Genomic DNA, 207500 nt, shown 5'->3' on the forward strand with positions numbered 1-207500 from the left:
TTATATTATATTATAGTATAGTATAGTACAGTACAGTACAGTACAGTACAGTACAGTACAGTACAGTACAGTACAGTGCAGTACAGTATGGGATGGGGTGGACTGGTATAGTATAGTATAGTATAGCATAGTATTAGTATAGTGTGGTATAGTATAGTATAGTATAGTATAGTATAGTATAGTATAGGTAGTATAGTATAGTAATGTTTAAGTACTGTGTATATACAGTATTATATAGTACAATACAGGAGAGACCATTACAAATAGTGCAGTATAATGGTATACTATAGTATAGTGGAGTATGGTATTGTGAGTATATCACATGCAAAAGTATGGTGGGTGTGTGTGTGTGTGTGTGTGTGTGTGTGTTGTGTGTCTGCATAAAGGTCATTACATACTCTGATGTGGTTAGGTGCATATGCGTTTTTTTATTTTTTTATCCCATGGGGTAACTATGGTAACCAAACCAAACCAAACTCTCATCAAAACCAAATGGCATCGGACAGCGAGGAACAAGAGCTTTTGCTGTTACTTCTGTCAATGAAACAAAAAAGACAAAGAAAGTGGTATGTGCAACCACATGTTTATCTCTCTGTATTGCTTCATTGATGAATCATACGTATGCCAGCAGGCAGCAGTACAGTAAACCAAGCTCTGTGTAGGTGCAGTCCAGTGTGCACTTGTCCCATCAGACTGGAAATTTGAGCTGGACATACAGTAGCGGGCGGTTGCAGTCGACAGCATTTGCGTCATCTCGTTCTTGCGCCAAGATTGTAGCTCCGCAGATGTGGCAAGTATGGAAAAGCCTTAACATTGGGAGGCAGAGACTCACCTGTGGCCAGTCTCCATTGGGCAGCTGCTTGTCAATCAGCAGCTGTATTCCTCTCTCAATGGCCTGCCTGTCGGGATGCCTGGTACAGACACATGAGAGACAGCAGAAACGTATTTATTGGACTACAGCAGCAGTATGAGGTAGTGTGATGACAACTGAGCTGTCTACTGCTGACTCATCTTTCACCTTGCTGATTCAATTCATTGATTTATTTCAATTCAACTTGATCATTCCCAGGTGAATAAAATAGACACATTATAAACAAAAACACAAGTCCACTGCATACATAAAACAGGGTTCCTCCTACACAGTTTCAGTTTCAAAATTCCATACTTTTTCTAGAGCTTATTTTCTTGATTTGATTTGAAGATTTTGGGTCTTCAATACAATTTACATAGATAGTTGACTTATTCCTACTAACTGCTTTATCACTCCATGGATGATGATTATACTTCACAGTGATAAATACCAGAATATTTGAGATGATGGGGGTCTAAACAACAGAAAATGCATAGTTGCATGTACATTGGGACATGAGAATGATACTTTTCCATAATAATTCTACTTGTTTGTGCGATTTCCAAATTTTTCAAGACCTGGAAAATACCCAAATCTTTTTCTATACATTTTTAGACTTCCCAGACCTGTGTAGGAACACTGATAAAATCAAAGACAACAGCAGCAAAGAAAACATTAATAAAAACAATAGGACAATAGCCAATAGGAGTTGGAGCTTCACTCTGAACTGGACCAACCCAAACCCTAAAAACTTCTGCCTGGACTCAAAGCAAGCCAAGGATGTAACTAGGTTTTTGTGAACCCAAAACTGACCAGAGCCTGAATTTTGGAGTATAACAGTATTTCCTGATGAGATTTCTGAACCCAAACCTGAGCAATTAAGTGAGAAATTCAGCCAACTCCAACCTGAACCCATCTGGTCCCACTGTGAACCATCACAAACATCGAGCCTTTTGAGTTGAGTATTGCTCTACCTGACAGCCATGAGGCCCAGCAGAGCCCAGCAGGTGTTGTGGATCTGAGCGGTGTTGCTCTGGACGTAGCGCCGCTGCTCGCACGACTCAAAGTCCTCCCCCCAGCCCCCGTCTGGCATCTGTCGGTCCAGCAGGAACTCACAGGCTCTCTGCACCTCCACACACACATCTCTGGGAGAGGGAGACACAACAGCGGAGAGCTGAGATTGGGAATGTCCAACCTGCTATGTACTATTAAAAAATAAAATTTAAAAATGTAATATTGAAGTTTTTTTCAAAAAGAAGTGCAGGGCACTGAAGCAAAAGGGGTTTTACTTTGCTCTTGTGAAGGCTGTCGTAGTAGCCAAATATAATTAAACATCTGTTTTATTATACAGTATATAGTGTATATATAATAGGGTTAGGGTTAAATATGTTTTACCCATTTTTGAACAATCTACTGTATGTCTGAATTGTCTCAAGACTTAAAAATGCCTCTTTAAACCTGTCTCCTCTCTTCATCAGCATTTCCCATTCATGAATTAAGTGGATTTAAAAGGTGAAAATAATAAAGGATCATAGCTTTCACCTACTTTTGGCCAGTGTAAAGTATGTAAGGAGAGAAATAAAGGATGGCAGAGAGAATATAGAGAGAGTGCCTACATATACATTATGTATAATATCTTTGTGTATGTTAGTAAGAATTATGTTCATGAGCGTCCAGGTGGCTCAGCAGGCTAAGGTGCAAAAAATGTACTGGTAATGTTTCAAAATTAGCAAATATTATTTGTCACATCATTCCCTTTCTCTCCCATCTTTCTTTCCACTATCAAGTGCAGCAGAAATCTCCTAAAGTTTCAAATAGAGTTGTATTTGTGTTTGGAGCTCTTACTCATCCTGGTAGATGTGACCCATACAAGCGAAAGCCTCAAGGCCAAACCACGCTCCATAAGTGAAGCACACACCCCAGGACCTGGGCACAAGCAGAAGATTATTATTCTTTGATGAGTGTGATCTGTCTAGTGGGTAATAAAATGTAGAGTCGGTAGGAAAATATCAAGCGTAGGCCCACCCTTCCCAAGATCCATCAGGCCTTTGCACCCTCCTGCAGTAATCCAGTCCTTCTCGTAGAGCGCACCTGAGGAAGAAATCAAAAATCACCACCTTGATTGACAAGGTGGTAGCCTTGACAAGCTACCACCAGCTTCAGCTCTTCTAAAACTCTTACATCACACTGAACTTTGAGAGGAACTGAGAAATGATAGCATTAAAGAAGATGAGACTGTTTGTGTCTGTGATTTTTTCCATGTATTACTCTCACAACATGCCTTTGACAATTCAAGTAGAACTAGAGCCATGAAACAAAACAACAGAATGTGTGAGCGTCTTTCATAAAGTAAAATAACTCACAAATGTACACAGAAAGCACTTTTGACACATACAATAAACCATTTCAGCTGCAAATTAGCTGAAATTTGTGTCTTTAAAAACAATTGTTACGCATATTTCATTTATTAAATCAGATTAGCCCAGCATTCCCGCATCATTCAGTGATTTACACATTTACACAATTCCAGAGTTCATGTATGTTGTATGTGAGTGCCGGCTCGTGTGTGTGTGTGTGTGTTTGTACCTGATCTCCTGAGCACGGTGCTCGGGGTGGGCCTTCTGGAAGTGCCTCAGGGCCTGCATCACTGCTGAGGTGCACTCAACATAGGTATAGTCTATCATGATGTCACCTGTGTGTGTGTGTGGGTGTGGGAGGGGTGTGGACAGTTAAATGGAGTGTTAGAGCAGATTATTTGTGGGGGAGAGAGTGTTGTTTGATATGGTAGATTGTGAAAAGCAGAGCGAGCATGAGGAAAATGCTAACATGAAGTGTGAAGGGACTTTTGAGGGTAAAAAGAAGGCAACAGAGAGAGAGAGAGCGAGAGAGAGAGAGAGAAAGAGAGGGAGAGAGAGAGACAGAGAGAGCACAGTGCTGCTGATCAACTCTATGACCCCACATTTCACAATACATATCCTCTTTCTTAAGGAACCAGAACAACGTGTAGGGAATCCCCCACTCTTTGATTGTCAGGGCATTGTCAGGACAGAGGATATAATATTGCAACATAATCCAGAATGCGGTGCACAATGTTTTCCAGCTATCTGCTGTTGCACAGAAACAGAAATGTCATGTTTATAATTGGCTCCCTGTTTCCCTTTTTCCTCTCCTGGTGTCTCAACATATTTCAAGGCTGAGTAACATTGGCTTTCCTGTCAGCATTGGCATTGCTGAGTTATGAAGTAAGCGTGTTCCCACAGGGTTTAGAGCTGAGTGTTAAATGAGGGATGCACCTAACAGCATGATAAGCTCTTATCAGATATAAAATGGAGCGTTTCCATAACACCAAAATCTGATACCAAGAAATCAAAGCAAAGTGACTTAATTTTCTGCCTTTTTGTTAGGTCTCACCAATGGACGAAATTGGCGTCAAACATCTATATCCATCTACGTATATTTCTTTAGTAAACATAATTGATTGCATTGATATTTGGTATCGAATTGCATTGAATGGGTATCAGCAGTGAAGAAATGTCATCAGGGCACCTCTACGTTAAATCCAGACTCACCGAACACCTCAGAGGGGTTCAGCAGCTCCAGAAGTTTCCCTCCTCTCTTTGTTTCATATGTGGCAAAACCACCGTCTGGGTTTCTCATGCTTAGCAGCTATAAAGAGGAGATAAAAAAAAATGTCAGAGGTGTAACGCTGCAAAGCTCGCTAGCACAAGATCAAGTTTGTTATGAATTCTTTGTTATGAAGTTCATTTTTCCAGTGGAGTACAAGAAGGACTCTGAATCCAGTTTGGATTGCAGTCTGATGCTTTGAATGTGACAGTGCTACACAAGCTTGCAGCGGAGGATGACTTACTACAATACTATGCATGTCAGTTATTTCACAATCTTTCAAATATTTTTAACAGCACAATATCAAAGTACATGACACTTTTGTCAAACACAACACCTGACATATCTGTTTAATTCTTAACACTAGGCCCCACACAAATATTTGAGGAGGATACCGCTCATTTTAAGAATCCCTATGTTCCTAATTCCTATTTTCTAGGCCAGTCCAATCAATATTTGTAAACATGAACATCTCTCCCCCAAAAGGCAGCAACCAATTAGTAAAGACTTAAACCTGTGATGTCATCAGGAGCTGCTCATTAAGAATGAACTGGGAAAGATGATAAAAGTGGATATTCTGGGGATAAGGGTGCATTTTCTGGTACAGAACTTCTAACGCCACAAAAGAATATCAGCTTCTCAGAGTCTAAAACTTGTGGAGCAACTGCAGACTCACCACATTGACAGCATCACACAGACGCTCAGAGGGGACCTGCTGACCGATGGAGGGACACAGCTCCTGCAGCAGCATCACTGACTTCAGGCCCTCCGCTGTGCAGTCAGCCACGATCCAGCCACAGTCACGGGTGCTGAAGGGGAAGCCTCCCTGATAAAAACATCCACAAGGATATACAGGAACATGCAAATATACATGCATACCATCAGGGTAAGAAATAAAGTTGTTTTTTTTTCAATCTTTTGCCTCCTTAATCTGTTTTTTTTGGTAATTTTGGTCCTTTAGGGGCAATTTTATTTATCTATGAAATAATCCATCTGCATTGCATACTAGCAAATAAACACTGCATTTGTGCCAGTAAGATTTGTTTTATTTTGACTCATACAGTACCACACATCCCACACTTCACTGCCACTGCTGGAAGCTGGCAGCAGGCCTTAGAGAAGAGGATGGTGCTGTTTTCTCCTCCGTCCCAAACCAGTCCAACTTTTTTTCCCACAATATTGATTGTTTTATTTTTGTTGACGTAGTGGTTTGGGTCAAGTCTGCATTTTCTCCTACTGCTGGCTGTATGGTGCAAACATTTTCAACTGCTTCAGGCTATGTACTTGATTGATTTATGTTTTTCCTGCCCAGAATGCACTGAACGAATCCCCCAGTTATAGCTCGACTAATAAAATGTGAACAGGATAAAAAGAAAAAAGCCTACTTCTGCATTTTTGCTCCCTTATTTTTTATTTTCTGGCCATTTTATGAACTGTCAAGGGCATTTTTGCACTGAGCTCCTGTTAATTTCTGACCCAGCATGCCATGCATTCCTACTCACTCATATACACACACAAGAAAACACGTTCAGTATGTCCACCCAAGAAAACAAATGTACAGTACGCCTGCATACAGAACAAACACAGAGGAGTGGGCTCTCAAAAACATAAAAAAGCTGCATCCCAAAACAAAAGACAAACAAGCAAACAAGAAGAACTGTCTTCTGTCTTAACAGGTCGGAGCATCACTTCACCAAACCTTTTGTCCATGAAATGTTAGCTCTTATACAGAATGTTTTTTTTTACCTTGTTCATCTGTCTGTAGTACTTCTGGTATTCGGGAGGATTCTCAGGTATCTGATGGAGCGGAAAAACTGGTCAGGCATCAGAAATAACTTTCACAATCAAATGATGTTGTCTTCACCTTTTGGCAAACCTGAATGCGCTACTCTGTCTGTGGTAGTGCAAAACTCAAACATGCATACTGCCACATTATATTTTCCTCACTGGGATGGTAAGACACTTATTTTACTCCTACTGTCTTGTGAAAACCTTGCAACTTTTTTCTTCTTTTTTTTCCTGAATTGGAAAGCAAACACGGTCCTGCATGCTCTGAGAAAGCTCCACCACCCTAAGCTAGAGGAAATCCATTCAAAAGCCACTGTATTATTTCATAAATGTATATATGTTGATGCCAAAATACATCAAAAATACATAAAAAAATTTGTGACAGGTTGACCTTTGGAAGATTGTAGGATTTTCATCAGCACCCACCTACAGCATTATTCTAATCCCTTCAAGCTTTTCTTACCTGTGTCAGGGTGAGGAACTGATGGGCGTGTTGAAGGCACTCTGCTAATCTGGGGTTGTCCTGAGCTCCTGCCTGAAAACATTATTTCAGCTGTTACTGGAATTGGTTAAACAATTCAACATTAACAAGACCATCAATATGAGTGAACAGATCTACGTCACCTCTAGGAAAGCCTGTACAGCAAAGCAAGTGTCCCAGAGTTGAGATCCATTGGTCCCCTGTGTAGAACAAAAAGACAGAATTGATGAGCATCTTAAACGAAAGCACTAAGTAGACTAAAAAGCATTGTAAGTGATAAAAAGCTGCATCCTTTAAAACTGTTGAAGTTGAAAATGAAGAAATTGTAGTAAAATGAAAGATAATGGGTGAAACTTTATTTTAGAATTAGAATTAGAAGATGCAACATCCTTATTTTCAGTTACAATAATTTTGAATGGATGCAACTTTTTATCTTTCACTTACAATAATCATTGTATTCCTTGTATTTTCCATCTATTTCCTGTAACCAATGGGAAGAATTAAGAAAAAATCCTGGCGATATTTGACTTTGTACAGAACTGCTACTACATCTGTGTGCACATGTGCGCTGTCAAGCCATATTATATTCATCAAAAAAAGAGAAAAGAGAGAAACCTCACCTGCATTTTCATGCCATCCAATCCCAACCTAGACCAGAGAGAGATTACTGTTAGTTTATCAGTAGTATAGTTTGCTGTTTGGCTAGTGATAGGTGATTTAGGAAAACTGGCAACAGCTACAAGTCATTTCTTATTCTGACTAATAATGGAACCAAAGTTTGATCCATTTGATTAATATTGTTGAGTTATTAGAGACTGTCTGACTGACCAGAGGTAGTCTGGGATCCTGGACACGTGCTCCTGAAAGACAGGAGAGGAAGGGCCATCCACATACCAGCGCACCAGCATGTTGATAGTCTTGGAGATCTGAGAGAGAGAGAGAGAGAGAGAGAGAGAGAGAGAGAGAGAGAGATAGGGAGAGACCAATGCTTCATGTTCACATTATTGTACAAGTAGAGCTCTCTCTCTCTCTCTCTTGTTTTTACAGTGCCGGCTTAATGAGGATTACATGAAATACAAACACAGCGGGCTGATGCAACATCCACTGTGCAAACCAACAGCAAAGCCCTTCTAGGTCAAGATCATAGAGTATACACACACGCACACACACACACACACACACTGAAAACAATACATTGTACACACACAGGTACCACCAGTAACCACAGGTACCACCAGATTAACTGTCTAAAAAAGTAGCAAACAAACACTAGAATACACACTAGCAGGACGGCACTGTATAATCTATCCATGTCCATAGCCTGCAGTGAGTTATAAGGCCGTCTCTCTCTCTCTTACCGGTCCAATGCTGATACATTTGGTGAAGCGGTCGTCGGCTTGTATGTGCTCATACAGCTCTTTGACAGCTCTTCCTCTCAGTGCGGAGCTGTGGTGGGCCTCGTACACGTTCAGCACCACTGCAGGGCGACAGGGACAGAGTCAAAGGGTTAGGACAGTGACTCATAGGGCATCTTTTCGGGCTATGCTGACGGGCAACAACTGTGTTGCCTCACCATTGCTGCTTTAACTGCATAAACACATCTTGTTGCCAGGGTTGGGGTCGAATAAAAATCTTAGATCTTGATATGTCACACTTGAGTGCCTGTTGCTGGGAGTGTTGCCCATCTACAAAAAAAAAAATCTCGTATATCACCATCCTTAAGTTCAAAACTGATGAGTCACCACATCTATATTACATAGGTAACATTATCGGAAAAATGTAGTCATATAATATGCAATATAATCATATAATATGCTTCTAAAATAGAATTATTGGAGGAATACAATATGATTATTACACTGTAACAAGCTTACACTATTTCATTAATTGTATGTATTGATAAACAATTTATAATAGTGTTTCTTTATAATTTATATTTACAATTGCAAATATACATCATGGACAATCATATGAAATGTTTCACTTGTTGGCCATTACAAACTGCCTGTCTTCAGCTGCATGCTCTGACATCACGGTCCCAGGTGAACAGCTAACACAGCTGATGCTTACTGTAGGCAGCGGTGAGCAGCGTGCTGTGAGGTGTGTACATGTCACAGGCCGCAACGTTGTTCCTCTGAGCCGGCCAGTTAATGCTGCTGTAGTCCTGCACATACAGCTCCTGGAGAGTACAGAGCAAGAGATATACGGTTATGGTTATGTATATACTGTATATTAAGCCTTACACCAGCGGTTCTCAACGTGGGGTCCGGGGACCACCAGTGATCCTTGAGGGGGTTCCAGGGGGTCCCCAGTAAATTGACGAATTGTTAAACTTAACCATCATTTAATTTACAAGGAGTTAACACAATTAGAGAATGTAGATGAATGACTGTTTTGATCATAGTTTCACTGTTATCTCTCTACCTACAACACAGATAGTCATGGAATTCTGGACAAAATCATATCTAACAATAAAAATATTTTCAGATTTGGGTCCGGGAGATAAAATCTCAACAAATGGGGGTCCGAGGCCCAAATGTGGACTAAATTAGGGGTCCTTGATATGAAAAAGGTTGAGAATCACTGCCTTACACATCATGGAACCCTTTTTGCTCACTCTGTGGCGATTTAATTTGGCCCTGATTTCTTCAGCTTCACAGCAGGATCCAAATCGAGGTATAGTCCTCTGACTGGCAAGGTTTAAGAAAAATTGCATTTGGCTGTTCCCTCAGCATAGTTTTTAATCCACCCTCGGACACTCCTACACTGTTATGTATCATCAGTCTGTGATGTTCGGTGCATTCCAGGAGTTATCTTGTGAACTCACTTCCCCTCAACCTGCCTCGTTTACTTCTACTTCAGCTAGTGATTTCCGATTTTCCGAGTTTCCCAGAATCCCTTTAGAATGTGCCTGAGCTTGTTGCATTCAGTACGTATAGATGGAGAGAGAATAGTAACTGCAAAAGAACAAGTTTTTACAATAGAATTGTGTCTTGTGAGTTGTGGCTGCATTGCATTCTGGTCTATTGTGGCTGCTGTCAGTGGAGAACTTGGTCTCTCTGCCTCTTCTACGATGGATTTCTCCCTGTATGATTGTTGAATGTCGGTGCAAAATCATGAGTCTAGAAAGAAGCCCTCAGTCTTTGATTCTGAGGAACTGACACCAAAACCTGACGTTTATCGTTGATGTTTTAGATAGCTGAAAGATTTTCTGCTATCAAGCTCCACTGCAGCTGCATTGGAAATATCTTGACATGATGTCACGGTGTTTACGTTTGGCCAGTTATCGGGAATAGGGGAAAAAAACACTACCGAACAAACCAAATGGGCCCAGGAATGCAGCAAAAACTGTTTTTTGTTTAAAGTCTAACCCTTAAGCTTTTATCATATGAAGTTATTTAACAATTCACAAATAATATGTACAACACAACTATGAGAAGAGAAAATCTTCGATCATCGATCTGTGATATATTGTGTAATCTGTGACGAACAAGCTACTTCTTGTCTTTATTGAATAAATGAAACTAAACTAAACTAAGACTATGGTTGTTTGAGAGTCAGAACAAATCTCCCCCCTTCACATAAACAAGTGCAGCTGGACTTGTAGCTGTAATGTATTGAGTATGTCGCCCCCCTGTGGGCTGAGGTGGGTGCAGCACCTGTCTGAGGCTGAGCACCAGCGGGTCTTCCTGGGCCGTCAGTCTGACAGCATAGCAGTAGCTCATGGGGAGGTAGACCTGGCGACAGTGGCACCACAGGGTGGAGGGGTGAGCTGGCATCCAACTTGGGAACAGCCTGAAAAAATACACAAGTACCATTTTAGAATTGTTATCTACACTGTGCCAAAAAGTGTTTCTCTTCTTTGAGGTGCTGTGGCAAAGAACGTTTGTCACATTTTCATATTAAAGGATAATGCTGGTGTTTTTTAATGCATTGCTTACCGTCAACAAATCCTATGAAAACAATAAAATCAGCAATGAAAGGAAAGTAGTTCCGTAGCACCGAAAATAGTCCCCGGCGTAATGAAGAATTTGTTCCCATTTGAATTTGATTTTGTAATAACTACAACAACCTGACTTTTCGTGGTAACAGTTAGCGATTTTTAAAATTGAAACTATGTCTTTGTGAGCTGTATTTCAAGGTTTTTTGCTTACAATTGGAGCCAATGACTTCTGGGTTGACAGCTAAAAATGGTACGTGGGAAGTCAGAAAGTAACGGGAGTAGAGCAAACGCATTGTTGATTTTGTTATTTTCATCGGATTTGTTGACGATAAGCAATGCATTAAAAAACACCAGCCTTTTCCTTTAAGAAATGTCTAATTTGGTACTCCCTATTACTGATTGATATAACACAACAGTGATTCAACCTATATCCAGTTCATGTAAGCTTTTATATTTGCTTTTCTAGCAAATATAAAAGGTGTCAGATAGGTCTTTCCCAGGAAAAATCTTTTGACGCACAAGTAGTGATGCATTTTACATTTGTTTGTAATAAGTAGAAGAAGAACTGAGTAGTTAGCATGAGCAGTGATAGCCACCATGACTGAACAGACAAAGAAAAGAGCGCCACCTACACAAACTCAAACTTCATCAACAGAACATGTGAGGAAAAACACTAAACAGTACTGACCACAGTGAGTTCTCTGGTGTCAGGATGGAAAACTCACCACATCTCTGGTAGCAGTGTGTTCATTCCTTCCCAGCTGTAGACATTCAAGATGGCCAACCAGAATTTACCCCATGATGGAATTCCCACGGCACCGCCTGTGCAAAACACAACACACTGACAGCTTTAGTATAACATCCATGACATGGTTATTACTGTAAGTATCAAAGTACAGAATAACAACACTTAAAACTTACAGTAAGACACAGAAATGTAGTGGAGCATGGATCATATTTAGTTACAGTCTCAGGAAATATTTCTTCATTCAACAGTAAGCGAAGTCATTTTTTTTACTTGGAGTTTGCCATTTTGTTGTGGTGGTCCTGTGTGTCCGTTGGGAGGATGAATTATTGGGGCTCATCAGAACAGGAAAGATTATCAATAACCAATACTAATTGTATACAATAACCAAATAAATACAGAGTGTAACATAGCTTTAACATGTCAAGCTTTGAGGGACCATTTCAATTAATTTCTTCCAACCTTTGCTGTGCAGGTTGTTTCTGGCTCGAACCATATCTGGATCATCAGGTTCCACTCCCAGGATCCTTAGCGAGGTGTAGCTCAGGGCCGTACCAAAGACTGTAGACTTATCTTCAATATGTCTGCACAAAAACAAAACAACCACACTCACAATACCGCATGTGACACTGCATGTTTTTAGATTGTGACTCAAGCCTATCATCTCTGCATTTCCACATGTTTTTGTAGCAGTGGAAATAGACAGAGGTTTTAGTCTGGCCAGTTCCAAAGTGAGTCGCCATCCCATTTCTGGTTTCAAAGCTGGTTATTGGTGATACTCTATTTGTTCTCTTTAGATGCTTGTATCATGATATGGACACATTGATAAGTGTCAGAAGTCTATATCAGAAGTCTTCTATAAGTATGGGAAACTTTCCAGCAGGCAAAAAGTACATCTACTGTTTTTGCATGTTATAGCGACCTAGAATTTCTACTCCCTCATAAGTTTTAAAACCAATAATGCACCTGGAAGTATCAGCATATCAGTTATAAGACATCCCTGAATATGAAGAAGGCAAAATAATCTCTGCTGTTGACTTACAGGCCCCAGCCTCCGTCTGGCAGCTGGACAGAGCGAAGGTACCGCACCATCTCCTTCTTCCAGGCCTCGGCCAGAGGGATCTTAGCCACGTGGCACGTGATCAGGAGACCTGGGAAGCACAACACAAACATGCAAACATACTGTACATACATCCACACAAACACATTGGGGTCCTGGGGGTCATCAGCAGCATTCGCCTTTCTCTTACGACTGTACCTGCTGCAACCCCTCTTTTCACCAGCATTTGTAACCACAGACAATTCAAATTATGGGTGAAATTATAAGAGTTGTGGTGTCAAGTGAAAGCAAAAGCACATAGGGAGGATGAGCTGGCCTACCTGGGAGCAGGAAGAGAGGCCCGCCGTAGTCCCCGGCCCAGTGTCCGTCCTCGGCCTGCAGGTGACTGTAGAAGTGCATCCCCTTCAGCGCCGCATCCACAGCTGTGTGGGCGGCTGGAGAGCCAGGCACGAACCTGTTCTGTAGGGGAGAAGAGCAGGGAATTAACACCAGGGAATTAACACCACACACCGGTCAAATGCTGTATCTACCAGCCACTCTGGTAAACAACTGTTGTTCGGAGGTTCTCTTCTATTCTCTTCTGGTAAAATAAGAAACAATGGACCACTATGTAAGGAAAAAGTTGTTTCCCATGCATACTGTGTTGCTTGAATTGGAAAACTGTGGATCCACTACAGATAAAGTTTATTATATATAAGGACAATAAAGTCTATTCCTTTTTTGAGGACCTGTAGGAGTATAATTATTTGTTTCTTGCCAGATTGAGTGTGATCATAAAAAGTGAATTCCCTCTGTTCATATAGCTAACTTCCACATTCTAAACAATGGACAAGGATGCACAGCCCACCGTATCCAGGCCTAGTGAATGGGCTTCTAGCATGCTCTGCTCTCTGTCTGGGGCGTCCTGGTCTTCCACATAGTGCCAGGTCTGCCTCCCCTCAACGTTAGTCAGCCTCCAGCGGCTCAGGTCCGAGGCCGGCTCCGTCTTGTACGGCCCCCCTCGTCTCCGCAGATGCCTGGCAGAGCGACAGGTGGACGGGACAGAGGAGGGACGTTAATACAGCTGAAACTTGCATATTTTTCTGTGACCCGGGTTCTGGAAGTAAATTTTCCATCCAATTTCAGAAAATGCTCATGCAAAGAGTTTTCAGCTCTGAACCAAACTAACCAGATACCAGCTGAATCATGAGCGTATAACAATATAGATTCAGGAAAAATATATAGTCTATATGAAAAAAGGGGAAGGTACAAGACTGTATAAGACTATATATCTTTAAGATAGAATGAATTAGTCATCCCAGAGTTACAGCATTGGAATGATGCCTCTTGTGATTCCATTTCTCAAGTTATACTAACTAATATACTGTATATAATAATGTAATAGTTATTACTGTTGTAAATAGGTTCAGTTCTTATATTTATCTTTTTTTTACTTAGAACATGAAAAAATAGTGGGGACATGGGGTTCATATTCTAACAAAATTGCTGATGGGAAAATTGAAAATAAAAATACAAAATCAGATTAACAATAAAAGGAAAAATACAAGTGCACAATGTAAAAACTTCCAAGGAAAAACTTGTTTTACTTATACCGAGTGAGGACAAAGGCTACCTCTGACATTGAGGGTTCATAGTTTATGGTACTGAGCTTCAACCGATAAAAAAAAAAATCAAGCATTTGCAAGCACTTCATTGAAGTATTACCAAGGAGGTTCTATTACAGTTACATGCAGTGTTGGGTGGTAACGCATTACAGTAACGTTATTACTTTTTAACGTAACAAATAATCTAACGAGTTACTGCTCACAGGGAATAATAACTAAAGTAATTGCATTACTTTTGAAATAAGTAACAAATGCATTACTTTGTGGAGTTACGAGCCCAACACTGACTGGACGCATGTCAGTAACGTTAGTTCAGCAGTCAATACACGTTACTTACATTCATTCACACCTTTCAATTTATAATTACGCCCCCTCGTTTTGGCAAAACTATTTTGTTGTGTGAGAAATGCTAAAACAAAGTTTTAGAGTCAAGACCATCTGGTAAAAACATAATACTCACGTTCCCTCAGTCATAGTTGGGGCTCACAGACTTGAATCCTGCGCTGAACCATAAGAATTCATTTCTATTTCATCTACTTTAGAGGCTCCGCCCCCTTTGTGCTCGGTATGGGCACTGTAGTGTTTAGACGATAATCAAACACGTTATTCAATACAATTCAGACTACTTTTCCCAGTGCACTTCACGGTGCCTTCCGAGGAGTTTTTCACATGGAGAGATATGAGCAGAGGCGCGGTCCTCCAATCACAAGCCAGATGGGCGGAGGAATGGGCGGGTCTTCTGAGTGACCCGCCAATCAGTGCGCTCCTTTGATAAATAATAAACATGTGCTCACACTTCTCATCGTCATGATTCATAAGTGAGGGAAAACAGCTGGTTGAATTAACTGCTGAATGACAACTAGACTCAAGGGAAGAAAAAACAAAACAGGTGTAAGTGAAAAATACAACTTTATTCAATGTTTCACTCAGACAAAAATATAATTGAACACAACAGAGATAGGTACAAACAACATTGAAGCCATTCTTTGCGTAGTAAGTAACTCATTTGACAAATTATAACCCAAGTTAGGCAACATGAATTAAGGACACATGATAACTACTCGATATTAAAAACACCTGCAAAATGACCGAGCATCTCATTAATTGATGCCTAACCTCATATCCACAATTCTACTCCATTCTTACATTTGTCCAAAAAACAACACAAAGTTAGATATACACACATACACAAGCAACACATTTTTAAATTTATAAACGCAAAATCAACAAAACTGTACAAAACTAAAACAAGAGGGAAAAGCTTGCAATTTGTTCTCAGGTACAAACGCAAGGTCTTAAAAGAAATAAAAACACATGGTTGCAATCAGGGACTGACATCAGCTCAACAAGGAAATCCAAGTAACTTCAGACACCCATAGTCTCTCGTAGTGGGCGGGAGGCATCGTTTATCTCCAAACATTTGCATAGCTGTTCAGACATCTGCCAGAAGACTTTGTATTGACTGTGTCTCAGTCATCTACGATGCTCATCAGGCCGCTCAGCTTCAGTCTGCAGGCCAGTTCCTCCTCTTGGCTGGACAAAATCTGTCGCTCAAGCTCCTTCAGTCGCCGTGTCATGGACACAGGTGCGGTCTTAGGCCAGGCTGCTTTCTCTGATGGCTCATCAGGCTCTGCTTCCTACAAGGTAAGGCATCGAAAAATGCAACATTACTGCATTTACTTGCAATTTAAGAAAATAGTATGGGTTTGAGGAACAACAGTAGTACGATTAACTGCAAGTGCCTTCTCTTTAATGTAGAATATGTGATGCAAACTAGCTTAAGCTGTACAGCTGGGCAGGCTTGGCAAAATCTGTCCCCTTCTCATTAAATAGCACCCAGACTGACTTTTTCAAAACAAACACAACCTAATGCCTTATAATCATGGAGTAAGCTCAGGTGTGATGTCATACCTGCGTAACAGGGGAACCTCGAGTCTTGGCGATGGGCATTGGCATCATGGTTGTGGGCACGGACAGCAGGGTGGAGGAAGGCATGAAGAGCGGCATGGAGAGGTAGTCCAGAGGGTCGGCATCCAGCCAGCGCTGAAGCTGCTCCATACTCCTGTAGACAAGTACAGTGGTGTGTGAGGCATGACACAAACAAACTATGGACCTTTTTTTTGGACTAAAAGAGAATACATTTGTCTTCACTTTGGTTGGAAAATTAAAATTAGCCATGCAAAAAATTGCAATGGAAATGAAATCATGCATGTCCGATGAGCTCCATTCCACTGTGCGGTCTATTCTTGTGCAAATTAACCAATTTCTCTCTTGTTTGGACAGCAGATTACCAATTTCAAGATTAACAAATGTTCTGAAATTTGTATATACCTCTACAAACTATACACCGGTACTGAGCTAAATCTAAGTTATAAAGACTACATATTGAAAAAGTTATGAAAACAATCAAATATATTGCAAGCAGGGAGTGCCACCAAAGACTTCACCAGTTTATTCCTTTTTTCATAACAGATTACATAACAGATAACAGAGACAGATTTAAAAAAAATTCATGTATATCTCCTTCAAGACTTATTTTATAAACATCAATCCTAAATGTAATGAACTCTTATAAAAATGGTGATGTTGCTGTACCTTTGGCTTTGAGCCTTCTCGTCCTCTAAGCTCTGGAGGACTTGGTGGGCCAGCAGCTCCGGTGGTGTGGGAGTGTGTGTGATGTCTAGAGGAGCTACCGGGGCGTCGTGAGGCTCCACCAGGCTCTGGAACAACTTCTGTCTAAGGGACAGACTGGAGGGAAGGGAACAACCGCCACCACTCGCCCTGTGGGTGGAAGACAGAGGCAGGGAGGGAGGTTGGGAAAAGGGAGAGAGGTTTTCAAATGCCAGTTATCTCAGGGTACATGCTGTGTTAAAGCAGAAGTGCTGTGGAGGAGGGGGGAGGAGGGCGGGACTAACAAAACAGTTTACAAAAAGTTGCATATTGAAGCTTTAAGGTTTAAGGTACGAGTCAAGATGATTTATTATGTTGTGTTGTGGCCCTTTGGACCCTCTTACCCCTCTGTCTCCTGCTGCTTCTCCCTGTGTGTTTGCCTGACGGCCTGGGTCCACTCCTCAGGCGGCTGGAAGCCCTTCAGGGACTCTGTGAGGAAGTAAACCAGGATCTCCCCGTCCTCCGTCACAGCATCTGGAAACAACAGGAGACACAAAGGATAAATTCCCATCCGTCATCAGGGAGGTATGAAGGGCAATATGCAGGTAAGATGAGAAATCTTGTACGTTCTGTATGATTCGCAACACTGACTGTGTTTCCAGTGCTTAGAACTAATCCTATTCTCTCCCCATCTCTCATATCTCAAATGGAAACACAGAGATGGCAATGTATTGATGACATTTCTTCCATTGGAAATGTGGTGCTTGTTAATACAAGCCAGACTTCACCAGGAGGTACAGTAAAAAAAAATCCCCAGAATGCCCTCACCTTCACAGACAGGCGGTCCAGGATTCTGCCAGTCTTTCAGCTTGTGGTCTATACAAAGCTCCAGCACGTCGTCCCAGGGGATCTGATGGAAGGCCGGACCACTTTTCTTTACCCCATCGTCCCAGATGCCCAGAGCCGCAGCGGCTCTGCGGGTTCGGCCACGCTGGCCCTGCAGCCTGACCCTTTCCAGCAGGTTCTCCAGCCGCGACATGAGGAGGGGCTGATTGCGACGTGACGCTGGGATCTGAGCAGCGTAGTCAAAGATGGAGGAGCAAAGCTGGGACCACGAGGCTGGAGGGAGTGGGAGGGATGATGGAGGAAGAGGAGAGAGGGAGAGGGAAGTATAGAAGGATTAATGGCCTCTTGTTTCCATCTTTCTTTCTATTTTAAACTTAAGAGGCTTTGTTACAAGAAACTAGAATGATTCATATCCAAACTCTGATGGAGGTCTTTCAAACCAGCGAAATATCCAGATGAAATACACAACAATTTAGGCAAAATATAAAACATGTATAACAAGTATAAAACAAAAAAATGACAGTCCTGTGCAGTCCAATTTGCAGGTGATAGTACCTAATTTAGTGCATCAAGAAAGAAATAACAAAAAATATACTTCTTGTATCCTCACATACTATGGTCAATATATCAATTTGACTGACTGGTCATTGTGAATGTCTGCTTTCAGATAAATTTAGGTTGTAGTGTAGCGTGGTTTTGATCAGGATCGGATATTAGGACACTATAAAAAGTGATCACAAGAATAAAGATGATATTCCCTCTCTGCATACAAAAAAGTGGGACTAAAACTAGTCACTGACCGGTGGTGGATGGCAGCTCCCAGTGTGGCAGCTGCAGGCTGACGATGGCTTTGTGCAGCCAGGCCAGGTGCTGGGCGGAGTTCCAGCCCAGATGAGGCACCGAGGTGCGGATATCGGGCAGGCAGAACTCCCCCGGTGGCCAGGAGAGGCTGGAGAGGCCCTGGGAGGACACCACATCAGCAAGGTGGGCCAGCACAGCGTTGTATAGCTGGATGACGGGCGCAGGGTCCTGGGAAGGAAGACCTGCAGCGGCCCGCTCGTGGCGGTGAGCGCAGAGCCTGGTGCTGAACTCACGGCTCAAGCCGGCCTCAACGAGCTGCACCAGCGTCTGGCAGGAAAGAGGGAAGTGCGGTGGGGCGCGAGCTAGCAGCCAACGCATGGCCTGGTTTAGCTGGAGACACAACAGGACAGGAGGAAAAGAAGTCGGAGAAGGTTAACAGAGCATAACAACTTCACAGAATGTTTAAAAACTGACTGACAATTTATATTATACTGCATAAAACACTCCAGCCCCATGTAGCTCAGTGGGGAGCATGGCACTAAAATTGCCAGTGTTAGGTGTTGGTTTCCCACTGGGGCCATCCATGCTAAAATGTATGCAGTCATGGTACTGGAACAGTTTCAACAAAGTGACTCTAGATTCTTAAGTACTTAAAGCCAACACTGTTTGAACACAGCCAGTCACACAAATGATGTAAAAAGGACCCAAGATGTCAGCTGTGGTGACTGTGTGTGTGTGTGTGTGTGTGTGTGTGTGTGTGTGTGTGTGTGTGCGTGTGTGTTGTGTAGTACCTGTTCGGAACCCTGCAGGTCACTGGTGGTCTCTGGTATGTAGAAGAACATGTATTCTGATATCAGGCCCTCCTCGACCAGCCTCTGCAGCATCAGGGCTGAGGAACAGGAGACCAAGAGAGGAGCAGTTCAGGATCCACACATTTTTTACAAATTCCATTACTTTTCCATGAATACTGCCCGACATGCAATGCAATTTCCACGACATGCCTTCTTAGAATAGCTGTTCTGAATAACCCAAGTAGGTCAAGTTCGTGCTAGCTACTATTACTTTGGACTTACAGTATATAATCAGGAAACGTGTTATCTATCAGCAGACAATCTTGATGTTAAACACTTGACCAATTGTTTTTGTTGTTGAAATAATGTTCATTTCAGTATCATCAAGTATCATTGTGGTAGTATTCAGTTCTCGGTATCTGTGTCCCTCTGTGATATAAAACACAAGTACTGAAGTCTGGTTTGAAGATGACACCAAACACCAGTTTTGGTGCCCCATCAAACACAGACTCTTATTCTGCATCAGGGCCTTTTTCTGTGAAATGAGCATCACGCCTCAAGCATCCTCCCTCTCACCCTACCTTCTTGAAGTCTCGGTGTGTCGCTGGCGCCACCGTCAGGCCCTGGCACCAGAACGACCAGAGGCAGCGGACAGTGCCAGGCGCTGGCTTGCTGGAGCTGTTTAAGCTGGAGCAGGGCAGAGAGCAGAGGTACGTCCTGCTCCTCCTGCCCGGGCTCGGGGGCGGGCAGGGCGGGGAGCAGCATGATGAGGGCTCCTGTCCCCTGGAGCTCACAGCGCTCCTCCAGTTTGGACAGGCCATCTTCAGTCAGCGGGCCACGGGACGCCTTAGAGACACAACCAGGGGAGACTGTTCAGAAAACCCCATGTTATACAGCACCAGGGCGGGGAAACTAATATTTTCACCCACCCAGGAAAAATCATTTAGAAGCTCTCACGTAATGAGAGTTGTTTTACCAGCTAGGTTAATACATTATAGTGGAAGACAACTCCAAAAACAACCTGCCACAGTAGTGTTGATAGCTTCGGAAAATTTACAAACCAGTCTAATGTACCATCATTTTCCCTCCCTGTATAATACACATTAAAGGTGCAATAAGTAAATTTTTAACTATCCAATAGCATAAAATGACCGTGACTCATCTGCAGGGGTTTGATAAAGTTTTGATCAATGTCAATAACTCAACAATAACTTTACCAGGTGCTTACAAATCTCACTTTCTGATCCATACTCTGTTTTGGAACAAAAACTCCCCATGTTTGACATTTCAAGACATCCAAATGTGACTTTATTTAAACTACAGGCTACCGTAAGCTGTGCCAGAGACCTGTCATAGATTACTTAATGCCCCTTTAATATATTTATATCGATACAAAACATCCATAAAAACTCAGCTTCAGGCATTACTTAAAAATTGAACTCATATTTTACGTTTCTACAAATGACAAAGTGACATCTACTTTCAAACCCTAGATGACCCTGGGTATGAGCTGTCGAACACATCTTGTATCTCCAGAACATTCCATTTCCCATCTCTTTTCTATCCTTGAGACCACAATCATCCATATTAACTGGTCCAACCTTGACGCTGATGTGGACTTTGTGAGTGCGTTGTCCGTTCTCCTGGAGCGTGTTGGCGACGCAGAGTGTCTGCAGTGTGCCTTCTGGCTGCTGCTCCCTGACCTCCGACCCCTCGCCACCACCGAGCTTCACCTCCAGCCAGTCTGACAGAACCCTGAAGACAGCAGACAGGAGAGGACACACTCAGCCACTGCACCTGAGGTCCGAGCAAGACTGGACTTGAGGGTCCTACAGGCAGCCAGTGGCTAAAGCACTGGGACAGTTCTATGAAATTTCCTCTTTTTGTTTTATACGCAGTTCTACACTCTTGCATTTCTGATCAAAATATGAATATGAGCACAAGTATGGGCTGCCAGCTATCGACTCCTACAATTATATTTGCTTACATGTTAGGAAAATGGCAGATAGTTTACATAACCTTGTAAATATTAATTGTTTCTAATTAATTTAATTAGAGTAGATTATTGTTTTAAAGTCTCTTACTCACTGTATCTCTTTCTTTCACCAGAGTCTGATCGGGAATTAAGTCAAATTTGTTTAAGGTAATAAAAGACCCACTTGTCACAACTGGTTGGTCCTTGAACTTCCGTCATATTGAAAAGCTGCTTACCTGTCTGCCAGGCTGGCGACACTCTCGTGGTCGCTGGGTAAGAGGAGGGCGGCCTTCCAGAAGATTCTGTCAGGTGGGTTGGGGACATTTTCCATCACCAACGCCGGCAAGTCCAACGGCGCCCACACCGACTCACTGAGAGCAATAACAAAAAAAGATCAAAATGCTGCTCGGCGAGACGGAACATCGACACAACAGAGATACTGGATCGACTGATTACTTACTCCAGCAGTCGCTGATAGTAGTAATGGACTCTCATCTGGTGGATCGCTTCTCGTCTCATTTTCAGCAACCTGAAGAAGATATAAAACATGATATAATACGTAAGAGCTGCGAGAAAAATAAATGTTACAACATGAGGCATTCAAATAAAAGGTATTTAACTGCCATTCTACAAATTATATAATGAACACACAATCTGTTTTTTTTATTTCTCCAGGGTGTAAATTACTACATTTCATTGTCATTTAGACAAAGGTATTATGCTTCAAACATCTAACCAGAAATCGAGTCACCATACAGTACATAATTTAAAGTTAAATATAATGTTACAATAAAAAACACAGCGATGTGTGTTTGCATTCAACCCATCAGATAGTGTCCAAAGACAAAGCAGCATTAGTATCATTATCAGTAATAATCACTTGGAGAGAAGCAGCTTGCTGACAACCAGACTAGAGCCGGACATACCTGGTGCTGGAGAGGGCCAGGGTGCCGGCGTTGCCCAGGCTGACCAGGCCGCGGGCCAGGTCTGCCATGGAGGGCTGTGGGGGGGCGCTGGGGGCCAGAGCCTTCAGTTTGAAACGAGGATCCACACAGCAGGGAGCTGCAGGGAAACCTCTCATCTGTCTCTTCAGCTGCCGACGCACCGCCACCACGTCACGCCACCTGATGGGGAAGGGGAGGGGAGAGGAGAGGAGAGGAAGAAAGGAGGGTTTGCCAATATATCGGGCCAATATTGGTCTTTCATTAAATAACGGATATCGGCCAGTCATTGCCGTCAAATAGAAGAAGTTCCTCCCTGACAGCAACATAAAAACAGTCTGTAAACCCTGCGATTAAATTTTATTTTCTTTGCATATTGTATTGATTCAACTAATTGTTCAATTATGTTTTTTTTGTTTCACCTACCATTGAATGGGTATGGTGGCTCACTCTGAACACTGACTACATGTAATTTTTTGGCATGAAAAAGATCAAATTCAAAGATTTTCAGCGTTGTCAGAAAATATCTATCAGCGACTTTAGTCTAAAAATATCTACCTAAATACCTGAATCAAATTGTAGCTACAAATAATTCTTTAGATTTGTTTTAACCTGCTTGGAGAACCAGATAGGTGGGGTTTGCTGCATCAGGGTAAGTCATGTCAGGTAAACTGTCCATCACAGAAAAGTGATGTAGCACCTAAGTAAGCTAAACAACCCAACAGTATTTCAAAATAATAATTGTCTACCTTTTGATGTACTTGTGGATGCGCTGCAGCTCCACCTCCAGGATTTCATCAACCAATAGGGCGATCTCTCCGTCCAAGGTCTCCTTAACCAGACTGGTGCAGACCTGCTCTGTGCATCGAGCCACACGCTCTGCTTTCTCATTCACTGCCTCCCTGACAAGGTTAGGCGTAAAAAAAACAAAACATTTAAAACATTCAAATTCGGTGGAATTCGTTTTCTCAAAATAGATTTATACAGAACAGCTAGTGTGCCATTGTAAGACATTATAAGCAGCAGTGAAAGTAAATTTAAATGTAAACTTTCACTTTACATTGTAAGGTATTATAACAAAGCTTTATAATGTGCAATGAGTACTGACATTTTATGATAGTTTATAATACCCCTCTGTTATTCTTCTCTTATTCTTACTTTTGATTATCATGATCAGTAATAGTAGTAGAAGTGTTGTTGCTATTATGCATTAACTTTTACATCTTGTTTGTTACATTTGTTTCTTGAAATTTTGAAAAGTGTTACAGTAATATAACTGTCACTATTGTTATTCATTATTGGTCTCAATGCTGCTGTTAGTGCTCGTATTGCCACTGTGTAATGATAACACAGGCTGTGAAAAATCAAAAATAGGCCATCGTCATCAGACTAGACCAGAACGCGGGGATGATTTTGGCTTGGTTGGTTGAGTTTCTGTGTCTTACTGGATCTCAGAGGCGGCGGTCTCCTGGATGCTCTCGCCTAGCACTTCCTGGATGATTTCTGCGCAGAGAGAGAAGCTGAACTGGGTCAGGAAGGCTTCACGCTCCTGCTTCCTCCTGCCGTCCAGACAGACACGGGACAGCAGACAGAGAGAGAGAGAGGGAAAGAGATGTGGATGAGCTGCAAGATTAGGGCTAAAATGATAATCCTGATTATTTTGCAAGGTATTGTGATCACGATAATTGATCACAATTATTAAGAATTTGGGAATTAAATTACTCCACTACACTTTTTGCATCTTAAATCAGCATCATGACTGTTTTAAAGCAAAGCTGGTGTTCTAAGTGAAATGAAATCAGGTGAAATGTTTCGATATAGGCAAATTCTACCATTGTTAATTGTGGAAACTAAAATTGCGATACACAATGTACACAATTAAATATACAGCCTTAGTCTGAGTGTCACAATCCGAATCGGATGCTTAGGTAATACTTTGGTGCTATGTTTAACCAAAAAAAAAAAAACCCCCAAAAAACCCTTGTCTCACCTCTACAAAACATAGAAACTAAATACAAATAAGATACAAAAAAAGATAGCCTAGACATGAGCTTCACAAGATTACTTTGTGTCAAAGTCAGGGTGAAAGTTGGGTGTTTTGGTTTTTCTAATTGTTTTCAGGCTGAAGGCAGTACTAAAATACATTGTGCAATGATCATCAGACTAGGGTTTAGATGGAGATTAAGTGTCAGAGGTCCAACCTGGCTTCTTCAAGCTTGCGTTTCTCCTCAGCGACGCGCTCCTGTTCCAGTTGGATCTCGGTGGAGGAAATCTCCTGCAGCATCTGTCCCAAAAGCTCGCTCACCAGCGACTCCACTTGCACACTGCTCTCCCTGCAAAACCACAAACAAACAGGACCATAAGTGTTACTCATTTTAAAAATAAAGAACCGCCTTGGGGCCACTTTTCCTCTGCCGCAATGCTAAGTGTGGTATAATGGCCTTACTGGGATTCCATTTTCCCCCATCCACATTCCTGATCTGCAGCTTCATGGATGCTGTGACCAGACCCCACAATTAGTATTCCTATCAGGACATAAAGATGCCATTCTTGTAGATGAACTACCTTGCTAAAAGCATTCTTTCCCCAAACAGGATTACCAAAATTTCCCCCAATGGTGTTGGTTTGTTCCAACAGGGGGGGGGGGGTCTAAAGGAATGCAAGATAAAAGACTTTTGGAGTTTACAAATGTCAAAAAGGACAGAATTGCATGCGATACACCCATGAGTTTCTCTCTGGATGTCAAACTTCATGGTGAATCTCAAGTGCATTATTATGGTGTGTAAAGAATCTGCTCTGTGATTGTACTGAAAAGGCATTTTTCCTTAGAAAAAGCTTCATCTGTTTTCCCACCTGAAAACAGATAAAGCTTCAACAGCTATCAACCACGCCCCCCTGTACCACTGAGTATAAGGTTTCCGAATATGCTCTGCTGGGTCAGTTCACAAGTCCTGATCATGTTTTGACTTCGTGAAAAAACTGTCAGATGACTTTGTGCCTTCCACAAGTTCAGTTCCAAAACAAACTTGTGAGCGCCAAACTAACTGCTGTTACAACCTGCAAAGACACTCCCTACTCCGGATACCCCCCCCCTCCATACAGGATCAAAAAAGTATCATATTATTTCAACTTACGCAAGAGCTACTGTAGCGTAGCTGGCTCCATCATTGGCTACCTCGCTCACTGCTGCTTCAACCACCTCTCCCACCACACTCTCCAGCTCAGCCAGAATATCCTGCAGGAGAGAACAGACACAACACACCAGTCACCAGTAACTAGGGATATAAAGACTCACCTCTTTTGTGTTTTTTGGTATTTTGCCCATTATTTTATTTTCATCTCAGGCTCAAAATTAATTAACATAATATTGTAGTTGGCCTTCGAAGGCTGAAATGTCATGTTTTAAATCTTGCTGAAGAAAGCAATACTTTTTTCAATTTCAAGAATTTAGCTCTTATCCAGAGCAACTTGTGACTGCAAGAGTAGAATAAGCTTATATTCCTAGATCACCAAAGCTTTATGTAGCCTAATTTTAGCTTAGACATCTTTTAATCAACGTAAAATTGCTCAGTGGGAAGGAAAGCAAGGATCAGAGCCATAATGCCCTGACAATCTTTCTGTGACCAGAGAATGATCATGTAAGAGAGAAGTGCTAGGAAAAGGATTCAAATAAGTACAGGACAGGGGATTATGATACCGTGGGGAACATTTTTTTTTTCCACTAAGAGCAAGAGTAGGGCTTTCTAATAAGACCCTTACCTCATCGCTGTACACAGGCTGAGGTTTGGGTGGGGGTGACGGGGGTTTGACGGGCTGCGGCTGGACGATGGGCTGGAATAGCTGCTGTGGGTCTGCTGGGAGGGCGGAGGATTCACTGGGCTCTCCCGTCTCGTCTACAGCCGCTGGTTTGACGGGCTCCGGGCCGGGCTGAAGCTCGCCGAACAGCCGGGGCTCCGCCAGCAGCTTGGCCGGCTTGATCTGCGGCCGCGACTCAACCTCTGGTGGAGCCTTGACCTCCAGCTTTGGTGTAAAAGCTGAGACGATGAAGAAAAGTAGAGTTCATACAGGCATAGAGGGAAATATTGGCACACAATTGATTTGATAACAGTCACATAGTCCAAGAGAAGAAAATCATGGTTTAAATGTTTATGTCTTTGATAAACCTGAAAGCATAGTTGGTGACAACAGTTTATTTGCCTTTGCTTTTATTATAAATCATCGCTGTCGGGTGAAAACCTTGTATCTCCCAAATGTCAACTTTCCAGGAACCAAGAAAAAGACCTTTTTTGTATAGACTGACCCCCATGCATTTTTAAGTTCATCCAATGTGTTTTGAAGGAGTTTAGAAATCCCAAAGGTCACAGAATTTTCTCGACCTCTAGAAAGCCATGTAATTCTTCTACTGAAGATAAAAAACACCAAGAGGTTTTCACACAACAGCAAAATTATTATTAGATTTATTATTTGCTTTATGGCTCAGTGACTAGCAACTACTGCAAGTCTAAACAGAGCTATTACCTTGTGCAACAATACATTTTCCAGTTCCTAGGTTCCTACATATTTTTCTTATCAAAATTTCATACTTTTCCAGACCTTTACTTTTAGACTGGATTTGAAGATTGTGGTTGCTACTGAAGCTTATGTATGCATTTCACTATATAGGTGAAGTATGCGAGTTGATAGTGGGTCTAAAATGTAACATAAAATGTGTGGTCAGGTGTATCAGGACTGCAAAACTATATTTTCCATACTTTTCTAGACTTTTATGTGAAATTTCCCTTCAACTTCAAGTCTTGGAAATTATCAAATTCATTTTCCATAATTTTCTAGACTGCTACTGCTACTCTTAACGGAGCTTATGCATGTAAAGCGTTAAATATATTTGCCAGTGAATCAGTAAATCAGAGCCTGTACCTATGCCTTTAAAGAGGCTTGCAGCGGGCTCTGGCCCTTCTCCACGGTACTTGTTCTGGGAGTCAAAGCTGCAGACGGGGGTGTGTTGGGGAGGGCTGGGGAGCGATCCTCCATGCACCACCTCTCCAATCAACACCATTTTCTTCGCCAGAATGGCCTCCGATCTCTTCTGGGACAGAGACAGCTCCGGCTCCTGATAGGATGTCCGGCTCAGCTCCACCATGCTGTGAACAGAGTTTAAATTGGCCATAAGTAAGTTATCTACCGTCCCATTACACAAAATGATATAAAGCATATTTGCAGGGGGTTGAGAGGGTTGTTGATCATTATCAATGACTCAATGATTACTTCACCAGGTGCTGAGACTTCTGAGACACTCCCAATCTCTTGACTGGGATGACTTTATTGTTTAGATTAATTAATGCCCCTTTAAAGGTCACAACAAGGGGTAGAAGTCAGCTAAAAGCACTCCACAATGTGTGTAAGTCATTCAATATTTTTCTTGTAACTCCAGAGATTGACTACAACTTTAACTGGGAAAACAATAACAAAAACAACTACCTATTTTTGATTTTTCATATATTTTTGTGGTATCATCAAATTCACTGTTATTGTCCCTGAAATCCTTGAGTAGGGGTTGTTTTCTTATCCAGATACTGTGTGTTTGTAGCAGTGTGTGTGTGTTGGTAGCAGACCACCAGTAGAAACTTACCCATCGCTGATGTTGAGGCCGTACTGCTGGATGAAGTCCGTTGCCTCGGCAGCACTGCGGAACATGAGCATCCGCACCATGTCCTCCACTGGAAACGCGGTCGACCTCTGGGAGCCAATGGTGTGGGCGATGTTCAGCGTCCTCAAGGCCTTGGCTCTGACCTACACACACACACACACGGAATAGTATTAGAAAATACATTTTTTACACATGTATGCATTAGTGTGTCTGTATGCATGGACCTACTGCAGGTCTATGTAATCATGCAGAGGTAGGCACGTCTTTCCTGTGAATCTGTAGCTTCTCTAACTCACCTGCTTCTCTTTACCTACATCTCCTCCTTTGTGATTGGTATAGATTTAATAAGGGAAATCAATAAGGGATAATGGCTTTTACCTGAATTTACCTCATTAGTATACTTCATGAAAATTATAACATTTTGTACATTCAGTGTATAAAACTTTTAAAAAGTAATGTTTTCCTTCTTTCTGTCCTTCTCTGGCATTCTCTCGTTCATTATATTTTTAACAGTTCAAAAGAAGGAAAAAGTTAATAGTTTTCTCAGTCTTAAAGTCATAAAGGAAGGAATACAGTTTCTGACCTGGTTGAAGTATCTGTGAAGGAGGCAGCTGGCCAGGTAGGAGGCTCCTTTCACCAGCTTGAAGAAGCGCACAAAGTTGTTGCTGCTGACCGCAGCAAACGCCTGCACCGCGAACTTCACCTCCGGGGAGTTACGCACCTCGTCACGGAACTGCTGCACCTCACTGCACGGACATGAGGTGAGAGGAAATATTTATCCAACAAATGAAACGAGCTGCAGAATATCAAACAAGCCAAACAAACCTGATCTCAAAGTGAACTTTAATGTCCCAGCTGAATATGCAAGATTTCCAGTCCTTTTAGAAAATAATTTTCAAAAAGCAAAAATCTAGGACCATCAAAGTTTTCAACATTTTAATCATTATCTCACTTTATTCCATGACTGGAAAGCTAGCCTTTAAATTTCCAGGTTTTCAAGGACATGTGGAAAACTCTGACAAGCCTAGTTAAAAAAACCCAAAACAAGACAAGGCCTTACTGTGAATTTTCACCACACGTTTCAAAAATACAGCGTCCGTCTGCACCAGAGTTTTTATGAATTAGTCAATTTTACATATCTTCTTTGCTTCTTTATATATATTTGAATCATTGCTATTCACTAAGTTTTATTTCACTGCACAGGTAATGACTAGTGCTGAAACGATTAGTTAATAGTAATTAGTTAATAGATAATCAAAATAATTGTAAGTTGCAGCCCTAGTGATGATACCACAATTTCCCCCCGTGGAGAGAGAGAGACTGATGGAATGGCGGCTGAATATCTTGATTAAAGGACTGACTGAGTGAGTGTGCGAGTATTAATAGTATAAATAGTATCTGTGTATCTGTATGTTTACTCAGGAACTGACCGCAGGACGTCGCTGTCGTCGAGCTTCAGCAGCACGTTGTACTGGCGAAACTCCGCTTCCTGGGGGCAGTAGATCTGGCGTGTGGCCAAGTCCTGGTACATCTCTTTGAGACTCTGCAGGCACTTTGTCATGTTCTCATTGTTGATCTTGGCGTCGAACGACATCATTGGCTCCTCGCAGAGGTGGTGGGCGCAGTGCACGTGGAAGCGCGTGCACTTCTCAATCAGGGACACCGTCTGCGGGCAGCACAGGTGCTGCTGGGTGATGTCCTGCAGGGAGGACAGAGGAGAAAACAGACCACAGGGCGTTTGAAAACTTTGAACAGAACTGTGAATAGAAAACCCCTGAATAGAGTGCATACATGAGATTAGTTAGTGTCAAGTCCATGAACCCTGGGTATGGTAATTTCCCCAAACTACAACCAAACAGTTACAGATAGTTGAGTATTTGTATCACATGAAATCTCTTAACTTAATTCTTGTTTGTGGCGAACCAAGTTAAAGAGGCATTAAGCAATCTATGATCTTTATCAACCTCTATCGACAAATTGCAACATCAATAGATGTTATCTCCTCCTAGACAATTAAATCACATTTTCATAATAGAGACGAGTAAGCTAGCTAGAAGAGGTCATATATCGCCATGTAAAATACTGCAATAATAATACTGCTTTATCGTTTGAGACCAGGAGTGTGTTTAAATTTCAATAGAGTTTTTGTTCCAAAACAGAGTATGGGCTAGAAAGTGAGTTTTGAAAGCCAAAAATCCCCCCCACCCCCTAATATGACAATATGATTACCCAGTTCATACAACTAGACAACTAGTGAATTCAACTCAGATAAAAAAAATTGTATGAAGCCCTGATTTGAAGCGAGCCTGACCTTCCGGATGCCACGGGTCCTGTTCCAGACGAAGTCGTACCAGTCCCGGTAGTTGTCGTGGCCCTGGTCCATGATCTGGGTCACCAGGTAGTCCATGGTCATGCTGAGCACAGGTAGGGGGCGCAACTCGTGGGGCAGGGGCTCCTCCTGGTCGGCTGAGGAGCGACTGTACTCCTTGATGGCTGCCTTGTGATCCACCTGGCCGGGGACAGGAGGGAAGACAATTACGTTGGAAAAAAGTTTGGAAGTTCTCAAAAAATAAAATAAATAAAATTTAAAAAGGGACAAGAAATGCATCTGCTTGCAGATACATTAATTGTCATTATCCTTTAAGCTATATATGTTCAATATACCTTGCACATGCATCAAATCTGACTTAAGTTTGGCGAGTGCTAAGCACGAGTGCTAAGCACTCACCAAATTAAATAAATTGGTCTGTAAAAGAAAGCCAAACATACCAAAGACATGATATAAAAAATTTGACAGTACTGTCTCAGTTGAAAAAAAAATATTGTCTAAGCTTTTTTCTTCAATGTGGACACGAACAGAAGCATTTGGCTATGCTTTATTCTTCACTGTGGACGCTAACAGAAGCAGTCGGGACGTTTACCATCTCAGTGTCTGGGACGACCTCGAAGGCGCTGAGCTGGTTGCGTGTTTCCCTCATGTACCTCTCCTTCTCTGGACACATGTCAGGACACGTCCCCACAAACACCTTGGACAGGTCCAGGTCCGTCCGCTTGGGCCGACCTGAGCCAATATATGCGAGTTGGAATCTTTCAGATATTTTAAGGCCACACAGTAAATAGTCCACCTTGAAGTGAGTTCATACTAACTAACTACAGCAGGGATTCCCAAAGTGTGGTGCGCGCGAGCTGCCTCTAGGGGGTGCGCGAGAGGAAAAATGTAATGGTGGTGTAATGGTGTAATAATTACACCAAATTACTGGTGTTCTAATTTCCGTAACCGCTATGTTATGTATGGTTAATTGCAGGGGTTAAAGTGGGCCGGAACGATCCGGAACGGCGTTCCGGCACCTTCGATTAATAAGTAAATAAATCTGATTGGCAGTTTCATACATAATAATGTTAAGCGAGTTCACGGGGCTGCCAACTCTCACGGATTGACCGTGAGACTCACGCAATTGACATTTATCACTCGCTCTCATGCCACAAGTCCATTTTCTCACGCAGTGAAAAACAAATTCATAAACGTTGCGGCGCGAAGACAAAGCAGCACCGTGCAGCAGAGAGTTATTCAGACCACCTGAATAGTGAGAAATATACACATATCTATTATATTGTAATTTATTCCCATGTATGCTGCTCAGAGTAATCTCAGTCAGCGGCTCTTCTGCGTCTCTCCCTCTCCTCTCGCGCCGTGCGCACGCAGGCTGGAGTGAGAGTGAGTTGCTATGGTTACGGGGACGCTCTGTGTCTCTGTCGCTCTGAAACTTTCTCGCGATTCCCAATAATAGATTTTTAGGTTAGTATGCCTATGCAAGATCATGAATGTAAGTACCTCAATGCTGAAATCTAGTAATATAACATAATTTTACATTTTTGGTTAACATTATACAGGGTTGCTGTTTCTTGACTTAATCCAAGAGGTTAGGTGGTGTAGAAATGCAGGAAATTTGTTTTAAATTACTATTTTTTTCTGACCCCCCCACCAATTATGTTAATTGTAATTTAAACTTGATGCAATTTTTCTTTAATGCGGCTGAAAATATGACAGCATTTTCCCCAATCTTCTCTCATGATGGGCCTATCTGCCTCTGAGCCTGTGCGTGTGTCCTCGCCCTCACCCATCCTCTTTGCTCTTTAAAAGTGACGCTTGTACGTAACTTTGTTGCAATTTATTGAAACTTTGTTGCAGTTTCAGTTTCATTTGAATGTGAGAGCGCATTGTTGTGATCTCTTGAATATTTTGTTACGTGTGTTCTGATTATTTGTGCATGATTAAATTTGATGCCTTTAATGCAGCTATAAATAGGATATGTTGCGTTTTTTTTTTTTAAGGTGCGGGGGATTGGGGGTGCAACAACCCGGTCGGGATGTAGAAGGGGGTGCGTCGCCTAAAAAGTTTGGGAACCGCTGAACTACAGTAAGTTGGCCTGAATAGCCGCCTCACCTTGCCGCAGGACCTTGTCTTTCTGCTCCAGGAGGCGGTACTTCTCCTCAGCGTTCTCGGCCACCTGACCGATGAGGTGGAGGAGGGAGGAGGGGACCGGGCGCTCTGAGCTCTGGGTCTCAGCGCCGCTCTCCTGCTGGGGTTCACTGTCAAACTGGATGGACTTCGCCATGGACGGCTTCTTCACCGGAGAGCTGACAGAGACATGACAGGAAACAAACAGAGAGACAGTTTAGGTTGTTTTGTTGACATGAGGTAACACATCAAACATAGATTTTAAAGGTCCAAACTGTAATTCAAGGATGCGGTCAGGAACATAAAACTCTCTTTCACTCTCAGATTGATTAGCTAAGCTGTTGATAAACAGACTGACAGTATGTGACAACTAAACCAAACACTGATGTAATATAGAATTTTAGAATTTAGTCAAATTTAAACCGCAGTAACCATGAAACACAGCATGTTGTAAAAGATAAAAAACAGACTGAAATTACAGTGCTACAGCAACTGATCAATTATTTTTTAAGTTGTCCAGTGATGCAGGACAATTAGATGAGAGCATTAAGTCAAATCTAAAACCCAATCATTAAACATAGTGTGGTGTATGGTGTGTGGGTTATGGTGTGGGGTTACCTGCGAGTGAGAGCAGGAGCTCTGAGCGCAGGTCTTCTGACTGGGGAGGAGGCTGCCTTCATTTCAGTTTCCTGGCTTTCTGCCTCTGCCTCCTCCTCTCCTGCTGCAGGTCTCCTTCCTTTCCCCCCCGGACCTGATGAAGCACAGCAACACAGAATCAACACAGAGGATCAGTCTGAAGAGTGGGATGCTGGGAAGTGAAACCACTATCCAATGGGTGTGCTCAGGACTCCATACATCAATATATAACAGAGACAAAAGCCCTCTTTTCAGATTACTATTGCATGTAGTTCTAACCCTCTAAACAGTGCCATCAAGACATTAGTTGGTCGTACTAGAGAGGCTCTTAAATATAAATAATCATAATAACTAATAATTCCTGGAGGCTGAGAAGTCTAATTGTTTGCTGCAGCACTTTCAGTAACTCCCATGAAAGGAGGAGAGGAAACTGCCCTCCCTCTTTTAGAAAGCATAAAAATGACAACAGACAGGAAAGCTAAAAGTCAAACTTAATTCAGACTAGCCAGCTTCTAAGCTACTTCAGTAACAATAAGTAACACTGGTAACTATTTCAATATTGCTTCAGATTTAATATCAATGTGATGTAGCAGTCATATTTACTCTGCTTCTTCTTCTGCCAAAAGAGGAGGAGTTCATGTCTGTGCAGGACTTTGCCTTTCTTCTTCGCCTTTGTGGCGGATGCCTGAAAGAGACAACGGTTAACAGTGAGAGGTAAAGTATGAAAAGCTTTCCAAAAAAAAAAAACTGTACATAAGAACGACATACACAGAAGCTAAACCACATACTCCCCTCATCATATTTGGGATATTACTGTATGAAATAAAAAGGAGTATCACTGATTCATTGAATGTGATGGTTCTGAAAAAGTAGCGTCAGCTCTACTCACATGATCGTCGAAGTGCACTATGGCCAGGTTCTTGCCGGGCCGGCAGAAAACCCTGCGGACTTTGCCAAAACGACCAAAGTGCTTCTCGATCACCTCCTTCTTGTTGAGGGCCGGGGGAATGTTCTTACACTGGATGACGGTGCAGTCGCTCGGAGACAGACCGCCGAGGCTGTCGGAACTCTCCCTGCGCAGGCTGCGCCTGGAGGGGCTCGGGGTTTCAGGCTCTGGTTCAGGGACTTTGGCTGAATCTGGTGAAGGACGATGAGTAATGGGTAGACTAGAGCATGAGTACATTCTAATGGTCTAATTTTCTCTTCCAAATCAGCAGGGTGATGGGTTTCTGACTTGCCAACAAAAAGTGGAAATATTCAGTAGTAAACAAAACTAATGTAGGCATAGCAGTTTAAAAAGAGCAGATAAATGACAATGATAATTGGATAATTACTGACAAGTTTAGTAGGCAGATTAGATGAAACATTGCATTGCCATGCACAGGCTAGATATTGCATCAAGTTAGTATCAGGGTGTCTTTTGGAAAAACATTCAGAAAAAGGAAAAACAACTAGCATAACAAATCCTTAACCACATTAAATAATTGTATGGTTTGGGAAGTCATTTGCCTTCAAAAATACTCATGATTAAATACGACGATTTCTCATTTGGTGTGCAGGACCTGCAGCAAAGAGTCACCACTTTAACAACGTGGGGTCATTAAATACATTTAATTGAGGAGATTTGGTTATTAATCATTCAAAGTCAAATCACTGATACACTGGAAGAGAACAGTCAAGAGTGAATTTATCAAGAGGTTGGATCTATTCAGGCAAACAATGTCATGGAAAACAGCTCCCCAATCTGCACAATCATTCAGGTTTACATTTGGCTTTACCTGGTCCAAATGGATTTCAGAAAATTACAAACACATTAATGCAAGGCGTAGTCTGCGTGATTCAAGGTTTGACTACTAGTCAATTTTTCAACTAGTTGGTCTCAAAACCAAACCAAAATATAATTTGGAGCTGACTGGGAAGAGCAGGATAGTGTAACATGACTCACCTGACTCCTCAGCCTTTTCCAGCACCTCCCTGGTGGGGGCCTGCGCCCTGGGCGGGGTGGCAGCCTGGTGGTCGCCCTGAGCTTGGCTGTCTTCCCTCTCCGTCTCCCCCCACTCTGACGCCTGCTGCTGACTCTCCTTCGCAGCCTCTCGCCTCACCGGGTTGGCTGTGCTCTTCATCAGTCCACTCATCGCCCTACCAAACAGGGCTCCCACTGGGCCGCGGAGCCGCAGCAGTGGCCTCTTCGGCGGGTTCCTTGGCGCGTCTCCTCCAGCCGGCACGTCTTCCTCCTTGACAGGCTTCTCTGAGCCAGCACCAGGGGCCACAGGGTCGTCCTTACGCTTGGTGCCTTTGCCCAGTCGCGCAAAGATATTTGTGTCCCCTGTGCCCTCCTGGCCGATGCCTTTCTCCTCTGTACTAGTCTCCGCTTTAGCTTTGGGGTCACCGAATGCTGGCGTCTGACCAAAACTGGCTCCTTCAAATAGGGGCACTGTTTGGGGCTGGAGGACTTTGGCTGAGAAGCTGAAAGACGACGGGGTGGTGGGCTCGGTGGTGGCTGCCTTAGTGTTGGAGCTGGAGGGGGCGGCTGGCTGGGAGAAGGTGAACTGCAGTGGAGTGGTGGTGGAGCCGCTGCTGTTGCCGGTGGTTAGTGGGTTGTTTTGGGCAGAGATGGAGGGGGCGGCGGCAGGCTGAGAGAAGCTGAAGCCCAGCTGCTTGGTCTTAGGTCCAGTCAAGACAGAGAAACCGGTGGTGGTGGTGCTGCTGCTGCTCTCCATGGTGCTGGAGCTTGTCTGGGGGACAATGCTGCCAAAAGGCTGACCGGACACTGAGCTAGCTTGAGGGTTAGCTGGCTCGGGGCTGGCACTGAAGATGGGCTTAAACAGGACCTCGTTGGAGGGCTTGAAACTGAATTCGGATGTTCCAAAGCCTCTGCTCTGGGTCACACTCTGAGCTGTGCCGAATGTGCTGGAGGTGACGCTGGTGGACAGCGGCTGTCCGAAGAGTGGCTGTCCAAAGCCCATCGACTGAGGGGGTGCTGGGGTTGTGGTGGAGCCTGAAGCGGTCTGGGAGATTCCAGTGGGGAGGCCGAATCCTGGGGTCTGCTGGCTAAATCCTGAAGGCTGGCCAAACGCAGAGGGCTGCCCAAACATAGGTGTCTGTCCAAAAACTGAACTCTGGTTTGGTCCACTGGTCTGTCCAAACGCTGGCGGGGCGCTGCTACCAAAGCCTGAGCTCGTCTGTCCAACTGTCGGCTGGCCAAAAGCCGGAGCCTGGTTCATTGTAGGCAGGGTGGAGGACTGTGTGGATGACTGCCCAAATACAGAGCTCTGCCCAAAAGCAGGTGCCTGTCCAAACATGGTGTTTCCAAGGGGCGATGGCTGATTTAAGATAGAGGACTGTCCAAATGCTGCTGGCTGAAAAAAGCCCATAGTTTGTGGCTGGCTGCTGGGGTTCTGCTGCCCAAAAGACTGGAACATACCTGCCTTATTGGTGTTGCTCGGAGCTTGGAAAGCTCCTCCATGCGAACTCCCGAACAGACTGTTTGGATTCATGGTGCAAATGTTTGTGGTATCCTTAGTTATGTCTTGAAGCACATGTATTTCATCCGGACATCCAAGAGGCAGAAACATTCATTCTCGAAACCTTAGTTTTGACTGCAACGCAGCCCCAGTCTCTCCGGTCCGTGTAGTTCACTGTAGCATCCTACCATGTTAAAAAAGCCCACAGAACATTATGAAGACAAGACGAGCTGATAAAAACAAACTGTTAGCCGAGGCTAACGCTACGCACATACAGTTAGCGTTAACTAGTACGGGCAACTTCTCAAACACTGTCCCATTGTTTTAAGTTGTTACACCAACATAACTTAAAAAGAGATTTTGTGACTATTGCAAATTTCTTCAACTTTGAAGCAAAGCGTTCTCACCTTTGGCAGTTTTGTTTGCTGTGTCCACTTCTGGCTCGAACACATTTGCTTACTTCCTGTTCCGGTCCGTCCACTTTTTTGGTCCCGGCTGCTAGCTTCGGTTCCTCCATCACCGACGTTACCATCATCTCGTCGCCCTACGAGGCTGCGATACGTCAGCGAGCAATTTCTCTTGACATTAAAGTAGATTTAAATTCGGTGATCTATGGTTATATCCACACAAGTCAGAAAAGCGTACAGCGTCTGTCTTGGGGAACTATGTTGTTACAGCCGGTACGTGTCACCTTGAATCCCGCCTGCCTGGAATGACTGCACAGTTAGCTAACGAGCTAAGTTAGCTAACTAACTTACCTTATCGAACTTGCTGCCGCCTAATTAACTGTCCGATTTCTGGAGTGGGTCGTTATTTATTTTATCCCATGTCTCCTTTGCGTTTTTAATCGCTACTTTCTTCTCATTTTTAACTGAAATTTCATAATGGGCGTAGTTCTGCGGAACCTCCAGAGGGTGGTGCCTCTTCGCCGCGCCAGACTGCGTAAGGATGTGGACACACTGAGGCACATACTGGGCATCCAGAAATTTGATTTGGGCATCATTTGCGTGGATAACCGCAAGATTCAAAACATCAATAACATCTACAGGAAAAAGAATATGCCCACGGATGTCCTCTCATTTCCATTCTACGAGGTAAAGTCGACTCCATGTACTCTCAAACATGCGCACTGGTGATTTATGCGTGATGCGTTTAAAGAATTCACATATAGGACTGGGCGATAATTTTATATTATCGTTAATCGTCTTTCAGTGGAATCATATCGTGGTAATATGGTGGTTTTGGTCTCCTGTCTAAATTGATGATAACAAGCACATTTTATTTAAAAAATCTGACAAAATGGGGTATGGTGAGAATATTATTTTACATTTTCAGTTTTGTTTTTTGTAGCTACATATGGATCTAAAAACATCCTGATTATTATTATTTCAACCATATTGCCCAGCCCTATTCCTATCCCGATCTAGGACAGTCTGATATATTTGTCAACACTAATATTTACTAACAGCTCTTTCAAAGTCTCTGCCCAGATGATTAACAGTCCTGCTGACAGAGCAACAGGGGAATTCTCAAATTTTTTTCTCCACTTTTCAGAAACCACCACTGAAGCAACAGTTTTGTGTGTTTCAGGACCTGAGGCCTGGTAAGCTGCCTTGTCCCCTTCACAGAGATGAGCTCAACCTCGGGGACATTTTCTTGGGAGTCGAGTTCATGATGAAACAGTGTCAGGAGGAATCCCTGGATCTGCATGGGGTTCTCACTGTGAGTCTGCAGGACTGCACATTGTTTTTTTTATTTAATCCAAGATCAATTTGTTGGCCACCTTTCATGTTCAACCTTGTTCATCCCACTTATAACTGTACAGCTTTGTACAGGGACTTTTTCCCCCAAGCAGCACATGTCCACTATTGTATTCAAGTCATTTATTGGCAAACGGGACACTGCTTTGTCATGCTTCTCTTGCAATTATTAACTTGAATGCAATAGCAGTACCTCATCCCCATGAGCACAGAGACCATTTGGTGATACATAGTACTATTTTAACTGTAACTCAACTATCTGTCCACTATCCAAATACATTTACTTGTTCCTCTCTTTTTCTCATGGCTCAGGTTGTCACTGCTCATGGCATCTGTCACCTGCTGGGCTACAGGCACGAGACAGAGGAGGAATGGACTGAGGTGTGTATGGAGATCTCAGTTAAAGAGGAAGCTGGATATGCACACACACACACACACACACACATACACATGTCCCCCTTGAAAAAAGGGAGGGTGCTGACTAGCTGGAGAAAAGTTCCATTGACTAGGTTCATTTTTAATACATCTCTGAAATACAACAACATTGATATATGTTTTGAATTTGCTCCCAGATGCTGCAGAGGGAAAGCTACATCCTGAATGAGTACAACAGACTCACCGGCCGACAGCTGGAGCCTCTGACAAAGAGATGCAGTCAAGACAGGTGATGGTCTGTCATCTGAGATATGAACATTGCACTGGGGATGATACTTATTTTTGCCTGTACACTACCACAGATGGACTACTGATTTAAACAAAGTGGTGCCATGACTCATGGACAAATGGAAGGACACCGACAGCAGTCTTCTGCACAATCAAGTTTTACTACTAGTTTTTTTAAGGACACATCAATAGGCACTGCACATACAGGAGTTTGTTTATCCCTCTGAAACACTGGATTTAAGTGTTAAGCTGTACAAGTGTTTTAAGCATTAAATTAAAACTCTTTGCACACTTTCACTGTAATCTTTTATTAAAATCTGCTTTAGGAAGAGTCAAATACTGTATGAACGGCTAGAAAAAAAGCTGTTCATTCTTACTTCACAAATGCCCTCTGCACACTGCTTTTGGGACGTATTCGGGAAGGCGTAATGTTTCAGAACCGTGAATCCAAGGCGTATGTAAAACAAGCGGACCAATTTGTAGAACAACTTTTGCCTGACGTCACAACTGGGCTCACGTTGATTATGGTGCTACAAAATACTGCCAGAACAATTATCTGGTAGTGGTGCACCCTTCCTGAAAGCCCAGCCACATACGACTGCATGACTATCAAAATATATTTTATCCGTACTGATTTTTTGGTATCAGTGATTTTTAAAATGCTGAATTACTACAATGAAAACTCAACTTTTCTTCAGGTTTGTCTGTATCTGAGGAAATTAAATTAGTTTGGTCTGATTCTGTTAAGCAGATAGCATGTATGAATGTTACATAAAATCAACTGTGACATATTGAAATGTGATTTCATTTAACAATGGTATCAAAGAGCTTGGCTTTAGAAACAGTATTGAGCTTGAGGTATTGGAACCAGTACAGGAATAAAAAAATAAAACAAAAACACACCTTCCAATACCCAGCTCTACTCCCATGTGCTTCTCATCTGTAAGCAAGCAGGGGATTTTATAAGAACTAGCTGAACAGAGTTAGCAGAGGAAGTCTGAAGTGTTAAATACTGTATACTGACCATATAAGACAGTGGAAAAAAGACACATTGCGCTATATTGTTAGCTTCCCTGGTGGTCTAGTTTAGGATTTCACATCACCGTGGCCCAGGTTCGATTCCCAGTCAGGGAATGTTAATTTCATTTCTCCAAGGGGATGAAGGTTCATCTTATCTTGATTGATCAGCCATGACAACTTAAAACCCTATGTTGCAATAAATAGAAAAATCTGTTGGCCTTTTAAAGAGGAACACCTATCTGATTTACACACTGAAAACAGTAATTTGTGAGGTTTGACAAACACATTCTAAACAAAGTGGTTGTGCAACTTTCAAAGTAAAGCTCTGTATACATATTTATAAAAAGTTTTTCCTGGGAGGCACAAGGGGAAACCCCCTAGAAGAGAGTTCAGAAAAGACAGACTGTGTTATTACTATTGAGCTTGTAAATATTTTTTAGAATTATAAAACATGGAGACAGCCACACGCACATATTTCATGAGTTAAGCATAGAAAGCAACTGGGAAAACATCCGCACTCAAACTCTGTGACAGAAAGCTGATCAGAATTGGCCAGTTTGTGCCAGAACATAAATATTGCACCACATGTACCCGCTGAATACAACAACCCTCTAACTCTATAATAGCTTATACTCCAACATAGAATATATCTTTATTTAATAGTTTATATGGGAAATAAAGGTCTGCAAACCATACAATCCAAGGAGCACCAGCATCATCTGGTGTCTGATAGTTGCTTTGAAGTGAAGGTCTGAATGAATGGCATTAAAGTTCAGAGAGAAGTGTGCCAAAAAAAACAACAAACAAAAAGACAAAATAAACCTTTACAAAAGAGTTGTTTGATAAAATCATAGCAAAGAAAAAATCCAGCCCCAAAACGTGGAGGCAAAATTTGATCCATAGAACAGTTATTTTTTTTTTAACTGCATTTCTGGTATCTTAAGAGTCTTGACCATTTCCTGCTTCTGGTGGCATTTACAGGTACTAACTTAGCCTGGTTTTTAGTGACTTGTAGAGGAAGGGAAGTGCCTGAAGACGACCAAAATGGACGGCAATCAGTAGTACTCGAGTTTGTTCACAGGAGAGCTCCGTCTACCAGGGTGTGGGTGGGTGTGTTTGTGTGTCCAATGACGTAGCGCTCAGAGGGGCTGCAGGACGCTCCTTCCTGCCTCTGAAATGCTGCTGGCTCCAGTCCTCTCCATTTCAGACAACTCCTCAAACACGTCCCTGGAGACAAAGACAAGGGCAAGAAATCAGTGTCCAGCTTTGCCCCATGAGAAAAAAACTAAAAAAAACTACTGTCATTACATTACATTATGTCACTTAGCAGACGCTTTTGTCCAAAGCGACTTGCTGTCAGGTAACTTATATAATGCAATAACACAAAGACATACATAGAAGTACATTACTTAACAGAATGCAATTCCAGTATGCAGTGTTTGCTTGGATCTGGAACCTGGGTCTCAAACAAAATTAACCCCACGTCAAAAAAAAAAAAAAAAAAAAAAAGTACAGCAAAAACTGTCAGTATCAGCGTAGCTGGAAGGTGACATCTAGAAATCTGAGAAACGGAGCTGAACAATGTGCTCTAAACTGGAACATGCTCAACTTTTGTGTTAAGTTAAATTGGTTGCCAGATGTGTAGCTGAAATGAGGGTAAGCAGTGTCATTAAGTTGCTAAGCACCCAGAATTTACCTGATGTACAACAACATGGTGAATATAAACACTGACCCATTGTCTGGACCAAGCAGACAGAAACAAGCTACAGCTGGATGGGAGGTGTAGCTTGTTGTTCACAGGTAAGCTGTGTTGTTCTGTTAGCTGACCGCCACCTAGAGGACAGAATAGTTCCAGGTCCTCGACTAGCTGAGTGACGAGATGAATCAAAGAAAAACACAACACCACCCACCTCCTCAAAAGTGAGAGCATCACTGTAGGCATCACCAAAGAAAGTCCCCAGACTCCTTGGGTCAAAGAGTCTAGGTAGGACCAGGCAATGCCGGTATGGGTAGCCAAACCGCCGCAACACTTTTGCTTCAAGACTTTTCTGTTTATATTGCCAACTCACTTGTGCATGTAGAAGAAAATGTATCCGCTGCGGTCACGGTCTCGCTGGACAGCGGCTTCCTGTGTGCGCGACACATCCAGGTCATTGTAGGTCAGCCACGACTGCTTCTTCATGTCGAACACATCGCTGATGTAATGGCCTAGGGTAGGAAAATAAACTTCATGTGAAGACATGCAACCAGGGGTATGCAACCATGTGCCAAGATTAGTCAGGTTTTCAAACACTGCAGCAGATGATTTCACTGATTAGTTCACTGATTTTGTTGCACCAGACAGTCTTCAAGTTTGACACCTCTAATACTTTTAACTTGCTTTCTTGTAGCTGATGGATAACTATAAAACAACTAGCCTACTATGTGGTAAATTGCATAGAGAATCTAACAACACTAGGACACAAACACACAACTGCTCACCAGAGGACGAGCTGCTCCCAATGTGACTGACCACACTGATGAGTCTAAACGAGTTGGCCAGGTCTCCACTCTGTGGATTAGAGGGTTTATTATTACACAGCTATCACAATTAAGACTGGAGGCAGTTCAGTGTACCCAAAGGTTATAGTAAAACTGCCAGTAGATGCGTGGTTTCACATAATAGACTGCCATTTACAACAGTCTGGGTCATCTTCATATATAAGCAAATCAAATTCTGGTCAAAAAGCCTTAAAATCAAAGTTAGAAATCCAACTGCATCAATTTGAAAAGTTTGGATCGATTAAGATCGCATTAAGGTGTTTTGTGAAATAGAAGGTAGAAAGGGTGTAGGTTAGAAAAAGTTGTTGAAAATAATTCTATAGACACACTGAGCTGTTGTTTGAAACTTTAAGTTTTGCCTTTAAAATAAATGTAATGCTCTGAACTAGTACCTTGGTGTAAGGTTTACATATGTTTAATTATTGCTGACTGTATGAGTTAAAGTTATTTTTTACTATGTACGTTATGTTACACACTTTTTGGAAGCATCGAAATTAATCGAATCGTGGCCAGAATGTGAGATTTTATGATGCACTGAATCTTTTCTGAAAGAATCGAAATCGAATTGTTGGATTGAATCGTTAAACCCCTATCCAATAATAGCATGTGACTCATGAGCTAGGTCATTCTTTCTAGCAGTAGGATGTTTAGTACCTCAGCGTTCCTCTTCAGGTCCTCGGCCTCTGCTTCGCTGTACTCCATGTCCAGCACATCCTCGTTGCCGGAGTCTTCGTCTGAGCAGAGCAGCTCTGGCAGAGAGTTGTTGAACTCTGGTGGATGTGATGGGGATACAGGTGAGTCAAAACCAAACTACTGCGTTACATTTCCCTTCTGCATCAACTGTCTACTTGTGCCATCATATTATCTGAGTTTTTAATATATATTAACAAATGATACATCATTACCTTTCAAAGCCCATTACTTTTATGTCTGTTTGTGTTTGCATGTAACAGTATTTTCCGAGTAACTGACTTTTACTTCCCTTTACTTGGTCACAAGGAGAATTTACACCCAGCAGTTTTGAAATTGAAGTTATTACCTCTTAAAAAGATAATTATACATATTTCTGAGCTCTACAAGAAACATCAAATTTCTCCTGCTTTTCCATAACTTTCCCAGTAATCACTTATTAAATTTGACAACAACTCCTGGATTTTCATGTCTGTAAAAACCTTAATTTTTAGACTGAATTGGGTTAATGGATAAAGCATCAGAAATTCTGCTGCTACAGTGAGCCTGAACTACATTGTACAAGTTTCAACAGGCTGCTCAATATTCAAACAATCTACAGGAAGGGCGCTCTGTACCTTGCAAGCTGAGCTCAGTGGCTCTCTTCAGATCATCGTCCTCTCTCATTTCTTGGGCCTCCTGTATGGGGAGGGGGACAAAATATTTACTCATTCAGAACTTTCATAAAATTAATTTAAAAAAGGGCAAAAGATTGTATACCATCTCGTATATAACCAAGTTTCAAACTTGAAATGAAAATAATAGTGTGTTGACAAACATAACATTGGGTCTTACATGCTCCTGGAGGCTCTGGGCGAGTGCCTGCTGCAGCTCCTGCTCCTCCCTCTCCTGATCCAGACTGTACTGCTGAACCCAGTCCAGCTCCCCCTGCGGCTGCACGCCCTCTGGGGTTTGGTTCTCCTTGTTCTCATCCATGGTCAGGTCCAGGGAGTCCAGCACATCTAGACAAACATACACAAGTCATCCAACTTTTATTATGTGCTGAAATGATATGCACTTAAACACCCATACATTTAATACAAGAATTTGATTCTTAATACAAGAATTCTTAATACAAGAATTCCATTCATACCTCAAATTTTTAGAACAGTCTATTTTTTCTGTTTATTAGCAGCATGTACTAGCAGCAAGACATTAATTGATGCAGAATAAGCCAATACATTTCTATTCTACTTTAATACCAATACCTTGTCTATATTAAGACTGACAAGATTAACAGTGCCTTATGTAGAAACCCCTTCTTTTGAATTTACTTTTCCACATGACTGCAGTACCTGCAGGCTGTTTGCTGTCAGTGTCCATCAGATCCGTGTGATAGGCCAGGTCGTGGACATCTGCGTCCCCAAAGCCTGTGTCGGGGCTGCTGGTTGGCTCATCCTCCAGTGGGGGCGGAGCCGAGAGCCCGGCCTCTTGACGACTCATCTCCAGCACGGCCGCCAGCATCTCATCGTCGTTTATACCGCCGAAGTCCGCTGGCTCCATCGTCGCTCCCCGCTGAAGCCATAAACACAAGTGTCAAAACGGCAACTGAGGAAAATCATTTGGTTGAAGCATAAAAACCAAAGTCCATCAGCTGGTGCCCACCTCCTCCGGCCGGTCATCATCATCAGGCAGACAGTCGCTGAGCCGTCGCTTGCGGCTCCCGCTCACCTTCCTGTTCAGCTCCTCCTCACTGTCCGAGTCCACGAGGATAGAGTTGCAGCTGGAAATGGCCATCTTCCCACCTGTCCGCCTATACACAGTTATCAGGACAATCGTTAAAGATAAAACTCACTTGCCTGATATCAGACAGAATTGTCAACTCGTTACACTTCATTTCCCTCTTCAGTCTGACATTGCCTCCACTCTAACCGATTTCCGTGGGGGAGGGGGATTTGATTTTCTCTAACCGATCACTAGAGACCAACGTATCCACCAGAGACGGTTCAGAAAGTATAGAGCATCTTTGACAACACGGAGCGAAGTAAAAACAAAGTGTTTCGGATTTCAAAGTAATTGGTACTTTTAATCGATTTAGACAGCAGCAATAGCAGCGTCTATCTTGTCTATAGCGGTCACCATTGTTGTTATTACTCCTTCTTGGTTCCAGCGCACAGCTTGACAACAGCGTTAGTCCCGCCCGTAGCACTGATTGGCTAATCGTTAGTCCCCCCCGGCGCTCATTGGACCGATCGCTTTTTCAACCAGGACAAACCGCTGTTTCATGTCACCATGCCAGACCAGAATCAGTCAACTCTGTGGATTCAAAGGTCTGGACCCAGGCAAAAAACTCACTATAAAAATCTAAATTTGGGGACTAGTCACACATTCTTTAAGAGCTTGTATTTTGTAAAATAAGCGTTTTGGAGATTGCTTTGTCACATCCTACTAAATACAGGTCTGTTATTATTGGCTTTATTTACATTGTGATTTGTTTGATTAAAAGTATTTTTTCCCCACTCTGAAATTAGACAAATTAGAACACTTAAATGAGAAAGAAGATTAAGATAAGTGAAATTTGTCTTTTTGCATGTTCTTCCTATACCATCATACTGTATTCAAATACTGGTTCAAAGCTTTTTCTCTATTTGATGTCAGCATTTTAAAGTCTTGCAGAATCAGCAGGACTTACCGGAGAGGTGCTGTGGAGGAATTGACAGACTGGGAGTTCTTGAGTGTCCGGGACCTTTGAGAGCACGAGGAAAAAAAAACGGTTAGAAGCCAAATATTTGCTCTTTATCATTCAACCATTCTCTCAGCAGAGCCAAAGGTAATGCATCCGTCAGTTAAAATGTATTCAGTTAAAATCATAGCGCAGGGTTCTTATGCATTTTTCATTTTAATGCTGGTGGGAGCTTGGCAATATGAGTGTCAAGTAGGTTGCATCACTACAAAGCAGAGGATCATTCACAATACATGAAATGACAGTGGGTCTACATCTGCAAAAAGTGTACAGGTATAAATTCCTTCACTTATCAAGACTTTGAAATCGTTAAAATCATCTTCCATACATTTTGTTTGGAGGTGGTTAGGGTGTTTTGGGGTCTTACATGGCGGCTTGGGCACTCCAGCCGAGGCTGAGGGGGGGTCGTGTGGCTTCAGTGCAGTGGGACAACAGGGTCAGGTAGCGGGGAATCACCACCTGTTGGCCCAACTTGCTGTTCAGAGACAGCTGGGCGTTAAAGCTGTACCGCTTCAGATGTAGGATGAGCACTCTGTGTGGAAGGAAAGTGCCACCAGAAGGAGAGCAGGAATTAACCTCTGTGTTTAGCTGGCACCTCTTTTTTCATACGGCAGTGCTTCACAGCTGCTGGTGGGAAGCGCTGACTGTGCTTGGCACCCAATATTTAAAACTGGTAACTTCTTAGCGCTGTCAGTTATGTACAACACCGCCATTCCATTGAAAATAACGAGAAAAACACGTGTGAGGTGATGTTTCCGTACAAAACTGAGATACTATAGATGCAGCTTCATACACTTACATACATATTATTATCAGTGTTTCCCACACATAGACTTTACTTGGGCGGGCTGCCCAGGTATATTAACGGCCGCCAAAGTATATTTGCCGACCCATTTTAGCATTTTTTATCCGTCTGAGAGAACGACGCCAGCCACGATCGATTAACTAGTGGACAATCTTCCCTCGCTCCACCCCTCCAGGGATTCCCACAGAAAACTTTGTGGTGGGCCGCCACAATATCAGCACTGACCGCCACAAATGTTTTTTTTCACTATTTAATCGTAGAACTGCGTGTAGCGCATTGATTCGCTCAGCCCCGAATTGCTCAACGTGATCTCTGTCTCTCTCACTCTCTCTTTCTGTCTCTCACTCTCTCACCGGACCCGTCTGTTCGCCTCCCACTGCACACGCGTGATGGATATTATTTTCCATGCCAAGGAGACGGCTGACTGCATTCCCGAAAAGAACAGTTAAAAAACAGTTAAGCTTACTTGGAATACAGCTGAGTGTCAGAGATTAGCACGCTGTATAGCCTAGCTGCTAGTCAGTATCCACTGAGTCGACTGATAACGTTAATATTAACTTTTTAACTCTGAATGTTTGCTCCCTCAATCCAGATTAATATTGAAAATATTTTCAAAGGAAAAGGACTCGTCCTGAGGAGGAGCACGGACAGTCTGGACCAGAGGAGCTGCTGAGCAGTAAAACAGAGTAGATAATAATGTCAAAGGCTAGTAATTTAACAATGTAAAGATACGGGTGAGACTGACAGCACAGAGAGATGTAGCAGGGCAGAGAAGCAGATTTCTCTGTAAAAGGGGCCTCATTTCTATTCCGTACCTTGTAGACAAAAGCAAGCAACAAACAGAACACTGTAACACCGTTTATATTTTTAAGTTATGTTATCTTTGACACAAAGTACTTTAGATATATACAGGTTAGTTATTTGTTTGACAAATGGAACTGTTTAAAATGGAGTACATTAGATATTTTTTCAGCCATCCAGGTAATGGGATCCTTTATTGATATTAGCCTATATATTGACAATATAAGAGAATACAAGAATAAAACCCACCTACCACCACAAATACATTTGAATTCTGTGGGAAACACTGATTATACATATACTAATGCAGATTGTCAAAAAAACGCTGGCAAACATGAGATGCATGTGTGTTTCTATTAACAGTTTCTGTGTGTCTGTGTACCTGGGCAGTTTGCTGAATTTATGTGTCACTGTTGCTGCTTTCCCATTGCACTTCTCACACGAGTACTCAATTTCTTCCATCTGCAAAAGGAAAAAGAAACTGTCAGTCAGGTTTCAGCTGTTACATAGTCAGACTTAATATCACCAATTAAGGCTTGGTAGTTTCATGCAGGGTTAGGGTTCGTTCTTTCAACACAGACCATAAAAAAAGCAGGAAAAGGTGGTAAAACCTTCCATTAAAAATGGATGGGAGTTGGGTATCCAAAAAACCTGAAATCCTTAAAGCTTGTTAGTAGCAGACGCCTCACCCTGAAAAAGAGATCAAGAGAATCCTGGATGGAGCGAAGTGGGAGGGTTTTCTTTCTGCGTGGCAGGTCGATGGACAAGTCATTGAACTGCTCCCGCTTGGTCACCGCCTCCCCACAGCTGCAACACATCATGCAGATATGACACACCTTTCATTTTCACCGCAGTAACAGTCACACTTGGGTCTGCCTTGAATTCTAGATCTGATTTAGCAGTTTTTGGCAAAGCCATTATGGAAACAAGTAGGTACAACCCATCACTGTCACTGATGACAAACATGACGTTGCCCTATAGGGCATCGGGACTGAAGTTTTTCTCCTGTATAATGCAGTATTTCCCCTGTGATGTTTTGCAGAAATGGTAGCTGGGCATAGTATTGGTTTTGGTCCCATGCTCATCCTCATTCTAGTGCAGGTTGTAGCATTAAAACAGTGCTTAGTTAGGTACTTTATCAATATGTATGTACCAGTTCAAAATTATAGCCCAGGACTTCTTCAGGCGGATAAAGGTTAAACTATATATTTTTATTTCCCATGTTCTCTGTCAATGATCACAGGTTTTGCTGATCTCTCTTCAGTTCGGATGACAATTCCAAGAGGAGACGGGCCTCACCCTTTGCAGGTGATGGTATGCTGCACCTCAAATTCCATATTAACCACCACGGGGCAGGTGTAGATGCGGGACGTCTCAACCTCTTCACCAGGCTCTGCCTTGGCTCCTGGCGATGCTGCCGTCCCCTGCTGGCCGTCCTCACACACCACAGAGGACGACAAGGAGGCTGCCGCTTCATTCCTCCAGCTCTTATTCATCTTCTCCACATCCTCCTTCAGCTGGTCCAAACACTGGCTCAGGAACTCATGGGCATCCTGAGGGACAGGGGAACATGGAGAGACAGAATTAGGCACACATCAGATTGAGTCACTGGACTTTCAACTTGAATAGAGACTTTTACTCCAAGGAGACTTTCAAAGGGTACATTTACATGCACACGTATTATCTGATCTCTTTGTTACCTCTGCCAAGGAGGTAATGTTTTCACCTACACTGTTCGTCTGTGTCAGCAGGATATTGCAAAATGTTAGGCACGGATTTGCACAAAACTTGGTATGAAGGTTGGTTATGGGCCAAGGAAGAACTGATTAACTTTTCACGTCGATTGGCCAAAAGGGGGCGTGGTGGTGGGCGTGACATATCACCAAAAGGTGCATATCGTATTTCCTCTAATATTGGCCCGGGCCTTTATTTACCTCAACTGCAGAGGGTACCAGGCCTTTATTGGAAGCAGGCTTATATTAGAGACAAGCCTTTATTTCTAATTCCCTCTGTTTGATGAGTATATTTGCTCATATTTTAGTACGAAGCCTCCTTGTTTTCTGATGTGATTCTGTTGGGGTACGTTAGGTAGCCGTTTTTTTGTTATTGCAATGCATTACGATAATTACGGTAATCGACGACAGCACGCTCCAGAGACTTCCGCCAGGCACCGGGAGTTTACCGGTATCCACTGTTGTTTTTAGCTGCGACCAGCAGCTCTATAGCTCGCTCTGTCGGTCGGTTCAGAAAAATTTCCCCACCCTTTGGCAGCCTATAGCCGCACAGTGTGTGTACCTGGTCGCAGCTATTGCGAATTCACGCTTGTTTCCTTTGTTTTTTTCCCCGGCCTGTATTTGGGGCTGGCCTTTATTTGTTCGTGTCGACCACACCCCCGGCCAGTATTGGAGACCCGGCTTTTAATTGACTACCGGCCACTATTAGAGGAAATACGGTTAACTTCCTTGCGGGTGTTGTCAGCCATGGTGGAGGTCTGTGCTCTACTGAGCACATTTTCCAATTCGATATTGAGATGACTGTGGTAGGGATGGGCATTTCAAGCAAAAATACTATTCGATATTCACTGGGAACTATTCGACCATTCTTCGAAGTCACATCCCTTTCAGAGCAATACATCGAAATGATCAAATGAATCTATGTAAACCTCCATGTAAATCCCAAAACTTCATGTACTAGCTTTAATCAAACTATTGCCATAATTTGATAATTCACAGTGACCAGAGTATTGTACACACGTAAACCCCAAACCTGGGGTCACCAAGTTAAAATTGCAGAATTTGTTCTGCCATCAATTCTTACATGTTAGCAGTAAAACAGCAACTATCCTCAGGAAGTAGCATATCTAAAGTCATCTAGAGCATAATTGTCTGGTAAAATGTGTGTCATAACTAAATCTGCATGTACATAAATCACCACAAAATAAAGTACCTGTTCTGGAAAAAGTCTAGAATAGGATCATTATTCTAATTACTAAGGTACTTTTTCCAGTACTGGTATGCCAAAACTACATAGCATGACTCATTTTAGAGGTGCCTTACATTCTGCATGTATCCAGAGAAGCGCTCAGCTGTGGAGGAGATGGCACTCTTCACCTTCCTCAGGAGGTCCTTTTTTGTCTCTGGACAGCCCACGTCTTTCTTGACCATGAGGTGGGCAAAACGCCTACAGAAAGTGAAGATGGCAATGCACATGTCCAAATCATTCTGTATACGATATCTACATCTGTAAATTGAATACATTGATATATCTGATTTACAACACACGCCTACACACCCTTTTTCTACCCTCTGTAGACTTATGCATATATATCTGTCTCCCAAGAATCTGCCACTGTTTACACACTGAATAAGCCGAGTGTATTACCTGAGCAATGCGTTGATGGGCACCTTCTTCCATGGGATGCTTTGTCTCAGCATGTCATTGGAGAAGGAGGGGAGGCTGAAGAGAGACTGCAGGATGGCGTTCATGTAGCATGTGTTGCCCAGGTTGGAGAATCTACGACAGATGAGTTGGAAGAATTAGACGATGGACAGCATCTTGTCACAAGAGCAAATGTACATAGAATAGCGTCATTATATCTATATGTTATTATACATCTATATATGTGATTATTTTGTTTATTTACCAATGTGTATTGCCAAATGAAATAAAACTTAACTCTGTAAAACTGACTTTGGGAGATAGTTTCATCCAATAGCTGTGACAAGTAGCATCAATGGTATCTCTCCCCAACAATTCACATTTCCCACAGCAGCGCACTGCTTTAAACATTGGTAGGACATACACTGGGGACAACCTTACTTTCAATGAGTGCATCATTTGGTTTAACAACATCCAAAATAGATGCAATCCAATCCTACTTTTGACATACAGTAATTGGCTGAGGATTTGCACATGTTCCGCTCTGGCATATTCTTACCCTTGCAGTGGAGTCTGGGGCTGGGCCAGGGTGGACGGCCTTTGCTTGTTCCAACCACCGTAGTCCAGAGAGGGGCGTACCTTCTTGAAGGGGGTGGAGTGGTTCGGCAGCATGAGGCTTCTCTTGGCCGAGGGGGTTTGTGTTGTACTGGATGGCCTGAGTGGGTTGTAGTAAAGGTGAGAACTGATGGGGGTTTTTTTCAGTCCAGTCAAAAATCAAATCATTTTGTTGTGTTCCATATTCCTTTACAACACAAAAAATTCCAATAGTCGCTTTTCGTATTGTCATGGTAACAGCTTCTGCATTATGAAACAGGTACATTACAACTTGCTCTTGCCAGCTCTGGCCTTCACACCGCTCCACAACCTGCCCAAAATTAACATAATTGAAGTACAAAGACTATTTCTGTTGAATCCTGCATCTAAACTACACCTAAAGTTACCTCTTCGCAAAAATAATGTTACCACGGGAAGTTGTAATGCACCGGTTTCTCACGATGTGAAAGGGGCCTATAACATAAAATCAGGCAGCAGATAACTTGCACACCAAACCTAAATTGCAACTATATGTAAAGTCCATTCCCCACCTTTGCTTTATTTCTGCTAGCTGGTGCATTTCAGCTCACTGGTAAAGGAACTTAAAAGGCTTCTCACCTGTCCAGGAAAGAGTGGCTCTGGCTATAGTCTTTAGTCACAGATCGGCTGCCATAAAATGAAGTTGGCTGAAGGGGAGTTGAACCCAGTGGAGCTGATGAGAAAGAGACAAAGCATAGTGAAACAAAAGTGACTCGCAATTAAAGGCCTGAATACACAGATCCATCTTCTAAATTATTACATTTATTATCTCATTTTGAAAGGGTAATTACAAAAAGTGAGGCAAATTGCTCTGGAGTTTATCCAGGTTGGTGTAAATCTAATATGCAAGATAAACGTTATTGACTGGGGAGGAAATTGGGTCATCACAGCAGCAAAAAATAGAAGTCTAGGTTGCAGAGCAAGGAGTACAAAGGTATTAAAGCACACGAGTAACAAGGTAATAAAAAGGACATTTATATATAAAAAAAATCAATATTGAGCATCCCTACGAAACTAATACAATATTCTTCCAACATGGCTAAAACATAATTTCCACTATGATGGCTAATGACAGATTTACATGTCTGCAGTTGACAGATTTGCACATGTCAACAAATGTTTACATAAGGCAACTCTAAATGAAAAACTGGAGTATCCTGAATGGTAATAAGATATGAGTATGCATGTAGATGCACCCATTAATCAACAACCAATAGTTTGGATGGCTTTGCTGTTGACTGGAGTTACAGCTGATTGTTTACTGAGCTGTTGATGTAAAAGTCTACCTGAGCTTCGGTTCTCCTCTGCCTGCTTCAGCTTCTCTTTGCAGCTCAGCAGGAACTTCCTGGCTGGGTCCGTGGTGGCCTTGTTGTTACTATGAAAATGTTTTTATTTTGGGATGTTATTTGACTGCTCAAACAGAGAACCTGAAATTTATTTATTAATACAGACACACACTTACACTCTCTCAGTCAGCACATTGATCTATTATCTAAACCGATAGTAATTACACACATACCTGACACACCTTATACTATAAATATCCAGGCATTCTTTGTCCTGGTCTTACCACCAGATACCTTGATAAAGACATTTGCCAAAATCGCACAGTGATACGGTAATTCTTAGCTTGACGCACATCAATTAAGTCTAACAAAAAGAAGAGAGATGCCTGGTCATTTCATATTTACCCAACATCACTGTAGTTCTGTCGGGACACAGTGAGGCACTAGCTTTTACCTTGACGAGTCATTTTCCTTGGGGTAGTCCTCAGTCAGGTCGCTGTCAGAGGTTAGGAGTCTCTTCCTCTTCTCGCTCCTGAAAAGGGGAAAAGCAGCATTTGTGAGGGAGAGATGGAACAGCTAATGTCACAATCCTGAATTTACCATTCCTGTGAAAGTGCTGAAAATCTGCTGTTCAGAACCACAGAATGAGTAAAGAAAATACAGCAAGATTTTAAATTTTAGTTTGCCATTTCTCTTCAGATATCTGTCATACTGTGTGAGAAAAAAAAATCTACATTTAGGGAACTTGTTGGTATGGTTTATGTCAGTCAGATATTCTAACATTGTGTGTTAGACACAATGCGACACAGGTCTGCTGAAGAAATTGGACCAACTAAAACTCAAAATGTCAAATGTGAAACTACTCCTTTAAGAGAGGAACAGTCTCTTGCTAAAGGACACTGTCAGCAGGAGTAGAGGTGGTGGTGAACACTAGGGCCTGTTGTAGTGTTCGTCAGTGGAAAGAGGACAGGATACAAGTTAAGGCTACACAATTACTCAAGAAACAAAAATCACAATACTGACCATTGCAATTTTCATATTTCAAAAAGCTGCAATTTGATGCTTCAGCTTGCTCCTCAAACAAAGCATTCTGGTTCTGTGCAAAATTCCTCACCTCCATATCAGCTTCCTTTTTGATACAATTGCTTATCCTCAAACTGAATTAATCCTAAGAATTAGTATCTCAAATTATGCAGAAAAAGGTGTATCAATATGCCTTTCAATTAACATAGCAATAACAATATGACTTTCCATCAATAATTTGCAGTTCCAAAAAAAGTATAACTACCGGTTCTCAGAGAGTCCGGTGCGAGTGGGAGTGGAGGCTGCTCTGCTGGGGCTACCCAGGGGTTTCCGCGGCGTCGTGTCCTCCCTGCCATCCACACTCTGCCGCCTTGGTGTTGTCTGGAAGATGTTAGGAGTCTGAGTACATGAGCAAAAAGTAAGTACATGCTTGTCTCAATATGTAAAATGCCAAAAAATGCAGTTGCATGTTGTTAAGTCACCTGTCTCTCCCCAGACGGATTGGTCTCGTTTTTCACAGACCGATTTCCAAGCACGCTGAAGCTAGCACTTCCATGGGATGTTTTCAAAACTGCAAAAATAACAAGAACAAACCCTGTGAATGAATTGATGTTTTTTGGACCGTCATGTCTAGATTTATGAATATGTCTCTCACAAAGCTAAATTGAAGACTGCTACTGTAATGAATGGGAGAACAACTTTGTTGACACTACAACAAGACGTGCACTTCTATTTTCAGAAATCTGAAATCAATGAATGATCAATGATTGACTTGCCTATTCCATAAAAAAAAAAAGGTACAACCCAAAGCAGTACCTGTTTCACTTAAGTATTCACATGTTGTTAAGTCCTACATGTAATGTCAACAACTGGGTTCTCACCTCAACAATGGATAAATTAGGAAGTTATGAACCGACTGCTACAAAGTACTGTTAATCATTCAAAAATACCGGGATATTTTAATCACCTCCTGTTATCGTAAACATAAAAATTACTCTGAAAATCTGAACTGGAGGGAACTTGAAAATTAAAAACACTGAATATGAAATTTCATAATCATTCTGTTATATTCCAAATACTTTTTGACTCTGACAAAAAGGTACAGTCCTGCTATAGGAGTGAAGCTGTTGCTACTTCCTCAACTAATATAACTCAAGCAAAGCTGTAAACAAAAGCTACGAGTCTATCTTCTGTTAATCGCCAGTGGAAAAGCTATAGGTTGTGACACTTGACGTCACAAATTAGATCCTTAGTTTCCATCTGTGGAGTTTATTTTAACCAATATTGCTGTAACTGTCAACAACCATAGGCGAAGCTATGCAAGTTAATCAAACTGAGTAGATGTCCAATTCAAAACTTGTAATAGCCCATTTTTGAAACAGGTATAATTACTTTGCTTTCCCTGCTTCAGCTTCTCCAAGTATTCTTTAGTCTTCTGAGCCAAAGTTGTAGGTATCTTATCCAGGGTGATGATACTGGTGTCCTTCAACGTCAGCATGAGTCGGTTCACACTCTGGGAAATATGCTTCACGTTCTGGTTGAGCTGAGGGCAAGAAAGCAATTCAAGAAATTCAAATGTCAGGGTTATGGTTATTTTTGTATGCGTGTTTGTATTATTATAAATATTACATAAATAGTCTTGTGCCAGTACTGTTCTGCTGAGATCAAACTGTTTGGATTAGAACTACCATCTATGAGTGAAAGAAGCTATGATGGCTCTGATAGATTTTATACAGATGAGACAGTTGTATGCCAAATTTGAGCAGTCGCTCTCAAAAATATACAAGGGATCGGGTACATCAAGACGCCTCTTCAGATTGCCGTGCAATGGTCTTATAATTAGTTGCCTACACAACTAAGTCAGTACAACTGTGACTATATACAGTACCTGGAACGTTTTGGGAGCTCCGCCGCAGTTGAATCTCAGACAGAGGCTGATTTTGTTGTCCTTCTCAAGGATCTCAAAAGTTCCCTCTTTCCATCTGGTGGTGCCCAGTTCTAAGCTGTTAAAGCGGATCCTGACAACACCACCACTGGAGAGTTTGGGCACTATGGCTGCCATGGCTTGTCCTGTCCAGTTGGCGCACTTGGAGCCTGGGACTTGAGATCCAAGAATTCCTAAACAAGCGGAAAATAAAATTAACCCTGTTCAATAGCCCATTAAGTACAAGTAAAGGATTGCACAGCTTACATAGCACTGCATGATTAAAAACGTGCATGCTTCAAACAAGTATGCAATGCCATTGAATAGAATGGTAAACGCCTTTGCTCGATAATATTTAACACTCCTGCGCTATTTAATAGTTTCTTACAACAGCGCTATACATTACTCTAGCTATGGCATAGCTAGTTGACAGAGGCGCAGGTTAGTGAGTTCACTGCTATACCTCACTAGTATGCAAGCAACCATTAGCATTAGCTTACATTTACCATTAAAATCTATCAGAAACACTTATTTAATTTACAAATCGAGAGCGGTAAAATTAATGGTAAACTGCTTATAATTGCTAATATACGCTATCTGGGAGTTTACTGAGATATTGCCGAATTTCCAACTGAACAAACCAACGATAGCTTGTCAGACTAATGAAAACTAGTTCAAAGTCACAGCAAACTCAAAGTCAACCAAAAGCGAGCCGGTATATAAGCTAATTACACAGGCACAATGTCAACAATTAATTTCCATCAGAGACCCTACGTTGAAAGCCAAATTTGGACAAACCCGGATGGATGTCTCACAATGTGGATGGGCAACTCATGTTGCCTATGTTAGCTGACTAACTGTTCCATTAGTTGCAGCGGAGTCTGTGTTCGTGTTAGCAACAAGCTGAGTGCTAGCCGTGATGCCGCTCTATGAGTATTTAGCCAATCTTTACCGCGGTAGCAAAGATGAACAATGCAAACACATTGGGCTGTTTCGCGGCCAACGCCAATTACTTTTAACGTAACGTTAAGTCAACCGTTGTCTAACGTTAGCTAGCTAAAGAGACGAGCAGTCTCAAAGATGTGCAAAAACCAACAGAAGGACGTGGAGCTACCCAATGCTAGCTGACGCTAGCCAAGTTAAATGTCGGAGCAGGTAATGTCGTCCGCTCTAGCCAGCCACGAGCTAAGCGTGCTGAATGGATGGAAAAGGCCAACATTAGCAAGTCGGCTAGCAAGCTAGCGCGAGCTAACTGGCTAATTTGCCTGACTGTCATTTGGTGATGAAAACATTGTCAAGACTTAATTGCATCTTCGCAGCTCTTTACCTTTCGATGATATATGCTCGTCTCGAAACTTTGAAATCACAGTATCGTTTTCGTAGGTCCTTGGGGGGTAGAAAGTTGGTTTTGCCGGCATTCACCTGCTCCAGTATTATGTTGTTGACAGTGGTCCCACACACGACGCCTCGCAACACTGCGCGATGATGGCGGGAACGTGAAAATTTACAACGGAAATGATAACCGAGAGCGCCTTCGACCCTTCTCTCGCGATATTTTGATAAGCCATGTTTATGTCGGTTCACCTACGTTAACAACAAAAGTCCCCACTGGATCATTTTTATCTGATAAATATATTTCAGCGATTGAGATATCAAGACTATATATAGACACTTACAATCCAGACTACTATGTAATTTAGGTAAGATATCTAGGGTAACAAACATTTTGCAAGGTTATGCTGATGTGCGCGCGTCTTGGTTTCCATTCGCCAACGGGTGTTCGAGTTAGCAGCTAGCTTGGGCTAGCTGTCGTTAGCTTAGATATTAGCCGAGTGTGCTAGTTAACTTTGTTTCACTGCAGTCGCGTTAGTTTGCTACAATACAACTACAATAGGTTCTCAACAGCCGCCGGGGGACCATATCCAGGCGCTACAGAGAATGCTGGCTACGGGAGCAGTGAGTACTATCCAGATCCGTGTTTAATTGGTCTGTGTACTGTGAGAGCCAGTTCGTTCATGTTAACTAGCTAACTGATATTTGTGTGTGATAGTATATAGTATATATCCAATTTTCAATCCCACTGATTCTTGGATGAGATCATTTGCTAATTATTTCCCCTTCTTTGTACAGGCTGTGACGACAGCCCTGGCCCAGGTGGACAGGGAGAAGATCTACCAGTGGATCAATGAGCTGTCCAGCCCTGAGACCAGGGAGAATGCCCTGCTGGAGCTCAGCAAGAAGCGGGAGTCTGTACCAGACCTGGCACCCATGCTCTGGCACTCCTGTGGGACCATTGCTGCCCTGTTACAGGTATGGCTCATGTCCCATCCCTAGCACACTGTATCACTGTAGCCACGCTATGTTCATTTCAGAGCAATTATTGTATGCTGTTCATCCACAGTCTCCAATGAGAAACTTTAAATTACTGTTAGTTATTGGTGTTACTATTTGTGTGTCCGTTTGTTCAACTGAGTTTCTTGTCTTCTTAGGAAATAGTGAACATCTATCCATCTATAAACCCACCTACGCTGACAGCTCACCAGTCAAACAGAGTGTGCAATGCCCTGGCACTTTTACAGTGTGTCGCCTCACACCCCGAGACACGGTAATGGAAACTAGGTTTTTGTGACAGACTTGTTTCTTTCACTGCTCAGATTGTAGAGGATTTGTACAAATCACTGAACATTATGTAAGTAGAGCAGGGCAGACTGTCTTTAGTATATGGTAGCTATAACTGTATTCATGCTCCAGAAAGATGCAGCTGGCTCATTTTCAATGTAGGGGCAACTTTATCCACTCTATCTGACATAAGGTGCTCTGGATTTAGATGATTGCTGCAGTTTATGTTTTAGTTGAAACGTCAGGAACTGGACTCAAATGCCATTCATAATGAAATCACTTAATCACTGTGCTTTAGTTGTCTGAAATGGAGACCAACTTGTATCTGAAAATCTCTTTGAGTTGTGTTTGAAGGAAGCTGGTATTCCATCTGACATAAGATTCTGAACTGAAAATGAAGCTGTCGTGTTACAAATGCTATTCTCACTGGCTTTTCCTTCTCTGTCATACATGACACAAGAATATCTCTTCCTTTGAATCTGTCTCTTTTTAGTGACACAGGAATATTTTCCAAATCTGTTGTCTGGACACTGGGGCTTTGATCCTTGCTCTCCATGCTGTTGGTTGCTTGTAATGTTGTTGATCTAGGAATTTAAGCTTCTTCTACTGTTGCACTCATCACACATTTCTATGGATAACATCATCAGCTAAATGCTTAAACTATAAAGGTAATTTCTGAGTTTACCTTTGATGTTAGCTGTGGTATGTAAGTCTGGTCACATTTATAAAGGTTCCATTCTTTGTTCCTCTCCAGGTCAGCGTTTCTTGCTGCTCACATCCCTCTTTTCCTTTACCCTTTCCTGCACACCGTGAGCAAAACGCGTCCATTTGAGTACCTGCGTCTGACCAGCCTGGGAGTCATAGGTAAACTCTGCTCCTGTTGAGAGTTTTTTTTCCATGCCAAGTAGGAAAACTGGGCCACTGTTCATACAAGGCAAAAAAAAAACCTTGAAAGACTAGCAGTGAGCTCTGCATACATGGATACACTAGTATTAATAATAAAAAGACATGATAATGAATAGGATCATAAATAGTCCCGATCATTGACCTTCTACTAGTGGTCCTACTGTGGGTGTCTTTGTAAATATAGGGTCACATTAAAACAAGTGAGGAGTGCAACAAACCTCTCATAGCTATACCAAATCAAGTCTCATTTAATACTTGATTGCTGGATGTTTCCACACACCTGTGTCCTCGTCGTTCATTCTATACACTTACACTGTCTTTTATGTATTGACTGCAGGTGCCTTGGTCAAAACAGATGAACAAGAAGTGATTAACTTCCTCCTCACCACTGAAATCATCCCACTGTGTCTGCGCATCATGGAGTCAGGGAGTGAACTCTCCAAAACGGTACTTAACTATTTCAACTGCTTTTCAAACAATCCTGTAGCAGACACATGCCTAAACTTTTCTGTCAGTCATTTCTCCCAAGCCCTAGCTTTTCATTCAAATTTGAAAGCACAAACACTGTAGTAGTGCTACTTAAACTGCCTCCTTTCCTCTCTCTTCCACTCTTCTCTTCATCATGACTGGCAGGTTGCCACTTTCATACTGCAGAAGATCCTGTTGGACGACACCGGGCTGGCCTATATCTGTCAGACATACGAGCGCTTCTCCCACGTGGCAATGATCCTTGTAAGTACTAGTTAGATTTAAATTACCCACCTAGTCTCTGTGCACAATGTGACACTTGATGATAAGAGAATACCTACTGTCAAGATGTTAATTGTCATCTTTGTCTTTGCAGGGGAAAATGGTGCTGCAGCTGTCTAAAGAACCGTCTGCACGTCTGCTCAAGCATGTCGTACGCTGCTACCTTCGCCTCTCAGATAATCTCAGGTAGAACAGTGTTCCACAGATAATTATGGTCATCTATTTTAATCTTTCCCTGTGATGGACTGGGGATATGTCCAGGCTGTCACCCTGCTTTCCATCCAGTGTGTGCTAGGATAGGCTCCAGACCCTCACAACCCTGAAAAGGATTACGCGGAGCGAGAAAATGAATGAATAGTTTGACCATTTTTACCTGGCCACTAGGAGGTGCCATGGCATAAATGTATGTATAGTGCTAGATTAGACAGTCTAGCCCCATGGAACTCACTTACTACTCACATTACCTCATTTCTGGGCATTTAAGTTCACATTTTTCAAGCGGTTACCTCTGGCTGCCATTTCGAGCCACTAAGGTGTGAAGTTGCCTCATGCAGCTTTAATAGCAAGATATTGACTACATTTACATGGAGAGCAATAATACGATATTAACCCAATTGAGACAATAGTCTGAATAAGAAATTGCCATGTAAACAGCATTTTCTGATTACCTAGTCGGAGAAAGCATAATCACATCAAGACATGAGGAGTATTACGATTTTAGTTGCATTACTGAAGGGCATTTTAGACACGTATACACCTTAATCCAACTATGACTCTCCATCAGAGTATTTGCGGCTTTTTGGGGAGCAAAAAGATGACTGATACCAGAAAAAAATACGTCCCAACATTTTGGGGATGAGGCTGAAACTGTCACCATGCCGTGGGCATCGAAACGTTCGTCTATTTTCACCTTTCGGTAAAGGCTTAAACTGTCTGTGTGCTCCAACGGGAATATGAATGGAATAGTTCTATAAGCAACCCATGTAAATGGCTTAATCAGAATAAGGCCAATAGTCGGATTATTGCTGTCCATGTAAACATAGTCGTCACTGAGTAAATGATATGTTGGTGTGTGACGTGTGCCCTCCCTTCCACAGAGCGAGAGAGGCCCTGCGCCAGTGTCTGCCGGACCAGCTGAAGGACAGCACCTTTGCCCAGGTGTTGAAGGACGACACCACCACCAAGCGCTGGCTGGCCCAGCTGGTCAAGAACCTGCAGGAGGGCCAGGTCACTGACGCCAGGGGCATTCCACTGGCCACTCAGTGATGGGGACAGAGTGTGCGCTTACACTGTACACACACGCAAAGACACACACACACACGCTGTCATCACTGTCTAATTTGGTATGAATGCCAAAACACGGTGGTGCTAGGACTGTCTGTCTGCAAAACTAAGGGAGTTGTAAAGTGATAGAAGTAGGTATTTTCTGCTTTTGGATTGTTGGATTGTTTTCCACCAACTTTTCTGCCAGTACTTCACCCCTGGATATGAGGCCAGGATCAGAACTGAAATTCTTTTCTTTTTTCCCTTTCTTTGGAGTAACACTCTGACTTGCTGTAACATTCCACAACAAAGCAATAACTGTTTTTGCCTCTTGGATTTCAAATAAGATTTGTTTTGAATGTGCTATTTGGCTGTTGTGTCCCTTTTTTGCCAAGCCCATGTAGAATGATAACCTCTGCACATATAATGGACTGTGTATCTGTGTAGTGACTGTTATGTATTCACTGGCAGTGAATTTGGTGGCCCAGTAACACGGGAGATGAGTTCTATCTTTGGTGAAACCTCAGGAACTGGACTCAAAGGTCATCCATAATTAAACTCTGTATTCCACACTGCGGAGGTATTAAGTCTAGACCACCTTGCACCCTAAAGTCCCCATGACATGTATTAAAGAGAACCAGTTTCAGTTTTGATCACAAGAAAGACAGAATGGGAATAATTTTGAAACACAAATGATAAAAATTGTCCCTAAAGCAAATTTTTAGCATATTGGACCCAATTCAAATAACATTTTTCTGTCATTTAATTTTTAAAATCATATTTAATACATTCTTCACATACAGTAAAATACCAGCAGTACACATCTGTTATTTAACTTTTTGCTATCACATTTCTACAATTTCCATTCCATGGTATAAGAGTACTTTGGTCTCAAACAAAAAATCCTAAACTGCATGCATTTTGAAGTTCTTGGCATGGCAAATTTGTTAAAAAAAGAAAACGTGGGGGAGGGGGGGGGGTGGGTGAACATTTCAACTGTGTTCCCTATACAGTTACACTTAACGTTTATCAGCATGGTTCAAGTCTTGGTTCACTAGATCAAGCACCTTGGCTTAGCAGTACTTTGATGTCTAATAATTGTCAATGAATGGCATGAATGATGCTATGCAAATCAGAATCTAATTACAGAGTGAACTCCCTCTTGTCCAAATGTAGTGTCATTTTCCATAAGGGGAACTTTCAGTGAAAAAGTTCTGTAAGTATTTCAGTAGTTCAGCATTCTTACTGCAAAGTTAATTTTGAGTTGGATGAGAAAATGGTTGAGACGTGCTCACCTTAGCCTGCTGAGTGCTCAGTAAACAACCCCACTGACTGCACTGATCAGTCTACATTTCCCTTTACCGGTACATTAGCAGATCGCTTCTCCCATTGGGTCCATTATCCCCCCAGCAGATGAGTTGGACATGCGGACGGGCGCACATCATGGAAACCTCTACGCCCGAGCCTTCCATTTGTGAACAAATCTGATCCCTGTGGGAGCAGTGCTAAAATGCGCATCGTGTTTTTCTCTGTTTTCCTGTTGGTAGGAAAGAGCCAGCTAAAGTAATTATAAGCTTGTTCCAGTGAACTTTTCAATGGAATGGAGTACATTAGGATGACTTGGATGAGAACTCACCATTTCGTACACAGTCGGCGGGGAAAGTGATGTGACAGTGGAGTGAACTTTTCCATAAAGTTATGAAATTTGCATTTCTGTTCAAAAGGATATGTGGGATTCAAAACTGCACATTGTTCGAATCGCTACTGATATTCACCCTTGATTTGCTTGCATGTTAAAACTATACCAATTCATAAAGTTCAAAATGAATTACTTGATGAAATACATTCAAATATTACATCGAATAAATTTACAACCATTGCATTCTCACACATAGATACTTTTAAATGCATATTGGACAGCTAAAGAATGAAAATTGTAATTGGCAATGTCATTAAAGTTGTATCCAGGGAACCGTCATCTACTGTCCAAGGCTCTGATCTGCAGTGTGTGGCACATAGCCAATGTCCTGCAGTACAGTCCCTTGATCAGTTTGTTCACTTAGCATAATCAGTCTCATATGGCTGCACTCTGATATCCTGCCAGGAGAAAACAGATTTGGTCTGAATCGCAGTGTTTTTATCAGGAAAGGGACTAGACTAGGAGGATCCTATTGTCCTGTGATATTTATTGTCTTCTTCACTCGATATTTCCCCTATTCATGCAGCCGACCTTTTCCCAGAGAGTGTTTTCTTCCCCTTATCACTGCTGGTAAGAGACACAGGAGACTGTCTGTCCGAGCCGCTGCCCTCAGAACAAGGGAGCATCCGCAATCACCCGATGGATGAGAGAGAGAGAGAGAGAGAGAGAGAGACAGACGTGTAACAATGAAAGGCAGAGAGAGAGACAGAGGGAAGCAGCCTGAGAGCGTGATCTTCACCAGATGCGTCGAAGGCCCTGCCGACAGCGGGGTGAGGGAGTGGCAGAAAAGGAAGGAAGGCAGGAGGAGGGGTGGGAGTGCAGCAGCGTGCAGCAGTGTTGACTAGGAATCAGGTTTCCCAGAGCCAGCAGGAACAGTGGAGAGACTGGTGAGAAAGGAGGCTGAGCCAGAGTTTCCCCTCGGACACTCCCAGTCTTTAAAGGCCCTGCGCGAGGCTAGCAGTCCCTGGGCACTCCCTGAGTCTGGAGCCAGCCTGACGTACACATCTCTCCGGACCAGACCTTCTTTCAGGCCGGCCGTCCAGGGTGCTACCCCCCCCCCCCCAAATATCTGAGGCCCTCCTTGGGAGAGCTCCCTCCTAGAGTGCACCCACCTCTGGAAATCTGCAACGTTTCTTCCCTCAGCCAAGCCAGAGCAAGATCCCTGGGGAAAGCTGTAGTTTGGGTAAGTATCAATCTTTTAAAAATATTCACGATATTCAAAGTCTAGTCAGTCTGAGTCATTCTTTGCTGTCTTTAGCAATACCCCAGTGGCACTCTGCCTTTACTGAAGTGATGGTTGCTGCTTTAATGTCTCATATTTCTGCCTCTGGTTCCAATTTGCTGTGCACAAAACTCCCTCTTCAGCGTTATATGTGGATTTTGCTGGACTGGTAGTGCCTGTTCACTTCTTCATTTCTTTACATCACTGTGTGCGGCAAAGAAATAGTCTGGGGTAAAAACCAGGAGGGCACAAATCCCACCACACAGGGGAAATTTAATATTCCTATGGTGGATGAAATGGATGGATGCTGGAGTTGTGAACTAAAGGCATACAAGCATGAAGCTGTTGCTCTTCATAGCTGAATATTCCAGATTTTTTTTTTCCATCCTGTGAGATTTGCCCATGAGTCATGGGTGTAAGTGTGTGTGTGTGTGTGTGTGTGTGTGTGTGTGTGTGTGTGTGTGTGTGTGTGTGCGGTCAGTAAACACCCTGAAGATGTGGCCTTGTGTGACTCATTGTGCCTGAAGAGAGTGTCTGTCCAAAACACTTCATCACAGTCCCAAAAATAAAACAACATAATGCGATCCACTCGCTGCTCAGTCTGCAACTTCTGACCTAAAGTATGAAGGAGGGTGTGTTTAACTTTGCTGTGAACTGCAGAATCAGGAAAAAAAACCTAATTGTCTATCCAACTGCACGGGAAAGAAAAATGCCTTTGACGTGGCTCTTCAGTGGAGAAACTAAACCTAAAAGCACGCAAGTCTTTCTTAAAATAACATAGTTTTATGGAGGGAGGAGCCGAGGAAAATAAGCACTGGTTTCATGGTCAGTCCTTCTCCTTCACAGCAGTGGTGTTAGAACAAATTGTGAAATAAATATGAAAGCATTCCCTGTATTGCAGCGGGAACTCTTAGTAATCCTCTCATAAACTGACCGAGGAGGCTGGGAGGGGGGTTGTGAAACATGGAGAACTGAACCCCCTCAAAGCTCGTTGGTCAGAAGATTAGATCATGTTGTTTCAAGAGACAATGTAAGGAAAGGCTAGCTGTCAGACAGGAATACTGGGATACAGACTTTGGGAAAGTCTCACATACAGGAAGTGTTTGTTCCACATTTACCAGTGAATAACTGAGATAACGGCAGTTGGCCACTGATTATGACCATGGCTGCACTGCGGTTATCTTGCTCCATTTGAGCTTTGCTACTTAAGATGTATTTTCATTGAGACAATTCAATTTATCCCAAAAGGCCATGGTCCTGCATAGCTCAATGGGCTCCCATGTTGGTCACACATCCTAAAAACGTACATATGGTAGTGTAAAGTGCATTGGATAGAAGCATCCACCGAATGGCATATGCAAAAAAAACCAGCTGATTTTTTTCAGTGACATGTCTTTGCCGAATTTAATGACAGAATAAGAAATTATAATCTCTTTAAACATTCCACTGTGATGGCATGTACGTAAGCATGTAAGCAGTAACATGTGAACTCCTTTGAAATTCCATCAGCTTTCTGTCTGTTCCAAGTGTTTCAGCTTGAAACTCAGAAGAGAAAACTGCTGAGTCTCCAGTCAGCTGCCCACAAACTGCAGTAACTGCCATGCTCTAGTTAATGAATGGCCCAGGAATGATGGAGTGGGCAGATCAATACTTAAATGTTGACTGTATGTCTTGGATATACCGTAGCAGCTAGAGCAGTAACAATGGCAGATAAGTCTGCTGATGTTTTTTGAACTGACGGTGTAGGGTTAGGGTTAGGGTTAACCCTAAACCTCTGTTTATTGATCGCCTGTGGAAATTGTCTAGTCGATTTCCCAGCTTCCACAGGTAGGTCTTGAACCCAAGTGTTCCAGTTAAAGGTCACACACACTCCCAACTCCCTATACCACCCTGCTGCCCAATAATCATGATAATTTTGTGAGGCACAGGAGAATGACACCCTTTAGCAAGGCACTGAACCTCACTCCACCTGCTCAGTGGCCAACAACAGAGAACTGTGGTTGTACTGGAAAGCTCCTGGATGTGAATTTGTGTCACTGTACAAATTTGAACCAGGACATTGCTGATAAAGAACGCGTGTGCTCAGAAAACCGTCTCTGGATGATTGAAGATTAATATTATGCTGTGATTACTATATGGATTAATGTAGATTATGCGCTGGTTGAATAGACAGAATGCCTTTTGCAAGAATTAATTTTTCTGGATTTCAGTGAAAAGCATCCTGGCAACAATTCATTTCGATGTCTGGTTCCTTTTTTTTGCAGCAAATTCCCATTGGCATGTGTCAAGGATAGCGATGGATTCTCATCAAAGTTCACGTGAGTAAATCATATTCACACACAAAAAAAAAAACAGACATAAAAAAGTTACTGACAAAGTACAGTTAATAAGATAGATACTTTTGAATTAAAATGTTTGTTGGATCACTCAGAAACACCTTTGAAGGGGAAAAACACTGACGTTGCTCAATAATTTTCAGGTCAATTCCTCACAGCCAAAGAGTATACAGTATATATGGGATGTACAGAGACGGATAAATGGTTTTAAATGAAATGAGTGGTTTAATTCAGTTTGAGCATTTTACATTCCAGACTTCAATTAGCCGTCAGAAATCAAATTACCCATGATTCCTTGGCAGACTACAGCTATGGAAACTCCCCTACCACATTTTTACATTTAAATACATAATAACAATGAATACAAACATCTGTTTACATATTTTGAAAGCATCTTTGAGTAGAGAGCTACTAGGGGGAGGATGTGGTTTATGTGGTTTATGATAATGGGGGCATGGTCTGAAATGATAATGCTATGGATGACAGGGTCAGTTATTTTGTGTGTAATAGAATTATTAGTGAGGAAGTAGTCTATACGGGAGTAGGATTTATGGTAGGGTGCCTAATATGAATATTCTTTATTGCTGGGGTTTATCAGTCTCCAGATATCTATCATGCCATAATCTGACATGTACTGTTTAAGTAGGGATGGAGAATGGTGGGGCTTATGAGTGGAGGTTAATGTGAGCGGTCTATAAATGGATCCAACACTATGTTGAAATCACCACCAAGGATGATATGTGAATTAGGGGAGTTTGATAGATCTGAGAAAAGTGTGTGGATAAATGAGGGGGAATCTGTGTTGGGGCTATAGATATTGCAAGAGTTAGACTGTCTTTTCCTATGGTCCTGTTAACTATGATATATTGAGTTGTATACAGACTGGTAGGACTGACTAATTCATTTGGCTGTCGGCTTCCAAGATTCGCCTCTGTAAGGTGAGTTTCTTATGTGAAACAAATGTTGGATCCGAGTTTGCTTAGGTGATTTAATATCTTTGTTCTTTTGGCAAGAGAGTTGATTCCTCTTATGTTCCAGGATGTTATTTTCCCTGGCAGTACCACAGAATTGCAATTGTTTAAAGTGGTATTAAGTTACACAATGTGCTATAAGAGTACATGTTGGAGTCAAAATAAAAAAGTATGTTAGACACAGCGACAAGAAAACAGTGGGAGTGAAATACACTGGGGTAAACAGGGATTGGTGGGGACAGAGTGGAGATATGACATTGTAGCAATAAAGCCATTATTAGAACATCTTTGAATTTGTTTTATGGTATTGAGTAATAGACGGAAGTGCTGAGTTAAAACAAGAAAGAGGGGGGTGGGGGCATGGAGCAAGAAAGAGAAAAATAACTGAACAAATTGAACAAATGTAGAAGTAGCCTGCAATAATTCAGCAAAAAAAAATACTGACTTTAAAAATAGGCTACTCAAAAAATACAAGTAACCTACATAAAAAAAAGCTACTCAATTACAGTTAACAGGAGTAAATGTAGTTAGAAAAATACAATTCCTACATTTGTCCAATGGTCAAACATGTAGGCTATATTTGACCATAGACTGTATGACAGGTGCTCTTCGGAACAGGCAATAAACAGTACAAACAAAAATAACAAGATTCATCCAAAGATCTAAGATCCGAAGATAGAGGCTTACTTTACTTTACCTTTTTAATTTTTAATCTTTGTTCATCTATGTAGTCAATAAAGGCTTTTTCTTTTTTTTCACCTAATCAGAGTGCCTCTATGCTTTTTAAAATGCGGATACCTTCTAGCCATAACCCTTCACCCAGAGTACCTGCGTTCCATTTGATCAATAAAGCATGACATTATTATGACCTTTGACCTTTTCCCTTGACCTTTCCCCTCTGCTCAGGTCTTCAAGACGACCCGGACCTCAAGGTGATGATGGCAGGTTCGACTCTGAGGAAAGTCAAGTCACGTTCGTGGAAGAAGCAACGGCATTTCCGCCTCCTGGAAGACGGCCTGACTATCTGGTACAAGTCCAGATGGGCGGGGATGGGCCACTCCACTTGTGAGTACAGCTAAGTGTGTGTGTGTGTGTGTGTGTGTGTTTGTGTGTGTAGGGGTTAAACTAGAATATCAGAGGTGGGGGAGCCTGTACCTGAATTTATTTCAAAGCGTATGGGATTTATCAAATCTTAAATCTTAAATTAGTTTCTCAAATTTGTGGTTCCCTCCTCCCTATTCTAATGCTTGTGTGTGTGTGTGTGTATGTGTGTGTGTGTGTGTGTGTGTGTGCGCGTGCATGTGCTCAGTAAACCTCTGCTGAATGAATAAAGATTAAAATTGTACTGACATATTAACCTTTGTTTCGTGTAATCTCCTCAGTCATAAGATTCATCTCCATAGAAATAGATTACATTGTATGATTCAAACAGATCTGTAACATATTGACAATTACTCCTCAGTCTCAGTGAGTGAGGTAGAGGCGGTGCGTGAGGGCCACCAGTCGGAGGTCCTGCTGAGCATCTCGGAGGAGTTTCCCGCCGATCTCTGCTTCACCCTGGTGTTTCACGGTCGCCAAGGCAACCTGGACCTGGTGGCCGAGTCCCCAGAGGAGGCGCAGGCCTGGATGAGGGGCGTCCGCAAGCTCATTCACAAGGCTGAGACCATGGATGAGAAGGAGAGGCTGGACCAGTATCCTTACACTTATTTAGCAGTAACAGTTAAACAGTATTAGTATTCTCTGATAGCGAATTATAGAGAAAAACAAAAATGGGTGTAAAGTCATACTCTTGTTAGTTTTCTGCATTTCCACGGTATCATAATAGTACTGAATAGAAAGGTTTTTAAGAGAATTGTGGGATAACTTTTCAGATTCAAGCAAGAATAACTTATGATCACAATTAGGCATAATGAAAGTATTAATTATGAAGCATAATAAAGCAAATATAATTGAAGTCTTTCCTTACTAAATGCTTCATATCCATTTACGAGATTAGACTAACATGGTATTGGAAGTTCTTTGCTCAGTAATGTGATTATATTCTCTAAATTGTCTGTAAATTTGGTCTCAAGATAGCTAAAATCTTCATTAATACTCAGTACAATGTTTTATTTTCATACAATCATAATTTTCCAAACCCTTGTGGAATGGAACTCTTCAATTATTAAGGAACATATTGCGGCTGATAGTGAGGATATTAACTTTCTTATTAAACGACACGTCTGAGCCTGAGTTTCCCTCAGCCAGCTCTCAGGTGGGTCTGGGACTGGTTTCAGAAAGCTGACAAAAACAAGGATGGGAGGATGAACTTCAAAGAGGTGCGGAAGCTGCTGAAGATGATGAACGTGGACATGAATGAGGAGCATGCTTTCCATCTCTTCACGGTAAGCTTTTCACATCTTAGACTACAGCTGCAAGGACTGGGAGACATGTGGAATGTCTCCCAGTTTGCTTCCTGCTTTTCTTATGCTGACATTTTAGGCATTTAGCATATGCTTATATCAAGTGACCTTCAAGAGTGAGTGAGTAGGGGTTCACTGGTTTACTTCACGTCTCTTTGACAGGACACATGGCTGTAGATAAACACATTAGCTGTTGCAGGGATTGAACCTATGACTGTCTGGCCACGGGACCGACCCACTAACTATTAGGCAGCCTGATTCCTGGTTTCTTATATAGTTTATTATAGTTTATTTTGGTCATTCAATCCCTTATGTGAAAAAAAAGAATTCACAAACAGATGTAAAAGTTGGGTTTTTGCTAATCTAAAATCCAAATCTAAATCCAAATCATAATTTTTCCACAATTTCCAAACCCAGACAAAGCATGTGTTAAGACAAATGACATTAACAGCAAAGTCATGCAATGAAAATTGGCTTACAGATGTTGTTAAATATAGATACAATAAAATAAATTACCCAAAACATGGCATTTTTCTTTAGAATCTATTTCATTTTTATCAAACAATGCACTAAATGCAAAGCTCCTCGTTTTTGGTCCACAGATGGCAGACAAGTCAGAGAGCGACTCTTTGGAAATCGAGGAGTTTGTCCACTTCTATAAGATGCTGACTCAGAGGGACGAAGTGTGGAAGGTGTTCCAGGACTATTCTGCAGACGGAGAGAAGTTAACCGTGGAGGAGCTGGAGAACTTCCTGCGTCAGGAGCAGCAGGAGGGACAGCATGCCCAGGAGCTGATCGACCGCTATGAACCATCTGAAACAGGTAACGAATCTCCATTTATATCTCCATGACTTACCTCCATCAGCCAAGTCTAGGCTGGACCTAGAGCTGATGCCTGCAGTCCGCAATTACCATAAACTACATTAACACACCGGTCATGTGATGTTAAATAAAAAGGTGTGCAAGCTGTGAATTTTCTGTATTTTCTGATTTTTTTTTCAGAAATTTGAAGTGTTCATTTGTGTTCCATTGCCTTGAAAATACACTATTTCTGTGATTTACACATATCTCACACATCTTGCATCTTATATATAACTATAAATTTAGATCATGAAGATTTATATTTGCTTGAAATAGTTTGTAACTGTATTTCACAGATATTAAGGTGGGTGAGGGTAGGTAGGTTTACCCTCCACTTCATCCCTGATGTTTTTTATTGTAGCTGGAAAGTTGAGTATGATGTATTTGGAAGAATTATATATATTATTATAGTACTACATTATAGGAACATTTTCTTACCATGAAAAAAAGTGCACAGATAAAGTTACAAATAAAGTTATAAGTGTTATGCATTAACCATCAAATAATATACTTCCAATACGATGTTTTGATTCAGTGGATTTAAGAACAAATTTTCACTTTCAAATAGATTGACGGAGCATTTGATACAAGGATAGACGGCCAATGATAGCTACGTTTTTTTTGATGCTGTAAAACATTTGCTTATATTGATAATGTTTGTGAAAACTGAAGTAAAACAGGTCTACTGTATATTTTGAGTTATGGCTGGTTTTGAATCCTCAAAAAGCTTATTTCTCATGCATCAGTCAAACTCTATTTGAACGCCTGTGTGAATATACCCAAATGTCTTGTGCTCACTCCATCTGTATTATATCATCTGTGCAGCCATGAAGCAAGGCGCCATGTCTCTAGATGGCTTCCAGATGTACCTGTGCTCACAGGAGGGAAACATCTTTAAACCTGAGCATCGAGATCTGCACCAGGACATGAGCCAGCCGCTCAGCCACTACTTCATCTCCTCCTCACACAACACATACCTGCTGGAGGACCAGCTCCGCGGGCAGAGCAGCCTGGAGGCATACATCCAGTAAGTCTTAGCAAACTGTTCTTAGCATTTGTTTTAACCTCTTGCACCCTGAGTTTCCCCTTAAATTCCCTCTTAAGTAGCTTCAAAGTTAGAAAAGAAATTTTTTCCAAACTCACAATGTCACAATGTCACAAACATATTCTGTATCTGCTTGTTCCAACACCTCATTGAAGCTACAGCACGGTTATTTTGAGTGAAATATTCAAACCCAAGATGCCATTTTATTATGGCTGCACCATTGCAACAAATGGAAAAAAAATCTCAATGTTTGTGCACCATTTTATACACATGACTCTGTAATTCAGCATGACATATTTGGTATCTTTGGAAACCTTGGAGGACCTGGACTAGAAATTAAAATCTTGGCTGTGAAATGTGTGTTTGTAATGATAGACCGACATTAAGAGCCTTAGGGGAGAAGTGGTTTTAACCTGCCTGGAATACTAGATTCGTTTTTTTTTTTCCCACATAGGACAATACATAGTGCCAGAAAGATAAGACAATCCCAGGAATGTATTTGAAAGTCTAAATTGGCTTATACTTATCAGGGATGAACAGTTTTCGTTCGATTTCTAACCCTAACCCTGATGTACTAACCCCCACCCATCTCTCCAATAAGCAGGTTAAAACAAATGCTGAGAATTATTTACGTACATATACAATTTTACCAGGGGTGAGACAGACAAAAAGAGTTCTTCTGATGTCTCGTTTTATGGGCAGTTTTTCAGGGTGTGTGTGTGTGTGTGTGTCCCATGCTAGGAACTGATCTGTACAGTTGTAACTGATAGAGAACCAACATTTACATTTTTGCTTTGTCAAAACACACACCATCCCTATATGCGTTCCCCTGAGTGATTATTGCTTGCATTTGTGTGTCTGTGTGTGTCTGTGTGTGTGTGTGTGTGTGTGTGTGTGTGTGTGCACGCGCAGGGCCCTGAAGAGAGGTTGTCGTTGTGTAGAGGTGGACTGCTGGGACGGCAGTGACGGCGAGCCCGTTGTGTATCACGGCCACACCTGGACTTCCAAGATCCTCTTTAAAGACGTCGTCGCGACACTCGGGGAATACGCCTTCAAGGTGGGAAGAGGCACACACGACTCTCTGCCTTAAAGCACCAAGTCTTGAGAGCTCTATTTCCAGTTAGACACACACTCAGAGTCTGTGTGTCAACTAGGAGAAAAGAGTAGAGCCCAGATGGTTCAGTTGGTAAATTTCCCTCCCCCTGGAATCTCTCTGTTACTCTTATCCTACTGACAGTCTAAATAAACAAGCACAGATCCTGTACAGACCCACGGTGCGTGTTCAGTTCTATGCACTGAAGCACTGCGACACAGTTAAAGTATCCATGAAATGAACTCCCATTACTTTTACTTCCTGGAAAGCAGAGTATCTTTCATGGTGACCTCATGCTGCACCAGTAGACATAAATATTTCCAAAAATTAAAAAAAATTCTAACCAATAAAAACATCAGATTTTTGATCAGTCCCGTCCCTCCGCACCCCACCCATCAAATAAAACTGCCTTTCTCTCCCTGACTCATATTCCATTGGTTTAGACTTTTGAATGATTCCTCACTGCATTATGTCCCGCCCCAACATCCTGTTTCAACAGGAAATGCATCAGATCAAGGAAGTAAAGATGCCATTTCATGGGGTCTTTAAATGACCTAATTCCACTAATGTTACTTAAATACCACAAGGTACCGTTAAAGGCACCTACCATTTAAGTCTGTATGGCAGCGAAGACGAGTTACTGTCTACAAATCCCCGTAACTGAATGATATTTGAAATACGCTTTGGCTCAGATGGTTTGGTAACACTTTATAATAAGGTTGTATTAACATGAGTTAATGCATTAATTATTAATTAACAAATGCTTAACTAAGGCATGAATATGTTTCTTCACGTTAACGAAGTAATTAACAAATGCATTTGTAAATGCTGTAATTAAAATGTTCAAAGTGTTCATGACCTATTTATGATTGATCTGTCTCAGTTTTAATTTATTCAGTTTAATTTATTCATGCCTAAGTTAAGCATTTGTTCACCATCAATTAATGCATTAACTCATGTTACAACCTTTTTATAAAGTGTTACTGATTTTTTTGAAATTTACACTGGTTACCAAAAGAGAGGAATGAATGGTTGGCTTTTTGTCTTATGTAGCTGTTATTTTGTTTCTTTGTTGTGTTCTTCCAGCTGTGTGTGTATTATCTTGGTTTTATGTGGATCCCAGCAAGATTAGCCACTGCTTTTGCTGAAGCTGACAGGGTAAACAGATAAACTGTGACATTCCTCAGTGTAGCCATTTTTTCTTTATCAGAGCATTCAGTCTCGGCCTCCTTCCTGTTTGTTAGGCATCAGACTTCCCAGTCATCCTCTCCCTGGAGAATCACTGCAGTGTGGAGCAGCAGACGGTCATGGCCCAGCACCTCAGCCAGATCCTGGGTGACACACTGCTGAGCACCCTGCTGGATGGGCAGGTGCCTCAACAGCTCCCTTCTCCACAGGTCAGACCCCTCTTCAGTTACTGTGGGATTTTAGGATTTCCTCTAATTCTCTTGAATGTGCACTTCTTGAAACACATTTTCACAGATAAGCTTGTATATTACATTTGAATGTCACTGTTGTCATGTGAATATCTTGTAACTCCAATATAGTTGGTTTTCATTTTATCAAGATTGCATGTTTCTCTTTGGGTTGAGAAAATTCTACAAACCTCTGGGTTATGAAAGTCTTAAAACCCCACTGGATAAACTGAAAACTGAATGGTAGTCAGGCTAAAAACGAAGCTGTTTTTCTGTTCCTAAAAGCTGACGTTTTGGAGATACAAGGCTTTCACATGACAGATGATATTTTATTATTTTCACCTGTTTTATTCATCTGTGAACTTATTTATTTAAATTCATATCTGGTGTTTTTTTTTTTTTATAGTTTATCTTATTGCCTTTTATCTATTATTGAGTTGTTGGCTGTAAAATAATGTGTAAATGTTTTGATAAGTGCTATCAAAATAAAGTTCATCAATATTATAGTTTATTACTATATTTAGTAATATATCAATCTATTTCAGGTGCTGTGATAACTGACAGGTCCCTTCTATTAATGCTAATAATATCTAATATGAAGTTTCAATAAACAGTCCTGCCTTGAGTGAATGATGAACCTGTACATATGAAATAATTTCAGGTAGTCCCACGCCCATTTAATCTCAGAAACTTTAGCATTAACAATTCAAAGGCTTTTTAAAAAATTAATGGTCTGTCCGTTGATGTCCACCTGTCCACTGATGCTAAAAGCGATAGTATAATTTTTAAGCTCTTTTCCAGTCAGAGCACTTAGGGCAATCAATGCTAACGTGAATTAATGGCAGATAAATGCTGTGAGGAAATCCATGGAGGATTTTGTCAAGTTAAAAGCAGTATATTGCTGCATTTGACTATGAACATGAGACAGCAAAGTGCTTACTTGGCAGGAGGATGATGGACCGTCTTCATGAATAGTTTGTGTACTGAAGAGAACAAGTACTTAAAGTTGGTGAAATCATAGTTTGGAGTCATTTTGTCCTACTGGTCCATCCCATAATGCAACCCTCTTGCAGTGTCTTCAAACTGTCAATGTCTGCTATTGACATTTGGATACTTTGCATCGTGGGACTGGTCATTTTGTCAAACCAGGAGACTTACATCTTCATGCACTTCATGCTCCAATATGGATTTCTTCATGTAATTTGGCAGACTGTATTCACTTACAGTAGAAGGTTTATGTTCTCAAGTTTCATGCTTCATATTCATCACATTATTTATATTTTCAGGAAAATACGGAAATTATCACTTACACATACCGTGAAAAGGTAAGAGCTCTTGCTCTTGCTGCTCTCACCTGTCTGTGCCTGTTCATGGGTGTTCATTATAGGAACTGAAGGGGAAGATTTTGCTGAAAGCCAAGAAGATTGCCGGTCTAGAGGAAAGTCTTGATGAAACCCTGACAGATGAGATTAGCGATGAGGAAGAGATGGCCAACGGTGATGCTGAGAGCCCGTCTGCAGAAAACCTACCTGCTGAGAGCCTGAACCCCACTGAGAAGGTAGAGAAATACTTGGTGACTTTGTGTGTTATGGTAATATATTACTTTCCTGCCTTAATTAAGCCAGGAGTGATTTTATTCATTTGTTTGGTTGTTCACTCCATGCTGCTTCGGTAATTATTGTTTTCCTCATAGTGGATAATGAGGAGAGATGGAAAACAGGCGAGAGAAAAACGATAGTAAAGCAAGACAGGAGTAAACGGAGAGTGATAGTAAAGAGAGACAGGAAGCTGAGTAGAGACATAAAAGATAGTGAGGCGAGACAGGAGTTAAAGACAGGAGAAAGTGAAAAGAAGGAGGAAACAGAGAGACTTGAAAGAAGATAGTGAAGACAAATGTGAGAGAAAGACGAAAGATAGTGAAGAGAGAAAGAAAAACTGTGCTCCTTCTTAGGGTTTATCATCATAAATGTTTCCATGGTGCTCTATGGAAATAGCAATTTATGCTCTTTTTGATGTTATGCAACTTTGTATTCCTTATTTAACCAGGCAAGTTTACTAAGAACATGTTATTTTTACAGCAGTGACTTAGAGTGGAAGTTTCCACCCTGGGAAATATCCAGTACAGCCACAGTCTTTCCCTGTTGGGCACTGAGCAGCTCCACTGGAGCAGTTGTGGGTTAATCGGTGTTGTTGAGGGAAGGGAGAGTGTTGTTCTCCACCCATCCTGCCCACAACTTCTATTCCATTAACTGCTTTTTCTAACCATTAGGCCACTGCTCTCCCTAGACGTGATTTGGATCGGTAGCTGACAGGAATTGGATTCGTTTGTTGGGCAAAAATCATCCTCATTACATCTATTTTCATTGGCATTTTGTTCTCTGCTTCTCAGAAATCCAAGTCAAAACTGTCCCAGGAGCTGTCAGACTTGGTGGTTTACTGCAAGAGCGTCCACTTCCATGGTTTTGAGCATGCTCGCCTGCACTCCAAATGCTATGAGATGTCCTCTTTCTCTGAGTCCAAGGCCAAGAAGCTTGCTAAGGATGCAGGTGAAGTCAAATCAAAGCGACAATGCATTTGAAAGATCTTTAAAATACTGTATGTTCATGCAGTTGGTTCAGCAAACAAATCTAAAAATGAGTCAGTGGATACTCAAGTCCATAAACGCCTGGAGAGAGACTTTAAAGGGATTTGACAGTAGATCTCAGCTACAGCAACTCCATAAGCTAACACATCCTTCCATCATATCACTAGTGTTCATCCACCTTTTTTTTTTTTAAGGTTAGCGAACCATTACATCTTAAACGGGTGAAATATCCCTAAAATAAAATTATGATAATACTTTAATCTGTTTAATGATGATATCTTTAATCAAATTCTGATAATTTGTCAATCTATTCCTGTACTGAGATCTAAAGTAGTCTTCTGTAAGCTATAGAGGGAGAAACAGGTCGGTCTCTCCTTATCCCTCCTATAAGAATACGCTGGATGTGTTCAACTCAAACCTCTGTGTGACTCCTCCTCAGGGACGGACTTTGTGCAATACAACACGAGGCAGCTGAGCAGGATCTACCCCAGTGGGCTCAGGACCGACTCCTCCAACTACAACCCCCAGGAGCTGTGGAGCACAGGCTGCCAGATAGGTGAGGAAGAGGCTCTGCTCTGCTGGTTTACAAATCCTTTTCACTAAGATCATTGGTATCTGCAATCACAGTCTGAGTACCAAGGTGTGCTGATGCATATTTCCACAGCTACTCACACAGCAAACCTTCAGGTTGATTTGTGTTGGACCTAAATGGGGCTGAGAACATACATCATTTGCAGGGAGTAAACTCTGGTTGTGGGCAGTAACAAATCCAGACATACATTGATGCTGCTGAAGAATTATAATGATTAAAGATGTTAGTAATATGGAGCATTTTTGCTTATGCCCTGTGTGAAATGAGGAAAACTTGATCCTAAGGAACCTGTGAAACAATTTGTGCAGCAAAATAAATACTGTCACCGCTATCAATTCAACCATCTCTGGAGTATAGCAATTGCATGGCAAAATCACATCACCGTATCAATAACTACAATAATGGCTACCTGATTTAAACCATGACATTAAAGATGCAAGTTTAACAAGGTTGCAAATGATTGTAAGCATTATTAAAAAAAGATATTTGGCATGGCCAAATATGGAAGAGTAGCAGCATCCTATATGTTGTTGCTGTCGGCTGAAAATCATGTGTCTCCGAAATGTCAACTGAGAAAAAAGGACTTGTTTTCAGATTTCATAAGGGTCATAGTATTTTTTCAACCCATAGACGACCATGTAATCTTTCAATTGAAGTTAAAATATGAAAATCAGCCTGGAGACTAACGTCAAGACTGGAGTTACAAGGTTTTCAGATGACAACAGTGAATGTATGTATATGTATGACCTGGATTGGACCATTTTGACCATTTGACCAATCCAGGTTGAAACGTTGTTTGTATAATAAACTTTTGGTGGAGCAGAATTCTGTGTGCTGATCTACTTTAAAATTATTGGGTTAGGGTTAGGGTTAGCTTGTCAAGTTAGCAGTTAACTTGTCTTGTCCAGCACCAGTAGAAGAATGGATATGCACATCCCAAGACATTCAAGAAATCATATCATACAGCCACAATAAAATATAATGGTTGCAACTAATTGTCTCCCCTCTCCCTTCCTCTCCAAGTGGCTCTGAACTTCCAGACAGCTGGTCTGGAAATGGATCTGAATGACGGGCTGTTCAGGCAGAACGGACGCTGCGGCTTCGTCCTCAAACCAGACTTCATGAGGGACAGCAACACAGAGTTCGATCCAGAGAAACCAGAGGAGCGCCAGGCCTACAGACCGCTGCGCTTATCCATCCAGGTCCAAAACTAAATGAAAGAATTCACATATACACACAGTTAGTTGGACAGTAGTTGTATGGGGTAGCCACCATCCCACCCATGAATGTGTGTAACTGTATGCTTGAAGCAGGGTGTTGCTGAAAATTAGTAAGTAAAACTTTATTTATATAGCACTTTTCAGATGAGAAGTCACAAAGTGCTTCAAATGATAAAAACAAGCAATATAAATAAAAAAAAATAAAAGAGCATACAAAATTCAGGTGATACAATACCGGTTAATTAGAGCAGCACCAGTAAGCGCAACAAATATATATATATATATATATATATATATATATAAAAAATACATAAAAATCAGCAATAAAATGTAAGGAGGCTGACCAAAATACAAATGGTAAAAGGAACACAGGGAGAAATAAGAATAGGATTAAAACAGTGCAAGCAAACATTAACTATTTAGCAAGCCTTTCCTGTATAAAGATAAATCACACACACACACACACACACACAGAGAGGGAGAGAGAGAGAGAGATCAGTGTGTTTGTCATATGTACTGGTATACTTAAGTTTATGTCAGTGGTTTGGATATCCAACATGCATATTTGTATATAAATGTGTGTGTGTGTGTGTGTTTGTGTATCAGGTGATCAGTGGGCAGCAGCTTCCTAAGGTGAACCAGAAAGAGGGCTCTATCGTAGACCCCCTGGTCAGAGTGGAGGTCTATGGAGTGCCACAGGACCAGGCCAAGGGAGAGACCAGTTACATCCACAACAATGGTAAGAGAATTGTTTGAAGTTTAAAAAACACAAGCAGTAATGGGTAAAAGCAGAGAAAGTGTCCAAAAACTATGAAATTCTGAAATAAACTAAAAGAAAATGGTCATAATCAGCTCTCTGCTGCCCTCTGCCTGCAGGTTTTAACCCAGTGTGGAACGACACGCTAAATTTCGTCATCCACACCCCTGATCTGGCCCTGGTTCGTTTTGTGGTGGAGGACTACGACAAGGCATCTAGGAACGACTTCATTGGACAGTTCACCCTTCCATTTACATGCATCCAAGCAGGTACGCAAAGCTGAGACTGATGTAAGCCAAAAGTGTAAAAGCCTTACTGGGGCCTTCCATGCTAAAAATTTACTCATCTCACTCTGAATGGCTTTGTTTAATACATAAAATCATCATATGTTAAGTGCAAACACCCATCCAGGAATCTCACATGCCAGAACCAGGACACTTTGTAGGATTCAGTCACTGCCACTGTGTTTGAAAGCTTATTCTAATGCAAGTTTGTTTCCTTCCCCCTTTTCCTCCTCCCAGGTTATCGTCATATACATCTCCTTTCTAAAGATGGAACGGCTATTCCTCCCTCTTCCCTGTTTGTCAACATCAGCATCTCAGAACTCACATGAAGAAATCAAAGCTGAGGATATGAAGCAGGAGTTGGTCACAAATTCTCAATCAGAAAAAATGAATTCATGCCTATGCATGAAGTTGCTGAGGGTTGAGAAGGGCATGCACCAATACCGGTATCTGATACTGGGACAATATTAGGCTAAAATAGTATCAGAGAATTTCCCCATTGGAAGAAAACATTTTCAGCAATTTTAACACATACAAGGATGTTGATTTTTCTATTGGAGAAAAACAGATTTTATGTCAGTCAGTTTTGTCCAGTGACCCCAAACTGGTATAAATAAGTATTGCTCAGTAAAATAAATGATTGAATCAGTACTTGGAATCAGTATTGGTAGTGATAAAGTAGTGTTGATACATGACTTTGAAGGCTAATTTACGAAATCAACAAGAGCTAAAAAGAGGCAGAGACTGTCAAAACGACAGAGTGGATTACAAAGTCTAAATAGTCTTATTCATTTGAGCTGTTAATTCAAATTTTAGAGTGAAACGTCTGCCTGTACTTGCAATTGCTCTCATGACAAATCTTACAATTTAACATTCAGTCTTTTATGGGTATACTTCTGTACCCATATACTTGTACTACATACTTAAAAGCTTTTTTAAAAAGTTATTTGCTAGCAATGAGGGAACACAAGGGATCACCGCATGTCTAGAACCTCTTCTTGTTTGCCTTCAAATGTTCATCTGACACAGTACAGTAAGATCACTTTTTACCTAATGACAGTGCACTGAACAATTCCTGGTGTACTGAACTACATGTTGTTTATGGTCCACAGTTTTAAGATGCAAAATGATACGCTATGCAGAAATTGCCAAAAATCAGTTTTCTAAACCATTACAGTGCTCAAAGTTCTGCACCATGTTGCTTAATGTAAACTGCAAAGTAACTGCATGAGTAATTTAATTCTATTACAATCTGCATATTTGATGAGGTATGTTCTGTGTATACTGTAAATGTGTGTACATATAGACCTGTAAATAGACACAATAAACAAATTTTATGAATGGTTGAGCAATAGATTTCTCTCATTCATTCATTATTTTGTCACTTTTATTTTTTTCAGAAAACATAAAAAAATCCATACCTTACACTCCACATTCTCTCACACATTATATACATACAGATTTTTTTTTGTATTGTCTCTCATATTACAATGTTCACATTGATGGCAAGACCGTTTTTGGTAGCAAACATAATTCATGTCTCATAGTTTCACTTAAATATGACTTATTGGACTCATAACAGCCCAATCTGAAATTGGATTCCTTTTCCCCACTAGTGGCTATTTTTTTTTTAACTGAAGAAATTATTATTCTTCAAAAAAATTATTTACAGGAATCATGATACAAGCAGTGAGAGCATGTCATAACATGAGTTTTAAATAAATGGTTTTTTTTTATAGTGTTTGCAATATGGACCATTATTCCAAGTTATGATAGGAACAGGACTGAATGTGATTCACATCCCTGTTTGCAGATCCAAGATGCAGTCCTGTTTCTCAAATGCAAAATGTCCTAAGACTATTCTTGAGTAAGATAATCTATACAATTTCAGAATCACAGATTTTTTTCCTGGTAGTTTTATGCACTCACTATTAACAATTAAAATATTGGCAATCCGAATCAAACAGTGAAACATGTTGAAATATAAACTGTCTTTAAAGCAACGTTCCACTTAGTTTTAACATGAGCGTTATTTGGCACTTGACAGCCATAAAAACCATGGTATAAACCAACCATTTCTATTCTTGGTTTACACTAAAATTAGTATTTAAAAATAAAAGTAGATCCTGTCTCCCAAACAGGAACTACCTCTCCTAAAAGGTATCCCTCCGCTATGTTCTCTTCTATCAATATATATGCTATTTGGCGAAATTATGTTCTAAAACGTTGGACACACAGTCAATTGAAAATCACAGTATCGGGATCTGCTGTTGAATATGTTCACCAACGTGTTAAATGTAAATTTTCATGGCCTCATTCAAATGAATGGGAAGTAAAAATCTGAACGCGACAAACTCGTCCCGCTGCAGCCGAACTTGGTGAGTAGTTTATATTCTGGTTTTCATGGCAGTAAAGAGCTGAATAACCCCCATGTTAAAACTAAGTGGAATATTGCTTTAATTTCCTTTCAACAGTGATACTACAATCTGAACTGATCAGATCAGGTCTCTGTTGGGCCCCTTAGTGTTTTCTCTCATTCTCTGCCCTTGTTTGTCATACCTCGTCTTCTACTCCCTGTACCTCCGAGGCTGCTACGTGTCTCTGCACTCCTTCCTGCTCCTCCTTGTCTGCCTCCGCTGCCCTCTCATCCAGTGTCCCTTGCAAGGCCTCCTTCAGGGTGAGGCTGACTGCTTCAGAGTCCTTCACCACCCCCTGCTCTACCGACATTTCCGGGTGGTGTCTCTGCAAATGCTTAACCACCTGGAACTTCTGTTTGGCTCTGTAGGAGCAGTGTCGACAACAGAAAGGTTGCTGCTTGGTGTGAGAGAGGTAGTGATGTCTGAGACCCGCCGGCCACCGGAAGGCCTTGTGGCACAAGCCACACGTGTATGGCCGATCATCACTGTGTTGCCGCTGGTGGGTCTTCAGTATGAACCTAGTCTTGAAGGCCTTGCCGCATTTCTCACAGACGTAAGAGCGCACGTCGCAGTGCTGTGTGTCCCGGTGGGCACGCAGGGCGTCCGCTCTGTTGGTGCGGTAGTCACACTCATCACAGGCGTACGGCTTCTCCCCTGCAGAAGGTGGATAAGGGGAATATTATTTATTCAGGGTTTTTCTTTTTGCTTCAATTGGATTAAAGATTCATTAACAAGCCATTCATGTTTAGCATTATACTAAACTAAAGCAAATTTAGATGATCATTACATAGACCTTTTTCAGAGAATATCAGAAAAGCACCTGGCAGGCAAATAAACTGAAGAATCAACTGAAATCATCGATATGCTTTGTACCATGTGTACAGCTTTTTGCATTTTAACACCAGATCAAAGTGAAGGATATGCCATATTTTTATGGTATATCTAGGATAAATTCTGAATAAATATTGTCTGTTATTTATCTAGGAAGGTTTTGCTGAGCATGAATAATCTTTTACCGAAGTGCCCTGCCTCACATTCACACCTAGGAGATGCCAAGCACTCTTCTACTGTTGGCTATTGAGTGTAGCAGCGGAAAGTTAAATGTCTTGCTCAAGGGCAACAAGATAGTAGTTAGTAGTAATTAAGGGAAGAGAGACTGTCGTTAATTTTCCTTGCAGATTTTTCTAACCAAGCAAAAGTCTTCAGTTTACACGTCTGCTTTTCTAATCTTTAGGTTACCTATTCACAAAGTATTACAATAATCAAGCTGTTGATACCTGTGTGCTTGGTCATGTGGTACTTCAGCTGGGTCGCCCACTTGCATTTGTAGCCGCACTCTGGACACAGGTACTTCTTCTCCTCTAGGTGAACTCTCATGTGAAACTACAGCAAAGTGCAAGGTGAAAATATAGTAAACTAAAGCACAATTGTATAATTTATAATTTTCCCTTGCTTTTTGGAGGGAAAGTCAATATCACATTAGAGCCTTGTGATTATTAATTGCGTTCCAAGTCCTCGGATGTGACATCAATGGGGAAACCTTCTCTTGCATGGCTAATACGGCTTGAGGTTCCCCTTCACCTTCCTACTCATGTAACATTTAATGTGGTGGAACTAAACTGAAATGGCTGTCTGGCTGTGTCTGAACACCAAGATTTCCTACCTGTCAGTCAAATACTCTCAAGGGAGTAGCAAGGGGAAAATGTTCTATGGCTACAACTATAAACTCACCCAAAAAGGTTAAGAGCTCACCTTCAACCTGGAGGGATCAGTGCAGGTGTAACTGCACTGCTCACAGCTGTAAGGCTTCTCCCCAGTGTGTATGCGAATGTGCCATGTGATCTTCTGCTTGTTCCGGGTCGAATACTTGCAGTCTGTGCACTTGTAAAGACGTTTGCCCCCATGCGAACGGAGGTGCTGCTCCAACACAAGCTGATGCCGACAGGAAAACTGACAGCTGCTGCACTTAAGAGGCTTGTCCTCTGGGGATCCCTCCTCATGTGCATTCAAGAGGTGGTGAGCCAATACCTGCCTTGTTTTGGTAGCAAAGGGGCACAGCTGGCACTGATGTGCCAAGTGAGTTCTCTGATGTACCTCAAGGCTTTCCTTTGTCTCAAAAGACTCCTGGCAGGTGGCACACTTTAGCTGAGGGTGCTTGCTCTGCTGGTGGGTCTTAAGTGTGGCCTCACTGCTACAGGTATAGTCACATTGCAGGCAGGAGAAACAGACCTGGAGCTGGTGCACACGTTTACAGTGGTTCCTTAGTGCAACGTCTGAACTGAAGCGAGCCTCACAATGAGTGCAAGCATGCTCTAACTCCCCCGTGTGGCATCTGTGATTGTGCCGCCTTACATCGTCAAGCGTGTAGCCGCTGAAGTCACAGAGTGAGCAGAAGTGGGTTGGCTGTTTGTCATGGATGCGCGTCTTGTGCTGACGCAGTTTGGTCATAGTCCCAAAGGTCTTGTTGCACTTGTTGCAGCTGTGACGACCAATGCCAGTGTGGAGAGACTCATGTTCTTCCAAGCGATAGCGCCTTGTGGTGCTAAAGGGGCAGTAACGGCAACAATGGGGTCTTGCACCTTTGTGTTTGAGTGCAACATGTTGGACCATGCACCGTTCTTGCTTACAGGTGAAAGTACAGTGCTCACAATGCAAACGTTTAGGTTTGGCAATACCAGACTTGTTTTTCTCATGGACAAGCAAAACATGATTGGTCAGTGAAATCTGAGATTTAGCTACAAATGAACACATTTGGCACTGGATTTCATCCGGCTTGAGGCAGCCTCGCTTTTTATGGCTGTCTAATGCCCTTTTCTGACTGCACTTGAACGCACAGCTGGGACAAGAGAAAATTTGACCTTTCATGGAAACTTTCACTGGACTTCCATTGTCCTCCTCCACCAAGTCCTCCCCTCCTCCGAATGACTCATTACTGTCTTCATCATCCAGTTTTAAAAGGATTTGATTCTCTTTTTTCCTAAAGGTTTTACTGCAGGTTGAGTAATGGCGATCAACTGTTGCAAGTTTGACTGATGAAAAATTGCATAGCTTGCATATGAATTTCCCTTCTTTTTTAGTGTAAGGGGTCTCATTCGTCAATGAACCAGTTTTGTGTTTGTCACTAGAAAATGTTTGTTTTTTCACCAGCTTAACTTTCAATTGCTTATTTATCTGAATTCTGCTTTTCTGACTTCTTGATTCACTGGAGCTAGCTGCTTTATCAACAAAGCCATTCACTGTTAAATGAGATATACATGCACTCTCTCTTTGTTGATGTAATTCCTGCTCTTCTGAATCTTTGGTAATCATATTATCTAAAGGTGGAAGCTCCGTTTGATCTGCATTTGTTCCTCTATCAAGGTGTTTGGATCCCTCCTGACCATGAACATAGTTATCTTCTGGAGCCACACATGTAGTTGATATGCCTACAAATGTCCTGGTTTTTCGCTGAAGCGCAGGGCACTTCTTCACAAGGTGGCTATCAAGGCCTCGCCTCTGTTTGAACTGTGCCCCACAGGCTTGGCACTTGTGCCCCTTCAGCCTACCATGGCACAGAGACTGGCAGTGGGATCTCAGAGCAGTCTCCTTACGAGTTACATAAGAGCACTTGTCACAGCGATAAACATCTTCACTCGGCACCACGAGCATTTGCACTCGTCCTTCCAAAACCATAGCTTCTGCTTGGTCCCTGTCGTGCTTCTTCATAGCCTTCAGACGGATCTCAGAGTCTACCAGCTGATTTTGCCCAGATGGATAAGAGGAACTGATGATTCCACCAGCATCCTCCACCTCAGATGCTTGAATCTGATTCTCTGCAGACTCAACTGGTTGACTTGTATTATTCAGAGGATCGTAGTTGTCATCCAAGTCACTTTGTTCACAATCTCCATCTGCCAAAGCTACACCATCTTCCTCTGATGAACTTAAAGATGCAGAGATGTCTGTCTTTTCTTGTGGTGTGACAGACCCTTTACAATTTAAAGTGGCTAACCTGGAAGTTAGGTTTGTAGTATTTTCCTCATTTTGCATAGAACGGGTTTCATACTCAGTAGTTGATAGTGTAGTCAAAACAAGAGTACAGTACTCCTCAGGACTGTTCACAGATGGAGCACTATCTGAAATACTTTTGTCAGCAACCTCTTGAGGAACAACATCACACATGTTTGCTGAATCCAAGGTTTGCAAACCAGCTACAGTTTCCTTGTTGGTGTTTTGGTCTGTTGAGTCAGTAAGATCAGATTGTTCTCTCTGGGTCTCAGCAGCTGGAGATGGTGGAGCCCCTTCGGTGGATTGTTCAGATTGCTCATGAGCTGTTGAGGGCTTCTTGTAGAAATCTTGCATGAATTCAATTGAGTTCCTCTCCTTCTCCTTTGCAGCGTAGTTCTCTAACCATGCTTTGTCCCCAGGCACGTACCCATGAGCTTTCCTCTTGTGCAGAAAGAGGCTGATGCTACTGAAAGAGGAATAGAAGCAGAGGGCACAACGGAACTCTTTTAGCTTGGTATGTTTGCAGTTCTCATGGTTTTGAAGGGCTTGGCGGTAGCAGGTAGTATATGTGCAGTATTTGCACTGATAGACAGTTGGCTGTTTCCCCTGTCCAGAGTGTTTGGCCAACATGTGATTGCGAAGCTCATATTTGCGCTTGCAGGCATAAGCACAGATCTCACACATGAGTGATTTGGCCTGATGTCGTAGTTTGTGGCTGTTTAGCTGGTCCATGCGGTGACAACGATAGGAGCACTGATCACACTGATACCTAGAGGAGGAGACAGGAAGTTGGTCATGAGAACAATAGTGTATAAAGACTACTGCTCCCAAATTTTGGAACAGTGGTACAGGTACAATAAAGTCCAAAGAAATAATTGATTTGATAGATCTGTTTGTCCCCCAAATTCCCCCGGCATAAATACAGAAGTAAAAACATAATGAAGGGTTCCATAAATAACATCTACCTGAGGTCCCCAGCATGTTTCCGCATATGCACATTCAGATAGTGCTTCCATTTAGTGACATATCCACATTCAGCGCACATAAAGTTCTTGTCGTCTGAGTGAGTAAGCATGTGTTTAGAGAGGTAGGACTCATCTCGGCACCTGAAGTCACAGAGGCTACACTTGTGGGGCTTCTCACCTTTTAAGAAAAAAAAAAGAAATGGGGTGATATAATGCCAGAATTAGTAGTTTCCACAGAAACAATCCATAGCACAAATGTACTCATGACTGTAAGGTGCTTCAGATGAAAAGCACCAATTAAACATTAATAAACCAATAAAACATTGAAAAACAATTCTATCCTCACCACTGTGCATCAACATGTGCCGTTTCAAGCCACGCTTATGCGAGGTCACGTAGCTGCACTGTGAACAGCGATGGATCTTCTCATTGGCGTGCAAATGTCCAATGTGCTGCTCAAACTCCACAGGGTTAAACGTGACAAAGGAGCAGAAGTCGCAGCAAAGCTCCTCATTCCCTGGGTGGCCTTGTCGCTGGTGCTGGAGGAAGACGGTCTTGTTGGAGCAAGAGAAATCACACTGCGAGCAGTGGTAGGCGAGGTGTGTCCGATGATGATCCTCCATGTCCTTCTCACTTCGGAAAATGGCGCCGCAGGCGTGATGACGACATTCTACCGCCTTGACCCCATGCACTTTGGTAGTGTGTCTAAGTAGTGCCTTGCGCAGGAAACTCTGGAAGGAGCAACCTTCTTGAAAACAAGCCACTGACTTGCGATCCAGCAGGATGTTGTGCGTCTTCATGTGAGCCTTGAGGGACCTGCTCTGGCGAAAGCTTAGACCGCAGGTGGGGCAAGGATAGATATTAGAGTCTATGTCACCCCCTGCCTCATCAGCATGCATGCTGGCAAGGTGGCGGCTGATTGCATTCCGCTCCACCGCCGAATACTCGCACAAGTGGCAGCGATGGACTTTTTCACCCGCCTCACGGAGCTTATGTATGCGTAGCTTGCTCTTGCTGGTGAAGTAACGCTTGCAGGTGGAACACTGGAGGCTGGGGTCAGGAAAATGCAAGTGGAGGTGCTCCTGCAGGTGGGAGCGCATCTTGAAACAGCGCCGACACTTGGGGCAGGTGTGGGTACGATAGATGTGCTCTGCACCCTCTGCCAGGTAATCTATAGTACAAGAAGAACATATGAAACTAATTTTAACAAAGTTACAAAGTGGCAAAGCTTATGCAAACTGTTATACTACCTTGCTGATTTAAAAATATTTAAGAAAACAAAAACCTATATTTTGTCTTTGTTACAATTTTTTTTTTTTTTTACAAAATGTAATCCCTTTTGACCACTTGGACTTTTTAATATCACCTGAATACCCAGTGTTTTTGTCATTTCTCTGTGCCTGTGCTTTATCATTTTATATAGGCTATGCAAATAAATAAATGTGACACTCTGATCCCATTAACTACCATGAAGATAGATATACATACCTTTGGAGGGCGGTGTGTCAGTGTCATTTGTATCTGCTGAGGATTTGTCTTTTTCCACCACCTTTTTTGCTCTTTTCGTCTTGTGCCCTTGCCTTTCAGGCTCTTCCTCATTCCCTTCTTGTGATAATGACATGTAAGCTGGATTGGGTTTCTGTTTTCTTTTTGGCCTACCAGAGACCAGAGGCGGGTTGCTTTCATCAGTGCATGTTGTTGTGGGCACCATCTCATTCCCTAAGGATAAATTTGTAAAACTTTTAATGGAAAATCTGTTTCTCTTTTATTGGAAAACCGTTCAATAATCACAACTGGTCAGTACAACCTCCCAAATAAAATATTATGATAAATGAAAATGATTTGCCCTTATGAAAGATGACAAAGGTCCTGGTTTTCCCATTGTAATCTCCATTAGTAAGGAAACCAAATACTTTTGCTGGCCCTCTCCACTCTCTCTCCCATAAGCCTTCTATTTTTTCACTAAATGTTGCTCGATGGAAGTCTCAATTCTTCTGAAACATCATACTTGTGTGACTTTTGTTGACAATATACACTGTATAATGGAGGGAAAGAGGGGTTTTCAATTTTAAGTTTGTGTCAAATAGCACAATCTCGTTCCAGGGCTGGGTGAACTTACCTTGAGGGTCAGTAGGAGGAGTGTTGTGCTCCAAAGAGTGGTCACTCAGTTGTTTTGCATTATGGGTAACAAACTGGCAATGAAGGCAGCTAAAGGGCATATGGTTCCGCCAATGGCTCTCCATCTCGCCTTGTGTGCAGAATGACAGTTTGCAGGACCGGAAGGAACAAGGAATAAGGGTGAGACTGTGTGTGGATGTCAAGTGGGCTTGGTATTCCTGTCGATTTGTGCTGCTGAACTGGCAGCCTTGCTCAGTGCAGGGGAAGGGACCTTTGGGTGCATGCTGCCCACCGTGGGTTCGGAAGTGGTGTTTCAGTGCACCCGGCTTGGAAAATACCTCACTGCATAAGGAACACTTGTAATTCACCACCTGTCCTTTACCGGTGGATGCTGTCAACCTCTTGGAACAAGAGTGAGAGTCAAACATGCCACTATCTGAGAGGCTTTCTCCACATTTCTCACAGAGATGGGGCTCAACTGTCTCCATTGTATCTGTGGAAAAAATATTAAAGCATAATTTGGGTTATAATGTGACAAATTTAAAAGGGCACGATGACAGACATTTGTAATTTGTGCCCAGTTTTGTTGCCACAATATGTAATAACGTGTTGTATGCACACATATAAATTACACAGCCTCCATGTTATTCAAACTGTATGAATATCCAACATTACCATTCTAACGTTACGATACAAACAGAATCTCGACCTACTGCCTGGGCTTCCGCAATCCTTTCTATCTGAAAAACAGTACATCAAGACCTTGTCAGTTTACTAGTATGGCTGGCACATCCAGTTCTTAATATCTGACCTTATTGAATTTCACTTCTCAATGTTTCTTTTATTAGTAAGGATTGGTAGTGGTTAGGTTTCACTTACTTTTTGATAATGTTAGCTAAATCGAATCACTTGAACAACGTCGCCATTAGCTTCTTGTGGTTTTGGTCGCAAAACGGTTTAAATCCAAATTCCTGCTAGTTAATTTCGCTATGGGGGTCTGAACAGACTGTACAGTGTACATTCAGGGCCACGCGTAATATTATTTACCAAGCTTGTTAGCTTAGCTAGTTTAGCAACCTTGCGAGCAAAACAATGCTGAGATAACACTGATAGGAACTAGGAACGAAAATATCGCGGTCAGACGAACAGTCGGAATTATATTTACCAAACATAGGAAGTGTAGTAGAGGTCGCTGTCCACTGCATGCATACAACTCTGATATAGCGAGAGAAATTGACTGCCATGGCGTAACGTTTTGGTTTGCATTAAATGGCAAACGTCTCCACGGAAGGAGTTTGGACAGTATAACACGAAGACTGAAAAGACAAGTCGGTGAGATGCCGTTTACATTAACGCATGTGACATTAGTTACTAGTTAGCTGTCAGTAGATTGGAAGATTCCTAGCTAGGCAGCGAGCCTCTATCTAACCTGATAAAACAGACAGACAGGCAGACTGATGACTGACATCCTTCATCAGCAAACTGACTGGAGAATCACACAGATCTGCAAATGAGCATGCGGGTCTTTGCTGTTACAAAGGGATAGAGCAACTATATAGCCTCTGACTGTACTGAAGGCATCCAGAGCTCGGCACCATGGGTTTGTCGGACCTCCTGGACAGCCTGAAAGACAACCCGTACTTCGGGGCTGGGTTTGGACTGGTGGGGGTCGGGACAGCGCTGGCTGTGGCCAGGAAAGGAGCCCAGGTCGGGATGATCTTCTTCCGCAGGCACTACATGATCACCCTGGAGGTCCCCAGCAGGGACAAGAGCTACCATTGGCTGCTCAGCTGGATCACCAAGCACGCCCGGCACACTCAGCACCTGAGCGTGGAGACTTCCTACCTGGCACATGAGAGTGGAAGAGTCCACACCCAGTTTGACTTCCACCCGAGTCCTGGGAACCATATCATCTGGTGAGGAGATTTCTTCTTCTTCTTCTTCTTCTCCTTCTTCTTCTTCTTCCCAACATCTCCTGAAAATATTAAACGAGATGCTTTTAAAGACAAATGAAATGACCCATATACACCCATTTACTACACAGATAACCTTTACTCTACCAACATCACTAATTTTTAAAAATACAAAATGTGTGACACGGCCGTCCCGTGTGGTCTGCAGGTATGGGAGGAAGTGGATCAGGGTGGAGAGAACCAGAGAGAAGCAGATGGTGGATCTGCACACAGGAACACCGTGGGAGTCTGTCACCTTCACTGCTTTGGGCAGAGACAGACAGATCTTCTTCAGTATCTTACAAGAAGGTACTTAAGCATCATTCATTATCCTGCCCATTTTTGAGTGAACAGTGACTATTTAGGTTCTAAGCAGGCCTGTATGATTGACAAATGCAAGTTTTACAGAGCCTCATCATTTGGCAGCTGCAGTGCGCTCTCATTCTGGCTGAGCTCACTTTACCGTTGAGTGGTCACCGAGCTGTCCTTCATGTTTTGCAGCCAGAGAATTGGCCCTGAAGCAGGAGGAGGGGCGGACAGTGATGTACACTGCCATGGGTGCCGAGTGGAGGCCCTTTGGGTTTCCGCGGCGGCGCAGACCGCTCAGCTCCGTGGTCCTGGAGGTGGGCGTGGCCGAAAGGATCGTAGACGACGTGAAGGAGTTCATCGGAAACCCCAAGTGGTACACAGACAGAGGTAGTGTGTCCTGGTGTTACTGAGGAAGGGCTCAGTGACATGTAGCCCCAGCTAGGGATGGGACAGTAACTGATACTACTGTATATCGGGGTAAAAAAGCAATAAGGTTTATTACACTGCCCCTAATTTTTATTACTGTGACCACCACGTTAACCGGTGACTTGTTGGGAGGCTGAATAACAAACGCAAACACATAGCACAGCCTCAGGTCTCTCTCTCTGTCGTCATTGATGTTTTATTTTCCCCAAAAGAAGGAGCCCTCTAATATATTGTTTTATTCATGAAACTGACTGAATTGGTGGATGCAGGCCAGTAGCGCTTCACTCATTTCACTTCATTTATTTCAGATGCTGTTGGATTTTTGTGTTGTTTAAAAGCTAAACCAGCATGTTATAATTTTGTTTTTTAAGTCAAATATTTTACATAACTATTTTACATACAGTATATTCTACAGTCCTGCATTAAAACGTGTTTAAAAAAGAGAAATGTCTTGTGATTGATATGATGAATTAGTTTTTAAGTAATTGAGGCATGTTACAGTACTGTTTTTAAGGTTTTCATCTTTTTCATAATTATCGGGATAATATTGTATATTGAGAACTTTGGCCAAGATAATCCTACTATGAAATTATTAAATGTACATATTGGCACAGGCCAAGCCCCAACCTCCTTCATTCTTTGGAACTTTGCTTTGAAAAGTGCTTTACAATAATTTCTTTAGTTTATAATTACAACTTATTATAAGCAGTAGTTTACTGTGTGATGGTCATCTGGTTGACAGTGGCTCTGCTTCTTTTCCACACAGGAATCCCCTACAGAAGAGGATATCTGCTCTATGGACCTCCAGGCTGCGGAAAGAGCAGCTTCATGTGAGTCTGCTGATATTATTTTGTCATCCTTACCCTTCCTACCTCAGTGAGAGCTGCGTGACAGAAAGATGGACCATAAGTCAAGTCAAATTTATCAACTATCTGTATCACTATCTGTACTAATACACAGTTTGATGTGCGTGACTCTCGGTCTGTGTTTCAGCACGGCGCTGGCAGGCGAGCTGGGCTACAGCATCTGTCTGATGAGTCTGAGTGACCGAAGCCTTTCTGATGACCGTCTGAACCACCTGCTGAGTGTGGCGCCGCAGCAGAGCATCATACTACTGGAAGACGTAGACGCGGCCTTCGTCAGCCGAGAGCTGCTCCCCACTGAGAGTAGGTAGCAGGGAAGGAGACATCAGACTTTTATTTCAAAGGGTTATTAGAAATGTATTTCTTATGTATTCAGTCCTCAACTATGCTTTTTTTTAATTCAAATTTCAGACATTTTCAATCATACATCATGCATTTGTTGCTTTGGAAGATGTGGAAATTGTGTAAACACAGAAAACCAGAGTTGTCTTTTTGTCATCATTAAGTTACTTAGCTTTGTGTCTCTGCACCCCCAGACCCTCTGGCCTACCAGGGAATGGGAAGGCTGACCTTCAGCGGCCTGCTTAATGCTTTGGATGGAGTGGCTTCGTCTGAGGCCAGAATAGTCTTTATGACCACCAACTTCATCGACAGGTACTGCTGCGATAGAATTGGTTAACAATTTGTAACATAAATAAATGCCTTTTTCATGGCTGTTACAATCTATTTGTAATGGCTACATGAATATATTTAAAACATCCCTTCTCTCAACATTCCACAATGGAGTTTTGCTCATGGGACCATTGTCATGTTATATTGATACCGACCTCAGCATGACCCTGCTCTAGAAACCTCTCCCGTCCACTATGATGAGCATCTCTCTCTGGGTCCTGCTGAACACTCTGCCATGTCACAGCCCTCTATCTCTCTGGCTGAGTCTGGTCCTCCTTCCGTCCATCCTATCTCTGTCATATCCAACAATCTCACTCAATCTACTGAGACTAGGTCTACCCCTATCGTTATAAATACAGCTGACTTAAGTTCACCACAAGACTTTCAGTCACGTCATGGTTTAAAACTGTTGCACTTAAATATTAGGAGTCTGAGTTTGTCCTGACAGAATCTTGGTTTACGGGGAAAGTCTCTAACGTAGCAATTGATGGTTACAAGCTATTTAGAATGGATAGGAAACCGAAAGGTGGAGGGGTATTGATTTATGTTAAAGAACACTTAGCTGCATGTGAACTTGCAGCCTCCTCGGTACCTAAGAAATTTGAATATATTGTTTTAAATATCTGCCTGGGGGGTGATGTTCACTTTACAGTTATTGGCATTTACCGTCCTCCTTCTGCAACAAATATGGCCTTGGAGGAAATAGGCAAACTGATGTCATCATATGCCTCTTCTGAGTTAATTGTTTTGGGTGATCCAAACTTGGATTGGTTATCTGGGAACTCCTCTAGGCTAAAAGAACTGTGCCTAGAATTAAATTTATCTCAGCTGATTTCTTTTCCCATGAGACCAAATGCAAAAAATCAGTCTAAATCCACTTTAATTGACCTTATACTAACAAATAGACCACTCAAATACCCATACAGTGGCGTTTTTGCACAAGACATTAGTGATCACTGCCCAGTTGCATGTGTTAGAATGGTCAAAGGACATAAATCTAAAGCGCGTGTTATCAGGAAACGTAATTTTAAGTTTTGTTGAACAGGGTTTTTTACATGACTTATTTCATGCAGACTTAGATAAAATCTGCTCAATTCCTGATTCCGAGCTAGCTTTTGATGAGTTTTCTATTTTTAATTCTCTTACCGAGAAACATGCCCCCCTACAAGAATTTTGAATAAAAAATCGTTCCAATCCTTGGTTTTCTATAGAGCTTACCGAAGCCCTTCATATCAGAGATTTGGCCTGGTTGAAAGCCAGATATACTGACAATCCAACAGACTGGTTGCACTTCAGGCAACTGCGGAATAGGTGCATCAGCATGATCAGAAAAGCTAAATCTGATCATTACTTGTCCTCTCTTGCGAGCTCCCACAGAGATGCAGCCAGTTTTTGGAAAACTATGAATTCACTAAAAACCAGGCCTAGCTCCTCTCTCCCTCCACAGATTGTCAGTGAAAATGATCTAATTTTAAACAAAACAGATATGTGTGAGGCTTTTATCCATCATTTCGTAACCTCTGGCCATCTATTTGATAGACTGTCTGCCAATATGGTTCCAATACACCAATCTCCTAGTCTGGTAACTGAGAACTCATCCAATTCTTGCCTCTCTGATAACAGATTTTCGCTTAGACCTGTAACTCAAATTGAAGTTTTTAATGCACTTATGCACTTAAGCACAAAGAAGTCAAAGGGTGAGGATGATCTTGATCCTTATCTCCTGCGTCTCAGTGCTCATATTATTGCCTCCCCGCTCGCTCATATATTCAATCTAACATTTATCTCTGGTAAAATCCCCAGTGTATGGAAAGCTGCACAGGTTGTTCCGTTGCTTAAAGGTGGTAATACGAGTGAATAACTATCGTCCAATATCAAAACTATGCTGCTTAGTCAAAATCCTTGAATCCTCATTTAATTATCAGTTACGGGCTTTCCTGGAGGCATACAACATTCTTCAACCACAACAATCTGGGTTCAGACCAGGGCATAGTACGTTTACAGCAGCAACACTCGTAGTAAATAATATTGTTAACTGTCTTGATAACCGTCAGCACTGTGTCGCACTTTTCATCGACCTTTCAAAGGCATTTGATATGTGACAATATTTTAATAAACAAGCTATCCTCCATAGGATTGGACGAGCTCACAGTCAACTGGTTTTTTTTTATTCTCTCAGGGAGAACACAGGCTGTTGTTGCTGACGGTTTTAGATCCAGCTCACTTTTAATTGGTAAAGGTGTCCCACAGGGGTCTATTTTGGGTCCACTTTTATTTACTCTATATATTACCAACATGGTACCCTCCTCTCCACATTGTTACGTCCATTATTATGCGGATGACACAATCCTGTATGCTACTGGCCCCACTCTTAGAATGGCCGCTGCAAATCTGCAGTCTGCTTTTGACGCGTTTCAGATGTCTCTTACTGGCCACAAGCTTGTCTTGAACTCTGACAAGCCAAAATGTATGTTGTTTTCGAGGTCTCATGGGACTGATGCCAGTATAGGTATTCATACTCTGCAGGGTGCGCAAATTGAAATTGTTGATTCTTATAAATACTTGGGCATTTGGCTAGACAATAGGCTTTCATTTCAGACCCATGTGGAACACCTAACCAAAAAGCTGAGGGGAAAGATTGGATTCTTGTACAGAAACAAGTCCTGTTTTTCTACTATCAGTAGACAGACCATTGTGCAATCGACAATAATGTCTGTTCTTGACTATGGTGATGTCCTGTATATGCATGCCTCGCCTACTACCTTGAAGCCTCTTGATGCGGTATTTCATAGTGCTCTGCGTGTTATCACTGGTGATGGGTTTCTCACTCATCACTGTCTCTTATATGAAAAACTGGTTTGGCCCTCCCTTACCATTCGAAGAGAGCAACATTGTCTTTTGTTTGTTTACAAAGCTTTGTCTGGCAAGCCTCCACTTGTCCTCGCTCTTGACTTTCAGTGCTACAGGGTATCACACTCGCTCACAGACACACATTAGATTAGACAACAACAACAAACAAACAAACAAACAGAGATACAATTAAAACCGGATGGAAAATGGACATACAGGTACAAGTAGGCTACACTACCGTTCAAGACTCCGGAGCCACCAAGAACCCTCCATGCCCCCGAAAGAGACCGATACCCCAATCCACCAGGGCAGCACCAAACCGATCAGAAATACAGCCGAGACACCGACAATGCCACAAACCAATACCTCCACTCCAAATGACTGCTCCACTCCCCAAACCCCCCGCCCATCAAAGAACCCCCCATGCGCAGCAGCGACAGCCCCGCAGACCCCAGGCACTCCAGCCGCCAGGCCCCCAGGACACCCGGCGAAGCCCCACCCCACGCCCCCCGCAGGACCCGCCACCGGCGCAAACGGCCCACAGGGCATCACCCACGGACCCCACGATCAAGCCGCCCCCACAAAAGCCCGATAGGACCCAGACCGGGCGACCGCACCGGCCAACCCACCAGAGACAGCACCCGTCTCCACAAACCCACCAGCCGATCACTGCCCCGAGAGACGAAAGCCACCCCAAGCGCAACACCGCCAAGAAACCGAAGACTGCCACACAAAGGCGCACACCCCAGCATGAAATCCCCAGCCTCCCGGCAACCCCACACATGGACACAGCCCCCATCCCCCAAAACAACCAACCGCCGAGTCAGGAGAGACGAGCTCATAGTCTTGTTGTTTATCTGAACCTGTTAATTTTTTTTTTGTACTGTAATGTTTGTAATGTGTTTTTTATCTTGTGCTGTAATCAGGGCGTCCTTGAAAAAGAGAGCTTGCTCTCAATGGCCCTCCCTGAATAAATAAAGGTTTACATATTAAAGTCCCCATGACATGAACTCCCATTACTTTTCCTTTCTGGAAAGCACAGTATCTCTATAAATAAATACATTTCTAACCAATAAAACCATCAGATTTTTCAACAATCCCGCCCCTCCGCACATCTCCCATCAAATAAAATTGCCTTTTTCTCCCTGACTTATATTCCATTGGTTTAGACTTTTGAACAATCTCTCACTGCATTGTGTCCCGCTCCAACATCCTGTTTCTACAGCAAATCCATCAAATCCATCAAGTAAAGATGCCATTTCATGGGGTCTTGAAAACAATTTAATTTCAGTGAGATAACCTGCTTATTTTGGTTGTAATCTCTGTACACAGGCTAGACGCAGCGCTGATCCGGCCTGGCCGCGTGGATCTGAAGCAGTACGTCGGCCACTGCACCAGCTGGCAGCTCGCCCAGATGTTTCGGCGGTTCTACCCAGACGAGCCGCCCTCTGAGGCGGAGCGTTTTGCAGAGCGAGCGTTGGCCACCCACCCTGAGCTCAGCGCCGCACAGGTCCAAGGACACTTTATGCTGTACAAACTGGACCCCGCGGGCTCTATAGACAATGTTGCCTTAATGAAAGGATGAGAGGACTTGAAGGAGTTTGGCGAAAGTTCAATGAAGAAACATGAGTACTATTTTTCACATTTCCAATTGCGGTTCTGGTATTCATGAAGCAGGAATGCACTGATACCAAATAAACACAATTGTATGAAAACATGAATTGTGTTTTGCTTCATGTGAAAGGCAGCGGTAACCTAAAGCTTAGAGCAGCAAGCTTGTGAGCAGAGAAGTGTTCTCCCCACCCTCAACAACCATCGTTTAAGTTGGGGCTGCAAATAACAATTGTGAACAATTGTTCCTTATTGATTAATCTGTCGATTATTTTGTGCACATCAGAAGTTACCAAAGCCCAAAGTGATTTTTAAAATTGCTGACTTAGTCTGACCAGCAGCCAAAAAACCTCAAGTATTCATTTTTTAATGATATGAAATAATAATAATAATAATCATAATCATAATAATACATTTTATTTATAGAGCACTTTTCAAAACCGAAGTTACAAAGTGCTTCACAACAAGGAACAAGTACAAGGAAGAAAACATTCAAATTAAACTGAAGGTACTGATAAAATAAGCATAGCAAAGAGTGTTTATCTAAAAGTTAATGCAGAGTAATGAGTGAAAAGTCAAGGTGTCCAGTGGTGGACAAATTTCCACAGAGATGAGCTCTCATAATAATACAAAGTGAGTACAGTACAGATATTAAAGACGTTAAAGACATAGAATAGTATAATAGTGTAATTTCCTCCACAGCAATAATTTCAGAGAAATAATTGGTTCTCGCATCTTTAACTTTATTATTATAAGTGGTAAGTAAATCTTTCAAAAACAAATGGTGGACCTGAAGGCTAGATTTTTTCCACCTCCGTTCAGCTTTTCTGCATTCCCTTTTGCAGCTGCGGATGTTATCATTTATCCAGGGTTCTGTTTTAGTAGATGATTTGGATCTAGTTTTGAGAGGGGCTATGAGGTCTAGGGCAGATGAACAATGTGAATTAAAACAGTTAACCAGATCATTGGTGTGGGAGAATTCAGTCATGGAATCACAGCGGAGAGGACCGGGTCAGAACCACAGATTATGAGCATTTTTATAAACGGTAGCAAGGCCTCAACCACGACCACTGGTCCACGGACGGCCAGGAGGGCACAGTTCAGACAGCTGGCTGTGATCGTTAGGTGTTAGGTTGTAACCAGGTTTCCGTTAAAAACATTAATGGGGAAAAAGCAGTAAATCCCAGCATTTGTGAAGTTGTAACAAGCAAATGTTTGGTAATTGTACTTGATAAATTATTAAAACTTAAAAGAAATTAATTGCCAAAATGCTAATCTATACATTTTCTGTCAATCGACTAATTGATTAATCAGCTAATCGTTTCAGCACCAATTTAAGTTCCCTTAAGCACCTGAACCCTATAGCTGCTACAGTGGCCCTGCGTTCCAAATCGCATACTTTTTCTTTTTACTACACTACGTACTACATCTGCCCTTAGAAAGTATGTACTGTGCACGTAGTAGGCAGACAATTGGGACATACTATTTTGTCATCACATTGCGTCTTGAACTTTGACCCTCTTGCTTATATATCCGTCGCAGTAATACGGTTGCAGTCCCTAGCGCAAAATTTGAAGATTGTTGAAAACGTTGCCATGGAGATCCAAAACGCCATTCGCCGAGCTCGTCAGACGCGCATACCGTCGGAGATCAACCCGGAGAGCTCTGCTGCTGTTACTTTGTAATGTATGTAGTTTTAACGTCATTGTACATTATAGCATGCAGTATTAGATGCACCACAGTAAAAATACATAATGCATTTCTCTGTCACTGTTACTTTCATAGTCATGTCCTTTTGTTGTTATCTTATGTTCGTGATTATTTTGTTCACTTAAACAATTCTTATGCGGCTGAATTGCAGCTGCTGGCACTATGTTCTGTCTGCACGGAAGCAGCCTTACTAAACTATAGGTTTTAACATGTAGACTACATATCATCATTGTCAATATAAACCTGAGCACACTGTATATTGTATATACTGTCGGATAACCTAATCCATGTAGATAAAGTAATTGTTGCATTAATGATCCCATCTCAGCTTTGTTGTCCTTGTTTTTAGCTGTATGTCTATTCTGTGTAAGTACATTGAGAGCAACAAAAAAACAAATATTGTGTTCACATACTTGGCCACTAAAGCTGATTCTGATTCAGAAATGTGAGTGCATAATCACATCATTGCAGTCCTAGTATGTAGTGTCTTTGTATCTCAAAGTGTAAATAAACCATGAATGATATTGTAGCTTTTCTAGCACCACCCTAACAGTGTTGGCAGGATTGACAATAGTTATATAAAACAGTTGTACCAATCTAAAACAGCATACAACAGGCAGAATAGGATTTTTCAGGAATTCAAATGAGGCTTTTGCATAACATTGGATCTCTTTTATTTGTCATATTCATAGCATGTCCATCCCACAACATACTGCCGGTTGAACCCCCACGTGCCCATCCTGCAGCTCTTCTTTGACGGTGCCTCCAACCTCCGCCCTGACCTTCGCCTGTCCAGACACTCCATCGCCGCACTTACAGCTGCTCTTACAAATGAAGCTGGCCATGGATGGGAGAAAGAGCTGCATGTACTTGTTTTTCTATACTGGCTTGCCCATGCTGCATCGTATAGGGTAGTGTCAAGGGCTTTTGACATCCCGAAAACCACTGTCCACAGAATGGTACATCAGGTCAGCGGGGCAGTAGTTGGGCTCCTCAAGAGGATTGTCCGGTTTCCACCAGCAGACCAGATGGAGGAAGTGGGTGCTGGCTTTGCCCGTTTAGCAGGCTCCCCAGCATTTTCTGTGGCAGTCGGTGCCATTGACGGCTGCCACATTCGTATCAAGCCCCCTGCAGAAGATGCTAGTTGTTATTATAATCGCAAGCTCTTCGCATCGATCCAGCTCCAGGCCATCTGTGACCATCGTGGCAAGTTTATCGACATATGCTGTGGTTTCCCTGGGTCTGTTCACGATGCCCGTGTGCTGAAAAACAGCCCTGTCTACAGTCAGCAGCTCTACCCACCAGAGGGGAGATGTATTCTGGGTGACGGTGGTTACCCATGTCTCACTGCCCCCATCTGTCTGATGACGCCATATCGTGCACCTGTCCTGAATGCTGTGCAGGCCAGGTACAACCACAAGCTGTCCAGGGCCAGGTGCATTATTGAGCGAGCATTTGGGTTGATGAAGACCCGTTGGCGATCCATCTTTTTCAAGTCCCTTGAAGTGAGCCACACCTTCGCACCTGTTGTTGTCACCTGTTGCACCATCCTCCACAACCTCTGCCTGGAAAATGGAGACATCATGGAGCCTGATGAGGAAGCTGCTGAAGCAGGAGATAACGGCCCAGAACCTGGAAACAGGGAGGTGGAAACAGGTGAGGGTGTCAGGGATCTTCTGGCTGCAGCAGTGTCTGCCCCTCTTGAGTGTATTCCAGCGCTTCAAGAGCATGATTATTGTCACCATTAGAATGCACAGTAATGCAGGTTTTTGTTGTGTTTTTGTTAGTAAAGCCGAGCTCGATGCCTATGTGAGGATGTTATTTATTTTGTATTCCTACATCCCACTATGTTTTTGTTTGTAAAGCCGAGCTCGATGCCTATGTGAGGATGTTATTTATTTTGTATTCCTACATCCCACTATGTTTTTGTTTGTAAAGCCGAGCTCGATGCCTATGTGAGGATGTTATTTATTTTGTATTCCTACATCCCACTATGTTTTTGTTAGTAAAGCCGAGCTCGATGCCTATGTGAGGATGTTATTTATTTTGTATTCCTACATCCCACTATGTTTTTGTTTGTAAAGCCGAGCTCGATGCCTATGTGAGGATGTTATTTATTTTGTATTCCTACATCCCACTATGTTTTTGTTTGTAAAGCCGAGCTCGATGCCTATGTGAGGATGTTATTTATTTTGTATTCCTACATCCCACTATGTTTTTGTTTGTAAAGCCGAGCTCGATGCCTATGTGAGGATGTTATTTATTTTGTATTCCTACATCCCACTATGTTTTTGTTTGTAAAGCCGAGCTCGATGCCTATGTGAGGATGTTATTGCGTTTTGTATAAAACATCTAATGATCATGACTTGTGTCTTGTGTACTGTGTAATAAATGCGTCACTTTGTTCCAGTTTCACCTGTAACTTTGAAGTCATGTCAATCATCATCAATCATCACAGTCAACACAGTACACAGTATACAGTATTTTGACACAGCACATAACGATAGGTTAGATGATTTGTAAACATTTATTGAGGCGAACATAAATATAATTAGTAATTAACTGTTAAATAAAAATACAAATACAAATAAATACAACTTTGCTTAACTAATCTTTACTTTTTGATCAGTGCCTCCAACAACGCAAAAAATCTTTCATCCCGCCTCTCCTCCCTTACCCTGGCCTCCTCCTCTCTTCTCTCCTCCCTTACCCTGGCCTCCTCCTCTCTCCTCCTGGCCTCCTCCTCTCTTCTCTCCTCCCTTGCCCTGGCCTCCTCCTCTCTCCTCCTGGCCTCCTCGTCTCTTCTCTCCTCCCTTGCCCTGGCTTCCTCATACCTCTGCTCCTCTTTTTGCTGCTGCTCTGCTTCTCGCCTTTGATCTCTCTTGTCTATTTCTTCCAGGTAGGTCATTAGGCCTCCCTGGCTCTCCTCCTTCCTTCTCTTTCTCCCTGGTGCACTTGTATCAATGTTACTGTCCTCCTGAATGACTGGGTTAGCAACAGAGGGAGTGGAGACTACAACAGTCTCCTGGCTTGCTGATGAGATGAGCACTGGTGGGGTGATGGATGGCTTGCTGCCCAATGCTGCATCCATCACCCCATACCATTTCCAGGAGGCTGCTGTTGCCTCCCCTCCCTCTGTGCTGACCCCCGATCTAGGACACTTTAGATCCTGCAAATGAGATAAGAAGAGAAGTAATGTTAGTAAAGCATGGTAAATGACTGATCAAAGGCAGACATAAAACTCCTAACTGACCTTGTATTTTTGTTTGAAATGTTCCCACTTTTTCTTCACCCAGGCTGGTTGGACTTTTCCCTGTAGTTCATTTTTCTCCACATACATTCTAAAGGGACAGGGAAACCATAACATGCAAGACAACACCTAACATGCCCAGCAATAACAAATGCTCCTTTTATCACAGTCCAGCAGACTGTTACTTACTCAAAACCTTTCATGGCAGCATTCCTTTTGCCTGTGAAGAGGTCTTGATTTTCTGTCCTCCACTTTATGAGTCCTTCGGTATATTCATCAGACCCTGACATTAAACAGGAATTATGTTTCAAGTTAAGTCCAGTTACGGTAACATTGACATTGTTACACTGTATTCTGTGACCCATCAGATTCTGTGACCTGAAGAGGAATTTCATCTGTATAACCACTGTAAATGTTTGCACCAATCTTTAACACATACATTATTTTTCATAGGTAGACATATTGGCAAAAACTCTGCCCCCATAGTATCTATAGTCAGGGTCACACATTGTGATGGCTGGATATGTGTGACCTTATCTACCCAGATATTAGATACGAATTTTCTGAAAGCTGTGATGGGACAAACTTTAGTGGTCGTAGGTAGATCTGTCTGTAGAGCACAAACAGTATTTCGTCAACACTTTTCACACTTTTTAATATAGTTGGTCCTCTAGTGTCACAGAACCTGACAGGTCACACATTTCATTACACACAAAGCACAGTGACCCTATTTAAATACTGTGTATTAAATACTATGGTGCCATTGTGTTTGGTGACAGCTATTGCAATAAAGCATGCAATGAAAGTATGATGAAACATTACACAGCTGAAACTCCTAACGTTAATGAAGTTACAGAATCTAATGTAACCCATCAAAGTTCTCCTGAAGTGTATGAGGGGTAACTCCAGTAAACTACATACAACAGACAATATAAACATCGCACAAAAAGTTCGGAACTTTGTGTTTGGTAGATTATTTCTCTGTTGTAACAATGCTTCTTGGCAATACATTTTATACCGTTGGAAAGCCTGTTTATTTCCCTTTTAAATGGTGCCCCATTTGTAAGGAACATGCATTTGTGGGATGAGCAGCACAGCTGAGTATGTGGGTTGCGCTCATGAAAAATTTGCCAAATCTTCTCTGCCAATGCCAAACAGCTTATTCTGCTGTTGCTATTGACTCTTGTTTGGTGTTGTTTGGTGGATTGGATGATTGAAGTCTATCAGTAACAAGGAAGAAACAAGACATATTGGCAATTTTACAATTTATTCATTTAACAAACAGTCAGGAGCCTCAGTAGCGTGTGGAAGAACCATACACAGCCACAACAGCCTGGCACCTCCTCCTCATGCTGGTCACCAGCCTGGTCACACACTGCTGTGGGATGGCATTCCACTCCTCAACCAGGATTTGTCGCAAGTCAGCCAACGTGGTTGTGTTGGTCACTCTAGCACGAACAGCATGCCCAAGCTGATCCCATAAGTGTTCAGTTGGGTTGAGGTCAGGACTGTTGGCAGGCCATTCCATTCTCTCTACTCCCAAATTCTGGAGGTAGTCTCTGATAAACCCCGCTCTGTGGGGGTGAGCGTTGTCATCTTGGAGGATGGAGTTCGGTCCCAGACTGTGGAGATATGGGATCGCCACCGGTTGCAGAATCTCATCTCGATATCTCTCTGCATTGAGATTGCCTCCAATGATGACAAGCCTCGTTTTTCCAGTGATGGAGATGCCACCCCACACCATCACACCGCCTCCACCAAAAGGTGTTACTCTATCGGTGCAGCGATCAGCATAGCGTTCTCCCCGTCTTCTCCACACTTTGACCCTACGATCCAACTTCCGTAGGCAGAATCTGGACTCATCGCTGAACATAACGTTCCTCCACATGTTCAGGTTCCAGTGCAGGTGCCAATCAGGTACCTGATTGTCAGCACCTGGGGGTACCGGAAGCTCAAAACAAGAGTCAATAGCAACAGCAGAATAAGCTGTTTGGCATTGGCAGAGAAGATTTGGCAAATTTTTCATGAGCGCAACCCACATACTCAGCTGTGCTGCTCATCCCACAAATGCATGTTCCTTACAAATGGGGCACCATTTAAAAGGGAAATAAACAGGCTTTCCAACGGTATAAAATGTATTGCCAAGAAGCATTGTTACAACAGAGAAATAATCTACCAAACACAAAGTTCCGAACTTTTTGGTCGATGTTTAGTATAGATATAATATAGCTGGTTACTGAGTTGAAGTTAATAGTAATAAGTAAAAAGTTGAAGTAGGCTAATTTTCCTTCATATATGGGTTGACATTTGCACTCATTTCTCCACTTAGCTTCGTGCAGCAATGATGTATTGATGATACACGCGAGTCGCAACAAATAAAAAAAATACTTTACACTTGAATGCGGTGTCAGTCATTGCAGCGGTCGACGTTCCACTGCTGTCCGTCATTGTTGACATTTGTTAGTGCTGTTTTTTTTGTTTTTGTTTGTTTGTTTTGTTTTTTTCTCTCTCTGGCGGCTCAGCATGCGGCTCAGTCGAAGTGACGTGTCTTCCGCTGCGCAGAGGATTGTGGGTCAGAATAGCCAAAAAAGCATGCTGGCCTGCATACTGCAAAATTCGACCGGATGTAGTAGGGCATCCGGGTATTTTCTGGCATACTGCATTGACATGCATGAATTGGGACATGCTAAATCTTTTTCTGGCATACTAAATAGTATGGAAGTATGGGTATTGGAACGCACATAGGAAAAGACTGTAATGCATGAGTGCAAGCCTCTCCTTATCTGCAACTGCTCCCATTGGCTGTTGGATGCAAATAATGTGTTCTTAGCCAGCTTGCCCAGATAAATAATGTAAAGAATGTGTTTAAAAGGAGAAGAACTTTGATCAGGAACTTTGAACTTGTCATTCAATTAAAGAATATCATGACCCTAATGTTTAGTCAGGGATATTGTTGGGAAAATTCAAAAAATCAAATTAAAAACAGCATTACAATAGATAGGTAAAACAATTAAAGACCATGGTGAAAATGTATGTAAGGGATTAATTGCACTCAGTGTAGGGACAACAAAAGAGTTAGTACAGATGCATGGGTGGAATGGCCCTTTAAGGAGCTGGGTTCTGGCTGGTCCACGACAGCTGGGCTGGAAGGGTTAAACTTTCTGTGAGTGGTGGCCCCTCCCCACCCAGCTATTCTCTGGAATACACTAGGAGCCTTGTGTTTTGGCATTCCTCCTGCTGCCTCCATCATGGCTGCATGGCTGGCCCGGAGTGCGGTGAAGAGGAGTGGCCACTGGCTGCTGCCGTGCCCTCCTGCCTCTGCCCTGGCCTGCTGCAGGGGAGTGGGGGGCTCCTCCTCCCCCTCGGTGGCCCTGTCCGGCTCCCGGGACAAACCTCGGACACCTGAGGACCTCCCGCACGTCACCTTCCTGGAGCTGCTGTACAGAATGGTGTTTCAGGGATACTACAACCGTATGCATGAGCTACAGGTACACCAGGCTGCAGCAGGGTGACACTGGGTTACATATTAAAGAGTCCCAGTCCACAATGACGCTCTTGTTTTAAATGGCATTTAAAGATTTTGCTGATTCTTTATACATTTTTTGGCACTGTGTTGTAGAAATCTCTGGTGTTGCTTGTTCTATCTGCTGTGCATGCTGAGTTGAAACATATTTGATGATTCATTGCAGGGATATCTTTTTATTGACCATAATTGCCCCCTTTGGAGACAGTGACAATGCATTATGGTCGGTTGGGTTACCTTAGTTCCCATAGCAACCTCCAGATAACAACAACTATTGTCAGCTGACGTTCACAGGGGAAAGGATTGTTTACCCTTTCTGCTAGACCTGTTTTGTGTAGGGAACACAGCGGCATTCAGCCATACTCACATATCTTCTGGTAGCTGGTAAAAACAATGACTACAGATACAGTAAAGCCATATTTCTTATTACAGTACAGTGTAGAATGGACCTTAACAGATATGGGCCCAAGTCAGCAGTTCAAGTTATATATTTGTTTTGTGTCAATGTACAGTCAGATGCAGATAATTTCATCCGGTTTTCAACACTGATCAGAGGAACGGTCTGATTTCACCATAATTAATGAGAGCAACGTTATATCATATCATATAATATCATACAGTTTAAATGAACAGACTTGCCTATGTGATGAACTGATTAAGTGAAGTTAAGGAAGCAGAATTTTTTCCATTTCTAAATAACTACATGAGAAAGACAGACATTACGACAATGGAGTACACAATAAAATGTGTTTGATCTGGGGCACGTTCAATCTGAAAACGGTGTGCACCATTTTGCTACGGTTTCCGGGTTGAACGTCGTGTTTCCTCGAAACGGTGTGCAACGGCCTTGGAGGTACGTTGTCTCTTGTTTGGTGGGTGTGTCAGAGGTGTTACCCAATCAGCAGCGACGTGTATATAAACCCTGCCGCATTAAAAAGGCAGTGCGCACAATGGATCCAACAAAAGTCCTTTACAAATGTGTCAGCTTGGTGTCTGCAACAACTGAACTAATTAGAAGACATGTTTGCATCTTTTGCTATTGTATGTACCATTGTGGAGTGACACTTTCATACTTTTCTACTCCACTCTACTCCTCTCAATATAAAATGGTAAATATTACAATATCATATCACAACAGTGATCAGCAATAATGATAGGCCTCATAATAAAATAATTAGCTCATATAGATCGTAACACAGTCTCGAAGGTAAGAAGTGGATTATCCTTCACCTGAAATGTTTGCCTTGTCATCCTGAAATGCAAATGAGGCGAATGTTGGATCACTATAATTAGGAACCACAGTTTCCACAAACCCCTTCACTCCATTGGGGTGTTCTCTGCTATTCTGGATGGCAAGGGCAGTGACTGTCACATCGAGCGTATTTTGTAGTATTAAACACATATTTAAAGAACGCAAAGAATGGCCTTCTTAGCTGCCGTAGTTGCAACGCTTGCAAAACACAACAGGGTGTTCAACGCACCACCGTTTACATTTAAATAAACGTTTTGCTACGTTTTGTCGGGGCTGAACGCAGGGCTGGTTTTAATGTTGCTCCTGGGAATAACACACTGACACGCCTCACTTCTCCATCTGATCACTTTGGCGATTCCAGGTCCCCACTCCCTTTTGAAAATCTTCCCGTTCCTTCCCGTTTGCGGTTGTACAGTCGGCTCTATAATAGCACAAGTAAACACAAGTTAGCTAACGTACATCTTCACACTGTAATTGGCGAGTAACTTTAATAACTTTAACTCTACTGGCTATTTTTGCTGGCTTCAATAGAGTCTAAGGATACCGTACCTTATTTACAGAACTGTTTAATAAAAAGGCTGGAAAACTGGTGTGCTGTTAATAGGCTAGCCTATATTTGTAAGAAGTTGTAAGAAGCAGAGGTTGGTTCATTCATGCATTCTGTAATACAGACACAAGACCCTTTTTGTATCAACACACAATTTATTGATTAAAAGTAACACAAACTAATACAAATTATTTACAAGTGTGTGTGTGTGTGTGTGCATGGGTCCTTAACTATAGGGTATGTATGAGCATGCTGGCTGCATGGCCAGGTACTGGCCCTTTGTTAGGGAGGGGAACAAAGGGTCATAAACCATATGCCTAGATGGAGGGAAAGCTGTGTAGGCTTGGTGGAGTTGGTAAACTAAGTTGAATGAGAATTCCAGGATTTTATCTAACAATAGAGTATGAGTAAGAAGAATAACGATATATTCTTTGATGTTATGAGATCATGAAGTTAGATCATGTTAGTGGAGTTAAAATAGCCTACATGCAAACCCTGAGTTTGTGTGTATTTTAACTATCTAACATGTGGGACGGATTTAGTGTTAACTGACTAACAGTTTGTAAATACAATACATATCAATAATTCAACATTAGTAAACAGTTTACATTCACTTCATTGAATATATATATATGTTATTTTCCTAATGCTGTTGCTATGCTATATGCCCAGTTGTTACAGTCTTACTTGGAGTCCTTTGTTTGTCGCGTTGTGAGCGGTTCAAAGCTTGTGGTTTCAAAACTCTGGTTTTCCAGGGAAAAGTATTACTCTGTTGTCCTGATGTCTGGGTCGGTGATCCAGCTGTGTTTCTCTCTGTTGGCCACATCTGTTGCATGTGGCAGAAACGGGAGAGAGTTGTGTGCGCTCCTCAGCACGTCGTAGGCTTCTGGTGTAGGCCTCTGATTGGGTCCTGGTTCTGGTCACTCTGCTTTCTCAGCAGAGGAAAGTTCCTTTCACATCCGCAGTTTGCTTCTGCAGGGAAGACAGGGTAGGCTGCACATATTCACTCCATTTTGGAGCAGGCAGGAGACAGTACAGGCCTTGGGTCTGCAGGAGAAGGGACACCAGTCCTTCTGTGCAGCCACCAGGAGAGCGCTCAAGAGAGAGCTTGAGAGACAGAGGGGAGCCCCAGAGGGCTTGAGAGACAGCACTTGGTTTTTAAGACAGGTGATTTCACACCTAGGTGTGAAATGGCTGGCAGCCTATCAGGGCACGGTTTTGGATGTTCAGGGGGGTTACCACAGGAAACCGTTGTAGTTCTTTACATAGGGAACTGTAGTTTTCAGGACGGCTGAGGGATTGTACCTACACTTTGCAACTCCAATTTTGGTGATTTTAATGTTTTATCTTCAATGGAAGGATCACATGTTGCTCTATGGGTTGAGAAAATTCTACAACCTTTGGATTTATGAAACCGTGACAAATGATTAGATGAACTCAAAATGCATGATGGTCAAACTGAAAACAAGACTGTTCTCCTTAGATACTGAAAAGTTCTGGAGAAACAAGGTTTTCAACCGACAACAGCGATATTAAAGTATATTCTTCTTCTTATTATCAGCTTATTATTATCTTGGTCTGAACCCTAATTGCTGTTGGCCTTGATGATACAGATGTGTGCGCAGGGATTTAAAGTTGTTTTTCAAGATTCCTTGCAGCCAGGTTTCTCTGTCTACTCTCCTCACATTCTCTTTGCCTCCAATTTTAGGTATATGAGAAGCAGCTGTATGGTCCCATCTACAGAGGAGGACTGAAGTCAGTGTGTGTGAACAGTGCGAAGCTGCTGGAGGAAGTCCTGAGGAAGGATGAGAAGTTCCCCAGCCGAGGAGACATGTCCCTGTGGACGGAGTATCGCGACATGAGGGGACTCGGCTATGGACCTTTCACAGAGTAAGGCTCACACATCAGCATTTCCATTGCTCTGCGCTCGCTGTACATAAAATGCTGTCAGACTTGTGAAATTTGTAATCCTTAACTGCTTTCCAGGGCAAAGTCCTGTCATGTGAGCGGAATGGATTGTCACAAATGAAGGTGGCAGCTGGGTAATTTGGTTGTGAAAGAGATTGTTCTGGGACTGAAAGGTTGACTGTAGAAGCTCATGCACACCTTCAGTTTCTTGTAGACAGGTGCGTAGGAGGAAATGTCCATAGGCAAGAGAAGAGAGAATTCCCGCACACTGTCCTTTTGCTTGCAATAAACCTAAAGTATATTAACTTAAACTTTAATAAACTTAAAGTTTATTGCAAGTAAAAGGTTATTGCAAGTTTTTAAAGTTTTAAAGTTTATTGCAAGTAAAAAGACAGTGTGCACACTGTCCTTGCAATAAACTTGCAATAACTACACTTTCACTTTTTTTTTGTGATCAATTATTTATTGTGTGTATAAGGAAGGGGGAGCACCATCACAGTCACAAAAGTGACACAAGGCAAACAAAGCAAAGTGTACTACAACCGATCCCCCCCCCTTCCCATTTCCCTTGTTTTCCTCCCACCAACCCACTCCCTCTAACCCCTAACATGATGAACCAAGGCAGTGTACATAGATAAAAATACAAAAATAGACACAAAAACAGCAAACAATCATTAACAAAACTACCAGTACAACCCACCCATTCCTCCCAACCCCATCCCCCTGCTACCCAGGAATCCCATCATCATTATAGACATAAACCAGCAGCATTCAGACACAAAGGAATTAGATAATTATGCTAATTTCTTCCATCATCCATGATAATATCCACAGAAATAGCCAAGAGTATACCTAAAATATATGTATATATATGAAGTAACCAAAGAATGTACATATAGTATATACAGTATATATAATATTCTAAACAAGTAAGCAGTAAGCAGATAGTTAACCACAAGTATTTATAATAAAACACTATTTTTTTCTAGTAGCTTTGACCAGCAAATAATATTTAGCGTTTTGGCATAATGTAATCGTGCTATAGAAAGCTCCAGCTGTGCTATATCCCGGTAGGAAGAGAGCCATTCCCTCACCGTGCATGTGGTGGTTTCCAGCGACAAGCTACCATCCTTTTAGCAGCTGTGAGACCAGCTAACAAGTGGCGCCTATCATTTGTAGTTAGCTCCAAAGAGGAGGTGTCATTAAGTAATAGCAGACACTGTGAGTGAGGGATGACTCTCTCCATAATACTAGACATAATACTTGAGACATTTTCCCAAAATCTATTAACCTCTGGGCACTGCCAGACCATATGAAGAAAAGTGCCGATGGTATTGTCTGGACAAAAGTCGCAATATGGATTAGCTCTGAGTTTCATTTGTTGTAATCTTCGAGGTGTATCATTTGATGGTTTGGATTTCTGGATGACAAGGATATATTTGACCATATAGTGTGCCAATCCAGATCTGAGGAAGTATTGATATCTCTCTTCCAGAGTCTGTTAAGTGGCAAAGGTTTATATGAGGACTCAGTTATAAATTTATAAAGGTCAGAGACAATACCATTGTTTTTACCTTTGGCGCCATCAAATGAAGGGAGTTTCCAAATCAGTGCCCAATGGGACACCTTTAGCATGCATTGCTGCATGCAACTGTAGATAAAAAAAAGAAAGAAGTGCCCAGAAGATTATAGGACCTTTGTGAATCTTGGAATTCATGGAGACCTTGTTGTCCTACAATGTCTTAGTATGTCGAGTATGAACACCTTTGTCACCCCACTATGGAAAGAAAATTGGCTTCCCATCTATCAAAAGAGAATAATTATGGAAAATTGGAGATTGATGAAAGAATTTGTTGCAAATTTTAGCAAATTGCTGGACTTTATGCCACACAGTGAAAAGGTATGATATAATTGGCCCAAAATCCTGTTTCACTATCTTATGGGGTATGTTGGAATATATCAAATTTGGTAGATTATGTGGATATGTTAATTGTTCTTCAATGGGGCGCCATGACACACAAGTCTCTGGATTCAACCAGGTAGTAAGTGGACGCAGAGCAAAACACCATGAATACCATTCAAAATTAGGCAGGTTAATGCCTCCTGATAATTGATGCCTTTGCAAGGTAGAAGTTTTGATTCTGGGTTTTTTCTTGTTCCACAAAAAAGTGCTGATAACAGAATGCAACTTCTTCCAGTAGCCATCCGGTGGGGCTACAGGTATCATTGAGCTAATAAAATTAATACGAGGCAATACATTCATCTTAATGACTGAAATTCTAGACTGAAAGGAGGTAGGGAGTGTACCCCATCTCTTTAAATCGCCATCTATGTTGTTTAGGACTTTATTGTAGTTGTTAGTATTTAATGTGTCAAGGGAAGGATAGATAGAGACCCCTAAGTATTTAAAATTGTGAACGACAGGAATAGTAAAAGGTGTCTGCCCACATAATTCACCCATTGGCATTAATGCTGATTTTGCCCAGTTAATTTTATATCCAGAGATATTACTAAAAACCTCAAAGGTTTTAAAGAGATGTAAGAGTGATTCAAATGCCTTCTCGGCATCTAGTGAAAGAATGGCACTGTGGTTTTCTGACCTTGAAACTGAATCTATAACATGAAGCAAGTGACGGACATTATCAGATGCTAGTCTGGATTTAATAAACCCAGTTTGGTCATGGTGGACCTTGCAATAAACTTTCAGTTTATTGCAATAAACTAAAAAAAAATATATAGAAGTTAAAAAAAGATAGAAGGGTGGTGTCTGAGTCAGACAGTTATCAGATAGTCATAACTAGAACAAAATTAACATTTGTTAACAACTAAACTTTGTATCTGAGATCTTGCAACTTAACACCACTGAGAACATTCATATCTGTGAATTTCTAACTTGTTGTTAGGTGCTTATTGGACCTTTTGTCTCTCCTGTCCAAAACCAGCCCCTAACCAAATGTGACCAAATGGGTACTCTCAACCATAGAATTGCATAGTAGCTGGTATTACAATCAACTAATGAGACCCACACAAGTTGTTCAAGTGAATGAACCAAACAGAGACGTGCGTTTCAATATAAAAATATGTAAGTTACTTTATTTTCATTAAGATCAGTCTTATGGTTTGCTAAAAGTCAATTAAGGGGAGAGGGACAGGAGGCCCAGACCCACCAGAGCAAAGGGGCTCTGCTACCACCAGTACAAGGGAGTGGCCAGTGAACAGAACTCAGTGCAGTGCAAAACAATCTACACACGTTAGTGATCATAAGTCAAACAAGTGAATCTATAGTGATTCAATATGTGATAATTACTACTTACCAACGGTGAACAACCAAACCTGAACCAAAGTGTAAATTAAACTAAACACCGATGCCATCTCCCGCTCACACCAGTGGACCAACAGAGAATGATTCCCCTCCGGTAATGGGCCTGAAACCAACCAACAGCATTAAAAGGGATGTAGGACAAGATACTACAAGAAAAAGCTATGTGATTGCATCGACCCAATTACAATATTATATATACACACAAACAGCGGCTGGCAGCCTCAGCCACGACAAGGCTTTCCTGCAACACAACAAATACAAATGACATTCAGTGCATATCAATCACTTCCTGTAGTACAATACCTCAGGGAGACCACTCCCCTACAAATACCACTAACAATGTTTATTTACCTTTAATGCATCGCATCTGAACACTCACAACACAAGGCACCATAGGTAGCACGTCTGGGATGCCCTAAACATGACACAAGGTTGAATAATTTGTCTCCAATCAAACAATATGTAACAGCAATATCAAATAAGGGCATCCTACCTCAATGTGGTTCTCATCCTTCCCAATGCTACTGCTGCAATTGGAACACTTATCACCTAAAAGTTATGAATACATTACAATCATAGAACATGATAGAAATGAAAAGCAAATGTGTAGCTGCAATTGGAACACTGATCACCCAAGTATATGGCAACTCCTTAAGGTGGGTTGCTGCTCCAACCACCAGTTAAGTCAACAATAAGCTGTTTGCTTCACATGCATCACACATAACCAGTATTCACCAAACAATGCAGCTTCCAAGTACAAGCCAGAAACAGGCAGCTTTATACTCTCATTATCTCACAGGTGACAGTGATTATCTAGTGGGCAGGTCCTACCTGTCACACAAACAAATGGCTAAAAAGTTCATTGTCCAGTGCTCCAGGTGCCAACAATGATGCAGCTCCTCATTTTTACAGATGAACATATGCTGTGAAAAAATCGTTGGTCCTTTGTTTGGAGTAAAATCAGGATCAAGTATTAGAGTGAACATTAAGCATTGCTCATTATAGCTGGTGTCGTCAGACGTCAGTAATATGAATATAAAACTTGTGATGCATATAGCCTAGGGATATTATGTGGATTCAGATCAGCTATTCACTGTAGTCACATGATCTTTGGCCTGTTTCTTGAGTTTCTGTAGAAAAGCATGCTCGTAATACACACCGTTAATTACTTATTATTACAATAATATTGTTTTACAGCTGTTGTAGTGCACTATTGTCAAGAACTGCTGTCACACCCTGGGATGGTATTCGTCTAGCTTCTCTGTGGACAAGATCATAATGCCATCCATTCAGTCATATATTCTATTATACCAATGATTTAAGTCATTCTGTGTTTCCAATTAGGGCAATTGCGGTGATTTTTAAGTTCTTTCCAATCATCTAGATTATTCAGATCTCCATTATTGCTGGTGGAGTCTGCACAGTCAGCATAGTTGGAGACATCAGGGCTTGTTTTCCTCCTTTCAGAAGAAGCCATTTGCTGCCTTTCATTCTTGTACAATATGAAAAACAACTTCCACAGACTTGAAAATTGCCTGAGCTAGTTAATCCATCACAGTAAACACAAAGCCTTAATTTGGTTTTGTCAGAGTTTCTGTTTTAGTGTTATTTGATTGTGCCTAAGTTGAGTGTTTTCACATCAGCGCACATTATGTTACGCTCTGCTTGCTGTCAATCACCTGACACCCACAGGAAAAATTCCTCAAAATTCCTCACCTTACAAACTTTATTGACGCATCTTGTCTTTTTATTTAGGGTGTCTTTGTTAGGGTTTCTTTGCTAGGTTTGACACCATAAAGTTTGTATTTTAAAAACAGTGAAAAATTAGTAAACGTAAAAACGTAAAAATTAATATAAATTAATACAGTATACAGTACATTGCAAAATGATTGGGGGAAATATAAACTAGATGGAGACGGTCGTAAATGAGAGCAACTCTAAATGACACCGGTATTCTTCTTTAACCCTGTAGCCTACTGTGCATGGTTCTTGTAAACACTACAGTATTCTCGTTTTGATCGTCATGACTAGGCCTACTCATCAGTTTTGCGTTCAGGTCACAAACAAATCAGATCACCTGTTTAGACACTTGAAACTTGGCAAAATTGTATTGGCTAAGTTTTGCTTCCTCATTCTGAATCTGATTGTGTTTGTTCCCAGAGAAGGAGAGAAGTGGTACAACCTGAGAACCATGCTGAACAAGCGCATGCTCAATCCTAAAGACTCGGCCCAGTACGGGGACGTGATCAACGAGGTGGTGACGGACCTGATCAATAGGATCGACTATCTGCGCCAGAGCAGCCCTACAGGAAACTTGGTGACCAACCTGTCCAATGAGCTGTATCGATTCTCCCTGGAGGGTATGTGGAGTCAAATGTTAGTTGAAGCTGCGCACCCAAGAAGACCCGAATGCTGAAACCATAGAGCTGCATGTTTCATCTATTTATATGTTTTAATCATGCGCATTGATAAAAATAACAAAAAACTGAAAAATCTGGGAATGATGAAAGCTTGAACATTGTTTTTTTGAGTGCACACCATTTTTCTGCTTTGATTGTCATATGTGGAAAATCTGTGTGCACTAGGCTACGAGGCATGATTACGTTTTCCTGGGCCAAAACATTTAAATTTATGAGACTTATTATTATCATGCTTGTTTTTTTGGTTGTTTTTTGATACCTTTTGCACTCTTTGAGTTCTGGTAAACTTCTTTAACCTCTGCCGCTCAGGTATCTCCTCCATCTTGTTTGAGACGAGGATTGGCTGTCTGGAGAAGGAAATCCCCACAGGTACGCAAGACTTCATCGACTCCATAGCCCAGATGTTCTCCAACAGCATGGTTGTCATGGTGATGCCCAAGTGGAGCCGCAGGCTCGTGCCCCACTGGCGGTGGTACATCGCAGGCTGGGAGGGCATCTTCACATTTGGTGAGTTTCACAGGTTGTGATGACAAATACAGTTTAGCTACTGCTGAGAGGCTAAACATGTGATTAACATTATATTACACATAAATACACAATAACAATCGCAATGTTGAGACGAAACAATTACAATAACTGTTTCAAGTAAATCACAAATCAGTTCAACTGCATCTGCATCAACAATATGGCTGCTGTTGTGGCTGCTGATTTTGCTATGGTTCTGCTACTACTACTTGTAATGGTAATTAAATAATTACAATACAAAGACATGAAAGAATAAAATGTGTATTATGCACAAGACTGAAGAACAAAGCGCAAGAATTTGTTTTATTTTTTGTGCTATTTATCACTTTGTAAGACTAGGCGTTACGTTTTTCAAATGATGGAAACTAAAACAAAACTCTTCCATTTCCGGACTTGTTATAGCTGGAAAGTTGATTGACAAGAAGATGGAGGCCATCCAGCAGCGTGTGGACAATGACCAGGAAGTGGAGGGCGAATACCTAACATACCTCCTGTCAAACACTCAGATGAGCAGTAAAGAGGTGTACGGCAGCATTGCAGAGCTTTTATTAGCTGGAGTGGACACGGTAAATGAGATACTTTACCAACAGACTTTACTTTCAGATGATTCCCCATAGGAAAAGTATCTTTTTGCTTGCCCCCATCCAGGGAGCTCAGGGTGCAGGGTCAGCTTTTGCAGGGGCTCCCAAAATTTTTTATGTCAAGGACCCCCAAATAGATACGCATTAGACCACACACCTCCATTTGATGGAGGAGTGGTCCCCGGACCTCACTTTGAGAACCACTGAGCTGTAGAGCTATGGAGCTGGTAGGGATGCAGTGACTTGCCCAAGGACACTGCAGGGTTTACTGACATGAGGCTTGAACCCAGTTGACAGACAGTAAATCTAACCACTAAGCTGTCCATTCTGCAGACTTCTTATGCCACTCCAGGTTTATTAAAAAAGCCATTCTGTAAATCTGTAATTATCACTGTGAAATGTCAAAATGTGAGCTGGTCTGTTTCCTGAATCACATATTGTTATGGCCGTAGCCGTACCCCCAGAAGATTCCCTAGTGTTTCCTTGTGTTTCCCCTTCCCTGTGTTCCCAGTGCTCCCCTGTCCGTCTGTCTCTCTCTCTCTCTGTTTTTGTTTTGTTTGTGTGTGTATTGGCATGGGCGTGGTCTCCCTTCCTCGTTCTCCTGGCTCCTCAGAAAAAATCTGAAAATCTGAAAAAGTACACATAGTAATTAATATTTATAGTAGAAATATTTCACTGTTTTTCCTATCCTATAAATCATCTCGCAATCCCCCCAAATTATCTCGTGACCCCCTGGGGGATCCTGACCCCCATGGGTTCAGAACCACTGTTTTATAGGATGAGGAACTTTTACACCCCCTGGGGCTGATGAAACCCTTTCAAAACCAATTAGATAAAGTAAAAAATGCGTGGTGGTGAAATTCAAAACGAGGCCGTTTTTCTTAGTTCCTGAAAAGTGAACAATTTGACATTTTTCATGCAACAACAGCAATTTGTAAGTACACTGTGTACTGTATGTATGTATGCATCTGTCTGTCTGTTCTACCTCACTAACATTTCTTTGTTGTCAAGACGTCCAACACCCTGATGTGGGCTATGTACCTGCTGTCAAGGTATCCTGAAGCACAGGACACTCTGTATGAAGAAGTGTCCCGGTGCATAGCGGCTGACCAGATCCCCTCTGCTCAAGAAGTCACCCGAATGCCGTATCTCAAGGCCGTCATCAAGGAAACACTGAGGTGAGACTGGCCAGGGTCGGGGGTTCAATTCCCACTGGGGCCACCCATGTTAAAAATGTATGAACTCATGATGCTGGAAAGTGTTTTGGATTGAAGCGTCATCTGTTACTTTCAGATGAGGAGGAGAGGCGGTTCAAAGTTATAAGGAAATTATTTAGTAACTTATTGTTTGTTCTTTTGAACCTACAGTTTTCATTGCTTTTCAGTTTCCAGGTTCATTTTTCTGTATATTTAATGATCTAATTTTATACTTTGTCTTTTGGGTTTCTTACCTCTACCACATGGGACAATGTATCGAAAATTCAATATATCGCAATACAAAAATTATATAAATATATAATACATTTTTATAGTATTATATATTTATAGTATCTATAGTATAGATAGTATGAAAAACAGATGAATCACAATATCATCTGTTTTATTCTGCTGTAGTAATCACAAATGATACGGCTTGTCCATCACAATTTCACAAGCTCTCCATCCAAATTAGAGTATTTGTATTTTGTAATGACATTTTTAAATTGTTGTTTACATTCTAGCCATTGCTGGAAAGATGTATGTCTCATATACTAAATACTAAACTACTAACTAAACTAAAATGTCAGGGGAAACAATGACCCCCCTAAGCCACTAATGATAGAGTATTCATAGTATTCCCATGATGTCACATGCATTTCCTACCAATATGGCACTTTACCATATGCACAGCTCATTGGCTGTGGTTGTCATTTGATTATAATCAACTGTTAATTTATTACAATTACCTGTTGTTTTCCTACCAAGATGTAAGGTGGCGATGTAACAGAATAGTTAATGAATACTTTCCTTGTTTTGCAGGATGTACCCTGTGGTTCCACTGAATGCAAGGATCATTACAGAAACGGATGTTATTATTGATGGATATCGTTTTCCAAAGAAGGTGGGTCTGCCTTTTGAATTGACTGTTTGTACATTAATTAATTAATTAATACATTATAACTGCATATTATTAGATGTTATTATTATGTTAAATCTAATCTAGTATCAGTGTTTACTTCTTTTACTTCTACAATAATAATAACAATATTAATAATAGTAATAATGGCTATAAATGTATAGTACTTTTCTTAAGAAATGTACAAAGTGCTGTAAAAGAACAGGAGCTTAGCAAACATATTAGAATATTATCAGAGTTTCGGTGTTTCAGCTCTCGGTTGCTGTCTCTCCAGACCGCTTTCACGTTTTGTCACTACGCCATCAGTCACGATGAGAAGACGTTCCCAGAGCCGTGGAAGTTTAAGCCGGAGAGGTGGCTGCGGGATGGCCGGGAAAGGCCCAACCCCTTCGGCTCCATCCCGTTTGGGTTCGGGGTTAGAGGTTGCGTCGGTCGCCGGATTGCTGAGCTGGAGATGTACCTGGCTCTGTTTCGGGTGAGTGACAAGGTGGTAAAACTCTTTGAAACATTTACTAAATACACAGGATCTAATATGTAAACTTTTGTTCTATTAAACCATGGTGAGTGCCTGCTTCAAAACCTGGCTTGGAAATGACAGTGTCCAGTAACCCAAATACTGCCAGTCTTATTTTATTCAGTTAGATATTCCATGGGGACACAAAGGGGTTGATGAGCCACAAAGACAACAGCATTTTGTAGTTGTTACTACAAAACTGTATAACTGTAAAGTTTTGCATAATAGTTTTTGTTGCAACCTGCAACGTTCAAGACCTTTTATAAGGCACAAGGTATGATTTTAAACAGCAATTGGGTTACTGTATGCATAAGTGATGCACAAGGCAATTTTTTTTAGGGAAAGTAGATGCCAACCAAGTGAGCCACATGCCCAAAAATCTATTCTGAGGCAACTCCTTGGGCACAGTTGCGCAAAACATTCAGAGCAACAGATCAATAAGTTGTCTGGTGTGTCACTGTCTTACAGCGCACTAAGATACAGTCATTTCAGTAACTCAAAGCTTCTCTTTCTCTTCCCTTGCAGCTAATCAGGCTGTTTGAAATCAAACCAGACCCCACAATGGGAGAGGTGAAGGTCCTCAATCGCACCGTGTTAATCGCGGACCGACCAGTGAACCTACACTTCCTGGACAGAGGACGTAACACTGCAACTTGATCTGTTTGTGTAGATTGGTTTGAATGCGGATGTTACATTTGAATGAAGAAAAGCTATATTTCAAAATTTCTATATTTTTAAGAATGTATGATGGATCAAGAGAGTGAGATAACATCAGCAGGATTTAAACCTTTGCTGTAACACAATATGCTTGTGTGTAGGCTCAGATACAACCAGGCCTACATATGAGGTTCATTTCCACAATGCTATATATCCATTTGAAAAAAGTGAGTTCGCCCCCATAGTTCCATCTCAGCCTTCTCCCAAACTATTGAAGTTAACGGGGCCATCTTCTTTCAGCTCCAAAAAAGCATAAAATGTCCATCAAATAACAGCTTGTGCAGCTTAATCCAAGTGTTTTGTACAATTGCACTATGGATCCAAAAGTCCAATATTTAGGATATATAGGATCCACACACACACACACGGCCTCCTAGGCGTCAGAGAGTTTGATGAGACACATTAGAATGTGTCCAAAATCAGGAGAAATCTTCGATACAGACTCATGAGACTTTGGTTATCACAATGTAACGGACCCTAATGTATATGTCTAATGTTAACTGTGATGTTTTATATAAGGGTTATTTGCATTATTCAATTTCTTCATCTTTACATGGGTTTAGATAGTCATGTTTGATGTTAAAGTATTCAGGAATTTGTGTTGAGTTTAATAATGTGAATGTTATGACGGTAAAACAATTCTGTATCATGTTACCAAACGGATCAGGAATTGTTTCTCCTTTCTCTGTAGTCCTGTAGGAACTCCCATCGTTCTCGAGAGAAAGGGCCATAAAAATTGTAAATCCATAAATTCCTTTCATTCTTGGTTTAGTTCTCTCCTTTTTCCTCTACTTTGTATCTCCTAATGTCCCCAATGAGTTTAGAATAGTGTGAAGTACTATACTAAATTAGTTAATCATATATGCATAGGTATTTTAATTATCATCACAATAGTTAAGGTCTGGTTATATTTACCATTCTTGGCCCCCACGTTGATAATTATGTTCTATTTCATTGTTTCCCTATATCAACCACCAAAGTTACTATGTATTAGTGATTTAAATATTAAGATTATAAGTGTGCATCTAGGCTATTCTGCTAAAACAACTCAGTTCACAGAAAAGTTTGAACAGTGAAAGTTTTATTGTCTAATCATGTTTCATGTAATGGTTTTATGCAATCCATAAGTGTTTGTTTAGCTACAGGTTTCATAATGTTCACCGATTGACAACAGTGATTGGTTGAGCCTATGTAATAGATCTAAATTGACATACCACTATTTACTGTTGCCAATAATTTTCATTCCAATGTTTCTATCCTTCTCATTTTATTTTCACTTCATTCTCCTTTTATTTTATTTCATTCTCATTTCATGAGTCAACCTATAGTTTAGTGTTTTATTCTGGTTTATCATCTGTCCAGTTACCATACATTTTCCCGTTTCATGGCTACATGTTTGTTTGTGTTGTTTGTTGTTTGTTTGTCTAGTAGGTAGTTAATAAATGTATTCATTCATTATAAAGTTGTTCTTTGTTTCCTTGTCTGCAGAGAAAAGCAATCCCTGAACTGAAAAGATCTCATAATCTTTAGATTGATGACTGATTATTATAGCCAAGTAAAGGTCTGTTTTTCCCTCATCTATGAAGGTGGTGCCCCTACGAGTGTAATATGATATCTTGATCAAAGTTTCATATTTCCATACCTTTACTTAATTCTAAATTAGATATTTTCGACTCTACACGCTACAATAGCACCTTCTTTAACAGGTTTACAAAGTGCTTTACATCAACATCGGCACAGAAAGAGAGAAAAAGAGAACTCAAACACAAAGCACATACAAGAAAAAACATTCAAAAGTAGGCCTACATACAGACATAATGCACATAGCAAAAGCGCAGTCGCCTTTGGTTTTTTGTTTGGTAGGCTACGCGGTCTGGCCAACAGGTTTTGGTTGGATGACCTAAGTGACCGCTCGGTAGTGTAAGGGATTAGTAGCTCGGAAATGTAGGCAGGAGCTAAACCGTGTAGTGCCTTATAAGTGATTAAAAGAATCTTAAAATCGATCCTGAACATCACTTCACCAATGCAGTGAGGCTAAAATCGGAGTGATGTGAGATCTACGGCCAGTTAATAGCCTAGCTGCTGCATTATGTACGAGCTGAAGACGTGCCAGGGAAGCTTGACTAAGGCATTGCAGTAGTCGAGACGGGAAACAATGAAGGCATGAATGATACGTTCTAAGTCAGAGGCTGATAATAATGGTCTGATTTTGCAATGTTTCTGAGTTGAAAAAAATAGGATTGAACCAATTTGTTGACATGGTGTTCGAATTTCAATTTAGGGTCAAATATAACGCTAAGATTCCTAGCGTTAGTTTTGACATAGGGGACAAGTGGGCCAATACAATGAAAAATGCCATTTGTAGTATTTTCAGGGCCATAATGAGAAGCTCAGTTTTGTCAGAATTTAACTGAAGAAAGTTGAGTGACATCCAGTCCTTTATCACAGCTAAACAGTTGTGGAGAGTGTCTAGGTTACTAAAATCATCTGCTTTTACTGAAAAATATTGCTGGGTGTCATCCACATAACAATGATAGGATATAGGCCTACAACCAAAGCGACTGATTATCTGGCCCAAGGGAAGCATATACAGAGAGAAAAGAATAGGACCGAGGATTGACCCCTGGGGCACCCCATATAACAGCGGAGCGGATGAGGACACACAGTTACACACAGTTACATGACATCTGTTTTGGGGTTGTACAAGGGAGCTGCCTTGGTCCATTATTACTCTCACTATACATGCTGCCACTTGGTGACATCATTAGAGAGCACAATGTATGTTTCCATAGTTATGCGGATGACACGCAACTGTACATCTCTGCTGAACCAAATGATGCTGCTGCTATAAACTCCATTACTACCTGTCTTTTGGCAATAAATGGATGAGCAAAATGCCCCAAAGCTATGGAACACACTACCTATAGATATCAGGGAAGCCGGCTCGCTAAATATTTTTAAAAGAAAGCTAAAAACCTATCTCTTCACTTTAGCCTTTAACTAGCTATGACTTTCCTGATACAGGCCTTAACTCTTTTTTTTTTTTTTTTTTTTTTTGCACTTGCTTCGCACTTATGCACTGCTGCACTTCTTTTAAAATGTTGTATTTTACTTGATTTTATGCATTCTATGTACTCTATTTCTTAACTTTATTTTTATTATTATTCAGTGGGTTTTATTTTCCATCTTATGTTATGCTCATTGTATGTCTATTTTCATGCATGTAATTTCTTTGTTGTAAAGCACTTTGAGCTGCATTTCTTGTAGGAAATAAAGTTTATTATTATTATTACGTTTATTATTATTACCCATAGAGACCGAAAAACGTCTATTTGACAAATATGACACAAACAACTCTAGAGCTTTCCCTGAGATACCAACGCATGTATTTAGTTGATTAATGAGGATGGAGTGGTCAATGGTATCGAAGGCAGTGCTCACGTCGAGTAAGACCAAGATGGAGTGTTCCCCCCTATCAGCCTGCACAAGAATGTCATTCGTGACTCTTAACAAAGCAGTTTGTGTTTTTGGTGAAAGCCAGATTGAAATTTATCAAAGATATTATTCCCTTCAACAACTTGAAGAAGCTGCTCAGAGACAAGTTTTTCCAGTACTTTAGAAATGAAAGGTAATTTTGAGATGGTTCTAAAATTGTTCAGAACAGAGGGATCGAGACCAGGTTTTTTTAAAAGGGGCTGGACACTAGCTGTCTTAAATTGATCGGGGACATAACCAGAGGTGAGGGACAGGTTTATAATAGTGAGTACAGCAGGGCCAATGACAGGTAGGACCTCTTTAAAGAATTTGGAGGGTAAGATATCAAGATGGCAGGAAGACAGATGAGAAATTGTCTCTATGAGGTTGTGCATGGTAATGGGGCAAAGTGGCTTAGTAAATTTAAAACACTACTAGGTGGTTCAGAAGCGGAGGACGGGGGCACAATGTTGGATCAGATTCTATTGATCTTGTTGACAAAAAATAATAAATACAATTCACAATCGTCAGTTGAGGTGGCAGAGATAGCAGCGGGAGCAGGTTGTACAAGCTGATTGATTGTGCTAAACAGAGCTCGGACAGAAACAGAGCTTGCTGTAAAAGTGTTGTAGGCTAATTCTGTCAGCCAAGGACTTCAATTACCTACAATCATAAAAAACGGATTTGTTGTGCTATCAGTCATTTTGTAAGAGTGTATATCACTTTTTTCTCAAATGGTGGATAAATCTCATTTTGGAACAAAACTCTTTATATGTAAATACCCATATGCAATCATCTGTATATACTACATACAGTATATATCACCAGATCAGATTTCAGTTCACTCAAATGTATTCAAGCTTAAAGGGTAACTTTGGTATTTTTCAACCTGGACCCTATTTTCCCATCTTTTTGTGTCTAAGTGACTAAAGGGGACAACAATTTTTGAAATCTCAATACTGGACCAATTTCAAAAATTGTTGTCCCCTTTAGTCACTTAGACACAAAAAGATGGGAAAAGGGAAAATAGGGTCCAGGTTGAAAAATACCGAAGTTACCCTTTAATGTGATGATTTTTGTGATGTTAAGCTTTAATGGATTTTGTGAGTGGTTTCCCTCCTCCCATTATTTTGCTCAGTCTTTTGGCCAATTTGGGAGCCCTTCATTTACCTTTTACCTATAGTTCACTCAAATGTAAATTCTACTGTATTTCACATGATAATAATAGAACCTTCATTCACAGTACTTTCTCTATGAATTGGATGTAAGAACGTTTTTATCACAAAAGATTTACAGTTTTTGAATTGTGAAGGAAATTCATCTCCTGAATTGATTGAATAGAAAGTGAAAGTTTAAAGTTTCTTTTATAGCCAAAACATAGCACAGTATTTTTTGTATTCATTGCTAATATGTATTTTGATGTACCTGAATATAAACTTTGAATGAATAAAATCAGTAAAGTGGTGCATCAGAAGAGGAATCATTTTTTTTATTGTATGACTGAACTTTTTTTTTTATCCAATTTGATTTCCAGAAAATCATCCTGGCTATAGTCAGTTTTTCATCTTGTCATGATTTGTAAATCAGTGTGACATCACACAGTAGAATATGAGATAATCTCTTCCTCCTCGCCACTGTCTGTCTGAGATCGTAGTGAATGTTTGTTAAAATAGACCAAACTGTCATAGGGCAATGGGGCAATAAAGGTATTTCAAAGCTGAAATTCAGTGATATCCGTATTTGAGGAAATTGCTGTTGCTCTCTCTACTTCACATATTATCCAGCAGGGGGCAGCGTGACTGCATGAAAAGCACAAAGCACTTGAACTTCACCAGTGCCATTCAAATCCCCTTAGGAAGCCCAGTGCAGCTATAAGAACTGATCTGAAGCCAGTTGTTTGCTGAAGCAGCTGGGACTGGAGGTCATTACTGAGCCCAAGGCCAGACCTCTGTCCACTTTATACCGGGCATGTAAACATGTAATGTTATAACACACTTTTAGGGATTTATTCTCTTACAGTGCATGGGATCAAATAATCAAAACTCAGACATTTAATACATAATAATAGATTTTTATTCCAGTTGGGGGTTGAAAACTTGTGCACACATGTAGCCTATTATAAACTCACGCTTCTCCAGTTTTGAGTGGTAACCTAAACCACACCACGCAACTGTAAAGTAATATGACAGTGTGATATTAGCTTATGAGCAGACCATGGGCTGTCTCCAGTCTCTAAATGAAGCTGTCTATTTCTCTCTACGGGGAAAGCTGACGTGTATATGAGCCTGCAAATAGTCAACCCCACTCCCCAACACACACACACACACACACACACACACACACACACACACACACACACACACACACACAAAGCCTTCATTTAACCTTTATTTAATACGCTGAGGGACTTGAGACCCACTTTTACACAGAAAAAAAATAAAATAAAATAAGAGACAGACCCAAGCAACCAACCAATTAAGGCTGCAACCTCCAATTAAAACATTCCCAAACATCGATTTATAAACTCCCAATTAGGAATTAAAACATTCCCAATCATCGATTTATAAACCCCGCAATTATGAATTAAAACATTCCCCAATTGTCAGTTAAAACATTCCCAGTCATCAGTGGAAACATTCCCAGTCATCAGTTATAACATTTTAAATCATCAATACCCAAACCATCAGTTTAAGCATTCACGTTTAAAGTTTATTAGGCGATGATCAGGCTTAAATATGCGTTATATACAAAGTATGTTGATTGTGTGTGTGTGTGTGTGTGCGTGTGTGTGTGTGTGTGTGTGTGTGAGAGAGAGAGAGAGAGAGAGAGAGAGAGAGAGAGAGAGAGAGAGAGAGACTGACTGACTGACTGTGATAAAGCGCTGCAGGCTACCTGTTTGTCCTTCACTAAACTCTCTGTTTGCTGTCTGCAGCGGGAAGTCAGTCGGCTGTTAAAGGCGCGTGGAGGCTGAACTCAAGTCCGGCTGGATTTCAGCAGCGGATTTCCGAAACAAATTTTGGAATGGCGTAAAAAAAAACAACGAATTTATAATATCCGATTGGCGGCATTGATGCGAGACTGATTGTGCAACTCTGTCGTGTGTTCGAGCGGAATAAAAGTCACACTAGTCCACCTGAGTGATCTTACCGCAGCGGCTGGGGGAGAAGGAGCAGGTCTGGTTGTTTTGAATGGGTTTGTTCGCCTGCGGTCTGAGTTCGCCCGGATGGGATGCACAGTGAGCTTCATCTGTTGTGAAGACGATTTTCTGCAAATGCCTGTTTACCAAAATGAGGAGAAGAAGAAAGAGAGCCTGAGAAAGGTAAGCAGGAGGAATGCGCGGTGTGCCTGACTGAATGTATGCAGAGACATGAGTGGGCGTCAAAACACAAAGCTGCGTGTGTGTTCAGGATGGTTTTTTACTGCAGATTGGACATGTTTGTTTTTGGAGTAGATGCACATGCATGTTTCAGAGTTATTTTGGATTGATTTGAATTGCGGCTCGGTGGGCAGTTTGAGGATTTCGGATAAGATTTTCAACTTTTGGTTCCACTTACATTAACTAAACATTTTCGAAAGTGTAATGACACAGGGGCAACTTCTGAGCAATCCAAAAACCTTGCATACAGAATGTGAACTGCAATATCGTGCTGAAACGAGTAGCTGATTGAGAGAAAATTAATCGATTATAATTTTGATAATCGATGAATCGTTTTAGTCATTTAATCAAGTACAAATACCAAACATTTGCTGGTTACAACTTCAAAAATGCTAAGATTTACTGCATTTTACATTTCATATCATTATAAGTTGAATACTTTGGGTTTTTTCTGGCTGCTGGTCAGACAAAATAAGCCATTTTAAGAATCAGTTCGGGCTTTGGTAACTTGTGATGGGCATTTGTCAGTATTTGTGACATTTTATTAAATGAAATGATTAATCGATGAATCCATAAAATAATCGATAGGTTAATCGATGATGAAAATAATCGTTAGTTGCAGCCCAACTGCAATAGTAAAAATGTTTTAGACTCACTTGTTCTGTATAATCATGGTAAGCAGTTATAGCATTCATTTTAACATTTAAACATTATTAAATAATATAATTTAGAAAGAATGGACAACATATACAGAAGCATCATGTCATTTATCCTCTGCAGTCTTAATACCTGCCTTGACATTATAGATTCGAACACTACTTTGAGTGAATGAGTTTACAACCACTTGCCTGCAAGTTCAGTCATGCTTGATGCTCCATGAAAAACATGAAACACATTGATCATCATTAATGATCACACCTACAGTGACATGATGGAATGAAATTGTGATCTGAACTTTGCTGTTTCCTCCACTCACCCATTGTTGGATTTGTCTAGTTTTTTACACGATGTAGTTGTGCTTTGTAGTCTTGACACTAATTTCTCCCCTGTGGATTGTGGTCAGTGACCTGTGAACCAGAGGCCAGCAGAGAGTCAGCGTGGGGAAAGTTCTGCACTGATTTCCCCCTCTCCATCTGAGCCCAAATCTCACTTTCCCAGGCTCGCACAGCAAAATCGTCATTGTTAATTTATCTCGGAGAGGGTAAAAATCAACACTATGCCTGTGTATACACAAGTTCATATCCAACAGAATTATTTTAACACTTTTAGATAGTTTTGAACAGCCGCCCCAGAGCCATATCAGCTCTATGAGAGAATGACCAACTCTCCAATCAACACTTGTTAACTCCAAATAACTGTCACTGAAAAATCATCACTTGAGAATTTGCTGTGTAGTGTGGACTCTTGAAAATCAAAGCCATGATGCCAAATTGTGGCTGTAATGACCCTAAAAGTCATGTACACAGTGAATTTCTCAGTATTCATAGGTGCTGAGGTTTCAGAGACAATTATTTGAAGTTGCCCAGTGTTGATTGGAGAGTTTTTTGTTCAATCATAGAGCTGATAAGGCTCTGGGGCGGCTGTTCAAAACTATCAGAAGTGTTAAATTAACTCTGATGGATGTGAATTTATACAAACATTGGCATAGTGTAGTTTTTTAACACTGATGATTTCAAACTTAAGCCTTTCTTTTCTCTGCATGTTGTTGTGCTCAGTCATAGTGATCAGCCAGCTCTGAATTCTCTTGTCCAGATGATGGTAAAACAATTCAGCATCGCCACATCTTTTATCAGTTGCCCAGAGGAGAAGGTGTATGATCTTTTTTCAGCAATGCTCTGCAACAGACTCACAGTTACGTACATTCACACCTGGGAGCTGCCCAGTACAACCACGGTCTTCTCCTGCTGCATACTGAGAGGCTGGAGGTTAAGTGCATCACTCCAGGGCACTTTGACTGTAGTTTCTGAGGGAGGGGAGACCTTTACTCATTAACTTTTCCAAGACTTTACTCAAGATTTTCCAAGCTGTTCTGGGGATTTGACCCGGCAACCTTCTGCTCTCTAATGCCTTTCTTCTTTAGGCAACTGCTGCCGGCATTCATACATGACAAAAACTCAGTACTATAAATCGTATCGGTCTTATATTCCATTTCTGCATGCCTTAATATATTGAGCTGTAGCCTAGGTGACATGATGTATTATTTCTACAGTGGAAAATCATTTTATTGAAACGCCACCAGTGAGACCACACAGAGCAAAGCCCAAGCAGCTCACATAGAACATAATACCTAACATACAGGGGCGGACTTAGTGATTTGGGGGCCCTATAGGCAAAGGCAAGCATGGGGCCCCCTGAATCCCAACATTCACCCTTTTCAATTCATCCTTTCAAGTTGGGGCTGAACTTGGAAGATGTGGTAATATTGCTTGCAGCAACACTAGTAACAGTTGATTCTTTGGTGAAAAAAAGTTGTCAACAAAACGTCTATTTTCCTCTCTTTTTTGTTTTTCTGCATCATGTGGGTAGCTTTACTTAAAGATAAGCTTTAAGTTAAGAGGCAATATTGTGGTAGAAGTGGAATAGCCCACTACCACTATAGCATGACTGAGTAGAGGATGTGGCCATGATTGTTTGTTTGTTGTATGTTTTTCAATATGTACTGTATGTATTTCTTTAAATTGATTATAAATAAGTTTACATTAGTTCTACTCCTGTCTGTTGTGGGGCCCTCTGGCTGCTGGAGCCTCAGACAGTTCACTCGCCTAACTTTACCTAATGGTGAGAACGCACCAGCTAACATACAGTACAGAAACATATACTAAACTCCAATTAGTTCCTATGCTGCTGGGAAACAATACTAAGCGTATGGATCAGATGTATAGCACAAGTCCGATCTGGCTTTTGACTTGGAGAAGTCGAGGAAAATTACAGGACGCTCACTGGCATCTCGGATCACTTTCCCCGACATGCTGAGCGGTCTGGTTGGTGGCACAGACAAACAGCTGGCAGCGAGGCGTGGAGGGTTGTGGGCACATGGGTAGTCATGGGAAATGAATGCCCCGACTCTGCCAGCAGAGCTGCGGTCAAAGTAATGAAGTGGTGCTAAAGTGTTGAAAATAGTGACTCATGTGAAGTAGCCAAGTGTCAGTCAGTCAGTCAGTATAAACAATCAGTACGCATTTACTTGTAATTTAAAATGGTCCATTTTTCTAACAAGTTTTATTAAAATTGTGGAGCTGTTTGTTGCTTCTCCTGGATCCTGAAGACCATGGACTGGAAATAAGACTGAAGCTGAAACACATTCAAACACCAAGTTTTATAAATCTTCAAGATGAAATTGATGCAAGAGTCATGTTTACAACTTTAAGAGTTACACAGTGCATACTATGCACATGGCACAAGGAAGACAGGATCTCCCATACAGTGCAAAGTGACTATGCAAGACATACATTAAAAAATGAAGTATAGATATCACTACCTATCGCTGTTGTTAGGTGATAACCTTGTATCTCCAAACGACTTATTTTTAGCTTGATGGCCATGCATTTTTCAGTTTATCCAATGGGTTTTGAAGGGGTTTAGTAGGTCCAACCGAAATTGAAGTTGCAAGGTTTTCACCAAACTACTAAACTAAACTTTAAAGCTGTAAAGACTGTGTTGAACATCTTTGCTCTTCTGGAGTTTATTTACCTTGCCAGTCGGTGTGCTCATACCAGCACCTTTTCTGCATACCATTTGTCCTTTTTTTTTCATGCTGATGTTTGTGTCAAGGGTATGTTCAGGTGCGGCGAGATCACTTCCTGTAATAATTGCTCCTTGTGTTTGTGCCATGCTTGTGGTTTGTGTCCCAGATGCAGAAGAGTGTTTGGCCGCTCCCGTCAGCAGCGCTCACGGAGGCCCACGGCTCTGAACTTTGAAGAGCGATAACAATCGGCCAGAAAGTAAAACCCTCATGTAAAACCAAAGCACACAACCTAGACTTTGATCCAGATGAGGGGGTCTTGAACAGGCTTCAGGAAGAATGTGCACTGTGTGTTTTGTGTCTAGGGGTTTTTGTATGTTTGCAATACATGGGCTGAGTGCAGTCTGTATCGAACTGTAGACTTGCCCACATATGTCTGCAAGAATGGCATTAGATGGAGGAGATGCATTACAATATCGTGCAGACAAAGCTTGTGTCCACACCTAGTGTCCTAAAATCTGAATTCATAACCCTTACTATGTTGGATGATGCCAGTAGAGTGGAGGCCATTTTTATGCACCTGAAGCCATATCAGAGAATACTATCCATTACCATTACAGAGCCAAAATCTGAGTTACATTACAGAGCCATTACAGAGCCAAAATTGGATTTTGGATTCCTATCTTAAAGGGACACTGTTACATTTAGAATTTCTAATTGTGGGTTAAAATGTTTCTGTTTCACTGCTTCATTTAACTTAAAAATGTCATTCCTGTCATTCCTGTTGCCGCTAGCTACAATGTAAATGTAATAAATGTGATGCATTGATGCATTTATGACTGCTGAACATAGATGTATACTACTAGTACAACTACCATTACTGCTACTAGTGTTGAGGACAATACCAATATATTAAAGTTGAAAATGATTCCGATGTAGGACAGATATCTATTTGCCAACTCTCATTGGGTTTCAGGTAATGAGAAGACCAAACTCTTGACATCAGTAATACCGCTGAAAAACCCTCCCTAAGAAATTAATCCTCATTTCATTTCGATGCCTGTCAAGTCCGGCTTCTCTATCTCCTCTGCTTTCTGAATTCCCACCAAAGTGTCAGACGGCAGGCGGGGGCTTTCCCGGGATTTGAAGATTTTCGATAAAGGTATGCGGTGAACTGAAAGTTACCTGCCGCCCCATATTGCATTCCAGTGGATGCTTTAGCTGTGGGGAAACAGTGTGTCCTCTGTGCTGTGTCTCCGGGGAGGCCTATCATTTCACTCCTACCTGCCAGCGCTGACCTGCACATGGGCCGGGGAACAAGACCCTCTCTGTGTGTTCCCCCATGGAAAGCTGCCCAGTGTGTGCTTGACCCGGGAGCGGGCTGAGATGCCTCAGCAAAGTTAACCCCAGTCATTTTACCTTTTAATGCCCACGCACACAGGAATTCAACCTCTTGCAGACATTTCCGCATTTTATTTCAAGCAGTATGAAGCGTTTTCCAATAGACATATTGTTCACAGGAGAATCAGGGAAGAGTATTCTGCATTTTGTTTGTCATTTATGGTGCTTTTTGGTACTTCAGGTGACTTCAGGTGACTTCAGGTGAATTAAGTTAATAGAGTTTAATCCATTTATGTGGTGTGTCAACAGATCTGGGTCAAGTAGTATTTGCAAATAATTGTCATCATTTGATTTATCCTGCTTTGGTGCCAGATAGATACATAAGGATGACAGAATGAGTGGCAAAAAGTTTAAACAATCACATGAAAGTATTTCAAAGACAATTTAATAGTCTTTGATTGACCGCTTACCTGCTACTATCAGCTACAGGTTACAGATTGTGTTGTTGTTTCCATGCTACTTTGAAACAGTCCAAGTGCTCTGTGACGTGTATTAAATTCTTAAAATTGGGAAGAAATTTTGCAACTTGAGCCAGCAGCTAGCATAGAATCGTTTAATGTCTGTGAGCCCTTTTATCTATTTTGAAGTCAAGCGCCTTTACTTTAAACGGCTCGCGGGCAAAGGATGTGTGAATCCGATGAGCGGATATTCCTTTTACAAATAGCCTTTCAAGACATTACTGATTCAGTGATGCGTAAAGCTGCCCACAAAGACTCTGGAACAGGAAGATAATGGGATACAAAAGGCGTTCATTGAGCCTCTTTAAGTGTCTTTAATTCACTTGGCAATGCACAGTGGATAGAATGACAGTCAAAATGATAGATTAAGGCGCGGGGCAACTGTATTTTCCCCCAGAGTCACGGTTGTGTGCCTCTTTTCTTGGAATGTAAAACAGAGGCCTAACTTCCACCTCTGCCTCAGACCTTGTGGCATGAGTGCAACATAATACACTCCATTTAGCCCTATACCATCCAGTTCCTATGTCTTTGTGTGCCCATGAATGTGGCCTTTATGCTGCAGTTTTGTTGATATTTCTCTGCTGTGGAGGGATTTTCTTGTCTTCTCTCTAATACTTGGCAAGGCGATGTGGCATTCGCTCTTGGCAACGTCGAAATCCCACAAAGTCTCACTCTGGGGGCCTTTGTAGCCATTCAAAACACATCCGAGTGATGGACAGAGAGCTCGGCTCTCCCAGGTCGCATCCCATTCGCCTCAAAATGTGTCTATTGTTGATATTTGCGGCCGGTCTCTTTTCCCGGGGTCTTTTTCACCAAGGTCGGATGCCACAGGGCTCCAAGGGTAATTACTGTGACAGTGGAGCAGAAGTTAGGCCGGGCTACCCAGGTCGCCCAATCATGTTTTCATCATCGGGAGAATGTTTTTCTTTGGGGAGGTAATAAATCCCCCCTTTGACATGCTGCATTTACTCTGAATACACACAGGAAGAAAGACCTCAGATTTTTTTTCTCTCCATTTTGCGCCAATGCTTGTAACAAGCTGAGGCAGATCATTGTTGCTAGCTCGCCCTCACTGGTTTTTAAAAGGATAGGTTTGCACACTTAGACATTCCACTGTGGAGGAATTTCATAGGTATTTGCACTGGAATGCAGTGTCTCAGTGGACTGTGAGGGAAATGTAATGGGCATTAGGGAATTTAACCACAAAGTGTTTGTCCAATAAAACTATGGACCACTCACTGCCACAGTCAAAGTCAAAATTTTACAGGTCTTGAACCAACTGTCCAAATGATCTCTGAATTACTCTAGAGAGGTGGCTCATGTTATTGCATTATTTAATATTAAAATGCCTCTTGAGGTATTTTATCAACTTTTCTCTTCATGAGAAATCCCCAAAAGACAATACAGGGAGATCCAACAGTTGATGCAATGGAGAGCAATGGAGAAAGCTAGTCATGGCATTATTTTTAGTGCGATGGGAGTAGAAACTCAATATGCCTTCATAAAACACAGCACATGTGCCACGTTCCCAGCCTGATCCCTGTTAATGAGAGTGAGTGTGTCACACCCAGTGCAACAGGCGATGGAATCCCTAATCAAATCACACTCTTGGACCTGAAGCTACACATGTGTTGCACACGCCTGCAATCCTACACATGCATCCCTGTCATGCCACACATTTACAACATACATGCAGGCAGACTGGGACTGTTATTTACAATACCCCCCATGGTATGCTTTGAAAGGGGAGCACAATTCAATTGAGTAGAATTCATGAATGTTATTTCTATGGTCTAGGACAGACAAATCAATATATCTGAACATGAGGATCTTTCTTGCAAAGTCATAACCCCAAGGAGTAAGAATCAAAGTCAAGTCTGGATCAGCTCCATGGACACTGAATGGAAGGCTGATTTTGTGGACCTGTAGAATGTGTGTTTGGGTTTTTACACCCAAATGAGCTTTACTCCACAGTAGTGTTGTCAGTTTTGCACCAGAACGTTTATCCTCATTCCCAGAAAACACCCTGAGGTGTCTTCCCATTCGTTTATGTTTTTCCAACTTCATTGTCTTTGGAGCAGCTCCAGACTTGATGACATCACAGGTCTGAGTCTTGGGCTGCGATCACACTGCAGCTGAAACTGTCCCAATTCTGAATTTTTCCATGATGTTTTCTAATCAGTGTGAACAGCAAAAATGCATGGAGTCATATTTTTTCAATTCCTATCTGGATCACATGGAGACGTGATGCCAAATAAGATCCTGAGTCATGCGATCTACATGCAACCTGTAAGTGAATGCTCAAATTGGAATTTGTCAGCGTTGCCATGACAATAAGCAAATCTTATGGCATTCACTTGAGACGTATGAGTCATAATTTTGGTGCTACAACAGCACAACTGAGCCAGTGTTAGCATGGAGCACAACGAGACACAACAATGAAAAGTAAGCAAAATAGCAGACTGGATTGTTATTTTGGAAGGCGCCTCTGTTCGGTCAAAACTCAACGGCACATACCTTAACCAAAATGAATTTGAAACAAGTGGGAGAAAAGTACGTTCAGAAACAGACTCGTTGCTGCATTCTGGCATTTTTAAAATTGCACTGATTGGCCTAATGGGGGACGCTACATCATTTGTTTACTTGTTGGATTTTGCCGAAACTTGGGGGAATCATTTGTTCTCTCATCCATGTGTCACATGCAACATCAATATCACCACTGATCTGATTTTGAGAAAACTTGGGGAAGTGAGGCATCTTACCGCTGCATTTCAACATTCAAAATGACACTGATTGGTCCAAGAAAGAACTACAATTACAGCTCAAAACAAGTTGAAATATTTGTTACTGATTGGCTCAGACAGGGACTTGGGGGTGACATGTTTACTGTTGCGTTGTTGTAGCTTTGGTAGAGATTTGTCCACATTAACAAAGACTGATTGGACTGTCCTAGACCACAAGAATGACATGGAGATTTTCTTAAATTAAGTGGCGTTCCCCTTTAATCACAGTTAATTTTACATCACAGCAGACACTGTGGTTCTGAGAACTTAATCTGCCACTTGTATGCGTCCTGCGTGTCTATGTGCTTTGGCAAGTCTTCATGGCATGAGTCTGAAAATAGCCTGAATACCTTCACGTGATTGTATTGTGTCCTCGAGGGCTCCTTCACAGCTGTGCACCAACAATAAAATTATCACCTTAATAAGTATGCAAGTAATATACATACATAATATACAATACTCAAAATGGGATAAACAGATTTACTCATATTTACATAATGAGTTAAAATCATATTTCTTCCTGTAACTATCAAGTCCAAATCAAAGAAAGGTGGCAGCTGTGATGTTGCCCCAACTTTTTCCTTATGGCAATACACACATTCATTAAATAGAAAAAAAAGAGATAAATCTTTGTGTGAATGTTTATTTATGAAAGTAACTCAAGTAAATATTGCAATGCATTACTCTCCAAAGAAATAGATTTTAATTTCTGAAACCAACTGGCACCAATGCTGTTTATTTACTGAAGTGAAATACCCATACATCAGGGTTAATGACAAGAATTATAGTCATAGTGTTAGGCAGATTAACCGCTGTGCTTTATCTGTTCTGAAAGGTTGAGCTGCTCTTGTCAGAGATAACAATAATGGATCTACTAACAGTCTGAAGCTAGATAAAGTGCCGTTAAACAGTATTAGTTGAAACTGAACAAGCTGCTTTTAATGGCTGCGTTATCAGTTAACAGCTCCTTCCACTGCCATGCCGTCGCTTATCATTTCGCTTGATAACATTCCTTTGGTCATTTTGTGTGATTGTCTTGTGGTTTAGCACTACTGACAAGTTCTATTGTAGCCAAAACCTTTGAAACCTGGCATCTGTAAATGTCACATTATATCAGTCACTGCCCGTGTTTGTCTGGCTTCTTCCTGGTAGCACATTTTTATACAGTTCTTTGGTTGTATATTAGTGGTATTGGAAAGCAGAGGTGCCAGAGTAATCTGTGATCTGAAGTTTTTGCTACAAATTGTTTAATTACATCAGACTTTAACTTCATTATTCACAGGATGTAGTGTTTGCCATGACAAGGTCTTTCACAGAAAAAAAGGGGAGCGTTGCCAAACTGAGACCCAAGACATTCATTCAACCTACCTAAAACAGGGGGAATGCTAGTTGTTAAAAGCACTATTTATTACTTTTGTAAATAAGAAAATGGTTTTATTTCTTATGGTAACATTTTTATTTTACGCAGTAACTTGCTCACCAGAGATCCACATATTCTACATCTGCTTCAAGGTGCATTAAGTAAAATTTTTACTATTCCATATCACAAAATGACCATAATATATCTGTGGGTTGGTTGATCATACCAATGACTCAACGATTACTTTGACAAGTGCTGACATTCCTGGCTTTCAAAAACTCACTTTACGACCTGTACTCTGTTTTGGACAGAGTATTCTAATCAGCTAGCTTACTTGTTCAATTTGAAAATGTGACTTTTATATTTTTGTCCATTACAGGCTGCTGTGCCAGAGAACTGTCAATGTTGTTGCAACAATAAAAGTAATCGATTACTTAATGCCCCTAGGACCAAAGCTGGGTTAAACAGCATTTGCAAATATTTTCACGTGGTGTTGGAGCCTCCTGGGGTGCCAGATGGGCGACGATACAATGAGTGTTGGAAAGTATTTCATAGTCGTTTTGCTTTTCTGTGATGGACAACTTAGTTAACACTGTCCGAATTGTCCGGATGCAGTAAACCTCACCCATCTGCTACTCCATGTATGTTCAAATAAATACCAGGAATTATTTTGCAAATACGATTTCAGATAAAATACCAGTCATACTCCGGGTCCCACACATCAGCTCTTGTTCAATCCAAGTCTAGACATTTAACTCCATCGAAATCAAACATATCAAGATGATGGAAACTTGTTTGCTCCGCATGCCTCACAGACTGGCCAAACATTTGAATTTCCACAGCTCTTTTATCTGCTTGGGACGAACACATGAGGCTGTTTGCTTGGTGTCTGGGTGGGTCGCAGCCGTTTTGACTAGGGACGAGCACAGATGAAAGAAAAGGGAAGATAGCCAATAAACAGTGAATACTTTACTTCTCTTTCAAACCAGGGCTCTACATGTAGTCAAAACAATGACAGAGCGTTCTCTTTCCTCAGAAGCAATTTTCTAAAATATATCAGGTACTTCAAAGTATAGAGAGGTACCTGAAAGAAAAGCAGTTTGGAAGTGTGGTTTGTTTGTTGTTATGACTGTACCTGATTAAATGATACTGTGGTTCGAAGACCTTGTGCTTTTTAACCAGTAGATGGGGATATTGCCATTGATTTGTTTGACCTTAAACAGCGTGATTTATTCACATAAAGTGGCACGAGTTACCAAACACGAAAGCAAAGTGTTAAATGGCACACTGGTGATATCAAATGCACACAGATTTATAAGGTTAAATATATTAATGTAGAGTGATATGTATAGCTTACTGTCCATAGTCCTTCTTAAAAAGCCTCTTTGCACTGTATGTTTATTGTACTTGGCGATTCAAGTGATCCTGTTTCTGATGTACTGTATGTTGAGCAGAAGTTTATCCACAAATGGAAGCTGCTGGAGACAAGTGTGGAGGCTAATTGGTCTTTAACAACTTGATTTTCTATGGACTGGAATCGGTTCAGTCATTGAACCTGACTGACACAAGTAGAGAAGACAGCCATTGTTAAGATCTGATAATTGGAGTGAATCTACTGGCCCGTTTTTGACTCGTACAGCTGTATTTGCCCAGGGGGCTTCCTCTATGTAATCATGTTACATAAAATCTGACATAAAGTGACATAATTGTTAAATGAATGAAGTGTTCATTCGTGAATATATCACGCGGCATGTTGGGAGGCTGTAACGAATGTGTCATGTAAAACCCGTTAGAGAGAAAGTGTTACCAAGTTATAAAAGTTTGCGAGGGAGAAGCCCGGCCAGTCCTTTTCTTCTAAAGCATGAAGTGATTCCAATGTAAACAGTGTTAAGCGCTCCCATGCCCGAGTGATGGGCGGGTAATGTCCCGTCTCTCTGCTGCAACAAGGTCAGTTTCTCAGAAGTTAATTCAATTAAAGCAGACAAAAGCGCACTGGCACCAATAAAGTTTGTGTGAAATGTGAAGCCGTGCGATGGACACACACACAGTCTTGTGGCCAGTCAAGCGTGATTTACATTTGCATAATGCCCAGCTATTGGGCAGGCCCGCTATCGCCATGGGTTACAGTTGGTGTTGTGAAGAAATGCACTTAGTGGGTGTATCTTGTCTGAAGCTGACAGGCGGGGGTCGCCGCCCCACCACACACACACACACACACACACACACACACACATTTGTATTACTATACTTGTGAGGACCTTTGTTGACTTAATTTATTCCCTAACCCTAACCCTTAACCCTCTCCACTACATGCCTAATCTTAACCCTCACCCTAATTTAAACCTAACCCTAACTCTAATCTTAACCTTAAACCCAAGTCCTAATCATATACTAGTCTCATTAAGAACTGAGGACCAGTGTATTTTGTGTGTGTGTGTGTGTTACGAAAAAACAAATGCCCTCACAAGGATAAAGGATAAAGGGTAAAGACAAAATCCTCCAAAATGAGGAGTTTCCTAATCTTTTTATCCTTGTGAGGGAATTTGGTCCTCATAAATATATAAATACAAGAACACACACATACACACGCACGCACACACACACACACACACACACACACACACACAAACACTATGGCCACATCAACACAAAATAGCATAATGATGCCGAAACGTTTAAGCACAAATATCATCTGAAAAATTTAGTCTTGCCAGCCTTAGGGATCCATGACTTCAAAACCATCTAAATAAAAAGGTATTTACTTTTTACTAAAAAGCTACAACATTTTAGATGGTTTTATTTATTACAGGGCATAATGACACGTTTCTTGATTATATACAATCTGAAAAGCTTTTTGTCCTTACCTGTTCCATTTCTAATTACTCTCTGTCAAATAGGATTATTTTTGGTTGACTGCTCACATTAAATTTTGGCTTTTAGCACTCCATGCCAAAAAATCTGGGCACCCTGATGTTGTCAAAAAGCTTCAAGTGACTAGATTCACCTTGCAGCCATACATTTTACTGTCTTATTGTGGTTCTCCAGACCTGTTTCTGCTGCACTCATTTACCCAGTTGTGTATGACTGATCCATTTATAATTATCCGCAGACCATGACCGCACAAACCTTTAGGGATTCAATTATTACTTTGCCTGCATAACATGTCATCCATAATAACTGGTCCGTTCTTACATGTTACATCATTTCTTTCACATGTGGAATGTGTAGACTTAATGCACGACCAGAGGCTGATCTAATCCGCAAGCACCGCCCCTGTATTTCTTGGAAAGGCTCCAACAGATGATCCAACCCGCCCAATGTGTGTGTCTTAGTGCGTGTGTTTAAGGGATTTTGTGAGGGCAGGGGTGACTTGGAGGCCTGCTGTGTGAAGAGGAGTCCCTCAGGGCTCATCAGAGGCGGCACGGCGGTGTGTTTACAGCCTGGCCAACAGGGTTACACAGAGGAAGCCTCTAAACAAGTGGCTTCTTAACAAGCGTGTGGATAGTGGCGTGTTGGATTTCCACCACTAAGAAGAAGTCAAGTAGTTGGGTCTTTTATTAAGTTGCTGTTTCAGTTTAGAAGATCCTGGAGAAAAGACACCAGCAGGTGGCAGTCATTTATTTGGTTTGTTGATGCAGTAGGCTTGACTTGACTTGCCTCCATAAAGAAATGATTTGCTTTCATGTGGTGTTCATGGGGGCCAATGCAATCAGAAAGGACAAGTGTGAGGTAATGCAACATGCACTTCCAATTTAATCCCATGCTTTTTGCCTTTTCTTCAGCACACATGGCAGCAAGGACAGTTCAGATTTACCTTTTACCTGTTAAAGGATAAGGCTGGTGGTTTTTAATGCATGTCTTACCGTCAACAAATCCTGTGAAAATAACAAAATCAGCAATGATTTTGTTTTGCCAGCAAATCTCGTCCATGTAGCCGGTGCCCAATGCAGCCATGTCCCAGCAGCCACAGAACTCCATTGTATTAAAAAAACGATTAAAAACACGTCAAAGAGCCATGCTGCTGCTCTGGGCAACATAACGTTATTTCATCATCTCGATGCACCGGGCCAGCTGACTTTTTCCTCAAACAACTTAATAAGCCGGCTGTAAACACTTTGCGATCTCAGGAAAGTAGTTCCGTAGCACTGAAAATAGTCCCCAGCGTAATGAAGAATTTGTTCCCATTTGAATTTGATTTGGTAACAACTACAACAGCCTGACTTTTCGTGGTAACAGTTACCGATTTTTAAAATTGAAACTATGTCTTTGTGAGCTGTATTTCAAGGTTTTTAGCTTACAATTGGAGCCAATGACTTCCGGGTTGACGGCTAAAAACGGTACGTGGGAAGTCAGAAAGTAACGGGAGTAGAGCAAACGCATTGTTGATTTTGTTATTTTCATAGGATTTGTTGACGGTAAGCAATGAATTAAAAAACAGCGCCTTATCCTTTACACACCCACAGCTACACACACACACACACACACTCACACACACACACACACACACACGGTTTGGCCACTCCTCTCGGCAGCACTCACGGAGGCCTCACTCATGGCTTAGCGCTTTGAAGAGTGATAACAATCGCCCAGAAAGTAAAACCCCCCATGTTAAAACCTGAGTACACAACACACACTTTGATCCAGCTGAGGGGGTTTTGGATTGGCTTTAGGAAGAATGAACACTGTATGGTTTTGGCCTAGGGGTTTACACTGTTTACAATACATAGACAGTTAGGACCCCCTCCTGTCTACATACACACACATGCACATATACACACATTATAAAAATGATTTTAACCGTTGACATTATGATTTTGGAAATTTTGGATTTGTTTATAGTCTATTACAGTCGTTTTTGCAGCTGTTATATTCCATGTAAAGCACTTTGGAACTTTGTTTTAAAAGTGCTACACAAATAAAGTTTTTTTTAATTATTATTACATAGCTACATGCATACATATATGCATATACTTAAAAATGTACATGCTTATACAAAAACACACACACAAACATAAATAAAGAGATCGTCATCATCAGGGAATTGAAGGAACAAATAAAAACAACTTGTAAATAAAACCTTATTTAGACTTTATCGTGAGGTTGCTGTCTATGAATTAGGGTTTCACTGTAACAACTGAGCATGAAGTGTGGTTGTGGTAATGATTGGTGTTAATGATGAACATATGGAGTATGAAGCAGAGGACAATATGCCTCTTGGATCTGTGCAGCTTGAGAGTGTGTATGTCTCTGTGTGTGTGTGTGTGTGTGTTCTGCTAATATACCCTCCTTAGAGAGGAGGAGGAGGCCGCGCTGTGTTTCATCTCCAAAAGTGTAAATAGCACCGCTTTGTTCAAAACCTTGTAAATCTTGCGTTGGCGCGGAGAGAAGAACGAGCTGCAGGAATGTTAATGTCACAAAGCTTACCTTCTACACGCACCGCTTCCTCTTTCCCCTCATGGATGTCGGACAAGTGACAATGAATCTGTCAGGTTGGAGATGGTTTCCATTAAGAGTCTGTAAAACACAATAGAGACGCTCTTGTAGCTGTGGAGTCACTTGGCCGGGGCACCAGTGTCTCAGAGTTGACCTCTTCACCCCAGCTGCCTTCCAGCTTCACTCTCAAGCTGTTTCCCCTCCTCAGATTTTACTGTCAGTTTTGATTCATTTGTCTTTGTCTCGTCAGTTTTGTAACTCTTGTGGTGAAAAAGAACAAACAAAACAAAAGTAATGACAGAGTTTCATTGCAATTAGTGAATAATGATATATAGTATATAATAATACAAACAATACAAACTTCATTTATATAGCACTTTTCAAAACAGAAATGTTAGAAAGTGCACAATACAATAAAATAAAATATTTTTGTGCAATAATAATAATACTACTACTGTACATGGTACAACAGGAGCTCACATACAATTTAAAGGGACAGGTTGAGAAATACAGGTAGACTAAACAGATCACACTACATATTAAACATTAAATATTTAACATCAGCATAGTATAATATTGGAAGAAACCGACAATACAATTGAAATTTTTGTTCTTTTCCTAGCAGAGGGAATCGTCATTGTGCTCCTGATAAGATGTTAATACAGATGTTAATTATTCCAATTCACTATTTTTTTCTTTCATTTGCAGTAATAGCTGAAATAATATATTGTACAACAGTACTAGTTGTACATATGAATCAAAAGCCATGAATGAACTACTTTCAGATAAAGTTCTTTCAAGCACTTTTTTCATTTTCACGGACATCACCTGGTAGAGCATCATTATGTGGCCTAACTGTTGTAAATATTGAGTGCTTTGCTTATGCGTTACCTATTAGTTAGACCATTTTTTTCTCTCTGAGACATTGTGTCATTACCATGCAACACATCATGAATGTAATACTGTTGTCTATATAACAAAGCAAACTCATTTACAGAACTCAAACAGACATCAAGATAACTGGTAGCCTTTTCCTTGTGCAGTGTCGCAGAGCCAAGGCTTGGATCAGTTCATCTCTGTTTTGCTTGATTCAATATTGAAATTGAAATTGCATTTCACATAGTAATAGCAGAGCCCTCACTCTCAATCATTTTTTCTTTCTTTTTGTTTACAGTTCAGATATAAGAATCTTTTTTACGGTAAATGATTTCCAGTTTGTGAAAATGAATCGATCCCAGCTCTGGCAGCAGCTGGGAAAGCTTCCCTGTTCTGCCAATAGAAAGCCAGAAGTTAAATGTCAGAGAGAGCAAGTCCGAGCTTAAACACTGACCTCGGCAAAAAATACAAGAAAAAAATCTCAGGGAAAGAACAACAGCTCCTGGTGTTCTCACTCTCCATGTTATGATCTCCTGACACAGGCTTTCCATAGTGCGTGTGTGTGTGTGTGTGTGTGTGTGTATGTGCATGTGTGCGTGTTTCCTCTCCACTTGCTAACAATGCTGCTCAGGAAACATGTCAGGATAAGGGCCAGACTGCTAGGCTCTCCTTGCTCAGTGCGTCCAACTTTGAGGGACCAAAACACAGTCTCATTAAGCCCAGAAAAAGCTTGTTTGGTGTTGAAGAAGACTGTGGATCTGTGAAGAGGAAATACTGCTCCAGGTGTCTTCAGAGAAAACTCTGCGATGTCCCTCTGGCTGGTGAGTCATTTTGAAGTGTGTGTGTGGTTAGGGATTGGCTCCCGTCTCGAGGTGATAGCTCTCTGGCAGAAAACAACGAAAACACAATGAGCGGCGTTGTTTTATGTGACATTTAATCCAATGATCCGGAGGACAGGCTTCCATTTTGTCCGTTTCTGCAGAAGCCTTGTGTTTTCAATAAAGTCAATTTATCAGGGATCAAGATAAGCTTGTTGCTTTCCTATTGATGCTCGTGCTTTTGGCATTTCACATGCATTTTAAATGGTTTGGGTAGGTTCCAGGAACATGAGGCATTTTTTACATATGGGAGCCAATGTCAGTGGTCAGGTACAATAAAACGGCAGAAGTGGAGATAAAAGGTTTCCTCAGGACGCTGATGATTTGGGCAAAAGTGACAAGTACTTCACGTCACCTTCGCCCCACTGAATCGCATCCTCTCTACTCACTCTAATTGCTCTATAAAAATTCCCCTCTGTCTCTCTCCTTAGCTCTTATTTTCTTTTCCTAGCACTTCTCTTCTAGATGATCATGATGACGTGAGGGCACTAACACCTTGACAACTTCCCTCTTTACTGTTGGACTCTTTGTCATTTTGGAGATGGAGCAATTGAAGCGTTTTCAGTTGTTGCACTCATTGCAAGTCACGCTGGATTAGAGCGTCAGCTAAATACCTATGTAAACGTGAGATATATCATCAATGGGGAATGAAATAAGGCTTGGTACAACATACCGTTGGTTTACATGTTGGTTTACATGCTGTTTTCTGCTGAAATTTAAAGAAAGTATCAATTGTTATGGAACAGGATTAGCGTGACTTATTGTTTTACAAGAGAAATATATAAAGGAATTGTAGCTGAGAGCATCTTTGTCTTACCATCCCTTTCAACTACACTAAGGGCATTTGAATGGATTTTATGACAAATACAAAAACACAGAATTTAGCCCCCAAAATAGACCAGAGGATACCAAAGTATACCAAAAGGATAAGAAAGGCAAAAGCTTCTCACTGCTGTTTAGGAGACAGTTTGGATTTCACTCTTAAGTTTTGATTCGTCACTTCCGGTGACGGGTGGAGAAGTGACTGTACCCAACACCAATTTGCCCAATTTTATTTGGGCAAATTGGGGAAATCTACAGCACCTGAATTAAGGGAGTGGGACACTCTTCTCTAGTGCAGCCCACCTTTGTGATTTAGTCAGATAAGACGGTAAGATGTATTTTTACATAAACATCTTGCTTAGTGCAGCTTTAAGTGTCTGTGTGTGTTGACTGTGTTCACCTCAGACTCCAACTCTGTCTTTCCATCTGTCTGCCTGTCTCTGTTTCTCTCTCTCTCTCTTTCTCTCTTTTGTCCTGTCCTCTAATGTGAAAGTGACACTCTTGGTGCTGCCTGGACAGCTAATTACTTTATGGCGGCGCAGAATGCAATAACTTTAACAGTGATGACTGCTTTACAAGGGGCTGTCTGTTCATCACTGGAGGTGGTCCTACGTCTGTCATTGAGTATTATGTAATGGTCAGCCTCAGTTGGTTACCTCTGCTGTGAAAACAGAACAGAGAACATCAGGTTAAGGTTTGACTTGTTTTTGTATCATTTAACCTACAATCGACCGACAGTAGCTGTTAGCTAAAAGCAATTACTGTCTTTTACAATGTGCACCAAGTGTACAAAATATTAGGAGCACCTGCTTGTTTCATGAAATTGAAAGACATGGTGAATCCAGTGGAAAGCTATGATCCCTTATTAATGTCACCTACTAAATCCACTTCAGTCATGAGGGGAAATTTAGATGAAGAGGAGACAGGTTGAAGAAGGATTTTAAGCTTTGAAACAACAGATGTAAATACGGGTTTTCATGGTGGGTGCTCGACTCAACATTACAAAGGCGTTCTTATATCTTGATGTCTTACGTTCTCGATGTGCACAGGCAATAGCAATGGCTCTTTTCTAAGTTAGGCAACCCTAAACTAGACCTTCATACCTTTTCATCGCCTCAGTCTGCACCCTGTTCATCTCCCTGCCCTGTCTGCGCTTTATGAGGCAGCTGATGATTGCTCAGAAGCCTTTGGTGTTTAAGGCCAGTTGATAATTGCTGCTCTGAAGGTGAAATGGTCACTGTGGGCACTTTGGTTTTGTGTGTGTGTGTGTGTGTGTGTGTGCCAGTGCCTCTGTAGATGTTAATTAAAGGCCAAACCCCTGCTCTTTGGAATTTGTAATTTACTCCCCTGCTATAAAGGATGAAGTTGTCAGAGAATCTTTGTTTTGCTTCTAATGGACTCCTGCCTTATTAGTCCCATTGAAGCCCTGTCCATCACCGACGCTTTGGGAATTTCCCCAAATAAAACAGAGTCACTTAGAGAATTTTAGACTCCAGATTTCAGGACCTGACTGATTGAGTGTGAATAATGTCCAAATAATGCAGAGATATGTGTACAACAAAATCTGCATATGTGTTGTAATTGCCTTGACACATGCAACCAAAATTATTTAAATTGCAAATTAGACTGTTAGGATGTTGTGGAATGTTTTCATGCAAGGAAGAGCGTTTGACCTGGCATTTCATCAATAAAAAACAGTCCTCTGAACAGCCTCTTCAAGTTATCTGCATGAACAAGGCTCTAAGGAGTGTGTTTTCTCTTGTTGTCTCCTCTCCCTCTTCCTTTGCTTCACATTCTTCTCTGCCCCCACTTGTCAACCGGAAACTTTACAGAAGAAAACCAAGAAAAGCTTTATTCTTTCAAAACGGTGCAGAGCACTTAATCTGAAACTTTGGCTTCTCTTTTGGATCTCATTCAATCTCCACTTGAACCTTTTCTGGTTCTGGAAGAACAAAACAAAACTTTGCCAATGGATGGCATCCATTTTTCACTGTTCTTTATCATTTCTCTCCAGAGAACATTATCATAGGTTAAGGCTGCAGTATCACTCGCATGCAGTCACAGAGTTTTGAACCTGTGCCCAGAGAGCTTTGTGGTTCTCTGTGCCCCCCCGTCCCTCCAAAGGGGCTTTGGGGTAACTGATGGGATTAAATGGGTTTTCTTAAAACCAGGATACCTCATTGTGCACTCCATTTTTGCACCAATCCGGATTTGAATTGGCCAAGTTTACATATTTGTCAAGGCGACTGAATGGCAGTTTCCATCTGCTGACTTAAGATAGAGCAGTGTCTCTTTCCCATGTTAAAAGATGAAATGAGCTTTCACTTAATTCCCCATGGCTTTCTGCCATGTGCCTACATTCGCCAAGCTCTCAATCCTAAAAATGGGCCCCAAGGATCAATAGTGGGAGGGGCAGGAGATAATTGCTGCATTAATCACTGCCACTTTGTTAGGGGCAGCAACATGAAACCTAATGTTAAAACAAAAGGGTCTCCACTGAACATGTTATTGTCAGCTACATGTTATTGTCAGCTGCATGTAATTGTCAGCTGCATGTTAACTTCATACTGAATGTGTTCCACCTTCAATTCATTATGATATCAGCCTCAGCAGTTGCTCTCAACTGGAAATGCTTTCCGTATGTCAATCTGCATTATGGGAATACCGGGCTCTTAAAGCAGCTATGCACATTAAGAGTGTAAACCCACCGCATGATGTCATTGAGGCTCAGCTAAACCTCAGCACTCTGATATTGACAGATGAATTATGGGATAAGGTAAGAGCTCAGCACACGGCTTAATCACAGTGGTCTGAAATGAGCTGCAGTGAAGCTGTGTCTGCACTCAACGGGTCTGGGAAAACTCAACAAGGAAACTGCGGTACCGGCAACTGAATACCTTCTCTGGGCAGAGCTGGATTCTGAGCGGTGCCTCGATATTCCACAGAGACCCGTGGTTATAATGCCTTAGTGCCCCACAGAAATGTCAAATGTGCTTGTATTTGTGGCCACAAATATTGCATTTCACATATTGTCAAAACATAATGACTCTGCAATCACAGACAAGTGGTACAGAAATGTAATGCAACCACAAAATATAGGATTATTTAATTGTAGGGTAGAGAAGAGAGTAGGGCAGAGAGCACCGGGACATAGTTTTTGCTTTATTAGTGCTTTTAGAGACAGGTTGCATGTGACTGATAGCTAATATCAGATTAAATTGATAATGACTGGTCAGTGCCGCAGTGTTTACATACATTACCAGACCACCAGCTGTGGCCAAAACATCTCAGTCAGCCCTCTCCAAAACCACGACCGGCCACTTCCCCTCCTATTATCCCCAGGAACAATGGCCCTTAACTCCCTAACCTCTCGTCTGGTTTCCTAGAACAGACAACAGACCCGACGCTGCCAGAATGAGACTTGAAACCAGCCCATTGTTTTGTGCTGCAGAGAGGCAGGAAGTGCGCAGGACGTTGTTTTCTCTCCCTCTGGAACTTCTGTGTCCCCCTGCCAGTATTGTGTAATTTTCTTTAACAGTGGTGAGACCGTCCCATAACTGGGTTTAGGTCAGGTCTACACTGCTGAAGTGTCCTTGAGCAAGACACTGAATCCCTACCAACTCCTGGGGCGCTGCTCTGTAGCAACACCATAATGGAAAGTAGCACTACCATAATGGAAAAATACTTCATTAAGTAAAAGTTCTGCATTCAAAAGTTTACTTAAGTAAAAGTATAGAAGTATTAGCAGTGCAATATTTCCCTCTGAGATGTAATGAAGTAAAAGTATAAAGTCTCACAAAATGGAAAAACTCAAGTAAAGTGCCACTACCTCAAACTTGTACTTAGGTACAATACTTGAGTAAATGTACTTAGCTGCTTTCAACCCCTGGTTATCACACTATTATAAGGCACACTATTATACTCTCATTCTTATGAGGAGTACCTGATTGTATCATCTTGTTTGGTAAATGCGATGTAGGTCATACTATTTTTTGTTGTTCTTTTTTTGGGGTATTTTGTGCCATTATTGGATAGCTTAAAGTGAAGAGAGAAAGAAAAGAGAGAGACAGGGATGACATAGGACACTTGCATGGGACGCACCTTAGACCACTGAGCCACCAGGACGCCCCAGGTCATAGTATTTTTATGTGCCTCTCTCTTTAAAGTTTTCACAATTGTATTTCTCATGTATTTCTTCAATATCAGCTGAACTGAAAATTAAAATTAGCCCACTTTATCTGCACGTAAATGGATAGGAATTTGAATTGATGCAGAAACAAATCGAAAACAAATTTTAGTCAGTGCAAGGTGACAGTGCAAGACATACGCTATACATATCACTCTCAGATTCAGCATTCTCTCACTACAGTATTTGAATTCAGATAGCATGACATAAAATATGGTTGCAGCTGTAGAGAGAGATTTTGAGTATCCAGCACTGCATTGGAGCAGTGCACCATAGTCTAGTTGTACAGAGTTGGAGGAAATTGAATAAGCTGAATATTCTGGACGTAACAGCATAACCTTCTTAATTTTCCAAGCCCTTGCAGGGCTTTTTGGATGTGGAAATGGCTGTGGAAAGCCACAAAAAACAGGAAGGAGCTGAGAATACACCCAGACAGGGCGACAGGCCTATCTCACAGTGTTTCCACCAAAAAACGCAGCCTGTCCTGGGCTTCCCTCGCTCATTTCCCCGAAAGGAAGCACAGAAGGGAGTTTTCTGTGTAGCTAAGTGGCAGATCTGGATTAAGGTTTCTCTTTATTGATCTGTAAGGATATTCAGCAAATGTGAAGTTTATCAGCCTCGTTATGGAGGGACAGTGAGCTCCATACGGATTTGGAAACATTTGATGTTTTGACTCTTATTACTTTGATTGTGCAGCTACATGATGACTATGAGATTATGCTGCAGACTTAATCTGAGTTTTAATGCAAGGTTGTTTTCATATATATATGATGAACAGTTACAGTTATTTTGTCTTTTTGGGAGATATTTCATTCGATTTAGGTTCCTTATCTTATAAAGCAGCCATTTCTGTTCTTTTCCTGCAGTGTCGACTGGAAATTTCTGAGTAGGTTATTACAGCCATTATTTCATGTGCCCTCTACTTTATCTAATGAGGAAGGGAACTAAACACACAGTTCAATATCTGTCTTAAGTCATTGTTGCTGTCCTCAATCTCGATGCTAACTACTTACTCAGAGTGCCTAGGAACACAATACGGAGGCTCGGAGCCTCAATGGGCCATTTATGATTGGTCAGAGACTGCCAATCTTAATTAGGGGCCCCCCGACCGCTACAAATACACCAGCACACTCCAGTGAGTACATTTGTACACACACACACACACACACACACACACTTTGTTTTTCTGTTTTTCACTCAGTCACTCACCCACTTACTCTTTCAGTTAGCATATTGTACATTCATACATTCACTCACCTTACGCTTTGCCTGCTTCTTTGCTTTCTGTCTGCTTATTTGATATCTCCTATGAACCTTTCACGATAAAACGGGCAGCCATCCTATCATCAATTGAATGAATGAAATTTAATTTTCTTGTCATGCCAAATTAATGGCCGATCCCACATGAGATTATATGACGCAGTGTTTTACAAACATAAAAATAGTCATAGGGTAAGGCTCAGTAGGAGAGGGAAGGAGGATTCATTTCCTTAATACCTGGATAAAACATATCTATGATTATACAGAGAGAATGTATAGAATATAAAGAGAAAGGCAATACAAAATAAAACTCCTCATTTTACTTATACAATGCCTTTTTTCTTATTTCCCATGCCTTCCCTATATAATCTGTGACTAAAAATGTTTCATATTCAAAACACCAACTAGGTTTTTCAGGATCTTCCATAGACATAGATTAAATGTCCCCTTCTGTCTTACTAAACAAAGCCTTTCTCTGTGTATAATAAAAAGGACAGTACAACTTAAAATGAATTCCAGCTTCAGTAATATTTAAATCACACATATGACAGAACCTATCCTCTTCGACAGTACCGACATAGCACCCGGTTTCAACATAAAGAGGTAATGTCCCTGATTTGAGCACACTATCTTTTCTTTTTCATTAGATTGTACTTTAACACTTTAAATTTCTTGTAACATAATAATTCTTTATCACACAATCACACTTACTCCATATCTCTATAGCGCATTTCTCTTTCAAGTGACTTGAACAGTTTCTTGAATAGAAATTCCCTGTATCATGATTTGTATTTAGAGCCTCACCTCAGTTGCTGGAGATATATACCATTACTCAATTCAATCTCCATTGTTATTGTACTGTTCCAGGACCCCCTTATTTACATTAAATTACAGACCCCCCCCTTCTTTTCTCATCACTATAAGTACTTCCTTCTAGTACATAGGGTTAGGGCTAGCCTACTACTACTACTACTACAGCTACTACTACTGCTACTTCAACTAGTACACCCTAGCAACCACCTATTACCCCCTAGCAACCACTGAGAAACATCATAGCAACCACCTAGTACCCCCTAGTACCCATCTAGAAACACCTTAGCAACCACCTAATACACCCTAGCAACCATCTAGTAAATCCCTAGCAACCATTTAAATGTTAGGTTTTCTCATACTTTCAGCTGTTTACAGCTCGCCCACACATTTTGTCCAGGAAATGTGTTTTCTAGTTTGTATTAAGAGCCTCACCTCAGTTGCTGGTCGCTCAATTCAACACATTATCTCCATTGTTATTTTACTGTTCCAGGACCCTGAACTAACCATCCCCCCTTTTTTACATTAAATTACAGGCCCCCCCTTCTTTTCCCATCACTATAAGTACCTCCTTCACCAGGCGGCTCTGCCCCCCGCCTCTCCGCTCACTCCTGTCTTCCCCTCTCCTCCTCCTCTCCTCTTCCTCCTCCTCCTCCTCCTTTCTGCTTTTGAATGGAGGAACCTGCAGCATCCAGAGAAAGAGGGGAAGGAGATTGTTCCGGAGCAGGGATGCTGTAGGGATGCGTGGCTTGACAACAGGAGAGAGGAGGAAGAAGCATGTAGGACTGACCCTAACCCCACTTTAGGGGAACCTCTAAGTAGTTGAAACCCAAGGAAGACGTCCCTATTCTGGGATTAGATGAACAAACGTCACTTCTCTTCATGACGTACTGGTAGGCACTTGGTACCTCTGGAAATTGGTTTAAAGGATAGACTGGTGAGGGGTGGGGGGCGAGGAGCGGGGAGTAGAGGACGTGAGGAGGTTTTCAGGAGAGGATGGGCGGACTGGGCTGGTGTCTTGCCACAGTCTTCAGCTGGGCAAAATTTTTCTTCTATTGCATCTTCCCGTTTCGTAAACCAAGGAGGAATAAAGACAAGGTAAGCTTGAAACTGTCCCTGTGTGAATTTTAGACCTTTTTTTTTGATTGGGTTTAGCATGTGCTGTTTTCATGTAACTCGATTGAAGATTTATGCACCTGCATGATGAGCATCAGTGATTGCACCAGAGTCTGCTGTTTGTAACTGTAAAAAAAGGGCTGTGATGAGGCATTTTCATATAAATCCTGTCCGTGCTAGAAACAAATTACATCATATCTGTTTGCACTGTGGTTGTGACATATTACAGTAGTTTCTTTAAGCTCAGGCACTTACAGGCACTACATATTGTGAAATAAATCCACCTCAAGCACACTTATTGTGAACATGCTAATTTTGTAAGTGAAGATGTATTTATGGGCTTACATGCAGATTCTCCAACAATGAGACTTGTAGATGGAAAATAAGATATGTCATTTTCTCACACATTGTAAGCTTTTGCAATTTTCTCACACCATTGTAACTCAAAATAGGAATCTATTTTGCAACAGTAAACCAAAAATATAAGTGCAAAAACACACTTTTGGTTCACAGACCGGAATAAAGTTTAGTTACCCGCCATTCTTGTATAGCGTATTTGCATTCGAAATGTCCACTTTGATCAACCAAATACTGAAACCAAATGAATTGTATATAGGTGTATATGAACCTTTGTGATTTTTTACACTTCCTCCACCCCCCAAATTTCCGAGTATTTCCATGTGCAGTTGCCAACAGGAATCTGGGTGTTAATGACATTGGAAACAAATTAATATTTGTATGACGCCCATCCAGTGACGGGCCTGACATGAGCAGGGAGGATAAGACAGGCTGGAGAGATAAGGACATCAGGACACACACACACGCTATGCACACGCGCGCACACATGCACACGCACGCACGCACGCACGCACGCACGCACACACACACACACCAGGATATTGCCAGACATTAGTTTCACTGAGGCACTTTGCCAGATAGTAGGCCTGTGCTGCTGAACACAGCCATTAATCCTGTAAATGCAGCCACTGCTCAGTGCCCCGGCACACACACACACACACACACACACACACTCACAGCACTACTGCTCAGTATGCCACTACACACACATGCACACACAGACACACACACACACACACACTGGGCTCACTCTTAATTAAAGCAGAGGGTGTTTTCAGCCGGTGGCTGGCTGTCGGGCCCCAGGCGGAGTGAGGGTCTTTAGCATGCCCCCCCTCCCCTCCCCTCCCCTCCCCTCCCCTCCCCTCCCCTCCCCTCTCCTCTCCTCTCTGTGGGCTGTACATCTTTCTCCATTGGCACTTTGATGATTGCCGTGCCATGAGGTGGTTTTCAGTCGGGAGGACTAACCTCAGTGCTGGTCAGTCTGCAGTGGGACTGGGATTGGGCCCAAATGTCAGGACTTCACCGCACTTGCAGACTCGCGGACTTAGCCTATATGTTGTATAGAAATGTATGAGTATCATTTTGTTCACTCACAAAACAAGCCTAGAACGATTACATACGCAAGTGCTGCAGCGATCACCGTGTACATGATTGCAGTTGTCGCTAGACTGTTGCTTCGAACGTTTCCACGGCAACGAGTGAAACAGACTTGAGGCCTGTCTATCAGCGGCTTGTATAGCCTTGCAGTCTGGTGCCCTCGCAGACTTGACATGACGACGTTGAACACGTCACGGTACGTACGTCTGAAGTCCGCGAGGGCTCAGTCCACAAGTCCGGAGGGTGGACATTTGGATTCAGCTTAAGTGGCTGTTCTGAGCAGCAGTGTCTTCTCAGGGCAGCATGGTGGCGTAGTGAGTAGGACGACTGGGTCTCTGTGGTGGCAAGCACCTGCTGAAGTGTCCTTGAGCAAGACGCTGAATCCCTACCAACTCCTGGGTGCTGCTCTGTAGCTGAGCCTGACCTCTGACCTCGCTGAGGGAGGGTACCGAAAAGAGATCATTTTAAAGTATAACATTACCATTAAAATTGCAAAATTTTGTTATGTAGATTGAATCTTCATTTATTCTTAGTCTTGGGTGAATATATTGATTCAATTTCTTTTTTATTACAGGAAACAGTCTTTATTACCCGTCTTTATTACTGTCACAAGCAACCATTTTGCATGCACAATGCATGCACACACACACATGCTTCTTCTTCTTCTTTCCAATGGAAATATGTCTTCTGCATTTCTCCCATCCTTGCTCATCCTCCTCCACGGGCAAGGAGCGGTGGGCCCGGGGACCAACTTCTTTTGACCATCGCTGGTCAGGCGACGATCTTCTTGCATGTTTTTAGTGGGGGTTCTTATTGGTGTTATATGGAGGAAACCCCAGGTGAGCACGGGGAGAACATGCAAACTCCACACAGAAAGGCCCTTTTACGAGATAACCCACTTGGGCACTAGGCACCGAAGGCATGGGGAGAACATGCCCCCAATCGAACCCAGGACCTTCTTACTGTGAGGAGACAGCGCTACCATTGCACCACCGTGCCTCCACATTAAGATATTTGGTCAATATTTGCCTTTGATATCTCTCATCAAAGAAAATTTTGTTGGTGTTGATGTTGCTGTTCTGGTGAAATCATATCTGGTGCTTAAAGTAGGATTTTGGACTGTTGAGCTCGGACTGGTTCTTGGGGTACATGTAGGTGACGACAGTGAACATGACATTTTCTCCCCTCCCTTAACAACTACCTCCGATGTTCGACTCGACCAAGTAATTTGGCTCCAGCTGAGTACAGTGTACCATCTGACTCTTAGCTGCTGGAGAGCTGCTGAGTCAAACAGATTTATCAAAGTCTCAGGAACTGATTGCAATCACTTTTTAATCTGTTTTGGACACGTATTTCATTCAACTAAACTAATGGTATTAGCTTAAGCCCTCGCAATCATGACACATTCAACACAGCATGTGTTTTTTATCAGCCTAATTATCAACAATGATGTAAGCTGCGAAACCCAACTGACAATATTCATCGGTGACACATTTATTTTTCACCCTTCATTTCTTCCTTCTGATTTTGATCTGTGTGAAAGGTCTATGATAAATCATCAGCAAATTGAATTGATTAATTACGTGATCTCATATCCAGAGAATTCATTTGAGAACAAAACTGACTCTCTGACAGCAGATTTCCTCAGGTGTTTGGAGCAGATAGATTGGACATAAGCTCGAAATGTGTGCTGTGACTTATACAGTCTGTCTTTGGAATGTGACTTGATTAGACATATCTGAAAGGTCAAGCACAATCATTTGAGGGTAAATGGAGAGTTTTGTGACTGTTGAACGAAACGTCTAGGATTGAAGGCTGAGGACTGTCGCTGACGTGAGGTAAACGTATCACTGTTGTCATTTGAAAACCTCATAACTCCCATTTTGGTGATTGTCATGTTTTCATGTCAATTTAAAGATTGCATGGCTTAGTTCCTGAAAAGTTGACATTTTGGAGATACAAGGTTTTCATCATATGTTTAATGAGGTTTTCATATTTTTTTTTAATGTACAGAGATACTATAATCAGTGTCATGGAAAACCCTGTAGGCCTATCTCCAATATTGCCTTTATCACTGTGATGAACAGGCAGAAAATATTTCATGACTAAAATTGCATCAACTTTTAAGGATTTGAATCTCCTACTTTTTGAAGAAGCAAGTTTTTGAAAGTCACTGATGATATAGATAGCTCATGCCACTGATAGCAACAAGCACACTTTTTCCACGTTCAGCCTAAAGGCTTAGTGCGGCTCACTCTTCGTTTTTTTGTTGTTGTTTCTGTGGGTCAGTGTGGCCCAGTGTTGACCTAATGCTCCTTCCTCTTAGTGTTACACAGCAGAGAGAACAGGGAAACGTGCACGCACATGTGAGCTGCTGCAAAGGGAGGGAGCGCCGGGTCTGTATTGTTTTCAACAGATGGGAGTCAAGGGGGTGGGACAGGGTGTGTGTGTGAATGTGTGTGTGTGTGTTGGGGGGGGGTCTGGTGGAGTGAACTCCCCCTTCATCTAGCAGGCTCCAGGACCGCGGCCAAGCCAAGAGGAGGGCTGACAGAACACACCCCTCTGCTGTTCGACTGTTTACACACCAGCGTACACACACACACCCTCTCTCTCTTTCTTTCTCTCTCTCTCTCTATTTGTCTGTCTACCTATCTGTCTGTCTGTGTCTGTCTATCTACTATCTGTTCATCTATCTGCCTGTCTATCTGTATCTATAGTATCTATCTATCTTTCCTTCTTTATCCATCTTTACATGGTTCAAGGACAGACAGCCGCCGGTTAATCATCTCAGTTGTGTAAGTGCCTCTCTGTGCACTCCGGCTCTCTGGTTTACAGAGGAAGACAGAACTGGTCAAGGTTAAAGATGTACTAAAACCAATCCCACGAGGGATTTGATTAGCCTTAGAAATATGCCCACCCTCCTGTTACCGGATGACCAACCCCCTCACCACCCGCCGTGTTGTAAAGTCATCTCTGCAGCCCCTCCCTCCTCGCTCTTATTCAATAAGTGTGCTCTGAATCAGTCTCTGTCTTTTATGGTGTGGTTTGTGATAAGCGAAGGGAAATGAGGAGAAGGTGTATTCAGTGGCCACCAGGGGCTGCTGTGGCTGTACTTGGTCGCTTGTGTGACCTGTGTGATCTTTTGGAGGCTAATGTCAGTCTGTCGCTGCTGTTGTGTCAAAACAATCCATTAGGTCATTGAATAGTCATGGCATACGATTTGCATAAATGTTTCTCTGCTGTTGCATGTTGCTCTCTTCCATAGATCCATGTTCCCTTTATGTGATTTCCCCTCGGCTCTCTCCTCTAAGTTGCTGACGGTACAGTAAATCCTGACGTTACAGGTGGGAGGTGGTATTATTATTGAAAAAAAAAAAAGAAATTCTTGAAGGTATTGCATCATACACAGTTTTATCACCATGGAGTCTGCTGTCAAGGAGTTGGAAGATGACTTTGCACAAGAGAAGGTTAGAATGTACAATGTCATTAATCTTTCTTTTAGTCTTTATTCAAGTACAACTAAGCTCCGTTGGACAAGGCTCAAACACATGGTGATTCAGTGACTTAGTGTTATGTTCCAAAATAGCTCTCAACCAGTGATATGCTCTCATCCAGCGCTCCACATTTGAAGCTAAATAAATAGCGCTTCCATTTTCAGAATACAGCTCCAGCAGTTTCAGCTTTTACATCCTGATGACATCAGGTTTGCGTCTCACTTCTCTGATTTCTGACTTAGGGAGAGACTCGTTTATGTTCACAAACATGAACTGTACTGGACCCTCACAATAACATATCAGTTCTTTAAACTGAGAGTTATTCATCCCCCCTTAAGTCACAGACTAAACCACCTGTTTCTCAGTTCGTTATGAGTCATGAATCCCCTGAATGCTTTTAGTGCAATTGTTGATACCAATCGAACAGCAGATAAAAAAGAAGTCAAAAGAAGGTTTGACTAAACCGTGTCTGCTGTCAGTCTCAGGTAAACGGTTCATTAAAATAAGACAAACAATCCATAATGATTCTACATGGAAAAACTTCATAGATGGATATCAGTAGAATTTCCTCAAAGTTCCTCCTTTCCACAGTGTGTGTGTGTGTGTGTGTGTGTGTGTGTGTGTGTGTGTGTGTGAGTGTGTAGGATTAGGCTGAAAGGTTGTCTCTTTAACACTGTCTCCTTAAGCGAGTTCATCTCTGTAGGGGTGGCCTACAGGAAATACCAGGGGGATTAATCCTCTCTGCCACGGGGTGAATGTGTTTGTGTGTGTGTGAGTGCATGTGTGTGTGGGGTGGGGGGGTTGTGTATTTATATAGTGTGTGAGAAAGATGTGAAGATGTGTGTGTGTGAGAGAGAGAAAGTGGATGTGTGTGTGTGAGAGAGAAAGAGAGATAGGTGGTTACTGATGAATGTTTATGTTTCTATGCCTGTGTGTATGCATATTGCTTGATTGTTCAAAGTGTGTCTGATAGTTTAGATTATGTGTGTGTGTGTGTGTTTGTGAGGCAGTGGGACTGACAGTGTATTTATGTAATGTGTGAGAAGCTTTGTGTGTATATTAGAAAATTACTGATGAGTGTTTACAGGTGCGTGTACTTGCCAATATTCGTGTACGTACAAATTTAATGTTACGTGTGTGTATGGTGGTGTCATGCAGTACGTGTGTATAGGCATGTGTGCGTGTGTGACTGTGTGTGTGTGTGTGTGTGATAAATGAAAGACACCCAGGGGATAAAGAGTCGAGCCCGGGGCTAACATGGTCATTGATGAGCGGTGAGAACTTAATGAAGCGGCTTCTGCTTCCCGGCCCCGCTGTGCTCTTTCTCTATGGTAAGGGGTCAGGATGGGGAGGGGGGCAGTACTACTGTGGCCCCCCAGAGACAGCGGTACGACTTCCGGGACTATACTTTCTTTTTCTTTTTGAAGAAGGAAAAATGTGTGTGTGAGGGAGGAGGGAGGTGAGGCCAGGAGGGAGAGTGAAAGTGGCAAAGGAGATTCCCAGATGGCTGAGTAGTGAAGACTGTGAGGAGTGGGGAAGGGGGGTGGTGTTGACACAATACCAGATTTTTGACTTTGATACCAGCACTAGAGCTGCAACTAATGATTATTTTCATTATCGATTAATCTATCGGTTATTTCTTTGATTAATTAGCCTATAAAATTCCCCAAAATAATGACAAATGCCCATCACAAGTTACTAGAGGTACCCATAGTATTAATTTCTATAATGATATGAAAAAGCAAGCAAATCTTAGTGTTTTTGAAGCTGTAACCAGCAAATGTTTGGTATTTTTACTTGATAAATGACTAAAACAATTAATTGACTAATCATTTCAGCACTAATACCAAAATGCAATACTACTGCTATACCATGGCACACAAGAAAAACCAGCAGTTTTGATATGTTGGCTGGATGTCCATCTTTGTCGGCTAGGTAAGCGAAATTGTTCCATATTTTCGTCCTGGCACCAGTTTTGTTGACCAGTTTAGGTGAACAGGGATTCAGATCAAAATGTGGTTGACTGTTCAATGCTTTTGCCATATTTTCAGCTGTTTGACTCAGTTTCACTGCTGCCAGCAAGCAAACCCTGTCTAACACCACTGCAAAGGCAATTCTGCATGTAATTTCTATATCTGGGAACGTCTTATTTATTTCTCATCAGTCATTTCTTGGCTAGCTTGCTTTGATGCCAAGCTGAAGCCCAGCTAGCCAACAAGCTAGTTAGCAGGCTGCCTAGCATCTCTACTGCTAGCTTGCTAGCTAGCTTAATTTAATTCAGTTAATTCAAGTAAGACCCTAGAATGCACACAGATTAGAAGACGATAGGCTACATATTATCAAACATTTGGAAAATTCAATATCGAATTCAATCTTTCACAATTCAAATAAAAGTATTGAAAAGTATTGAAATAGCATTGGAATTTCTAGTTATTGTGGCAAGTATCGATACTACCAATCCTGACGTTTTCTTCTGAATATTGATACCAGCACCAAAAGTATCAATACCATAAAAGCTGGTAGCCTTGCTATTACTTGGTATTGGATCGAAATCAGAATTTGTGGTGTCGGCCATCCCTAGAAGAGAGTGAGGATGTAAGGGGGAATAGGGAGGAAGGATGGCAGGTCAGTCACCCGAGACAAGCAGGAGAGAGAGGTAGAAAGAGAGAGAGAGAGAGAGAGAGAGAGAGAGAGAGAGAGAGAGAATAAAATATTAAAACAGCCTTAACACAGAAATGCACAGGGAAACTGGGTGATAAGAGAGAGAGAGATGGATGGGGGAGGTTAGAGAGAGAGAGAGAGATAGAGAGAGAGAGAGAGAGGGGGAAGGGGAAGGAGGGGGAGGTGAAGTGGGGTTGGATGCTGAGGGGAACGAAAGGGGAGGGGGGAGGGATCAAGGAATGAATGAAATTAAGAATGGTGAGAATTAGGGGTAAAGAGGGAGGGAGGGAGGGGATGAGAGAGAGAGAGAGAGAAGAGAGGAGGGGCAAGAGAGATGGATAATAAGTGGAGTACCCCCTCTTTTTAAACCCCTCCCCCTCTGCTCTCGTGGAGAGGGGGGCTGCCTGACCCCAAAAAAAGCTTTGTGAAACTTCCCCCGGCGGAGGGAAAGACAGGCAGAGTGGAGAGAGAGGAGAGGAGAGGAGAGGCAGTCAGGACCCAAATTAGAGGAGAGACAGAGGTGGAGAAAGCAAGTCAGACAGAGAGAGAGAGAGAGAGAGAGAGAGAGGGGGAAAGGCTGGGAAAGAGACAGAGGGGGAAAGAGACGGTAAGCAGTGAGAGAGCAGGAGCCAAAAGGGGAGAGAGAGAGAGTTGTGTCCTGCTTCTGTGGCTCCTGGATGGTCATGGCTCTGCAGCGCTGGGCGACTCTCCTCCGGTCTGGACTAGTCTTCAGGAAGCCCGCTGGTCTGTAGCAGCAGCAGCAGCATCACTCCTGTAGCCCACCATGCCGTCTGTGTCCCTCAGCCTGCCAGCAGCCCTGGCCGGCCCGGCTCGCACCTGGGTCTGCCTCTCCTGCATGTTCTGGGTGAGACAGCTTTCTGTTTTCTCCCCTTAATCTCTCTCTCTCTATCCATCTGTGAATCTGTGTAATAACGAGATAACCAGTGTGTGAGTTTGCGCGCAAGGTGCAAGAATCAACTTCGCGGATCGTGACACATTGCCGTGTAACTGAAATGATTTAGGACAAAAGGAAAGTTTGCCGGGTTGAAAGTGATGCCTCAGACCAATACAGCGGGGGGGAATCCCGGTCAGACTGAGCCAGTGGGTCAGTGGATCTATTGGGTGGTCTGCCGTCGGGGGTGGGGTGGAGGGTCGGGAGCCGGCAGTGGGGGGGGGGGGGGGGGGGGGGGGGGCACAGCGACACATTGGAATGGGGGAGATATTATGGAGGAGACTGAGAGAGTGAAAGAATGAGAGACAAACTGTGGGGTGTTTTCTCCATCCGTGGACACATTTTCTCCACCACCTCCATCTACACACTAAAAGCTTGGCTTGTCTGTTTTGACACTGCCTTGAACCAAATGGGTCTCTCTCTCTCCCTCTCCCTCTCTCTCTCTCTCTCTCTCTCACCCTCAGCTCTTTCCCACTCTCCCTTGCTCTCTCCATGTCTCTCTCTCGCTCTAGGTGGTTGGGACACAGCTATTTTTGCTTTCTCTTGTATAATTTAATCTGCCGTGCATTCCCGCTCACAGTGAGGGGTTTGTTTGTGCACTGTGTGTGCCCTCTGAGCTGTGTTGTGGTCAGCGAGCAACTGTGTGTGCATGTGTATGTTGTTCATGCTAAAAGCAGCGTGACCGTAGTCTCAACATTTGTCTTAAAGCACTCCGAGTACTTTCCCCTAATTTGCACCGATACGAAAGAACATTCCTGGCCGAAATATACTACAACATGCATGCTGCTCTCCTCTTTTTTCAGATGAATACAGAAAGAGGATGAAAAAAAAATGCAGAGGATGAAAGAAAAGAGTAGTTGAATAGACTATTGAGATCCATCCTTTCCCATTCTGCGATGGTCCTTTGGGACATGACCGCACACCACTGGCAAAGCTGGAGTTCTTGGCGTGGAGACTGGATAATCTTACAGAGCTCTTCATCAGTTAATTACCATTCTTTCTTTTGAGGAGCGGGAGGCGAGGTGAAAGGGGGGTCGTAAAAGAATCTCAAAGCCCCCCAGCTAAGCTCTGGGTCACTGATTGACTGCATCAGAGCACTGTATGACAAAGCGAGCTCACTTAAGGGGGCGGGGCTCAATCTGAACCCTTGCATTAATGGCAGATCTTTGTTTACTCTGAATACTGCCTACATATGGGCACACCTTATCCCGCCAGATTGTAGTGTTTCCGTGGGAGCGATATGTGCTATTCATGTGCAATCATCCAATGCTTTTACCTTGACCAGAAACTCAAAGGTGTGCTAAGAATACTGGAGACCAAAAGCACAGCATTGAGTTTGAATATTGCCAAATGCCAAGAGTTTACTGGGACTTGGGCATAGATTACTGGTAATCCTCTTTTCTGATGATATTTTGCTGTACTTCTTGCTAGACTCAATACTGGTACAGGCCGGACTGAATAGCTTAGTAATAAAGGTACTGTTCGGGCAGCTGGGAAAGTGCGTACAGCTGCAGAAGCTGTTATGAAGCGATGGAGAGAGAGAGAGAGAGAGCGAGAGAGAGAGAGCGAGAGAATGAGCAAGTGAGAGTGAGTGAGTAAGTACAGATGCAGGAAACAGACCATCTACATGAACTAGACAAGATGTATTTCTTATAGCCAAGCCTCTAAAAGGGAGGGAGGATTGTCTCCTGTCAGAGCATGATGGTCCTGGATAAATGGAGATTTTCCAGCATATGAGCAGAAAACTTTGCTGGGGGAAATATAGGAAATGACAGGAACGACTTGAAGGACGAAGGAAATGAACAGAGGATGCTCCAGGCGAAAAAGGGAGGGCGAAGTAAGCAGGGATGACACAAGAGGCCATGAAAGAGGACCTTCGAAAGAGCGCCGCTCCTCCCCCAAACATTGTGAATAATTAATGAATGCCAAAAAAGGGTTTTAGGGACAATTTTATCAGGTTTCGCTGAAAAGGCCGTGGAACTAATCAAACGTCCTCTAAAAGCCCAAAAGAAAGTTCCTTTTTTAGGCCATGTAAAATCCTGTTGAGATCCAAGAACAGAGGGTGAATAATGCGTCCAAGTTATTGAGGCTATTGCACCAAACAGGGGTAATTAGTAGGATTTGTACCAGGCTATTGAAGGCTGCTACACCCAACTCTCAGACTTTGGAGGGATTTGAAAGGTGTCGGTAGCGGTGGCCAAGCGGCTCTGATCCGACAAAGTGCCGGTGTTGTTGCAGAAAACACATCAGAGGACGCCGCCCGGCAAATGTGAGCCAATGCAAATATTGACCCTTGGCTAAACCTTCTGAGCTGTCAGAGTTCAAAGAGCTTAATGGGATGATCGATACCCATTAACGTACACTCAATCAATCTTGGTTCCACGTTGGGTCTCAACAGGACCGCTCTGGGGACGGTGTCTTCTCAGGAATGTCAGGCCACTGGTTTGTAGTTGTCTTGACTTGAAAGATTGGGCACGCAAACCAAAAACCTAACGTCAGGCAAGCTGGTAAATCGGGATTAGGAACTTTAATTCTGAAGCAAAACTATTTTTTTTATTGGAAAATTCCCATTTTAGATTGTTTCGAATTGGGTTAAGCCTGTATTCCTGCCTGTGAAAAGAGACTTTAGAGTGTAGAAGGACACAGGTAAGCTTGAGCAGGATGTGTGAGCTCACAGTACATTCCTCAGATAAAATAGCTTTTTATTTCCACTATTTCTACCTACCATCTGTCTTTTTCAACTTGTTTTCTCCTCGTCCCCTCATCTTTTTTCCCACATTCCTCTTTCTCTCTTGGTCTGTTGCTAGTTTGATTCTCCCCCCATCCCAGTTCCTGAGATTACCCTTGATTCGAGTTGAAAATGTTCCACATGTGGGGCCCCTTTGAAATACGGCAACATTTCTGTAATTGTAACATCTGGGTTTACGTTGCCCCACTGTTTTGCAACTATAATGGATTTGCCATGCAGTTGCTTTCCGGCATGACGCTCACTCTGTAGTTGCCATCCTGGGGATTTGTGCAGCTGGACGCATGCTTCTTTGTCTAGGTGTTGCACTTTGCGTGTGTTCCCTTCTTGTCGGTGACGTGGTTGAAAATTGTTGAACGGTGTCCTCTCCTCTCTCACAAGATAAAGGCAAGTTTAACCCTTGCTCAGTTGATTTATGAGAGTTGTGAAGCTTTGTGTAACCCCCCACCCCTTTAGTCCCTGAAGAGACCCCAGCCTTCTGAATGCTTCACTGGGCACATTGGCCTTAAACCTCCCATGGCCTTCCGGCTTTTCCTGGTGGGAGGTTCAGGGTTCAGAAATGTGACTGGGTTTTGATTCCCCCATTCTGTCCTCCCTGAGGGATGTGGAGTAGTGGAGAGTAGACCCAAGTAAAGTCAGTTTAGCCACCTTTTTATTGGTGATACATGATTTACTCAACTTTTTATTGAGCCTGGGTCCTAGGATGAAATGCCAAATTTACTCAGTTTGGGTCCTGAAAAAGTTTAAGAATTACTACTGACTGATCTACATCATAGACCAGCAATGACAGGGAAGAAACTGGAGCAGTGAGATAAAACGTTGGGTAAACTATGAACTCCATTTGATCATTTGATATTTCTTGAAAAGACTTTTATGTAACACCAGTGTCAGAGTACTCACTATAATACTGTGAATTAACTGTATATCACTAAGATTTTGTCTATTTCACCTTAAATATACTAGTATTTCTGTTAAGTGGAGACCTAGCAGAAACAAGTCAGTGACTGATTTTGGGTCCCGAAATTCCATAGTTTAAGAAACACATAAGATGAACACACGGAGAGACACCAGAGACGTTCAACCAACTGAGCAACACAGAACCTCTGTTCCCTCATTCTTCTGGTTTACATCTTGTTTCTTTGCGCTTTTTTTTCTCTCTTTATGCACTTACATTCTCCCATTGTTGGGACCTGTACCTATGCCCGATTGATTTCTATGAATATCACTGATCTAGTCATACCATCCTGACAAGATGCCCCGCCACCCTATTGTGTCTAACTTGGTACAGTATCACCTCACCTTGCTGAAGGCCCGCCTCCAGCTTGGGCCCCGCTGAAAGTCCAGTACTCATCCTTTTACCCCACTAGCAGCACCCCTGGTTATGTCCCATGTCATGTCCATCACACGTTGTTTCCGTTAGAGGCGGGACTTGAAATCATGACAATACATTATCCCAGGATAAATAGAAAAGAAATATATGGCATCAGGGGTTTGTTTTCTTGTGCCATGCATTTTGTCCATGTGTTTTTTTTGATGTGGCTTCAAGAACGGGATTGAGAATATAAAAGTGACTCTCTTTAATAATGGTTTTCCTTCTTCTATGTTCACCAAGTGTGGATGAATACTTCCTTCTTCAAGAACAGGATTAACAGAAAATTCCTTCAAAAGTGCTTTATGGTATGTAAGAGTATCCTCCACTGTCCTGAGTCATGTATGAAGGGCTCACACACAACAGGCAGCCACAGAAAATGAGCCAGATGTGCTATAATGTGGTCATGAAGGGCTCTAACAGGCCAAGAGATACAATAGAGTGTTCCATTATCCACTTTAGACAGTAGGTGGTTCATGTCACTCATCAAAAGTTGATTTGAACGTTGGCAAGGTTTTTCCAAACCCTGGGCAATTCTAAGATTCATTTTACAGCTTTAATGATCCCTTATTCTTCCTCTTCTTTCTTTTTGTTTGTTTGCGGCTAAGTTGTTTAGTCTTGACATTCACTACCTTGGGCACATCAGCATCAGTCATCAAAGAAGTCTGGGACATCTGCATCAATCATTTCTCTCTAAACAAACCAGAACATCCTTCTTGTGGCTTTGAAGCTAAAATGGCTTCATGTTCAGATTGATAATGTAGCCTTCAAATGGCTTGGATCATCCTTTGAGTGGAATCCTCTGGACATTGTGATATGTTGTAGTAGCCTGCAATCCACATTTGATTTCCATTTGTAACGGTCAATATAGTCGTTTACATTCACTGCTTTCACCCAGCTTTTCACACAAGTCACTGTGTAACTTTCCTACTTGAAAGCTAACTTGAAATCTTAAATTTGCATGGTTCATGGAACGCACCAACAAAGTGGTAAATACAACTGGAAAAGTTGAGATCTTTTATAATAACAGATGCTGTAACGCTTATCTTAGCAAAGGATGGTTCCCAATCAAAACAGCTGAAATTGAAGGTTTTAGTAGATTGCTTTTAGTGGTTGGTACTTCTTGTGAAATGCCCTGCTGAAAACATTTTCTGAAACCGCTATGCCATGGCTGTACTTGGAGTGCTGTGAAAAAATAGCAGGCCAGCTTAAAGATGTAACTACACTGCTTTGCCACATTGAGCGATTTAAAGTCTATTCACACATTAGTGCCCTAAGTGAGTGTTAATATTGATGATGATGATTTGATGATGATTTTCTTTTATTGTCATGCACACAAAGTGCACACAAAGTGCCCAACCCTCATGGGTTTACAAGACACCAAAGTTACCGTTGCAGCGGCCATACATTTCAAAACATTTCTTATAACAAGATTACCGCTTATTATACAGCTTATTATACAGCTTATTATACAGCTTATTATACAGCTCGGTCTTAAACAAAATATTCTGCCTTCTCTCCCAAGCTTGACAAATAAAATCTGCTACACAATAGGTTCCCTTCTTGAAACACAACTCAAGTTTTTCATAATCATCCAACCCAAAGAAATCAACATAAATAGAGGACATTTTACTAAAAAGTACATCCCTTATGTCCTCGTAGACAGGACAGTAAAACAAAAAATTAACCTCGTTCTCAATTTCACCTAACTCACATAGCAAACAAAGTCTGTCCTCCTCTGCAGTGGCTTTTGTTTCGTTTGTGACTGGACGCTCTGCAGTGCTTGTTTACATTTTGAAACTAAAATTCAACGTTTTTATTTTACTTGTGTTTAGTAAACTCAACCTTCTTGTTGGCTAGGGCTGCAATAACAATTATTTTCATTGTCGATTAATCTGTCGATTATTTTCTCGATTAATCGATTAGTTGTTTGATTTATAAAATGTCAGAAAATGGTGAAAAATGTCGATCTGTTCCACGTTGTTTCCCAAAGCCCAAGATGATCCTGTTTTGTCCACAACCCAAAGATATTCAGTTTACTATCATAGAGGAGTAAAGAAACCAGAAAATATTCACATTTAAGAATCAGAGAATTTTGACTTATTTTTCCTAAAAAATTACTCAAACCGATTATCAAAATAGTTGGTGATTAATTTAATAGTTGACAACTAATCGATTAATCGATTAATCGTTGCAGCTCTGTCGTTGACATATACTTTGTTCAGGCTGCAGGTGGATTACTGTACAGTTACCATTTGGGTTATACTTTCCAGTAACTAGCAACCCAGCCTTAGAATATCACAATGAAAAACATTGTGATGCATATTGTGAATTGTGGTAATATCTGAAAATATTGTGATGTGATTTTTTGTCCATGTCGCCCACCCCTAGGCTTTACTGTAAGCTTTTTAAAATATTGCATGGATGGATGTTGGATCAATACAGATTAGTGGTAGATGGGAAAGGTAGATTTTGATTCATAAGGTCACAATAATCATTAATCAGTACTGATACTCTTAACTGAACACATCTATAAAAACATGTTCACTTCTCTATCTGCTCTCTGATACATACTGCACTTGTTGTCAAACTTTTAAAGTACACTGCTGTGCTTGTAATTGTTCTTGGCAGACTGCAGAATGAACAGAGTGGGCAGTAAATTGACACAGGTGACATTACTCAAGAGAAAAGGGTTGGTGGACTCTGAGAACAAGGGAGGTCAAAGGTCACTGTGAGGGAAGCGAAACAACTGTGGGGATTGGCTGCAGACTTGGCTGTGCAGTCTGGGGAGGTGTTTGGACCTGGTAGCAATTATGATTGTAAAGCTAACAGGAAGCTCATTGTGGGGCCGGGGCCTCCTCGGCGCGGGGGCTGTGACAGAGCAAAACAAATCCCCCTGCAATCTTCTTACTCAGTCGACGACGATGATGATGATAATGATGATGGTAATAATAATAATTATAACAACACAAGCATCATTTGTGCCCACTCTGCAGTACAGAAATTGCTGTAGACTCTATCAAGCAGAAAATCTGAATTATCCTAACACAGAAATTAAAGAGGCATTTTCATATTTGGAAAAATGTGTTTTAAGGCATCGTCGGAAATTGTTTAATGCTGTGCTGTTGCATTTTTCTACTCTCACTTTCTTGTCTCTCCTCACTGTACATCATCACAGTAAAATAATAAATTTCTTGAGGAGCATGCACAGCCCGCTCTGGTTTTATACAAAAGGTCCATTATCAGTCGACGGGTGATTTCTGTTTCATGGTTCGATGCCTTGTTTTATCAACCCCATTTTTGGTGCTCAAAACAGAACGAAGCCACCTTATATGGCTATGCTTCGCCTCTGATGTGTACAACACAGTAAATGTAAGTTTCACAGTCGGCCAAAACATTCTTTACATGTAGACTCAAACTTTGTGCTTCTTCACTGCCAGAACAGAGCAGTGAAATTGATTTAAAAGCAGTTTTAGCAAAACATTGTTGTCACTAAGTGCGTTACACAGCAACGAAGCACATAGAAACTGATTAAAACAAGAGAAAACAAACACATCTCTATTTTAAATATGATGCCAGGGCTTGAGTGTGTATGTGTGTGCGTGTGTGAGTGGATATGAGAGCTCTTAGGTAATGACAGGACAGTCTGCAGTAATGAAGACTAAATGAGTAAGAGCTAGGAAGTTATTCTCTCCAAATATGATAACCTGGCTAAGTCCTACTCTATCGCTACCTCTACCTTTCTCCTCAACACCAGTATATGAATTTGTGACTTTTCCATCTGTACAGCTCTGGATTGTTTGATGACAACAGCTAAGATCTTTCTTGGCACCGTTTCTCTAATCTGCCAGTCAAGGGCTGTCACTGAAGGGGCCTGCAGAACCAGTTAATGCCATGATAACCTCTAATTCTGATTGTGATCTGAGCCCTCCTGTTGATCCCTGTGCATTCGAGTGTGAGGCCAAACAATGCTCATAGCAACTGGCAGTGACAGCATCCTGCTGTGCTGCCTGCGCATGTGTGTAAAAGAGATGAGGATCTGCATTTGGGGGTTTCGGTATTGTCATGCCTTCAGTTCATACTTAATAAGGTGTTGGTGTTTGGTGTCACTTTCTGAAGATTTTTGGAAAAGTACTCACTTTGATGTTTATGAATTTCCCTTGCTTTTTGAATTTTAAGCATCAGTCCAGAAGTAATCGTTTTTTCGTCTGGAAAACTAGTGGGAACACTTCATGACCTTATAAAATCTAAAAATGCAAACTGTAATAGCAAAATACCAAACAACAACAAGAAAACATGTTGTAATTGCAAGCTTCGGATATGTCACCCTCTCCCTGTTAAGATGCATTTTGGGTATATGATTTTAGTTTCACAACGCCTCTCCAAAAGGCTCCTTATGCCAACAGAAAGCAATAGGGAACATGTGCTGTCCTCTTTTGGCAGTTAGCTCTCATGGTGAACTTTATCCTCCCAAACAGATGCCATTGGCAGGAACCATCCTCTTTTATTTGGGGCTTGTAGCCATCATTGTTCTGTATGTGTCATTTATTTTCATAGGCTGCTATATCACAATGCTATGAGAAAAAGTTCAACGCTTTGTTTTCTTAAAACAGAAATCTTATCTCTGGAGATTTTGAGATTCTTAGTGAAAACAAATGAAGCATAAGTTTTATGAGGTGCTTAATATGGATTTGCTGTAAGATTTCAAAACACATACCTGAATCCATTCCAGGAAATGACAATATAATTGTGTAATAATAATAATAAACAATGCATTTTACATTTATGGTGCTTTACAGGGTACTCAGAGACACTTCATATTTGACAACCAAGCACAAAATCAAAACAAAAGACCATAAAAGTGAAGAACACAAGTCATACAAAGGTAAAAGTGAACATGTAACAAAGTTAAACATATAAACAATGAGCAAAACAAGTCATATCAACTGACTAAATCCAAACAGGACACAGTGCTCTGTTCTGTTCATCATTACATCACAGTGTAATGATGTTATTCCCTTTTTCTCTCTTCTACGAATTCAACAGTTTCTCTCTATCCTTGAGGAATGTGGCTTGATGAGACTGAATTACAGTACATTTTTATAGAGATCAGTTTTAACCCTGTCATACTAACCCTGTTTTCCTGGATACGCCCCCTAACAAAGAGAATTACAAGAATCACTGTGTAATTTTTACAGTAAGTAGAACATAAAGGAAATTGTTTGGCCCTATACTGTATATCTTGCACATATTTTGCTATTTTGCTGACCAGGCCCCTAGGTTTTTGGAAAGCCATGTCTGTGATCAGGTAAAATCACCTCTTAAAACACATTTTTACACACAGGCTTTTATTTAAGTAGTTTTTACCTATCCTCACTTTATTTGTCTGTTTTCATTTTTTGGAACCCTGTGTTTTAAGTATTTTATTATCTGTCGTAATTACTTTTATTATTATGCAATTGTAAGCTGTTATATAGATAGGATGCTACTGTGTCTAAAGATGGACAGTTTTGGATTAACTCAGGTGTTTTCAGATTTCTGGGGAAATTTCCTCTTCTTTGAAATAGAAACGAGACACAGCCATCCTCACTGACCTGCTGAAATAGTCTGTATCATCAATATCTCAAACAGCAGCTGTTGTGAGTTGACTTTTGCCACAGTTGAGAAAGCACAGGACCTTATCCCATCACAGCCAAATAGCTGCTGCCACTTTGCTAGCTAGCTCACCAGAGTAAAGCAGTTTTCCATCTGATTATCGATTAAATTTGGGCAAAACAAAATTAAGAAAATGATAAATGCAAAATTGGCCTACATACAAAAATAATATTAAACAAACCGAGAATTTGCTCATCATGCTCATCTGCATTGCCCCCCCCCAAAAAAAACAACAAAAAAACAACCCATCCTTTTGTTTGTCACCACCGCTACTACTCAGAAAGTTGCCAAAGCATGACAACTAAGACAAGATGACCAGTCTCTGCTTCTCTCTCAGAGCTGCTGATGGCCTGTGAAAAAGAAGGGATTTTTTTCCCCCTCTTCACTTCTGGATGACTGAGTAATTTCCTCCCTGGGATCCACCTCACTGAGATGAAATGCATGTAGAGAGGGGAGGCAGAGAGGGAGAGCAGGAGGGAGGAAGGAGAGACTGGAATGCCTGGGGTGCATTTCTTCCCCAAATGAAAAGCAGGTGACTGTTCATTGTAAGGCCAGTTGGTTAGAGGGAACTGGAGGGCGGAAGAAAAGGGAGGAAGGGAAGGTTGAAAAAACCCCCCCAAAAAACCAACAACTCTCCTTTCTGTTTTTTAGCAGTGTTTTGTTGCCCATTGCACTTGTTCTATAGTAGGCTGCTTGCAATTATGGGATCCACAGACACTTCCCTCTTCTACTTTATTGTAATGAATCATTCTGGACAAGTCAGCTAAGTACTTTAATTACCTTAATCTTGGTTGATTTATTTGTATCTCTGCCTGTGTGCTGCTCTCCACCCACTTTTTGTAGTTGATCAAAAACAATTCAAGTGCATAACTGCCTGGAAGACTTGTGTGTGGGAGTTTTTCTGTTTCCCTCCACATCACATCACCGCTGATACGTCCCACATTAACAGTGACAAAGCCCTAACCACATGTATCCAGTCTCAGCCCTCAACCCCAAGGCTGAAACAGCGCAACATGATTCGGGATCTGTATGGGCCACTGATTCCTTCCCAACCGATGCTGTTCAATCAGGAAGCAAAACATGAGGGGAAACATTATTTAGTTGCAAACTAGAGCGATTGCCAGGCAAACTTTATTACCTTGATGTTTCCAGGAGTTTCCAGCTTGTGTAACTGCACTACCCGCCACCTCCTGGCACTTGACACCACTTTATCAGTATCCAAATACATTGGATTTGACATTTCTGTAAGTAAATATGACAGAATGTACTGAGTTGGTGAATCTGAGTCTCTTTCTCTGTTGACTCTGAGCCAAGAGGTAAAATCTTATTGTGAGAGAACTGTGCTGACTATATCATTTATGCACTGTAAGCATTGGTGTTGGCGAACATTACTGTGCGTATTTTGTATATAGCTGACACTGTTATCCAGAGCAACTTTCAATGAATGAGCAGGCAGGGGTTCAGTATCTTGTTGAGACACTTTGACAGGACAAATGGACGCACTCAGTACATGTTAAAGGGAATCAAACCTTTGACCTTTCAGTTATGTGATGGTCTTTCTAAACACCCAGCCACTTGTCTTTACATTAACGTTATGCCACGATAGTAATGACAGTGTATGAATTTGCATGTGGTATAGGGTAGTGACTTGTTCTTGCTGTCTGCCTCTAATGTGCGAACTGAATTTTGCAAAAAGTGCTTTAAATGCTCTGCTCCTAGTACTACCTGGAACTCTTTGCAGGTTGATTTGAAATTACGTGATCTAATCTCTCTGGGAGAATTTAAAACTGTGCTGAAAATGTCTCATTGTTCGTATGGATTTTATGGTCTTGATGGACTTCCAACTGATCTCTTTTGTTATAAGCTATTGTTGCTCCTAACTTGGTGTTATTTTTATTTAATGTTTTTATGCTTCATATTGTTTCATGTTGTGTGTCTGTAACCTTTTTTTGATGCTGCTTTTCTTGGCCAGGTCCCTTTTGTAAACGAGATCTTGTATCTCGGCTTTCCTAGTTATATAATGGTTGAATAAAAATAAAATAAATGTAAAAATTTCCGGGAAACAGGCTTGGACATGTAATCTGGGGCTGGGAGTATTCTATTGTGTTTTTGAAGCTGAGCAAATATATTAGTCATAATGAATTTGGTTGTTTTGGGGTTAGGCTGCTGCCTGAATGCAGGATATCTAAACCGGGGAGAAACATGGATACCAACAATGTTTAGGCTTGTGCAGATAATAGTTAACTAGCATCAGATGTGAGGGAGTCAAAAGGAAAGACAGAAATTTGGGGATCAGCAGAAAATGGTTGTGTAGGCGTTTGTGTTTGTTAAAGGAAGAAGCCCTCTAGTCATACAAATCCTTCTTTTGTCATTTTTCCGTTGATTGAGTCACACTCACAACTGTAACCTGCCATTGGCTGTTGGGTATGGGATAAATAATTCAGCCATTTCATTGTATAGTGGATGACTCATGGACTATGGACGTGATTTACCTCACACGCATTTCTTTCACTGGCAGTAAAGTGAAACCGTCACTTGTCTGTTTATGCATCTGCAGTGTGTGTTGCCTTTGCGTTGTATTGGGGCTTTCCTCAGCAATATGGAGAAAAGACAGTGTAAATTTATAGCTTGATATATTTACTGGAGTGACATTTTGCCTTCTGCTGGATATATTAAACAAAGGAAATGGCATGGTAAAATTCATATTAACATTTAATAAGGCACTGGAAGAGGGCATGAGAGCAATCTTTTTCAGATTATTGACAGCCTTTCTTCTTTATTAGATATAAAGTGGAAAGATGGGAAAGAGACAACCCAACACTCTGATGCCTCAGTGTGTTGGGTTGCTTGTGATGTGGATATGAATCTGATTTACAGTTTGTGTGTCTCCAATCTGCTATGTCTACCTGGACTGTGTATTATCTAATGAAGCAGATATTCCATCAACATAAACACTGGAAGGCCAATGGATTTTGGGGTCTAAGAGAAGGCTAACAAGACATCAGTTGAAGGGGGTAAACATAATTATGTTGTTGCATCATTTTGAAGGTCTAAACACAGGTTTGTACAGAAAGTGAAGGGACATTTTGAAAGCTGAAATATTTCATTTCTAAAATTCAAAACAGCAGTCAGGTGACGACACTTGGCCTTTCTAGTTTTATACAAAAGATTTAGGGCCTTTCTCTCTGGTAGCTGTGTTGCTTCCAGCCAGCTCAGTGTGTGTGTATGTGTGTGTGTTTGTGTACTCGCACGGGGAGAAAGTGTTGGATGTGTATTTCGACAAAACCACTTCTATAACGTCATCAAACTAAGTGCTGTGATTGCGGATGGATCAAAACAAGGATTTCATTGACTCCCTTTCAGATCAATGAGACAAACCTCTCTGCCCCGTTCCCATGGACCTCCAGTACAAGCCTGCAAAGAAACTCGCCACGCTGGGGTTCTTTGTGCTCACGTGACGCGACGAGGGGAGAGAGAGAGAGAGATGAGGGGAGAGACAGAATGGAAGTTTTGGGGAGAACGAGGGGGCCGCGGGATGAAAGGGAGGAGAGCGGGACGAGTGGGAAGGAGGGCTGGAGCAGGGAAGGTCTTGACTAGATGAGGAGGAAAGAGGTCAGGCGGAGGGGAAGAAGAGAAGCGGGGATAGGTCAAAGGTCGGATGGCCCTTGCTAGCTCACGTTCAGCTGAGCGAGATGAAGAATAGCCGGCCTTGTGAATAGGGCACATGCCCAATGGGAAGGGGGCTGGGCGGATTGTTAGAAGAGGGGTGTGTTGCGAGGATTTTGGGGAGAAAAAAGAAAATTCAACACCGGACAAATTTTGTCTCTCGCTTGCTCGCACACTCAGTGAGTCAGTCAGTGTCACGTATACACACACACACACACACACACACACACACACACACACACACAAACACAGTCACACACTGCCATACACAAACAGGCACAGATGGAGACATGCGGCGGTCACCCCAGTGTGTCTTGTCAAAATGTCCAGACGTGCATATGGCGTCCCATATGAGAGACGATGGCGTGCTAACTCACCGATTATCCCAGTTGACTGGAGGGGTCTCGTTAAGCGATCTGGCTCCACCGGGATGAACAATAGCCTCTGATTGGCTGGGTGATGATGCAGCGCTACCTTCCGATGTTGATTTTATTAACTTCACTCAGACTGAAGAGAATCGCAGGGACACAGAGGTGGAGGTCTAAGGCCAGTCTGGTCTGTGTTTGGATGGGCATGTGTGGTGACTGTGCTGCCCTCTCTAATTGAGAATGACAGAATGAATGAAGGAATTAAACTTAAAAAATTAAGCAAAGGATGGAAATTTGTCTCTTTCTGTGGCTTCTGTAAGCTACACTCTATCAGTATATTTCATTAATACACTTCCCAACTACTTAAAAAAATATCACCCCCAAATTAAACAGTAGAGGCCAGCCTGTCTGTCCATTCAGCTTCCTGTCTCTCACTCCATCTAGTTGCCTGTCTGCCTGCATGTCTGTCTGTCTGTCTATTTCCATCATAGGCTTACAGTGAAATTGTCACAATTCAGATTTTTTCCCTCAAGTGACACAGATCTGATGTTTTCTAATCAGTACAAAATCAGATCCTGCGGCATGCGACCCACATGTGACTTGTTTTTGAAAGCTCAAATTAGAATTTCTCAAGTAAATCTTACGTCATTCACTTGAGGCAATTATTATAATTTTGGCACCCACAGGACAATGAGACGATGGAAAGAAAGCGAAATAGTCGACTTGATTGGTATTTGGGGAAATGCCTCAATTTGGTTAAAACTAAAGGGAAAAACACCATAACCATGAGTTTGAAGCATTTTGAGTGAAATGAATATTGAATATTGGAGTCCTTTTCATGATAGCTACTAGAGAGTAGGAGAAGCTTAGGTACAGAAATGGATATGATGTCTTTTGTTATTTTTAATCTGTCAGTTCAATTTGGTATCGGATATAAGTTACATCTTAGAATAGATATAAGCAGTCATCCAAAAATATCAGAAGCAGCAATTTGTAGTTGAGCATGAAGGCCTGCACTGTGAATGTAGAGATGGTGTCTGCATTTTCCACATTTTCCAGTCTTGACATATATATGTACTGTATATACTGTATATCTATATCTATATCTATGTATATATATGTGTGTCTGTGCATCTGTGTGTGTATGCACGTATGCGCCCACACGTATTGGTTGTATCTCTTAATGAGCTGAGGGATGGAGTGCTGAAACTGAACGCTGGTGAAATCAGTGGTGAAATCTGTGTGCGTGTGTGTGTGTGTGTGTGTGTGTGTCTCAGTGTGTGTCTGCATGAGTCACAATTTAGGAGCAGTTGAGGGAATAGTTTTTAGTTCTAAAGTTAAGGAGGAAAACAGCCTCTTGGTTACCTTATCCAGCTGGAATGTCTGTCGCCAAGCAGAGTCTGGAAGGACTTAACCCATACCATAGCATTACCTAACGCATACTGAAACCGCTCCAAAACACTACTAAAAGAAAAAAAAATTGCTGCCTTAAATTTGTGACTCAGCATTTGACAAATACCAGATGATATCATCCTCAGCAATGACAGAATTTAATGGACAAATGTCTTAAAAAATAGTAAAACGCTTCAATAATGTTCCATATTGGGATTTATTTTGAAGTCAGCACTCATTTTCTAGAAGTAGGTGTAAGTGTTTTTTTTTTTTTAAATGGTGGGCAGCCTGTCTCATTTTGAAACAAATAATGTGCTGTAGTGGGAAAGTGAGGATGCGTCTCTGTGGTTTCTAGGACACCCAAACACAGGGTTTCAGTTACATGACTGAAATTTCAGCTTTATTTTCCCCATCAGATCACTCCTCAGTTTATGTTGTACATTTTAGACTACACCAGCAATGTCCCAGTTAGAGATCCCAAATATAGCATGCAACTAGTCAAGATCTTGAAACTAGTTAGTTGCAGTAACGTCAACGTGGATGTCAGTCTGTCTGTTAATAGGCTTTCTATGTGTGTGCCTGTCTTTCTCTCATCTGCCTTTTCCTTCTCTGCTTGCCTGCCTGTCTGTCTGTCTGTCTGTCTGTCTGTCTGTCTGTCTGTCTGATTGTGGGTGTTGCCTTGTACTTTTGCAGATCTTCCTAACGTCCAGGTGTAATGCTGATGTAAATCTGAAGGAACTGGAAGCACATGCTGGGTTAGAGTGTGTGTGGGTGTCTGTGTGGCAGGGTCAGAAATGAACAGGACCTTGATGCAAAAAGGCCCATTGAAGATTCATAAAATCCCCGTGAAATTTTAAATGAGGCTGCAAAAATGCCCCCAATAATTACGTGTACCCTTTTTTTCATTTCACCCTATTCACATTTTTTCCCCATAGGCCACTGTAGGTGACTCATGAGAGCAAGTTCTTTCTGGGCGAGAAAAATTGAGCAGTTTTGATCAGAAAACAACCGAGTACACAGCCTGAGGCAGTAGGAAATGTTGGCACTACGCAGCCAGGAGTAGGAGAAAATGCCAACCCCAACACAAACCACTGTGTCAACAAAAACTAAAAAAAACAATGTCGTAAAAAAACTGAACAATCAAGGTTGGAAGATGGACTGGTTGGGGACAGAGAGTGAAGAAAACGGCACCATCCTCTTCTGTAAGGCCTTCCAGCAGTGGGAAAGTAGGGTGGGACGTGTGGTATGTGTGAAAGAAGGTTGGGTGTGCGTCTATGCATATGTGTGTGCGAGTGTGAATGCACAACTGTGTTTGTCTGTGTGTGCATGTGCATTTTTATGCACGTGTGTGCATGTTTTGTTTGTGTGTGTGTGTGTGTGTGTGTGTGTGTGTGTGCGCTAATGAGTGTGAGGCGGGAGATTATGCGTGCGTCTCTTAGGGAACGGGAGTCTGTTCCCAGGAGCTGCAGCGCCTGAGCTGAGGGGGCTATGTGTACACCCTGACCCCAGCTTTCGGGGGTCCCGGGTGCCTGTCTGAAACCATTTCCTTCCTTTGTGCCTCGTTTGAGAGACCGAAGTGTGAAGGGAATGCGAAGGACTGAGGGCATTTGCATGGTTCTGCAACACTTTGAAACAGAAAACAATCAGAGAGGGCCACATTTACTCACAGCGTTGCCTTCAACCCTTCAGCTCTTTGCTACCACCGCCGCAAACCCCCCCCCCCCCCCCCCCCCCCCCCCCCATCCCTCTCCCCATCACCCCTATACCCCCATGCGACTCCCCTTACACTCCAGCTACCCCCCAAACAATAAACAAACTCTGAGAGCGCCGGCCGCATTGCTAATGATCGGAAACAATTAACGGCCTACAAAAGAGAGCGTCCTGCTATATTGCTCTGTGCCATTTATTTACATAGTATTTTGGGGTTAAACGACACAGGCTGGATTTTTGGTGGGGGCAACGGGGGCCAAAAGAGACAGGCTTGTTGAAGGGATCTTTGTTTGTTTGGCTTTGTAAAGAAGGGCGCGTTGGACTACCAGCCACTCCAGTATTATTGGCAATCAAACCCTTAAACCAGGAGGCATTTCAACTTGAGTATCCCCATGTTCACCATCCCCTTCTCTCCTCCTTTCACCCATCTTACCCCCCTGAAATAAGAGCTGAGGAATGAGAAATGTGTAAACATGACAAGTGGCATACCAGTGGATGACTGGACCCCCCCCCCCAGTGTCTGTCCTACCGGATAAGCCCCGGTTTGTGAATAGGTAGAGGGTGGGAGAGTGTGAGAATGCTCAGGAGTGGTCAAAGAGGCCGCTGAATAGAATCTGAGATTGAGACATTCTGCCTGTTGAACACGCTTGTGTGTGTGTGTGTGTGTGTGTGTGAGTGTGTGTGTTTGTGTGAAAGAGAAGGAAAGTTTCCCTCTTTCAGTTATATGCTTGAGCATACTTTGCAAGTGTACAATGTAGCTATACGAGTATGAGAGTTTATTTTCTCTGCATGGTCAGAATGTAATATTTCAGGCAGACTATTAAGTTTTTTTATTTCTTAAACATGTTTTAAGCCCTTTTTAAAATGAACAGCCAGTATAACTTCATTCATTTAGAATGAATCATAATGCCAATTTTGACATGAGCTTTTTTGGAGGCTGTTTGGACCCGTGTTTCCAAAGCAACTATGTAAACAGACCTACTAAGTTGCCAAGGGAAGGGAGGCGACGGGAGAGGTTAAATCGCATCTACAGTGGAGAAACATTGCTTATCGCTATGGCAACGCTGACCGATTAAAACGGTACCCCCCGCGTTGTAGAAGTAATTTGATTTGGAATCTGAAAAATGTGTTTCATGCATAAATCATTAGACAGTAGACAAAAGTACAGCAGCATGTATGAGGTTCTATCCACATTATTTTATTTTGTAGTCTGCTGCGTGCAAGAAACTGCTCACAAAGTCCCAAAATGACCAACAATTCATGTACTGCATCTTGATTTCAGTCAGCCACCAATTCAAATTGTATTCACCAACTGCACACAGTTTGATCAGGAACATGGATTACAATAAATATCTACTGTAAGTTCATATACTTTACTGAATACCTGCATGGTAATTACATCCAAAACACATTACTTCATGGTAGCCCAAAGCAAGAAATGGCACCTCACTCACAGTAAGCTCAGTTCCTGTGGTCTTTATGATCTGTTTTGATTGATGTGGTTAGCGAGTTAGACGCTTTGACAGCGCTGGTTAAAGAGGGCGTTTCTCTTAACACCTGCCTGCAGCTTGCTTGTGTTGGTTCTATATATATAGTATTGATTGCTTTTATGTTGACAGTCAATTCCCAAGCAGTTTGGAGGTGAAACCAGAGGATTGTTTGTCTCATTCCAGAGATAATCTATTTCCATATAGACTGGTGGCATTTTGACTGAAAGAAAACACAGGTTGTGTTGTCGTGGCCGTGTCTCAAAACCTTTTGAGGCAGTCTACAAATTTCATTGGCTGATGAAGTCCGTTAGCGGATGATGTTTACCTGCGTTCAGTCAGAAGTTCAACTAGTTTCAGCTTTTCTGATGGACTGGGTTGATTGATCACAAATGCTCATGTGAACGGGGCCTTAGGTAAAAGTGTCTTTATTGAATGAATTTGAAGACTTAGTGCTTACAGGCAGAACAGTCACAATACTGGAGGCTGATTGGCTGATAATACCAGCCCCTCTAATTCAAATATTGTACACCTGCTGAGTGGAGGCTTTACAGTTCAAATGCTGCAAACTTGCCTGATTGGAAAGATTTTAGCAATATAATAGTAAGGGGAGCCAATCAAGACCAAGTCCAGTTGGGATACATTGACTTACTTAATCTGAAACTGCCTGTGAAAAGAAGGTGGATTTTTTTCTAAAATCTAACCATGCAAACAAAATCAAATTTTAACAATATCTTGATTAAACATCTTTAATCATATATGTATATCAAGAAACAATAGAATTCCTATAATAGGGCCCCTTTAAATACAGAATGATAGACAGGCAGACGCGTACTCTCAAACACATATCCTAAACACACTCAAAATGCCACTAAACCCATTTATTACCCCTTACCAATCCCTCACCCTGCCAAAATCCCTGTCACCCACAGATTCCCAACCTAGCAGGTGCCAGCCGGAGCCTTGGCATGTCGGCGCCTTGGAAAACGGCATGTATGGATGCCAGGCAGAGGCGTCCCCCCCCCCCCTGAAATGCCCCCTTGCCAACATGGCAGGCCCTGCACAGCCTCGGTCATTGTTTCAGCCTAACTAGATTAAGCTAATCACATTATGTAGCGTTGAGGCGTAGCCGGGAGATGGAATGAAGGGTCGCCTGTCCCGTTGTTGCCATGTGGCTCTGACAGACAAACACTGGACCTGCTGTCCCACAGGAGCGAGGTTTAAACAGCAGCTTGACGTTCGCACTGGGGGTAATAATAGTCAGTTTGAGCACCTAAACCTCTCTACGAGTTCATGAACTGTGGACAACTACCAATTTTGGCTGTTCTGGGGACCTGTAGTTGCCACCAATCACTTCAATCTGAAACCTTAGTCTTAAAAAACACTGAAATGGAAAAATGAACTCTACAAACATGGAAAATAACCAAAGTCATATTATTTCATTCTATGTTTTGGGTCACACACTCTAGAAGATATTTTACCTGTTTCTCTAAATTGATCATGAGTACAGGCTTTGGAGGAAAGGCCTGAAAGCTGGCAGTTAGAATGGATCCCTAGGGTGTCTTATATTTGAAGGGTTTGTCTGCTATTGATTATCTAGGGTGATTTGCTTCCTAAGAAGTGAAAGTATTCTACCAAAGTGAAATATTTCTTCGATAGCTGGCCAGATGCCACCCGTGGTTCGGCGAGGGAGAAGGAGAGAGGAAGAGAGAGACAGAGGATGTATAATGAGACTTCCTCTTCACTCACATCTTTATTTTGAATGTCTGTCTGTACTTCACACCTGGATCCACATGAGTGTTTCAGTATGAAGGCTGGCTATGTGCTAACAGGGTCAGGCACTGTCTGGGAATAAAGTCGCTCATGGGAAACAGACAAGGAGCTTTTCCTTTCCACGGCGCAGACGTCTAGGACTGTAAATCCACGTTTCTGTTAACTGGCGTACTTCAGACAGGGGAGGGAGGACGGAAGAGGCCGGTGTCAGAGCTGAACAATGGAGACTTAAGAGGAGAAGCAAGTGGATAAATGCCCTGGAAAAGAAACCAGAAGAAGAAGAAGAAGAAGAAAGAGGTGAAGTGAGAAAGGATGAAGTGTGAAAGACCAAAGAGGAATTGAGAAGGAGAGAGATGGAGAAGGAGAAAGATAGAGAGAGAGGCGATGTATAGTGAGTCTGGTTTATCACTCAAGTCTTAGGTCTATACAGCGGTCGGATTCCCTAAGCCGCTTTTCCAACACGTTGCCTTTTAGGATTGATGAGGAGAAAAAAAAAAAGGTCATTAGCGGTTAGGAGGTTACCGTGGTTGGCTGTCTGGGAATTTTTTTCTAGGCAGGACACTGCTATTTTCTCCTTGCCATTCCTGGAGATTCTCTGGTCTTCCCATGCTGTATGAAAATTCCCGCATAAGTCCCCCAATATGCCAACCACATGGCCACTTTGAGCCCTGTCCAGCACACACACACACACACACACACACACACACACACACACACACACACACACACACTGGCTTAATGGAGCCCTCATGGCTAGACGCCATGCTAACTGGCACTTCCTGCCTTGAAAACACATCCAATAAAACTGTCACTTTCTCTGTTTAATCCCTATATGGAACATATGCTTTGCAGATCTGCACATTTAGGGCTTTTGAGTGTATGTGTGTATGTATACTTTCTCTATATACATACACATATAGGTTCTCTCTCTCTCTCTTTCTCTGACTCTCTCTCTCGTACACACACGCACACACGCACACACACACACACACACACACACACACACACACACACACACACACACACACACACAGACATGTAGACAAACTCATACATACACAAATTCAGACAGATTTTTTTTCTTTTACATGGTCTCTTTTCATTTTGTTTTCACTCACAGTTGGAGTTTACTCATCCAAAGCCCCTTTGGCAAGGGAAGTTGTTCCAAAAACAGAGATGTTCAGATAACTGAAACACTTTGAAATACTTGGTCAGCCCTGAAACATGAGATGTGCATGAACACCTGCTCCAGCTCACCCAGCATAACCTAATTGGCAGCAGCAATGTTTTTAAATGAAACAGAAAATTTGTGTTTCTATGTATTGGAAATGCTGTTATTTTGCATCTGCCTCTTGTGCCCTTTGATTATGTATTGATTGTATCTTGTATATGTTCTTAACTCGACCACAGTAAAAACCAAAGGCAAATATCTAGACTAAATTTATATTCTGTTTTGTTCTGTTCTGTTCTGTTCTGTTGTCTTCTATTCTATTCTATTCTATTCTATTCTATTCTATGTCTAACCACTATATACTGGGTCTGTTAATTGGTTAATTCTGGATATTGTGAGTCAGGTTAAATATGGTTCTACTACATTGCTGTGGCCATGTACCTCTACAACATAATGACTGTAATAGAAGGACTGGGTAAGGCTGTCTGGCTCACAGGGTTATTCAAGGGACCATTACCCCCATGGAGCTGAACCTCAAAGTAAAAATGGGGACCAGCTGAGCAAATACACAGAGGAAATGATGTCACATTTCCCCACGGTCGTCCATTACGGGGCAAATGGAAACACGATGCGGGTCTCTAGTAGTAAAGACGCCACAGGAGACAATCGAGCGTCCGAAGTTTGACTTTTCTGGTTGCTCTCCGACGTCGATGAACGGCGGGTTTAGAAAGCAGACAGGAAACGGACTGGTGTGGGAGGGATGTTGGGGGGGGGGGGGGGGGTAGTTGAGATGGAATATGGGGGAGGAAAAACAACGGACAGACAGGGAGGATTCATTTGGGGAGAGGCAGGGGTCAGGGGCGAAAGGACGCTGTCAGAGAGGAGTTGTCTCCAAAGTCTTGCATAACGCACCTGCAGGGGGAGGAAAGAGAGATGACAGGAGATAGAGGACAGAGAGAGAGAGAGAGAGAGAGAGAGAGAGAGAGAGAGAGGGGGAGAGACAGACAGTGAGGATGTGAGGGTTGTGTTCTCCTTTTCCCTGCTTTGTCCAGTTCCTTCTGCCTAGAGATAGCATCAACTGTCCTCTAAATTTCTAATAGAACCCGAGCCTCTGCATCCTCTCTTCCTGGGTAGAACACTTTATTTTAGTTGCACCTGGTGTTTTACGCACAGACAGCTGAAGTTCAGAGTGCTCATGATTGAATAGTTTCAGATCTGACTATAATGCCCTAAGCAAGGGCCAAAATGTCAAGTCCAAACAAGTGTGGGCTTGGATGTGTGTATTTGCAGCCAGGGTTTCGCTCATTTTGCTATTCGTCGAGTCACTATTATAAAGGCAAATGGAAGAAAATTGGATGGATAAATGTTTCTGTGTTTTTAGACTGTCCAGAAAAAGAAAGAAACACCCCGCACTTAAAAGACAAAAAGAAAACATCTGTCCAAAATGAACCGCACCACCTGGACTCACTGAAATCCGAACTGGTCGTGACATTTTAACACTAACATTCCTCCTCTTTTGTCTTCTGTTGTTGTTTTTTTTTTTTTTTTTCCTGCAGCCAGAGGAGTTGGAGGCTCTCCATTCCCATACGTTCCGGGTGAAGACTTTCAAGAAGGCCAAGCACTGCGGCGTTTGCAAACAGACCGTCATCCAGGAGGGACTCATCTGCCGAGGTCAGTTACCTGCCCCGAAGCCCTCATCTCATATAGGTTCCTCTGAGCCAGGGGTTGGAGGGTTGGAAGGTTACACCGATATTGGCCTTTTAAATATCGGATAACAGTCGGTCATGTCATCCACCTCCGATATGATGGAGGTTCCTCCCTGACCACAGCTACATAAAAACACTGCAAGCTGCTAAAAATAGACCCTAAAATAATGACATTAGTCTGAGTTTTAGTGTCCCATGATTGTCTAATTGCTGTTTCAAAGGCTTTTTTTTTTTACCCTGCCAAGAAGAACATTCTGGGGGAAATCTGCTTCAAAAAATCATTTCAGTCGAACCCTGTCCCATACTCCTCCTCTATCCCTATCCCTACTTTATAATAGATCCTCCAGGCTGCTTGAGCTGGTTAAGTGACATTTTATTATAGGGACACTATAAGGTTTTCACAGTGACTTTTCAGCTATATAAGTGGTTGGCAGTAGTCTATCTAGTGTAAAAGCCAGGATGAGATCTTATTACATTTGTCCTATTTTTTTCAGGGATTATTTTTGGGACCCCATGTTCATATAAGGCCCGACCCCAAGGCTGGGAAAGCCTATTTGGAGCCCTTGTCGTGTTTGGCGAAGTTACTTTCGAAATGTAATGTCATAGATTACTGGTGGCCTGCTTAAAATTGGAATCTGATTACTTTAATTTCTTCAACCTGGGGTCTAAGCCTCCCTGAGAGAATCTAAGGAAAGAAAGAGTTGAGAACTTGAGCCAAAAGAAGTTTAACAATAGACTATTTTTAGATATTTCTTTTAGAATAACCAAAGGAAATGCTATTAAATGATTGAGTTTTACTGGGCATTTTTGGTCAAATGAGAAGGATCTGTGAGGAAAAAGACTGACAATGGCTGCTCTAACCCACTGGGAAGATGAAGGCAGTATCTGTTACAGCATCAACCAGTCGTCTAAATGAGGGGTGATCTGAGGTTAGCCGGGTCATCTTGGTGTCAGGGCCTGGTCAATCAACTGACAGAGGAGGTTAAATGGAGCCTCGGGAAGGCTAAGGGTTAACACGTTCTCAATTTCCTTAATGGTATTTGTTAAAGAGGCAAAGTGTTTGATTGATCTCTGAGTGATTTGATTGGATGCAATCATCTTTACATTTGATATAGTGATTAATGAACATTTGTCTTTCAAAGTGGATGGATAAAGAATCATGGGACTTAAAGGAACTATCAGATGAGAGATGTTCTGACATTTTTGTATGTGAACATTGTATTTGAGAGTGTTTCTGTTACTTGGGTTCAGTCTTCACTACAGAATACGTCTTTGATTATTGTTTCTGATTAACTATTCATTTCTGTTATAATGTAGTAACTTCATTAGGATCCAGTATCTGCTGGTCTATTCCAGACTTGGGTCAAACAGTATTTGCAAATGCTTTTCATGTTTTTGTTTTTTTTCCTACTTGCGTAGATGCCAGCTGGGTGGAGTTGCCATATAGTATGATGCAGTCAGAAACTTTAAACAATCACGGGAAAGTAACTGGAATTTAATTATAGACTTTTCTGTGATTGCCAACTTGCCTGGCATTATCAGAATAGTCCTGATGCAGTAAACCCCACCCATCTGGTGCTCCAACCAGGTTAAAACAAATGCGAAGAATATTTGACCCTGGTCTGGTCAGCACCTCATGAGTTAGTGGAAATGTCTGTTTTCTGACAGATATGTCAGATGAAGCCATGTGGAAACGGCTGGATGTTTGGCTTGGCAACCGGGGGGGGAACATTTGGCTCGCAGCTTCCCCCACCTGACACAGGATGGGTAGATGTTGACGGGCACAGCTTAGAAAAACATAAAGCATCCTCTGCACATTGGGGTCTTTTTGGCCCCAAAGGGCTGTTTGAAGGACAGACATTTTGTTATTGCGGTGTATTGTGTATAGGCCTATACATTACTGTGGGAAAGTGGCCATTTTGAGATTTATCTTTGCTGTGAACCACAATCGACTTGCATAATAATTATGGTAATATAAAGTGTAATTATTGTAATTGGTATAAAGTGTTAAGTATAGAGTGACTTTTCATTTGTGGCACCGACATTTAATTTTAATCTGCTCTTACAAAATATTCCAAATGTATGAAACTGCTACTGTGAATTGAACCAAGATGAAAATGCATGTTTCATTGAGAAATGGATTAAATCACCAAAATGCACACAGTTAAATGTAACAACAGCGCTAAATGTAGCTGAATGACTTATATGGATGATGCTGTGGTCTAATTGAGTAAAGCACTTATATAGACTTTTCCGCTACATCATCTTATTTAGGCATAAGGAATCAGGAGTTAAGCTCTTAGCCACAGCTGGTGGATATTCATAGTTTTATGTCTTATGTTTATATTGCAATACACCAAATACTGATGGCTGCATTCTGGACTCACATCATTCAGTCCTCCTGACTGAAGCTAGAGGTTAGAGAGAAGTGGGCTTGTTAATGGAAGGTTGATAGTGTGAATCCCTGGATTGGCTGGGAAAAGTTGGGTGGGCAAAGTGAATGAGTGACACTCTCCCCTCCTTCCCCAACCTCTGCTGATGTGCCCTTGAACAAAGTACTGAACCCCCAACGGCTCCAGTGAAGCTGCTCATTGGCCAAAAGTAGAAGACTGTGGTTATACTGAGCAGCTATCAGGTGTCCGTTTGTGTGAAGCAGGGTGTTGCAGGAAAAGAGCGTGCCTGCTCAGTCAGCCTTCCCTCCGTAAATAAGGGTTAAAAAAGAAATCTGTAATGTACAACCAGCATTTGCTCTGCATCTTCCTCTGTGATTTAACCAATGAGAGCAATAATCGTGAGTTGGCCGTCTTTGTATCCCATGCTTTGAGTGTGATACAGAATTGTGCCAAACTCTTGCAGAAGTGAGTCTATATCTGTCCTGACCTCTGAGAAGAGCTTCTCATGACACTTCAGCGGTGCTGGCACTGAGGAGAGCACCTGTCATTCAGCCTCTTAACCACAACAACACAGATTTACAATTGCACTCTGCCAGATTTCTGACTAATAGAACCAAACTGTCTTCCTTATCAATACAAAGTATCCAAGCAAGCATGATGAAAACAGTCTGTTCAATGCATAGAAACCTAAGCTAAATGTGTAGGAATTTTACAATATCTAACAAATAGATATTTTAGAGACTGATACTGATCTCCAATTGTGAAACTGAGAAAAACTGTGCCATGTTTTCATTGGACAACAATGATGTAAATCAATGGCACTGACTCTTACTGACTTGCTAGAAAACAAGACTCAATCTTATAAATTTTAATACCCATACTTACAAAATAGGGATGTTTGAGAGAATGCAATCATCTGCATTTTCAAAATATTGAGCAATAAACATAAGGTAACATTTCTTCCCCAAAAAGTTATGTATAGAATTTTGGAATGAGGCTGTTCAAACTTTGTTTATAGTTCAATAAAGTTTCCATGCATTGCACAGACTGCCTTTATCGCCCTTTTCTGAATAAAATAATAGTTACTCGCAGACAGGCTCTTAAAAATGTACTCATAAAATGAGGCAGGGCAGCACCTGGGGCCGCCATCTCCAAGAACTGATTCATAGGGTAAATAAACCAACATGGCAAGGATACGTTCAACTCTATTCTAATTTAATTGAACTCAGTTTAATTCTCTTTCCCTCGGTCGTGCCTGGGTTTGGTTGTGTGGATGAGCAAACTGTGTGTGTGTGTGCGTGTGTGTGTGTGTGTGTCTGGTTGGGACAGATTTACGAGGGCAGCCGGTGGTCTCGGAGGAGAACACAAAGTGAACAATAGACTCCTACTCAGACAGCAGACAGCAACCCGTCTCTGTCTGTGTCTCTCTGTCTGACTTTTTATTTCTCTATCTGTTTCTCTGTCTTCCTAAATTCATTTAATTCCCATATTGTCAACATTCAAAGCAACTAATAGTATAGAGTTCAGCTTCCAGCTCCCAGTCAATAGATGGGACAAATATTCCTGCATCCTTTGAATGTTTATTTTATGTTGTTTATGTTCGTTTGAGACGTGCCAGGTAAACAAATAAGGCAGAAAAGGTACATTTTTCACACAGCAGAGGAAGGTAAGGGAGAGGAGGACCTGACATGTTGGTTGACAAATCTCTAGTGGGCCAAAAACAGAATCGAATGCCTGCCAAGCTCACCATTGCGTTATTTAACTACCTTCACCCTTCCACACCAAGCCGCTCCCTCCCTCCCACATGAGGCCCGCCTCCTGCCTGCCGTGTTTACAAACACTCTCCAGTCACATGGCCTCCTAATGACACAGGCACATGGACTTCCTCTTCCCTCCGCGGTTGCCAGGATACGTGGCGTTAGTTACCGTGACAATGGCACGGTGACGCAGGTCAGGACCAGTGTTTTCCAGTAAAAAACCTCAGCTGCAGGATATTTTTGGAGGATTGACCCTGAGGACAAGAACTGGCTTTTATGTGTACTGTTGTGTAGATCAGGTTAAAGGAATGGTTTGTGTATGGGAGCATGTTTATAAAGCCACTGTTTATATGTACTGGACATTTAAGTACTTTACTGTCCTGAAAAGGTAAAGTACTGCAACAATTTGGTAAAAAAAATGCATTAGTACTTGATATAGTTTCTGGTAACCCCATATTTATCTTGTGTATAAACCATTTGACTGTAGTCTACCCATTGTTTAAAGTTATAATTTCAGTAGTTGCAAAAACAGAAGGAAAATCCTGTTTTCTTAGCTTCACTACTCACAGTTGCTGCACTTTGGCTTTGTAAGGCAGCATACAAAACCATTGTAGCTTGAAGAAAACATTAGAAACACAAAGCCTTCAAAACAAATCCCAAAGGATTGTTTGGAAATGCTTTTCTGCGACGGGTGTAGCACTTCTGGTCTGGGCTGACTGGTTTCTGTCCTTGTTCTGGAGAAGGCCAGACCTAGTGTCCACTAGGGATCCACTGTAAACACTGATCTTCAAAGTCTGACTGTAGATACACTACAATAGCGTGTGTGTGTGTGTGTGTGTGTGTGTGTGTGAGAGAGAGAGAGAGAAAGAGAGAGTGAAGGTTATCATAGCTCTGTTCCTGACTACTGAGCTCATGCAGTTGGTATGCCACAAATCCCAATGAGGGTTACACACACACACACACACACATACTTCAATATCATGCATTAACTTTAGGAGACCTTATTAGGTTGTATAAACATTGCGTGTTGTTGTATTTAATATTACGGACTGTGCATTCATTAACTTATCAGGCACCGGGTAACGTTTGCCTTATTCAGTATGAAATGCAGTCCACATTATCTCTCTGATAAAGCTAGAGGTCACATTTTCATTTAATATAGTACATTTTCAGGCTTTGCCGCGCACGCACACACACACACACACACACACACACACACACTCACACTCACACATAGACACACATACGTTTTACTTAATCTCGATTACCGCTCTCTCTCTCCTAAAGCCACTCCCTGCTTTGGGAGGAGTCATTAGTCTAATGAGTGGAGCAGATGGATGAAGATGACCATTGGTTTTCTATGGATGATGGATGGGCACTGTCTCACAGTCTAATATCATTATCTTAATCCACTAAAATGACCAGGCAATGACTTTCCAAGAACACTGAGCAGGGACAGACTGCCATAGCGCTGCGTTCAAGGAGATGGTGAAAGGAGTGGAAAATTGTGTTGTTGGGGATTTGGAATTCAGATTCTATTTCTTGGATGCATTTGAATTGAATTTGACACTGTTTGCTTACCTGTCTTACTGTCTCTTATTCATATACACTAAACTGTCCCCAATTCAGACCCATTTTTGAACCATGAACAGTACTGAAATTTAAACTGGCAAAAAAGCTCTGGGAGCAAACCTCTTACTTTCACTTTAAATTACCTTTCACTTGTGCCAGAGTTAACAACAAATCTGAAGGAAACACACTGTGTACCACAATGGCAAATTCAGAAGCCATGCTGAGGTAGCTGTGCAGTTAGAGTGCCACCTGTTGGATAATATGAAACATTACATGTGAATTGAGGTTGAACTTGTTTGCCTTGGCAATGTTATTTGCTTTTGCTGAATCCATTGCTATTAAATCTGCCTATTGTGCATAGGTTTAAACAAATATAACCTTCCATCCTGTTTTTATTTGTTCATATGTCATCACAGGTCTAACTGACAAGGGATTTTCTGGGGATTACACACAGCAAACCATCATCCACCCATAATTGCTATTTTATAAAAATGAAACATGATATTATAGTTTAAATCATGTTTGCCATGCATAATCCCAAGAAGATCCCTTCTTGTTAAGCAGACCTGAGCCAGAAAACGCAAGACTAAAAAAGATAACGACTAACTTTTATGATATTTTGGCCACATCAATCTCAGTACGTTGCTAACATTTCATGATGATTCATTGATCTTTGCCTGAGAGACTGATAGTGCCGCTGATAGATGGAAATGTATCTCCAAATACGCAACTTTTAATTATACTATCTGTTGTCAATAGGTTTGATGGGCCTGTGGGTCGTGAAGTTTATCCAGCACACACAGGACTGTCTAAAATTTTGAACATGAATAAATAAATAAGTAAACAAATGATGCGTGCATAACAGCATCAATGTTATGCAGAGAAGAATTAAGTCGCCCACAAGTTTATCAAGTATAATCCAAGTTGCTGCTCATCAGAGTCCAAGTGCCTCTGGTCTGTTTCCTTCTTGTACCTTCTATTACAGCCACCAGGGGGCAGCAGAGTCTTTTTTTCCCTCCAAGTGGAATACTGTACTCTGCTGCTGACTAGTATCTTGGATTTCATGGGTTATCAACCCAAACCTCAGTCCTGAAGCTGTACAGATAATGTTTTCCACATGCAAAAGTACTGTCTGTCATGTGTTTTTCCCTCTACTATAAAACAAATAGTGAAACAGTATTATTGTTATGTTGTCACATTGACTCTTCCTGTTGTATTTGCGTCTCAACATGATGTGTTTTTGGTAGCCCAGGCTGCAGCATGTGTCACGGGAAACAGCTGTTTCAACCAAACAAGTTCGGATGAGGCTCATGGTGATACAAAACAAAACAGATTCAGAAGTAAATAAACAGAAGTTATGTTTTGTCAAAAGGAAGAAAACAAAGCAGACAGAAAAAACTCCCATCTGTTCTGCTGTGAACCGTTTTACGGTCAGACGGTTTAATGTCCCACGTCAGAAACGCCTCGCTCAGTCATCGCTTACCAGCTGAATGAAGGTGGAGTTTTAGCCACAGAAACCCAGTACAGCTAGGGCTTTCAGCTGGGGAAGATGTGTGGGTTGAATGATGATATTCCTATATGAGAAAGAGACCAAGCGGTGGTGATGACTGAGTGTTGTTAATTAAAGAAATTATAGTATATGCAAACTGCACACACATAGTGCAAACACACAGTGTGAGAGAGAGAGAGAGAGAGTGCGGGCAGACACATGCACATAATGCACACACACACACACACACGCACACACACACACACACACACACGTACTTCTATCCTTGAGGACCTTCCACTGACTACATTCATCCCCTAGCCCCTAACCCCTAACCTTAACCGTCACCCAAATCTAAACCCGAAACCTAAATCCTAACCCTGAATCTAATGAACTCTAACTTCTCAAGCTGTAACTCATAGTGAATTGTAGCAGAGACTAGGACCAGAGGGACAAGGGCTAAAGACAAGGCTGGAGCCTGTGTCACAGTAACCACAATTTGACAAATCTACCATATTGGACCAATCACTTTTACTTTACTGAACTGGCCTACAGCCACACCACAGCAATCTTTTTCAGATTAGCTATTTCTCTTTTTCTAGCCAGGTTGTTATATATTTAGACATTAATTGCGCACACCGCCAATTCTCCAATGGACTTCCATGATGGCGCCAAACGTGGCTGCTAGGAGAAATTGTGTTGCAACTGCGAAGTCTCCATAAGAAACCCTGCTCTCCTTTTCTGCTCTGTCAAGGTTTGTGTGTATGTGTGTGTGTGTGTGTGAACCACTTTGAGTTTTAGATCTTCAGAGTGAGGGCATTTTATGCAAAGTGAACTGAACAGTTGAACAAACAGCTGTTTTTGGCGGTGTTACCTAGCTACTCGCCAATAGGCTAATTTAGCAAAGCAAGGCTACATGAGACTACCAGCCACTGCTAACACTCACATTAGCTTCTACTAGATATGCTAGCTGGTGCGCAAATCATGTGTTTATAAGACAGTGACGTTTAGCTGACCAGATACTATTAGCTAGCTAACAAAGTGACATTAAATTGATCAGATGTGTCAGTGGTGAAAGCACAGAAATTAACCATGCCTATAGAATGCTGTTGAGACAACCAAATTGTACATTTAGAAACACAATCAGCTGTCCACAGACACTGCTGCCAAGAACTGAGGTCCTCCAATATGGCCGCCGGAGGGTGAGTTACGTCCATCCATGGTTACGTCACCTGAAAGCCCTCTATTGGTTTGGTGTTAGTGTTTAGCCTACAACCACGGCAGGAAAGAACTTTCTTGTCCACTTGTCGCACTAGCTAGTAGGCTACATCACAAAATCCACTATTTCACTTTTGCTGTTTTGCCAGCAAACTAAGAGGATGGTAGAATGGATAAACTTGCCAGCTGCAGTCAGAATTTACTAGCGTTTGTCTGGTGGCTGGTGGGTGTCGTAGAACGTATGAGAATCCTGTTTTAAATGCAGTAGATGAAGTATTTTAATGGCTCAGTGGACTAGCGTGCATACCGTGTACTCAGAATGTCAGTGGTTCAAATCCCGTTACCAACCTCTTTCGCATGTCACCCCCTCTCTGTCTTTATCCACTGTATACTATCTAATACAGCAGAAGTGCTGTTGAAATGAATTTGAATAGCGCACAGTGTGGGCTTTGAAGCTCAAGATGTGATGAGATGTTTTCAAGTAGCTAAGCAAGAGACACAGAAACACTCATCCAATGCAAACACAGACACCCACAGACATCCAGTTGTTTAGACGTTTGTCTTGTGTTTGGTGATTTAGTCATTAACAGTAGGGAGGTAGTGGAGGGTAAACACACCTATGCTCAGTTTATCCACCTTTTTATTTGCAGAATATAATTTGCCATGTTTTTATGATATAAATTCATAATATATGTAGTATCAAATTGATGTAAGTTATATGAGGATAAGGTCTTTTATGGGAAAATAGGATAAATGAATACATTTCTGAGAGTATAAGTGATTTTAGTTTATATTAATGTTTGTTTTGCCTTATGATGATCATTGACTATTTACCACTACATCACTGATTACTAGAGAGAAAAATTAGTCAGTGAGTTACTGTGTGTCCATGCAGACGAGTGACGTACTTTGTATATATTGTATCCTGTGTGTGTGTGAGTACACTGTATGTGCACGTGTTTGTGTGCACGTGTTTGTGTGCGTGTATGAGAGGGAGAGAGAGGAAGAGAGAGAGTGAGAGAGAGAGAGAGAGAGAGGGGAGGAAGAGGAAACGCTTCAGCCCTGCCCTCTGATTGTGTTCGGTGTTGTAAGCGGGTTCAGCCCAACCCTGTGGGAGAACACACTCATTCCAAGGGACCAGGGGAAGGAAATCGCCCCAGCCTCAGTCACCTCTCTCCCACTTTCTCTCCCCTCTTTTTTTTTTTTTCGTCGTCCTCCCTCCTCACTAACCCCTCCCTCCGATATTGCGGAGCATTCCACAGACCCAGAGTCAGATAGCAACTAGCGCTCCACACTCCTCATCATCTCCTCGTTCTGACCAACTCCCATGCTCGCTGTCCTCTCATTTTGTCAGTGATTTATGCGTGCAGTCGCTGCTCCCGCTTTTGCTCTCTCTCTGCTCTTTTCATGGATGTCTCCCCCCCCAATATGTTGTACATCCTCTTCTCTTCTCTTCTCTTCTCTTCTCTTCTCTTCTCTTCTCTTCTCTTCTCTTCTCTTCTCTTCTCTTCTCTTCTCTTCTCCTCTCCTCTCCTCTTCTCTTCTCTTCTCTTCTCTTCTCTTCTCTTCTCTGCTCTTCTCTTCAATTATCTTCTGCTCTCTCCTCTCCTCTTTTCTCTTCTCATTCTCTTCTCCTCTCCTCTCCTCTTGTCTTCTCTTTTCTTCTCTTCTCTTCTCTTCTCTTCTCTTTGCCTCTCCTCTCCTCTCCTCTTCTCTTCTCTTCTCTGCTCTTCTCTTCTCTGCTCTTCTCTTCAATTCTCTTCTGCTCTCTCCTCTCCTCTTCTTTTCTCTTCTCATTCTCTTCTCCTCTCCTCTCCTCTTGTCTTCTCTTTTCTTCTCTTCTCTTCTCTTCTCTTCTCTTCTCTTCTCTTCTGCTCTCTCCTCTCCTCTCCTCTCTCTTCTCTTCTCTTCTCTTCTCTTCTCTTCTCTTCTCTTCTCTTCTCTCCTCTCCTCTCCTCTCCTCTCCTCCCCTCTCCTCTCCTCTTCCTCCCTTGCCTTTACTCATCTTCCCGTCCCGACGCATCACCGCTGTATGCTCGTCTCCCCCCGTTCTTCCTCTCCTCCATCAGGCACATTTCTGCTCTGTTTATTCTCCCAAAGCCCAAACTTCCTAACAAGGTAAAGCCTAACCCCGACTCGGCTCTCTGGGCTCGCCGCTTTCACACCCAATATGGAAGTCGTCCTCCTTCCCATGTGGCCCGGGGAGCGTTGTTTACTGGGGACTCACGTGCTGGGAACGGCATGGACAGCGTCTTGATGGACAGGCACATGGCTTTTATGCTTATCAGGGAAACAGCTTAATGCTTTTTTTGTATGTGACTTATGCCACGCCCCAAAATGTCAAAAGTACTTGTATACTTTGTGTATATATGGCAAATGTAAACATTCCTTCTCTTTTCTTCACCTTTAGAGGGACAAATCCTACACAAAACTTAACACACCAGCAAATCATAAATCAATTTTCAAAGCACATACTCACACACGGCACAAGCACATCAGGACCTCACATATAGTACAAAGGCACACTTACTAAAGACAGTGGATTATTATGTATCACTCATGCATAATTTGCTATTGTTGTATGAAAACCTTGTAACTGCAATTTTGGTGATTCTCATGTTTTCACTTCAGTAGACGGATGATACGCTCCTCTATAGGCTGAAAAATTATTCTCAGACCTCGGGTTTATGAGTCCCTTTCCAAACCCATTGCATAATATCAAAAATGTGAAATGCTTGCCTCAGATTAAGTATGATGTAATGGGTTCATCTTGCGGCTGCTGTTTCATAGACTTTGTCTCAGTGTGGAGTGGATCCGTACTCTGTGATGGACTATCTGGTCCCTCATGTCGTGTGGGACTCCATTCAATTTGACCCTGGGAACTCAAGTCTTTATGGGACTGTTTAGCCGGTAGGATTTCATGGTGCCACCCACATTTGAAGGCCTCTAATTAAGAAGTCAAACTGACTTCAAATGTTACCCCCCAAGTGCAAATATAGTCCCGCGAGTGCCTAAATAGAAACTAAATATACCATGAAGTAATTACACTTTTGACTATATTTAAAAAGGGGAGCTTCTCACTTTCCCTGGTCTCAGCGCTTAAACTCTGTTTGCCCACCAGTTTATTCGTGAAATTTACTATACATTTTAAGCTGATATAAATCTTTATGATTCAACAATAAACATTTTTTTTAGTAGTGTAAGACTGATGTACATGAAGACTTACACTTACATTCATGAAGGAAGGGTAGTATTCATAAAATATTTGTTGTTTTTGACAGCCCCCCCCCCCCCCCCCCCGACCCACATGTCAGCATGTTTTGCCTTCTGCCTCCATACACAAACCTTCCCATTATGAATGAGTGTTGCTGGTGTTCATGTGAAAAAAAACAAACCCTCTGCTGGATAAGATTTAAGGCCTTGTACCAGTTAGGTTGACCCCTAGCTGCTCTGAACACTTAACCTCTAACCCTGAACCAGGCTAAAGCTATTTAAGGTTTGTGTTACTAACTTGTGCAATCATTTTCACACATGTTCAGCTAATGCCCTCCATGGCTTATTTAGTCTACATTTCAACTTGCAATAATAGTAATAATCTATTATAATAAGAATCTTTATTTCTCTTACATTTTTCAAAACACAGTTACAAAGTGATTAAATTAAAAAACAAAAAGATAAGATAAACAGTAAAAGTAAAGAGCAACGTACATTAAAGGGGCAATTTCAATCTAGGACCTACTATGATTGTATTTTGTAAATACTTAAATGATAATCACAAATACTTGATAGTTTTTCTATAGACATTAACCTGAAATGTACCACAATTGTAAAAAAGGCAATGGCTCCTTATAGCACCGTTGGGGTTGCACCGTTACTATCTAGTAGAGGTCTGGTTCTGGTTGTGAACTCCAGTATATATGAAAGATATTGCAGCCAGCAGTCAGACTTATCCAAACATCATCTCCGAAGTCTCTTTTTGATTCCTTTAAAATATTTATTCAGATATCAACCCACTGAAGAAAAAAACTGAGAGAACGCAGGGTTTCAGGAACAAAGAACTGATTTATTAGGCTTTAGAGAATTAACTATGGGATTTGCAGAACGTAGAGCTGAATGCACACTGGGCTTAGAGAGGATGGGATTTAGGAAATATATACAAGACACACCAGAACACATAGGGATTCGAGAACAAAGGGTTTAAGGAGATAGAAAACATGGGAATATATGATTAAGGGAACATAGATCAGAGGGAACAAAGTGTTTAGGGAACATACTGTAGATTTGAGGGAACAAAGAATAGAGGGAGTGCAGGGTTCAGAAAACATGAGACTTAATGGCATAACACAACATAACACAGACATGATCTCCACTCTCACACAGTGTGGAGACTGGCCATCTTCCAGCTTCAAATCAATGACTTAACAGCTAATCACAATAGATATTACACTTTCTTTGAAAAATGTGGCCCGGGACAGGAAGAATAACTCATTACATAAGGTGCAGCGTGTTCCAGTAAAAGCATACAGTCTTCTCCTTTATTTGGAAAGCCCATGCCTCAGCGCGCGGTGCTGTGTTTTGATTCTCTGTCCTCCGAGGCGATCTGCTGTGGCTGACAATTTATGAGCCGCCGGTCCAGGTGCTCTCCCCTATTGACCCTTATTTGTAGACCCAGTGGGAGTCCAGAGAGAGGGCTTGCTTTCCAAAGTGTGGTTTGGGGCCAAAATTTGGGTCACAAAAGTTTAAAATAGGCCCCAAATGATTCTGGAGATAGCGGACTCTTCAAAAGCTGAGGATTTCTAGTTCTAATGTTTTTTTGCACTGGTTTTATTTTGTTGGCATTGCCTTCTCAAGGCAACTGCAACTGTAGGCTAGAAAATTTGTTTAAAACCAGGGTGATTTTTTTTCATTTTAGCCTAGTCTTTATCCTGAAAAATCAGTTTAGGTCCCATGAACAAATCTTTTAACAATGCAGCCCTTCAAAGAAAAATTGAAAATCACTGCGTCTGACAGGCTGTTGTGTCAAAGTGGACCGGGTCCTCTGTATATGCGAATAAGAGAGCGACATCACAAAATGTCCAGAATTAGTCACTGGATTGAATGTTGTTTTGTCTGGATCACAAGGTGCTGTACTGTATCTTGGAGGGGGATAACTGATTTTTTTCATGCACAGTTGAGTTTTGTCTATGTCGTTTCGATAAGCATCTCTCTGTCACATCTCTGTAAAGCTCTGTCCTGGTGTGGAGAGAAAGAAATCAGGCCGGCATCTTGTTTAAGTCATGATTTCATAAGAGTGGTCTCGATAGAAAGATCGCTACACGTTGTAGTTGAGTTCACCATTTTATATTAGTAGATGTAGAGTTGTATTCTACTAATGAGAATCTCAAACATAATTAAGCCTAAGATAATGAAGACAGATTTCTTATAGTGTTTAGAAGCTCTTAGATACACTGTTGGGGAATTGGAGCACTCCACACCCTAACAGAATAATGGATTAAGCCTTTGATACAGAGCCAGTTTCCCAAGAGCACAAACCTAACATTGGGCAGCATCAGCCTGCTAACAGCAGATAATATTTGACTTTGACCACAGAACAAACACGCTGTGGAATTTGAATTAACCTCTCGCATTTTCATACCTCCTTGACAACTACTCAATGTCATGATTCAGACTGCAGGACACTGTTTGAATTTAATATCGCTACAATGTTTGGGAGATTTTTATGAATTGTGAACTTAATTAAATTTCCTCTTTTTTTCTCCCCTTTTCTCTAGTGTGCCGAATAGCTTGCCACAAGAAATGTGAAGTGAAGGTAAGGCACTTTCTGAAAAATGCCCCATGGAAGAAACAGTTAAACAGATTTGTCATGATTGAAAACTATTTGCAGTTTTGTTTATGGTTTGTTGCACCAAATGGGCGGGGTTTGCCATGTGGAAAAATACAGTGAGTGACAGAAAGTATTCAATGCTCAATTTTTGTGAGTGACAACTGAAATGAGTCTGTACTGTCCTGATACAGTATTTATACAATCAAATTAACTATACCTTAATGCCTACAGTGTAATTATAATGTTAAGTTAATATTAATTGGGTGCTTTAAAGATTTTAAGTTTAGCTTGACTTTTTCTCTCTTTAGTATTAAATTTCCTTTGAGGATATTGGATTTTTATACCAGTATTTCAGCTTATGGAACTGAATGAAATTGCTTCAATGGGGCTGTATACCATTTCTCAAAAACTGAAACACTACCATGCATGTTGTTTGGATGTTCTGAAGGACTCATGTTTAGCGATAAATGAGAAAGGCTCCTAGAAAAATCTGGACTTGCCCTTTAAAATCCATGTGAGCTTATCAAGAGGAAATATTATGTTTTACAGTAGGTGGAGTCAGCTGCACTTCAGTATGTGTCTGTGTGTGTGTGTGTGTGTGCATGCACATGTTGGGGTGGGTGGGGCTTGTGTTTTGCAAAAAAATCTGAAGAATCTCTAAACAAGTGCACGTTGTCCCAGAATGTGTTTAGATTGGACAAACTCTTGCGTCTTGGAGATCACCCCGCGTCTAAAAATAAAAGACCTCTGGAAGGAGTTGTCGCTTGATGATCATCTTGTTTTTGAAAGGCAAACGGGAGGGAAAACGGAGAGTGAGGTTGAATTTCCTGCGTGGGTGTTACAGAAGGAAGGGTGTGTGTGTGTGTGTCTATGTGTGTGTAAAGGGACAACTGCTGTGAGGGATTTACAGAAGGATTACAGCACTCTTTTTCCTGAAAGCCTTGGACACATGTGCACGTGCACACACACATGTACGCACCTATACTGTACATACACACCCTTCATCTGGTAGCCATTATTGAAATGGTCCTGAGTTGCCAGCTTTGCCCGCTCCCCTCCTTTACTCACTGCTCAGGAAATGCCAGGGGTGCAGGGCAGACCAGCCACGCTAAATATGAGGAGGGGGCTTTGGCCTCCATCAGGACAGGAAAGTCTCTTACTGGAAAGTTTTCAAGCAAAATGGCTGACGTGATGTACCCAAATCATACAACCTTTTCCACTTCTCGTTGCATGGGAATGTTGTAACACTAGAAAGGCCAGTGGATTTTGGGGGTCTAAGAAAAAGAAACGGCCAACAGGCCATCAGTTGAAGAGGGTAAATATTAGTAGAATGGTTATTTCCTTGCGTGATTTTGAAAATCTTACAACACTGGTTTGTACAGAAAGCAGGTCTAGGAAAAGTCACGGAGGCTCAATTTGAAAGCTGAGAAATATCAGTTCAAAAATTCAAAACAGTCCTCAATTGAACACAGCTCTACCTATCTAGTGTTAAACTTTTACTTTGATTTCTGTCTTAACCATGCATCTATCATATATGAAAACAGCTGGTACTTGTACGTGTTAGCATTGTTAACAATTCTAACTGTAGCAGTTAGTGTTATGGGAATGAGTTATACAAATTGGCAGTATGAAAACTTTCATTATCAAAAGTCCAATTTGCATGGGACAAAAATAACCTGGGGATGTCTAGTGATTTGTAATAATTGTAGAGATTGTTGGTGATTTTAATCCCATTTCTATCTTTCTCCTGCCATAAAAAATGGAGGTAGTATAGCGGAATCTATAGAGGAAGGTTTTGCATTTTCGGCACAAACTTCAAGTGTTGCTTTGCTAAATCAGAAAGAGACGTATTGTAAAATCTTGACCTTATACAATTGTAGCTGGGGCACTGGTGATTTCAGTAAATTTCATCCCGTGTGAAAGTGTTCCACAAAACGCAGAGGTTGGGGTTAATTAATTAATTACATGAGGTCCTCACATAATATGCGTCCTGTGTGAACAGGGCTTATGTGACAGGGGCCAATAGGGAAGCTAAACACCAAACTAAAACTTAAAATGACACAGTATCCCAAATAGGCTGCAAATCTTTCAGTGCTTTTTCTCTCTGTTTAACAACAAACCATTCCAAATTTTGATGTTGATGGATTGTAATAACAGAGCATGATGAATGAAGGCGGTACACTACATGCTTGATGAAAACATTTGAATTTCCGGAAGTCCCGAGCATTGAAGCTCTGTAGAAATCACAATTTGACCAGAATATACTCCCAATCTCTATATATACAAAAGTGAAACTTCCCTTTTCTGAAATCACATCAGCATTTCCTTTCCTAAACATTTCTAGTGTACATATTATAGTTTTGGCAGGAAGCAATTTGCTAACAACCCTGACATAAAAAAAATAGGGAGTGAACGCGTCAAAGGCAAGCTTGATCACTATCAGCAATCAATCAGGCTTGCATGGCCATAGGATATAGTTTTATGAATTATTTATAATAGAAATCAGACAAAGCCCTTTTCCGCCTCACCTTCACCCCCCCACCAAACCTGCTGTTCAGTCAAATTCGTATATGATCTTGCATGCTAGGAATCCAACTCTTGGTACTAACTCAAGCTGGGACAGTTTCCACAAAGACTTGCTACAGTTATAAATCTCTGTCTTTATCTAGATAAGACTAATACTTGGCCTCTATTTAACCCAGCCACTGCAAACAAATGGTCAGACCGGTGTCTAATCGAGAGACTATGTGTGTGCGTGTGTGTGTGTGTGCGCGCGTGCATGCATGACTTTTCCCCCTGCTTACGTGTGTTTGCTCACAGCTGGTTGAGAGAAATGCGTCAAATCTTGTCAGTAAAATTTCACTCCTGGATGGTGACAGGAAAGGGCCAACAGGGTTAAGACATCAGCCTTGACTCAAGCTGAAAGTAGAGACAAGAGAGATTTCAAAGTTAAATTTACCACAATCCTGGTACATATTAGTATATATAAAATAGACAAGTGGTGCCTCTCTGTTTCTATTTTCCTGTCCCTTTCACATTTCCACTTTTCTCTGCTCAAATTCATCACCCTCCTAGAAAGGAAGTGGCAGTGTGTTTGGGACTCTCCTGCTGTACAGCTGTGAAAACACGAGGGAAAGGTAAAACCCCGGGCTGGCCGAGAGCCCTCCGTCTGCTCACGCTAGTTTCAGTCTCACACATACAGTAGTAGCCATGGTAGAAGTTCCCATCCTGCACCTATCCTCTATTAGTACTACATCGGTAGGCGTGATATAAGTTCCCCTTCTTGTGTCTCTCCTGCAGGAGCGCTGCAGTCGTAGCAATAGTAGAATAAAGACGATGAACATGTTGGAAGAGATTTCTCCATCGGCCTTTCACTCGTTCCTTTAGCTGCCATTGTGAGAAACTCTGAACGCTTTAGCTCTGTTTGCGCTGCAAGAACAGCACCTTCTTGTTTTGTGTCATAAAACAATATTCATTTGTGCCGTAAAGCAATCCAGCAGATTTCCCATGACCTCTAACCTGATGGCACACAATGTGAAATGCAGTGTAGAGGCTGGTTGAGGGTTGCCAGTCTTCTTGGTGATGGTCTCATTTGTTTATGGTAATTATACTAATGTCTCAAAATTAATGTGGTAATGATTTATTGATGTTAAAATGCACACCGTAGCACCTTTAATACTTTGGATCATTTACACAGCCAGCTCCCCTGGCCTGGACTGTTGTGGATCTGTAGCAGTTAGGTCAGGAATTAGCTTAGGTGCTGAGTAGAACCCATTGGACTTCCCTGATCCCTCATTGCATGTCAAGTGTGTTTGGAGAGGGAAGCTACTGTGTGTTCAACATTAATGAGAACGGAGGCCTGAGAAAGCAAAGTGGAAGAACATGAGCAGCGTCCCGCTCCATCCTGCCCTTACCGGTGTTTCGTTCTCCGCTCCAATATGATGAAGTATTTGTTTTCATTTTTGCCGGCTCCTGGAATTCTTGTAACATGCATATTTTGAAACTCTGAAGAAAAATCATGTGTTTCTTTGTACTGGCTGGCTACTTTGCACTGTGCACTTTTGCTATTTCAAATTCCCTCTTGTGACCCCTTAGTTAATTTCTCTTGGCACAACTGGTCTCAGCTTTAGAGGTATAGCTTGCAGCTTGCTGATGGCTAATAACCTCGTCTTGCTTATTGTTTTTGCCACTGGAAGAGCTGCAAATTGCTCTTGTGTATTGCTGAATGTGGTACTAGTCTATATGGTGCTTCATTCTCAATGTCTTCTGGCTTGTCATTTAGTGTTTTCAATAATACTGAAACATTGTGTTAGAAAAAGGGCAATAGACTATTAAAAATTAGATAACCCAATAGATAAATATATAGAAATTTGTGCAATTTGTGTTCATATGCTGTTATGTAGTACTAATGACTGTACAGTTTTTTTTTTTTTTTAAGGAATTACCATGCCATGTACTGGTATGCTTTGGTAATAGTGGTTCTCTTACATTCATGCCAGTACAGTCTATTTGAACTGAACAGAATTGCTGTCCACAGATTGTTTCCATGTTAAGTGGACAGAAAAGCAAAACAAGTAGCTCTATACATAGAATTTAATTATTCCTATGGGAGATATGCCCAAGGTCGTTGAGAATGAAGACTAAACATCATGTACTCACGCAGATAAGAATCAGTAAGCGGAAACCAAAATCATTTCAGAACATTTTTTGTCACTGGCAACTGTTTGATTTAGTGACTTCTAAAGGGCTGTGTTCTGAATCTGCTACAAGTACAACAGCTTCATGAAGTACAACGATAACATAAGAATTAATGTGTTGACAAGGTTTTTTATACCGCTCCATGAACAGTCAAAAGTTCAGTAATGGTCAAAACTGAAGAGGCTCAGTGCAGTGCTCCAACAAATTACTTTTGAGCTGAGTTTCTGTCTAAATAAACATTTAAGGTTAGTAGTAGGGTGACATGTTGTTGCTCTCCAGTTCTGGATATGGCTGTTAAGACCATTTGTAATCCATGACTCAAACTTACTCCCCTTCACGATGTGTCCTGGGCAGGAAGTTTTTGGATGAAACTACATACCGTTAAGTTTAAACAAGCAGTCATTCTGGCACCGTGTTCTTGTGCATGGCTACCGTTACACATTTTTAACATTTCTGAGTGATCACCTGGAGATTGAAAACACTTGGTGGGCCAGAGAATAAGGCATACCATCTATTTCTTATTATTTACTGCCTCCGTGTCCTTTCACACATCCAAACACCTGTATCCACACACGAGAGGTGCTTTTTTGAGAGAGTGCATTGGGTTTATAGCCGGCCTACTACTCACCTGGTGAGCAGAGCTTGGATTTATTTGTCTGTAGTTGGCTACAGTAGCTGTCTGGTAGTCACCGCTAGCCTCATGCACAAAGCTAGATAGTTAACCCACTTAACCCAGGTGCTTTACGGACACAATTGGAAAATCATGTGTCACGGTGGCATAGTGACTAGAGAGACCATCCTTCAACTGGAAGATCTGGGTTAAAGCCGCTGTGACAGCAAGAATCCACTCTGTTTAAGTGTTTTTGAGCAAGACACTGAATGACCTCTGACCTCCCTGTAGACGAGGGAAAACAGATTTCCTTCTGAGAATCAATATTATCAGTAGTATAATATAGAGTAGCACAAAACAGAAATGACTTGGTTTCGACAGTGTTGAAGTTGGACCATATTGACTCGTCCTCTTTACTCTTGGAACATGACCCTGGAAAAGTCTTTCTTGCCCTCGAACTCTATCCTGTCTCATGTAGGCTCCATCCTCAGCAGCAGCAGCAGCTGTCAGGATCATTTGGCACGCTCTCCCTCTTGTTCCAGTGACTTCCTTCAGATACCACACTTTGCCGTTGGGGCTGATTTATCACACAGGCATTAATTGGAAAGCTGTGTCGTCGCTGCGCAGCACCAGCAAAGCTTTTTCATGATCCTATAGAGTCTGCCCCCGAGTAATGGATTTGGCATGCGAGTGAGGGCGGACGTAAGGGATTTCAGTTTTCTGCTTGCAATGGCAGAGCGAAGAGCTGAGAAGGATAGGTGCCAGAGGTTGATCTGACTTGTAGTTTCTTTCCTGTGGATGTTCATGTGACAAAGCGCTCCATTCAAGCTAAGTTCATTCACTCTCTTTCTCAAAACGTTGCAGGACCTAATTACATGTCCCTAATTTTGGCTCCTTACATTAGTCGGTGCTCTCTCGTGACCCTGAGTACAATTGCCTGTTAGGGCTTTTCTAATTCAATTGGGTGATACAGTCATGTCACATTCAAGCCTTTCTCTCTAGCACATACTGTATGTTTCAAGGTATCTGTAATGCTCCGCTATTTCAGAAGGTACTATCATTGAAAATGCATGGAAAGTACATCCCACTAAATTGAACACAACAGTATGTCGGTTATTAAACCTCTTTTGTGATGCCTACAGTTCACTAAATGGCAAAAGCCATGAGTTTGCGTCACAGGTAATAGTGATGACTTCCATGACAACAACACTACACTGAAGGCTTTGTTGGTACCCAACTTTGTTTAGTGTGCAAAGGTCAGCAATCAGTCAGAGCTCTCCCAGTGCAGTTTTAGCCATCCCTTACAATGATGTTATCACAAGTCTGACTTGGTGCAATGGATTTTTGAGCAGCAGTGTGAAGGAAAGACAAGAGATTGAGATAAATTGGCCATTAATAATGAGATGCAGCACAACTGATTGTATTTTTTCCTCTAATGTCTTCTAAAGTACGGGAGGCATTACATAACCCCAACCTATGAAGTTTCAAAGATGTCGGCGTGGGATTGAATCCCAGCAACAACATTAATAACTTCCTTCCTTTTCCATGTGGTGGCGACCCAGCAGAGAGTGAGGAATAGGAGTCAGGAGGGGGAGCAGGAGAGGGGGGGTGAACTCCTGTTGAGAGAACATGGAGGAAATGATGTCGAAGTAACTCATAGCCCTGTGACGGGTGGAGGGCGGGGACTGGGAAGGGCAAACATGAGATGGGTGGGGTGGGGTCGCAAAGCAAAAATTTCCACTGGGTCTTTGCCATGATATCTGGATGTATTTTCAAGTAACCAGCTCCTAGTCTGATCACGGAAACACTGGACTGGCCAATAGCTCTGAAGCCAATTGAATTAGCAGTCACAGGATAGGACACATGCTCGCTGCTTTCCCCTCCTCCCCATGGCAACGTGCGTTTGCAGGAACATGACAACAACATAAGCACGGGATAAATCATATGGCCTGTGTTTTGAGGGCTCTTATTGAATCAGGAATGATGTCTTTTCTCAATTACAGGATGTAATATCCAGACCATCTTTAGGACAGGAGTGCTTGTCTGTGTTCAAAGATTTGCGGTTAGAGGCATCACATGTAGAGATCTATTGAACTCTGGCAATCGACTGCAGCAATGCCTTTGTCTAGCGGTGGCACGGTCATTGAGCACTATTTATCAGTAGCAGTGCTGAGTGAGGCCGAAGATTGAGAAGGCTTTCACTTTAAGCTCCAAACAACACAGCCTGCTGCAATGATCTGCTGATCAGCATGGTAAACTGGTGGCCAACTGATTTGAAGATGTGTTCAAATGAAGTGTGAAGATGTGGGCTGCATACACAAAAATAGAAGCTCACTGACGTCTGAACTTCAAACAAACACCAGAAACAATGATCTGTCAGCTCTCTTCGTTCCTCTCCTCTTTCTCCATTCTGTGAGCCTGTGACTTAAACAAGAAGCTATGGCCGTGTATTTAGTGACTGCATTGGTAGTGCCATGCGCATAGATACAGTAGAGAAAACAAACAGGAACGCCCAACCTTTAACATGATGGAGTAATCAAGAGTTGCTGGAAAGAATGTCAACAATGGGCCAAGTGTGGAAGAGGGAGATGGAAGAAGCGATGCAAGCGGGGGGGTGGGGGGTGGAAGGGCTTGATACAACATACAATCAAATAAATTACATGCGATTTAATTTCATTGCCCTACAAAACATGTTTTTAAACCTTTATTTATCCACGGAGGTTCCTAGCTGTTTTCCAGCACCATCTGGCTTCATGCTCATACAGCCACACATAAACACTGAGGATCTGCCCAGTGCAGCCACAGTCCTCTACTGTTGACCACTGAGCGGTGCCAGGACAAGCAGTTGCGGTTGAAATGCCTTGCTCATGGGCACCTCCACAGTAGTTTGCTGACGGAGGGGAGAGTGCTACTTATTCATTTTCAGAGCCCGGATTTTTCCAGCTGCTCCTCGGACTCGAACTGGCAACCGTCCACTCCCGAGACTGCTTCCAAACCCTCTACTGCCGCCTAATCTTCATCATCCAGTTGAAAGGTCCGTGTTGAATGCGGTCCGCTCTGTCCTGTACGCTGCATGGGCGTTGGTGAAGCGTTCCACTGGGCGCTGAGGGACTGTGATCCGCTCTGCTGCTGCTGTTGGGAAATCCTGAGTCAGACTCATGAGACAGTACCTCACCCAGACAACTCTCTCTCTCTCTCTCTCTCCCTCCCTCCCTGTCTGTTTCTCTCTCTCCTCCTCCCCTTCTCTTATTCGCTCTTTCTCTGTTGTCACTCTTTCCCTATCTGTTTTCAAGTCTCCTTCTGCCTCTCTTTCTTTCTCTCTCTCTCATTTCCCCCACAGTGAAATCGGGGAAAGGACTATTGATCAATCTCCTTCCATTTGTTTCTTTGTTCATCTTTGTTTGTTTGTGTTCATCTGTCTGCCGATCAATGCATGATATCTTATTGGATTTTGACAAAACTTGGTTGAATGATGCATCTCACCTTTACATTGCAACATTTTCAAAATTACTCTGATTGGCCTTTTTATTTGTTTGTCCATGTGTCTACCAGGACATGTCAGACACCTCTGATTGGATTTTGATGAAATTTGGTGGAATGATGCATCTCGTAACTGCCCTCCAGTATTTTCAAAATGGTTATTACAAGTGACATATTTGTTACTGATTGGAAGGTGAATGCATCATTCGTAGAGGACGACATGTTTACTGTTGCTTTGTATGTATTAGAATCTACAGGAGTACTTCAGCTCTCTCTTCCGCTGTCTCTCTTTCTCTCCCAGTCTATTTTAGCCTCCTTCTATTCCAGGTCTGTGGTATGACACAAAGTTCCCACAGGCAATTGCCGCACCAACTCACCTGCACGCCTACACACTCGGTTGTATTTCAGCAAGCGATGGAGATTGGGTTTTTCCCTGACACATCCTGATCCTGCCAAAGTCTCTCTCTCTCTCATATATTCTTTCTTAGTAGTACACATAGTTCCAGTAAACAGATGTAGAGACAAGAAAGTCTGGATTCAAACCAGCAGTGTTTTTCCTACATTCATTCGGCAGTGGTAGTATCTAGAAGCTTTAAAATTGACTTCTCGAAAAATGTAAAAAAAAAAAAATTCAAAATTCATCATCCTGCCTGATAGCTTAGTTCAAAACAAACAAATATGGAACACTTATGGTACAATGAAGGTACAATAAGTCCATATATCATCATATTGTTACATAAATATGATCCTTCTGTCCCTCTGTCACAAAAACCTCTAGGGCAAAACACTGAGTTGTGACTTCATGGTATGCATGTTAGCAAATTGAGCCACCAGGACTCTGCTTACCTCCGTTTCTCC

At 41.8% G+C, this 207500-nt stretch overlaps 10 protein-coding genes across 17 annotated transcripts; 6 read left to right on the top strand and 4 right to left on the bottom strand.

Annotated features, from left to right (window-relative positions):
- Positions 1 to 812: 812 nt before the first annotated feature.
- lss (lanosterol synthase (2,3-oxidosqualene-lanosterol cyclase)) lies at positions 813 to 14587 on the bottom strand (the record flags this gene model as incomplete). The annotated part of the gene is made up of 21 exons (XM_071540492.1): positions 14556 to 14587; positions 13339 to 13507; positions 12812 to 12950; positions 12474 to 12582; positions 11894 to 12015; positions 11412 to 11508; positions 10403 to 10538; positions 8814 to 8922; positions 8102 to 8220; positions 7572 to 7669; positions 7364 to 7391; positions 6887 to 6943; positions 6726 to 6797; positions 6221 to 6271; positions 5151 to 5300; positions 4420 to 4516; positions 3437 to 3542; positions 2876 to 2941; positions 2696 to 2776; positions 1825 to 1995; positions 813 to 911 (listed from the first exon to the last, which is right to left on the bottom strand). Coding segments are annotated over exons 1-21 (2090 nt in total), but the record flags the coding sequence as incomplete, so codon positions are not given.
- A 433-nt stretch (positions 14588 to 15020) lies between these two features.
- Positions 15021 to 36729, bottom strand: mcm3ap (minichromosome maintenance complex component 3 associated protein). Of its 2 annotated transcripts, XM_071540478.1 has the most exons (29): positions 36670 to 36729; positions 34744 to 36446; positions 33688 to 33935; positions 33402 to 33483; positions 32781 to 32913; positions 32148 to 32341; positions 30625 to 30764; positions 30015 to 30212; positions 29134 to 29402; positions 28287 to 28449; positions 27686 to 27846; positions 26974 to 27197; positions 25819 to 26093; positions 25194 to 25294; positions 24261 to 24392; positions 23505 to 23618; positions 22809 to 22961; positions 22045 to 22242; positions 21579 to 21647; positions 21355 to 21489; positions 20745 to 20898; positions 19725 to 19989; positions 19144 to 19241; positions 18352 to 18742; positions 17534 to 17824; positions 17110 to 17239; positions 16691 to 16876; positions 16007 to 16157; positions 15021 to 15732 (listed from the first exon to the last, which is right to left on the bottom strand). In XM_071540478.1, exons 2-29 carry the CDS (start codon positions 36371 to 36373, stop codon positions 15565 to 15567), a joined length of 6453 nt encoding a protein of 2150 aa, XP_071396579.1. In that variant the 5' UTR covers positions 36374 to 36446; positions 36670 to 36729; the 3' UTR covers positions 15021 to 15564. The 2 variants fall into 2 exon arrangements, with proteins under 2 accessions (XP_071396579.1, XP_071396580.1); XM_071540479.1 differs by lacking the exon at positions 36670 to 36729 and having other exon boundaries at positions 34744 to 36452.
- A 67-nt stretch (positions 36730 to 36796) lies between these two features.
- On the top strand, positions 36797 to 38979 carry LOC139661908 (endoribonuclease YbeY-like). Of its 5 annotated transcripts, none has more exons than XM_071540484.1 (4): positions 36797 to 37356; positions 37817 to 37984; positions 38335 to 38403; positions 38595 to 38979. In XM_071540484.1, the coding sequence occupies exons 1-4, from the start codon at positions 37147 to 37149 to the stop codon at positions 38688 to 38690; spliced, it is 543 nt and encodes a 180-aa protein (XP_071396585.1). In that variant the 5' UTR covers positions 36797 to 37146; the 3' UTR covers positions 38691 to 38979. The 5 variants fall into 5 exon arrangements, with proteins under 5 accessions (XP_071396585.1, XP_071396587.1, XP_071396586.1 ...); XM_071540486.1 differs by having other exon boundaries at positions 37853 to 37984; positions 38335 to 38421; XM_071540485.1 differs by having other exon boundaries at positions 37853 to 37984.
- A 139-nt stretch (positions 38980 to 39118) lies between these two features.
- usp37 (ubiquitin specific peptidase 37) lies at positions 39119 to 56970 on the bottom strand. Of its 2 annotated transcripts, none has more exons than XM_071540483.1 (24): positions 56836 to 56970; positions 55473 to 55702; positions 54977 to 55127; positions 54067 to 54155; positions 53850 to 53965; positions 53016 to 53093; positions 52562 to 52650; positions 51855 to 51948; positions 51202 to 51357; positions 50646 to 50777; positions 50321 to 50444; positions 48564 to 48817; positions 47954 to 48071; positions 47647 to 47726; positions 46026 to 46190; positions 45608 to 45661; positions 44581 to 44728; positions 44271 to 44490; positions 43771 to 43937; positions 43554 to 43614; positions 42901 to 43016; positions 42187 to 42256; positions 41775 to 41913; positions 39119 to 40932 (listed from the first exon to the last, which is right to left on the bottom strand). In XM_071540483.1, the coding sequence occupies exons 1-24, from the start codon at positions 56924 to 56926 to the stop codon at positions 40845 to 40847; spliced, it is 3030 nt and encodes a 1009-aa protein (XP_071396584.1). In that variant the 5' UTR covers positions 56927 to 56970; the 3' UTR covers positions 39119 to 40844. The 2 variants fall into 2 exon arrangements, with proteins under 2 accessions (XP_071396584.1, XP_071396583.1); XM_071540482.1 differs by having other exon boundaries at positions 53850 to 53983.
- Positions 56971 to 57087: 117 nt separating this feature from the next.
- LOC139661906 (CCR4-NOT transcription complex subunit 9-like) lies at positions 57088 to 61834 on the top strand. 2 transcript variants are annotated; one of them, XM_071540481.1, is made up of 8 exons: positions 57088 to 57464; positions 57639 to 57818; positions 57998 to 58113; positions 58882 to 58991; positions 59371 to 59480; positions 59667 to 59765; positions 59878 to 59969; positions 60869 to 61834. In XM_071540481.1, the coding sequence occupies exons 1-8, from the start codon at positions 57447 to 57449 to the stop codon at positions 61047 to 61049; spliced, it is 906 nt and encodes a 301-aa protein (XP_071396582.1). In that variant the 5' UTR covers positions 57088 to 57446; the 3' UTR covers positions 61050 to 61834. The 2 variants fall into 2 exon arrangements, with proteins under 2 accessions (XP_071396582.1, XP_071396581.1); XM_071540480.1 differs by having other exon boundaries at positions 60881 to 61828.
- Positions 61835 to 63833: 1999 nt separating this feature from the next.
- On the top strand, positions 63834 to 80919 carry plcd4b (phospholipase C, delta 4b). Its single transcript, XM_071540475.1, has 16 exons — positions 63834 to 63928; positions 66232 to 66285; positions 68181 to 68339; positions 68737 to 68965; positions 69529 to 69658; positions 70279 to 70498; positions 71363 to 71564; positions 72495 to 72639; positions 73920 to 74072; positions 75478 to 75648; positions 76480 to 76636; positions 77114 to 77230; positions 78290 to 78468; positions 79093 to 79225; positions 79363 to 79512; positions 79765 to 80919. Exons 2-16 carry the CDS (start codon positions 66264 to 66266, stop codon positions 79854 to 79856), a joined length of 2259 nt encoding a protein of 752 aa, XP_071396576.1. The 5' UTR covers positions 63834 to 63928; positions 66232 to 66263; the 3' UTR covers positions 79857 to 80919.
- znf142 (zinc finger protein 142) lies at positions 80914 to 89231 on the bottom strand. Its single transcript, XM_071540474.1, has 7 exons — positions 89016 to 89231; positions 88385 to 88615; positions 87243 to 88067; positions 86897 to 87074; positions 83697 to 86700; positions 83222 to 83327; positions 80914 to 82598 (listed from the first exon to the last, which is right to left on the bottom strand). Exons 1-7 carry the CDS (start codon positions 89137 to 89139, stop codon positions 82081 to 82083), a joined length of 4986 nt encoding a protein of 1661 aa, XP_071396575.1. The 5' UTR covers positions 89140 to 89231; the 3' UTR covers positions 80914 to 82080.
- Positions 89232 to 90205: 974 nt separating this feature from the next.
- On the top strand, positions 90206 to 97784 carry bcs1l (BC1 (ubiquinol-cytochrome c reductase) synthesis-like). The gene is made up of 7 exons (XM_071540489.1): positions 90206 to 90930; positions 91136 to 91275; positions 91468 to 91662; positions 92468 to 92531; positions 92695 to 92867; positions 93101 to 93218; positions 97419 to 97784. Exons 1-7 carry the CDS (start codon positions 90611 to 90613, stop codon positions 97669 to 97671), a joined length of 1263 nt encoding a protein of 420 aa, XP_071396590.1. The 5' UTR covers positions 90206 to 90610; the 3' UTR covers positions 97672 to 97784.
- A 1508-nt stretch (positions 97785 to 99292) lies between these two features.
- LOC139661904 (putative nuclease HARBI1) lies at positions 99293 to 101829 on the top strand. The gene is made up of 4 exons (XM_071540477.1): positions 99293 to 99370; positions 100100 to 101063; positions 101711 to 101727; positions 101818 to 101829. Exons 1-4 carry the CDS (start codon positions 99293 to 99295, stop codon positions 101827 to 101829), a joined length of 1071 nt encoding a protein of 356 aa, XP_071396578.1.
- A 4076-nt stretch (positions 101830 to 105905) lies between these two features.
- Positions 105906 to 121672, top strand: cyp27a1.1 (cytochrome P450, family 27, subfamily A, polypeptide 1.1). Its single transcript, XM_071540473.1, has 9 exons — positions 105906 to 106145; positions 109688 to 109869; positions 115370 to 115569; positions 115939 to 116136; positions 116557 to 116720; positions 117747 to 117913; positions 118754 to 118835; positions 119125 to 119325; positions 119890 to 121672. The coding sequence occupies exons 1-9, from the start codon at positions 105906 to 105908 to the stop codon at positions 120019 to 120021; spliced, it is 1566 nt and encodes a 521-aa protein (XP_071396574.1). The 3' UTR covers positions 120022 to 121672.
- The last annotated feature ends 85828 nt before the right edge of the window (positions 121673 to 207500 follow it).

Source organism: Centroberyx affinis, unplaced genomic scaffold, assembly GCF_046629955.1.
Source record: "Centroberyx affinis isolate AG114_WGS23_722 - 3 ecotype Tasmania unplaced genomic scaffold, CSIRO-AGI_Caff_v1 ptg003645l_1, whole genome shotgun sequence".
Taxonomy (NCBI): domain Eukaryota; kingdom Metazoa; phylum Chordata; class Actinopteri; order Beryciformes; family Berycidae; genus Centroberyx; species Centroberyx affinis.

Bases quoted from the DNA above. Each gene is read 5' to 3' on its own strand.
- mcm3ap (XM_071540478.1), bottom strand. From the start codon at position 36,373: ATGTTTCTGCCTCTTGGATGTCCGGATGAAATACATGTGCTTCAAGAC. The intron at 22,243-22,808 runs GTAGACAATTAT...CTTCCCCATCAG, and splicing joins ATCCACAAGTACATCAAAAG to GTGGCGTGACGTGGTGGCGG. The intron at 18,743-19,143 runs GTACTACACAAC...TTGTGTCTCCAG, and splicing joins ACCTGCAGGGTTCCGAACAG to CTAAACCAGGCCATGCGTTG.
- LOC139661908 (XM_071540484.1), top strand. From the start codon at position 37,147: ATGGGCGTAGTTCTGCGGAACCTCCAGAGGGTGGTGCCTCTTCGCCGC. The intron at 37,357-37,816 runs GTAAAGTCGACT...TCCACTTTTCAG, and splicing joins TCTCATTTCCATTCTACGAG to AAACCACCACTGAAGCAACA. The intron at 38,404-38,594 runs GTGTGTATGGAG...ATTTGCTCCCAG, and splicing joins CAGAGGAGGAATGGACTGAG to ATGCTGCAGAGGGAAAGCTA.
- usp37 (XM_071540482.1), bottom strand. From the start codon at position 56,926: ATGCCGGCAAAACCAACTTTCTACCCCCCAAGGACCTACGAAAACGAT. The intron at 54,156-54,976 runs GTAATTATACCT...TTATTTTTGCAG, and splicing joins GCTGAAGCAGGGAAAGCAAA to TTTTGAAAACATCCCATGGA. The intron at 50,445-50,645 runs GTAATACACTCG...CACTTTCTGTAG, and splicing joins CCCATCAACGCATTGCTCAG to GCGTTTTGCCCACCTCATGG.
- LOC139661906 (XM_071540481.1), top strand. The intron at 57,819-57,997 runs GTATGGCTCATG...TTGTCTTCTTAG, and splicing joins CCATTGCTGCCCTGTTACAG to GAAATAGTGAACATCTATCC. The intron at 59,481-59,666 runs GTACTTAACTAT...CATGACTGGCAG, and splicing joins GGAGTGAACTCTCCAAAACG to GTTGCCACTTTCATACTGCA.
- plcd4b (XM_071540475.1), top strand. From the start codon at position 66,264: ATGGATTCTCATCAAAGTTCAC. The intron at 74,073-75,477 runs GTCAGACCCCTC...TGTTCATTATAG, and splicing joins AACAGCTCCCTTCTCCACAG to GAACTGAAGGGGAAGATTTT. The intron at 78,469-79,092 runs GTCCAAAACTAA...TTTGTGTATCAG, and splicing joins CGCTGCGCTTATCCATCCAG to GTGATCAGTGGGCAGCAGCT.
- znf142 (XM_071540474.1), bottom strand. From the start codon at position 89,139: ATGGAGAGCCATTGGCGGAACCATATGCCCTTTAGCTGCCTTCATTGC. The intron at 87,075-87,242 runs GTGAGGATAGAA...TTTTCTTAAAAG, and splicing joins GCACATGTTGATGCACAGTG to GTGAGAAGCCCCACAAGTGT. The intron at 83,328-83,696 runs GTGAGCTCTTAA...ACTTTGCTGTAG, and splicing joins CTGATCCCTCCAGGTTGAAG to TTTCACATGAGAGTTCACCT.
- bcs1l (XM_071540489.1), top strand. From the start codon at position 90,611: ATGGGTTTGTCGGACCTCCTGGACAGCCTGAAAGACAACCCGTACTTC. The intron at 90,931-91,135 runs GTGAGGAGATTT...TGTGGTCTGCAG, and splicing joins CCTGGGAACCATATCATCTG to GTATGGGAGGAAGTGGATCA. The intron at 92,868-93,100 runs GTAGGTAGCAGG...CTGCACCCCCAG, and splicing joins AGAGCTGCTCCCCACTGAGA to ACCCTCTGGCCTACCAGGGA.
- LOC139661904 (XM_071540477.1), top strand. From the start codon at position 99,293: ATGGAGATCCAAAACGCCATTCGCCGAGCTCGTCAGACGCGCATACCG. The intron at 99,371-100,099 runs GTTACTTTGTAA...TCATATTCATAG, and splicing joins ACCCGGAGAGCTCTGCTGCT to CATGTCCATCCCACAACATA.
- cyp27a1.1 (XM_071540473.1), top strand. From the start codon at position 105,906: ATGGCTGCATGGCTGGCCCGGAGTGCGGTGAAGAGGAGTGGCCACTGG. The intron at 109,870-115,369 runs GTAAGGCTCACA...GTTTGTTCCCAG, and splicing joins GGCTATGGACCTTTCACAGA to AGAAGGAGAGAAGTGGTACA. The intron at 115,570-115,938 runs GTATGTGGAGTC...TCTGCCGCTCAG, and splicing joins GTATCGATTCTCCCTGGAGG to GTATCTCCTCCATCTTGTTT.